At 43.2% G+C, this 288,358-nt stretch overlaps 2 protein-coding genes across 3 annotated transcripts; both read right to left on the bottom strand.

The window, feature by feature from the left end:
- Window positions 1–89,897: 89,897 nt before the first annotated feature.
- On the bottom strand, window positions 89,898–250,924 carry LOC115148894 (UV radiation resistance-associated gene protein). 2 transcript variants are annotated; one of them, XM_029691190.1, is made up of 15 exons: window positions 250,556–250,924; window positions 242,470–242,587; window positions 241,842–241,876; window positions 232,237–232,398; window positions 232,014–232,088; window positions 231,814–231,899; window positions 211,807–211,912; window positions 195,498–195,624; window positions 190,230–190,314; window positions 185,571–185,670; window positions 185,091–185,151; window positions 181,107–181,272; window positions 166,621–166,696; window positions 112,373–112,464; window positions 89,898–90,870 (listed from the first exon to the last, which is right to left on the bottom strand). In XM_029691190.1, the coding sequence occupies exons 1-15, from the start codon at window positions 250,655–250,657 to the stop codon at window positions 90,060–90,062; spliced, it is 2,202 nt and encodes a 733-aa protein (XP_029547050.1). In that variant the 5' UTR covers window positions 250,658–250,924; the 3' UTR covers window positions 89,898–90,059. The 2 variants fall into 2 exon arrangements, with proteins under 2 accessions (XP_029547050.1, XP_029547051.1); XM_029691191.1 differs by lacking the exon at window positions 250,556–250,924 and adding an exon at window positions 235,805–235,839 and having other exon boundaries at window positions 242,470–242,533.
- An 8,916-nt stretch (window positions 250,925–259,840) lies between these two features.
- On the bottom strand, window positions 259,841–280,813 carry LOC115148893 (diacylglycerol O-acyltransferase 2). The gene is made up of 8 exons (XM_029691189.1): window positions 280,648–280,813; window positions 274,273–274,404; window positions 272,328–272,435; window positions 268,127–268,197; window positions 263,815–264,019; window positions 263,232–263,406; window positions 261,942–262,141; window positions 259,841–261,481 (listed from the first exon to the last, which is right to left on the bottom strand). The coding sequence occupies exons 1-8, from the start codon at window positions 280,685–280,687 to the stop codon at window positions 261,327–261,329; spliced, it is 1,086 nt and encodes a 361-aa protein (XP_029547049.1). The 5' UTR covers window positions 280,688–280,813; the 3' UTR covers window positions 259,841–261,326.
- Between the last annotated feature and the right edge of the window lie 7,545 nt (window positions 280,814–288,358).

Below are 288,358 nucleotides of genomic sequence, written 5' to 3'. Positions count from 1 at the left end.
GCCCTAAAAATTGTCAAAGACCCCAGCCACCCCAGTCATAGACTGTTCTCTCTACTACCGCATGGCAAGCGGTACCGGTGTGCCAAGTCTAGGACAAAAAGGCTTCTCAACAGTTTTTACCCCCAAGCCATAAGACTCCTGAACAGGTAATCAAATGGCTACCCGGACTATTTGCATTGTGCGCCCCCCCAACCCCTATTTTTACACTGCTGCTACTCTATGTTTATCATATATGCATAGTCACTTTAACAATACATTCACGTACATACTACCTCAATTGGGCCAACCAACCAGTGCTCCCGCACAGTGGCTATCCGGGCTATCTGCATTGTGTCCCACCCACCACCCACCACCCGCCAACCCCTCTTGTACGCTACTGCTACTCTCTTTTCATCATATATGCATAGTCACTTTAACCATATCAACATGTACATAATACCTCAATCAGCCTGACTAACCGGTGTCTGTATGTAGCCTCGCTACTTTTATAGCCTCGCTACTGTATATAGCCTGTCTTTTTACTGTTGTTTTATTTCTTTACCTACCTATTGTTCACCTAATACCTTTTTTGCACTATTGGTTAGAGCCTTAAGTAAGCATTTCACTGTAATATACTTCATTTCTGTTGTATTCAGCACACGTGACAAATAAACTTTGATTTGATTTGATTTAAAGAGGCGACTCCAGGATGCTGGCTTTCTAGAAAGAGTTGCAAAATAAAAGCCATATCTCAGACCGGCCAATAAAAAGAAAAGATCAAGATGAGTAAAAGAACACAGACACTGGACAGGGGAACTCTGCCTAGAAGGCCAGCATCCCGGAGTCGCCTCTTCACTGTTGACGTCGAGACTGGTGTTTTGCGGGTACTATTTAGTGAAGCTGCCAGTTGAGGACTTGTGAGGCGTCTGTTTCTCAAACTAGACTACTTTAATGTACTTGTCCTCTTGCTCAGATGTGCACCTGGGCCTCCCACCCCTTTCTATTCTGTTAGAGCCAGTTTTCGCTGTTCTGTGAAGGGAGTAGTACACAGCGTTGTAAAAAGATCTTCAGTTTCTTGCCAATTTCTCGCATGGAATAGCCTTCGTTTCTCAGAACAAGAATAAACTGATGAGTTTAAGAAGAAAGTACTTTGTTTCTGGCCATTTTGAGCCTGTAGTCAAACCCACAAATGCTGATGCTCCAGATATTCAACTAGTCTAAAGAAGGCCAGTTTTATTGCTTCTTTAATCAGAACAACAGTTTTCAGCTGTGCTAACATAATTGCAAAAGGGTTTTCTAATGATCAAACTTGGATTAGCTAACACAATGTGCCATTGGAACACAGGGGTGATGGTTTCTGAAAATGGGCCTCTGTACGCCTACGTAGATATTCAATTTTAAAGAAAACCTGCCGTTTCCAGCTACAATAGTCATTTACAACATTAACAATGTCTACACTGTATTTCTGATCAATTTAATGTTATTTTAATGGGAAAAATGGGTTTTTCTTTCAAAAACAAGGAAAGTGACCCCAAACTTTTGAACAGTAGTGCACGTACGCACGCAGCCTAGTGGTTAGAGCATTGGACTAGTAACCAAAAGGTTGCAAGATCAAATCCCCGAGCTGACAAGGTAAAAATCTGTTGTTCTGCCCCTGAACAAGGAAGTTAACCCACTGTTTCTAGGCTGTCATTGAAAATAAGAATTTGTTCTTAACTGACTTGCCTAGTTAAATAAAGGTGAAAAAATAAACAGAAGCCTTTTTTTATTATTTCACCTTTATTTAACCAGGTAGGCCAGTTGAGAACAAGTTTTCATTTACAACTGCGACCTGGCCAAGATAAAGCAAAGCAGTGCGACAAAAACAACAACACAGAGTTACACATGGGATAAACAAACATACAGTCAATAACACAATAGAAAAATCTATGTACAGTGTGTGTAAATGTAGTAAGATTAGGGAGGTAAAGCAATAAATAGGCCATAATGGCAAAATAATTACAATTTAGCATTAACACTGGAGTGACCGATATGCAGATGATGACGTGCAAGTAGAGATACTGGGGTGCAAAAGAGCAAAAAATAACAATATGGGGATGAGGTAGTTGGGTGGGCTATTTACAGATGGGCTGTGTACACTTGCAGTGATCGGTAAGCTGCTCTGACAGCTAATGCTTATAGTTAGTGAGGGAGATATAAGTCTCTGGCTTCAGTGACTAATGCAATTCGTTCCAGTCATTGGCAGCAAAGAACTGGAAGGAAAGGGGGCCAAGGAGGTGTTGGTTTGGGGATGACCAGTGAAATATTCCTGCTGGAGCGTGTGCTACGGCTGGGTGTTGCTATGGTGACCAGTGAGCTGAGATAAGGCGGGGCTTTACCTAGCAAAGACTTATAGATGACCTGGAGCCAGTGGGTTTGGCGACGGATATGTAGCGAGAGCCAGCCAACGAGAGCATACAGGTCGCAGTGGTGGGTAGTATATGGGGCTTTAGTGACAAAACGGAGGTCACTGTGATAGACTGCATCCAATTTGCTGAGTAGAGTGTTCGAGGCTATTTTGTAAATGACATTGCCGAAGTCAAGAATCGATAGCATAGTCAGTTTTACGGGGATATGTTTGGCAGCATGAGTGAAGGAGGCTTTGTTGCGAAATTGGTAGCCAATTCTAGATTTAATTTTGAATTGGAGATGCTTAATGTGAGTCTGGAAGGAGAGTTTACAGTCTAACCAGACACCTAGGTATTTGTAGTTGTCCACATATTCTAAGTCAGAACTGTCCAGAGTAGTGATGCTAGTCGGGTGGGCGGGTGCGGGCAGCGATCGGTTGAAGAGCATGCATTTAGTTTTACTAGCATTTAAGAGCAGTTGGAGGCCATGGAAGGAGTGTTGTATGGCATTGAAGCTCATTTGGAGGTTTGTTAACACAGTGTCCAAAGAAGGGCCAGATGTATACAGAATGGTGTCGTCTGCGGAGAGGTGGATCAGACAATCACCAGCAGCAAGAGCGACTATCTCGATTATCGTAGAATTATCGGTGGTGACAGTGTTTCCTAGCCTTAGTGCAGTGGGCAGCTGGGATGAGGTGCTCTTATTCTCCATGGATTTTACAGTATCCCAAAACTTTTGGGAATTAGTGCTACAGGATGCAAATTTCTGTTTGAAAAAGCTAGCCTTTGCTTTCCTAACTGACTGTGTATATTGACTTCCCTGAAAAGTTGCATATCGCGGGGGCTATTCGATGCTAATGCAGTATACCACAGGATGTTTTGTGTTGGTCAAGAGTAGTCAAGTCAGGAGTGAACCAGGGGCTATATCTGTTCTGAGTTCAATTTTTTTAATGGGGCATGCTTATTTAAGATGGCGAGGAAAGCACTTTTAAAGAGCAACCAGGCATCCTCTACTGACGGGATGATGTCAATATCCTTCCAGGATACCCGGGCCAGGTCGAATAGAAAGGCCTGCTCGCTGAAGTATTTTAGGGAGCGTTTAACAGTGAGGAGGGGTGGTCGTTAGACCGCGGACCCATTACGGATATCTATGAGGGTGCCCATGTTTACGGATTTAGGGTTGTACCTGGTAGGTTCCTTGATAATTTGTGTGAGATTGAGGTCATCTAGCTTAGATTGTAGGACGGTCGGGGTGTTAAGCATATCCCAGTTTAGGTCACCTAACAGTACGAACTCTGAAGATAGATGGGGGGCAATCAATTCACATATGGTGTCCAGGGCACAGCTGGGGGCTGAGGGGGGTCTATAACAAGCGGCAACAGTGAGACTTATTTCTGGAAAGGTGGATTTTTAAAAGTAGAAGCTCGAGCTGTTTGGGCACAGACCTGGATTGTAAGACAGAACTCTGCAGGCTATCTCTGCAGCAGGGTTGGCGGAGTGTGCTAAAGCAGTGAATTAAACAAATTTAGGGAGGAGGCTTCTGATGTTAACATGCATGAAACCAAGGCTTTTATGGTTACAGAAGTCAACAAATGAGAGCGCCTGGGGAATAGGTGTAGTACTGAGGGCTACAGGGCCTGGGTTAACCTCTACATCACCAGAGGAACAGAGGAGGATAAGGGTACGGCTAAAGGCTATAAGAACTGGTCGTCTAGTGCGTTGGGAACAGAGAATCAAAGGAGCAAATTTCTGGGCGTGGTAGAATAGATTCAGGGCATAATGTATAGACAAGGGTATGCTAGGATGTGAGTACAGTGGAGGTAAACCTAGGCATTGAGTAACAATGAGAGAGGTTGCATCTCTGGAGGCACTAGTTAAGCCAGGTGAGGTCTCCTCATGCATGAGGCAAAAGAGCTATCTAAGGCATGTTGAGTGGGACTGGGGGGTCTACAGTGAAATAAAACAATAAGAACTAACCGAAACAACAGTAGACAAGGAATATTGACATTAGAGGGAGGCTTAAAGAAATGAGCATAAACAATAAAAAGGCCAAAACCGTTCCATTTCGGAAATTGCATTCACAAATGAATGTGTAACGTATACGCAGGGAGTTAGGAAGCAGGTGCAGAAGGTGCGTTTAATAACTAGAAACGTGAAGATAATCAAAACAGGAGTAGCGTACTGAACGTAAATGTTATAGTGTGTACACTATATAAATAATTACATGGTTATTATTGGCATTGACCGTGACCTTTCCCCTTTGATGATGTCATCACTAGAGTGAGATCTGCGCAATGTGATTCTACCACCGGTTGAGTGGGCTATCTAGTTCTGCTATATTTGTACCGTTTGTACCTGGCTGTACACCTTTTAGTTATTGGGTTGAAAGTAAAGGAAAGTAATATTGAAATGAGTGTGGGCATTCCTTGTCAAGTTACTACAGTAAACAAAACCAATACTGCCTGAAGACTGAGGCTCCTGAGGGCTAAATAAAGGGAGAGTAATCAGGGTGATGATGAAGTACAGGTGTGCTTAACGATGGGGAGAAGGTGTGCGCAATGATGGTTACCAGGTGTGCGTAATGTGGGTCGTCAGGACCGGTGGTTAGTAGACCGGCGACTCCGTGGGGGAGTAGGCGCAACAGTACCTCCATCCTGCTTGCAACTCCAGGCGCAGGACAACGCCTGGAGGGCGAGGAGCGGGCCGGTCTGGGTGGTAGAAATCCCGGACAATGTTGGGATCCAGGATGTCGTCCACCGAGACCCAACAGCGCTCCTCTGGACCATACCCCTTCCAGTCCACCAGGTACTGAAACCGACCCCCACGACGTCGGCTCCCATCGATATCCAGGGGAGTTGGAGGGGTGTCGCGGTGGACCATGAAAGGAGGAGGAAAACATGAAAAGAGGGTGAGATTTGGTAGTTAGTGGGGAGTTGTAATTTATAGGTTACCTCGTTCACCCTCCAGGAGGACCTTGAAGGCCCCCACAAACCGGAAGCTCATCTTCCTACAGGGCAGGCAGAGGGAGAGGTTCCTGGTGGAGAGCCAGATGCGATCCCCAGGATGGAACATGGGAGCCTCACTAAGGTGGCGGTCCGTCTGATCTTTCTGGCGGCGGACAGCATGCAGGAGCCTCACGTGTGCATCTTTCCAAACCTCCTCTGTGTGCCTGAACCACTCGTCCACCGCAGAAGCTTCGGTCTGGCTCGGGGTCCACGGATCCAGGGCTAGCTGATACCGCAGGACACACTGGATGGGGGTCAGCCCAGTGGAGGAGTGATGCAGGGAATTCTGGGCGTACTCCACCCAGGGAAGTAACTTGGCCCACACCCTCTGCCGGTCCTGTCAGTGACTCCTAAGGAACCTCCCCAGCTCCTGTTTCATCCTATCCACCTGCCCATTGGACTGAGGCCAGTACACGGAAGTGAGACTGACCATGACCCCCAGCTTCTCCATGAAGGCTTTCCATATTCGTGACAGGAATTGGGGGCCACAGTCATTGACGATATCCTCCGGAAGGCCATAGTGCCAGAAGACCTGCTGGAGGAGTGCCCCAACGACCTGGAGAGCAGTAGGGAGACCAGAGAGAGGGATAAAATGACAGGATTTAGAGAATCTGTCCACAACAACCGTAAAAGTAGTGAAACACTCGGAAGAGGGGAAACCAGTGATGAAATCAATGGACAGATGAGACCAAGGCCGCAGAGGCACAGGAAGGGGAAAGAGTTTCCCTGCTGGAGTGTGCCGGGTGGATTTAGTTTGGGCACATAAGGAGCAGGAATTGACATAGCGAGCGATGTCCTGAGGCAAGGTGGGCCACCAGTACTTTCCGGAGATAGATTGAATAGTGTGGGTAATACCTGGGTGTCCAGCGACGAGAGATGTGTGCGCCCAGGACAACAGCCGATTCCTTATCCCTGTGGGGGAGGGTGGGTGCACTCCGGAGGACAGATAGCAGGTGCAGGTTCCCTCTCCAGAGCCTGGCGAATGTCCACATATACGTCCCAAAGCACGGGGGCAACGACCCGTGAGGGCCGAATGATGGGTGCACTCAGGACAGGAACCTCTCCCAAATCGTAGAGACGAGACAGGGCATCGGCTTTGACGTTCTTTGAACCTGGGTGATATGACAAGGTGAAGTTGAATCTAGTGAAGAAAAGGGCCCACCTTGATTGGTGTGGATTCAGCCACCTCACTGTCCATATGTACTCCAGGTTCCGATGGTCGGTGAGGATGAGAAATGGGTCTTCTTCAGAGCTCCCAGTCACCGACGTCATACTTCCTCTCTGCAGGAGACAGTTTTTTTGAGTACCATGCACATGGAAACAATTTCTGTGGGTTACCATGACGTTGGGACAGGACGGCATCCACACCAACTTCTGAAGCCTCCACCTCCCCCTCCACCCCGTAGGGCAGCGTAGGATCTGGGTGTTTCAGCAACAGGGCAGAGGTAAAACACCCCTTCAGTATGCGGAAGACCTCATCGGCTGCAAAACTCTGCACCAACTTACGGGGACCACTCTTGGGGTGAGAGGAGAGGCGATGGAGCTGAAGTTCCTAATGAAGCGGCGGTAGAAGTTGGTAAACCCCAAAAACCGTTGTGGTGGTTGGGACTGGCCATAATATGACTGCATCAACCTTCCTCTCCTCCATCATCACTCCCTGTGGACTGATCTGGTATCCAAGAAGGAGACAGCGACCTGATGGGGAGCAGGTGTGCGCAATGATGGTTGCCAGGTGTGCATAATGTGGGTCGCCAGGACTGGTGGTTAGTAGACTGGCGAAGTCGAGTGCTGGAGCTGAATAGCGGGAGTAGGCGAGACAGAATGTTTTTAGTCTTTGCTGTAATAAAGGCTTTACATTGTTCCAAATGGTCAGAAAACATATATTGTAATCTAACAGCACTTGTATGGCACACATAATATGCAAGTAGTGGTTGCTCCTTACCTTCCTTTTCTTGATCTACAGTATTTTCCACTAGACAAATGTATTCCACACATCTGACTTCCCCTTGCCTCCTGAGCGACCAGTAAACATTACCCCATTTCGAGTTTATTTGTCACGTCCTCTGCATCCATTTTGTTGTCACGTGTTACGGTGTTCAGAGTTTGTTATAACCAATTTATTGATGTGATTATGAAATGCTGTAGGTCAGGCCCTATTGGTTACGTGCATGCGATGCATACATGTGTCACATAAAGAGATCAAGGGTTGAGGGAATAGGGAATGTTTTTCCAAAACAAATGAGGGATTTTGGTAACTCAAGTTTTCAGTCAGAAATGGCTGTAATTCAAATCAAATCGTATTTGTCACATGCTCCAAATACAACAGGTGTAGACCTTACCGGAAAATGCTTACTTACAAGCCCTTAACCAACAATTCAGTTGAAAAAAATAAAATATTTACTAAAAAAACGAAAGTAAAAAATTTAAAGTAACACAATAAAATTACGTAACAATAACGAGGCTATATACAGTACAGGGGGTAGTGGTATACAGGTTAGTCAAGGTAGTTTGTACATGTAGGTTGGGGTAAAGTGACTGCATAGATAATAAACAACGAGTAGCAGCAGTGTAAAAACAAAGGGGAGAGGGCCAACGTAAATAGTCTTGGTGGCCATTTGATTAAATGTTCAGCTTCAGCAACATGGACAACGCAATACACACTGTTGATGTTCTGTAGTGGTCTCTGCAGCATGGAGGAGAGAGAGACAATGGGTGCTAGTCACACAGTCACTCGCTGTCTTTTTTTTTCAACACAGCGCAGCAAGTCTGAGCCAGGCCCGGCACAATAAAATCTATTGTGTTTGGACACCCTCTAGTCATTAGTGTGTCTTAATTATTTCATCAAACAGTTTGCTTAAAGCGTCAGACAAACTCAGTGCATATAGTTGATTTGATTAAAACACATAGGATTGTGTCTATATATGGAAGAATACATGTTTAAAAATTTTGACCAATCAATTGGTTGAAAGAACAGACGACTCTTGGTCAAACAAGATGTTTTTTTTCCGCCTATTTCACATCCTCAAAATCCCCAAGTATGACTCAAGAAATATGCAATTAATCTGTAAATCATTTTTACGTTTTTTGCTGAGGATGTTTAAGTAGCGCAATTGTTTTTCTTCTATTTTGTATATATATATATATTTTATTTTTTCTCCCAACGGAATCAGTCAGGAAACACCTCCAGACAGAAATCTTGTTTTTCTAATGAGCAACAGAAAAAAAACAGGTGCCAATCGGTGTGTTCGGTGGCTGTTTAAATAGTTAACCAAGTAGCTACCCGGACTATCTACATTGACCCCTTTTGCACGAACTTTTTTTTACTCATCACATACGCTGCTGCCACTGTTAACTATCGGTCATTTTATTCCCACTTATATCTGCATATCTACCTCAATTACCTCGTACCCTGCACATTGACTCGGTACCCCTTGTATATAGCCAAGTTATCGTTACTCACTGTGTAATTATTATTACTTTTATTATTACGTGTTTTCCTTTTCTATTATTTGTCTATTTCTTTCTCTCTGCATTTTTGGGAAGGACCCCAAACTAATCATTTCACTGTTAGTCCACACCTGTTGTTTCCATTGTATGTGACAAATAACATTTGATTTGAAATACATCAAAACAAATGTTTGAAAATATATTCTCACCTGTATTTATCAATATCTTTGGTAAATATATTTTTTAAAAGAACATTTGACTGTATTTAAAAAAATATATGTGCTCACATTAAAACCTTTGGCAAATATAAGATATTCACCAAATCATATTGTAATGAAATGGTGACTGTCTTAACAATGAAGCTCCTCAATATAAGAATTGTGTCACGTCCTGACCAGTAAAGAGGGTTATTTGTTATTGTAGTTTGGTCAGGGCGTGGCAGGGGGTGTTTGTTTTATGTGTTTCGGGGTTTTTGGTTTATGTTCTATGTTAGTATATTTCTATGTTTGTTCTAGTGTGTCTATTTTTATGTTTACGTTTGTTGGGTTGACCTTCAATTGGAGGCAGCTGTTCCTCGTTGCCTCTAATTGAAAGTCCTATTTAGTAGGGGTGTTTTTCCATGGGTTTTGTGGGTAGTTGTCAGTGAACCTTACAGGACTGTTTTTCGTCGTTTGTTTAGTATAAGTGTTTTGGTTTTGTTCAATAAAAGAAGAAGATGAGCATACATATACCCACTGCATTTTGGTCCACTCACTACGATGTTTATGACAACTTGTCTTATGCCTTAGCCTCATTAAGATTGTGGAATTGACAGTGTTCAACTACATTTGATTAATTTAACAGAGCATAACACAGCTTATGAACTGGCTTGAGACTTTCTCCCATGGGTGGCTAAAGAGCGCTACCATAAGGCCACGCCTCCAACAAGTCACGCCTCCAGATCCTCTTATTGGCTGCTGCAGCTACAATATATTTTGTCAAAATGTATTTTTATTGTACTTGACACATACCAAAAGCATACAAAAAGCACTAAAATGTATTTAAATGCATTTAAATGAATACAAAAATGAATACAAACATATGTTATCGGTCATGATTTTTTCATTATTTAATTTAGCTGAAGAGAGTTGCTTACTATAGTAATCTCAAAAATACATCTTTTTGAGATTGGAAAACTTGTTTTTTATTAAGTTAAACATGTGCTCTTTATGACAGAATGTTTAAATTTGGTGAAATCAAAACTGATTTGTTTTTACTCATAATAACAATGTATATTATATCACTGCCAAAGTTGGTGGCCCAAAAATCTGCATTGATTAATACGTAAAGCGTAATATAAGAATCCTCTGAAGGGCCAAACTATGTCATATGCTGAATTAGGAACCACTTTGGCCACCCTCTAGACTAGATGTCATAGCCATGCATTTCTGGAATTGTCAGGTCTTACATGCATTTGAGCAAAGCTGCAAATGTATGTTCATGCATCTCTTGAATACATTTTAAGGCATTACATCCATTTTAGCATAGATGCAAATGTCTGTACATGTATTTGAAATACATTTTATGTGAAGTTAAATATATTGAAAAAATAAAAAGTCAATGTTCTATTACCAAAACAGAGCGAAGAAGAGAGAAAGAGCAAGATGAAAGAGAGGGAGCAAGGGAGTAAAGGATGAAAGGAGGTATAGAGAGCTAAGTACTCTGGGAAAAGTAAACAGCGGGCCATGTAATCACAGTGGATCTGAACAGAGGGCCTACAGAGAAGTCTGCACCCTGAGGAGACAAGTCAACAAACCCAGGGGGAAAATGGCTAACTAATTGACATTACTGAGCAGGGTTGAGGACACACACACACACACACACACACACACACACACAAAATAGACTGGTTGTCAGTCTAGCTTATGTTCACCACATTTTCAATCTGTGCTTCTTCTCCTCTTTAGTTACATTCCACTTCGTTCTGCTCAGTTAATTTTCCCAGATTTCTGGCGCATATATGTTTTAACCAGCTGCTCACTTTTATCCACTTTATATAATCTGAATAATGGACAATTTCATCCCCTTCCTGACAGTAGTCGCAAACTCTCCCGCTGTCAGAGGCCAAAGTAAGCTGGCCCAGAGTAGGCCCACGATGATGGACGTTTGCTCAGCACTCGGCCAACAGGCCTGGGATCAGTACTGGAGATCAGATAAATGGAGTGGTGGTGCCTCTGAAACTGACCACAGAGCAGTGGAGGCGTGGGCAGGATGCCCTGGCGTTTCAGGACCATGTGATGTATATTTCCTGATGGTATTATAATGTAATATACAGCTGGACTGGCCCTTTAATGTTAAGACTGGCACAAGCCTACTGCTCTCAGGAATCTGACGCATATCATTATTGGGCTTAATCACAGATGTTTAACTGACCACAGTTTTTTCCCTTAGACGTTGCCATGTTCATATAAGACTTCATCGGGCTAACAACTTCGTATTGCATGATAGGGATTTTACTGTCTGGAGTAGCTAATTGAATAGTAGGAAACATACTGTAACTGCCACTGCCTTGGTAGAAATCCTGTACACTGCTAAACAATAAGGGTGCTTTGCGGTTCTAAGAACCATTTTGACGGCCATATATGAACCGAGCTATTAAACCCCTTTTGGTTTTATATAGCACCATTTCTTCTAGCAGTGTACAGTACATAGTGCCAGGTGACGTACTGCCCAGACTAAGAGTGGGTTACCCTTGTGAGTTTACTATATGCCCCAGTCAGTCAGAGTCCTCTCCGATCAGGTTATATGTGGCCACTTTCTCCAGTTCCCAAATGAATGGCTGAGGTATAGAATTCAGACGTCCCCCCTCCTTATTGCAACTCAAGCGCAGCACAGTAAATCAATCAACCGGACCTCCAAATCTTTCAACTTGTGCTCCGTTTTCATAACATTTTGTAGAGAAAGAAAAATGGAGGATTTTACGTGATTAGGGGGAGAAATTAAATATATATACATGCATATTTATTTCAATCTATCTTCCATTCCAACATATGGGTAAGTTTGAGTGGTAGCCAGATTTCCCTCCTACTTTAATTGCTTCCATATTTTTTTCAGTGGATGAGGTAATGCCATCTAGTTAGTAAAGACTGAGTAGGAATGGCAGTCCGTGAAGCCATTATGTGTAATTATGAGTTTTTGCGGTAGTTTCTACTGAGGATCTTGTAAATCGTCTGATTAGAGACACGCCCACTAGTAACAGAAGGTGATTCTTATTTTTTTCCAGGAAAAAAAATACACATCTTTCAGCATAGATTTCTTTATTTGGTAAGTTAATATTAATATCAATCATCTGATAATCAACCATACCATCAACCTTCTAGTGAAGGTGCTGAAATCACCCATTTTCTCTGACTCCCAAGCTTGCAGTAGAGGGAAGTTGCCCTTTGGCACAGATTCTAACCTTAACCATTGGAAAGAGGAAAATGCTAAACTGACCTTAAATCAGTATCTAGGAGCAACTCTCAATTCAACAGCTGTGTAGGCTACCTCTCCAGCTCATTTGAGAGTGACTACAGTTGTGACTGAGGGGATTTCTGCAGGAGCAGCCCATCACTCCTACTGCCACTGACCCCATTCACAGGCCACAGGTCTACTATATCATACATGTGTCTGATGTGACTGTGATTTACTGGGCCCTATTAGAGTGCTGGAATGGGCTCAACCCCTGACTGTGTTGTTAAATCTACACTTTGGCTAGGCCGAGAGGAATTGATGCAATGCTGCCTACCTGCCTCTCTAAAAGGTTTCTCTCTCTGGCTCTGTCTCTCCCAAACTCTTGGTACACACACACGCAACTCTCTCCCGCTCTTTGCAAACCTGTTCCATAGCCTTTAGGTTAACACCGGCCTCCCTGATATCATAACTCTTATTAATAGCAGTGTATTGTCATGTAAGAGTTGTACTAGCTGTAAACATGGCTTGGGCGTTCTCCATTAACCTCTACAAGTCTAAGCTGATGGGGGAGGGGGTTCTACTAAGCTAATATATGGAATTGTTTTAAGATGGTCATACCATGGATCATTTAGTTTTTTTTAAAATTATAGATATTTTTTTTAAATAAAACAATTATTTTATATAATATTGATTTTGACCTTTACTACTATAGCCCATTGAAATGCATTGAATAACACATTCATATAAATTGCCAAAAAGACAGTCAAAAAATGTATCATAAGGAATAAGGTTTTGAAGGGTCTGTCCTATACAGTGCCTTCAGAAAGTATTCAGACCCCTTGACTTTTTCCACATTTTGCTATGTTACAGCCTTATTCTAAAACTGATTATATTGTTTTTTCCCCCTCATCAATCTACACACAATACTCCATAATGACAAAGCAATACTTTGTTGAAGCACCTTTGGCAGCGACTACAGCCTTGTCTTCTTGGGTATGACTCTACAACCTTGGCACACATGTATTTGGGGAGTTTCTCCCATTCTTCTCTGCAGATCCTGTCAAGCTCTGTTAGGTTGGATGGGGAGTGTTGCTGCACAGCTATTTTCAGGTTTCTCCGGAGATGTTTGATCGGGTTCAAGTCCGGGCTCTGGCTGGGCCGCTCAAGGACATTCAGAGACTTGTCCCGAAGCCACTCCTGCGTTGTCTTGGCTGTGTGCTTAGGGTCGTTGTCCAGTTGGAAGGTGAACCTTCGCCCCAGTCTGAGATCCTGAGCACTCTGGAGCAGGTTTTCTCTGTACTTTTCTCTGTTTAATCTTTGCCTCGATCCTGATTAGTCTCCCAGTCCCTGCCGCTGAAAAACATCCCAACAGCACGACGCTGCCACCACCATGCTTCACCGTAGGGATGGTGCCAGGTTTCCTCCAGACGTGACGTTTGTCATTCAGGCCAAAGAGTTGAATATTGGTTTCATCAGACCAGAGAATCTTCTTTCTCATGGTCTGAGAGTCTTTTAGGTTCCTTTTGGCTCCCAACCATGCTATTTTGTTTGTTTTTTGTATTGCTTGTAACTTATTTTGTCACTTATGACCGCAAAGCGATAACTCACCTTGAATTGGACTTATAATTTTTCTTTAATGAGTCGGATGAGAGGGATTTACTCCAAACACCCGAACAGGCCTTCATCCCCGTCATTCGCAGGAGAAAAATATGTAGACTTCGCAGGAGGAGATCGGGGTGCATTGTGAGGATCAGCCAATGAGTGGCTAATCTTTTTTTTACATCTTTTTTTACCTTTATTTAACCAGGTAGGCTAGTTGAGAACAAGTTCTCATTTACAACTGCGACCTGGCCAAGATAAAGCAAAGCAGTGTGACACAGACAACAACACAGAGTTACACATGGAGTAAACAATAAACAAGCCTATAACACAATAAACAAGTCAATCTGTCACGCCCTGATCTGTTTTACCTGTCCTTGTGATTGTCTCCACCCCCTCCAGGTGTTGCTTATTTCCCTGGTGTATTTAGTCCTGTGTTTCCTGTCTCTCTGTGCCAGTTCGTCTTGTATGTTCACGTCAACCTGCGTGTTTTTCCCATGCGCCTGCTTTTCTATTCTCTTTTACTAGTCCTCCCGGTTTTGACCTTTGCCTGTTTTTCTGGACTCCATTCCCGCCTGCCTGACCATTCTGCCTGCCCTGACCTCGAGCCTGCCTGCCATTCTGTACCTCTGGAACTCTGAACTGGTTTTTACCTTTTGCCTGTCCCCGACCAATCTCTTGTGGATTGTTAATCAACATCTTGGACTCTAACCATCTGCCTCCTGTGTCTGCATTTGGGTCTCACCTTGTGCCCTTATACAGTATAATCTGCCTTTGCCATCTGTACTGTTAGCCAATGTCCAATCGCTGGAACATAAATGGGACGAACTAAAAGCACGTATATCCTACCAACGGGACATAAAAAACTAATATCTTATGTTTCACCGAGTTGTGCTGAATGAAGACATTAATAACATACAGCTGGCAGGTTATACACTCTATCGGCAGGATAGAACAGACGCCTCTGGTAAGTCAAGGGGTGGTGGACTATGTATATTTGTAAAAAGCTGGTGCACGATATCTAAGGAAGTTTCTCAAGGTTTTGCTCGCCTGAGGTAGAGTATCTCATGATATGCTGTAGACCACACTATCTACCTAGAGAGTTTTCATCTGTATTTTTCATAGCTGTCTACATACCACCACAGACCGATGCTGGCACTAATACCACACTCATTGAGCTGTATACCGCCATAAACAAACAGGAAAACGCTCATCCAGAGGCAGAGGCCCAGAGTCCTACCAGACGAGCTAAATAACTTAGCTTTTCTGAAATTCTGCGATACAATGTTTTTTATCACGTTAATTTCATATAAAGCAATAAGTAATGTGCTCAGTTTTAGGACGATTTTAAGCAGAATACATAATACAAAAACAATTAGAAACATCTAAAGTGCTGAACTTTGTTTATTTTCCTGAACAAACTGCTCTGTCATAATCCACTCACACACACCTCTCCATCAGGCTTGGGGCTTGATATCAACATGAGATGCACCTCCCACTCACACTCTCTCTCTAAAAAACCCCAAATAGATTCAAAGCTGATCAATCGCTTTCCATTTGAGGATCGAAATTTACGTGAAAGAAATAGTCTTTAAAATACTTGAGATTGTGTAGCATCCAAAACGGTTTGGATGCTACAGACGTTTTCATGAGAACACAGATTTTCAGGATGTCTCATGTTCTGACAAATACTGCTGTAGCTCCTCCACCTTCCACCGCAGATGCGAAAGGCCGATATCGGCGGATGTGGTGGATTGAGACGCAGCCCATACAAAAAAACAGATATCGCTAGTTTAAACTGACGGATATTGATGGGGATTTTTTCATTATGTTACTTAGATTGACGCATGGGTACATCAATAGACTGTTAAAGTCCATTAAAATGCCTTCAAGTGTTTAGAAATGAAACCCAAATATACTGGTTACGCTGGATCCACACCAAGCAGCCAGCACACACTCTCATTACTCCGTTCACTGCCCTCACAATGGCCCAAGATTAAAATCTTGTTTGGGTCCAACCAAACACTGGCTCTTTGTCTACTCCAGGCAGATCTTTTAAGCTGCCCTAACAGAGAGGTGCCTGTGATCGCACAGCAACCCCCCCCCCCCCTTTCTCTTTCTTTCTGTGTCTGAACATTGCGTTGAATCGCCCAATGTAACAACATTGCACAGATACAAATGAAAGACATTTGTCCTCTGGTGAGGATGGGTATGGATAAAGTACAACACAATATGTAATGGAGGAGTATTTGTCTTTATTTGGGAGGAGAACACTAGGGCCTAGATGACAAATGTGCTGCTCCATCTTAATTTGGCCCTATATGTTATTCTAGAGGGGGTCTGTCTTTGCTGAGGAAGGGTGGGGAAGAAGGAGAGACTAGGGAGTGGATGGAACAAGCCAGGGGGCTTAAGGGGAGACTGTGAGATGAAATCAGGGGCTTCATTCTGAGGGGCTTCATTCTGAGCAAGGCTTTTTGTTTCCATACCCAGTCCTTAGCTGATTAGACCTGCACAACCCTCTCCGCTCTGGGCTCCTAATATTTCCCAGCAACTTGGCGCTCCCAGGAAAGCATGGAAGCCATTTTGTCTTGACCTCTCATTACAACAAGCAAATATTTTCCCCCATTTTGGATCAACATCTCATTACAACAAGCAAATATATTCCTGCAAATGGTCATGCCTTTTAATCCCCCATCTCTGTGTAACAAGTCTGGATGCTGCCTATCTGTCCCTCTCATGCCCCCATCATGGCCTGCACGTTTCCTGCCTGTTCTAAATAGCACGTCCTAATATTTACTTCCCCTTTCAAGCCAAGGCAGAGTAGGAGCCAGCCTGGTGCAGTCAGTTTGTTGAGGAGAGAAATTGATGCTCTCATTTATTCTGTTGCTGGAAACAAACATTTCTCCATTCAGGGCCTGTGTGACTTTGCTGAGGGGGAGGGAGGGAGGGGAGGAGGAGGGAGATTGGGGGGAGCTGTGGATTGACAGCGGCAGGCTCATTGGCCAGGTTCTTTTTTGTGTGATTGAGCACCCTCAGCTCAGCTCTCTGTGCTTACAAAGAGAGAGAGCGAGTGCCAGGGACTGTTGCACAAAACACCAATGGTGGGACCAAACTTAATACTGTGCATATGTACAAATATGTGTGTGAATACCGGTCACACATACGGGACTACTAGTAATATATACTGATATGCCTGTGTGGTAGTCATCTAAATGAATTGGATATGATTCTCACACCAACTCCAGCCACTGACCCAGTTTGTGTGTGTGGCATTGGATGACACATTAGCTTTGTTTAAAGACAGTCAATGATTAAAGAAAACTCTAGTCTTCAAAAGGCTGGTTTCAGTCGGCTGTCAGCTGCAGCCAAGGCTGTGTGACTGTATCCAATAGCTATTAAATAAACACAGGCAATACAAAAGACATCTGCTGTGTTCAGTAGGTCAGACTAGAGTGATCGATGGTAGTACAGCGGAAGGCAACTCTACAGAGGCTGTTGGATTGGATTTTATATGGGTAAAAATAATACATACATCAACAAGACATGTATTTGAACCCAGAGGATAGCACATAAAACCCATTTTCAAAGTGGTCCTCGGTGGTAGAGCAGCATGAAGGAACCAGGCATGGGCCTGATTGGGCAGGCGGAGGCAGTGTTCTGTGTGTATACATAAGCAGGCTCTGAGATACTGCCATACCCCCCTTTACTGCAGTTAAGTTAGACAGATGAAGACTTTGACATAGGATTCATTAAAGAGTTTATTTCCAAAACGGTATATCCACAAATTTTTCACATTTGTGTTTTTTTCATCAGAAATTATTGCTTATTGGGACCTTTATGTGTGTAGATAATATTACTGTCCTCAGATTTTTAAATCATACATTTTTGATGTGTATTAGAATTGGTTTTGTTGCAAAACGCTATACACTGAGTATATAAAACATTAAGAACACCTGGTCTTTCCATGACATGGACTGACCAGGTGAATCCACGTGAAAGCTATGATCCCTTATTGATCTCACTTGTTAAATCCACTTCAATCAGTGTAGATGAAGGGGAGGAGACAGGTTAAAGAAGGATTTTTAAGCCTTGAGACAAGGATTGTGTATGTGTGCTATTCAGAGGGTGACGACAAAAGATTTAAGTGCCTTTGAACGGGGTATGAAAGTATGTGCCAGGCGCACCGGTTTATGTCAAGAACTGCAACGCTGCTGGATTTTTCACACTCAACATTTTCACGTGCGTATCAAGAGAGGTCCACCGCCCAAAGGACAGCCAGCCAACTTGACACAACTGTGGGAAGCATTGGAGTCTATAATCGCTGTGGAAGCTTTCAACACCTTTTAGTGTCCGTGCCCGACGAATTGAGGCTGTTCTGAGGGCAAAAGAGTGGGGTGAAACCCTATATTAGGAAGGTGTTCCTAATGTTTGGTATACTCAGTGTATATCCATTGTGTAGCTGAAATGGAATGTTCGTATACTGTATATTTAACATATAAATTCAACACATCATGAATCTAGCCTCATGCTATAGTGTTTGGTTAGAGTTAGACCTCATCCCAAATGGCACCCTATTCCCTATATAGTGGAGTACTTTGACCACAGCCCAGATCTCATATTAGTGTACTGATTATTTTTTAAATATATATTTAAATATAGACGTCACAAATGTTTGTACAATTCTTGAATTTAAAAAAAACTATTTGTCACATTTGTTTGTGTAAAACCTTGCAGTGCTACTTTTTTCTCTAAGAGTGGGGCAGATATATCTAGTTTGCAACAAAATGTGATTGCTTGTCTCTTGGACATGAAACCATGTCGTGATAGGTTTCAAACAAATACATGTCTGTCATTTAACAACCCCATGCCATGATTAGATGGGGGAAAAACACATCTCTTTCATAGGTTCTTTAAAGAAAAAAGTGAATTTGACAACATTTCTGAAAATTGATATATAGTGTTTTGGAATGAAACTGTTCAATTACTTAAGGCCAAGGAAGGATTTTACTTTTTCTTTCCCTCTATTTCTTTTCACATCTCTCCATCTTTTTTTTAATCTGTGTCGGAACCAGATTTTTGCAAACTGTTGTGTCCCATCGCCAGGGAGTTTTTATCCTGGCGCACAGTGCATTCCGACATTAACTCCTTTTCCCTTTGGAATTTACATCAATACTCACAGAAACAGTGTCATGTTCGCAATAAGATTCATGGCTTTGCTGCATCCAGAGAGACACGAGAGATGAACTGCATTCCCAGCAGACCATAAAAGCGTTTTGACTTGTGTACAAAGATTTGAAACGACAGTTTTATAACATGATTGAGACTTACTAGAATATTATTTTTGGCGTTGGCACTGATGAGGATATAACTCAGTTTCAGAGTTTTTCCCTTATAAATGCCAACCTCTAAAATGACATTAAAGTACCTTGCTCAGTGTTTATCTACCTATTTTTGTACCAGTGACTGGCACCAAACTATGATTATCCTCTTTGGAGGGAGGACAGCTTTGATTAAAACTACATTTAGAAATGCAATAGTTTGCTGTCAGGTATCTGAGGGACCGGTCAGGTACATCAAAGAAATGAGGTTTAAGAAACACTGAACTAGCTTGACCATAAAGTTATTGAGAAAGATCCTTGAGACTGGACCCAAGGTTCCATGGCCCTTTAAAATGAGTTTGACAGAGCAGACTCAGAGCACTTCAGTCCGTCGTGATGGACGGCCTCAGCACGTAGGCACTCACACTTCTCTTCAGCCTGCCAACTGGAGATTATCATTACAGCCTCGGCTCCTGCACCCCCCCGATGGTGCTGTTCTGGGCAGAAAGATTCGGGGACCGGTGGCTTGGGGCCAACATTCCAGCCTAGTGGTCATTTTGTTGGATGGATTTCCTGAAGGCTTTCATGCCAGCGTGGCACTTGTGATCCACAATTACTGCTGCGCTGCCTCTGTAATCACTGCCCATGACAGGTGGAAAAGACCAGGGGCATTCCAGAAATGTCCCTGCCAAACAATGGCTGTTCTAACCTGGCTTTCACATACCACTCCACTCGCCTCCCCACGGTCAATCACTATAAATTGGCACCTGTTTCCGCACATAGACTTTGAATTTTTGGGGCCAACCTTTGTTTAACCAAATTATTATGGATACATTTTTGGCCCTATCAAGGAGTGAGGGAAAGCAGATAAAGTTAAAAAAAATCTGAGAGACAAAAGCAGATTTCACTGACTAGACTACAGGATGCTGAGCATCAGGAGGACTCCCATTGGCCCTGGCTCTACAGCCAGTTCACTGTAGTATAAATAAAACAAAATTGAGATCACAGCTATCAAGCAATTACATAAAGTGACACTTGTAGATGTCGTGCTCAGCCCTGTTAGATACTGTACGTAGGGGCCAAAGCTTTGAGATACGTGTGATCGTCTGAAGTTTAGCTGCACATCTTTGACCACACAAGGGCCTCATTAGGAAATTAGATCATGTTTAGAATGTTTAGAACGTCTACATCAACTCTACAATGAAATGCAGCTGCGTGTCTGTCCTTTATCTTGGTTAGGAATCCGACTGGGTTAAAGCCTATCTGAGAGGACAGGGAGACAGCACTGGTAATGACCGGCTGCTGCTCAGGTCAGACTGATCTATGAGGGAGATGTACTGCTGCTTCCAGAAAGGACCTGTTAAAGGGAGGTCAACAGAGACTGACAGAGATAATATCTAGGGTAGGATTCTATCTGGGTTAACATAAGGGACTGGTAAAAATATAAAAGTTTGCAGACTGAGTGAGGACAGATATTTAAGAAATACTTAAATGTTTTCTTTGCAAAATAATGTTTGATCAGATATGAGCTCTCTGCCAGACATTTCAAATGGTTGTTTGTGTTATTGTCCTCTGTGGTATTTTGGAGGAGGTTGTTGGAGGGTGTTACACAGAATGGAATGTGCTATGCTTGGTGGCGTATACTGATTTTGCACAGATAGCAGGGATATCTATCTCTCACTCACTCTCATCACCCGTTTTGTTCTCTCTCGCTCTGGTTGTGTGTGTATATGAGTCTCTCTCTCACACACATTTGCATATTCCCAAACACACAAACTTCTCTCTATCCTCTCTCTATTCTGTCACCTGGTTTGTATTGGGTGGGGGTCAGAGCACAGATGCCAGTTAAATGGTCTTAAGAAAGCCTGATTAGCAATGGAAAAAAAGGGGTCTGGAGATTATTTGGATCCTGTTGATAGAACGAGGGGGAGTAATCCTGGGCTGCATTCATGAATACATTTCAAAGCCTACACGCTCAGTCCAGCACAGTCCACAAAGATCTATTTTCAATGGTACGGTCTTCCATATAGGAAAGCTAATGGAATTGTAGCTGCTGTGTTGTTCTAGGAATATATCCACACTCACTTCTCCGCTGGTGCTGGGTCAATATGAATTTTGTTCTACATTTCAAGAATCAGAGATTATTCTGTCTGTCTAGGGATTAGGGAAATGTATGACTACGCTTCATTTTGTTTAGAAATGCCAAAGAAATCACGAAGCTCCAGATGGTATTCCATTTGAAGTACCTTGGCATCATACTGGATTCCAACCTCTCTTTTAAAAACCAGGTAAAAAAGGTAACTCAAATAACCAAATTCAACCTAACTAATTTCGGATTCATTAGAAATTGTTTGACTACAGAGGTAGCGAAACTGTACTTCAAATCTATGATACTCCCCTACTTAACATACTGCTTGACTAGTTGGGCCCATACCCATTCAGTATGTCTACAAACAGGCACTCAAAGTGCTTGATAGGAAGCCCAATAGCCATCATCATTGTTACATCCTCAGAAAACATGAGCTCCTGAGTTGGAAAAATCTTGTGCAATACACCGACGCATGTCTTGTATTCAAGATCCTAAATGGCCTGGCTCCCCCTCCACTCAGTACTTTTGTTAAACAGAAAACCCAAACCCATGGCAGCAGATACACAAGGTCTGCCATGAGAGGTGACTGTATAGTTCCCTTAAGAAAAAGCATCTTTAGTCAATCTGCTTTCTCTGTGAGAGCTTCCCATGTCTGGAACACACTGCCATCAGACACAACTGTACCACCTTTCACACTTTCACAAAAAACATGAAGACACAGCTAAAGGCCAATCAGACTTGTGAACATAATCCCCTGCTGTGTATTGCCACTTTCCATGTTATCTGTTGTCTGTAGCTTGTGGTGTGGAAGCACTTTGTTGCTTTTATGTATTTTGTTTTGTTGCTTTTTGCACTATTGCTCAGTCTGTATGCTATGTGTTGCTTGTCCTATGTTGCTCTGCATGTGCTCACTGCTCTGTATTGTTATAGTAATTGTTTTTAATAACCTGCCCAGGGACTGCGGTTGAAAATTAGCTTAACTTCAGCCTGGAGGAAAATAAAAGCAAACCAAACTCTGATAGGTAGACAATGTTCCTCCACGGCGATAGTCAAGCGGCAAGGGTTCAATTGCTCACAGAATGTTGTCTCTCTCCAACCCCCCAGAGGAGTGCAGGCAGGTTATTGAGTGCACTGAGAGAGACTGAGGGCACATGGCTACAATGCTGAGCTTTGCAAGGGGCACCACCTGCACAAAGGAGAGAGTCATATTTTGTAATGATTCTCAGAGCTTTGGATGGACTACTTTGAGACAGGGTATTGATGGGCGTGTAGAGAAAGGATAGAGCATTGTGCATTTGATCCTCTGCCGTCAGAGCGAGAGAGAGATAAATAGAGAGAGCGACTAGTTTAGCCTTGAAGCTGCAGAGGGCATGAGGGTCCTGGTCCTACATGAAAGGATCTGATTATCGCTTCTATCATCGTCCACTCTCTCAGAATGCCCCTTTTGATGTCCGCCCTTGTTTATTTGTTTGTTTCTTGGCTTGTGTTTTGATGCTGATAGCTGTTTTGGCTTGTGGCTGTTTGTATTATTTCTCATCTCTCTCCTCACTCGACATGCATGACGTGTTTGAATGGAATGTTTAGATTGGACTGTATGAAGAAGAATAAGATACAGGCATACATCTGGAGTAAGTCTCTTAAGTTCTCTATTATTGGAGTGACACTGATCCTTTACATAACCAGTATCAGGTATGTATTACTGATGGTTCGCAGGCCGTGGCAGACTCCATTTGTTTTGGTTAAAAACTTTGTCTAATTGTGAGGCAAATCTCTCCTGCCAGAACCAATTACCAGACTAATGACTGGTGTCGCTAATAAAGCGCAATGATTCGAAAACACTTTTTCAAACTCTGACTTCACGGGACAGGATGGGCCTTCTGCACTTCATCCAACGCATGTCTGAGCTGTCTTTCCTCCCGAAGCACATATGGCTAATGATCATCCAGGCGCAGCTCCCCTGCACCCAACAACTGGCCCCACTGCCCTCCACCCCCTGCCTGCCAAACACAGTCAAGAGGATATGTCTGACAGACATCAAATCCACAGGCTTTCCTCGTCTCTCTCAATGAAAATACCCTAGAGGGAGGAGAACTGAGCCGGGACATTAAAAAGGTAGTGTAGGAAAAAATAAGTCATCCATGTGTTTATTTTCAAAGATGGTAGTTTATTTTGTTTTCTACCTAGAACAGTTGTTTCCTTTCCTCCCCATGTGATGGCCTCTGCTATCTCTTTCTCTCTCATTTCTTTGTGGTCCTGCTGTCAATGCTCTACTGACCTTGCACTTTCCTCTTTTTTTCCAGTGCTGGGTTGGTATTGCAGCTGGGCTCGCCGCACTGCCTCCTGCCTTTCTGCACATAGATGATTTCCTGTGGCCCCCTCTGCCCTTTCTCTGTCTGACAGTGCCTCTAATCCCTCTGGCTGCATACTACTTCTCACTGCAGCTCCAGTGCTGGCCCAATCACTCTGCCCCAGCCGGTGCTGCCCCAGCCCCCTATGCCAGGTATTCACATTACTCTCCAGCTCGGAATAACCACTGCCTACACCCGGCCCACATCAACCCAACACTGGGAGAGCAGGAAAAATGTGCGCAGAAAGATGTGGTACTGACATGTGTGTATGTAAATGTGTGTGAAAGGGATAGAATAAATTACGGTTATTTGATTTAGGTTCACAGTTGGGTGAAAAACATTTATGCCCTTAAGTTGATTACTTTTTTTGCAAACCAATTAGTTTTCCCACGTTGATTCAATGTCATCGCATTGATTTTTGGGGTTGAAATGGTGTAGAAACAACATTGATTCAACTAGCTTTTGCCAAGTCGGCGAACACTGGAACAAGTCCTTACCCCAAGGCACAAAATATTGTCTCACGAGACTGCGATGCAGAGAACTCACTGTCTAACCCATAGTGATCTGATACACAGATGACTAGTAAATACAAACCATATAACCCAGTAGAGGTCTGATAGACAGATGACTAGTAAATACAAACCATATAACCCAGTAGAGAGGTCTGATAGACAGATGACTAGTAAATACAAACCATATAACCCAGTAGAGAGGTCTGATAGACAGATGAACTCTGTAAAGGCTAATCCATAGTGACATGTTAACGCCACAGCAGCTCCCTCCCCTCTCAGGGAGAGAAAGTTTCCCCAGCGTGAGGAGGCGGGGTGCGGTACAATTCCTGATTTACTGCCACCCTAATGTGGTGCAGAGCTCTGAGAGAGACTCAAGGGGGTCTGGGACGCACCCTAACCCCCCCCCCCCCTTCCCGTCCCTCTCCTCACTCTATCTCATCATCCTCAATATGAAAGAACACTGACAATGTTCTGTTTTCCCCCACTGGTCAGCAGTGTCAGATTTCCTCTACTGTAATGCATTGGGCTGGTGTCAGGTGCCTAGAGCCAACACACGTCCATTCTGGTTCAGCTGGTTCGTTTGCTTTGGGGAGCTGATCAATGAAAAGAGGATGTTGAGCCTCAAAAGAGATGCAAGGTCAAAGAGGTGTTTGTTTGCGTGTGAAACAAAACAATGAATTATCAAAGAATCAACATTTCAGTGTAAACCTTGTTGTCCTTCTAATAGTATCCACATTTATGTACACAGAGATTCGATGGAGGCGTTGATATAGCCTATTCTGTAAGCATTTATACCGTCAATTAAAACCATATTTCATTTCATACAGTTGTTTATGCCGGGTAATGCTAGAGTCACACACCAAGCCATGCAATTTCCCCCGTCTCTTCATCCATCTGCTGTGACAGCTAGACTCAGCATAGCACAAATACAAACTAAATATTTACTCTCCTTATTGTTCCTCATGGTGACCTCCTCCTCTCCTCTGATTCTCTCTCAGCAGGAGCCAATGTGTTCATTTCAGGAACCATTAAAAAGTACTATTTGGCAAGAGCGCTTGCTCGACTACTTTCCTTGTCTTTTTAGTCCCGTTCTGTCATGTCACCTCTTATTACTGTACTTCCAGTTCAATGGTGTTTATGCTAAAACTGTGTATTGCTGTGGTTATCAGTTCAGAATCGTCACATGCATGCATACAGAAAATCTCACAACGGTTTGAGATAGTTGGCATAATAGAATAAAGCAGTTTAACTGAGGGGATGTAACGACTGTCTAAGGAAGAAGTGGACCAAAATGCGGCGGAATTAGGGTTCGTCATATTTAATTTCACGAACACTATGCATTTACAAAAAAACAACAAAACTGACAGCCAACACAGTCCTGTCAGGTACAAGCACACTGACATGAACAATTACCCACAACCCCACAAGGCAAAGTAGGCAACTTAAGTGTGACTCCCAATCAACCACAACCCTCTACAGCTGTGCTTGATTGGAAGTCACACGGCCAAAATCAATGAAACAATAAAAAACACACACTCCCTTCTGCCACGTCCTGACCCAACTACCCCCTCTACTGGTCAGGACGTGACAGTACCCCCCCCCTCAAGGTGCAGACGCCGGGATGCACCTAAAAAAGGAAAACAAGAAAATCCCCAACAAAATTTAACACCTAAACAATAAGGGAGGGAAGGGAGGGTGGCTGCCGTCACCGACGGCACTGTGCTACACCCTCCCTCCCCAACCCACCTATCCTGGAGGTGGCTCAGGTGCAGGACGTGGACCTCGCTCCACCTTCGGCGTCGCCCACTTTGTTGGCGCCGATAGCTGCGCCGGGCAGACGGGCCACTCGGGCTGACCCTGGCAGACGGACCACTCTGGCTGGGTCGGAAGGCATGCGGGCCACTCGGGCTGGGCCGGAAGGCAGGCAGGAGGGCCACTCGGGCTGGGCCGGAGGGCAGGAGGGCCACTCGGGCTGGACCGGAGGGCAGGAGGGCCACTCGGGCTGGACCGGAGGGCAGGAGGGCCACTCGGGCTGGACCGGAGGGCCACTCGGGCTGGACCGGAGGACAGGAGGGCCACTCGGGCTGGACCGGAGGGCAGGAGGGCCACTCGGGCTGGACCGGAGGACAGGAGGACCACTCGGGCTGGACCGGAGGACAGGAGGACCACTCTGGCAGATCCTGACAGGCCGGGCACCCTGGCAGATCAGGGCAAGCGGGCACCTCTGGCAGAACAGGGCAGTCTGGCCACTCTGGCAGAACAGGGCAGTCTGGCCATTCTGGCAGAACAGGGCAGTCTGGCCACTCCGGCAGAACAGGGCAGTCTGGCCACTCCGGCAGTTCCGGGCAGTCTGGCCACTCCGGCAGTTCCGGGCAGTCTGGCCACTCCGGCAGTTCCGGGCAGTCTGGCCACTCCGGCAGTTCCGGGCAGTCTGGCAGCTCTGGGCAGTTCCGGGCAGCTCTGGGCAGCTCTGGGCAGCTCCGGGCAGCTCTGGGCAGCTCTGGGCAGCTCTGGCAGCTCTGGCAGCTCTGGCCGCTCTGGCCGCTCTGGCAGCTCTGGCCGCTCTGGCCGCTCTGGCAGCTCTGGCAGCTCTGGCAGCTCCGGCTCAGGATTCACCAGGCTGGGGAGACATAACGGAGGCCTGGCTCTGGGCGCAGGCCCTGGACTCACCAGTCTGGGAAGACCCGCTGGAGGCCTGGTTTGAGGAGGTGGCACAGGAGAGACCAGGGTGGAGAGACCCACTGGAGGACTGGACCGTGGAGGAGGCACGGGCTTGACCAGGATAGGGAGACCCACTGGAGTACTGGTCCGTGGAGGAGGCACAGGCTTGACCAGGATAGGAAGACATGCAGGAGGCTTGGTTCTGGGCGTAGGCACAGAACGTGCAGGGCTGGGAAGACATGCAGGAGGCCTGTTTCTGGGCGCAGGCACAGTCTTTACCAGACAACCAGCACGCACCTCAGGACGAGTATGGAGAGCTGCCTCAGGTGACATTATTCCCACGACACGCTCATTAGGGCGAATGCCGTACTTTATGCACCACACTAACAGCTCTCTCATCTCTCTCTCTCCTAATTTCCCCATTAACCCCGTCACAGTCTCTGCCTCATATCCCTCGCTCACCTCCAATGTCATCCCGACTGGCTCTGGTTCCGACCTCAGCTCCACCGACTGTCCCGTGTGCCCCCCCCCAAAAAAAATCTTGGGGCTGCCTCTCGCGCTCGTTGCGCTCTCTCTCCTCATAATAGCGCCTCTCCGCTCTTGCCGCTTCAATCTCCCACTGCGGGAGGCGATAATCCCCAGCCTGAGTCCATGGACCCTCTCCGTCCAGGATCTGTTCCCAAGTCCATTGGTCCATCACGCTGTAGTCCTGCTGCTCCTTCCTCTTCCGCCGCTTGGTCCTGGTTTGGTGGGTAATTCTGTAACGACTGTCTAAGGAAGAAGTGGACCAAAATAAGGCGGAATTAGGGTTCGTCATATTTAATTCACGAACACTATGCATTTACAAAAAACAACAAAACTGACAGCCAACACAGTCCTGTCAGGTACAAGCACACTGACATGAACAATTACCCACAACCCCACAAGGCAAAGTAGGCAACTTAAGTGTGACTCCCAATCAACCACAACCCTCTACAGCTGTGCTTGATTGGAAGTCACACGGCCAAAATCAATGAAACAATAAAAAACACACACTCCCTTCTGCCACGTCCTGACCCAACTACCCCCTCTACTGGTCAGGACGTGACAGGGGAGAAATGTTATTGCGTAATTCATCTCAGAAAATCAAATTCTTCTCCATTTTCCAACTATTACATCTGTTTCCAAGTATTGCAGAAATGCTAATTGGAAGAGTTGTGACTTGTTTTCCCAAAAGAGACAACGTTTTGATAGAAAATCCCAGACTGTTGGTAGGGCCACATACAAAACCAGTCTTTCATCTCCATGGCAACAGAAACACTTCAAGATGGCCACTCTGTGAGAAGAATTCACACTTGTCCATAATCACATGACCTGACATGACCACCTCTCCTCAAAGGCCCTGTCCTGGAGAGGCTGCTTTGAAAGCTGGGCACTAAATAAAATGACATCAGAGGACATTACTGCCATCAAATATTGCAGTGAACACAGGGAAAACAAGAGACTTTTCTGGCATTTTCAAGTGGGACAATTGTTGAAAAACCATTTACACTAACCCTATTCTAAAATGCCTCTCCATTCATCTCAATTTGAATGTGCTACTGGACTCAATTCAAGAAATATCTAGATGAATGTAGCCAACATCAAAGATTGTAAAGAGCACAATGGGATTATTAAATGCCAAGAAGAATTATACTGGTGGGACAATCCTGAACAAAACAGAGATCTCATCTACTTCTGAGCAAAACATAACACTCCATATCACTTCTTCTTCTAAAGAGTTTCCTTTCAAGTGTTTGTGGACTTCACTGGAATTTAAAGGATAAGGCCTCATTTCTGAGTCAGTTCGCAAAATCATTTTCATCACAGCGATATTTCCCAATAATATACTCTCCTCCACAAACACCCCAATAAAACTGAATTTTGTCTGTCTCATTTTCTCTTTCCTTCCTAACAGCGATGGTATATCAACCAGCAACAGGGGGGGTTGTTTCCCTGTGACCCAGAGTCATAGCATTTGATGTGGGCCTGAGATGTAGCCTTAGCCTTGTGGTCCCCTACAACAGAGGTTTTATTAGAGTCCTGTACTCAAACTTCAGTTTCACACCCTAGCCTTCAACTGGACAATATTTATTTGTGTAGATATTCTCCGGTTCACATACATTTTATACTGCCATCCCACATTGTTTATGAAAATGTATAACACTCCAAAATATACCGTAACCCTAAAGATCTTTATTTATTAAATGCATTTAAGTTATGTAGGGAGTTTCTCATTTTATAGTGGAAGAGCTGAACCGGCCTGGCCTGGACACTGTCCTCTTGTCCTGGCGGGGTTACAAGGTGAGGGCTGCTCTGCTAACCTTACCCTAACCCTACAGGCTCTGTTGGGTCAGTCCTACTCAGCAGGGTGGCACAGTGGCAGGCCAACACATTCCTCCAGGTTGGGTTCTATGGGCTGGGGATGTGGCTGTGGCCCATCTCTGGTTACTGATCAAAGCCAGGTCTGGTCCCCAGCCAGGCCTGTCCATGGCACACAGCAGGACAGAGGCAACAGCGTCACACTGAGATGCTCAGAAAAGCCCAGGGTGTCCCTGAATTTGTCAGCTAATTACAGATTTGTTTGAAAGAAACACAGCATGTGTGTGCGTGTTTGTGTGTGTGGGGGGGAGGGACTGAGTGAGTGAGTGACTACCAGACAGTGAAACAGGCAGCAGATCAGAGACTTCTTGATATTTTGGTCAAGGGCATTATTAAAAAAAGCCTTCATTTAATTTTAGTCTCTCTGACAGCCCTTGACTGCAGTGTTACATCATGCACAGTCCTTCCGTGACTTATTATTAGTTACAGGGAGGAGATCCAGTCTCAGAGTCAGACAGACAGCCACAATCAGTCCTGACATTTAGCTGTCGCCTCTGGTTAACTCTGATCACAGGTCACATCAAGGCCATCCCACATACTCAATACAGTGAAACATCGTAGTCACTTTACCCACATGTGGTATTCAGCAGTAACAACAGGTGATTTAACTGCACTAAACAAAAATATAAATGCAACATGTAAAGTGTTGGTTTCCATGTTTATGAGCTGAAATAAAAGATCCCAGAAATGTTTCACACACCAAAAAGCTTATTTCTGTCACATTTTGTGCACAAATTGTTTATATCCCTGTTAGTGAGCATTTTTCTTTTGCCAAGATAATCCATCCACCTGACACGTATGGCAAATCAAGAAGCTGACTAAACAGCATGATCATTTCACAGGTGCACCATGTGCTGGGGACAATAAAAGGTCACTCTAAAATGTACAGTTTTGTCACACAGCACAATGCCACAGATGTCTCAAGTTTTTAGGGAGTGTGCAATTGGCATGATGAATGCAGGAATGTCCACCAGAGCTGTTGCCAGAGAATTTTATGTTAATTTCTTTACCAGAAGTCACCTCCAATGTCATTTTAGAGAATTTGGCAGTACGTCCAACCTGCCTCACAACCTCAGACCATGTGTATGGTGTTTTGCGTGCAAGTGGTTTGCTGATGTCAGTGTTGTGAACAGAGTGCCCCATGGTGGCAGTGGGGTTATGGTATGGGCAGGCATAAGCTACAGACAACAAACACAATTGCATTTTATCAAAGGCAATTTGATTGCACATAGATCCCGTGATGAGATCCTGAGGCCCATTGTCGTGCCATTCATCCACCACCATCACTTTATGTTTCAGCATGATAATGCATGGCCCCATGTCGCAAGGTTCTGTACACAATTCCTGGAAGCTAAAAATGTCCCAGTTCTTTCATTGTCTGCACACTCACCAGACATGCCACCCACTGAGCATGTTTGGGACGCTTTGGATTGAAGTGTACGACAATGTTCCTGTTCCCGCCAACATCCAGCAACTTCGCACAGCCATTGAAGAGGAGTGGGACAACATTCCTGAAGAGGAGTGGGACAACATACCACAAGCCACAATCAACAGCCTGATTAACTTTATGCTAAGGAGATGTGTCACGCTGCATGAGGCAAATGGTGGTCACACCAGTTACTGACTGGTTTTATGATACACACCCCTACTTTTTTTTAAGGTACTATATCTGTGACAAACAGATGCATATCTGTATTCCCAGTCATGCGAAATCCATAGATTAGGGCCTAATTTATTTACTCCAATTGACTGATTTCCTTATATGAACTGTAACTCATTAAAATCTTTGAAATCGTTGCATGTTGCGTTTATATTTTTATTTAGTATATACTGTATCTCCTCTAAACTGAGCAGCAAGCTTGTGAAGTTGGTTACAAGAACACAAATGTATCGTCCTTTGTTAATTTTGTTCTTCTCATTTTTGTGGGTCTTTTAAGTGAATCCTGGCCCAAGGCCAGAGGCAGCAAGTCAGGATGGCTGCAGAAGGCCCTTCCCCTCTGCTGCTCTGTTCTGTGTGGAGGATACCCAAACCACACCAGAGCTCTGTTTTTGATCAGTGACTTTGCATTACCTCTCTCTCACCAGGCCAGGGGCTAGGGGCTGGGGGCTGTGTGTCCATCCAGGGGGCCTGGGAGAGCTCAGCAGACCCTGGGTGTCTGGGCACAGAGACAAGGTTGACCTGTTGGTCAGATGGAAAGCCAGAGGGGTTGAATAGTCCTACAGCAATCGTTCAACTAGCCTCCTGTGGTAGCGCACATATATGTACAGGACCAGTCAAAAGTTTGGGCACACCTACTCGTTCAAGGGTTTTTGTTTATTTTCTACACTGTAGAATAATAGTGAAGACATCAAAACTATGAAATAACACATATGGAGTCATGTAGTAAAGCAAAAAAGTGTTAAACATCAAAATATATTTTAGATTTTAGATTCTTCAAAGTAGTCACCCTTTGCCTTGATGCTAACTTGGCATTCTTTGCACACTCTTGGCATTCTCTCCACCAGCTTCACCTGGAATGCTTTTCCAACTGTCTTGAAGGAGTTCCAACATATGCTGAGTACTTGTTGGCTGCTTTTCCATCAATCTGCGGTCCAACTCATCCTAAACCATCTCAATTGGGTTGAGGTCGGGGATTGTGGAGGCCAGGTCATCTGATGCAGCACTCCATTACTCTCCTTCTTGGTCAAATAGCTCTCACACAGCCTGGAGGTGTGTTGGGTCATTGTCCTGTTGAAAAACAAATGATTGTCCCACTAAGCGCAAACCATATGGGATGGCGTATTGCTGCAGAATGCTGTGGTAGCCATGCTGATTAGGTGTGCCTTGAATTCTAAATAAATCATTGACAGTGTCACAAAGACACGGCGGTTGTAACCAAAAATCTCAAATTTGGACTCATCAGACCAAAGGACAGATTTCCATCGGTCTAATGTCCATTGCTCATGTTTCTTAGCCCAAGCAAGTTGGTTCTTCTTATTGGTGTCCTTTAGTAGTGGTTTCGACCATGAAGACCTGATTCACTTAGTCTCCTCTGAACAGTTGATGTTGAGATGTGTCTGTTACTTGAATTCAGTGAAGCATTTATTTTGGCTGCAATTTCTGAGGCTGGTAACTCTAATGAACTTATCCTCTGCAGCAGTGGTAACTCTGGGTCTTCCTTTCCTGTGGCTGTCCTCATGAGAGCCAGTTTCATCACAGCGCTTGATGGTTTTTGCCATTGCACTTGAAGAAAATTTCAAAGTTCTTGACATTTTCCGGGCTATCTTCTGTATTCCACCCCTACCTTGTCACAACACATCTGATTGGTCAAACACATCCTGTTTGGGCTAGGGGGCAGTATTGAGAATTTTGGAAAGAAATATGTGCCCATTTTTAACTGCCTCCTACACCAACTCAGAAGCTAGAATATGCATATTATTGTTCAGGTTTGGATAGAAAACACTCTGAATTTTCTAAAACAGTTTGAATGGTGTCTGTAAGTATAACAAAACTCATATTGCAGGCAAAAACCTGTGAAAAATAGATTAAAAAAAATGTGAATTTTGTGACTGTACTATTTAGTGTCATTGTTTTATAGATACCATAGTGAGAAAGGATTCAGTTCGCAACTCCTACGGCTTCCACTAGATGTCAACGATCTTTATAAAGTTGTTTGAAGCATCTGTGATGAATACAGACCGAATTAGAATGCTTGGAAGTTGACACGTCATCACTTCATTTTGTGCGCCTGCGCATAAATCTGAGAAGAGTGTCTTTGTCATAATCGTTTATTCTAGACACTTGATAGGTTGTGTGAAAATATTACTGATGTTTACTGATGTTTCACGTTAAAAATGGACCAAAAGATTAATGCTAAACAACGTTTGACATGTTTGAACAAACGTAAATAGATTATTTACTAGGTTTTTTTTAGCTTTTCGGCGTGACTTTACACCTACCAACTCGTTTTGTGGGAGCCTACTGAACGCTAACTATTTGGTGTTATTTGGACATAAATTATGAACTTTGTCAAAAGAAACCACATTTGTTCTGGACCTGGGATACCTGGCACTGCCTTCTGATGGAGATAATCAAAGGTAAGGGGATATTTACAATGTTATTTATCGATATTAGATGATGCTAACTGTATAGCTTAGCTTATAGCTTAGCTTATTGTTCTTAGCATAGTACCCAGTTTATTGCAAAATGTGATTTCCCAGTAAAGTTATTTTGAGATCTGGCCATTCGGTAGCAATTACGAGATGATAATATATTATTCTTTGAATGACAATATTATAATTTACCAATGTTTTCGAATAGTAATTCCGTGATTTGTAATGCTGGATTCACTGGGAGCATTCGAGCCGAAAAAAATTCTGAATTTCACCGCGACTGTAAATGCTGTTTTTGGATATAAATATGAACTTGATGGAACTAAAAATGCATGTATTGTATAACATAATGTCCTATGAGTGTCATCTGATGCAGATTGTCAAAGGTAAGTGCATAATTCTAGCTAGTTTTCTGTCTGTTGATGCCCTTCTTTGAATTGGCTAAACATTACACACAGCTATTGTCAATGTACTCTCCTAACATAACCTAACTTTATGCATTCTCCGTAAAGCCTCTGAAAATCGGACAGCGTGGTTAGATTTAGGAGATATATCTTTCAAATGGAGGAAAATAGTTGATTATTTGATTATTTGAAATGATTATTCTTGCAGTTTTGAATACCCCGCCATGGTCACATGACAATGAATCCCAATACCGGGATAAGATCCTGCCCCCTGGCCTCAACAGGTTTTAAGAAGGAAATACATTTCACAAATTAATTTTTTACAAGGCACACGTTGATTGAACTGCATTCCTGGTGACTACCTCATGAAGCTGGTTGAGAGAATGCCAAGAGTGTGCAAAGCTGTCATCAAGGCAACGGGTGGCTACTTTGAAGGATCTCAAATATAAAATCTATTTTGTTTTGTTTAAAACTTTTTTGGTTACCACATGATTCCATTTGTGTTATTTCATAGTTTTGATGTTTTCAGTATTATTCTGCAATGTAGAAAATGGTATAAATAAAGAAAAACCCTTGAATGACTAGGTGTGTCCAAACTTTTGACTGGTACTGTATACTGGCAAACCTTTAATCAACATGAAAAGCCAAAACACAGTCAGATCAATTGTTATACAAAAATGTCCCCTTGGCTATGCTATCTAGCTTGGCTAAAACTGCACACCAGGGGTAAATTCCCTGTACACTCCCCTAGGTTGACCCTTCCCTCCCTGGGGGCAATTTGGCATGAATCCCCAATTGGGAGAGTGAGGGCCTGGAGAGCTGTGTTGTGTTGTTATTGAACCGACAACCAACAGCCCATATTCAAGTTTAGCTTTCTTAAGGATCCAGAAAATCTCAAGCTATATCAGACTGTTCATCAAAGTTAGCTGTTTTTCTGGTCACTGGGGGAACTGAACAGAGCCTTGGTGACTGGAGTAACTGAACAGAGCCTTGGTCACTGGGGGAACTGAACAGAGCCTTGATCACTGGGGGAATTGAACAGAGCCTTGGCCACTGGGGGAACTGAACAGAGCCTTGGTCACTGGGGGAACTGAACAGAGCCTTGGCCGCTGGGGGAACAGAACCGAGCCTTGGTCACTGGGGGAAATGAACAGAGCCTTGGTCGCTGGGGGAACTGAACAGAGCCTTGGTCGCTGGGGGAACTGACCAGAGCCTTGGTCGCTGGGGGAACTGACCAGAGCCTTGGTCACTGGGGGAATTGAACAGAGCATTGGTCGCTGGGGGAACAGAACAGAGCCTTGGTCACTGGGGGAAATGAACAGAGCCTTGGTCACTGGGGGAATTGAACAGAGCATTGGTCGCTGGGGGAACAGAACAGAGCCTTGGTCACTGGGGGAACAGAACAGAGCCTTGGTCACTGGGGGAAATGAACAGAGCCTTGGTCACTGGGGGAAATGAACAGAGCCTTGGTCACTGGGGGAATTGAACAGAGCATTGGTCGCTGGGGGAACAGAACAGAGCCTTGGTCACTGGGGGAACAGAACAGAGCCTTGGTCACTGGGGGAATTTAAAAGCGGCCTGCGTTCACGGAGTTGTGCTCTGCTGCTCTGTTGCCTGGGGCCTGTTGTGTTGTTCAAGACACAGCTATTTAGTGTCATCAAACCAAATATATAGGTCCTAATGGTATGGTAGAAATGATGTGTCATAAATCAGGCAGGGTGAAGAGGAGAAGAATAACTCCCTGCATGACATGGTAGCCGTTTAGAATATTCACAAGGTTTTCGAGTGGAACTTTGGAAACCGCAACCTGAATGACATCATTCCACTGTAAAATTGGTTTGATGTTTGTTTGAGTTGAGTGTGCATGTGTGATTCACAAGAAGCACTTTTTGCGGACAAGAGTTTATTTTCTGAAAGCTGTTATGGAAAGAGCTTCCAACCCTTTGGCTATAGTCAGTGTGATTGTGTGGTTGTGTAGTTATAGTCAACTGGCTAGAGTCAGTGTACAAACGTGTCTGTTTGAGGGGAGTCCATTGGTGGGTAAAAGGGGTGTGTTAAGTACATTATTAATAACATACCCTGTCTACCCACATTTATGTAAATGTGAAATCTACTGAATATTTTAAAGACAAAATAAAAAAAAACATCTCTTTGAGGGCTAAACTGTTAAATCTATACATAAATCGGGTGTGAAAGAAACTGGAATTTTAGGAATAACAATGGTTTTCTAATAAGTCTGAGAATCTGGATCAAATTAATAAAGACTTAAAAAAATTAAAAATTACATGTATTTCTAGCATCTAGTTGTGCACTTTAAACACTGTAAATCAGTGTAAATCCTGCATTCTGTAAAGTATGGGCCATGCCATTGTGTGTTGACCTAAGGCACAGTAAAATAAGCCTGGTTTAGTTATAACACTGCTCGGACAGGATGACGAGGATGATATTTAACAGTTTCCATGGTATTCATCATAATGAGTGGACCATTTCTCAAGAAAGATGTGCCCTACACTTCAGATGGTATTCAGGACCTAGCTATGTCTCAAAATGCAAAGTACACTACTTTTGTGTGTCTGCCACATAGGCTGCCTTGTCTTGCTTTATCCTTTACTTCAAAAAGCTGTTAAGTTTGTTTTTGTCAGAAGGAGAATGGTTTCAATCCATGGTAGTATGTTATGTCTTGAGAGGAGCTGGGCTCTGTTAAGCTCGGTTGTTTGAACAAGAGACCCCGTGTGTGTGGACGGACATTTATGGAGGAGCTTGATGAAGACTGTCGGCCATTGCGGGTCTTTGGTTTCAGGTCACAGCCCTGTATGGACATATACTGCAGGGGGCTGATAGGCTCCCCGCCCACCTCAAGAGCCCAGGGGTCAGAGGTCAACCACATCAATGCTGTCATGTGACCTCCCCTCCTTGACCCTTGAAACACCTCACCTTACTAGCCCATATCTCTGGCATCAAGCACCGGCCACACCCCAGAAGGAGCTTTGCCTGGTACAGTACTAGGACCCCAGAGATACGAACATGCAGGGAATGGAGGCAGTTCGGAACTGAAATCTACTTAAAAAGTCCATCAAACCATCAACAAATATATGTAAAATATTTCTATAACTATTTATCCACATACTGTACGTTTCTGACATGCTTTCAGCAAATGAAAACACACAAGCAATGATCTACAGCCTTATCTACCTTGACTTAATTTGGCCTCAACTACTGTGGACCCTGACATCTCCCGTCATACAATCCTGTCCTGACGGCCTCTTGTCTTCACCCTGCTGCCTTGCCTTGCCTTCTCTCAGTTCCCTGCTGGCTGAGAGGAGAGCTTAGAACTGTAATTACTAGAAAAGGAATTCCCATTCATGTCAATATTCTGAAAATGAAATAATGAGATAACCGTGGAACAGCTTCAAAATGGTTTCTACTGAAACAAGACCACAACAGTCAAAGTGAATTGTCTGGTCACATTTAAAGCTTGTCTGAAACTCATCATTAAAAAACATCAACTTTATCCCCTGTGTTCCACAACAACACAATGTGAAACTGATCAACTGAAGCAATTGAGCCTCACAGTTGTCATGCATAAGTGAGAACTGGCCTCAACTGTATTAAACAAAACGCTTTGAAGAAAACCTGTTTTGAAACACTTTGAAATGTTCAGTCTCACATTAAGCCTGGTAATGATACTTCTTTGAATGGAAGTCCTTGAGAAATGTGAGTGATCAAATTAAGATCCTACATCTGTAACGAACATAGTGCTGCTCTTAAAGTCCGCTTTCCCTGTGGCTCAGTTGGTAGAGCATGGTGTTTGCAACGCCAGCATGGTGTGTGCAACGCCAGGGTTGTGGGTTTGATTCCCACGGAGGGCCAGTACAAAAAAAAAAAATGCATGAAATGAAATGTATGAAATATATGCCTTCACTACTGTAAGTCGCTCTGGAAAAGAGCATCTGCTAAATGACTAAAATGTAAATGTCCGAACATTTCAAGTTTGTGACTTGTCATTACATTCCCCTAACAAGCAGGCATTCATCCAACCACTTGACCTCAAGGAGAAACTGCTTTGTTCTCACTCAACATAACCAACCCCCCCCCCCCCCCCCATGTTACAGGATCTGTTAATAATTTACAGGACGTACAATAATAAATCACCAAAGCAAGAATGCAGAGCTATGAAACCATGGCACTCCAGTTCTTTGATGGAGCAGATAGGGGCATTTGATTTCACAAACATTCCACTATTGAGCTTTAAATGCAGCATAAATTGAATAATTCCAAAAAACATGTATTTGATGTGGAAGTGTGGATCACGCAATCTCATACAACAAAGGAGATATCTCTGATCGATAAAAGGGTTAAAGACAAACATTTATAGGCAGCAAATCGCTTGTGTGGCCAACCGTTTCAAACGCACACAATCAGTGGTGGAAAAAATACCAAATTGTCGTGCTTAAGTAAAAGTAAAGATACCTTAATAGAAAATGACTCAAGTAAAAGTGAAAGTCACCCAGTAAAATCCTACTTGAGTAAAAGTAAAAAAGTATTTGGTTTTAAAAATACTTAAGTATCAAAAGTAAATGTAATTGCTAAAATATACTTAAGTATTAAAAGCAAATTCCTTTATTAAGCAAACCAGACAGCACGATTTTCTTGTTTTTGCTATTTACGGATAGCCAGGGGCACACTACAACACTCAGACATAATTTACAAACAAAGCATTTGTGTTTAGTGAGTCCACCAGATCAGATACAGTATGTATGACCAGGGATTTTCTCTTTAAGCATTCAAAATGTAACGAGTACTTTTAGGGGCAGGGAAAATGTATAGAGTAGAAAGTACATTATTTTCTTTAGGAATGTAGTGGAGTAAAAGTAGTCAAAAATATAAACAGTAAAGTACAGATACCCCAAAAAACAACTGAAGCAGTACTTTAAAGTATTTTTACTTAAGTACATTACACCACTGGAAACAATAACTAGAGCACAAAATTGGCCTCTTCTTACATTACCTTTCGGACATACTGCAGCCTATTGAGCAAAGTGGGGATGAAGTGGCCACGATGGAATATATATGAAATATTCCTTTTTTTTTATTTAACCTTTATTTAACCAGGTAAGCTAGTTGAGAACAAGTTCTCATTTACAACTGCAACCTGGCCAAGACAAAGCATATAAATAAATAAATAAATAAATAAATAAATAAATAAATAAATAAATATATATATATATATATACACACACACACACACACTACATGACCAAAAGTATGTGGACACATGCTCATCAAACATCTCATTACAATATCATGTGCATTATTATGGAGTTGGTCCCTCCTTTGCTGCTATAACAGCAGCCAATCTTCTTGAAAGACTTTCTACTAGATGTTGGAACATTGCTGCGGGGACTTGCTTCCATTCAGCCATAAGAGTATTGGTGAGGTCGGGCACTGATGTTTGGCAATTAAGCCTGGCTCGCAATTGGCGCTCCAATTCATCCCAAAGGTGTTTGATTGGGTTGAGGTCAGGGCTCTGTGCAGGCCAGTTACATTTTTCCACACCGATCTTGACAAACCATTTATGTATGGACCTCACTTTGTGCACAGGGGCATTGTTATGCTGAAACAGGAAAGGCCCTTCCCCAAACTGTTGCCACAAAGAAGCACAGAATTGTCTAGAATGTGTTAAGATTTCCCTTCACTGGAACTAAGGGGCCTAGCCCGAATCACGAAAAAAGCCCTAGACCGTTATTCCTCCTCCACCAAACTTTACAGTTGGCACTATGCATTGAGGAAGGTAGCGTTCTCCTGGCGTCCGTAAAAACCTGGATGGTGTAGAGTGATTCATCACTCTAGCCAACGCTTGGCATTGCGCACGGTGATCTTAGGCTTGTGTGTGGCTGCTGGTCCATGGAAACCAATTTCATGAAGCTCCCGACAAACAGTTCTTGTGCTGCCGTTTGCTTCCAAAGGCAGTTTGGAACTCGATAGTGAGTGTTGCAACCAAGGACAAGCAATTTTTACACGCTACGCGCTTCAGCACTCAGCGGTCCCATTCTGTGACCTTGTGTGGCCATTGTTGCTCCTACACGTTTCCACTTCACAATAACAGCACTTACAGTTGCCCGGGGCAGCTCTAGCAGTCAGAACTTTGACGAACTGACTTGTTGGAAAGGTGGCATCCAATGACGGTGCCACGTTGAACGTCTCTGAGCTCTTCAGTACGGCCATTCTACTGCCAATATTTGTCTATGAAGATTGCATGGCTGTGTGATTGATTTTATACACCTGTCAGCAACGGGTGTGGCTGAAATAGCCGAATCCACTAATTTGAAGGTTTGTTCACATACTTTTGTATATACAGTACCAGTCAAAAGTTTGGACACACCATCTCATTCAAGGGTTTTTCTTTATTTTGACTATCTTCTACATTGTAGAATAATAGTGGAGACATCAAAACTATGAAATAACACATATGGAATCACGTAGTAAGCAAAAAAGGGTTAAACAAATCAAAATATAGATTCTTCAAAATAGCCACCATTTGCCCACTCTTGGCATACTCTCAACCAGCTTCACCTGGAATGCTTTTCCTACAGTCTTGAAGGAGTTCCCACATATGCTGAGTACTTGTTGGCTGCTTTTCCTTCACTCTGCGGTCCAACTCATCCCTAAACATCTCAATTGGGTTGAGGTCGGGGGATTGTGGAGGCCAGGTCATCTGATGCAGCACTCCATCACTCTCCTTCTAAGTCAAATAGCCCTTACACAGCCTGGAGGTGTGTTGGGTCATTGTCCTGTTGAAAAACAAATGATAGTCTCACTAAGCGCAAACCAGATGGGATGACAGCATAATGCTGTGGTAGCCATGCTGGTTAAGTGTGCCTTGAATTATAGATAAATCACAGACAGTGTCACCAGCAAAGCCCCCCCCCATCATCACACCTCCCCCTCCACGCTTCACGGTGGGAACCACACATGCGGAGATCATCCGTTCACCTTCTCTGCGTCTCACAAAGACAGCCTGGTTGGAACCAAAAATCTCAAATTTGGACTCATCAGACCAAAGGACAGATTTCCACCGGTCTAATGTCCATTGCTCGTGTTTCTTGGCCCAAGCAAGTCTCTTCTTCTTATTGGTGTCTTTTAGTAGTGGTTTCTTTGCAGCAATTCAACCATGAAGGCCTGATTTACGCATTCTCCTCTGAACAGTTGATCTTGAGATGTGTCTGTTAGTTGAACTTTGTGAAGCATTTATTTCAGCTGCAATTTCTGAGGCTAGTAACTCTAATGAACTGCAGCAGAGGTAACTCTTGGTCATCTTTTCCTGTGGCGGAAATCATGAGAGCCAGTTTCATCATGGCGCTTGATGGTTTTTGCGACTGCACTTTGAAGGTTCTCGAAATGTTCCATATTGACTGACCTTCATGTCGTAAAGTAATGATGGACTGTCGTTTCTCTTTGATTATTTGAGCTGTTCTTGCCATATATGGACTTGGTCTTTTACCAAATAGGGCTATCTTCTGTATACCACTCCTACCTTGTCACAACATAACTGATTGGCTCAAATACAAATTTGTCATGCCTGCTCCTGCTATCCGTCTTTATACGCACCTGTCTCCATCATTATGCACAGCAGCGCTCATTGGACTTACCTGGACTCCTTCACGAGGTTGATTGCCCCTGTATATCTGTCTGTTCCTCGGTGGTGTTCCCTGTGTCCGCATTAATTGTTGTTATGTGTTCCTGTCCAGACGCTGTTCCTGTTCTGTTTTATGTCCGTCAGTTATTAAACCTTCACTCCCTGTACCTGCTTCTCTTCTCCTTAACAAGGCACACCTGTTAATTGAAATGCATTCTAGGTGACTACCTCGTGAAGCTGGTTGAGAGAATGCTAAGAGTGTGCAAAGCTGTCATCAAGGCAAAGGGTGGCTACTTTGAAGAATCTCAAATATAAAATATATTTTGATTCGTTTAAAACTTTTTTGCTTACTACATGATTCCATATGTGTTATTTCATAGTGTTGATGTCTTCACCATTATTATACAATGTAGAAAATAATACAAATAAATAAAAACCCTTGAATGAGTAAGTGTGTCCAAACCTTTGACTGGTTCTGTATACTGGCAAACCTTTAATAAACATGAAAAGCCAAAACACAGTCAGATCAATTGTTATACAAAAAGTTCTGTGTAAAATCCTCCATAAAAATCTGTACAATCTTTCCTTTTTGGGTCTCCTTCACATGGTGCAACAGGTCTGAACAGCAATGTGGCTAATAGCAAGATCCTTATCACTTAGTCAACAGTCAACAGAATCTTCCCTGTCACAGTGACCAATAGCAGCATAGCAGCAGGCGCTCAGCTAAAGGCCAGAAGAACCAGCTACTGTATTTCCTGTCTACACAACACGTCATTCTCTCCTTTTGTCTGACCAGCGTCACCACTGATACCGAACACAATATGGCCAGTAGAAGCATGGCTCTATGGCACATTCAAACAATCAAAGCTTAAACAATGGAAAACATATGAACAGTTACAGATACTGTTCATAGGAACTGTGGTGAATAACAAAATACATTACATTACACTGAGTGTACAAAACATTAAGAACACCTTCCCAGTAAGGGGTGGCAGGTAGCCTAGTGGTTAGAGTGTTGGTCCAGTAACCGAAAGGTTGCTGGATCGAATCCCTGAGCTCACAAGGTAAAAATCTGTCGTTCTGCTCCTGAACAAGGCAGTTAACACACTGTTCCCTGATAGGCTGTCATTGTGTATAAGAATTTGTTCTTAACTGACTTGCCTAGTTAAATAAAGGTTCAATTAAAAATATATATATATTTAGTTACACAGCCTCAATTCATTGGGGCATGGACCTTACAAGGTGTCAAAAGCATTCCAGAGGAATGCGGCCCATGTTGACTCCAATGCTTCCCACAGTTGTGTCAAGTTGGCTGGATGACCTTTGGGTGGTGGACCATTCTTGATACACACAGGAAACTGAGTGTGAAAAACCCAGCAGAGTTGCAGTTCTTGACACAAACCAGTGTGCCTAGCACCTTCTACCATACCCCGTTCAAAGGTACTTAAATCTTTTGTCTTATCCATTCACCTTCTGAATGGCACACACACACAATACATGTCTCAATTGTCTCAAGGTGTAAAAATCCTTCTTTAACCTGTCTCCTCCCCTTCATCTACACTGATTGATGTGGATTTAACAACTGACATCAATAAAGGAGCATAGCTTTCACGTGGATTCACCTGGTCAGTCCATGTCATGGAAAGACCAGGTGTTCATGTTTTGTACACTAAGTGTATATTCCTTGTTTTATAATAGAAAAATGAAAAAATGTTCTGTGCTTTGTTCCATATTCAAAATGTGGTCAATGTGGTCCAACTCTTTTCATCATGTAGTATTTTCCATGTGTAGAGTGCATTACCATTATTGACAAAGACATTTTCCCAGGGCAACATTTATTTGATATTGTGCAATGTATTTGAACCGTGAAGAACATTACAGTGAAGCCATTCTGTATTCGTTCATTGCCAATTAGCCATCCATCAACTTATCTAAGAGTCTCATAAGTAATGACCATATTGCCATTGTAATGACGATGAATGGTTATTTAAATGATTACATCATTATATGACACAAAACATCAAAAGTAAGTGTAAACATTCACACACATTTAACACCACAGAAGATCCTATCATGTGTCCCCCACAGCTGGCAAGCATCTACTTTATGTAATCTGTTCCACACAGGGTTACTGTAGCTTGATAGTTAGTGTCCTTGTCTGTAAATAAAGAAAGTGATGCTTGCTCCTATACGGAATTATTTACAATATTAAGATGATAAGCTTAAGGACTCAGGTGGGATTTTGCACCAGGCCCGTTCGGGCCAGCAAGGTGGTACACAAAGATGACATTGTCCAGGTACCCTCTCTGCCTCCCACCAATACGCATCAGCATCACCCAGCACAAACACTCCTGTCCATTTGGTTGTGTGTATGAGTCAGTCACTCAACCACAGGGTCAGTCCAAATGGACTTCAGCTAAATGCTTGTTCTGTACAACCTCTGCTCTGGGCTAGGATAGGGAGGAGTTGGAGCAACAGGGTTGGCTGGCTGTCGACAAAAATAAAGCTTTGCTGTCTCCACTGACCTCTAGCAAAAACCAACCCAATTTTTCTGAGAGCAGTATAAATGTTTTGACTAGGCAATCCACAATCTTTCTCCTCTCATGGTTATTAAAACTCTAATCGCCTTCAATAAATAGGTTGGGTTTATATTTGAATGAGGACTTGCTCAGGGCGAAATGGATAGGATGGGGAATGTTATTTGTTTATCTGGTTGCTGTTGCAGAATGTGGTGGGGTGAGCTCGAGCCTTGTGACGGCTGAAACGAGATTGAAACGGAGGCTGTTTTAAAATAAACTGACCTCATATTTTACTTGAGCTGGCCAAGTACGGGGCTTGAAATTATGGCATGAATAGAATCAACAAATACATATCCTGGTTTATATGTACCTACTGTACAGTGTATTCAGAAAGTACTCAGACCCCTTGACTTTTTCCACATTTTATTACACTACAGCCTTATTCTAAAATGTATTAAGTTGTTTTTTACCCTCATAAAATCTACACACAATACCCCATAATGACAAAGCAAAAACTGGTTTTAGAAATGTTTACAAATGTATAAAATGTAAAACTTAAATGTTACATTTACATAAGTATTCAGACCCTTTACTCAGTACTTTGTTGAAGCACCTTTGGCAGCGATTACAGCCTCAAGTCTTCTTGGGTATGACTCTACAAGCTTGGCACACCTGTATTTGGGGAGTTTCTCACAATCTTCTCTGCAGAACCTCTCAAGATCTGTTAGGTTGGATGAGGAGTGTCACTGCACAGCTATTTTCAGGTCTCTCCAGAGATGTTAGATCGGGTTCAAGTCCGGGCTCTGGCTGGGCCACTCAAGGACATTCAGAGACTTGTCCTGAAGCCACTCCTGCATTGTCTTGGCTGTGTGCTTAGGGCCGTTGTCCAGTTGGAAGGTGAACCTTCGCCCCAGTCTGATGTCCTGAGCGCTCTGGAACACGTTTTCATCAAGGATCTCTCTGTACTTTGCCTACGTTCATCTTTCCCTCGATCCTGTCTAGTCTCCTAGTCCCTGCCGCTGAAAAACATCCCCTAGCATGATGCTGTCACCACCATGCTTCATCGTAGGGATGGTGCCAGGTTTCCTCCAGACTTGACGCTTGGCTTTCAGTTAAAAGAGTTCAATCTTGGTTTCATCAGACCAGAGAATCGGGCTGTCAAATCATATCAAATTTTATTGGTCACATACACATGGTTAGCAGATGTTATTGCGAGTGTAGCGAAATGCTTGTGCTTCTAGTTCCGACAGTGCAGCAATATCTAACAATTCCACAACAAATACCTAATACACACAAATCTATGTAAAGGAATGGAATAAGAATATATAAATATATGGATGAGCAATGTCAGAGCGGTATAGGCTAAAATGCAATAGATAGCATAGAATACAGTATATACATATGAGATGAGTAATGCAAGATATGTTCAAATTATTAAAGTGGCATTAATAAAGTGACTATTTCATGAAGTGGGAGCTGGAGGGGATGGCTGCTGTTTTATGGGTTCTTAACAAACCGTGCAATTTTGTTTAGTTTTTCGCATTGTTTGAAACTTATTTTGTACATAATGTTGCTGCTACTGTATCTAATGACTGCTGCTCTTTAATTATTTGTAACTTAAAAAAAAATATTTTTCTTAAAACTGCAATGTTGGTTAAGGAATTGTAAGTAAGCATTTCACTCTAAGGTCTACCTGTTGTATTTGGCGCATGTGACAAATACAATTTGATTTGATTTACTAGTGTTCCATTTGTTAAAGTGGCCAATGATTTCAAGTCTGTATGTTGGCAGCAGCCACTCTGTGTTAGTGATGGCTGTTTAACAGTCTGATGGCCTTTAGATAGAAGCTGTTTTTCAGTTTCTCGGTCCCAGCTTTGATGCACCTGTACTGACCTCGCCTTCTGGATGGTAACGGGGTGAACAGGCAGTGGCTCGGGTGGTTCTTGTCCTTGATGACATCGGGTGCTGTAGGTGTCCTGGAGGGCAGGTAGTTGTGTTGTGCAGACCGCGAGAGCCCTGCAGTTGTGGGCGGTGCAGTTGCCGTACCAGGCGGTAATACAGCCCGACAGGATGCTCTCAATTGTGCATCTGTAAACATTCGTGGGGGTTTTAGGCGACAAACCACATTTCTTCAGCCTGCTGAGGTTGAAGACGCGCCATTGCGCCTTCTTCATCACACTGTCTGTGTGGGTGGACAATTTCACCCTTGTCAGTGATGTGTATGCAGAGGAACTTAAAACTTTTCACCTTCACTGCTGTCCCGTTGATGTGGATAGGGGGGTGCTCCTTCTGCTGTTTCCTGAAGTCCACGATCATCTCCTTTGTTTTGTTGACGTTGAGTGAGAGGTTATTTTCCTGACACCACACTCTGAGAGCCCTCATCTCCTCCCTGTAGGCTGACTCATTGTTGTTGGTAATCCAGCCTACTACTGTTGTGTCGTCTGAAAACTTGATGATTGAGTTGTAGGTGTGCATGGCCTCACAGTCATGGGTAAACAGTGAGTACAGGAGGGGGCTGAGCACGCACCCTTGTGGGGCCCCAGTGTTGAAGATCAGCGATGTGGAGATTTTGTTTCCTACCTTCACCACCTGGGGGCGGCCCATCAGGAAGTCCAGGACCCAATTGCACAGGGCGGTGTTGAGACCCAGGGCCTCAAGCTTAATGATGAGCTTGGAGGGTACTATGGAGTTGAATGCTGAGCTATAGTCAATTAACAGCATTCTTACATAGGTATTCCTCTTGTCCAGATGGGATAGGGCAGTGTGTGGTGTGATGGCGATTGCATCGGCTGTGGACCTATTGGGGTGGTAAGCAAATTGAAGTGGGTCTAGGGTGACAAGTAAGGTGGAGGTGCTATGATCCTTGACTAGTCTCCCAAAGCACTTCATGATGACAGATAGTCATTTAGTACAGTTACCTTTGCATTCTTGGGTACAGGAACAATGGTGGCTATCTTGAAGCATGTGGGGACAACAGACTGGGATAGGGAGAGATTCAATATGTCCATAAACACACCAGCCAGTTGGTCTGCGCATGCTCTGAGGACGTGGCTAGGAATGCCGTCTGGACTGGCAGCCTTGGAAGGGTTAACACGTTTAAATGTCTTACTCACATCGGCCACGGAGAAGGAGAGCCCACAGTCCTTGGTAGCTGGCCGCGTCGGTGGCACTGTGTTATCCTCAAAGCGGGCAAAGAACGTGTTTAGCATGTCTGGCAGCAAGACGTCGGTGTTCGCGATGTGGCTGGTTTTCCTTTTGTAGTCCGTGATTGTCTGTAGACCCTGCCACATACGTCTTGTGTGTGAGCCGTTGAATTGTGACTCCACTTTATCTCGCGGTATTGACATTTTGCCTGTTTGATTGCTTGCGGAGGGAACGACTACACTGTTTGTATTCTGCCATATTCCCCGTCACCTTGCCATGGTTAAATGCGGTGGTTCGTGCTTTTAGTTTTGTGTGAAATGCTGCCATCTATCCACGGTCTCTGGTTAGGGTAGGTGATAATAGTCACAGTGGGTACAACATCTCCTGTACATTTCTTGATAAACTTAGTGACTGTTTCGGTGTACACATCCATATTATTCTCAGAAGCTACCCGGAACATATCCCAGTCTGCGTGATCAAAACAATCTTGAAGTGTGGATTCAGATTGGTCAGACCAGCATTGAATAGTCCTTTCCACGGGTGCTTCCTGTTTGAGTTTCTGCCTATGGAGTCGTGGTCAGATTTGCTGAAAGGGGTGCGGGGGAGGGCCTTGAATGCATCCCGGAAGTTAGAGTAACAATGGTCCAGTGTTTTTCCAGCGCAAGTGCTACAGTCAATATGCTGATAGAATTTAGGTAGCCTTTTCCTCATATTTTCTTTGTTAAAATCCCCAGCTACAATAAATGCAGCCTCAGGATATATGGTTTCCAGCTTGCATAAAGTCCAGTGAAGTTCCTTGAGGGCCGTTGTTGTATCGGCTTGAGGGAGGATATACACGGCTGTGACAATAACCGAAAAGAATTCTCTTGGGAGATAATACGGTCGGCATTTGATTGTGAGGTATTCTAGGTCAGGTGAACAAAAGGACTTGACTTCCTGTATGTTATTACAATTACACCATGAGTCGTTATTCATGAAACATACACCCCTGCCCTTCTTTTTCCCGGAGAGATGTTTATTCCTGTCGGCACGATGCACTGAGAATCCAGGTGGCTGGACCAACTCCGACAGTATATCCCGAGCGAGCCATGTTTCCGTGAAACAGAGTATGTTACAATTCCTAATGTCTCTCTGGAAAGCAACCCTTGCCCTGATCTCGTCCACTTTGTTATCTAGGGACTGGACATTGGCGAGTAATATACTTAGACTGACTAGAAGACCGCTCCAGCTTCCTCTTCTCTGGTGGCGTTGTTTTGGGTCAGCCTCTGAATCAGTTCAAATGCCCTGGGTGGTGCGAACAATGGATCCGCTTCGGGGGAAGTCGTATTCCTGGTCGTAGTGCTGGTAAGTTGATGCCGCTCTGATATCCAATAGTTTTCCCCGGCAGTATGTAAAGCACAATATTTTCTGGGCCAACAATGTAAGAAATAATACATAAAAAAACGAAATACTACAAAGTTTCCTAAGGACTAGAAGCGAGGCAACCCTCTCTGTCGGCACCATGTGTTGCTGTGTGCCTTTTACTGGTGAGTGGCTTCCGTCTTGCCACTCTACCATCAAGGCCTGATTAGTGGAGTGCTGCAGAGATGGTTGTCCTTCTGGAAGTTTCTCCCATCTCCACAGAGGAACTCTGAAGCTCTGTTAGAATGAGTGACCATCTGGTTCTTGGTCACCTCCCTGACCAAGGCCCTTCTCCCCCGATTGCTCAGTTTGGCCAGGCGGCCAGCTCTAGGAAGGGTTTTGGTGGTTCCAAACTTCTTCCATTTAAGATCGATGGAGGCCACTGTGTTCTTGGGGACCTTTAATGCTGCAGAAATGTTTTGGTACCCTTCCCCAGATCTGTGCCTCGACACAATTCTGTCTCAGAGCTCTATGGACAATTCCTTCGACCTCATGGCTTGGTTTTTGCTCTGACTTGCACTGTCAACTGTGGGACCTTATATAGACAGGTGTGTGCCTTTCCAAATCATGTCCAATCAATTGAATTTACCACAGGGGGAGTCCAATCAAGTTGTAGAAACATCTCAAGGACGATCAATGGAAACAGGAAGCACCTGATCTGAATTTCGAGTTTCATAGCAAAGGGTCTGAATAATTATGTAAATAAGGTATTTCTGTTTTTAGCTGGATCAATTTTAGAACAAGACTGGAATGTAACAAAATGTGTAAAAAGTCAATGGCTCTGAATACCTTCCGAATACACTGTGTGTATTCACAGTTTTTAGAGAAGATCCCATTATGAGGGTGTGTATATGAGCATGCAGGAACTCCATAACTCACTGTTCTACAGACTGATTGAAAATAGTGACAATGATAATAGTGATGTTGATTATGAGGATGATAATAAAGTTGAGAAAGTTGAATGAAAATGAGCCGATCGTTTTGGACAAATGTAACAGCTACAGATACAGTTACAGAATATAACATAAAAACAATGTAAACCTGTTCAGAATGACGGTCTTTGGCTCCTTGGTGCCTGAATGTCTCTTGGCCATTCAATGCCACACACATCTTCTCTGTGAGCCTGGGTGGGTTGGTGGGAGAAACAAGAACAGAAACCAAAGCTGGGGGGAGGGAAATAAATCAGTACAACAGCCCTCTTACACGAGAGGATCCATCACTATTTACATTAAATATGTGGTTTAATAAGTTTGTCCTAATTTATTCCCAGCACTGGACTCAGAAATATGAAATTATAGGTCTAACCCTTTCTTGGTCTGCCCTTGATGAACAAAATTAAAATCTTTTGAACGTCTTATTACTGTAAACAAGTTCAAAATATCTTCATGGCGGTCACATAGATTTGCAGAGGTAGCTGACACATCAAATTCTTTATATCTCCATGTATCGTATTAAGATAAACAAGCTTAGTGGAGGTCTGGACATTTTTGTTGCTTATTTATATAAGCTACAGTTTAACCAGGTTAATGGTCATTACAACTGTACCATTTTTTTATTTAATGACATTTACATTCAGAGTCTGAAGCACCAATTTTCCCCAATCAAGCTTCTATTCACAGAGTCAGTATATTCCTGGTAGGGGTCTAGCAGTCTACTGTATCTGTCCCTTTTTTACCAGTTATTTATGGGGCTGAACTGCATGTAAGGTAATTAATAATGGTTTAATTCATCCCAGGCCAAGTGTACACAGACCTCACTGGAGGAGAGGACAGCTCGACTCAACCCAGAAAATCCCACATGATTTAAACCTAAACCTGCTTATTCCCCCTGGACACACACACACAGCTGAGGCTTTCTATGGAACAGAGCCATTCACTGAAGCAGTAATACGACCACAATCCTTTATGATTCTGACCAGGGCCCAGATTTGTTCATAGTCAGGAAAATCTCCTTGCTTTAATTCTGACACATGAAACATTGTATTTATACTTCATTATAAAGGAGTGTAAATGTTTCCTGTAGGCCTGATTTTGTGGTTGTGCTAATTATATTGTATGTTTTAAATGTTGTAATGTATTGCCTACTGCTGCCTTCTTGGCCAGGTCTCCCTTGTAAAATAGATGCTGTGTCTCAATGGGCTTTTTCCTGGTTAAATAAAGGTTAAATAAAATAAAAAAGAAATATCACACAATATGTTTGAAAAAGAGATGCAATGTCCTTATCACATGTAAACAAAGGAGGCCATTCTCTCTTTGTAGAACAGTGGATGGGACATACAGTGTCTATAAGACTGAGCTCATCTCTTCCCATCGTTTCCTGGGCCTGTCAGGAGGCTTGAGGAGGAAAGCCTGATCTCTTCAAAAGAACATGAGCAGTGGTCATAAGTGTGGGCTAACATTAATCTGGAGGAAAACAATGGTTGATGGCGTTTCACGGACAGACAGAAAGACAGACATTTCCCAGGGTTCCCCTGATGGGCCTGTCTAGGTGCTTGGGGGAGAAAGCCCTCTCTCTCCCACTTTCTCTCTCTTCTGTTCTCTCTGTTTCTTCTGTTCTCTCTCCATCATCTCTCTCCCTCTCCATCGCTCTCCCTCCCTCCACTGGCAGGCTGCTCTATCTCAACTCCTCCAGAAGGTACATGTGACCCCTTCTATTTCCTGTTGCTGCATGGGCCTGCCTGCAAATGAACGCCATGTCAGGTGTTAGCTGATACCTCTTTCTGCTGAAAAGGAAAAGGAGATGGTGAAAAAATAAGAAAAACAGTTGAATGGTCCCATATTAAAAGCAGGGATGCATTAGGCTGGAAAACGTCAGGTTCTGAGTGAGGCAAAATGTGAACCTTTTAGATCCGGGGGGTCTACTCTGTCTGACATGTTTTCTGTGTTGGGGCCCAGGCCCAGGGCTGTTCTGAGCTGAGTTGGGGCCCAGGCCCAGGGCTGTTCTGAGCTGAGTTGGGGCCCAGGCCCAGGGCTGTTCTGAGCTGAGTTGGGGCCCAGGCCCAGGGCTGTTCTGAGCTGAGTTGGGGCCCAGGCCCAGGGCTGTTCTGAGCTGAGTTGGGGCCCAGGCCCAGGGCTGTTCTGAGCTGAGTTGAGGAACAGGACCCAGGGGGGACATAGAGCTCTCCTCACAGCCTCTCCCTATAGGCCACCTGGGAGACACATCACAGAGACAGCACTTCCTCTGCTGGAGAGCCCAGCAGCCCTGTGACCAGACAAGCATTCTTTTAATTTAACCTGACCTACTCTGCTCTGTCTGGCAGAGTACTAGAGGAATGGTTCCTTATTTGTGAGGATTCTGTGAATGGCATTATGCATGAAATACCATTGTGTACACTTTTGATGATTAAGAAATGAGTTACATGAAAAGTTTGGTCTCTTCCAACTAGAATGTCAAAAGAAAATGCTCTGCCTCAGACAAGAGCAATCCCAATTTTTATTTTATTTTATTCAGTTCTACAACTTTGTGTGCTTCTGCTTGGGTGTGTTTCTGGCTGAGGCAATGTGATAGTCAGGCTCAATCTCAGTAGATATGATGATCTATTGGCTGTGTGTGATGATTTTTACCAATACTCTCCGTCACCCATACTGAGCAAAATCATAAATTCCAATTCAATACACCATGTTCAGCTGCACACCACTTCCAGATCTTTCCAACATGACTTGATGGTAGCAGAATGGAATGGTAAAAGAGATTTTGCCAAACGGATCCATCAATTTATCCCCAAATGAAGACTGGTTGACAGTTAATTCTAGAGATGAAAACAATGAGGAATATTTCGTCTGAAACATTAAATTCCTGAGATTTATCTCACATTTTAACTTTATAATAGCTATAAATGATTTTCCACAGAGAACACAAAATTGAAAAGCAAACTACATGCCAATGTGAAGGTATTCACTTTGGCATTATTTAGTGTTTTGGTGGAAATCTAGTTGCATGGTTGATATTCTAGCTGCTGCACACTGAATTCCTCCTTAATAAAGCAGTTGAACACACACTGAATTCCTCCTTAATAAAGCAGTTGAACACACACTGAATTCCTCCTTAATAAAGCAGTTGAACACACACTGAACTCCTCCTTAATAAAGCAGTTGAACACACACTGAATTCCTCCTTAATAAAGCAGTTGAACACACACTGAATTCCTCCTTAATAAAGCAGTTGAACACACACTGAATTCCTCCTTAATAAAGCAGTTGAACACACACTGAATTCCTCCTTAATAAAGCAGTTGAACACACACTGAATTCCTCCTTAATAAAGCAGTTGAACACACACTGAATTCCTCCTTAATAAAGCAGTTGAACACACACTGAATTCCTCCTTAATAAAGCAGTTGAACACACACTGAATTCCTCCTTAATAAAGCAGTTGAACACACACTGAATTCCTCCTTAATAAAGCAGTTGAACACACACTGAATTCCTCCTTAATAAAGCAGTTGAACACACACTGAATTCCTCCTTAATAAAGCAGTTGGCTAAGAAATAAAGTGATGACAGAGAAACAACTTCTCAGCATGTACAGAACCTCCCCGAATTTCAATGACAAATAATTGCTTTATCACTAATAATCGTTCCCTTGCCACAGCCATACTATGAACTGTACCAGCTATGATAAGCTCACAGGACTGCCGAGAGTCATGCAGTTGAGCTCCAGGCTTAATCTCCTCATGTAAATATGACCTGTGTGTGTGCGTGTGTGTCCAGGTTTGACTCTCTACCTAACCTAATAAATACCCATGAGCATGGAGTAGGGTTTATATGCAGAGCACACCCTGGCTCTCAGCTGTGATTGTGTGTGTGTGTGTGATTGTGTGTGTGTGTGTGTACGTGCATGCAAAACACCCACTCTCAGCACATAAAAGCTCTGGGTCAGAGAGGCTGGTTTATTTGTATTTACTACAGGGCTGGCTGGGGTGAGAAAGGTGTGCCCTTCCCAGGTCCTGTGCTGTGGAGGGGACATCCCGTTCTCACTGAGCAGACCACTCAGATCTCATTACACTGTATTAGCTTCTAAAGCCCACTATATTTGTTTATTTGGATCCCCATTAGCTTTTGCAGAAGCAGCAGCTACTCTTCCTGAGGTCCACAAAAAACAGTAACAAAACACTGATACACAAGGACAGTCACACAAAGTTTTTATGAAACGATATACAAACAATATAAATACAAAATAATACAAACAATACAACTAAACAATATGGATGTGTCCCCTCACAGTCCCCGCTGTTCCATGAGTTGCTGTTTGATCCGTTTTTTAAAGGTAATTTTGCTGTTTTCATTAGTAATTTGAGATAGGAGAGAGTTCCATGCGATCATTCGTTTTGTACTTGGGGACTGTGAAGAGACCCCTGGTGCTATTTCTTGTGGGGTATGTATGGGTGTCTAAGGTGAATGTTATTTGATTATGCAGACAATCTGGAATTTTCATCACAGTACTATTTCTCAGAAAAACTAAAAGAGAAGCAGTTAATCTCTCGTCAACCCTCAACCAGGAAAGACTGGCATGCATGTTGTTGATGTTAGTTCTGTGTGTGCAGTTAAGGGCAAGGTGTGCTGCTCTGTTTTGAGCCAGCTGCAGCTTTGCTAGGTCTTTCTATGCTGCACTTGACCATATTACTGAACAGTAATCAAGATGGTACAAGACCAGAGCCTCAACAACTAGTACATTTGTTTTGTGTAAAAAATGCAGAACATCTTTTTATAACAGACATACCCCTCCCCATCTTCACAACAACTTTGTCAGTATGACTTGACCATGATAATTGACCATCCAATATTATACCTAGGAGTTTATCTTCCTCAATGGTCACACCCTTTATGTCGTCTCCATATATCTACTGTTTTCTCTTAGGAACAGACTGGAAACCGTTAATTCCCCCCCGGCCATCAATAACCACCCATCCCAGACATTCACAAAAACACTGAAAACACCCAGGGTGGTGAGAAGATGCCACCTGGATGGTGGATGGATGGAATTCCTCTTCCTATGAGCTATGAGGTGGGGGCTGTTGGAGGGTTGGGTGCCACATCGCTCAGCTCACTGAAGGTAGAAGTAGCCTCCACTCGGCCGGCGGCGGCTTGAGAAATGGCAGTCTCCACGTCCACTCAGAAGTGAAAAGAAAAGTGATATATTCTGAGAACAAATATAACCTCTTGGGACTAAAGAACCTCCAGCAGCATAGCAGAGACAGGAGGTACTAAATCAATAGCGTCACAGGTTCATTCATTCGTTTTTGTTTTTCTCTCGGTGTCAACACTGTTATTTTTAGAGCAAACTCAGAGTGTCTCACTCAACAGCTGTGACCCACCTGGGACATGGACGTCGTGGAGGAAAGTAAGTCAGGGGTGAATTCTTTAATAAGCCCATGGTCACCTTCCAAGGACCAGTAGAGCTGCATGGCAATGACAGTGGACTGGGGTGTGAAGCAAAGTCAGGCAGGACATAGACTCCTCATATAGACATGGCTCATCTTGGGACCCCCGACTGTGACCTTATCCTCCATGCCTCATTAGTCTATCTTCACACACACACACACACACACACACACACACACACACACACACACACACACACACACACACACACACACACACACACACACGTGGGGCCTCTGACACACTATACACACGCATATGCCAACACATACGCATGCATATACCAACACACGTAAACGCACACATGAATGGACACACCCATGTGCTGAATGCGGAAAAGTTCCAGAATGTTCAGAGCTCTTAGTGTGATGTACTGTAGTTTACTGTACCGTGTGGGAGGGCTGTGGATTGCAGACACCTGATCCGCCTCTTGTCTCTGATACTGTTTATGCATTTATGTTAGATAAACGGTTTCAGACTGGGATCAGTAAGCCAAACATTTCATCTCAGTCAGGACAAGTAAAGCGGGACAGGATGAAGTGGGGAGTGCAAAGCTATGCTTCTTTAAGAATAATAATAATAATAATAATACAGCCTTTTGTAGCTACCACCGTGTTGAAACCTCAGCTCGCCGCCATCACAGGAGGCAAAAATGAAATCCTGTCTCGAGATGCCAAAAGCTGTTAGAGTTAACGGTGGCGCTCGCCCTTCGGCAGGCTTCAATGAGAAGGGAACGTGGATAGAAAATGACGGTTCTATTATGGAAGGAGCAGCTTGCACCCAAACTACAGGTCACGAGAGAAAGGGAGAGCAGAGCACCAGAACTTCTTAATGTTTTCATTTAAGACTGAGGAGGTGATTAAATCAGGGAAGATAAACACATCCCTTGGAGACGAGCCCAAGCAACGCAACAATGTGTCTCTACTCCGACATAAAGAGGCATTCAATCGGAGGAGGAGAGGAGAGAAGAGGAGGAGAGGAGAGCTGCCTTTTCTCATTCCCATGACTGGCCTGGCCTGTCTAACTAAGAGTCAGGAGCCCAGACAAACACCATTCACATCTGCCCTCATACCTTTGATAAACAGGCAAGCACGCCGAGGAGTTTTAGTTACATCTGTCTACCCTGTGACAGGTTTTAAATGCTGCCTCTCCTCCACTGAAGGGCTGTTGAGCACTGGTTGATGGGGACACAGTTAAAGTTACAGCAGGAGCAGCGACAGATGGAAAAACGTTACAAAAGCAAAGCAGCACTCTTAAGTTCACATGCCCCTAATGTAGCAGTGTTTTTGGCTCAGCAGCTATATTGTACAGTTACATATTTTAAAAACAAAGCCCACAATATTTTAGCCCTGAACATATCCCCCCCCCCCCTCTCTCTCTCTCAATAGAAGGGCTTTATTGGCATGGGAAACATATGTTAACATTGCCAAAGCAAGTGAAGTAGATAATAAACAAAAGTGAAATAAACAATAAAATTTTCTTTCTCTCTCTCTCTCTCTCTCTCTCTCTCTCCCCCCTCAGCGACAAGCTACACCTCCCTCCCCTCTCCGCCATTCAACACCTCCGAGCTGTCATCGCCACAGGCGGACAGGGGCCCATGTTTCCCATACGAGGCGAGGGGATATGTGTATTCTCCTCTTCAGTGGGGAGATTGTCACTGTATTACTGTGTAAACCACACAGCCTGGCTCCTACCCTGCACTACACACCTTGTGGTCCACATTGTCACCTCGTAGCCCTGACGTCACTGTTGACATCCATACCCACACACTTTGCCCTTCAAAATGGATGATTGCATCACCAGCCTGACACAGAGAAAAAACAATCTGGTCCTGTGTGTAAAGGGCAAGGCTGTATAAGCTTTGCCTTGCTACCTAGACCCTTGCTCTGGACAAACGCTACGCTACTCCCACGGATGTTAGTTTCTTCTCCACAATTAGTCTGGATCTGAGTACCTCCCCCGACCCTTCATCGAATGCGAACACATTCGGGGCCGTCTGATTGGCCCAGAAACCTATGGGTTGGGCCAGAGTAAGAACACACGTGGGTAAAGTGGATACTCTGATTGGTTAGAGACGATCCAATCGCTGTAGAAAGCCCCTTGTGCCCCTCATCACCACAAACGACTTCATACTAAAAAATGTAGGGAACAACAGAGCAGCCAAAGAATTTAGTGTGAGTTGTCAGGCTTGTATAGCTCCAGCTCCTACTCCAGGCCATGGAGGTTATTTATGCCTGCTAGCCTGAGGGAGATCCCCAGTGAGCACAAGGCATTCTGCGGTTAATGGGAAATCCTCCTCATTTTGCTCATACAATGAGATTTATTCCGCAGACTTAAGTTGTAGCACATGTGTTTTGCATGGACATAACAGCATATCGGATATGACTGCTGCCCCTATGCCATAGGAGTCATTTGTTAGGGAGTGAAGGCCCCTCCAGTGGTCTGCCAACCCTTGTACTGTACACAGACATGAAAAGCTTCAATGCTGTACCTATCTCCCACATTACAGATTGAGTGTTTAATAGCCACACCTGCAACAGGGTTGACTAGTAGTAGCTATTCAGCAGCCTGATGGTCTAAGGGTAGAAACTATTGGCCAGTCTCAGTTTTTGCAATGATGCTCCTGTACTGCCCACGTCTGAGTGATTGAAACGGGGAGAACAGGGCATGGCTTGGGTGGCTGGGGTCCCTGATGATCTTCTTGGCCTTCTTGCGACACCTGGTGTTGTAGGTGTCCTGTAGGGCAGGCAGTGTGCACCCAATGTTGCGTTCAGCTGCACGTATCACCCTCTGAAGAGCCTTGCGGTCTGAGGCGGGGAAGTTGCCGTACCAGGCTGTGATGCAGCCTGACAGTATGCTCTCGATGATGCTCCTGTAGAACACTTGGGGACAAGCCTAATTTCTTCAGCATGCTGAGGTTTAAGAGTCACTGTCGTGCCTTCTTCACTATGGTGTCCGTGTGGTTAGACCATTTCAGCTTCTCTGAGATGTTTACACCAAGGTATTCCGAGTTATTGACCTCCACGGTGGCCCCATTGACGGTGGCCCCATTGACGAAGATGGTGGGGGGTCCAGCCTGGTTCCTTCTGAAGTCCACAATCAGCTCCTTTGTTTTACTAATGTTGAGGGAGAGGTTGTTACCTGGCACCACACCGTCAGAGTGCCTACCTCCTCCCTGTAGGCTGTCTCATCGTAGTTGGTATTCAGGCCTACTACTGTTGTGTTGTCAGCAAACTTGATGATGGAGTTGGAACTGTGTGAGACCACGCAGTCGTGGGTGTACAGGAAATACAGGAGGGGACTGAGGACGCACCCTTGTGGGGCCCCCGTGTTGAGAATCAGTGTCGAGGAGGTAATGTTGCCTACCTTCACCCCCTGGGGGTGGCCCATCAGGAAGTCCAGGACCTAGTTGCATAGGGAGGAGTTTAGACACAAGTCTGTGAGCTTTGTAAGGAGCATTTAGGGCACTATGGTATTGAAGGCTGAGCTGTAGTCGATGAACAGCATCCTCACATATGCATTCCTTTTGTCCAGGTGGGTAAGGGCAGTGTGTAGTACAATGGCGATTGCGTCTGTGGATCTGTCAGGGTGGTAGGCGAATTGGAGAGGGCCGAGTGTGTCGGGGAGGGAGGAGGTGATATGGTCTTTGACTAGCCTCTCGAAGCACTATATGATGATGCTAGTGAGTGCAACTGTTCGGCAGTCATTCAGTTCAATTACTTCCCCTCTCTTGGGCACAGGGATGATAGTGGACATCTTGAAACAGGTGGGTATAGCGGCCTGAGCTAGGGAGAGATTGAAAATGCCAGATGGTCTGCACATGCTCTGAGGACACGGCTAGGGATGCCGTCAGGGCCGGCAGCCTTGCGAGGGTTAACACATTTGAATGACTTACATACGTCCTTAGTGGTGACCATGATGTGGGTGGCTTTCTTTTTGTAACCAGTGTCTGACCCACTGAATTGCTCCTCTACTTTATCCCTATACTTGTGTTTCACAATCTTGATCAATCTGTGTAAGACATATTTGTATTGTTTAACCAAACTATTGTCCCCGGTCACCTTGCCCTGTTTATAAGCAGCATCTCTCTCTTTCAGTTTTCCTACAAGTCTGCTATCAATCCACGGTTTTTGATTTGGGTATGCTTTTAAAGATACTATAGGCAGTGGCGATTTTAGCATGTAAATCTTGTTGGGGCAAAAAAAACAAAAAAAACAAGTGGGATGCATGCCAGCAAAGCTACTACACAACACTAAGTAATAGAGGAAGAAACTTGCGTGAAGAAAATACAGAGAAAAGGGGGCAGAGGTCAGCCTTCTGAGAATTCATAGGCGAGTGAGTAAAACTCCACTATCTTCCGTTCTATTGCCCAACGTGCAATCATTGGAAAACAAAATGGATGATATACGATCAAGACTATACTACCAACGGGACATTAAAAACAGTAATACATGTATCTCATGTATCTTATGTGTCATTACAGGATTAAGATTGAATCCTACCACACCGGCTCTGACGCTCGTCAGATGTGGCAGGGCTTGAAAACTATTATGGACTACAAAGAGAAACCCAGCCACAAGCTACCCAGTGACGTGAGTCTACCAGATGAGCTAAATGTATTTTATGCTCGCTTCGAGGCAAGCAACACAGAAGCATGCATGAGAGCACCAGTTGTTCTGGACAACTGTGTGATAACGCTCTCGGTAACCGATGTGAGCAAGACTTTTAAACAGGTCAACATTCAAAGCCGTGGGGCCAGATGGATTACCAGGACGTGCACTCAAAGCATGCGCGGACCAACTGGCAAGTGTCTTCACTGACATTTTCAACCTCTCCCTGACCGAGTCTGTAATACCTACATGTTTCAAGCAGAACACCATAGTTCCTGTGCCCAAGGAAGCGAAGGTAACCTGCCTAAATGATTACCGCCCCGTAGCACTCACGTCAGTAGCCATGAAGTGCTTTGAAAGGCTGGTCATGGCTCACAACAGCATCATCCCGGATACCCTAGACCCACTCCAATTCGCATATCGCCCCAGCAGATCCACAGATGATGCAATCTCAATTGCACTCCACACTGCCATTTCCCACCTGGACAAAAGGCACACCTATGTGAGAATGCTGTTCATTGACTACAGCTCAGCGTTCAACACCATAGTGCCTACAATGCTCATCACTAAGTTTAGGACCCTGGGACTAAACACCTCCCTCTGCAACTGGATCCTGGACTTCCTGACGGGCCGTCCCCAGGTGGTAAGGTTAAGCAACAACACGTCTACCACACTGATCCTCAACACTGGGGCCCCTCAAGGGTGTGTGCTTTGTCCCCTCCTGTACTCCCTGTTCACCCACGACTGTGTGGCCAAACACGACTCCAACACCATAATTAAGTTTGCTGACGACACAACAGTGGTAGGCCTGATTACCAACAACGATGAGACAGCATATAGGGAGGAGGTCAGAGACTTGGCACTGTGGTGCCAGGACAACAACCTCTCCCTCAATGTGAGCAAGACAAAGGAGCTGATTGTGGACTACAGGAAAAGGCGGGCCGAACAGGCCCCCATTAACATCGACGGGGCCGTAGTGGAGCGGGTCGAGAGTTTCAAGTTCCTTGGTGTCCACATCAGTAATGAACTATCATGGTCCAAACACACCAAGACAGTCGTGAACAGGGCACGGCAACACCTTTTCCCCCTTAGGAGACTGAAAAGAGTTGGCATGGGTCCCCAGATCCTCAAAAAGTTATACAGATGCACCATCAAGAGCATCCTGACTGGTTGCATCACCGCCTGGTATGGCAACTGCTCGGCATCTGACCATAAGTCGCTACAGAGGGTAGTACGTAAGGCCCAGGACATCACTGGGGCCAAGCTTCCTGCCATCCAGGACCTATACACTAAGCGGTGTCAGCCACCCAAGTCATAGACTGTTTTCTCTGCTACCGCACGGCAAGCGGTACCGGAGCGCCAAGTCTAGGACCAAAAGGCTCCTTAACAGCTTCTACCCCCAAGCCATAAGACTGCTGAACAATTAATCAAATGGCCACCTGGACTATTTACATTGACCCTCCAATTGTTTTTACACTGCTGCTACTCACTGTTTATTATCTATTCATAGTCACTTTACCCCTACCTACATGTACAAATAACGCTGTACCCCCGCACATTGACTCGGTACCAGTACCCCCTGTATATAGCCTCGTTATTTTATCGTGTTACTTTTTATATATATTTTTTTAGTTTATTTGGTAAATATTTTCTTAACTTTTTCTTGAACTACATTGTTGGTTAAGGGCCTGTAAGTAAGCATGTGACAAATAAAGTTTGACTTGATGTGAATTGCACTATAACGGTGACAAACGGTTCCCACAAACTGGCTATCAGCGGACCCTTGTCTAGCAGCGAAACAGTTCATTCAGCCTCATTTAATGCTTTAAAAAAACATAGTTGATATGGCTGACTTACTAAAACAAAAGTGGTTTCTATTGACAATTTCTAATGAAAAAGATGTACAAACTATGGCATAGGGGGACGACAAGTGGATAAGAGAATCCGTAATTTTAATTAAGACATTAATGAGCGAGCTAGGACGGACGTAGTCAATACAACTATTTGTTTAGCACTTTTGAAATGTACGGTGACAGAATTCATGTCACATCTTCTCCTGGTCCTCCCATCCGGCTTACGACGTCGACAGAATACTAACCACAGGTCCTGAGATTCATCATTACGCACACCTGGTACTTATCATTACTCGCACCTGTTAATCATTATGATTCACACCTGGACTTCATTACCTTTATCATTTCCTCCCATTTATATGTCACTCCTTTATGTTTTCTCACCAGTTGGTATTGTTATTGTTTACCAGCATGTAGCCTTATAGAATTGTCTCGTTACTGGTTTTGTTGTTTTTATTAAACTTTTCACTTGCACCTGCTTCCCGACTGACAGCTGCTTTATTACAATTCAGAACATGGGCCGTTCTTACAGTGTTCTCCCTGCACAGTCAGAACCGTAGGATGAATAAAGGGGGCATAAGCACACAATGAAAGCTCTTACAATATTCGATGATTACATTTCTCTAAAACAGGTTATAGGATAATTGTGCGCCAAGAAGTCAGAAGAGTAGGAAAAAGTAAATAGACCAAATTATTAGGGTGAGGCACACGGGCTACTAACATCTTACTACACAACATACACTTAGTATTACTTTCTTAGCTACCGTATACATATCTCCCTGGCATATTACATAATTTATGCAGCAGCATACAATACATTTTTGGACTCACCTTATTGTGCTGTGCTCACCTAAACAGGAAGGTGGCGGGGTGGTCCTTTGTGGGAAAATTTTGCCATCAAGTCTGGCATTCTCAGGATTTATGGTGCTTTCAAAACAACTGGCAACTCGGAAAAAACAAGGTAGAATCATGATGACGTTATTAATCTTCAGGTCATACCTCTAGAAAGTTGCCGGATTTACAATTCCGAGTTGGATGACCGTTCAAAACGTATTTTCCCAGTCGTCTTGAACTCAATGAACTCAAGTTTTCGTAGTTCCGAGTTAACAGAGCAAAACAGGCAAGCCCCCCCCCCCCCAATTTAAAAAAAAATATTTTCTTGCTAAAAATGTGGGGCTCAAAACAGGTGGGGCAGGTGGCTCACAGGTTCCTGCATGTTTCCCTCGTTGCACCATGTCTTGTTGGTCATAAAGCAAAGCCCACCACCCTTGTTCTTGCCAGAGAGAGCCTGCTTCCTATCCGCTCGAAAAACTGTTAAACCCGCTGGCTGTTGTAACGCCCTGGCCATAGAGAGGGGTTTTTTGTTCTTTATTTTGGTTAGGCCAGGGTGTTACATTGGGTGGGCGTTCTATGTTCTTTTTCTATGTTTTTGTATTTCTTTGTTTTGGGCCGTGTGTGGATCCCAATCAGGCACAGCTGAAGTTCGTTGTTGTTGATTGGGAGTTACACATAAGTGCATGTTTTTCCGTTGGGTTTTTGTGGGTAATTGTTTCTGTCATTGTGTTTCACCTGACAAGACTGTTTGGCTGTCGGTTTTTTCTTGTTTTGTTTGTATAGTGTTCTTTCTAAATTAAATATGATGAACACTAACTCCGCTGCGTTTTGGTCCACTCTCTCTCACGGCAGTCGTTACAGCTGTATATAATCCGTTCGGATGTCAGAGGAAAGCCAAGATCTTATATCCCTCTGGAAGGAGATCCTCATTCGTCAAGTTTGTTCATTAAGGATTGAACATTGGCGAATAGTATGCTCGGAGGATGGGTTGCCAGGTGTCTTAATTAATCTCACTAAGATCCTTCCATGTCTGCCTCTCCATTGGCATCTTCGCTTCCTATTATCCGGCAGGACTCCCAAGCAGCTCGGCACCTCGTCGAAGAAGCTAGTCCATTGTTCTGCCGTCTCAGGGAATTCGGGAAGGTCGGGTGGACGGTGAGTTCCTAGCGATTCGTATTCCAATAGTTCTACCCGGGTGTGTGTAGTAATGCACGAAACAAACTAATTAAGAACTCTTCGCCATTATGGTGACACGTCACACTAATGCCAAGAGTACTAGACAAACAATCAGTATAATCAATAACTGTCTGACAGTGTATGTCAAAACTCAGCATCTGCCTTGGTAAAATCTCACTATAATTCTTCAGAACTTGAAACTAGAAAGACAAATCTGTAGGATGTATCAGGATCCTTAGAAAGGGCAACAATCAGGAAGTAACAGCCTTGTCACGACTCCAAAATAGTGATTGTTCCAATTGAAATGTATTTCTGTCCTACTTTTCTATTGTTCATCCCTATATCCAGTATCCACTTTGTGTCTATTCTTAGTTCTATTGTCTGTGGGATTACGGTGACGTTTTATTTTATCACTGCTACAGCACCTTCAGTGCCGTCGCCGCCAGGTAACTAGTGGTCATCCAGTGCAACGTGATCTACCTACTACTATCTAACACTGCTCTAACACTGCAACGCTATATATCTCCTACTTAGCTTTATGCTGGATGTGTACCCTACTTACTGGCACAGTGTTCACAGGATTACCTGGTGTTTTCCAGTGACAATCAAGGGTAATCTTGAAGTTGTCAGACTCTTTAGTCATTTACTGCAGCAATTGCTGATAATCAACAACCTTTTTTCATTTATTTGTCCTTGAATGTATCAGCCCATACACTGAATGTACAACACATTAGGAACACCTTCCTACTATTGAGTTGCACACCTTTTTGCACTCAAAATAGCCTCAATAATTCAGGGCATGGACTCTACAAGGTATCGAAAGTGTTCCACAGATATGCTGGCTCATGTTGATTCCAATGCTTCCCACAGTTGTGTGAAGTTGGCTGGATGTCCTTTGGGTGGTGAACCATTCTTGATACAAAAGGGAAACTGTTGAGCGTGAAAAACCCAGCAGAGTTGCAGTTCTTGACACACTTAAGCCGGTGTGCCTGGCACCTACTACAATACCCTGTTCAAAGGCACTTAAATCGTTTGTCTTGGCGATTCACCCTCTGAAAGGCACACATACACAATATTTGTCTCAATGCTTAAAAATCTTTCTTTAACCTGCCTCCCCCCTTCATATACACTGATTGAAGTGGATTTAATAAGTGACATCAATAAGGGATCATAGCTTTCACCTGGATTCACCTGGTCCAGTCTATGTCATGGAAACGACAGTTGTTCCTAATGTTTTGTACACTCAATGTATATTACCAAATTGTGAACTCTATGAGGCTTCCTGAGAAAATGAAGGCTAGCTAGATAATAGAGAAACTGTTAGTATACAGTACATCCACTAACAAAGAACATCTTGATCCACTATTCCAGTGGACTCCAGTGTCCCTGATGGGAGGATAAAGATAGAGGTAGAGAGGAGACAGCATGAGATGTGGCATGTGGTTGTTGTGGTTACAGTGGAACAGCTAAATAATCAATGTATTTGAAGTCAACCTGAACAGAAGTCATGTTATGTGAATTTTCACGCTAATCAGGTTAGGCTAAATTAGACCGGGTAGGAACACAACTGAAACAGCTGTTGCGTTTCCTATCAGGAAGGAGGGACCAATTTCGATAGAGCAACACACACATATGCATCCAATCAAATGAGGGGTCAAAGTTGAGGCTGCTAAGACCAATAAAACATCTGAGGTTGGAGATATCAATCTGGCAAAGGCAATATTAGTCAGATAAGAAGGATAAATGAGACCTTTCAAAGAGGAGAATGTGACAGCATGTCTCCACAGACCATTACAGTACCCCCTTGGGGATTGAGCTCAGCTCTGGATCCCCCCTCACCCCCAGGACTGGATCACTCCTTTATCTCATCCATCTCATTTAGACCAATCCTGTTTGGACCATGCTCCGTGGTGTTGCTCTCTGATCCACACCCAGCAGCTTCTACAACAAGGTTACCCAACTGGCGGCCCTCTGTGATTTTATTTGGCCCCCCAAACTTTCAGATTAGTTTTTTTTATATATACAGTGTATATATTCGTCTTCGGATGGGACGTTAAATGGGTGTCCTGACTCTCTGTAGTCAATAAAAGATCCCATGGCACTAATCGTAAGATTAGGGGTGTTAACCCCGGTGTCCTGGCTAAATTCCCAATCTGGCTCTCATACCATCATGGTCACCTAATCATCCCCAGCTTACAATTGGCTCATTTATCCCCCTCCTCTCCCCTGTAACTATTCCCCAGGTCGTTGCTGTAAATGAGAATGTGTTCTCAGTCAACTTACCTGGTAAAGTAAGGGATAAATAATATATGTAATATATATATTACATACATAGAAAAGTATGTGGACACGCCACCTTCAAATTAGTGGATTTGGCTATTGTAGCCACACCCATTGCTGACAGGTGTATAAAATCGAGCAAACAGTCATGCAATCTCCTTAGACAAACATTGGCAGTAGAATGGCCTTACTGAAGAGCTTGATGCCACATTACCAAAAAGTCAGTTCGTCAAATTTCTGCCCTGCTAGAGCTGTCCTGGTCAACTGTAAGTACTGTTATTGTGAAGGGGACACATCTAGGAGCAACAATGGCTCAGCTGCGAATTGATAGGACACACAAGCTCACAGAACGGGACCGCCGAGTGCTGAAGTGCGTAAAAATCGTCTGTCCTCGGTTGCAACATTCACTACCGAGTTCCAAACTGCCTCTGGAAGCAACGTCAGCACAAGAACTGTTCGTCGGGAGCTTCATGATATGGGTTTCCATGGCCGAGCAGCCACACACAAGCCTAAGATCACCATGCGCAATGCTAAGAGTCGGCTGGAGTTGTATAAAGCTCACTGCCATTGGACTCTGGAGGGATGAATCATGCTTCACCATCTGGCAGTCCAATGGACAAATCTGGGTTTGGCAGATACCAGGAGAACGCTAACTGCCCCAATGCATATTGCCAACTGTAATGTTTGGTGGAGGAGGAATAATGGTCTGGGGCTGCTTTTCATGGTTTCCCTTCAGTGAAGCTGAAGGGAAATCAATGCTACAGCACACAATGACATTCTAGACGATTCTGTGCTTCCAACTTTGTGGCAACAGTTTGGTGAAGGCCCTTTCTTGTTTCAGCTTGACAATGCCCCCGTGCACAAAGCGAGGTCCATATCAAATTAAATCCTAGAAAATGTTATTGGTCACACGGTTGACAGATGTTAATGCGAGTGCTGCGAAATGCTTGTGATTCTAGTTCTGACAGTGAAGTAATATCTAACAAGTAATCTAACAATTTCCTAACAGCTACCTAATACACACAAATCTAAAGGGGTGAATGAGAATATGTACATATAAATATATGGATGAGCGATGGCCGAGCGGCATAGGCAAGGTGCAATAGATGGTATAAAATACAGTATATACATACATATGCTATGAGTAATGTAAGATTTGTAGACATTATTAAAAAGTGGCATTATTTAAAGTTCCATTGTTTAAAGTGACTAGTGATCAATTTATTCAAGTGGCCAGTGGTTGAGTCTCAATGTAGGCAGCAATCTCTCTGAGTTAGTGATTTCTGTTTAGCAGTCTGATGTCCTTGAGATTGAAAAACTGTTTTTCAGTCTCTCGGTCCCAGCTTTGATGCACCTTTACTGACCTTGCCTTCTGGATGGTAGCGGTGTGAACAGGCAGTGGCTCGGGTGGTCGTTGCCCTTGACGATGTTTTTGGCACTCCTGTGACATCGGGTGGTGTAAGTGTCATGGAGGGCAGGTAGTTTGCGTTGTGCAGACCGCACCACCCTCTGGAGAGCCTTGCGGTTGTGGGCGGTGCAGTTGCCATACCAGGCTGTGATACAACCCGACAGGATGCTCTCGATTTTGCATCTGTAATAGTTTGTCAGAGTTTTGGGTGACAAGACAAATTTCTTCAGCCTCTTGAGGTTGAAGTGGCGCTGTTGCACCTTCTTCACCACACTGTCTGTGTGGGTGGACCATTTCAGTTTGTCTGTGAGGACCTTTAATGAAATGAGCCCTGGCCTCAACACCATCTAACACCTTTGGGATGAATTGGAACGCTGACTGCGAGAGTGGAGGCTGTTATAGCAGCAAAGGGTGAACCAACTCCATATTAATGCCCATGATTTAGGAATGAGATGTTCAACGAGCAGGTGTCCACATACTTTTGGTCATGTAGTGTATATAAACGGGACCAAAATATAAACGCAACATGCAACAACTTCTAAGATTTTACTGAGTTACAGTTCATATAAGGAAATCAGTCAATTTAAATGAATTCATTAGGCCCTAATCTACAGATTTCACATGACTGTGAATAAAGATATACCTCTGTTGGTCACAGATATATACACAGTGCATTCGGAAAGTATTCAGACTACATTACTTTTTACAAAAAAGTTTTGGATTGAATAAAAAAGGTCCTCATCAATCTTTACACAATATCCCATAATGACAAAGTGAAAACAGTTTTTTTTATAAATTTGCGCAAATTTATTACAAATAAAAAAACAGAAATACCTTATTTACGTAAGTATTCAAACCTTCGTTATGAGACTGAAAATTGAGCTCAGGTACATCCTGTTTCTATTGATCATCCTTAAGATGTTTCTATATCTTGATTGGACTCTACCTGTGGTAAATTCAACTGATTGGACATGATTTGGAAAGACAAACACCTGTCTATATAAGGTACCATAGTTTACAGTGAATGTCAGAGCAAAAACCAAGCCATGAGGTCGAAGGAATTGTCCTAGAGCTCCGAGACAGGATTGTGTCGAGGTACACATCTGGTGAAGGGTACCAAAACATTTCTGTAGCATTGAAGGTCCCCAAGAACACAATGGCCTCCATCATTCTTAAATGGAAGAAGTCTGGAACCACCAAGACTCTTCCTAGAGCTGGCTGCCCGGCCAAACTGAGCAATCAGGGGAGAAGGGCCTTGGTCTGGGAGGTGACCAAGAACCCAATGGTCACTCTGACAGAGCTCCAGAATTCCTTTGTGGAGATGGGAGAACTTTCCAGAAGGACAACCATCTCTGCAGCACTCCACCAATCAGGCCTTTATGGTAGAGTGACCAGACGGAAGCCACTCCTCAGTAAAAGGCACATGACAGCCTCCTTGGAGTTGGCCAAAAGGCACATAAAGGACTCTCAGACCATGAGAAACAAGATTCTCTGGTCTGACAAAACCAAGATTGAACACTTTGGCCTGAATGCCAATCGTCACGTCTGGAGGAAACCTGGCACCATCCCATGTTTTTCAGCGGTAAGAAGTGGGAGACTAGTCAGGATCGAGGGAAAGATAAAAGGAGCAAAGTACAGAGAGATCCTTGATGAAAACCTGCTCCAGACTGGATCGAAGGTTCATCTTCCAACAGGACAACGACCCTAAGCACACAGCCAAGACAAAGCAGGAGTGGCTTCGGGACAAGTCTCTGAATGTCCTTGATTGGCCCAGCCAGAGGCCGGACTTGAACCCGATCGAACATCTCTGGAGAGACCTGAAAATAGCTGTGCTGCGATATTCCCCATCCAATCTGACAGAGTTTGGAGGATCTGCAGAGAAGAATGGGAGAAACTCCCCAAATACAGGTGTGCCAAGCTTGTAGTGTCATACCCAAGAAGACTCAAGGCTGTAATCGCTGCCAAAGGTGCTTCAACAAAGTACTGAGTAAAGGGTCTGAATACTTGTAAATTTAATATACTTTTTTTATTAGTAATACATTTTCCAAAAATTCTAAAAACCTGTTTTTGCTTTGTCGATATGGGGTATTGTGTTTAGATTGATTTAATCCATTTTAGAATAAGGATGTAAAGTAACAAAATGTGGAAAAAGTCAAGATGTCTGATTACTTTCGAATGAGACACACACACACGCACGCACGCACGCACACGCGCACGCGCACAGACACATTCCAGGGTTTTTCTTTATTTTTACTATTTTCTACATTGTAGAATATTAGTGAACACATCAAAACTGTGAAATAACACATATGGAATCATGTCGTAACCAAAAAAGTGTTAAGACTTTTCAATGTAAATAAATTAATTAGGCCCTAATCTATGGATTTCACATGACTGGGCAGGAGCGCAGCCATGGGTGAGGCTGGGAGGGCATAGGCCTACCCACTTGGGAGCCAGGCCCACCCACTGGGGAGCCAGACCCAGCCAAACAATGTTTTTACCTACAAAAGGGCTTTATTAGAGACAGAAATACTCCAGGTTGCTGGTCTCATACAATCCCGCAGGTGAAAAAGCCGGATTTGGAGGTCCTGGGCTGGCTACATGTGGTTTGTGGTGTGAAGCCAGTTGGACATACTGCCAAATTCTGTAAAACAACGTTGGAGGCGGCTTATGGTAGAGAAATCAACATTCAATTCTTTGGCAGCAGCTCTTGTGGACATTCCTGCAGTCAGTATGCCAATTGCACAGTCCCTCAAAACTTGAGATATCTGTGGCATTGTGTTGTGTGACACACCTGTCAGGTGGATGGATTATCTTGGCAAAGAAGAAATATTCACTAACAGGGATGTATACACATTTGTGCAAAACATTTGACAGAAATAAGCTTTTTGTGCTCATGGAACATTTCGGTGATCTTTTATTTCAGCTCATGAAACCTGGGACCAACACTTTACATGTTGCGTTTATATTTTTGTTCAGTATGCATATATATATATATATATATATATAAAAATACAGATGAAGTCGGAAGTTCACATACACTTAGGTTGGAATCATTAAAACTCGTTTTTTAACCACTCCACAAATTTCTTGTTAACAAACTATAGTTTTGACAAGTCGGTTAGGACATCTACTTTGTGCATGACACAAGTAATTTTTCCAACAATTGTTTACAGACAGATTATTTCACTTATCATTCACTGTATCACAATTCCAGTGGGTCAGAAGTTCACATACACTAAGTTGACTGTGCCTTTAAACAGCTTGGAAAATTTTCCAGAAAATTATGTCATAGCTTTAGGAGCTTCTGATGGGCTAATTGACATAATTTGAGTCAATTGGAGGTGTACCTGTGGATGTATTTCAAGGACTACCTTCAAACGCAGTGCCTCTTTGCTTGACATCATGGGAAAATCTAAAGAAATCAGCCAAGACCTCAGCAAAAGACATTTAGACCTCCACAAGTCTGGTTCATCCTTGGGAGCAATTTCCAAATGCCTGAAGGCACCACGTTCATTTGTACAAACAATAGTACGCAAGTATAAACACCATGGGACCACACAGCCGTCATACCGCTCAGGAAGGAGAAGCATTCTGTCTCCTAGAGATGAACGTACTTTGGTGCGAAAAGTGCAAATCAATCCCAAAACAACAGCAAAGGACCTTGTGAAGATGCTGGAGGAAACAGAAACAAAAGTATCTATATCCACAGTAAAACAAGTCCTATATCGACATAACCTGAAAGGCCACTCAGCAAGGAAGAAGCCACTGCTCCAAAGCTGCCATTAAATTAAGCCAGACTACGGTTTGCAACTGCACATGGGGACAAAGATCGTACTTTTTGGAGAAATGTCCTCTAGTCTGACGAAACAAAAATAGAACTGATTGGCCATAATGAACATCGTTATGTTTGGAGAAAAAAGGGGGCGGCTTGCATGCCGAAGAACACCATCCCAACCGTGAAGCACGGGGATGGCAGCATCATGTTGTGGGGGTGCTTTGCTGCAGGAGCGTCAGGTGCACTTCACAAAATAGATGGCATCATGAGGAAGTAAAATTATGTGGATATATTGAAGCAACATCTCAAGACATCAGTCAGGAAGTTAAAGCTTGGTCGCAAATGGGTCTTCCAAATGGACAATGACCCCAAGCATACGTCCAAAGTTGTGGCAAAATGGCTTAAGGACAACAAAGTCAAGGTATTGGATTGGCCATCACAAAGCCCTGACCTCAATCCTATAGAAAATTTGTGGGTAGAACTGAAAAAGCGTGTGCGAGCAAGGGGGCCTACAAACCTGACTCAGTTACACCAGCTCTGTCAGGAGGAATGGGCCAGAATTCACCCAACTTATTGTGGGAAGCTTGTGGAAGGCTACCCGAAACCTTTGACCCAAGTTAAACAATTTAAAGGCAATGCTACCAAATACTAATTGAGTGTAAACTTTGGACCCACTGGGAATGTGATGAAAGAAATAAATCATTCTCTCTACTATTATTCTGACATTTCACATTCTTAAAATAAAGTGGTGATCCTAACTGACCTAAAACAGGGATTTTTTACTAGGATTAAATGTCAGGAATTGTGAAAAACTGAGTTTAAATGTATTTGGTGTGAATGAGAATCACATCCATTTTGATACGCGACAAACGTGATACTGTTTGACTATGATAAATTATTTTGATTAAAACTTCCTATGAATGTCAAATGAGGTTAAACATATTGATATGTACTATCATCTTTATTCTATTTCTTTGTAATAAGATAATGCTTAGTATTTACTGTAGTAGTTACACTGGTACATTAATAGTAGCTCGGTCTTGGCAGGCCTCAAAGAAGCATGATGTGCCACATAACAGTTGTGCATAAATAAACCAGCAGTAAGTCTAGAAGACGAAGACTGCTGTCGGCCATCCAAAGAAATAAAGGCACAATTTACGATCACTATGTGACCTGCTGCAGTTAGTACAACCCAATGTTAAACCACAACACTGGTAATTGATTCCTTTCAGACATCTCCCTAATCATCCCATAGACTGGGGCCTGGGTAGTCAGACCTTCCCGACAGCTACTCACATATGATAATGTTGGGCAGTAACCCCAAGAGGCCTCTCCTATACCCCTCAGTGATAAAGGTCCCCAGTGGTAGCCAAGCTGGGATTAAAGAGGCTTTATGCTTTGTGTTTGTCACAAGAACAACTCAGGCAGCTAATGATCGCTTCTTCATAAATCTCCCGCTGGTCTGCCTGGGACCTGGCTGACTCAGAGCTCTGTCTTGATCAGCCACATTCTCTCTAATCTCCAAACCATCCCGCCTCCTGTCCTGCTTGGACTCGGTTGAAGGATGGGTGCCGTTTAATGTCCCCTACCCCTCCACCCTTCCCTCCACCACTCCTGATCTCCTCCTGTTCTTCTCTGCTCAACAGTCAGTCAGAAGGGCAGCTCTGGTCCACTGTCTCACTGTTCTCTGCCCTCTGTAGGGGGGCAGAGGTCACCGCAGAGTGTGTGTGATTGGGTTAAGACGGCACAAGCTACAGTAATACAAAAACTGACAAAACAAGAGAACAATTTCTAATTTCTGTCCCAAAACCACTAGCATTAAGTATTGTAACTGTTGTTTTAAAGGGTGTGTTGTGGCTAGTCGCTGCACTTAAAATGTTCTCTGATAGTTTGGAATCACTCTTCCCCCTCTCTTCCCTTTCCCTGGTTAAAACATTGACTTTATTGTTATAATAACCATTGCAAAATAAATGTTCAGACAGGCAGTGTGTATGTGCTGCTTTGGAGGGCAGCACCATTCTAAGGCAGACAAAGGCAGGGCGGCTGGTAGCCCAGTGGTTAGAGCGTTGGGCCAGTAACCGAAAGGTTGCTAGATCGAATCCCCGAGCTGACAAGGTAAAGATTTGTCGTTCTGCCCCTGAATAAGGCAGTTAACCCACTGTTCCTAGGCCGTCATTGTGAATAAGAATTTGTTCTTAACTGACTTGCCTAGTTAGAGGCATTTTATTTAAAAAAAAACATTTGATTAGATGCATCAATCACTATTAGGAGGCCATCTGCCCATTGATACATACAGCCAATGAAAAGGGAACGTAACCCTGTTACGATTTAAGACAACGTTTATTCAACTTATCATGGAACGAGACACTCCTGACAGTGCACAAAGAAGTACATTTTGTCCAATAATGTCTGGCTATGTCTGTAGCAAGCCAAGCCGTTTCAATTTAGACCCCTGTTCTGTATCGGTAGGGATTCCATGGTAGGGGAAGACTGGAAACACATGTGGTTAGTGGAGCTTCAGGAGTTGCTGCTGCCTGCTTAGCAGATGGATGCTCTGATGCTCTGCTCTTAACGTGGGCCAGACCAGGGGCCAACAGAGGCCTTGCTTTCAACACCCATACCTGTTTGGCTTATCTTTAGGCCTTCTGGAGGATATGATGGAGAGGTGGGAGAGCCGAGGGCAGCCAGGACCAGAGGTAGTAGGGAAAAGAAGGAAAGGGAAGGCCCATGAGACTGCTGTAGGGTCTCCCAGGGAGACTAGCTGTCAATCACAGTTGGGAAAGGCTTTGACTTCTACACTCACACCTCACCTTGGATGTCAGTCGTCAGGCTTTGATGCCGACCCCCCCGTGTGAGACCACCAAATGCGGCCTGGTTTGGTATTTTCACGCTGTCGCTCAAGATACATTGCATGCTGTCTGTCTGTGGATGTACAGTAACGAGAATGGAAGATGTGTCCAGGAACAAGTCCACAAAGAAATACCCTCACATTGTTAAGACACTTCACTGGGGCTGTGATTGCTAAACCTATTTCCCACCTGCACTGCACTGGTGAAGAATCTGGGCAGGGGCAGAGCGTAGTGGGGGCAGGTTGAAAGGCGGGCAGAGCCGGGGGTGGGTACAGACTACAGGTGTGGAGCCCTCTGCTTTGTATTTCTGCATCTGTGAAAGTGTGGCCTCTTAATCCCAGGGAGATGTCTCCCTTTCAGTAGGGCTTTGCAGCATAACAGCAGAGGTAACTGGAGCTGATGCCCATGGCTGGGGCTGATATCTGGTACAGTAAATCACTGAATATAATAATATAAATTATGGAGGGCCTGCATGCTTCCCAGAGTTAACCTGAGCTCTGAAGTCACCTCTGATTGCAAAAACAACTCCCATAGTCTAATCTTTAAAGGTGTAGTCCACTGTGGTCCACAACGTTTCCCCACACGCTCCCTCCAGGGGATCATTAAAGGTGCAGTGGTCCATTAGGTTCTCACACACACTCCTCTACATGTTCCTGTTTTGGAGGCTCTGTCTGTCTACCATAATCAGTTTCCTGGTAACCTCTCGGTTGCCATAGTTACGCATGCCATTGTGGTTTGTCAACAACAGGTCTGTTTGTCTGCTCTCTGTGGACAGAATGTGTTGTTGTAAAACATGATGAATGTAGATAAGTTGCCCGGGCTGTCAGTTATGGATAGCATGAATCCATTGAGTCGGAGTGGATGTCATTGGCATGCCTATTGCATAATGTTAACCCATCCTGTTATGTCAGGACCACAATGTATGTCTTTTAGCCCTTCATTTCTACTAGAACAAAAGTTAACCCATCCTGTTTTGCTGGTACGAAGAAGGCTACATCTCTCATTATCATATTTGTGTCAGAAGTAATTCCCCAGTTTAAGCCGTATCTCTCGATATGATTGCTTCCCCAAGATGTACAAAGAGGAAGTGCTATAACTAACACCAAAAAAGAGAGCAAAATGTTTCCAGAAGATCTAGATTACAAACACACATTTCATCGTCCATTATCCCTATCAAAGGCAGCTGTGAGGACATTCTATGGAATACAGTAATAGCCTACTATCAAACATCTTTACTGAAAACAACAATGATATAATAGCATCCTACCGAGAACTAGTAATTCTTTGCGCCGATAATCCGATAAACGATACAGTATGATATGTCAACGCTCACATCTCTGCAGACTTTCATACTGTGTTGGATTTCAGTGTAAAACCGGCAATAAGAGTGACGTTAATGGCGTAATAGTACTATTTTATGATTAAAGGAAGGACAAATAATATCAATGTCAAGGGCTTCTAATGGACCACTGATGTCACAAGGACAGCATTAAACCCAGGAATGTTGTAGAATGTTATAGGTTTCATTTACAACCTTGAGATTTTACATGGCTCCTAAACAAAAGCGTTGCATTCTTTATGGTGGAGTAAAAATAAAAACATGACAATGGGAGAAGGAGGAATCCCAGCCATACAATAAGAGCAGGTCAGACTCCCTGTCTATACATTAGAAAGGAGGATGTGGGAATCTTGTCTGCGACTAGCTGTGATTGGCACATCTTTCAGCAGTGAGAGACAGGCCTGTCCTTTAAAGAGGAGCCACATAGTGACAGACAGGAGCAAGTATTTCTCATTACTCTTCAAAAGGCTGAAAACTCCTTTCTTCCCTTATTTTGTTTCATTACATCGGGGGTGTCTTTCCATCTCTCTCTCACTCTCTTTCCATCTCTCTCTCTCTTTCCATCTTTGTACCACGGAGGCCCTGACTGCTGGCTCGTTCCCATTATGCAATGATACTGAATTTCATAAGTTCTTGAATAACAACAATTTGTCGGGGTTCGTCTCTCTGAAAATTGGTCAGAGAAGTGAGGGTGAACATAACGTAAGGAATGAGTGGTGTTTGCCAGAACGGCCGCAGAGCAGAGCTGGAGCCAAGGAGTAGATCGTTGGAAGGGTCCTGAGTTACAGAGCCATGGCATGTTCCTCCCCCTGATGGAAACTAGGCCATAAGGGCCTAGAGATTGACATGGAATGCATGGAACACAGCAACTTCTCTCAACCTCTCTAGCACCCAACAGAGGGTGTGTAGCATGTGTGTGTGTGTACGGGGGGGGGGTGGCAAATAATGAATATATGATTGATATAAATGAGGGAAAATACAACAAGGCTTTCATACAGACTGCCATGAAAGTTGCAACTGAAGGGTAACAATGTGGATTACACAACTTTCCTTTGCTTGCTCAAATGCCTTGTAAAATACTCTGTACATTGAAGATCACAGGATTCTCTTTGCTGGATGCTTAGTGAGCCTAAAATGTACTGTTATGCACCATTACTCAAAGCTGAATCAATACAATACAAAATGATATGTTTCCTTCCATCTCTAGGTCTGATGTACTAGATTTGATCCAAGATGTTTATGTATTCTGCAGAGTGCCCAAATTCAGCAGGAAGCAAATGAATGGAAACAATCCACAGAAAACATGACAACTAAGGAAGAATGGAGGGAAAAGGGCACTAGGCTAAAGGACAAACGGCAGGCAGAAAACTGCTACGTCGGGCCTGGCTGACACTGAAATGATTATGTTGGAAGAGGATGACCAATGAATGAGCTGTAATGTGAGCCTGATGAACCTCACATAATTAAATAGAACAGTATTTTAGTGTAAATCAAATATGTCTATAAATATATTATATTTTGCGGACCCTGGCTCCTACATAGCATGTTTCCCTTCATAAGACCACAAGCCTGATCTGATTGGGTGCCTGAGATCTGTTAACGGAGCCCTTTCAGATCTAACTGCACTCTGCGGCATAGCGGATACTGGCTGAACACCATGTGGAAGCTGAAAACTCTGGGCTGCCTGTATCTGCTTAATTTGTGTGTGCATTGAGAACGCCGATGAAGACATTAGCGATGACAATGTTTCTTCAGTTATCTACTTAAGTCTCAATCTCTTCTTTTAAAGCAGCAGTGGCATCTCAAATAATACAGCAAGCTTTCAGAGTTGCAGGTTGAATACAGAGAGTATGTCCCAGGATGACTTGGCCACAGAATTGTTTTCACGGAGACGTTTGACAAGTCTGAAAGAACACCAGAGAGTTTTGTAAGAAATTAAGCTGACACATTGATGAATGGTTTGCTGAAAATAATAACCCCAGATACATACCTAAAACCAACTGTCGGATTCGGCCATCTAGGGCGGTCCACCGCTGCCCATAGGTATGCATAGCAATCGGGAGCTCAGAGGCGAAAAATGTCACCACAGATTTAACAGAAGAAGAATAGAAAAAAAAACTGGGTGAAAAGTTATCCAGGCTGATACATCTGCACATAATGTACTGTACTTCAGAGGGCCCTGTTTGATTCAGTCAGTGTTTCAATTGAGCTATTGCCTCTGATATCAAAGCATCACTGCAGGATGGAAGCCATTCTCGCCTTCATAGTGAACAGCCTTTATACTCTGACAAACAGCCCACAGAACAGAGTAAATCTACTAGTATGAGTCCTGTGGTCAGGAATGGCTTCTGATCTAAAGGCTTCAATACACCTGGGCAACATGACGAGACAATTAACAGTGAGACAACCTCCTGGGTCTTCTTATATAATGGTACAACCGTCTTCTCTGGTAAAATTTAAGATTGGCTTCTCAATACATCCTTGCTGACAGTGTTCACGTGTCTCATTAAAAGATGAGCTCCGATTATCAACAACCAGGTGTTAAGGCACAGAACCACAACGGAACAGGATTGTCACGGTATGAGTCAACATTCAGATTCTAATCAGAGTCAAGTCAGGTTCGAATCGGCCAAATGTCTGCAGACCTCTAGAGGAACAGTTGGGCCTAGGGGAGAGGCTGACCAGATAACAGTTGTAACTGCTTTGTCTAAGCAGCTGAGGAACTCTGCAGTAAAACAGAAAACAGGGGCTTTAGAATGTTGATAGACACTTACAAAGGACATATGAGTGGGTTTAGATGGCTGAAAGTGTCAACATACTGTAGCTGCCCCTCCTCTCTCCATGTATCTTTTAACAGAACTTTTGCAGTAGGTCTACTAATCCTCCCAGTCAGGTCTGCTGCCTGCTAAATGTATCTGGATATACATGGCTGGAAGAGCACCTGTCAACGTACAGCTGCCCTCTCCTCTCCTCATGCATATTCTATCAGAATTGATAAAAAGGTCTATAGGGTGCCAATGTTGTGAAGAGTAGTATGGTGAGAGGATGGTCACTCATCCTACCAGTCACAATGTACACATCATCTACTAATGCATGGCTGTCCCTCAAAGGGAAAATAAAGAATGAATGAGTCCAAGACTACACATTTTACAGAAACACATGTAGCCATATTATGTTGCTGTTCAACCAACTGATCAACCAGTAAAAAATTGGATCTTTCCTTTAGTGTAGTGAGAGGGCTTTCGCAATATTGTTATCTATTGTTAGCGAAGGGGACTGCTGTTAAAAAACGTATTGTGTGCTTGGGGAGTATTCCCCTCTCCCCATCCATGTCGGGTGTCAGCTACACCATTCATAGCTTGTAAAGGTAATTATAGAACGCCACAAAGTGTTCAAGTGCTAATTTAACACACCGTGTTCATATGAGCTTGTTAGCTCGCTTCTCAGTGCGCTGACGTCAGCCCTAAGCGATTGTGCCCTATGGTTTTCATTTCACAAAAGCCCAAAAAGGAACCGTCATGGTCACTGCGATGTTATTCTTTGCCCAGTATATTCCACTGACATCTCTCCAATCCCAATATTGATATCTCTCCAGTGAAATCAGTTCCACACAAATGCGTTTCATGAGGCTCAACATGTGGCTGTGGAGAGAAGAGAGTCAGCCCCATAAAAGTCAGGTTTGTGGAGAGAGGGAAATATTTGGGCTTTTAAAAGAAAACACTGGAGGGGTGTTTTTTAGGAACGAGGCGTTACTACTGGAGAGATTGGGGAACGCCAGGCCAGGCCGGAAGATTCCAGGCAGATGGACCAGACTGGATTGGGCGGCTGAGATGGTTGAAACGACTGGGCTGCAATGCAGCGTGGCATGGCCTGGACATGATCTCACAGTCCACAGTCACAGGACCAGAGCCCATGAGAGGAGAGTAGAGGAGACCAGGCTGGGATATGACACGCCATGGCTCAGCCATTTCTCATTCAGACATGGGGACCAGAGCAGAGCGGTTTCCCTCCATGCTCGTAACCTATTCCCCTTATCCTTGTATTATGACTATAATCCAGCTATAAAGAATTATGGTCACAGTATGAGGTCTCTGCTCACTAATGAATTAAAAACTCCACTTCCCTCTCTCTCTCTCTCTCTCTCTGTTGACTTAAACCCACACTGTTGAACACGTGCCAGATCCGATTTTTGACTCAAGCTCGTCTCATTCTCATCACCTCTCATGAGCCTTAAATGGACTGTTGATGGGGCGAGGCGAGTAGCATTACTCATACAATCACTACACACACTCATACAGTAGGCTACACTCTGCCTGCATTGCATTGAACTCAATGACAGTGAAATAATGCTGCTGGAATGGAGTTTTCTATAGATGGTCCCACAACTTGCCGTTGTTTTTAATAAGGCAAGGTGCTGTGTGTGTGTTGGTAATGTATGTGTAGGAAACACCCTGGTGGGAAGGAGTATTCTCTTATTAATCCATATATAGACACACATACATACAAACTCTCACTCACTCGCAGCTATAAAGCTGGGGGCTCAATCACACTGCGAGCTGTGCACTGATTTGGCCGGTGTGTATTTTGCGAGGTGGCGCTGATGGGGAACAGGCCAGCAGGCCTGACACAATGGCCATTATGAACTCTCAAGCTGTGCACCGCGTCTCACACATACCGAGATGGGTTTACGCATGGGAGCATAGAATGAATAAGGCCTGCTCACTCTCCCGATAAAGATTTCTACATTACTGAGTAGAGGCCTTTGCTGTATGCATACCAAATTCCCCCTGAAACAGAGCATAGACCTGTACATATATACACCATATCACAACTCCTTACCTGGGTTTCTAAGGCGACAGGTGACATCATCTCTCTCTCTGCTGTCGCTGTGATTGGCTGAGGTGGCACTCCCAGCAGGCAGTGGGGCTGTGGCTGTGTTCCATCCCAGGACTCAGAGTCTAAGGCACCTGTACAGGATTAGGGCTGAGAAGACAGACACAGTGCACAGAGAGAGAGAGAGCTTATAGGATTGTGGAAGCAGGAAACAGCCTTATGTAGACCTGGAGATTGAAAAAACTCAGGGACAGACATAGTGCTTGCATTAGTGCAATAAACTATAAACCATGAAAGGTACAATAAAAGGTTACAAATAAAATAGATGAGTTGAATGTACAATGTAAAAAAGACAGTTCCGCATTATAGCTGTGTTTGGTATTAAACAAATATAAAATATAAACTAATGCAAAGCCTACGTAAATCTGGTCCTGAGTGTCTGCGTTGAAGGACAGTGAACCTCCGTGACACTGAAGGATTTATCATTTAAGCCTCATTTGATCTGATCCTTGTCAAGGACTACACCCACTGGGCACGACACGTCATTTCAATGTGGAAATTTGGGTAATATTTGGCTGAGATGTTGATCAATGAGATTTCAACCTTTATTCACCCACTCAAAAAGACAACCAGAAGTTTGTTGAATTCCCAATGTGTTATTACTGTGCCTTCAACCATTTAAAAAACAACAAAGTTCAAATGGGAACACAATGTCAGATATTTGTATTTATGCAACAACTTAATGTGGTATCACTGTGCTTAATCTAATAGCACAACCACATGACCTGGATTGCAGTTGAGATTACATTAAAAGTACATAGTGCAAGTGATGAATGCAGTTCAAGATTCTGCACAGATTATTATAGCAATTGTGAAGATCTCCACAGTTGCAACCTTTGCATGCTATCTTGAATACACTTTCTATGATTACATAAGAAGGCATTTATAGTTACAGTAGGTTAACCTCACAATGTGGTCCGGGATGTGTTACTAATTTTAAGGTTGAATAAATACTGTTACATCAGATTGGAAACTTTAGGCTATTTACTGTATTACAAAAGTATTATTGAATTGTATTTGGTTGACAATGCAACCAAATATCAACATTTGAAGGATATGCATATTTTGTTTGTCTTAAATTACAGTTTGTCTACAAATTAACAATTGATATGTTAGTGTAACCGATGTGAAATGGCTAGTTAGTTAGCGGTGGTGCGCGCTAATAGCTTTTCAATCAGCAACGTCACTCGCTCAGACTTGAAGTAGGATTTCCCCTTGCGTTGCAAGGCTTTTGTGGCGCGATGGGTAACGATGCTTCGTGGGTGTCAGCTGTTGATGTGTGCAAGGGTCCCTGGTTCGAGCCCAGGTTGGGGCGAAGAGAGGGACGGAACCTACACTGTTAAGTTAAAGTTAAAGAATAGGATGGAGACGTGAATCCAACATATCAATTAGTCATTTGTAGACAAACTGGAATTAAAGGCAGATTAACATCAGTGGCACAGATGGAACTATCCAAGCAGAAGATACATCTTTCAAAGGTTGATATTTGGTTGTGTTGACAATTAATATTAATATCTAAGGACTAATTCTAATCAAATTTGATTTAGTCCTATTCTTTAACTTGATTTTTGGTTGAGATGGAGACTTGAATGCAACATATCAAATATTAATTTGTAGACAAATTTCAAGTCAACCAAAGCTTGAAACCCTAGGCTTTTTACTGGAAACAAGTACTGCTGATGACTATGCAAATGCTATATTGGCCTAAATAATATAATTGATGATATATGAGTTATAAAGTATGGTTACATTTAATTTTAAAACCTACCCTTCGGAATGACAGTGATTATATTGAGTAATTAAGAGATCTCTCAATAATCACTCTCATGATAACACATTGGTAGTAGTTAAAAATATTAATGCTGCGCAGGGCTAGGCTTGGTTAAAACCCTGGATGAGCTGTAGATAGATCAACTCTAGTAGAAGGTGCTGCCCAACCTATAGTGTTTTTCTGATAGTGGATATAACGTTGAAGATCTGAAATTTTTCCAAAGGTACAAATTCAACAGCCTTGTGAATGTTGACCTGTTAAAAGGTCTTGCTCACATCAGCTACGGAGAGCGTGATCACACAGTCATCTGGAACAGCTGGTGCTCTCATGCATGCTTCAGTGTTGCTTGCCTCGAAGCGAGCATAAAAGGCATTTCGCTTGTCTGGTACGCTCGTGTCACTGGTCAGCTCATGGCTGGGTTTCCCTTTGAAGTCTGTAATAGTTTGCAAGCCCTGCCACATCCAACGAGCGTCAGAGCCAGTGTAGTAGGATTCAATCTTAGTCCTGTATTGACGCTTTGCCTGTTTGATTGTTTGTCTGAAGGTATAGCGGGATTTCTTATAAGTGTCTGGATTAGTGTCCCGCTCCTTGAATGTGGCATCTCTAGCCTTTTGCCCGGTGCCGATGTTTTTTTTATTTCACCTTTATTTAACCAGGTAGGCTAGTTGAGAACAAGTTCTCATTTACAACTGCGACCTGGCCAAGATAAAGCAAAGCAGTTCGACACATACAACAACACAGTTACACATGGAATAAACAAACATACAGTCAATAATACAGTAGAAAAAGTCTATATATAATGTTGTCTGTAATCCATCGACATACCTCACAGATGGATTTGGCTCCCAGAATGTATGGCACAAGTGAATCCAGTGGTTTGTAACCCAATTTGAGCAAGCCAATGCAGCTCTTTGAGTTGGGATATTAGGTTACTCAGGCTATTGGGTTATCTCCTACAGTGGTAACCAAAGGCCTCAAACAGGCAGGATAGACTCATTGCATAACAAATGCCCCAGGAAATGCTGCTGCATTTTCTTGTCAGGCATGTAACTTGTTAAAAGAACATGCTGTTATAATATCACACACAAGATGACAAGAGGACATTATTTGTTGGCCATGCTGTTTGTCAGGATGGAGTGGACCAGAAGTACATGGCACAACTGGCTGAGGATAACCTCAGTATAGGACAGGGACATGACTTGGGTTGTACAAAATGGAGGGAACTCATTGTCGTCTAGTTCCTTAATGCCCTAAACACTAAATATAGAATAAAGAGAAGGAAGGTGGGTAGAGGTATACTGTTTCAGTATGAAGTCAGGTCTTGAATTGTTAACCAAATCATAGAGATATAGGAGATGGGAGGGAAATGTAAAACTGCCTGAGGTCTTAATGCACCTCCACAGTGCCATGTCTCTAGAACAAGCCCTCTACTCTTATCCTCCTCCTCTTTCTGGTCATTTAACTCAATTAGAGATGAAAGGCTTTCTAAGAACAAGCAGGCATTACCTGGAAGCTCCTCCCTCCACACTGAAACCATCCAATAGGCTGAAGGAATGTCAATTTAGTTAATATGTGACAACAGTCCTTTCATTTGCTTTTCGTTCCTTCTTAAAAATACTTTTATGGCATCATTATGAAGGTATGTCAGCTATGGAGAAGACAAACACTGATGTATTTTATGCTGTGGTGAGGATGTCTAGAATGGTTGGAAATGAAGGCGCTTACTGGTCGTCTCTTCACTTCACAGCTGCAACCAACCGCTATCTGGTAGCTATGATGATACCGTTACCTAATAAAGACAAATCTAATCAGTGGAGGCTGCTGAGGGGAGGACGGCTCGTAAAAATGGCTGAAATGGAGTCAATGGAATGGTATCAAACATGTGGTTTCCATGTGGTTGATACCACTCCATTGACTCCATTCCAGCCATTACTATAAGCCGTCCTCCCCTCAGCAGCCTCCACTGATCTACATGGCTTTACAGACCATTCTGAAGACACCTGGCTACTGAAACACAAAGTTAATAAAGCGTGGTCTCCATTTCAGTTAAAGCGAAAGGTAGAGGTTTGGACATCTGGTGATTAAATAAAATAAACTGAGATTAAGAAAAATGTAATCTATGAAGCAGATTGAGTAGTCTTCCGTTTATAATGAGTGTTTGCAGCTTGAATTCTAGCTAATGAGGTATGTGTGTGTCATCCAGAAGGGGGGCTGAAGGGGAGCCAGAGGACAGGGGCTGGGGACTAGACCGCCTGGCCTGACTGCAGCATTAGCCTGCTGACAGAACTACACCTCACTCATTCATTTACACTCAAACATACACTCACAAGCACATCATCCCTGACTCGATATGTCTATTTACATAATGCACACACCCACACAACAACATGTGGACACACAGACCCATAGGTCTCTTGTGCAAAAGAGATTTGACCACAGTTGGCCTCAGGGATGGCTAACCCTGGAAATTCCTTTGGTCTCTACTGAGTTAGGTAAATCAGCTTTTAGTTTTCTTGCACCTTCCTTGTGGAACAATCTTCAAAATGTTCTTAAATTATGTTTTGGTGCATCTAGGGCAATTCAGAAAGTTGATTGAGGACCTTATTACTGATGAATGTGTTTGTTTTTTATGATCGTGTTTTTCTTTCTGGTTGCATTTTGTATTTATTTCGATATGTGTATTTTATGTAATTTAGGGCTCATCTGTAAAAGAGACCTTGGTCTCAGTATGACTCCCTGATTAAATAAAGGTAAAATCAATAAAAAAAATCTCAGCGAGACTTACCTGGATAGCATGGTCCCAGATCTGTTTGTGCCATCATCCTACTACTTATCATGCCAAACAGGTCTGAAACCAGGCTATAACCTGGATAAATACAGGTTAAATAAAATGCAAACACACATGCCCATTCACACTTCCGAAACAAACACAGGTAGACCAGTATACAGGGGGCTACATACATCCATGTTATTGGACTGAAAGTCTTTAATAATAAACACTCTCCATACAAAACTATACAGTTGAAGTCGGAAGTTTACATACACTTAGGTTGGAGTCATTAAAACTCGCTTTTTCAACTACTCCACAAATTTCTTGTTAACAAACTATAGTTTTGGCAAGTCGGTTAGGACATCTACTTTGTGCATGACACAAAGTAGTAATTTTTCCAACAATTGCTTACAGACAGATTATTTTCCTTATAATCACTGTATCACAATTCCAGTGGGTCCGAAGTTTACATACACTAAGTTGACAGCTTGGAAAATTCCCCAAAATTATGTCATGGCTTTAGAAGCTGCTAATTGACATCATTTGAGTCAATTGGAGGTGCACTTATGGAAGTATTTCAAGGCCTACCTTCAAACCCAGTGGCTCTTTGCTTGACATCATGGGAAATCTAAAGAAATCAGCCAAGACATCAGAAAATAAAATGTAGACCTCCACAAGTCTGGTTCATCCTTGGGAGCAATTTCCAAACACCTGAAGGTACCACGTTCATCTGTACAAACAATAGTACGCAAGTATAAACACCATGGGACCACGCAGCCGTCATACCGCTCAGGAAGGAGACGTGTTCTGTCTCCTAGAGATGAACGTACTTTGTTGCGTAAAGTGCAAATCAATCCCATAACAACAGCAAAAGACCTTGTGAAGATGCTGGGAAACGGAAACAAAAGTAAGTATATCCACAGTAAAACGAGTCCTATATCCACATAACCTGAAAGGCCGCTCAGCAAGGAAGAAGCCACTGCTCCAAAACCACCATAAAAAAAATATTGTACTTTTTGGAGAAATGTCCTCTGGTCTGATGAAACAAAAATAGAACTGTTTGGCCATAATGACCATCGCTATGTTTGGATGAAAAAGGGGGAGGCTTGCAAGCCGAAGACAGGGAATTTTTACTAGGATTAAATGTCAGGAATTGTGAAAAACTGAGTTTAAATGTATTTGGCTAAGGTGTATGTCAACTTCCGACTTCAACTGTATGTACAAGGTCACATACTGTATAGAATTTTATGGAAATAATCTACTATGGTTCAATCTCTCATCATAAATACAATACATTTCAACAGTCATCCACCACAGTACTTGATCATAATAGAAAACATCAGTTGACCATATCAGCTTCTGTCTACAGAGATCTCTGTGGTCCTTTCCCAGAGCAATACACAGGGGACACAGTTAGACCCAAATTGTATGTAAGTATTTTAAAGATTTGAACAAAGGTCTGATGACTGTTCTAATACTTTACAATGTTATCAATGACTGACTGACTGCCTACGAGGGAAAAGAATAAAACATGAATTCCTTTAAAACAAAAACTCACTGAGACATTATAAATAACGCACATTGCCAATGGACACCAGTGCAAGAAAACAAAGTAGTTCAACAGGGAAATGTAAGAAAAATTGTAAGAAAACAAAAAAACAAGAGGACTAACATTTAAAAGGTGGATAGTACATGTCTCATTAACATGTAAGGCCTGAGTGAGACATTCCAATAGCATACAGTACACATAGGTTTGCACATTTTGAGGAATATTCAGAGGTGAAAACTTTCCGTGGGAATTAACGGGAATATATGGGAATTAACGGAAATATATGCAAATTAATATTAATACCATTTAAATGTAGATGTTTTTTTTTGCATTGGATATATTTAACATATCATATGGAGACAGAAACATAAACCTTTTACCTTATCATAAGTAGACACAATTGCAAATGATTAAATCCTTCCAACAAAATTTAAAAAAACAATTTAGTAACAAAATTAACTTTAATAAAATGAGTCTACTCTTCACATGGGATGATTTCACTGAACAACAAAAGAAAGGGAATATTGAATGATCCCCAATGATCCATCGCATCTCCCAAAAACATTTTCAACATACATCTGTAAAATGATAGTCTAGAAACTAAAGCTTTGGTTGTCTTCCTCTCAGGCTTCCATGTCTTCTCCCTGGACCTCCTCAATGTCCACCTCTTGAACATCAGACTCTGAGGCCTCATCTTCACTGTCACTTTCCAACCTTGTTGAGGATGGCCTGTTGTCAGGCTCAAAAAGCCTCAAATTTGCCCGGATGGCCACCAATTTTTCAACCAATTGGTCAGCCTGTTGTGTGCTTTGGTGGTTGTGGGTTCCCAAACAAGGACCAGTTGCGCTCTGAGGCGGCTGACGTTGGTGGGATTTGGAGGGGAAAGAGCCTCAGATCCACAAAGTCCCTTCCACCAGGTGGCTGATGAGATATGTTGGCACGACTGCCATATTGCATCTCCATCCCAAAGCCCTTGCTTGGAAGTGTACTTCACCAGAATGCCAAGAACCTTGCCCTCATCCAGACCACAGTGGTGAAACACGGTAGTGATGACACCATAGGCCTTATTGATCTCTGCACCAGAAAGGGTGCTCTTGCCAGCATACTTGGGGGTCCAACATGTACGTTGAGGCGTGTATGGGCTTCAGGCAGAAGTCTTCACACATTTTGATGTATTTCAGAACTGCAGTTTCCTCTGCTTGGAGCAACAGTGAAGTGGGCAGGGCAGTACGGATTTATTCTCTTACATCTGCAAGCAGAGTCTGAACATCACACAGGATGGCATTGTCTCCCTTAATCCGTGCAATGGCTACTGCTATAGGTTTCAGGAGTTTCAGGCTGCTTACCACTCTCTCCCAAAATGCATCATCCAGGAGGATCCTGTTGATGGGGCTGTCCATATCGGCAGACTGTGATATGGCCATTTCTTGGAGAGACTACTTCCCCTCCAGGAGACTGTCAAACATGATGACAACACCACCCCAATGGGTGTTGCTGGGCAGCTTCAATCTGGTGCTCTTATTCTTCTCACTTTGCTTGGTGAGGTAGGTTGCTGCTCTAACTTGATGACCCTTCACATACCTAACCATTTCCTTGGATCTCTTGTAGAGTGTATCCATTGTTTTCAGTGCCATGAGGAGCAGATTCAATGCATGAGCAGCACAGCCAATGGATGTGATGTGAGGGTAGGGACTCCTCCACTTTAGACCAAGCAGCCTTCGTGTTCGCAGCATTGTCTGTCACCAGTGCAAATATCTTCTGTTGTCTAAGGTCATTGATGACTGCCTTCAGCTCATCTGCAATGTAGAGACCAGTGTGTCTGTTGTCCCTTGTGTCTGTGCTCTTGTAGAATACTGGTTGAGGGGTGGAGATAATGTAGTTAATTATTCCTTGCCCACGAACATTCGACCACCCATCAGAGATGATTGCAATACAGTCTGCTTTCTCTATGGTTTGCTTGACCTTCACTTGAACTCTGTTGAACTCTGCATCCAGCAAATGAGTAGATAAAGCATGTCTGGTTGGAGGGGTGTATGCTGGGCGAAGAACATTCAGAAATATCTTCCGATACACATTGCCTGTGAGCATCAGAGGTGAACCAGTTGAATACACAGCTCGAGCAAGACATTCATCAGCATTTCTCTGACTACGTTCCTCCATTGAGTCAAAAACTTCTGATTCCAGGAGGTCCATGAGCTGTTGCTATTGATAAGGTGTCTGATTCATAATTTTCACCTCGAATAGAACTAGATGGAATTTTGTCAAAGGTTGCTTGTTGTGAACGTTGAGGGAACTTTATGCACTTGGCCAGATGATTCTGCATCTTTGCTGCATTCTTCACATATGATTTGGCACAGTATTTGCAAATGTACACAGCTTTTCCTTCTACATTAGCTGCAGTGAAATGTCTCCACCCATCAGATAGTGCCCGTGGCATTTTCCTGTAAAGATTAGTGAAAAAATTGTAAAAAAAAAACCAAATACAATTCTGTGTACAGATAAATAGTTAAGCAGTTCGATCAAACAACTTCTTTGTAAGATACATGTTTTACAATGAAACATATATGGAAACAGGTGAATTAATACTCCTCAGTTAGCAGGTTCAAACAAGCTAAAACCCACATGGTAGCAAAAACTAACTAGCAGAAATTGTTAACAAGTTAGAAATTATTTAAGCACACTTTGCTGTAGGCTATTATTTTCTAGTTAACAAAGAATCATGTATGTCATATAAAATATATTCACCCCACCCAGTATTGTAATCAAAACTTACCAGAAAACATGTAGTCCTTGGCTCAGACAGTGTAGTAGTGTGGGCTCAATAGCATCTCATTAGTGTGCAAGATCTTGAGAATCAGCTATACATGTGATGGAAGAGTGCACTGTGCATGCAGAGGGTTGCAATTCCATTGAACTGGGAATAGTTTAACCAAAATATGCCACAAGACCTAGAATTGCCATATGTGTATCCCACAAAAAAGGTTCACTGTTATAAGCTAACTTTTTGATGAATTTAGGCAAAATTCCCCAAATTCCAGGGCTTAATTCCCCATGGAAAATTCCAGAAAAAATTCCAGAAATTTACCGGAAAGTTTCCGACCCTTTGCAACCCTAAGTACACACCAGAAATGTTTTTGGTCTATTGAATAATATGTGAATTATTGGACTTTATATTAATACTTATATTAATGGGGCTTATTAAAATAGTAAAAAAAGAAAAAAAACAGGTATGGAGAGGACAGAGAAATTGCACTGTATCCCTGCCAGCTCAAGCCTCCCTCCCACATGTCATGGTCGCTTAGGATAGAGACAGGGTAGCCCTGTCCAATGGCTGTTGGACCTGGAGGTGCAGGTCGTAACAGTAATGGAGTATCTGATTGGGCCAAAGGTCTAAGCTGCCCTGGCCTTGTGACTGGTAGGTGGCAAGAGGTCAGAGGTCATAGGTGGGATAGGTCTTTGCTGTACCTCCTTTCCTCTGTCAGCCATGCTGGAGACCCTGGCTCTGTTCAAATTCATTTCTCCTTCCCTTGAAGTCATTACTGACAGGTACAAGGACTGGACAGGTACAAGTGAAGACTCTATAGCTTTCATCAAGCCACTTATGTTAGACTACTGGTTACTTCAAGGAAGGGAGGAAGGATACATTTTGTGTGTTTAAAGGTGGTTACAACACAAACACCTTCTCCCTCCCACAGCACTGCCATGCATCCTGAAAAAAGAAAGCTGCGGAAGTGTTTCAACCACAAACATTTGCTTTATTTAATTTCAAAGGATTATAGAAATCAGAGGAGGCTGGTAAGAACAGCTATAGGAGGACAGGCTCATTGTCATGGCTGCAATGGAAAAAATGGAACGGCGTGAAACGTGGTTTCCATATGTTGGATGTGTTTGACTCCGTACCATGAATTCCATTCCAGTCATTACAATGAGCCTGTCCTCCTATAGCGCCTCTCACCAGCCTCCTCTGATATACATGTTTTTCGAGAAGAAGTGCAAATTGGTCACATTCCAGATACCGTAGCTCCTATGTTTGATTTCTATTGATGCATGGAGAGAGGGAGAGTGACACACACCAAAACACACAGGACCCCCCCTCCTCTCCACTAAGTTCATGTCCCTGACTCATGTGTCCTGTGACTCCAGTTCTGCCCTCACCCCTCAGCCCAGCCCTCCCCTCAGGTCCTGCTCTCCTGTTGTCACTTCTCAGAGGAGTTCTTGCGTGGCCGGCGGAAGCTGGACATGTTTTCATTTAGTGCATAGATGCGACGGGAGAACTCCTCGAAGCCGGCGGCATCCAGCTCGCCCAGCACCTGCTCATCACACTCCACGGCCACGGCGTGCTCCACGGGGATGCAGGGGTAGTCCTCCAGCCTGGCCCCGTCCCCCAGTCCCAGGCCTGTGGCCTCAGTCCCCATGATCTCCTCTGCCTGCTCCACCGAGCAGCACAACTCTGGGTTCAAAGCCATGGTCACTGTTAGCCCGGTTGTGGGCCCCGCCAGCCCGTAGCCTGGCACCACTGAGCCGTTCATGGTATTCTGCTGGCTGGTGAGTGTCACCTCCTCCAGTTCCTCAATGGTGCTGTCCCGAGCCGGAGTGGGGCAATCTGAGCCTCTTGTGGTGGTGGAAGGCAGTTGCTCCTCCTCCACCACCTCTACCTCTCTGTCTCCATCCTCCTCTCCTGGGGCTGGTGTCTGCTGTGCCTGGACCTCCAGAGTCTTGGCCAGGTCGATGCTAGCGTCCAGGGAGGAGGACAAGTGTTTGAGGGAGGGGGAGGGTGGCGGAAGGCCCCCCTGGGGCTGGTCTATGGCCATGGCCGTGTTGTAGCTGGGAGGAAGAGAGGCTTTGTACTTCTGCTTGTCGGCCTCAGAGCTGGCCCTCTTCCTCAGTGAGCCCCGGTCTGGAGAGCTGGTGTCGGTGGGGAATCCCACCTCTGACGCAGCCGAGACACTGATCTGAGACTTGGCTCCTGTCGGGACCGGGATAGAGCTGGAGACATGATGCCGGTCACTGTGGGAGAGAAGGAGAGATGGAGAAAGAGGGAGGTAGGGAGAGAAAGAAAGAAATAATGAAAGAGGATATGATGGATATGCTCATAAGTCTTTCACATCCAAGGGTCATGGAGAGAGGGAAGGATAGAGGGAGGAAGGCTCCCCTCCCCTGTCTAGCCCCCAGGCCTCTCTGATCAGACATGGTTCTGCATCTCATCTCTCCTCCCCTGATCCAGATCCCAGACAGCTGGTCCACTGCAAATCACTCCCCATTATTACATTCAAAAACATTTTCTCAGCTCATGCAACGGCAGGGCTATGCAGAGTGGAAGCTCACAGCATGCCTCCTAGAAAGTATGCGAGACATTTTTGTGGAATAACAGATAACAGACACACCAGAGCAACCCCCATCTGTCCCATGCAAACCCTAACCGTAAATTAACTTAAACAAGGGGTCCATAGCTGTTTAGCCATACTTAACCTGATCATTCAGGTATGAGAGGAGACATTGGGGGGATATCTCATGGGGTCAAAGGTGAAATTGGGTCCCTGTGCTGTCAGAGGTCCACCTGTGGCTGGTTAGAGAGCAGAGGAGCCTGGGTAAGTGATCCTGGCTAGTTAAACAGGTTAAAGGGGTGGTGAGGTCACTGGGTGGTGATGTCCATGTATCAGACGCCAGATAGTCTAGTCTAGCGTGTGGCAGCAAGACGCACACAGAGAGGACCTAGAGGCCTATGCCAGGGGAATGTTTCAAACACACAGCGACTGACTGGTCTTTGCCTAGCTGTTTGATGGAGTACTTTGGGACTCAACACATGGTAGCTTGTTAAGAGGGTCCCAACCGCGGCCCCTGCCCCCCGTGGAGGCAGCAGAGCACAGGGCACTGACAAAACAGTTCACATACAGGGTTTAAAAACACACACGCATGCTAGTGCCGAACGATTAGTGTTTTTTGAGGTTGGTTTGGTTTTAGTTTAATGATTAAAAGATAATCACCGTTTTTGATTTTAGCTTCAATTTTTTAATATATATATATTTTTTTACATTAAATGCACTATGCATTATTTGGGTTGAATGCTGTAACAACACTGAATAAAACAATTCATACAAGTCCCATGATGGTAGTGGCTGCCCATTACGGATTACTTTACTTTAATAAAATATTTAAGTTTTAATTTATGGTCTTTATTATTTCATTCCAAGTCATCATCTCATCTCTACAGAGCTGCTGTCTACGTTGTCTGACAAAATCACAACTTTAGTAGTTCTTCAAAGTAAATAAGGGATACTTTCATGATGACTGAATACCAATTATCAATCACTTAGAAAATGTATTTTCAGGTAGATACCTCGCAAAGCAACTTCTCTCTATCCCTCTCGATCGTACGCTCGTCTGTGTATTGTCTCCCTCTCAGTGTCTGCCTCACACAGGACAAGTAGACGGGCAACGGATTATGGCAATTGTAGTTAATTAGCACATTTTCTGCGCTAAACTATAAAGAATATTGGCCTGTTGGAAATGACAACTCCCTACTAAATCGCAATGTTCAGGCTTGATCGGATTTATCTCTAGAAAAACTGTGCATTGAGCTCACAGAAGATAATATATATTTTTTTTTACTTCAGTTTATTTTGGTAAATACTTTAACACTTTTTTTCTTAAAACGGCATTGTTGGTTAAGGATACCTGTTGTATTCGGCGCATGTGACAAATACAATTTGATTTTGATTTGACACAAATACACACAGCTCACTGCTGATGAGTCAGTCACAGACACAAGACAGCAGAGTGTCCTCAACCTGCCCTATAAAAGAGGAAACCGCGACGCGACGCCAGACTTAGTCAACACACCTAGTCTTCATTAACCCACTGCTAGCTAGCTAGCCAACCGTTACCGACTAGCAGCGCTGTAGACACTAATACTTTACAACGGAACGACTTGATTAGTGTAGTGTTAGTGAGCCAGCTACATAGTTGTCTTTGCTGTCTTTGCATCTAAGATAATTGTGTAGTTTAGAGTAATTATTAGTAACTAGCCAGCCGCGACGCCAGACGTAGTCAACACACCTAGTCATCATTAACCCACTGCTAGCTAGCTAGCCAACAGCTAGCCAACCGTTACCGACTAGCAGCGCTGTAGATACTAATACTTTACAACGGAACGATTTGACTAGTGCAGTGTTGGCTAGCTAGCTACATAGTTGTCTTTGTCATAGCTTGATAATTGTGTAGTTTAGTAATTACCGAGGTTAGCTAGCCAGCTATTGCCGTCCCTCGCGACGCCATTTTTCCAAACCCAGCCAACTATTACCGACGAGTAAGCTTAACTTTCTGAACATTCGAGACGTGTAGTCCACTTGTCATTCCAATCTCCTTTGCATTAGCGTAGCCTCTTCTGTAGCTTGTCAACTATGTGTCTGTCTATCCCTGTTCTCTCCGCTCTGCACAGGCCATACAAACGCTCCACACCGCGTGGCCGCTGCCACTCTAACCTGGTGGTCCCAGCGCGCACGACCCACGTGGAGTTCCAGGTCTCCGGCAGCCTCTGGAACTGCCGGTCTGCGGCCAACAAGGCTGAGTTCATCTCAGCCTATGCTACCCTCCAGTCCCTAGACTTCCTGGCGCTGACGGAAACATGGATCACCACAGATAACACTGCTACTCCTACTGCTCTCTCCTCGTCTGCCCACGTGTTCTCGCATACCCCTAGAGCATCGAGCCAGCGGGGTGGTGGCACTGGAATCCTCATCTCTCCCAAGTGGACATTCTCTCTTTCTCCCCTGACCCATCTGTCTATCTCCTCATTTGAATTCCATGCTGTCACAGTTACCAGCCCTTTCAAGCTTAACATCCTCATCATTTATCGCCCTCCAGGTTCCCTTGGAGAGTTCATCAATGAGCTTGACGCCTTGATAAGTTCCTTTCCTGAGGATGGCTCACCTCTCACAGTTCTGGGTGACTTTAACCTCCCCACGTCTACCTTCGACTCATTCCTCTCTGCCTCCTTCTTTCCACTCCTCTCCTCTTTTGACCTCACCCTCTCACCTTCCCCCCCTACTCACAAGGCAGGCAATACGCTTGACCTCATCTTTACTAGATGCTGTTCTTCCACTAATCTCATTGCAACTCCCCTCCAAGTCTCCGACCACTACCTTGTATCCTTTTCCCTCTCGCTCTCATCAAAAACTTCTCACTCTGCCCCTACTCGGATGGTATTGCGCCGTCCCAACCTTTGCTCTCTCTCTCCTGCTACTCTCTCCTCTTCCATCCTATCATCTCTTCCCTCTGCTCAAACCTTCTCCAACCTATCTCCTGATTCTGCCTCCTCAACCCTCCTCTCCTCCCTCTCTGCATCCTTTGATTTTCTCTGTCCCCTATCCTCCAGGCCGGCTCGGTCCTCCCCTCCTGCTCCGTGGCTTGACGACTCACTGCGAGCTCACAGAACAGGGCTCCGGGCAGCCGAGCGGAAATGGAGGAAAACTCGCCTCCCTGCGGACCTGGCATCCTTTCACTCCCTCCTCTCTACATTTTCCTCTTCTGTCTCTGCTGCTAAAGCCACTTTCTACCACTCTAAATTCCAAGCATCTGCCTCTAACCCTAGGAAGCTTTTTGCTACCTTCTCCTCCCTCCTGAATCCTCCTCCCCCCCCCCTCCTCCCTCACTGCGGATGACTTCGTCAACCATTTTGAAAAGAAGGTGGACGACATCCGATCCTCGTTTGCTAAGTCAAGCGACACCGCTGGTCCTGCTCACACTGCCCTACCCTGTGCTTTGACCTCTTTCTCCCCTCTCTCTCCAGATGAAATCTCGCGTCTTGTGACGGCCGGCCGCCCAACAACCTGCCCACTTGACCCTATCCCCTCCTCTCTTCTCCAGACCATTTCCGGAGACCTTCTCCCCTACCTCACCTCGCTCATCAACTCATCCTTGACCGCTGGCTACGTCCCTTCCGTCTTCAAGAGAGCGAGAGTTGCACCCCTTCTGAAAAAACCTACACTCGATCCCTCCGATGTCAACAACTACAGACCAGTATCCCTTCTTTCTTTTCTCTCCAAAACTCTTGAACGTGCCGTCCTTGGCCAGCTCTCCTGCTATCTCTCTCAGAACGACCTTCTTGATCCTAATCAGTCAGGTTTCATGACTGGGCATTCAACTGAGACTGCTCTTCTCTGTGTCACGGAGGCTCTCCGCACTGCTAAAGCTAACTCTCTCTCCTCTGTTCTCATCCTTCTAGACCTATCTGCTGCCTTTGATACTGTGAACCATCAGATCCTCCTCTCCACCCTCTCCGAGCTGGGCATCTCCGGCGCGGCCCACGCTTGGATTGCGTCCTACCTGACAGGTCGCTCCTACCAGGTGGCGTGGCGAGAATCTGTCTCCGCACCACGTGCTCTCACCACTGGTGTCCCCCAGGGCTCTGTTTTAGGCCCTCTCCTATTCTCGCTATACACCAAGTCACTTGGCTCTGTCATATCCTCACACGGTCTCTCCTATCATTGCTATGCAGACGACACACAATTAATCTTCTCCTTTTCCCCTTCTGACAACCAGGTGGCGAATCGCATCTCTGCATGTCTGGCAGACATATCAGTGTGGATGACGGATCACCACCTCAAGCTGAACCTCGGCAAGACGGAGCTGCTCTTCCTCCCGGGGAAGGACTGCCCGTTCCATGATCTCGCCATCACGGTTGACAACTCCCTTGTGTCCTCCTCCCAGAGTGCTAAGAACCTTGTCGTGATCCTGGACAACACCCTGTCGTTCTCCACTAACATCAAGGCGGTGACCCGATCCTGTAGGTTCATGCTCTACAACATTCGCAGAGTACGACCCTGCCTCACACAGGAAGCGGCGCAGGTCCTAATCCAGGCACTTGTCATCTCCTGTCTGGATTACTGCAACTCGCTGTTGGCTGGGCTCCCTGCCTGTGCCATCAAACCCCTACAACTCATCCAGAACGCCGCAGCCCGTCTGGTGTTCAACCTTCCCAAGTTCTCTCACGTCACCCCGCTCCTCCGCTCTCTCCACTGGCTTCCAGTTGAAGCTCGCATCCGCTACAAGACCATGGTGCTTGCCTACGGAGCTGTGAGGGGAACCGCACCTCCGTACCTTCAGGCTCTGATCAGGCCCTACACCCAAACAAGGGCACTGCGTTCATCCACCTCTGGCCTGCTCGCCACCCTACCTCTGAGGAAGCACAGTTCCCGCTCAGCCCAGTCAAAACTGTTCGCTGCTCTGGCACCCCAATGGTGGAACAAGCTCCCTCACGATGCCAGGACAGCGGAGTCAATCACCACCTTCCGGAGACACCTGAAACCCCACCTCTTTAAGGAATACCTGGGATAGGATAAAGTAATCCTTCTACCCCCCCCCCCTTAAAAGATTTAGATGCACTATTGTAAAGTGGTTGTTCTACTGGATATTATAGGTGAATGCACCAATTTGTAAGTCGCTCTGGATAAGAGCGTCTGCTAAATGACTTAAATGTAAATGTAAACAACGTGGATGGCCCATGTCAGACCTGATCGTAATTATAGCTCACGGTCAGCATTTAATAAGCAGCTTACAGGAACACACAAGATGAGGTCAAACGTTCATGCAAGGTAAAACAAATAAAGATAATGAGTTGAGATAACCTGGCATGAGAGCTCTTCTTTCTGAGCAATAACTGGGGATACACTGTGCTGCACTTATTCACAGTGCGTGTCTATCTGAAAACATAATCTAACGCAGTTGCCTTCACATTGGCCCTTAGCGACTATACAGTATATCCCATAAACCAAGGCTAAATAGAAAGAACATGCTGTTCAAAACTCTTGATCAGTTTTCGCGAAAAAGCCAAAAGTTTAATGGTTTGCCATTAATGCTTTGTATCTGTGAACTCTTAAACAAAATGATTATGGTGTTTTGAGCCCGCTCCAAAACTAAAAAACAAAACCTGATTTGGAAGACGGGAATAAAAAGAGACCTTCCATGAGAACTGAATATCATTCCAGCGAGCAAACCATAACCGTGGTCCAGGCTGGGCCCCTATCAAACAGAGGACAGGTTGGACTGTTAGTTAAGCAGGAGTTTGAAACGTTCAATGCACCATTTATAACAAGCTAATGACTGCCTACAGTCTGTTGTTCACTGAATGACGTCCTCGTGGCAAGAGCTCTGAGACCGATCCAATCTTGGATTTGAATAAATATCAAGCCTTCTAGTTTCTCCCTGGCTCTCTCCCAGTACCCCTACCACACAGTAATCCAGCTCAGCTTCAGGAGAACCCAGGTTAGGATCCAGGAGAAAGCTGGCCAACACAGATGCCTGCATGTGTTTTGGCCCCGAAACACAGTGATATGATATACAATCAGACTGCGTAAAACATATGACCACTTCTTCTTTTCTGGGAGTGATTAGATGTCACAATAATAAGGCCTGGATAATAAGGCATTTCTTGTTTGGAGCATGTTTGTTTGTTACATTAAGCTCCCCTTCAAATTGGTTCCTTTAAACAGCTGTCAAGTTAAGTCCCTTAATCAAGAGTGTAGTAAAGAGTCTGAGGAGTGGCGGCAGGAGGAGAGGGGGAGGAGGCTAACCCCCACAAATCTCCTTGAATGGGCTGTCATAATATTTTTTTATGCAGCACATTGTCTCAGTATGACTCCTGACACATTGCTTTTTATTCAGACCAATTAGGCTGTCCCCCTCCTTGCACCACTCCCCATACAGTAATTATTGCTCTGCTCAGAGGAAGGGAGAGCAGTAGTACACTTCCTGAATACTGTTGAAAAACCTGGAACCCATAGAGCGGGAGGACGGTGAGGGATGGAGGGAATATTGGCAGATTTACAGGAGAAGAACTCTCCATTGGAGGGAAGCAATGAATGGTCTAGTTTTCACACAGTAGCCCATTGTGCCTATAAACAATACATAAAGTTCATTTGGAAAGTATTCAGACCCCTTGACTTTTTTCACATTTTGTTACGTTACAGCCTTATTCAGAAATGTTTTTTTTTCTTTTTTTTCCTTTTTTTTTTTTAAACATCAATATACACACAATACCCCATAATAACAAAGCGAACACAGGTTTTTAGAAATGTTTGCAAATGTATTAAAACTAAAAGCAGAAGTACCTTATTTCCATAAGTATTTAGACCCTTTACTATGAGGCTCAAAATTGTGCTCAGGTGCATCCTGTTTCCATTAATCATCCTTGAGATGTTTCTACAACTGGATTGGAGTCCCCTGTGGTAAAATCAATTGATTGGACATAGTTTGGAAAGGCACACACCTGTCTATATAAGGTCCCACAGTTGACAGTGCATGTCAGAGCAAAAACCAAACCATGAGGTCAAAGGAATTGTCCGTAGAGCTCCGAGTCAGGTTTGTGTCGAGGCACACATCTGGGGAAGGGTACCAAAACAATTCTGCAGCATTGAAGGTCCCCAAGAACACAGTGGCCGCCATCATTTTTAAATGGAAGAAGTTTGGAACCACTAAGACTCTTCCTAGAGCTGGACGCCCAGCAAAACTGAGCAATCAGGAGAGAAGGGCCTTGTTCAGGGAGGTGACCAAGAACCCAATGGTCACTCTGATAGAGCTCCAGAGTTCCTCTGTGGAGATAGAAGAACCTTCCTGAAGGACAACCATCTCTGTAGCATTCCACTAATGACCAATTTGTCATTATGGGGTAGTGTGTGTGGAATGATGAGGGATTTTTTTTATTTAATCAATTTTAGAATAAGGCTGTAACGTAACAAAATGTTGAAAAAGTCAAGGGGTCTGAATACTTTCCGAATGCACTGTACTTGGACCAAGTTTAAATCCAGGCTAGTAGTGTTGTATAGTATGGTAGGTGTTGGCGTGGGTAGTATAGCCAGGCATACTGTACTGTAGGCATCCCTGTCTCTTTCAGGGCGGACATTGGACGACCTGGGATTTACAACCAAAGGGACAAAGTACTTCACTCTGGACATTCTAACTCATCATTAAGTTTTACTAGTCCTCTAAGCCCCGGCGGACTTCCTTGTCAATGATTTCACCACATAAAAGCTACCTGAGCCCTCTGCCTAAACCATTAGGCCCAGACTTGGCAGGCCCAGCGGCGGATAGGCCCACTTCTCCTCCCAACATGTTTGTTTTAAATGGGGTCTTTCTTCCTCTGTCTGTGTCAGACTCAGCCCTGGATATTCCAGGCAGGCCAGGAATTTACTAAACCAAACATTTTCTGCTGTCTTATCCTCAGACAGGCCTTGTTTCAGGTTCAAGGCATAGCTCTCTTCAATTCCAATTCCTGCTAAGGAGCCGTGATCAGAGCCAAAATACACAATGACAGATAAGATTCAGGCTTTGATGTCGTGGCAACCGAAAATCCCACAGGAACTACTAAACCAAATGCTATAACTGAAATATTGTAATAAACACTAAGGGGGTGGAGGGGAGTTTAAATGAAAATATTGTAATAGAGCAAGTCTCCTCTGTCCAAGTCTGGCCTTTTGAAGACGGAGAACGAAACCATCGTATGAAAATCACCACAGCATGTAAAACATATTGAACAAGTCGATAGTATGATCACTAACACTGCTGCCAATTGTGACTGCACACTGTTGTATTTGACTTGATTCTCAGCAGTTTGTATGGCACAGAGAACTACAGTACCCCACACTGTCTCACAGTAAGACAGATTCCTTTCATTTGCGACATGTTGTGTTAGAATGACATAACTGTGGGGATCTATGCAGTACCTCAACGAATGGCAATTACTAATGAGATCAGCTGGGCCTGTTAGTTCAGTACTCTGACACATAGAGGAGAGCAGGTCTGTTCTGTGCTGGGCTGTTTGATTCATAGAGACCTGGTGGTAAGGAGCATTCCTCCAGATGTCAGCTCATTCCTGCCTCATCCATGGAGACCACTGTACAGCTAACACACACAGAGACACACAGGCACACACCCTGCAACTCACAATCAAGAGTGTGTGTGTCTGTACGTGTGTCTGTGAAGGAATGCTCAAACTCATCCAAACAAATTTGCTTTATTTGATTGATTATACTGTATGAGTTCCTCCACAACATCAGGCATCTACCCTTACCATCTCATCACCTACCATCCCTATGACTTAACTGGAACAATAATCTCCACATAATGAAACACCTACTGTGTTTCATTGATGTGTGCTACCAGCTTTCCTGCCATGCATGTTCAGTTACTTACTGACACAGACCAGGACCAATATTCCTGACTGTGTTATCGCCCATTTAGGCTGAACTTGCTTGGTTGTCACAAGCGGACATTTGCGGGAGTGAGGATAGAGACACGCAGCACGCAGGCACACACATACACATGCCAGGCTAAACATTTCCCCCTGTCTGTTCTGGGACTGTGTGTGTTTGAAAGCAGTTAAGGAGGGGTTCAGATTTAATGCCGTTATCACTGTTCTCTCACCAGGGGTTTTGGGGGGAATCTTCAGAACCTCCGGGCGGCTGGAGAAGCAGCCGGTGCCGGGGCTGTGTTCAATCATCTAGCCCCCTCACCCCAGACTCGGTGCACCGGCCTGGGCTTAGGACCTGTGAACCTATGCCAGGGCCTCCGCAGATGTGGAGCCACAAATAGGAGCTTAACGGGTTTGTTTTGAACTTGGCAAGCTGTTCCGTTTAAAAAGCAAGAAGAACTAACTGCCTTTGGTAAGTTCCTCCAAGTCAAATGTTTCTGGCTGCCTTAACCACTTGCTTGGTTCTGTAACATTTTAGGTCTCTTTAAAGTAAAGGGGCCAGGTTTACAAGTCCTTCCACTTCTATACACCTGTGTATTCTGTGCCACTGAGATGTACATACGTCTTGACTCTGTTTGCAACTGTTTTAGTAGGAAGGGATCAGCGTAGGAACATTAAACAAAACAGTCTCTTTCTATACAGTACAAACCTTAAACAATCATATACACTGAGTGTACAAAACATTTGCCCCCAGAACATCCTCAATTCGTCGGGGCATGGACTCTACAAGGTGTCGAAAGCGTTCCACAGGGATGCTGGCCCATGCTGACTCCAATGCTTCCCACAGTTGTGTCAGGTTGGCTGGATGTCCTTTCGTTGGTGGACCATTCTTGATACACGGGAAACTGTTGAGCATGAAAACCCAGCAGTGTTGCAGTTCTTGACACACTCAAACCGGAGCGCGTGGAGCCTACTACCATACCGCTTTCAAAGGCACCTACATTTTTTGTCTTGCCCATTCAACCTCTGAATGGCATACACACACAATCCATGTCTCAATTGTCTCAAGGCTTAAATATCCTTCTTTAACCTGTCTCCTCCCTTTATCTACACGGGTTGAAGTGGATTTAACAAGAGAAATCAATAAGGAATCAAAGCTTTCACCTGGATTCACTTGGTCAGTCTATGTCAAGGAAAGAGCATGTGTTCTTAATGTTTTGTACACTCAGTGTACTGTACTTCCCAATGAAGTTCCCTGGATGAAGTTCCCTGGATAAAGCCCATGTTCCCATGCATGAGAAGAGCCCTTCTGGTCAGCGTATATGGAGGGGGAAACGTCTACACAGTTCATGGATGGAATTGGTTCCCTTGGACATGCCCTCACCCCACCACCACCCCTGTATAGTAGTGGAGGAGAGGGCAGGGGAACAGATATCAAACCCCTTTCCCTCTCACAGATTTACCAGTTAACTCCCTTCAGCTGCTGCACAGCATTTTTATGCATCCATATTTCATACACTAGGCCCCTCCGCTGGAAATAGTATCTGAATTTAGGCTTTTTCAGGCAGGGGGGAACTGGAAGTAATACGGTGGGGAGGAAGGGCAATAAAATAAGTCCCATGCAAAAGGAGAGCAGGAATGAATGCATGTCCTCCCCGTTTCAGTGTTTCACTACGGCAGTGTGGAGCCCCAGAGTCAGACCACCTTCCTGTCCCCCAGTACCTGCTGTCTGAGTCAGTTAGAGGGGAGAACTATGTGGGTCCTGTGACGAGGACCTAACTTATGGCCTGTTCAGGCTTACTGCACATTCTCACCCACACACAAGGTGCTGTAAGTCTGCTGTGTGAACAGCCAGCCACCGTCCCCTGACGAGTATTTCAGCCCTGTGTGTGTGTATGTGTGTGTGAGTACGTGTGTGAGTACGTGTCAGTTCGGTAAGGCAGGCTCTTGAGACGGAAACAAAACCGTGTGAGAGTATGTGTGCAAGTTGGGTAAGCGCCTGTGTGTGTGTGTGTGTGTGTGAGTGCGCCAGAGTGTGTGTGTACACGGCCAGGCCAGCTCCGGAGACGGAAACAGAACTTTCACGGCTCTCAGCAAGGTTCTCAAACTCCTGAGTCAACACAGCGGAAGCCTTATTTCGTCCCCTGCGGCGTCGTTGTCTGGTATTGTTTCCTAAAACCGAAAAGAGCTTCTCGACATCAGAACAGCTAACCTCCAATTGGACGAAGAATTCTACTTCACTCGAAGGAGAGGCCACTATAGAGGCCGGCGTGCGGGATACCTGACGAGACTACAACGCAGAGTGGATAAATCGCCTATACCCTCCGTTCTACTGGCGAACACGCAATCACTGAAGAATAAACTGGATGAGCTCCGTTTGCCCAGACTATTCAATCAACGTGATCTGAATACTTTCTGAATGCACTGTATGTTTCTCAGAGTCTGGCTGACCAAGGAAATGGTAAATTCCCTCAACAAAAATATAAATGCAACATGCAACAATTTAAAAGATTTTACTGAGTTACAGTTCATATAAGGAAATCAGTCTTGTATTAGGCCCTAATTTCTGGGTTTCACATGACTGTGAATACAGACATGCATCTGTTGGTCACAGATACACTATATATACAGAAGTATGTGGACACCCCTTCAAATTAGCTGATTCGGCTATTTCAGCCACACCCGTTGCTGACAAATGGTGTGACCACCATTTGACTCATGCAACGCGACACATCTCCTTCACATAAAGTTGATAAGGCTGTTGATTGCGGCCTGTGGAATGTTGTCCCACTCCTCTTCAATGGCTGTGCAAAATTGCTGGATATTGGCGGGAATTGGAACACATTGTCGTACACGTTGATCCAGAGCATCCCAAACATGCTCAATGGGTGACATGTCTGGTGAATATGCAGGCCAACTGGGACATTTTCAGCTTCCAGGAATTGTGTACAGATCATTGCGACATGGGGCTGTGCATTATCATGCTGAAACATGAGGTGATGGCAGCGAATGAATGGCACGACAACGGGCCTCAGGATCTCGTCACGGTATCTCTGTGCATTCAAATTGCCATTGTGTTTGTTGTCTGTAGCATATGCCTGCCCATACCATAACCCCACCACCACGGGGCACTCTGTTCACAACATTGACATCAGCAAACCGCTCACACACAACACCATATAAGCTGTCTTCCATCTGCCTGGTACAGTTGAAACCGGGATTAATCCTTGAAGAGCACAATTCTCCAGCGTGCCAGTGGCCACCAAAGGTGAGCATTTTCCCACTGAAGTTGGTTTTACTTCGCCGAACTGCAGTCAGGTCAAGACCCTGGTGAGGACGACGAGAAAGCAGATGAGCTTCCCTGAGACGGTTTCTGACAGTTTGTGTAGAAATTCTTCGGTTGTGCAAACCCACAGTTTCATCACCTGTCCGGGTGGCTGGTCTCAGACGATCCCACAGGTTAAGAAGCTGGATGTGGAGGTCCTGGGCTGGCGTGGTTACATGTGGTCTGTGGTCGTGAGGCCGGTTGGATGTACTGCCAAATTTTCAAAACGATGTTGGATTTATTGATTTTTTTACCCTTATTTCAGCAGTTAAATTGACGAGAACACATTCTCGTTTCCAGCAACGACCTGGGGCTACAGATGAGAGGAGGGGGGATGAATGAGCCAATTGTAAGCTGGGAATGATTAGGTGGCCATGATGGTATGAGGGCCAGATTGGGAATTTAGCCAGGACACCAGGGTTAACAGCCCTATTCTTATGACGAGTGCCATGGGATCTTTAGTGACCACAGAGAGTCAGGACACCCATTTAACGTCCCATCTGAAAGACAGCACCTTACACAGGGAAATGTCCCCAATCACTGCCCTGTGGAATTGGGATTTTTTTTCAGACCTTTGGAAAGAGTGCCTCCTACTGGCCCTCCAACACCACCTCCATCAGCATCTAGTCTCCCATCCAGGTACCTAAAATGACCAACCCTGCTTAGCTTCAGGGGAAAGCCAGCAGTGGGATGCAGGCTGGTATGCTGGATGCGGCTTACGGTAGAGAAATTAACATTACATTTTCTTGCAACAGCTCTGGTGGAAATTACTGCAGTGAGCATACCAATTGCACGCTCCCTCAAAACTTAAGACATCTGTGGCATTGCATTGTGTGACAAAACTGCACATTATAGAGTGGCCTTTTAATGTCCCCAGCACAAGGTTCACCTGTGTAATGACCATGCTGTTTAAATGAGCTTCATGATAAGCCACACCTGTCAGGTGGGTGGATTATCTTGGCAAAGTAGAAATGCTCATTAACAGGGATATAAACAAATTTGTACACAAAATATTTGATTCACACAGACTGGAATATGTTTCGGGATTCATCTGATGGCATTAAGGAGTTTAACACATCAGTCACCGGCTTCATTAATAACTGCATTGACAGTGACCAATTGTACATATCCCAACCACAAGCCATGGATGACAGGCAACATCCTCACTAACGGAAAGGCAAGAGCTGCCGCTTTCAATGTGTGGGAAAGTAATCCGGATGCTTCTAAGAAATCCCACTACGCCCCCCGACAAACCATCAAACAGGCAAAGTATCAATACAGGACTAAGATCGAATCCTACCATACCGACTCTGACGTTGTCAGATGTGGCAGGGGTTGCAAACTATCCCGGATTACAAAGGGAAAGTCAGCCGCGAGCTGTCCAGCAACGCAAGTTTACCAGACAAGCTAAATACCTTCTATGTGCGATTCGAGGCTAGAACGCTGAACTATGCATGAGATCAACAGCTGTTCTGGACGACTTTGTGATCAAGCTCTCCGTAGCCGATGTGAATAAGACCTTTAAACATGTCAACATTCACAAGGCCACAGGCCCAGATGGATTACCAGGAGATGTACTCAAAGCATGCACTGACCAACTGGCAAGTGTCTTCACTGACATTTTCAACCTCTCCCTGACCGAGTCTGTAATACCTACATGTTTCAAGCAGAACTCCATAGTCCCTGTGTCCAAGAACACCAAGGTAACCTGCCTAAATGACTATTGTCCCATAGCACTCATGTCTGTAGCCATTAAGTGTTTTGAAAGGCTGGCCATGGCTCACATCAACACCATCATCCCGGAAACCCTAGAACCACTCCAATTCGCATCCCACCCCAACAGATCCACAGATGACACAAACTCAATTGCACTCCACACTGCCATTCCCACCTGGACAAAAGGAAGACCTATATGAGAATGCTTTTCATTGACTGTAGCTCAGCGTTCAACACCATAGTGCCCACAAAGTCATTATTAAGCGAAGGACCTTGGGACTAAACCCCTCCCTCTGCAACTGGATCCTGGACTTCCTGATTGGCTGCCCCCAGGTGGTAAGGGTAGGCAACAACACATCTGCCACACTGATCCTCAACATGGGGGGCCCTCAAGGGTGCATGCTGAGTCCCCTCCTGTACTCCCTGTTCACCCACGACTAAGTGGCCGCGCACGACTCCAACACCATCATTAAGTTTGCCGACGACACAAGAGAGCTTCAAGTTACTTGGTGTCCACATCACCAACAAACTATCATGGTCCAAACACACCAAGACAGTCGAGAAGAGGGCACAACAAATGATTTGGCAAGGGTCCCCAGCTCTCCAAAAAGTTATACAGCTGCACCATCAAGAGCATCCTGACTGGTTGCATCACCGCCTGGTATGACAACTGCTCGGCATCTGACTGTAAGGTGCTACAGAGGCAAGTGTGTACGGCCCAGTACATGACTGGGGCCAAGCTTCCAACCATCCAGGACCTCTATACTAGGCGGTGTCAGAAGAAGGCCCAAAAAATTGTCTAAGACTCCAGCCACCCAAGTCATAGAATGTTTTCTCTGCTACTGCATGGCAAGCGGTACCGGAGCGCCAGTTCTAAGTCCAAAAGGCTCCTTAACAGCTTCTATCCCCAAGCCATAAGACTTCTGAACAATTAATAAAATGGCTACCCGGACTATTTGCATTTTTTATTTAATAAAAACATTTAAACAGTTACGCTACTACCGGCTGTTTATTATCTACGCATAGTCACTTTACTCCTACTTACATGTACATATTACCTCAATTATCTCGACTAACCTGTAGCCCCGCACATTGACTCGGTACCGGCACCCTCTGTATATAGCCTTGTCATTATTATTTTATTGTGTTACTTTTTTTTACTTTAGTTTATTTAGTAAATATTTTCTTAATTCTTATTTTCTTAAAACGGCATTGTAGGTTAAAGGCTTTCACGGTAAGATCTACACCTGTTGTATTCTGCGCATGTGACAAATAAAATTCGATTTTTACTACTGAACTTATTTAGGCTTGCCATAACAAAGGGGTTGAATACTTATCGACAGTGAAGAGGCAACTCCGGGATGCTGGCGTTCTTGGCAGAGTTGCAAAGAAAAAGCCATATCCCAGACTGGCCAATAAAAATAAAATTAAGATGGGCAAAAGAACACAGACACTGGACAGAGGAACTCTGCCTAGAAGTCCAGCATCCCAGAGTCGCCTCTTCACTGTTGACATCGAGATTGGTGTTTTGCGGGTACTATTTAATGAAGCTTCCAGTTGAGGACTTGAGAGGCGTCTGTTTCTCAAACTAGACTACTTTAATGTACTTGTCCTCTTGCTCAGTTGTGCACCAGGGCCTCCCACTCCTCTTTCTAGTCTGGTTAGAGCCAGTTTGCACTGTTCTATGAAGGGAGTAGCACAGTCAAGGCCAAAAGTTTTGAGAATGAGACAAATATTAATTTTCACAAAGTCTGCTGCCTCAGTTTGTATGATGGCAATTTGCATATACACCAGAATGTTATGAAGAGTGATCAGATGAATTGCAAAGTCCCTCTTTGCTATGCAAATGAACTGAATCCCCCAAAACATTTCCACTGCATTTCAGCCCTGCCACAAAAGGACCAGCTGACATCATGTCAGTGATTCTCTCGTTGACACAGGTGTGAGTGTTGACGTGGACAAGGCTGGAGATCACTCTGTCATGCTGATTAAGTTCGAATAACAGACTGGAAGCTTCAAAAGGAGGGTGGTGCTTGGAATCATTGTTCTTCCTCTGTCAACCATGGTTACCTGCAAGGAAACACGTGCCGTCATCATTGCTTTGCACAAAAAGGGCTTCACAGGCAAGGATATTGCTGCCAGTAAGATTGCACCTAAATCAACCATTTATCGGATCATGAAGAACTTCAAGGAGAGCGGTTCAATTGTTGTGAAGAAGGCTTCAGGGCGCCCAAGAAAGTCCAGCAAGCGCCAGGACCGTCTCCTAAAGTTGATTCAGCTGCGGGATCGGGGCACCACCAGTACTTGCTCAGGAAAGGCAGCAGGCAGGTGTGAGTGCATCTGCACGCACAGTGAGGCGAACACTTTTTGAGGATGGCCTGGTGTCAAGAAGGGCAGCAAAGAAGCCACTTCTCTCCAGGAAAAACATCAGGGACAGACTGATATTCTGAAAAAGGTACAGGGATTGGACTGCTGAGGACTGGGGTAACGTGATTTTCTCTGATGAATCCCCTTTCCGATTGTTTGGGGCATCCGGAAAAAAGCTTGTCCGGAGAAGACAAGGTGAGCGCTACCATCAGTCCTGTGTCATGCCAACAGTAAAGCATCCTGAGACCATTCATGTGTGGGGTTGCTTCTCAGCCAAGGGATATTTTTTTTCATTTTTGGGAAGGGCCCATAAGTAAGCATTTCACTGTTAGATTATTGCCTCAATACAAGGCAGACATTGTGAGTGTTTCCAGGGTTAGAATTTGCAAGCCATTCTATAGGTCATTATCAATAAAATGTCACAATAAGGTGCAGAGTGTTCGATTTGCCTGCTGGGGGGCAAGGAGATTACTAGCTCTGCTAAAACCATTGACAACTGTGTGCCATTTTCAAGCAATTGTTAAATAATGTTAACTATTTGGTTGTAATACCATCACCTCTTGAAGAGCATAGTCAGAACTACAAATTTCAGATTATTCCATGCAAAACAATTGCACACATTTAGCTCTATCAGAGTCATTTTTTTATTTCACCTTTATTAAACCAGTAAGGCCAGTTGAGAACAAGTTCTCATTTACAACTGTGACCTGGCCAAGATAAAGCAAAGCAGTGCGACAAAAACAACAACACAGAGTTACACATGGGATTAACAAAAGTACAGTCAATAACACAATAGAAAAATCTGTATACAGTGTGTGCAAATTAAGTAAGGAGGTAAGGCAATAAATAGGCCAATAGTGGCGAAGTAATTACAATTTACACTGGAATGATATATGTGCAGATGAGGATGTGCAAGTAGAAATACTGGTGTGCAAAAGAGCAAAAAAACAAAAACAAATATGGGGATGAGGTAGGTAGTTGGTTGGACGGGCTATTTACAGATGGGCTGTGTACAGCTGCAGCGATCGGTAAGCTGCTCTGCCAGCTGAGGCTTAAAGTTAGTGAGTGAGCTATAAGTCTCCAACTTCAGTGATTTTTGCAATTCGTTCCAGTCATTGGCAGCAGAGAACTGGAAGGAAAGGCGGCAGAAGGTGGTGTTGGCTTTGGGGATGACCAGTGAAATATACCTGCTGGAGCGTGTGCTACGGCTGGGTGTTGCTATGGTGACCAGTGAGCTGAGATAAGGCAGAGCTTTACCTAGCAAAGACTTATAGATGACGTGGAGGCAGTGGGTTTGGCGAGAAATATGTAGGACCAGCCAACGAGAGCATACAGGTCGCAGTGGTGGGTAGTATATGGGGCTTTGGTGACAAAACGGATGGCACTGTGACAGACTGTATCTAATTTGCTGAGTAGAGTGTTGAAGGCTATTTTGTAAATGACATCGCCGAAGTCAAGAATCGGTAGGATAGTCAGTTTTACGAGGGTATGTTTGGCAGCATGCGTGAAGGAGGCTTTGCTGCGAAATAGGAAGCCAATTCTAGATTTAATTTTGGATTGGAGATGCTTAATGTGAGTCTGGAAGGAGAGTTTACAGTCTAGCCAGACACCTAGGTATTTATAGTTGTCCACATAATCTAAGTCAGAACCGTCCAGAGTAGTGATGCTAGTCGGGCGGGCAGGTGCGGGCAGCGATCTGTTGAAGCGCATGCATTTCGTTTTACTAGCATTTAAGAGCAGTTGGAGGCCACAGAAGGAGAGTTGTATGGCATTGAAGCTTGTTTGGAGGTTTGTTAACACAGTGTCCAAAGAAGGGCCAGATGTATACAGAATGGTGTCGTCTGCGTAGAGGTGGATCAAAGAATCACCTGCAGCAAGAGCGAAATCATTGATATATACAGAGAAAGGAGTCGGCCCGAGAATTGAACCCTGTGGCACCCCCATAGAGACTGCCAGAGGTCCGGACAACAGGCCCTTTGATTTGACACACTGAACTCTGAGAAGTAGTTAGTGAACCAGGCGAGGCAGTCATTAGAGAAACCAAGGCTGTTGAGTCTGCCGATCAGTAACTGTTTACTGTCATCAGTAAACATCAATTGATCATATAATTTCAGAAACATGAGGATAGCCTCACAATACACCTCTCAATACTTACCACCATTAGATATTTTATCGATATAAAACAAGTGGTTTAGGTTAACTTCCCATCCTTTACCGATGTACTGTTAGCTGAAAATGTTTACTTTGCAAGCTACCTGTTGAAACTGTCTTTGTACAGTTGGCTAAACATACAGCGGTAAGTAAACCTAATGTACTATTTTCTCCAACCAATATAGGCCTACCTAGCGAAGTTACCTAACATCCCCTTTTCAACATTGTTTTTTAATCACAATTGCTGCTGACAGACAAGTCTAGCTAGCTAACAACAGATCAGGTCATTAAGGCTAGTTAACAAGCAACATTTCAGGGAATAAACTAGATGGCTATATTATCCAAATAGTGTTTTATTTGCTTGCCATCTATAGTGACAGTAGTCAGACAACTTTACCAGGAAGAGGACTTGCTGATGTCAAGCTCTTTCCAAAAGCCTAACCTCTGATGAACCAAGTTAAATGACACATTTTTTTGCTTAGCTAGATAGCTATCTAGCTACATGCCAAATGGATAGGTGACCTACACGTATCTGAAATGACATGGTCAATTGATGTTCACTGATCATGAAAAGCATGCAGTTACTTGCTATATAACTCTGATGATAAAGCATGTGGAATAATTGTAAATGTGTAGTTCGGACTATGCTCTTCAAGAAGTGATGATATTACAAACAAATAGTTCACATTCATTTAACATTCCCTTAAAAATGGCAAGTAGTTGTCAATGGTTTAGCGGAGCTGGGGGTCTCCTTGTCCCCCAGCATCCAAATTGAACGCTCTGCACCGTATTGTGACATTTTATTGATAGTGCCCTATTCAACGTTTGCAACAACACCTTGCTTGTTTAAGCAAGGAGAAACAAAGTTTCATTATGTTGTTAAGAGTCCATCTTAACCCAGAAACGGACTCAACTGCACGAATGCCCAGCCGTCCCGTCTTCAGTCAGCTGTTCATTCCAAAAACGGTTATTTGTTTTTACAGTTAAGTCGGTTAGGCTATAGGTTATTTGATCTCTGGCTGTGCAAATAAGTGGTAGTAGCTAATCTATTCGTTTGCTCATCTAATACTGATCAGACACATGCTATAATGTAGCATCAATCAAGTGTATTATTTTGCTTTTGAAGCCTGTGGAGGCTGTGAAATATGAACATGAGACTCACATCCTTTTGAAAATATAGATTTATATAATTTTCTATGGGTATCATGCTGAAGATAGTCCCAATTTAACACCCTACGCCCAGTTGTAGCTCATTGAAGGGTTTACGCCCAGGTGGTGCAATAGGTATAACTTTTTGGTCCGGCATAGAGCGCATTTTACGTTGGGGGCGTAGTGCAGTTGCACCAGTTGGTCGTTAGTGGGTTGTAACTGACCCTAACACCCTGACACTAACAACCAACTGGTGCAACCGGACTGTGAAGTGAAAAAGATATAGAGTAGAGATAGTGTGAACCATCAGATCCTCCTCTCCACCCTCTCCGAGTTGGGCATCTCCGGCGCGGCTCACTCTTGGATTGCGTCCTACCTGACAGGTCGCTCCTACCAGGTGGCATGGCGAGAATCCGTCTCCGCACCACGTGCTCTCACCACTGGTGTCCCCCAGGGCTCAGTTCTAGGCCCTCTGCTATTCTCGCAATACACCAAGTCACTTGGCTCTGTCATATCCTCACATGGTCTCTCCTATCATTGCTACGCAGACGACACACAATTAATCTTCTCCTTTCCCCCTTCTGATAACCAGGTGGCGAATCGCATCTCTGCATGTCTGGCAGACATATCAGTGTGGATGACGGATCACCACCTCAAGCTGAACCTCGGCAAGACGGAGCTGCTCTTCCTCCCGGGGAAGGACTGCCCGTTCCATGATCTCGCCATCACGGTTGACAACTCCATTGTGTCCTCCTCCCAGAGTGCTAAGAGCCTTGGCGTGACCCTGGACAACACCCTGTCGTTCTCCGCTAACATCAAGGCGGTGACCCGATCCTGTAGGTTCATGCTCTACAACATTCGCAGAGTACGACCCTGCCTCACACAGGAAGCGGCGCAGGTCCTAGTCCAGGCACTTGTCATCTCCCGTCTGGATTACTGCAACTCGCTGTTGGCGGGGCTCCCTGCCTGTGCCATCAAACCCCTACAACTCATCCAGAACGCCGCAGCCCGTCTGGTGTTCAACCTTCCCAAGTTCTCTCACGTCACCCCGCTCCTCCGCACACTCCACTGGCTTCCAGTTGAAGCTCGCATCTGCTACAAGACCATGGTGCTTGCCTATGGAGCTGTGAGGGGAACGGCACCTCCGTACCTTCAGGCTCTGATCAGTCCCTACACCCAAAGAAGTGCACTGCGTTCATCCACCTCTGGCCTGCTCGCCTCCCTACCTCTGCGGAAGCACAGTTCCCGCTCAGCCCAGTCAAAACTGTTCGCTGCTCTGGCACCCCAATGGTGGAACAAGCTCCCTCACGACGCCAGGACAGCGGAGTCAATCACCACCTTTCGGAGACACCTGAAACCCCACCTCTTTAAGGAATACCTGGGATAGGATTAAGTAATCCTTCTACCCCCCCCCCCCCCCAAAAAATATATAGATGTACTATTGTAAAGTGGTTGTTCCACTGGATATCATAAGGTGAATGCACCAATTTGTAAGTCGCTCTGGATAAGAGCATCTGCTAAATGACGTAAATGTAAAATAGTGAGGGCAAAAATGCTAGGTGGGGTAGCTTAATAGTACTAAGACACTGGGAGAGTGGACTAATACAGGTACTCACCATCGGACCAGAAGGCCGTGCTCCAAGAAGTTCTTGAGGTTGGGCAGGGTCTGGCGCAGGTCTGGAGTGGACAGGCCATGCTGGTATCTCAACTGGGAAGGAAAAAGAAAGCATACATTAGCAATGACCAGAGCTTTCTGTAACATGTCATATTGTACTGTACCATAACCTAAACTATCAGTTTAATTCACACTCTCATGATTCTCTAGTTCTGATTCTGATGTCTCTGGACAAGGCAGATAATTACTACCCTACAGGGAGACTGAAGCAACCTGCCATTTTTTCATATCTGAAGAATCATAACTTCTCCCTTTGGGCTAATATCCACCCCAACATACAACGGGCACCCGGTCCTCCAGTCATGCTAACAGACATCTGTGCTAATGTGGAAAGGTGTGTGGCGAGGGAGATGAGACGTGGGCGGCGATTAGAAAATTCAGAATGCCGAACATCTGGAATAGAGATGGGGTAAAACCGCACAGAGCAATCTCTCCCTCTATCCACTTCCCACTCCCTCTCTCCATTTCCCCCTCTCTAAGTGACCTAGATCCCCATTGGATTGATGACAATCCCTCTCTCCAGTCCTCCATCCATCAGTCATAAAATCAACCTCAAGTTATGACCGACAGGGAAGTGAGCCAAAGCGTTCCACAGGGATGCTGGCACATGTGGACTCCAATGCTTCCCACAGTTGTGTCAAGTTGGCTGGATGTCCTTTGGGTGGTGGACCATTCTTGATACACACAGGAAACTGTTGAGTGTGAAAAACCCAGCATCATTGCAGTTCTTGACACAAGCCAGTGCACCTGGCACCTACTACCATACCCCGTTCAAAGGCACCTAAATATTTTGTCTTGCCCATTCACCCTCTGAATGGCACACATACACAATCCATGTCTCATTTATCTCCTCCCTTTATCTACACTGAAGTGGATTTAACAAGAGAAATCAATAAGGGATGATAGCTTTAACCTCGATTAACCTGGCCAGTCTGCAATGCATTCGGAAAGTATTCACACTCCTTGACTTTTCCACATTCTGTTACATTACAGCCTTATTAAAAAATGTATTAAATGTATTAAAAAGCAAAATCAGGTTATCAGACAATTTTTAAAAACAGAAATAAGTTATTTACATAAGTATTCAGACCCTTTGTTATGACACTCGAAATTGAGCTCAGGTGCATCCTGTTTCCATTGATCAACCTTGAGATGTTTCGACAACTTGATTGGAGTCCACCTGTGGTAAATTCAATTGATTGGACATGATTTGGAAAGGCACACTCTTGTCTATACAAGGTCCCACAGCTGACAGTGCATGTCAGAGCAAAAACTAAGCCACGAGGTCGAAGGAATTGTCCATAGAGGTCCGAGACAGGATTGTGTTGAGGCACAGATCTGGGGAAGGGTACCAAAACATTTCTGCAACATTGAAGGTCCCCAAGAACACAGTGGCCTCCATCATTCTTAAATGGAAAAGGTGTGGAACTTCCTAGAGCTGGCCACCCAGCCAAACTGAGCAATCTGGGGAGAATGGCCTTGTTCAGGGAGGTGACCAACAACCTGATGGTCACTCTGACAGATCTCCAGAGTTCCTCATCAAATCAAATCAAATGTTATTGGTCACATACACATGGTTAGCAGATTTAAATGTGAGTGTAGCGAAATGCTGGTGCTTCTAGTTCAAACAGTGAAGTAATATCTAACAAGTAATCTAACAATTCCCCAACAACTACCTAATACACACAAATCTAAAGGGGTGAATGAGAATATGTACATATAAATATATGGATGAGTGATGGCCAAGCGGCATAGGCAAGATGCGACAGATGGTTTAAAATACAGTATATACATGAAGCTGTTTTTCAGTCTATCGGTCCAAGCTTTGATGCACCTGTACTGACCTCGCCTTCTGGATGGTAGTGATGTGAACAGGCAGTGGCTTGGGTGGTTGTTGTCCTTGATTATCTTTTTGGCCTTCCTGTGACATCGGGTGCTGGAGGTGTCATGGAAGGCAGGTAGTTTGTACAACAGTGATGCGTTGTGCAGACCGCACCACCCTCTGGAGAGCCTTGCGGTTGAGGATGGTGCAGTTGCCGCACCAGGCGGTGATACAGCCCGACAGGATGCTCTCGAATGTGAATCTGTAAAAGTTTGTCAGGGTTTTGGGTGACACGCCAAATTTCTTCAGCCTTCTTCACCACACTGTCTGTGTGGGTAGACCATTTCACTTTGTCTGTGATGTGGTCGCCGAGGAACTTAAAACTTTCCACCTTCTCCACTGCTGTCCATTCGATGTGGATAGGGGGGTGCTCCCTCTGCTGTTTCCTGAAGTCCACGATCATCTCCTTTGTTTTGTTGACGTTGAGTTAGAGGTTGTTTTCCTGACACCACACTCCGAGTGCTCTCACCTCCTCCCTGCAAACGGTCTCGTCGTTGTTAGTGATCAAGCCCACTACTGTTGTGTTGTCTGCAAACTTGATGATTGAGTTGGAGGCGTACATGGCCACGCAGTCGTGAGTAAACAGGGAGTACAGGAGGGGGCTGAGCATGCATCCTTGTGGGGCCCCAGTGTTGAGGGTCAGCGAAGTGGAGATGTTTCCTACCTTCACCACCTGGGGGCAGCCCGTCAGAAAGTCCAGGACCCAATTGCACAGGGCAGGGTTGAGACCCAGGGCCTTCAGCTTGATGATGAGCTTGGAGGGTACTATGGTGTTGAATGCTGAGCTGTCCTCAATGAACAACATTCTTACATAGGTATTCCTCTTGTCCAGATGGGATAGGGAAGTGTGATGGCGATTGCATCGTCTGGGGACCTGTTGGGGTGGTATGCAAACTGAAGTGGGTCTAGGGTGGCCGGTAAGGAGGAGGTGATATGGTCCTTCAGTTATCTTTGCCTTCTTGGGTACAGGAACAATGGTGGCCATCTTGAAGGTTCTTGAAGCAATCTTGAAGCATCCTCTGTGGAGATGGGAGAACCTTCCAGAAAGACAACCGTCTCTGCAGCACTCCACCAATCAGACCTTTATGGTGGCCAGACGGAAGCCACTCCTCAGTAAAAAGAAAATGCCAAGAGTGTGCAAAGCTGTCATCAAGGCAAAGGGTGGCTACTTTGAAGAATCTCAAATATAAAATATTTAGATTTGTTTAACACTTTTTTGGTTACTATGTGTTATTTCATAGTTTTGATGTCTTCACTATTATTCTACAATGTAGAAAATAGTGAAAATAAAGAAAAACCCTGGAATGAGTAAATGTGTCCAAACGTTTGACTGGTACTATATATTTATATATGACACAAAACGGCATCCCACCAACACAGTTATGGAGGGAGAGTAGTCCTAATCACCACCACTCTGTCCTCTGAGTTTAATCTAACCTGTCTCATATCTCTACCCCACAGCAGAGCAGCATCACGCGCCACTTCAGACGTATACTGCACTAGGTCCTGTGTCACTGACACCCACATCTGTTTTCTCTCCTCTGCTCTGTTATACTGCGACACCCATTCTTCTCTACACTCAAACCGCCTTCCTTGGTTCCATCCCTTTCTCCCTCCCTGGGTATCACTCGCTCAGTGCCGTACATACGCTACAGTGAGTGATGAACCACATGTGATTCTAATTAGGCCAGACACAGTACCAGTGTATTGTTCCCACCAGCACTACACTCATCCATTACATACCACTGCCTACCGAGCATGCCCCATAGACTATATATATATGAAGACGTTGGGGAGAAGTACCACGATAACAGAGGAATTACAGAGAAGTAAATGTTGGCGCCCCAGGGGCCAAAGGCCACATTTCTCAGTTTGTGTTTATAGTTAGAGGAAAATAATGGTTTTCTTGGATCAGCAGTCATCTCAACACCATCCCTCCAAGTCCATTTTTTTGTAGCCTATTCTGTAATATTCTGTCAGGTCTGTAATGCTGTGCGGTGGTTCTAGTAACGTTTGACTAATGGCATGAGGAGTGGCATAAGCATTAACACATGGGTCCTTGCTGCCACTGCCAGAGCACACAGTACAGCAGGGTATGTGGGTGTGTGTGTAAGGGTGGATGGTAGGCCCCCTTCTGGCCCTGGATGGTTTGAGATGTCAGGCTGGTGATCAAGGAAAGGCAGGAAGCAGAAGATCCAGTGCATGGTTTTTATTTAAGGCATTTGGAACAGGTGCAGGTATTTACAAAATTATACAAAAGCCAACAAGATTGCTGGACCAGGCTCAAATTAAATAATAAACTAAGAAAAAAAACTAGTCAAAAGAAGATTAAGACTGAAAATCAGTCATGACTAGTCCCTGGGACTCACAGAAGCCCCAACTAACCCTTGCAGAGACAGGTGGCCATTTTGAATTCAAAATAAAGCTCTACACCTGAGCATTTATATTTCTCCTGGCAGCGACCAGGTGACAGGAAACGCTTGTGTAATTAGAAAGCACTTTGTCAAACTAAGCCAATAAACACTTAGCAAAGACTAACACTCAATAACACTTTAGATATGTTAGAGAATATTATAACCTGTACAATACAGATAAATATATAGAATATGTTCAAGATCTAGGAAAGAGCAGAAACTCTTTCAAACTCCATTAATTAGTACTGGCGTCTTCCTTCTTAATGAGCAGACAAAGGTCACCTGCGTGCTTACATGTTTGTAAGACAGAGATCTCACACACACAAACATTTGTAAGTACTGCTGTAGACTAGAAAATAGTAGGCTACTGCTTTCGACTAACAAAATAATGAATCAACTTGATCTGATGTCTTCTGTAATTTATATTCAATGTTTAGAAAATATTTAGAACAGATCAATCACATCTGGATAGACCTCCTGATCTCTGTGGTAGGTTTTGTGTTTTATCAAAAGCAGATCAGATTGAGCCAGGCGGAGACAGGGGCGCACAGTACTTCGATCTAAACCCATATTGGTGATGAAATGACCTAAAACGTACAGATTCTGGATAATCCTGAATGAAAAGTTAAAAGCATAAATATCATACCCCCCAAAAAATGCTAACCTCCCCTGTTATTGTAAAGGTGAGAGGTTAGCATGTCTTGGAGGTATGATATAAAAAGCTAACCTCCCCTGTTATTGTAAAGGTGAGAGGTTAGCATGTCTTGGGGGTATGATATAAAATGCTAACTTCCCCTGTTATTGTAAAGGTGAGAGGTTAGCATGTCTTGGAGGTATGATATTTGAGCGTCTAACTTTGACTAATCATTATTCACGATTCATTCAGGACTATCCGTAATCATGAAAGCATCCACATTCATGTAGAAACATATTCTATTGTTTTTTTACAATGAAAGTGACTCTAAAATGACACTACAATATTTACCATTGATTTCTATTCGGCACAAAATACACAACCAAAAGAAACAGCAAAAACTGCAGTAATTTCTAAACGGTTCCCCCGATAAGGATGAAAATACCCTCAAATTGAAGCTGACAGTCTGCACTTTAACCTCAGTCATTGTATCATTTAAAATCCAAAGTGCTGGAGTACAGAGCCAAAACAACAACAACAAATGTCACTGTCCCAATACTTTTGGAGCTCAGTGTAAATGTATGTGATTGTGACAGCTATTATTTCCTCCCAAGCTATGTGTTGAAACCTTGCCAAGCGTGGAGCATAGAAATGGGATAGGGGCGAAGACAGATTGAGGGGTGACATCACTGGATTGTTCCGAGTACACTATTGTTGGGGGAATTGTTAGGGTGTTAGGGGGATAAAGAGGAGAGGATGTTCCTGAGTAGCACGCGTATGAATGCTGAGAGGACTGAGAGATGACTCTCCTGGAACCTGGACAAAGGCACATGTCTTACTGCTGCAGCCTCTGGGAAAGATACAAGATAGGGAGTCTATTCCAGTAGCACTTCTCACTACACCTTGACAAGAGTTCCATCATTGCCACACAGGTGTGTACCAACTCTCTGCCAATGGGCAATACACAACATTTGACCAACAAGTGCTTTGTTGGACCAACAAATGTCTACTTGGCACCAGCCCTAATATTTTGTATGTATTATGGAAAATATGAACTCGTCACGAGGGGCCTCAGTGGCGCACGGTTCTGCATTCCTCCATCCATACACACACATGCAGTCAGGGCCGGCCCTAGCCTTTTGGGGGCCCTAAGTTAAGTTTTGTTAATTTCCTGCAATTCTACACATTTTCCAAAAGGTGGAAAGATTTGTTTTTAGTTTTTAATATGATATCTGAGTAAGAATGACTAACAAAATCAATGGGTCCCCCCCCCCAGTCGGTAATTCGAAGCATAGATAGCTTGCTAGACTAATTTACCAATTTAAAATGGGATAATTGAGTGACTGTCAGTGACTGACATAACAAGAGACAAACTGCTGATGCACAAGCAAATTTAGAAATTGCACCTTGTGTATTGTACAATTCTAGCTCTCAACAGAAAGTTGAGTTCCCGACTGAGTTCCTCCCCAAAAAAGCAGGACTTCAAAAGGGGGTGTGGGCCACCTGTTGGCCATCCATGGTCTAGCTGGTCTGACCAGCATGGTCTAGCTGGTTATGCTGGTTACCAAACTCTGCTGTGTTTTGGATACATACCAGCTTATGCTGGTGACAGCGGTATACTCGTGACCAAGCTGGTCCATGATGGTCTGACCACACCCATCATTATCATATTTCCCAGCATGCTGATTTTTATAATTGTTTGTTTCAATATCTTTGTGTTTTTGCACGTACATTGATTGACTAATTAATCTTATGCTACACAAAGATAAATAAGATACATTTTGAAAAACGAATTAAATCTGTCAGCTGGACTTATTGCACCCGTTACTGAAATGGTTGTTTCAGTTTAGATGGTTCAGGTAGTCTCATTTATTCATCTTTCTAACCCTGGCAGTCATTCTGAATGCATATTGTGGGTGAATAAAAGTTCAAATTGTTGGATATCCCCACTGTCTGGATTCTAATAGCAATTAAACATCACTTTACAAGGCGGCATGATGTGACTTGACGCTGGTTTTGTGACAGCGAAGGCTGGTCACCAGAAAAAACACATGCAGCGAAGACTGGTCACCACGAAAATACAGCGAAGGCACCAGCAAATACACAACAAAGTCTGGTCATCAGCAAAACCATCAGCAAAATGCCCTTTCCTTTTCCCTCTCCTGAAACATTCAATGTGCCGCCACATAAAGACCGTTGAGGAAACAACAGTGAAGCTGTGAGTGTGAAAGAGAGAAATGTGTGACAGCTTTGCCTGATATAAAGCTGGATGTCGCTTTCAATTAAAAGCAACAACACGGCCTTGAAGAGAGAGAAACAAACCGCTCAGAGGGAGGGAGGGTCCGGCTTCTCAAACAAACCAGTTGTTTAGTAATATGTCACAACTGACAAGGCAAGAAATAAACTCTGATTTTGTTCTCCTATGATATTCAAATCACATGGCCTGGAATTTGAGAGAGTTGTTTGGAAAAAAAGTAAATAAATATAATCCTAAAAATGAACATTTCTAGCCTTCAAGTTTCTAGGTCATACAAATATTAATACAATTTGCTTATGAGTAACATAAGTCAGCGTGTCATTCCTCAAAACAGAGAGTACAGGTGGGTCTATGAGGAGCTCTCACAGTGTGGAGGTCCCCTTTCACCTGGCCGCCGGCTGGCCGACCTGGGCTGTGCAGAGTGCTTTGTGATCAGGCTAACCAGATCGTGGTGAGAAATTACCGGGGCCCAATGAGGCCAGCTGTAAGGCGAGAGGCCCTGGATGGGGCCGCACCCACAGGAGGGGGGGGTTCTTTCACATGACGTGATGCTAGCTTTGGGCCTGACTGAAACAGATCCAGCACAGCTCCTCTCTTCAGGCCTCCTCACACACCTTTGTGTCTGTCTCCTTCCTGCCATGTCGCCCATTGAGACACTTGCACTCAGCCACTTCACAGGCCCTGTACAGAGCACTGGTAGAACACAGGACACTGAGCTAGTGTTTTTGATACCGCCTCAGGGCCGGATGTGTGTGTGTGTTGCAGGATGTGTGAACGGAGCGCTGAGCTCTCACCACCACTAGAGGAGTCAAGGATACCCCCCAGTCCCATCCACCATAGCAGGGCCAGAGAGCCACAGGAATGCAGCATCTGTGTACAGCTCAGCTCCTTCAATCCAACCGGGGCCAAACACGTAAACACACATTAGCTGACTAAAGCGTCCCAACCCGCTGGTTTACATGCCACCCATAACTCTGTGAAGGGCTGTTTGTTTTCGACTCAGGCTCTGCCACGCAGCTACGTAAACATCCCGGCTTATGCAATGTATTATTGTTTCCTTTCTTTTTGTCACAACCAATCGTCCTAAGAGCTGAAAACGCCACAGTGAGGGCCTCTCGTCCGTTCTGAGGTTAATTGCCGGTGACTTTCCGTACAAGAACCGCAGGGCCAGCCTTCGTAATGAAGCGCTCCGTATTCGCTGTGAGATCATTTGAAGAGCCGTTTGTCAGCACAGAAGTCACAACAGTTCAAGCGGCGGGGAATATTAGCATCACCTGACAAGCGGTGTGTCTAGACTTCCACCAGGGATGGGGCGCAGACTCGCTAGAGGAAACCTGTAATGTGGTTAGGTTTTCATCAGGAGGATTATTTTTCACGTCACAGGATTATATAGACTAAAATCAGTACCCTCTGGATGTCAGTTGACTCCACCATCGACAATTACTCATGATTTCCAATCAGAATAGTACTAAATACTAATCCTGATGGTAAATGCTGCGGTTCTGTCCACTATGGTAAAAATATAAATAGTATTAGTGTTTCTCATAATACATCAGGGAGAGTAGGCCTAGTCCTTTCCAACTCCCTAAGGAGGTCAATCAAGGGGCCTCTGCTGGCTCTACTTCAACTTTAGAGGGGCCTAAGCAGGTGTGGCCTACCAGGCCAGTTCCAGGTCAATAACAAGGCCTCCAGTAGAGGTCAGGACAATCTGTAGTGGTGGTCCATATTTCTCCATACGTCCATAATACAGTCTCTAATGAGGGTCCCTGGTTGTTACGGGAAGAATATTATGGCTATGATCTATACTTGTAGTGCTTTTTCATTATAAAACTGTGGTATGTGTGTTAACAATAAAATACAATTCGATACATTTTGAAGAATACAAATTCAAATGTGAGAAGGATGTATAGATTTCTGTGACACAAAACATCAAAAACAAACAGATAAAACAGAAACACATACATGGTTTTTACATTCAAAGAAATTAGAAAAGCCTAAGAGCATCCATTGATTGTATTAACTTCTTATTCTTACAGAGAGTAGTATTCAAAGTGGCAAAGTAATTATTTAAATCTACCTTTAAAAATATTGAATAGGAGGGTTTTTTCTTAAAACATTTCATTTTATGGATGAAATATTTTTGCATGAATTATAATCAAATTCATCAACATACTTTTTGTTAGTGGAGAATCTTGGACTATCAAAAACAAAAAGAACATGACAAGCTTGCAGATGGATGCCCCTACTAAATATGTTACCCCAGTCCAGCAGAAGATCCACCCAGAACATAGTCCATGTGGGCTTTAATGACATTATGAAGGGCAGCTCTGAACAGTTGAAATTGGATTTTAAAGAGCTGATTGATTCTCTGCTAGACACTAATAAAAGCCATCATATCTGGCCCTGTGCCCTCTCTGAATCGTGGCATTGAAAGCTTCAGCAGGATTCTCTCTTCACAACTGGCTACGTGATTATCGCAGCTCAATGGGTTTGCCTTTTGTTGACAATTTCGATACCTTTTTGGAAACAAAACACGTTTTATTAGGAGGATGGGATCCACCCAAATCATTTGGGTTCCTGGATCCTTTCACAGCATTATAAGGCTGTGTTGAGACAATGTCTTATCAATGACCCAAGCCCAGCTCAGATGTATGGTGGTATCATACATTTTGTATTGTAGATACAGGGCATTCGGAAAGTATTCAGACCCCTTGACTTTTTCCACATTTTGTTACGTTACAGCCTTATTCTAAAATGTATTAAATTGTTTTCCCCCCTCATCAATATACACACAATAACCCATAATGACAAAGCTATATTTTTGTTGAAATATCACATTTTCCTAAGTATTCAGACCCTTTACAAGGTGCTTTGTTGAAGCACCTTTGGCAGCAATTACAACCTTGAGTCTTTTTGGGTACGACGCTACAAGCTTGGAACACCTGTATTTGGGGAGTTTCTCCCATTCTTCTCTCAAGCTCTGTCAGGTTGGAGGCGGAGCGTCGCTGCACAGCTATTTTCAAGTCTCTCCAAAAGATGTTCGATCGGGTTCAAGTCTGGACTCTTGCTGGGCCACTCAAGGACATTCAGAGACTTGTCCCAAAGCCACTCCTGTGTTGTCTTGGCTGTGTGCTTAGGGTCATTGTCCTGTTGGAAGGTGAACTCTTGCTCTTTTGCACCCCAGTATCTCTACTTGCTCATCATCATCTGACATCTATCACTCCAGTATTAATGCTAAATTGTATTTATTTTCACCTCTATGGCCTATTTATTGCCTACCTCCTTTCTACATTTGCACATACTGTACATAGATTTGTCTATTTTTCTTTTCTTTTGTGTTATTGACTGTACGTTTGTTTATGTGTAACTCTGTGTTGTTGTTTTTGTCGCACTGCTTTGCTTTATCTTGGCCAGGTCGCAGTTGTAAATGAGAACTTGTTCTCAACTGGCCTACCTGGTTAAATAAAGGTGAAAAAAAAAACAAAAAAAACTTTGCCCCAGTCTGAAGTCCTGAGCAGGTTTTCATCAAGGACCTTGCTGTACTTCCCTCAATCCTGACTAGTCTCCCAGTCCCTGCCGCTGAAAAACATCCCCTAGCATGATGCTGCCACCACCACGCTTGGCATTCAGGCCAAAAAGTTACATTTAGGTTTCATCAGACCAAAGAATCTTGTTTCTCGTGGTCTGAGAGTCTTCAGGTGCCTTTTGGCAAACTCCAAGTGGGCTGTCATGTGCCTTTTACTGAAGAGTGTCTTCCGCCTGGCAACTGTACTGCAAAGGCCTGATTGGTGGAGTGCTGCAGAGATGGTTGTCCATCTGGAAGGTTCTCCCAACTCCACAGAGGAACTCTAGAGCTCTGTCAGAGTGACCATCAGGTTCTTGGTCACCTCCCAGACCAAGGCCCTTCTCCCCCAATTGCTCAGTTTGGCCAGGAGGCCAGCTCTAGGAAGAGTCTTCCTGGTTCCAAACTTCTTCCATTTAAGAATGATGGAGGCCACCGTGTTCTTGGGGACATTCAATGCTGAAGACATTTTTTGGTACACTTCCCCAGATCTGTGCCTCAACACAATCCTGTCTTGGAGCTCTACGGACAATTCCTTCGACCTCATGGCTTGGTTTTTGCTCAGTCAAGTTGTAGAAACATCTCATGGATGATAAATGGAAACAGGATGCACCTGAACTAAATTTCGAGTCTAATATCAAAGATTCTGAATACTTATGTTTAAATTTTTTTGAATAACATTTCTAAAAACCTGTTTGCGCTTTGTCATTATGGGATATAGTGTGTAGATTGATGAGGGAAAAAACAATTTCATACATTTTAGAATAAGGCTGTAACATAACAAAATGTGGAAAAAGTCAAGGGGTCTGAATACTTTCCAAATGCACTGTAAATACAAATACATACTGTAAACACATTGGAAAAACAAATGCCCAAGTGATTCTGTCCCAGATTGACAAAATGTTAATTTCTCATCAACATTTCAAAAATATTTACAAAGACTAGTTGGATGGGAAACATCAGAGTTCTTTTAAAAAGCGGTTCTCTCACTTTGTGAGTACATATGTGACCGGTTTCAGGAAACTAGGGGGTATGTCGCGGGTCACTACTTCATAGGAGAGCAGTTTGAACGTAAACTATGACAATCAGTTTGTATTGCTAGTACTCTATGGATTGGGATCCTGCTTCATTGTTTAGCTAGCAAGCTTCATGTATAAACAAAATACTCCTTAAAGCTGACTGTTAGCTAGCTAGCTCACGTTAGATGGCTGGCTCGCTAGCTAACATTATGTTTATGATCTGTGTGTAGTAATGTTCTCAGAATGCCATTTAACATTGCTAGTTATAGCCTAATGTTAGCTAGCTAACTAGCTAACATTGAACCTATTTGGTCAACTTTAGCTAGCAATGACAATAGGTTTGTATTGCTAGTACTCTATGGATTAGGATTATGGTTCATTGTTTAGCTAGCATGTCTAAACAAAAGACTCCACTTCACAAAAGACTCCATCAAACTGGCCAGGTGTCTGACAGTGATTATGACTATCAATTGTATAATAATGCCAGAATATTTGTATCTGGAATTTGTCTTTCAGCATCAGTAGAACACACCCGTCTCTCCTCCACCAGCCATACAAGGAGAATGGTCTAATGCCTCCCATCAAAAAGAGAGCTGGCCCAAGCCAGCACAGGTTACACCTGAAGCATGAGGACTTGCAGCGAGTGGTGAACTTCAACAACTACGCAGAGAATAATGCAATAGTATTACCAGGACGCCACCCAGGACACAAACACTTTGGTGGAAAGCAGCTGCCATCCCACGTGACAAAAGCAAGAAATCGATGACAACACTTGGTATGTAAAGCATAAACAACACGTTTTGATTATTTAATTGACCTCCAACATGTTTGGCATTACTTGATTGGCAGATACTGATGCTGAAAAGGAGAAAGAAAATGAATTCAGGTCAAAAATATGGAAAGCAGAAAAGGACTTCAAGGACAAAGTGGAGCATAGGCTCTGTACAGGCAATCCAAGACAAGCATGGGAAGGGCTTAATGCAATGATGGGAAGAGAAAGGAAAAAGAGAACAATAATATGGCAGACTGTTCATCCTTTGTAAACAACATAAATAGTTTTTATGGAAGATTTGATACCTGCGATTTTAAAGACGAATGTAAACAAATATGTGAGACTATCCCCAAATCCTCTCCTGTCCAGATAACAGAGAACGAGGTGGCCTCATGCTTGCTAAATATTAAGCCACACAAAGCACTGGGCCAGACGGACTACGGGGCAAAGTACTGAAGGTCTGCGCCGACCAGCTCAAGGGAGTTCTCACACTACTGTTTCAACTCCTGCTGAGCACCTGTACAGTGCCAAAATCCTGGAAGGTGTCGACCATTGTACTGGTGCCTAAGAAGTCAGGGGCCAAATCCCCAAATGACTTTCGACCTGTGGCCCTCACACCTCTTTTGGCCAAATGCATGGAAAGGGTTGTTAGTACAGTAAGCACCTTACCCTTTCCATAGCAGATCAACTGGGCCTGTTACAGTTTGCCTATAAGGCACAGAGGGGGACTGAGGATGCTACCCTGACCTTGGTGAACATGGTGGCTAGTCACCTTCAACATGCAAAATCATATGCACACATTTTATTTATTGGTTTTAGTTCAGCTTTCAATACAATGCAAGTACACACACTGCTGAAACGACTAATGGTCCTGAATGTCAATGGATGCCTCGCAGGTTTGATCAAGGACTTTTTAACTGACCGCCCACAGAGGGTCCTCAAGAATGGGGCCCTCCCTGATGAACTGACCCTGAACACAGGGGTGCCCCAGGGGTGTGTCCTTTCACCATTGTTGTTCTCCATCTTCAGTGACGAGATTAAAATCCAAAGAAACAATGTGAGCCTTTTTAAGTACCATGACATGGCTCTGGTGGGACTCTTTTTTTAAAGATGCTACGTCAGATGGGGACAAACAGTATATAAAGTATGCTAATGTACTGGTGTGAAGGCATTTGGGCAGTGATGTAAAGTATTTCAGCAAAAATACTTTAAAGTACTACTTAAGTATTTTTTGGGGCTATCTGTACATTACTTTACTATTTATATTTTGGCCAACTTTTACTTCACTACATTCCCGAAAGTCATCTCTACTGCATTTGATCTGGCAGACTCACTAAACACAAATGCTTGGTTTGTAAATTATGTCTGAGTGTTGGGAGTATGCCCCTTGCTATCCGTCAATGAAACAAAATTAAAAAATAAAAATAAAATTGGTCCGTCTGGTTTAATATACAGAATTTGAAATAATTTATACTTTTACTTTTGATACTTAAGTACATTTTAGCAATTCCATTTACTTTTGATACTTAAGTATTTTTAAAACCAAATACTTGTAGACTTTTACTCAAGTAGTATTTTACTGGGTGACTTTTACTTCAGTCATTTTCTATTAAGCTATCTTTACATTTACTCAAGTATAAAAATTCAGTACTTTTTCCACCACCAGATGTGGCTGGGAGTAATAGCATTTCTTTCACATGACCCATCAATTTAGACAAGTGTGTCTGGGTAAGCGTCATCTAATATTTATTAAATATTTTTATCTGGGCACTTTCTGATTACCTAGAATTTTTCCTTATTGTAGGCTACTACCACGTTTAGTCTTAATCTTTACTACACTACTCACTGTTTAGCACATGACCCCAATGATGCTAAGAAACAAGGCTTGGATGAGTAAGCGGTTTATCCTAGTGTCCTTAATCTTTAGGCCTTATAACTCCTCCACATCAGGTTCACATGTGGTGTTGATAAGTGGGCCTGTGTCCACCGCTATCATTAGCCCGTTTCCTCTAGATTCCAGTTGACGCTGCCAAGGCCTATCTCAAAGACGTGCGGGCGCAGGCCAGACTGCTTAGCACACGAGAATGGACCTGCTTATGTAAAAGTGAATAACCAGAAACAACCATGGGTTATTACAGCAGAAACGATGCTACATTAGGCATCCTTCACATACATAGTACCTTCCAGTATATAGGCCAAGCAGAGTTTATGATGCATTGGAAACAGAGCCTGCTTCTACCAAAGTCCTGCTACTGAGTCCCCACCATCCCAGCACACAGATGTCAGTTTGGTGTGGCTTTCTGTTTTAGATATATTTCACCACCCAAACATAAAAGGTACTCCAAGGCAAGAACATTTTCCAAAGAACAATACCACACTCAATCGACTACAGAATATTTACTCGATTGTGGATATATTTCTCAGCTTGTAAGGAGCTTGTTTGTACTGTAGACAGTCCCCAGATTCCTTTGGGTCAGTGACAGCCCGGTCCGTCGGCTCACGCTAACCAAACTAGGGCCACTTCTAGTGAACACATGCCATCGGTCAATAGCACTCTGGCGGAGATGGCAAGTTAATTACATCTGAAAAGCCAACAGATGCCCGACAGTCATTCTTCAGGGCCAGGGCACGGTGCCAGCTCTCATCTGGACCGGCCCACCATCATGGGAGCAGCAGGGGACAACATAGCCTGCTCAGCTCATTATACTGTTTGGTGTTCTTTATACATGTTCTCTCACACAGCAGCAGTAGCTTTCTTCAAGCATGGTTAAACCAGACTGAAGAGTACAGCATTCAGTTTGGTTTAACCAAGCTAGGCTAACCCTCATCCTCCATCTAGTCTGACATTTTCTGAGGTTTCGTAAATAGTACTCTAGGCGAACCAAACCATACACCTGTATGAAGCAAGGAGGACTGACGGGTCTTCACCCAGAAATGTTTTTATGAGGCGCTCAAGCATCAGCAGCCTCATCAATCACTGTGAGGCACCATGGGATATGAAGTCCAGCTTGATTCATCAGTGGAGCCTTGTAATATGTGCTTCACTACTACAGAGCATGGCTGACTGCAATGCTCTCTCCTGACTAAAAACATGCATCCCTGAACATTATCAAACCTGGGGTTCAAAAAGTATAGGTTTTCTTTCAAATTCTTTAGCTGCGCTTGATTGAGCTTGCTTGGTGAAATGGAACCAATGGAATAGTAACAAAAGTGTAAAGCTGATATTCTGGCACTCCAAAATCAAATGCGCAAAGTATATGAAAGACAGCAAATACTATTTGAATCCAGGTCTGGCTGTTTTATATATATATAAAAAGCTCTGTTAAAATCAGACAAGATGTCCTGTTGAAAATACCATTACCATTATGATGGTACATTCTCGCAAGAAAATGAGGAGTGAAGTTTTACAGCACATAAACCACACAACACAAGTGTTTCTGTTTAAGAGATAGCACCCCACATTTCAAGAGTTACCAGAATTCCCGCTGTCTTCACTCCACGATAAAACAATGGTAGCGGTTAAAGATGAGTCAGATTCCAGATTCCATCCTTCCTTGTTTCCCAGGCCTTATTTTTAGAAATAGATCTTGCCTCTCCCTAAATAGTTATTGATTTTGGTGACACAATATACCAGATTGCAGCAGCAACTCCTCTTAGACCTTTGGATGCCGTCTACCATAGCGCCATTCATTTTATCACTGGTGACAGTTTTAATACTCACCACTGCATCAAAAGGTTGGCTGTTCCTCATTAAAGTCCCGTAGATCAATTCATTATTCCCTTTTTGTTTACAAAGCCCTACTACACAAGCTTCCAACTTACCTAACTTCGTTGCTAACGTATAAAAGAATGAGCTACCAAACCCGCTCACAGGGTTGGTTAACTCTTCAGATACCTCTGGTCTCCACGGAATTAGGTAAATCCGTTTGTAGTTTTTACACTCAATTACATTTGGATTACCAGGTGCCACCAGGGCATTTTAAATACCTGATGATAAATGAGTACACTGAGGTGTGCAATTGTTTTGATTGATTGATTTAGTAACTTGTTTATGACGGTTGGGATGTTGGTGGTGTTCTGGTGTAGTGTACTTCACATTTTTTCTTGTTATATTTTTGACCTTTTGCTTTGTGGTCTCAGGGCACCATTGACAATGAGACCCTGGTCTCAATTGGGCTCCCTTGATGATTAAATACAAATAAAATATTAACTCCACGTGGTCCATCAATTTTATGGACACTTCTGCACCTCTGTTTGATTAGCTTGGTAAATTATGTTGACCCTCATGGCACACGGTTACATAGTGAGAGATTTGGTGCTGGGAGGCTGGATAAAAACTTATGAGCATTCAAATGAAATGACTGATGTTGGCAGTGACTTTAGTTAGAAGATCATGAAACCAGCCAAATGAAAATAAAACTTGGCCATAGGCATTCCTTTAAACAACTCCTGGACCAAGCATTTTTTGCATTTCCTGTACGCATAGCCATTTTAAACAACCCCAGGAACACAGTGCACTTAATATTCCATAGGGTACACCTCTGTACTTCCTTTACCGTCCTAAATGTACATTATGTGTCCTCCTCCTGCACTCCGTCTCCTCCACTTTCCCCTCTCTTCCCTGTGCTAATTCATCCCAGGTGTGCTGCGTTCACTGCACTGCCCGAGCCACCTCTCTCTCTCTCTCTCTCTCTCTCTCTCTCTCTCTCTCTCTCTCTCTCTCTCTCTCTCTCTCTCTCTCTCTCTCTCTCTCTCTCTCTCTCTCTCTCTCTCTCTCTCTCTCTCTCTCTCTCTCTCTCTCCTCTCTCTCTCTCTCTCTCTCTCTCTCTCTCTCTCTCTCTCTCTCTCTCCTCTCTCTCTCTCTCTCTCTCTCTCTCTCTCTCTCTCTCTCTCTCTCTCTCTCTCTCTCTCTCTCTCTCTCTCTCTCTCTCTCTCTCTCTCTCTCTCTCTCTCTCTCTCTCTCTCTCTCTCTCTCTCTCTCTCTCTCTCTCCATGGAGCTCTAATTCAAACCAGCCTGGCTCTCCCCTCGCATTACTTGTTGTTACACTTTATTGAGTTTGCCGCCAAATTCAGTCAACAGATTTACGGGAAAGGCTGTGTGAGACGAATGGGAAATTCAGTTAGGAAACCACCGGTGACAAGAGGGCTAGGTTATTCCCCATTGACCCCAATCACTGGAGGGTATGAGCGGGGCTAGACCTCATCTATACCCATACATACAGCCATGGTGAGAGCCTCTGTAACTAAAGGGGTTGTTTGTGTGTGTTTGAGAGGATGAATAAGCAGACTTGTGGAAATAACCAATTGTTATTATACAGTAACAACATGTTGTGCTATAGTGACACCTATTGGATGAGCCACTGTCTGTCTGTCCATGGTGGTGGGGGTCTGTCTGGTCTGGCCTTGATGAGGAGTGGTGAACTCTCATCCACTAATGCTAGATCCAGGTTACAGTAGAGCAGGGAAACCCAACACCCACACTGCCCCTTTTAGTGAACACACACGGGTCAAACCTTCCTGTTAGTAATGCAGGCAAACTAGCAGGACTGTCATTTCTCCTCCTTGTTAAGCATATGGTGGCTAGTTCTCATGGTGACTCCGTAAGGAACTTCTTAAACAGTTTGACGAAGCTGACCTCCCAGTCACAGTACATTCCACTTTTAAAAGATTCTTGATCCACCCTTGAGGGCAGCATCAAACCTTTGTAGGCTAAATGGTAGATGAAACCTAACAGGGGTCTGGTTTGGAACACATTAACTATGGCTGGTAAATGAAGAGGAAGGGTGGGTAGTTTTGGCTTGAGCCACCACGGGTCTAGTCTCCTGCTTAGCATGGAAAGATATATTAATGGAGGAAATTGTTCCTCAAGAAACAAAACAAACGTTTCCCCCAGTTGTGGCGTACACCTTTCATATGGTACTGCCAAATATAACCATTAAAACATTTCATTTTAGTATGGTTGGGTCACATATATTTTTTTATTTGGGAGAAATAGTGTTGCGGTATTTTACTTCTTTCTTTTTTAGGCCGTAGCGCATTTCCACAGGGCCTCTGTAAAAACAGTGCGCCATGCAGCTGGGAGAATATACAGTGGGTCTGTGGTCAGGTGCCCATCCTATCCCTGCTGGCTAACTACAGCTCCTCTAATGCTCTTCCACTGACTCTCTCTCTCTCTCAAAGGGTCAATTGTTTTATTTTCTCTTTTTTTAATGGAGGGCTTTATGACCAGGGTTTTTTGTATTGGTCCTTACTACAGGTCAGGGGTCACAGTGAAAACCTGTCTCGTTACAACGACTACATTCCATCACAGTCTCCCATGGTAACGAGGGACCTGGGATTTTTTGCCGCTCTAAGTTATGGATGGTGAGAGCTAAGAGCTTTAGTCAAACAGCCTTATTTATGACAGTCTGTTGTGAAGCTGTCAACATAAAACATATGTGATTCAGACAATAAACTAAGAATAATGAGTATAGATAATAGAAATCCATTCCAGCAAACAATTTATGGTGTTTGAGTGAAGAAAAGAGGAAGAAATGAAAACAGTCATGGCATCTCATGGATGAAAGTCATAGAATTGAGGTTGAAGAAAACTACAAGTAAAATAATAAGCTATAACAAAAACCTATGAATTACTTTCTATGTTCCTTATCATTAGTGTGTTTACCATGCCAAAAATAAAAACGAGTGAAATGTGTAAGGGCCCAGTCCTCTCACACACTAGATGACAACAGTTGGCTACAGCTTTCCTTTAGAAACAGAGGTTCACAACCGTGTACTGTTTACGTGTATTATTCAACCCTACATAATTATCTGGTGTGATATTTATTTCATATTTATTTATTTAACTGTGTGTGTATAGCCTATAGTTAGATAACATCAATCTATTACTTTGTACTGACATAATAACAGCCGCTGTTACGATTTTGTCCCTAAATCCCTTTAACTACTCTAGAAGTGTAAAATATGCTGCATCAAACCCCTCCATGGAGAAATCTGGGTCAGTGAGGTAAAAAGGTAATCGCTTCAAAAACGAGTGTTTTTTCTCTCACATATCTGACTACAAGTCGACACCAAGTAGGATTAAGGGAGAGTGCGTGTTGCGTTTCCTCTATATTCATTTAGCGGCTGCATTTTCTGGATGGTAAAATGTTTTCAGTGCAACCTTAAACGACTAAAACCAGATAGAAAGTATTAATAAAATATAACGGAGCTATACATTTAAAAAAAAGATCATCTTTGAGAACTAACAATTGCCAAAATAGAAACTAGACAGTCAGGGAGAATCTAAAATTGTAAAAATGTCATGGCAGGAGCAACCCATTGAATTTGTTATAACGTCTGTCTCGCTTCATATTCGTCGCCATTTGCCACGCCCACTGAAATAAATCCTAGGGGAAACACTGCGTTTAAGTCTAACTTCTATATAAAGGTGTGTGTGTGTGTGTGTGTGTGTGTGTGTGTGAAAGAGACAGGATGGAACCGAAAGGATAGTGTTGTGAACATATTAAGTGTTAGCAGGCCTTCAAGCCATAAGCCGTCTCTAAGATAACCCACTCCTGTGCTCCAGTATCATAAAGCCTCAGATTGTGGTCAGCTTCTGAAGGGCTAGGCAGGCAGTGAAACAGACAAAGTCCACACTATGCCTCGGAAAGAATAACACCACCAGAGGTTTTTATATCAGAAATTTAAAAAAAGAAGAGGAAGGTATACATAGGGAAAAGGAATATCATTCCAATGTTTTCCTGAGCAAAATGGACAAACTCAGCAATTATGCCTAATGCAATAGTAAAAGTCTGAATTATTATGTGGCCAACCACAGTAAATACCTCCATTGATGATATACACTGGGATACACTAAAGCAGTGGTAGATAGAGAGGGGCAGGCCCTGGAGAAGCAAACTTAAGCGACCATCACAGATACAATGTTGAATACTAGGGATAAGGTGGGACTTAAAGTGATTCTCCAAAAGGTTTTGAATAATTTCAGCCAGTACAGATGCACAGATGCAGGATCTTAATTTGATCACCCGGTTGAAGGAGAACTTTCCTGCAATGCAGGAAATGTAAAACTTGTAGTGTATTTGAGGTTTAAAAAGTCTTCTGAAGTTAGACATGTGCATTAATTACGATCCACATTTCCTGTTTCCGCAAGATTATTTTCCTGCTGTAGCAAACTGGCTCAAATTAAGATCCTACATTCGTTGTTTTGAATGTAGTGTTAACGAGCCAAAATGGTTCCAAAAAATGTTGCACGATTGTGTACTGTCATCCATTTCGTATGATACGTCACAAATTGCAATTCGTATGATATGTTACCAAATCTAATTTGTACAATACATTATGAATTTGTAAGTGCTTAAGATCCCGGACTGCAAGTTAAAATCACATTTTCCCACACCTTAACTTACAAATGATCAAATGCAGCTCGAGACAATAGGAAAAACTGAGGGAGAGAGACAGTGGGGCGAAAGAGACAGAAAGAAAGAGAGAGAAGTAGATGAAAACTGGATGGAGGGTAATGGAGAGTAACGAATAAACCTCTTCGCCAATAGCCATAAGAGAGGGTGAGAAATAACAGTTTGAAAGGAAATAAATCCAAACCCCAACTATAATTAAGAAAAAAATCCTTCAGCTTTCTCTTCCATTGGCTTTTGCTGAGTATCAAAATTAGACCATGCAGTGTTAGGGAAAGGAGTATGGCCAGTATCCAGTTTAATTTGGAGTGTCCTGAACATTCCCCCGTCACCTGGGTTGTTTCAACAGTTACCCTGCCTAGTGTTAAAGATGTAATCCACATTAGGGATTAGCTCTCTCGACACTGTGCCATGGCTAGGGGAGAGAGACAGGGAAACCAAAGACCAGGTAGACATATGTCTAAACAAAGAGTGATTTCTCACAATGGTTTATACAAACCTATAAGAATAATCCTAGAAGAATCCAGTGATTACATTTGCATTCATGGATGCCAAGGGAAGCCAGGCTTGCCCAAAAAAATGTACCAAGAAAAAAATAAAATGTATTTACACTTCCGGTCAAAAGTTTTAGAACACCTACTCATTCAAGGGTTTTTCTTTATTTTCTACATTGTATAATAACAGTGAAGACATCAAAACTAACTAATAACTAATAACACATATGCAATCATGTAGTAAGCAAAAAAGTGTTCAACAAATCACCCTTTGCCTTGATGACAGCTTTGCAAACTCTTGGCATTCTCTCAACAAGCTTCACCTGGAATGCTTTTCCAACAGTCTTGAAGGAGTTCCCACATATGCTGAGCACTTGTTGGCTGCTCTTCCTTCACTCTGCGGCCCGACTCATACCAAACCATGTCAATTTGGTTGAGGTTGGGGGATTGTGGAGGCCAGGTCATCTGATGCAGCACTCCATCAATCTCCTTCTTGGTCAGATAGCCCTTACACAGTCTGAAGGTGCGAGTCATTGTCCTGTTGAAAAACAAATGATAGTCCCACTAAGCCCAAACCAATTGGGATTGCGTATCGCTGCAGAATGCTGTGGTAGCCATGCTGGTTAAGTGCATCTTGAATTCTAAATAAATCACAGACAGTGTCACCAGCAAAGCATCCCCACACCATAACACCTCCTCCTCCATGCTTTACGGTGGGAAATACACATGCAGAGACCATCTGTTCACCCACACCGCGTCTCACAAAGACATTTGGACTCCAGATAAAAGGACACATTTCCACCGATCTAATGTCCATTGCTCGTGTTTCTTGGCCCAAGCAAGTCTCTTCCTTTAGTAGTGGTTTCTTTGCAGCAATTTGACCATGAAAGCCTGATTCCCACAGTCTCCTCTGAACAGTTGATGTTGAAATGTATCTGTTACTTGAACTCTGTGAAGCATTTATTTGGGCTGCAATTTCTGAGGCTGGTAACTCCAATGAACTTATCCTCTGCAGCAGAGGTAACTCTGGGTCTTCCATTCCTGTGGCGATCCTCATGAGAACCAGTTTCATCATAGTGCTTGATGGTTTTTGCGACTGCACTTGAAGAAACTTTCAAAGCTCTTGAAATTTTCCGTATTGACTAACCTTCATGTCTTAAAGTAATGATGGACTGTTGTTTCTCTTTGCTTATTTGAGCTGTTCTTGCCATAATATGGACTTGGTCTTTTACCAAATAGGGCTATCTTCTGTATACCCACCGAGCTTGTCACAACACAACTGATTGGCTCAAACACATTATGAAGGAAAGAAATTCCACAAATTACCTTATAAGAAGGAACACCTGTTAATTGAAATGTATTCCAGGTGACTACCTCATGAAGCTGGTTGAGAGAATGTCAACAGTGCGCAAAGCTGTCATCAAGGCAAAGAGTGGCTATTCGATGAATCTCAAATATAAAATATATTTTGATTTGTTGAACACTTTTTTGGTTACTATATTAATCCATATGTGTTATTTCATAATTTATTTCTTCACTATTATTCTACAATGTAGAAAATAGTAAAAATAAAGAAAAACCCTTAAATGAATAGGTGTTCTTAATTTAAATTTTCCTTCAATTCGCAAGAGGTTGAATGTATCTCACAAGATAAAAAATCTGAGCGAGCGAAACAGCTCCCCTCTGTCTCTGTATGTGTAGGCCATCTATCTGACGTGGTCTGGTCCAAAAGGGTATGACATTGTTGCTGCCTGTGGCATTGAATACAGGGGAAACCGGCGAGCATTTGGCCTCCCTTGATAAAAAAAGTAAAAAATAATAGGAAATCAGCATTGAGATAAACTGAGTGAGTTCAACTGTGAATGGTCCAGGCGCACCCAAAAAAGTTTCAAGGGAAGCCAGTTTGGATTTGGCATCACTCCTATCAAATCACAGAGAGCATACGTCACTGACAGAAACAACTTGAATTGTTGCATCACGTTGTGTTGTTGTCCTCCGGTGGCTAGCTAGCCAGCTAGCTAAAATTGGCCCTTTCCTAAATTAGCCATGGATGGCGATAGGGATTTGGACTTGTGGTTTTACTTAAATCTCAGTTCTGGCCAATGATTAAAATGGCAATTCTGATCCAACCATTGATTGTGCCCCTGGCCTGATAGGATTAAAGTTCAATATGTAGCTAGATGTAGAAGGCTAATGTTAACTAGCTAACGTTGCACATGAAAGGACGTTAGACTAGCAAGCAAGCACTAAAAAAGCATGTACTGTATGACAGAGTGATAGACCATTTCGTCAACAAGAAAGAGCGGAGGATGACATTGGCGTTTCTCTACAAGTTGGATGAGTCAACATGTTTTTTCTACTTGCACGAACGCACACAACGTCATATCTAGCTTACGTTGATTGAACTAAATCGTTTTTGGTATCTTTTAGTTGTCACTATTAGACTAAGCATAGGTGATTTTATGATGAAATGTTGAAGTAGTGGGGGGCAGCTCCTGTTTCCTTTGCGACTTGCGGTGGTTCAAAATCAATAGTTGTTTGGTGGTCTGAAAATGGCGGAAACATGAACTTGTTGACCATGCTGTAGGTCAGGTAACTGTAACTGTTACATGCAATATACTTTGTGGACTTCACCAGACAGAGGTTGCTCTCTGGTTTTGTGATGAAACAAAGGTGTAGTTGAATTTATTCTGCCACTGTCTCTTCTTATTGTCTGGGCCTTTAGGCCTATATATCACGGTCGCAAGGCATATGAGCTAACAGGTTTGTATTTGTAATGGATCCCCATTATCTGCTGCCAAGGCAGCAGCTACTCTTCCTGGGGTCCAGCAAAATTAAGGCAGTTATACATTTTTAAAACATTTCAATACATTCACAACATGTAAAGTGTGTGCCCTCAGGCCCTTACTCTACGGCCACATATCTACAACACAAAATCCATGTGTACGTGTGTGTATAGTGTGTATGTTATCGTGTGTTTGTATGCATGCGTCTGTGCCTGTTTGTGTTGCTTCACAGTCCCCGCTGTTCCACAAGGTGTATTTTTATGTTTTTCTAATATAATTTTACTGCTTGCATGAGTGACTTGATGTGGAATAGAGTTTCATGTAGTCATGGCTCTATGTAGTACTGTGCACCTCCCATAGTCTGTTCTGGACTTGGGGACTGTGAAGAGACCTCTGGTGGCATGTCTTGTGGGGTATGCATGGGTGTCCGAGCTGTGTGCCAGTAGTTCAAACAGTCAGCTCCATGCATTCAACATGTCAATACCTCTCACAAATACAAGTAGTGATGAAGTCAATCTCTTCTCCACTTTGAGCCAGAAAAGATTGGCATGCATATTATTAATGTTAGCTCTCTGAGTACATCCAAGGGCCAGCCATGCTGCCCTGTTCTGAGCCAACTGCAATTTTCCTAAGTCCCTCTTTGTGGCACCTGACCACATGACTGAACAGTAGTCCAGGTGTGACAAAACTAGAGCCTGTAGGACCTGCCAATTGTGCGCCGCCTCATGGGTCTCCCGGTTGCGGCCGGCTGCGACACAGCCCGGGATCGAACCCGGATCTGTAGTGACGCCTCTAGCACGGCGACGCAGTGCCTTACACCGGTGCGCCACTCGGCAGGCCCCACCCCCACAATATTTTTATTATCAATTTCTCTCAGCCAATCATCATTCATTTGTGTAAGTGCAGTGCTTGTTGAATGATCTTCCCTATAAGCACGCTGAAAGTAGCATTGCCTCTGGTGAAACACAATTTTTTCCAAAAGTTAACAAAGGGTTGGTAACAGGCTGATTGGTTGGCTATTTGAGCAAGTAAAGGGGGCTTTACTATCCTTAGGTAGGATAATAACTTTAGCTTCCCTCCAGGCCTGAGGTCACACACTTTCTAGTAGGCTTAAAATGAAGATATGGCAAATAGAAGTGGTAATATCATCCGCTATTATCCTCAGTAATTTTCCAGGATATAGAGCAAACAACGCAATGATTTTTTTCTGGCTTCCCCAGTGATTTTACCCACGCACCGCTACTGTAAGAATCGAGGGCTATGCCTAATCCCCAAAGCATTCCATCAAACAATTCCAAACAGATGTTCCTCTGCGGAAAACTCGCACAATATTGAATTTTACTCCAAGGGCCCTGCAGACATTTCTAGTTGCTAAACTCAAAAATTGTGTTTGCCGCCTTATTTGTTTTATGTCAGATAAGGGAGAAGTAATCCTCGACTAGACGAGCAAATCCAAATAAACTGATTATATTCGCTCTATATCAAAGCCTGTCCAAAGTTCACCCTGTTCTGAACCTTTAAACTCCACTTGTAATAACTCATAACTTTAAGTTGTTTGCCTAGCTATCCAACAACGATTACGTTCACTCTCTCTAATTCCTCTCCAGTCACTCACTACCAACCCTCATTCGCACTGGCCAAAATCAGGCACAAAACACTTAATATCAGACGTGTACTGGTATAATGTCTCCCACCAAGATCACACCATTGATCCTGGGTATCAAATGCCCTCCCAATTGGCAGGGGGCACTTTATGTTATGAGAAAAGACAGGGGGGAAAGATTCTTATACAAAACCCCATCTCTCTGTCCTCTTTTGGAAAATGAGTGAAGAGCACAAATGTTGAAAGTCTGGAGTCTGGGCCTTTCATGCAAGGTAAATGGCTGCCTTTCAAATTGTGCCAACCATTATCAGAGCTATTGGTCAAAACTTCAAGAGGGATACTTTAAAAAAAAAAGTATTATAAAAAAAATGGTTTAATGGTGTTGTTCGGTCCAAAAAACAAATGATAAAATAGGTTGTTTGGATCCTGAATGGTTGATAGCAGGGTTGATCACGACAATCCTTGGGTAATGTTAACAGTTCCATTTGAATTATCAATGTACATCTACTGTTCCACAGCCCAGCCAGGCAATTCATAAACTTAATCTCCCCTGGAAAAAGTGTTGTGACATTATTTCCCCTTGCTTCTAGCCTAGCATTTTTTTGCAACAGTTGGGGTTTGTTTAAACCTTGCTGCCTGCCTCTCTGACCTGCGATCTCCACCGTGCCATACAGAATGAACATATCCGGATGAGACAGACAGCTTCTCTGAGCCAGGCAAATTCATTTATCATTTATCAGGATCATTATAATGGATAAGTTATAATGGACATAATTATAATAGATATATGCAAATAAATAGCAATAGAAACAGGTAAAACAAACAAAAATGCACATAGTTTGTGTCATTTCAGCTGCTTGATCCGTATTAGCTTTAGTTTTCTAGCTAGCCAAGGAGAAGTTGCCATCTTGCATAACAACCTTTTTTGCTTGGAACGGACAATACATCGCTTGGCTAGCGACCATGCCAATAGAGTCGACGACCAGCTCGCTTGGCTAGCAACTTCAGAATCTCAGAACTAATGACTGGTTTTTGTCTGGAGTATGTTGTCTGGTAGAAGGGTGAAATAAAATAAAAATTCCTCATTCAAATAAAGTTGAATGAAAACGTGGTTAATATTGTTTTTTAAATATTTTGGCAACCGTTTCATAAAAGCAATAAGGCACCCGAACCCAGGGATTATCATGAAAAACACCCTCCTAAGGCCTGTTTCCCTGGCCCTCCGCTTCGTGTCGGACATAAGAACAGCCCTTAGACGGATATTATTCTCACGATAATCCCCAGGTTCTCATGCCTTACTGTTTAAGGATAACCTCACCTATTATCCAGCATGTTTTTTGGAGGCCAACCTCTCCAGTGTGTTCCATTTGTTCTGATAGAGGGAACAGAGAATGAAGTCAAGTGTTCCTCAGACTGAGTCTCTCATATCTTGAAAACTTGATTGCTGACATGCAAAACATTCTGGGACTATATCAACAATGGACTAATGAAACAAATACCAAAATATAGTTTTGGGGTTGAGTTTTCCTTTAAGTACTGTAGTAAAGTATGTGACTTTTTTTTCATATTTTTTTAAGTGTGTAAGTATGCAGGTGATTATTCCATACAAAGTAAGTAAATAGGTACATACAGTGCATTCAGAAAGTATTCAGACCCCTTCCCTTTTTCCACATTTTCTTATGTTACAGCCTTATCCTAAAATGTATTTAAAAAAATATTTTCCCTCACTAATCTGCACAATACACCAAAATTACAAAGTGAAAACAGGTTTTTAGAAATGTTTGCAAACGCATTAAAAATAAAAAAACAAATACCTGTTGAAAAGTTTGGGGTCACTTAGAAATGACCTTGTTTTGAAATTAAAGCAAATTTTTGGTCAATTAAAATAACATCAAATTGATCAGAAATACAGTGTAGACATTGTTAATGTTGTAAATGACTATTGTAGCTGGAAACGGTAGATTCTTTTAATGGAATATCTACAAAGGCGTACAGAGGCCCATGATCAGCAACCATCACTCCTAGCTAACACGTTGTGTTAGCTAATCCATAATTTTCATTTTAAAAGGCTAATTGATTATTAGAAACCCTTTTGCAATTATGTTAGCACAGCTGAAAATTGTTGTACTGCTTAAAGAAGCAATAAAACTGGCATTCTTTAGAATAGTTGAGTATCTGGAGCATCAGCATTTGTGGGTTCAATTACAGGCTCAAAATGGCCAGAAACAAAGAACTTTCTTTTGAAACTCTTCAGTCTATTCTTGTTCTAAAAAATGGAGGCTATTCCATGTGAGAAATTGCCAAGAAACTGAAGATCTCGAACAACGCTGTGTACTACTCCCTTCACAGAACAGCGCAAACTGGCTCTAAACAGACTAGAAAGAGGATTGAGAGGCCCCGGTGCACAACTGAAACAGACGCCTCACAAGTCCTCAATTGGCAGCTTCATTAAATAGTACCCGCCTCAAACAGTGAAGAGGCGACACCGAGATGCTGGCCTTCTAGGAAGAGTTGCAAAAGAAAAAGCCATGAGATCATGAGAAACAAGATTCTCTGGTCTGATGAAACAAAGATTGAACTCTTTGGCCTGAATGCCAATTGTCACATCTGGAGAAACTTGGCACAATCCCTACGGTGAAGCATGGTGGTGGCAGCATCATGCTGTGGGGATGTTTTTTAGCGGCAGGGACTGAGAGACGAGTCAGGATTGAGGGAATGATGAACGGAGCAAAGTACAGAAAAATCCTTGATGAAACCCTGCTCCAGAGCGCCCAGGATCTCAGAATGGGGCAAAGGTTCACCTTCCAACAGGACAAAGACCCTAAGCACACAGCCAAGACAACGCAGGAGTGGCATCAGGACAAGTCTCAAAATCCTTGAGTGGCCCAGCCTGAGCCCGGACTTAAACCCGATCGAACATCTCTTGTGAGACCTGAAAATAGCTGTGCAGCAACGCTCCCCATCCATCCTGACAGAGCTTGAGAGGATCTGCAGAGAATTGGAGAAACTCCCCAAATACAGATGTGCCAACCTTGTAGTGTCATACCCAAGAAGACTAGAGGCTTTAATCGCTGCCAAAGGTGCTTCAACAAAGTACTGAGTAAAGGATCTGAAAACTTATATAAATTTGATACATTTGATATAAGAAAACTGTTTTTGCTTTGTCATTATGGGGTAATGTGTGTAGGTTGATGAGGGGGGGGAAACAATTTAATCTATTTTAGAGTAAGGCTGTAATGTAACAAAATGTGGGAAAAGTCAAGGTCTGAATACTTTCCGAATACACTGTACTTAGCCACGTCTGGTTAAGTATTGGGGTGGGTGGCACCTTTGGGCACCGTGCGGGTAGCTGCGCGTAGCTTGTGGGACAAGGGGCACAATTATTCTCCCCCCAGACAAGCTATAGCGAGCCCAACAACCGACCAACCGAGGCTTAGACGTGTTTAAACCAAAGAGAGGCGTTTCCATGGCGACCTACAGCCCGCACCCTGAGTGGCAGCCTACAACAATTAGTATTGTTGTGAAGGAGGGAGGGTGGCAAGGACAATTAGGCAGTTTCCCTCAAACCACAATCAAATGAAAGAATCCCTCCACCTCTATACCCCCTTTAAAGCTAGGCAGTGTTTATTTAACAGGCTCTTTCATTAGCCACTTAAATCCTCTTCCTCAAACAACTGTGAAATTATTATGTGGGCCCTGGGACAGTCAGGGGCCCTCTGCCCCAGCTACAGCCCAGCTCATCACAAACGCTTCATTAATAGAGTGAGAAATGGGTTTGGCTTGATACGGAGGGATGACATGACAGTAAGGCCTGGCCGACTGACACTATCCTTAACCCTCACTCTCCCATCCAGAGTAATGCAGCCTGACATCAGGGGTGCTGGGAAGGGAGACTCTCTAATGGGGTGGGATTTTATTTGACGGAGAGTGAGGGAGGGGAGTGTGGAGAGAGTCTGACATCCCCACAATGCCTGTGTTTGTGGGATACATGTTTAAGAGAGAATCAGACTGATTCTGCTGGGGTTTGTTCCTTCCTTCACAATGAGTAGAGTTAGAGGAGCAGATCTGTTAAATCGGATGAAAGACTGCCGCTCTGAGGAGAGAAGAGGTAAGAAAGACCTTAATGAGATCCACATGGAGAGGATGAGTGAATAGTGATGGAGAGCGAGAGCGAGAGGCTCAACACAACCCAGCCAGGATGGTTGACAATTTTTTTTAAATATCGACCAGATGGGACCAGCATTGTTTTATTCCAAAATCTGTTTAATTTCTTTAAGGTGGAATAGGCCTTGTAGATGAAGGAACGCCATTTAGCCAGAACGCACACGGTAAAGGCAAGGCGCACAGAGCAGTTTGAGGAATTAACTAGAACAACACGTTTTCTAAACTTGCTGACATAAAATATACTTGGTCTCTGCTCCTCACCGATTCACACGTCGAGGGGGAGAAACACGAGCCTCGTGCTTGGCCGGCCCAAACACCCACGAGTACAGAATTTCTATTTTGTTTTTAAGACCTCACTCCCCAAAAAAAGTAATGAAAAATAATGTTGGGCTGAAAAACCGACCGGTCAGTTTTACACATTATGACATGGCTTTGATAAGATGACCAATCTAATCCCAACAGACGCAGAGAAAAAAATATTGCCACCGACTGTGACGTCTTTTCATCTTTTACTACTTATCATACAGTTGTATTATTACTTTCCCTCTGCCCCTCCCCCCACCACACGATCATTCCTCAGATATTATGAAAATGCATTTTGATGTGGGACTGGCTGGGACAGTTTTTTGTTGAAGTTATAATTTTGAAATGGCTGTATGCTTAGAGGGGCCCAACATGTAGCCTAGCGGCTGGGGTTCAAATAGTATTTAGGATACCTATAATATTTTAGCTGTGGCACCTGGCACTCCGGGGCAGGCTAAATCAAATGCTCAAAACAATTTCAAGATTTCAAAAATGATCTGAACCCAGGACTCTCTGTAGCAAGACTCCAGCAAACAAACACCCTCAGCTACAAATCTCAAGCAGCTGGAAACTTCAGCCACACTATTAAGTTAAATGACAGAGCAGAGCCCACAGCCCAGAATCTGACAGAAAAGGAGGGATCCTCAAAAGCACACAGTTAAAAACTTCGATAATGATATGATTTCACTACAACTTTGCACTGAGGATGCAACATGACACCTTTCATAACTCATCATACTGTAACAGTGTTATCAGAATATGACACATTTTCAGGCCAATTGTGAATAGACTGCTCTCCATAAATTCCCCTTGATGTAGGAATTCCAATTGGCAAGAAAAGTAGAGCTTGACTAGGAACCAACTCTCCCCACTGATCCATTTGTCCTCATTGCTGTTTCCTGTTTCCGGTCACAACTTGCAGACTTGTTTACGCTGTTGTGCGTTTTTGTTGCCGTTTTTACTTTGCTACCTGACGGTTTTTACTTTTTCATTACCGTATATTTTTACTTTTTCCCTCACTCAACTTTTTTTTTCATTCAACTTTCCTACCCCGGAGGTTTTATCTGGACATGGTTCGTCAGGACTTCAAACAGCCGAAGCTAAGTAACATTAACATGATGCCTTCTAATTGCAGTCGTTGTACTCATAATATACAGGAGAACGATCGCCTTACGGCAAGGATAGCTGTGCTGCAAGCCCAGCTTCAGACGCAATCGTTAGGCAAGGGTCATTTCAGTGTAGGAAAGGATGAAACAGCGTCTGTGCCACCAGCAAGTACAGATAGTAACGTTAGTATAAACCCCCTCGCACAGTCCCCGCAGCCGGACAACTTTCTCATGGCTTCTGGAGGGAAACGCTGTAGGAATGCTCAACCGGTGTCGCTTATTCAGCCGACAGAAACTTTCAACCGGTTCTCCCCATTAAGCGAGTCGGAGGCCGAGACTTCTCTGGTCTCTGCTCCTCCCGTTGTGGGGTCTGAGACGCCGACGGCTCCCACCATTAGCTCTGACAAATTGAAAACCCTAGTCATTGGCGACTCCATTACCCGCAGAATTAGACTTAAAACTAATCATCCAGCGATCATACACTGTTTACCAGGGGGCAGGGCTACCGACGTTAAGGCTAATCTAAAGACGGTGCTGGCTAAAGCTAAAACTGGCGAGTGTAGAGAGTATAGAGATATTGTTATCCACGTCGGCACCAACGATGTTAGGATGAAACAGTCAGAGGTCACCAAGCGCAATATAGCTTCAGCGTGTAAATCAGCTAGAAAGATGTGTCGGCATCGAGTAATTGTCTCTGGCCCCCTCCCAGTTAGGGGGAGTGATGAGCTCTACAGCAGAGTCTCACAACTCAATCGCTGGATGAAAACTGTTTTCTGCCCCTCCCAAAAGATAGAATTTGTAGATAACTGGCCCTCTTTCTGGGATTCACCCACAAACAGGACCAAGCCTGGCCTGCTGAGGAGTGACGGACTCCATCCTAGCTGGAGGGGTGCTCTCATCTTATCTTCGAACATAGACAGGGCTCTAACTCCTCTAGCTCCACAATGAAATAGGGTGCAGGCCAGGCAACAGGCTGTTAGCCAGCCTGCCAGCTTAGTGGAGTCTGCCACGAGCACAGTTAGCGTAGTCAGCTCAGCTTTCCCCATTGAGACCGTGTCTGTGCCTCGATCTTGGTTGGGCAAAATTAAAAATGGCGGTGTTCGCTTCAGTAATCTTACTAGTATAAAGACCTCCTCCATTCCTGCCATTATTGAAAGAGATTGTGATACTTCACATCTCAAAATTGGGTTACTTAATGTTAGATCCCTCACTTCCAAGGCAGTTATAGTCAATGAACTAATCACTGATCATAATCTTGATGTGATTGGCCTGACTGAAACATGGCTTAAGCCTGATGAATTTACTGTGTTAAATGAGGCCTCACCCCCTGGTTACACTAGTGACCAAACCCCCCGTGCATCCGGCAAAGGCGGAGGTGTTGCTAACATTTACGATAGCAAATTTCAATTTACAAAAAAAAAAAACAATGACGTTTTCGTCTTTTGAGCTTCTAGTCATGAAATCTATGCAGCCTACTCAATCACTTTTTATAGCTACTGTTTACAGGCCTCCTGGGCCATATGCAGTGTTCCTTACTGAGTTCCCTGAATTCCTATCGGATCTTGTAGTCATAGCAGATAATATTCTAATTTTTGGTGACTTTAACATTCACATGGAAAAGTCCACAGACCCACTCCAAAAGGCTTTCGGAGCCATCATCGACTCAGTGGGTTTTGTCCAACATGTCTCTGGACCTACTCACTGCCACAGTCATACTCTGGACCTAGTTTTGTCCCATGGAATAAATGTTGTGGATCTTAATGTTTTTCCTCATAATCCTGGATTATCGGACCACCATTTTATTGCGTTTACAATTGCAACAAATAATCTGCTCAGACCCCAACCAAGGAAGATTAAAAGTCGTGCTATAAATTCTCAGACAACCCAAAGATTCCTTGATGCCCTTCCAGACTCCCTCTGCCTACCCAAGGACGTCAGAGGACAAGAATCAGTTAACCACCTAACCGAGGAACTCAATTCAACCTTGCGCAATACCCTAGATGCAGTTGCACCCCTAAAAATTAAAAACATCTGTCATAAGAAACTAGCTCCCTGGTATACAGAAAATACACGAGCTCTGAAGCAAGCTTCCAGAAAATTGGAACGGAAATGGCGCCACACTAAACTGGAAGTCTTCCGACTAGCTTGGAAAGACAGTACCGTGCAGTATCGAAGAGCCCTCACTGCTGCACGATCATCCTATTTTTCCAACTTAATTGAGGAAAATAAGAACAATCCGAAATTTCTTTTTGACACTGTCGCAAAGCTAACTAAAAAGCAGCATTCGCAAATGGAGGATGGCTTTCACTTCAGCAGTAATAAATTTATGAACTTTTTTGAGGAAAAGATCATGATCATTAGAAAGCAAATTACGGACTCCTCTTTAAATCTGGGTATTCCTCCAGGGCTTCATTGTCCAGAGTCTGCACAACTCTGCCAGGACCTTGGCTCAAGGGAGATACTAAAGTGTTTTAGTACTATATCTCTTGACACAATGATGAAAATAATCATGGCCTCCAAACCCTCAAGCTGCATACTGGACCCTATTCCAACTAAACTACTGAAAGAGCTGCTTCCTGTGCTTGGCCCTCCTATGTTGAACATAATAAACGGCTCTCTATCCACCGGATGTGTACCAAGCTCACTAAAAGTGGCAGTAATAAAGCCTCTCTTGAAAAAGCCGAATCTTGACCCAGAAATTATAAAAAACTATCGGCCTATATCGAATCTTCCATTCCTCTCAAAAATTTTAGAAAAAGTTGTTGCGCAGCAACTCACTGCCTTCCTGAAGACAAACAATGTATACGAAACGCTTCAGTCTGGTTTTAGACCCCATCATAGCACTGAGACTGCACTTGTGAAGGTGGTAAATGACCTTTTAATGACGTCAGACCGAGGCTCTGCATCTGTCCTCATGCTCCTAGATCTTAGTGCCGCTTTTGATACCATCGATCACCACATTCTTTTGGAGAGATTGGAAACCCAAATTGGTCTACATGGACAAGTTCTGGCCTGGTTTAGATCTTATCTGTCGGAAAGATATCAGTTTGTCTCTGTGAATGGTTCGTCCTCTGACAAATCAATTGTAAATTTCGGTGTTCCTCAAGGTTCCGTTCTAGGACCACTATTGTTTTCACTATATATTTTACCTCTTGGGGATGTCATTCGAAAACATAATGTTAAATTTCACTGCTATGCGGACGACACACAGCTGTACATTTCAATGAAACATGGTGAAGCCCCAAAATTGCTCTCGCTAGAAGCCTGTGTTTCAGACATAAGGAAGTGGATGGCTGCAAATTTTCTACTTTTAAACTCGGACAAAACAGAGATGCTTGTCCTAGGTCCCAAGAAACAAAGAGATCTTCTGTTGAATCTGACAATTAATCTGGATGGTTGTACAGTCGTCTCAAATAAAACTGTGAAGGACCTCGGCGTTACTCTGGACCCTGATCTCTCTTTTGAAGAACATATCAAGACTGCTTCAAGGACAGCTTTTTTCCATCTACGTAACATTGCAAAAATCAGAAACTTTCTGTCCAAAAATGACGCAGAAAAATTAATCCATGCTTTTGTTACTTCTAGGCTCGACTACTGCAATGCTCTACTTTCCGGCTACCCGGATAAAGCACTAAACAAACTTCAGTTAGTGCTAAATACGGCTGCTAGAATCCTGACTAGAACCAAAAAATTTGATCATATTACTCCAGTGCTAGCTTCCCTACACTGGCTTCCTGTTAAGGCAAGGGCTGATTTCAAGGTTTTACTGCTAACCTACAAAGCATTACATGGGCTTGCTCCTACCTATCTTTCCGATTTGGTCCTGCCGTACATACCTACACGTACGCTACGGTCACAAGACGCAGGCCTCCTAATTGTCCCTAGAATTTCTAAGCAAACGGCTGGAGGTAGGGCTTTCTCCTATAGAGCTCCATTTTTATGGAATGGTCTGCCTACCCATGTGAGAGACGCAGACTCAGTCTCAACCTTTAAGTCTTTACTGAAGACTTATCTCTTCAGTAGGTCCTATGATTAAGTATAGTCTGGCCCAGGAGTGTGAAGGTGAACGGAAAGGCTGGAGCAACGAACCGCCCTTGCTGTCTCTGCCTTGTCGGTTCCCCTCTTCCCACTGGGATTCTCTGCCTCTAACCCTTTTACAGGGGCTGAGTCACTGACTTACTGGTGTTCTTCCATGCCGTCCATGGGAGGGGTGCGTCACTTGAGTAGGTTGAGCCACTGACGTGGTCTTCCTGTCTGGGTTGGCGCCCCCCCCCCTTGGGTTGTGCCGTGGCGGACATCTTTGTGGGCTATACTCGGCCTTGTCTTCGGACAGTAAGTTGGTGGTTGTAGATATCCCTCTAGTGGTGTGGGGGCTGTGCTTTGGCAAAGTGGGTGGGGTTATATCCTGCCTGTTTGGCCCTGTCCGGGGGTATCATCGGATGGGGCCACAGTGTCTTCTGATCCCTCCTGTCTCAGCCTCCAGTATTTATGCTGCAGTAGTTTATGTGTCGGGGGGCTAGGGTCAGTCTGTTACATCTGGAGTATTCTCTTGTCTTATCCGGTGTCCTGTGTGAATGTAAATATGCTCTCTCTAATTCTCTCTTTCTTTCTTTCTTTCTCTCGGAGGACCTGAGCCCTAGGACTACCTGGCATGATGACTCCTTGCTGTCCCCAGTCCACCTGGCCATGCTGCTGCTCCAGTTTCAACTGTTCTGCCTGCGGCTACGGAACCCTGACCTGTTCACCGGACGTGCTTGTTGCACCCTCGACAATTACTATGATTATTATTATTTGACCATGCTGGTCATTTACGAACATTTTAACATCTTGACCATGTTCTGTTATAATATCCACCCGGCACAGCCAGAAGAGGACTGGCCACCCCTCATAGCCTGGTTCCTCTCTAGGTTTCTTCCTAGGTTTTTGGCCTTTCTCAGGAGTTTTTCCTAGGGAGTTTTTCCCAGCCACCGTGCTTCTTTCACATGCATTGCTTGCTGTTTGGGGTTTTAGGCTGGGTTTCTGTACAGCACTTTGAGATTTCAGCTGATGTACGAAGGGCTATATAAATAAATTTGATTTGATTTGATCTATGTCATTAACTTCCAGTTTGCAACAATTGACTTTCTGTCTCCCTTGCAAAGACAACAAATAGCACACACACACACAGAGAGAGAGAAAGAGAGAGAGAGAGAGAGAGACAGAGAGAGCGCGAGAGAGCGAGAAAGTGTCTATGGGGAAACAGTAAGCAGGATTAGGCCTTCTTCCACCCATATATTAAGTGTAGTGGGCTGCTCTGGCACCTTTTTGCGGTGATAGGCAGATCCTGAGCTACTGACCTCAAACAGTGGAAATTCAATAAGAGGAATTGAAGTGTTTCATAAAGCCGTAGGAGGCTGTCCAGAGGAATGCCTGTAAAAACCTGGCAGCCCACGCTCCCCTCACAGGCTCTAAATTGGAAACCACAGGACGGTGACATATGTATACAGTGCCTTCAGAAAGTATTCATACCCCTTGACTTATTCTGCATTCGGTTGTATTACAGTCTGAATTCCAAAATATTATTCTCACCCATCTACACACAATACCCCAAAGTGAAAACATGCCTTGGAACTTTAACGAACGTATTGAAAATGAAATACAGAAATATCTAATATACACAAGTATTCACACCCCTGAGTCAATACATGTTAGAATCACATTTGGCAGCTACTATAGCTGCAAGTCTTTCTGGGTAAGTCTCTAAGAGCTTTGCACATCTGGAATGTACAATATTTGAACATAATATTTTTTTTAATTCTTCAAGCTCTGTCATGTTGATCATTGCTAGACAGACATTTTCTAGTCTTGCTGTAGATTTTCAAGCCAATTTTATTAAAAATTGTAACTAGGTCACTCAAGAACATTCAATGTTGTCTTGGTAAGTAACTCCAGTGTATATTTGGCCTTGTGTTTTAGGTTATTGTCCTGCTGAAAGGTCAATGTGTCTCCAGTGTCTGTTGGGAAGCAGACTGAACCAGATTTTCCTCTAAGATTTTACCTGTGCTTAACTCTATTACGTTTATTTATAGTCCTTGCCAATCACAAACATACCCATAACATGATGCAGTCACCACCATGCTTGAAAATATGAAGAGTGGTACTCAGTGATGTGTTTTGTTGGATTTGCCCCAAACTTAACGCTTTTTATTCAGGACAAAGTTAATTTCTTCACCACATTTTTTGCAGTTTTACTTTAGTGCCTTATTGCAAATAGGATGCATGTTTTGGTGCCCTTCTTTGCGAGGCATTGGAAAACCTCCTTTGTGGTTGAATCTGTGTTTGAAATGCACTGCTCAACTGAGGGACCTTACAGATAGTTGTATGTGTGGGGTAGAGATGAGATAGTCATTTAAAAATCATGATAAACACTATAATTGCACACAGAATGAGTCCATGCAACTTATTATGTGAGTTGTTAAGCACATTTTTACTCCTGAACTTATTTAGACTTGCCATAACAAAGGGGTTGAATACTTATTGACTAAAAGACATTTCAGCTTTTCATTTTTTATTAATTTGTAAACATTTCAAAAAACATAATTCCACTTTGACATTACTGGGTATTGTGTGTAGGCCAGTGACACAAAATCTTACATTTAATCCATTTTAAATTCAGACTGTAACACAACAAAATGTGGAAAAAGTCAAGGGGTGTGAATACATTCTGAAAGCACTGTAACTGCAGTCCCAGTTAAATAATAAATAATATGTCTGGGTCTGGACCTGGCTGTCATGCTAACAGAGACCACTGACTGGTGCTACCCCGCCTCAGCTGGACGGACGAACGAACACACACTAAAAACAACAAAAAGTAAAAGGTGGTATGGCAACCTGTGTCAGCTTTGAGGGCCACTACTCCCTTAAATGATGAAGTGAATTGATGTAACACCATATCAGGGAAGAGAGATAACACTTAAGACGGTAGCATTGGGCACACTACCACCCACACACCACTCATTTCTGCACTGGGTGACATTTATAATCTGATATTTAAATGTATGTTTTTAGGGAGTTACGGGAAACAGGTGCTTCTGGTCCCGGTCGTAAAAGGTTCTACCACAGACAGAACCAGTCTACCCAATAAGTGGCTCTGGATTTGTACCGACCGTAGCTAGCAACAATGTTTGTGATGGAAAACGGGACTAGACCACACAATGAGAGGCTATGAAAAGCCCTGGGAGAGAGGTGTGTGTTTTTGCACTGCATTTAGCTCCAACACAGCCTGGGTTAAAAAAAAGTATTTTAAATATTTCAAATATTCTGTGCATTTACTAGAGCCTGACAGGAGTGACAAATGGGTGGGGTTTGCACTTTTGGGGCTACTCCATTTATTCCATTGCACCAGACAAGTTCAATAAGGCACAGCTAAAGTATTTGAAAAATGTCCAATACTATTTGAACCCAGGCCCTAGACTGCTGCTGCAGAGGCCCAGTGGGAACCTTCCCACAGCCCTGAGAGGCCAGAGCTACTTGCTGCTTCTTTCTGGATGTTTTTCCACCTCCAGGCCCATCCAGACCAGAGCATCATGATTTCCCAGCAGAAGCAGCCACACTCCCTCCCTCTAGTAGCAAATGGGCAGCCAGCCGCTCAGGCCTCCCCTCTCCTCCTCCCTAAACATCTCCTGCTCCTCAGACTTGGCCAGAGAACAGTAAACTAAACTCTGGGAGGGAGGGAGGGAAGCTGGGGGAGACCCTGGTTGTTCCTCCCCCCCAATAACCCTCCATGCCTGGACACATTCATCACTACACTCACTGAGGAAAGAAAACGTTATTCATTTATTTAAACTATGAAATACTGAAGTGGTGTGATACGGAAGATCTGCTGCAAGTGCCTGATTTCTTCCAGCTCCATGGGTGGCTGGTTCATATAGAGAAAACAGAACTATGTGATGTATACAGTGTGTTGCTGCTGCATAACATGCAGCAGGAAAGATACCATCCTTACAGTGTTGGAGGGATTCTAAAGGAGATACAATACGAGGTATGACTGCAAGCAAGAATACAGCAGCTATCCACTCAATTACAAGCTCACCACAGTTCTATGTCTGCCCATACAGTACAGTAAGAGCACATTTCCTAAAACATGGACAGTCATGTACTTACACACTTAAAAGAGCACGACATAGTGTACAAGGCTTGGCATGTCCAGAGCACTCCGAGGTACTGGAGTCTGACACACTGACAGATGTCATCTCTGACTGGGCTCTTTGAGAACAGAGTGACTCTGGTTTCAAATAGTATCCGTTTTCTTTCAAATACTTTACTTGTAATTGATTAAGCTTGCCAAGCACAATGAAACCAATGGAGCAGTCCCAAAAGTGTAAATCCCACCCGTCTAGGGATTCCAGGCAGGCTCAAAAAAACGCTGAATGTGTTTGAAAGAAACCAAATCCTATTTGAACCCAGGTCTGGTGAATTCCCCCTCCCTCTCTGGCTCATAAATCATGTGAGAGAAGGTTAGACAGCTGTCAGAGCTGTCTCCCTCTCTGGTCCTGTTATTCCTGGACTGTTAACAATCTCTCAATCCAGCGGTATCACTCCTCTCTCCCTTAACCGTTTACTTAACCCACTTACACTCTGCCAAAAACAATTTCTTGCTTGAAATGTGACAAATCAAGTCGGCTAATGAAGTGCCTTTTACAGTCTGAGACGTTAGAGATCGACTTTAAAGTGGCACCTTAATGGCATTACAATATAAACCACATTGTCAGAGGCAGGGATGCGGAATGGGCCTCTTATTAGATGTACTTTAAAGGGACAATTACCCAGCCATTTATTCTTCCGCATGCAGGCACTTTGCTTTGAGGCTCGCTGCTATTCTTCACCACCGGGCTAAAACAAAACCAGACACATGTTCATGACCTGTCCTGCGGTCTCAAAGAAAACTCTACTTGTCCCCCCCCCCCCCACCCCCTGCCCTCCATGTAAGGAGGTAGAGGGTGGAATGCAAAGTAAAGTACAGAACATCGAGAGGCTATATCTCTGGGCGTGTCTGTCCCGTCCATTATGCCACAGGTTTACCATATCAATCCCTGTGAAATGGAAAACGAATGTTGTTGCGTCTGTCTGTCTGTCTGCACTTGAAGCTCCACATTATCTATATTAGCCTTTAGGGTTTGGGAGGACACAGAAGCCTGTTTACTGAGATGAGGTTTTGCAGGGGGGGCCAGGCGGGACAAAATAAGGAGACTGGTTGTTTTAGAGGGGACGATGCGGAGTGCAGAGTGACGTGATCACACGGCTTTTTTAGGAATGCTCTCTGACCGGACCACACTGTGGGGTTGAGTCACTGACCACAAGCCTTCACTGTGACGGGACAGACTGTCAGGGAGAGAGGTTTTCTAGGGGACACCTGGAATAGTTCCTTCTAAATCTACTCCTCTCCACTGAAAGGTTGAGCTGAGAATGGCTCAGGGGAACCAATGTTCCTCGCTCTCATATTTACCTGCATCATCTTAATTAAATTGAAGGATGGTAAACATAGCAGTACCATCTATGGCCAGTCAGCCCTTTTCTGCTCAATGCATTGCCTTCAGTTCAAGGACACTGTTAGTTTCAATAATGAATGGGAGATCTTTGTCAGCCCTGGGAAAGGTTGGGATTCGGCAAGGAGGGCTGGGCCCATCGTCTGATCAAGGATTTCTATTTAAAACAAGAGTAAACAGGATCCCTAAACCTGGGAATTTTGTCTGGAAATGACCTAACACCATGATGGTTATCACAGGCAGCTCATTCATTCATTCATTCAATATTGTGTTGATCTTTCCCCTACAGAAGGAACTCAAATAAGATGAAAGTGGTGAAGGCATGGGAACAGCTCTGGGACCAGAGTGTGGAAGTGGAGGATTATAGTTCCAGTTCTATATAGTGATTAATTACATTGAAAGGAAGTGAGGGAGCACCATGTCATTCAGTAAATTGGTGGAGGATGTCCAATTTACCATTACAGGACATTACATATTACAGTCTGAGCCAGGACATTATATAGGCCTATGAAACAGTACATGACACAGTGTGGTGTACAGGGAGTTATTCTGGAGCCTTGTGGGTTGAACGATGACTGACCATGGGTAAACACACAACTGTTTAGGTAAATGCCAACATGCGTACATGGAAACAGTGACAAAACGTGCGAAAAATGTAACCCATCCTGTTCTGTCCTCTTAATTTCTGTGATAAATCACTGCCAGCTTATTCTGGTCACAAAACCCCATTGTAGGTCTGGCTGAGATCTGTCCGTATTAAAGAAAATAACAGACTAATGAAATAAGGTAATATATGGTGATCATTTTCATGGGGGCGTTGTGAACATTCTTGACTTGCACTATGCCCAGGCAGTGCACATGCTATTCAGGTCAGGCTGGGTTCCAAAAAGACGGAAGGCGATATGGAGGACAGGGGCTGGGTAGTGTTCTACCTCTTTAGCACGCTAACCTGAGTCAGGCTCATATGGTTTCTATCAATGATTTGCATATACACTAAATGACTAATAGCCCCTATCAGTAAATTAGTGTGTATAATAATCATTGATATACGCTATGTTGAAGCCACCGTGCCTCCATCTTGGCACTCCCCCATCATTGTACAAAATAGAGGTCGACCGATTATGATTTTTCAACGCCGATACCGATTATTGGAGGGCCAAAAAAGCCAATTTTCCTTTTTTGTTGTAATAATGACAATTACAACAATATTGAATGAACACTTATCTTACCTTAATATAATACATAGATACTATCAATTTAGCCTCAAATAAATAATGAAACATGTTCAATTTGGTTTAAATAATGCAAAAACAAAGTGTTGGAGAAGAAAGTAAAAGTGCAATATGTGCCATGTAAAAAAGCTAACGTTTAAGTTCCTTGCTCAGAACATGAGAACATATGAAAGCTGGTGGTTTCTTTTAACATGAGTCTTCAATATTCCCAGGTAAGAAGTTTTAGGTTGTAGTTATTATAGGAATTATAGGACTATTTCTCTCTATACCATTTGTATTTCATATACCTTTGACTATTGGATGTTCTTATAGGCACTTTAGTATTGCCAGTGTAACAGTATATCTTCCGTCCCTCCCCTCGCTCCTACCTGGGCTCAAACCAGGAACACATCGACAACAGCCACCATTGAAGCAGCGTTACCCATGCAGAGCAAGGGGAACAACTACTCCAAGTCTCAGAGCGAGTGACGTTTGAAACGCTATTAGCGCGCACCCGGCTAACTAGCTAGCCATTTCACATCGGTTACACCAGCCTAATCATGGGAGTTGATAGGCTTGAAGTCATAAACTGCGCAATGCTTAAATTGCGAAGAGCTACTTGCAAAACGCACGAAGGTGCTGTTTGAATGAATGCTTACAAGCCTGCTGCTGCCTACCACCGCTCAGTCAGACTGCTCTATCAAATATCAAATCATAGACTTAATTATAATATAATAAACACACAGAAATACGAGCCTTAGGTCGTTAATATGGTCGAATCCGGAAACTATCATCTCGAAAACAAAACGTTTATTTTCTCTGTGAAATATGGAACCGTTCCGTATTTTATCTAACGGGTGGCATCCCTAAGTCTAAATATTCCTGTTACATTGCACAACCTTCAATGTTATGTCATAATTACGTAAAATTCTGGCAAATTAGTTCGCAACAAGCCAGGCGGCCCAAACTGTTGCATATACCCTGACTCTGTGTGCAATGAACGCAAAATGACACAATTTCACCTGGTTAATATTGCCTGCTAACCTGGATTTCTTTTAGCTAAATATGCAGGTTTAAAAATATATACTTCTGTGTATTGATTTTAAGAAAGGCATTGATGTTTATGGTTAGGTACAGTAGTGCAACGATTGTGCTTTTTTCGCAAATGCGCTTTTGTTAACCTGATATGGATAGGGGGCAATATTTTCATGGCCGGATGAAAAAACGTACCCGATTTAAACTGGTTACTACTCTTGCCCAGAAACGAGAATATGCATATTATTAGTAGATTTGGATAGAAAACACTCTGACGTTTCTAAAACTGTTTGAATGGTGTCTGTGAGTATAACAGAACTCATATGGCAGGCAAAAACCTGAGAAAAAGTCAACCAGGAAGTGTAGGATCTGAGAATTGTAGTTCTTCTTTCTAGTCCCTTTCGAAATGACAGTATCTGTGCTGTTACGTTGCACTTTCTAAGGCTTCCATTGGCTGTCTAAAGCCTTCAGAAAGTGGATTGAGCCTTCTCCTGTCCCTGGGCAGAGTATAGGAGCTCAGTTACTGAGTGGTCTGCCTGAGGACAAAGGGATTGGATATGCGCGTTCCCGCGAGCACGCTGTTTTTTCTTTTTCTCCTTGAATGAATACACTATTGTCCGGTTGGAATATTATCGCAATTTTACGTTAAAAATACCATTAAAAATGATTTTAAACAGCGTTTGACATGCTTTTAAGTACGGAAATGGAACATTTAGACTTTTTGTGTCTCGAATTGCGCTCGCGCGTTACCCTTTGGATAGTGACCTGAACGCACGAACAAAACGGAGGTATTTGGAGATAACTATGGATTATTTTGAACAAAAACAACAACAACATTTCTTGTGGAAGTAGCAGTCCTGGGAGTGCATTCTGACGAAGATCAGCAAAGGTAATACAATATTTCTAATACTAATTCTGAGTTTAGGTGACCCCGAAGTTGGGATGGTGAGCTATGTACTCAGAATATTGCAAAATGTGCTTTCTCCGTAAAGCTATTTTAAAATCTGACACAGCGGTTGCATAAAGGAGTAGTCTATAATTCTTAAAATAATTGTTAAGTATTTTGTCAACGTTTATGATGAGTATTTTTGTAAATTCACCGGAAGTTTTTGGTGGGAAATACATTTTCTGAACATCAAGCGCCAATGTAAAATGCTGTTTTTGGATATAAATATGAACTTTATCGAACAAAACATACATGTATTGTGTAACATAATGTAGGAGTGTCATCTGATGAAGATCGTCAAAGGTTAGTGCATAATTTAGCTGTGTTTTCGGTTTCTGTGACATATACCCTTGCTTGGAAAATGGCTGTGTGATTATTTGTGTCTATGTACTCTCCTAACATAATCTAATGTTTTGCTTTCGCTGTAAAGCCTTTTTGAAATCGGACAATGTGATTAGATTAACGAGAGTCTTATCTTTAAAATGGTGTAAAATAGTTGATTGTTTGAGAAAATTGAATTGTGGTATTTTAGTTGTTTTTGTATTTCACGCCATGCGATTCCATTGGCTGTTGGATAGGGATTCCGCTGGCGGAACAGCGGAACACCTAGATGTTAGAAGTTAAATCATCCCCCATTTGGCGAAGTTGGCTGTCTTTGTTAGGAAGAAATAGTATTCACACAGTTCGCAACGAGCCAGGCGGCCCAAACTGCTGCATATACCCTGACTCTGTTGCAGAGGTGACACATTTTCCCTAGTTAAAAGAAATTCATGTTAGCAGGCAATATTAACTAAATATGCAGGTTTAAAAATATATACTTGTGTATTGATTTTAAGAAAGATATTGACGTTTATGGTTAGGTACACGTTGGAGCAACGACAGTCCTTTTTCGCAAATGCGCACCGCATCGATTATATGCAACGCAGGACAGGCTAGATAAACTAGTAATATCATCAACCATGTGTAGTAACTAGTGATTATGATTGATTGATTGTTTTTTATAAGATAAGTTTAATGCTAGCTAGCAACTTACCTTGGCTTCTTACTACATTCGCGTAACAGGCAGGCTCCTCGTGGAGTGCAACGTAAAGCAGGTGGTTAGAGCGTTGGACTAGTTAACCGTAAGGTTGCAAGATTGAATCCCCGAGCTGACAAGGTAAAAATCCGTTGTTCTGCCCCTGAACAAGGCAGTTAACCCACCGTTCCTAGGCCGTCATTGAAAATAAGAATGTGTTCTTAACTGACTTGCTTAGTTAAAAAATATGTTTTTTAGTTTTTTTTATCTAAAAAAAAAAATAAAAAGAATAATAATAAAAAAATTGGCAAATCAGTGGCCAAAAATACCGGTTACCGATTGTTATGAAAACTTCAAATCGGTCCTAATTAATCGGCCATTCCGATTAATCGGTCGAACTCTAGTACAAAATATTTTGGAAGCTATTGAAATGCATTTATTAATGTCTACATTAGTTTTTGCCACATTTACAGACCTTAATGCATACTTAAATTATATTCTGAGCTAAACATAAAAATTAAATACATTTTTTTCTTTAAAGTAGAATTTTGACATTACTAATGTTACTGTCTCCACTACAACAAAACTTCTTAAATACTGTATATGTAATTTTGTAATTGAAACACTGTAGAATTCCATTCATTCCTATGGAGGACTGCTCCTACTGGGGAGTGCCAATATGGCCGACCGGTGGCTTCAAAACTCAATGGCCAATACATAGCATCAGCAATCCAAGGTTTATACACATCATTGGTTTCTATTCACAGTGAACATAACCATGTAAGATAATGGACACAGAAGACTCTCCTGCCAAGAAGAAGTTCTTACACCACTCATGTTGGGGTTCACAAGGAGCTTTGTCTGAGCGGTGAGGAGTGGAAGATAGGTGAAGAAGAGAGACTCATATTCTGAGCATGGAGGATAGAAAATGTGGAGAAGCGGGTGTAGAGGATGGCGGAAAGAGGAGGGTGGAGAGAGAGAGGGTGAGAGGAAGGGAAGAGACAGTTGTAACACTAGTGCATACTATACACATGGATGGCTAGGACACGTAAACAAATAAACAACCAAAAATAGCTGACGGCATCGCCACATCATTCTCATAATCCTCATTCATTGGTTAAGATCCCTCTCCAATCGGGAATCCTGCTATCCAAGCTAGAACACCTTCTGCCTCCTTTTCTAACCGCTGGGCTCCACCAATAACAACTACCTCCATTATTATCATTCAGTGTTCTTGCCAATCAGGCAAGAACACTTACTGCCTCTCAAACTGCTAGACTCCAACAATAAGAGCACGCCTAAGGCCCAGCTCCACCAATAATAGCTAGCTATGTCCCAGCTCCTGTTTCTGTTCCATACGCAGTATGCTGGCAGCACAGCCAGGCACCTCCACTAACCACTAAACATAGTGGCTCCCCCATGAGTCATAGCTTGGTTTTATGGAGCCACAGTTGCCACACTCTCTCTAAATGGCTGGTGCATTACTCTGATGTACGCTCCAGACCACCAGCATGGCCAGAGTCAACGTCAGGGGTGCATTGTGGGTAATGTGTTAGCGCTCAGCCAGGGCCCTGGGGTTTGTAGGTTGACAGAGCCGAGCGAGTGGCAGGTTTTTCTCTGTGGGTCTCGGAGCTAGGCACGGTGGTCTGCTCATGCCTTCTGCTTCCCCCTCCCTCAGTTAGATAGCCCCGGGTCGGTCCTGCTTTAATAACTGTGCAACACTGAGCTTCCTGCTCCCAGACCAGGCAAATACAGTGAGGGAAAGAAGTATTTGATCCCCTGCTGATTTTGTACGTTTGCCCACTGACAAAGACATGATCAGTCTAGAATTTTAATGGTAGGTTTATTTGAACAGTGAGAGACAGAATAACTACAACAAAAAATCCAGAAAAACACATGTCAAAAATGTTATGAATTGATTTGCATTTTAAATGAGGGAAAAAAGTATTTGACCCCCTCTCAATCAGAAAGATTTCTGGCTCCCAGGTGTCTTTTATACAGGTAATGAGCTGAGATTAGGAGCACACTCTTAAAGGGAGTGCTCCTAATCACAGTTTGTTACCTGTATAAAAGACACCTGTCCACAGAAGCAATCAATCAATCAGATTCCAAACTCTCCACAATGGCCAAGACCAAAGAGCTCTCCAAGGATGTCAGGGACAAGATTGTAGACCTACACAAGGCTGGAATGGGCTACAAACAAGACCATCGCCAAGCAGCTTGGTGAGGTGACAACAGTTGGTGCGATTATTCGCAAATGGAAGAAACACAAAAGAACTGTCAATCTCCCTCGGCCTGGGGCTCCATGCAAGATCTCATCTCGTGGAGTTGCAATGATCATGAAAACGGTGAGGAATCAGCCCAGAACTACATGGGAGGATCTTGTCAATGATCACAAGGCAGCTGGGACCATAGTCACCAAGAAAAAAATTGGTAACACACTACGCCGTGAAGGACTGAAATCCTGCAGCGCCCGCAAGGTCCTTCTGCTCAAGAAAGCACATATACATGCCTGTCTGAAGTTTGCCAATGAACATCTGAATGATTCAGAGGACAACTGGGTGAAATTGTTGTGGTCAGATGAGACCAAAATGGAGCTCTTTGGCATCAACAACTCGCTGTGTTTGGAGGAGGAGGAATGCTGCCTACGACCCCAAGAACACCATCCCCACCGTCAAACATGGAGGTAGAAACATTATGCTTTGGGGGTATTTTTCTGCTAAGGGGACAGGACAACTTCACCGCATCAAAGGGACGATGGACGGGGCCATGTACTGTCAAATCTTGGGTGAGGACCTCCTTCCCTCAGCCAGGGCATTGAAAATGGGTATTCCAGCATGACAATGACCCAAAACACACGGCCAAGGCAACAAAGGAGTGGCTCAAGAAGAAGCACATTAAGGTCCTGGAGTGGCCTAGCCAGTCTCCAGACCTTAATCCCATAGAAAATCTGTGGAGGGAGCTGAAGGTTCGAGTTGCCAAACGTCAGCCTCGAAACCTTAATGACTTGGAGAAGATCTGCAAAGAGGAGTGGGACAAAATCCCTTCTGAGATGTGTGCAAACCTGGTGGCCAACTACAAGAAACGTCTGACCTCTGTGATTGCCAACAAGGGTTTTTCCACCAAGTCATGTTTTGCAGAGGGGTCAAATACTTATTTCCCTCATTAAAATGAAAATCAATTTATAAAATGTTTGACATGCGTTGTTCTGGATTTTTTTGTTGTTATTCTGTCTCTCACTGTTCAAATAAACCTACCATTAAAATTATAGACTGATCATTTCTTTGTCAGTTGGCAAACGTACAAAATCAGCAGGGGATCAAACACTTTTTTCCCTCACTGTACAATACAGTGCTTAGCGATTAAGCTTAGCGATTCAGAGCTAATTGTCAATGGTGTAAAATACTGAAGTAAAAATACTTTAAAGTACTAAAGTAGTTTTTTGGGGTATCTGTATATCTGTATTTAACTTTTATTCCAGTACATTCCTAAAGAAAAAAATGTACTTTTTACATTTTCCTTGACACCCAAAAGTGCTCGTTACATTTTGAATGCTTAGCAGGACAGGAAAATGGTCCAATTCACACACTTCAAAATAACATCCCTGGTCATCCCTACAGCCTCTGATCTGGCGGAATAACTAAAACACAAATTCTTCGTTTTTAAATTAGTGTGCCCCTGGCTATCATAAATAAAAAATTTACAAATATTGTGCTGTCTGGTTTGCGTAATATTAGGAATTTTAAATGATTTATACTTTTACTTTTTAAACTTAAGTAGATTTGATCAATTACATTTACTTTTGATACCTAAATATATTTAAAACAAAATAATTGTACACTTTTACTCAAGTAGTATTTTATTGGGTGACTTTCACTTGAGTAATTTTCTATCAAGGTATATTTTCTGCTACTCAAGTATAACAATTGGGTAAGTTTTCCACTACTGCTAATTGTTGGGCCCCCCAACGCCTCACCCACCTCCCCTCCACCCTTCAAAACTACATCTAGCGTCTATTGCAATCTAATCAGGCTCACATGCCTGTTTCACAACGAGCATACGAATAACGGAGATCTAGAGAGCGCATGGCAGAGCTTCAGCTCCAGAGCATACGTTCACTTTCCCTGAGAGCCAGTCTCACTAACTTGGCTAAAACGCAGGATTGGCGGCTTCAGTTCTTCTGCCCCCTGCAGAGACTTTCAGCCCCTGTTACAAACCCTCACCTGTGGCCTCCTGCACTGGAGGGAAGGAGCAGCCAGACCGCACGTCACAACGTAGTGCACTCATTCCAAGGGGCTAGAATAGGACAGGCCTCTCCGTGAGAAGTGCAAGGTATTAGCAAAGCTTTAACCTAACATAGGAGTAAAAGAAACACCTGAGCAGCATTTCTTTCTTTCTGGTCCTGATGAGAAAAAAAAATACTAATCGGGGAAGGTTCTCTTCTGCACTGTAAATGTGGAGGAGTTGCCTTGTTAACTTCCAAAAGCGGAAGTCGCGTCACAGGCTCTGAAAACCGGATGCATCCGGTTGATTCCGACCCAGCAGAGGTTGGCAATGCTTAAATCGTGTTACGGAGGTGCAACTGGGGAGCAGAGTGCAAAGATGCATGTTAACCAACTTGGAAATGTCTCCACTCCAATCCTACCATCCATTTGGGTGTTGTTTGTGTGGAAACATGATATTTGCAGAGCGCACAAGGAAGGAAAAAGGAGCGGAAATGGGGTTCTGTCCAAGTTTTGAAGACAATGTTGGTGTTTCCTTTATGTTGACAGTTACCTGTATAATGTCTTCCATCCACCACTGGTCCAGTATGAGTGTGTACTTCACTGTGTAACCAGAGCACTGCTTTGTGTCAGCAGCAAGACGCTACAGACCATGGCAGCCCAGCTCCGGCCGGGCTCAACCTAAGGATCGCATAAAAACCACTAAAGAAAGAACTAAACACAAACACAATAATAACAACCTGGCCGTGAAGCAAAGCGCTGGCTCTATTGGTCAATTATACTAGTGAGTGGAAAAGCCCGGCTCAGTGTTTCTAATACGGTTGGGGGGGGGGGGGGGGGGGGGGGGGGGGGGGGGGGGGGGGGGTCATAGAAGCAGCCATTTCCTAATAAAGCCTTCAGAGTATTAACAAGAACCATACCGTAGTCTCTACTCAAACATCACTGGGACGCAATCCAGGTCTCCCAGATAAAGTGGTCTGAAATGGCCAGAGTTGTGGAAAACCCGTATCGACTGTAAAAAGGAGGAAATGAAGCGTGACAGTGTTGCGTCGGTCGCTTCATGCATTCCCCCAAACTACTAGAACACATGTGATGGCGGCGGAACCGAGTGATCAGACACAGGAATGCACAGTTTCATGCGAGGAACAGCAATTCCCCATAGATGGTGGGGGAGCTGTCTTTGTGGTGGGTTCCGCTACATCTACTATGAAATGTTTACCACTTGCGCTGCTCTGCAACAACGTTTCACAACCATTGTCAGCTGTAGGGAGCTGATCCATGCGGTGCACATAGGTTGATTTTGAGTCGGCCCAGTAACTCATTCTCAACATGGATATATCCCCCCAGTCACATATGGAATGTATAAGATGCTAGACTGACAACAACTCATGAGCTCACCTTGAGGATTCACCGCAAGTCAACCTGAGGATTTGACTTTTTACCGACACACTGTCACATGCCATACGCTATTCCAGGAGGTGGGGTGGGGACCCACAAATGTAACGTTTGGTAAAGTCTGAGACTCAATATATATTGCTGTTTGAGCCTATATGCTGTGCACTTGCCAGGTTTTTAAAGGGGCAGTTCAGTCAAAAACATGATTTCCTGTTGTTTTAATGGTATTTCCACACTATGAGGACAAAAAAACACTGATATGGCGAAAATTATGATAATGTTATTTTAGTGTCAAAGCTTTTTGGAGTGAAAGAAACACCTTGAATTTCTGCTTGATCAGGTGGGATGGAGTTTTTGGCCCACAGCATTATTATGACCAATCATGTTTTATTTGCATATGTATCCTACTACTTTGAAGCAGGGTAAGCTCTAGAGTCTAGACAATCTTATCTGCCAAAATTGAAATATACACTATATATACACAAAAGTATTTTGACCCCCCCCTTCAAATTAGCGGATTTGGCTATTTCAGCCACACACATTGCTGACAGGTGTATAAAATCGAGCACACAGCCATGCAATCTCCATAGACAAACACTGGCATTAGAATGGTCTTACTGAAGTGCTCAGTTACTTTCAACGTGGCACCGTCATAGGATGCCACCTTTCCAACAAGTCAGTTCGTAAAATTTCTGCCCTGCTAGAGCTGCCCCAGGCAACTGTAAGTGCTGTTATTGTGAAGTGGAAACGTCTAGGAGCAACAACGGCTCAGCCGCGAAGTGGTAGGCCACACAAGCTCACAGAACGGGACCACCAAGTGCTGAAGCACATAAAAATTGCCTGTCTTCATTTGCAACACTCACTTTCGAGTTCCAAACTGTCTCTGGAAGCAACGTCAGCACAAGAACTGTTCGTCGGGAGCTTCATGAAATGGGTTTCCATGACCAAGCAGCCGCACAAAAGCCTAAGATCACCATGAGCAATGCCATGCGTCGGCTGGAGTGGTGTAAATCTCGCCGCCATTGGACTCTGGACCAGTGGAAACGCCTTCTCTGGAGTGATGAATCACGATTCACCATCTGACAATCCGACAGACAAATCTGGGTTTGGCGGATGCCAGGAGAATGCTACATGCCCCAATGCATAGTGCCAACTGTAAAGTTTGGTGGAGGAGGAATAATGGTCTGGGGCTGTTTTTCATGGTTCGGGCCAGGCCCGTAAGTTCCAGTGAAAGAAAATCTTAATGCACCAGCATATAATGACATTCTAGACGATTATGCGCTTCCAACTTGGCAAAGGCCCTTTCCTGTTTCAGCATGACAATGCCCCCGTGTGCAAAGCGAGGTCCATACAGAAATGGTTTGCTGAGATCGGTGTGGAAGAACTTGACTGGCCTGCACAGAGCCCTGACCTCAACCCAATCGAACACATTTGGGATGAATTGGAACGCCGACGGAGAGCCTGGCCTAATTGCCCAACATCAGTGCCCGACCTCACTATTGCTTGTGGCTGAATGGAAGCAAGTCCCTGCAGCAATGTTCCAACATCTACTGGAAAGCCTTCCCAGAAGAGTGGATGCTGTTATAGCAGCAAAGGGGGGGGGACCAACTCCATATTAATGCCCATGATCGATGAGCAGGTGTCCAGATATTTTGGTCATGTAGTGTATGTAAATATATCTAAATTTGTATCTACACACCCACGTCATCAGACTGAGAATTTCAATGGCAAAAGGAGGCTCACAATAATTTGGGGGTGCTTATATTAGTCCTGTTAGACACAAATGTGTAATGGAAATGTGTTTCTTGCATATCCTAACTGCTCCTGAGATAATTGCAGGGAGTGGGGTCACGGCCAGGGTCCAGAGACAAATGTTTCACCTTGCTAGTTCGAATACTTGAGCCGACAACTTTTTGGTTACTGGAGCAATGCTCTACCAGTCGCCCAGGGAAATAAGTTATTTTCATGAAATAAACACACACAATGATTTATTCGACATACGGTGATAATAAAAGAAAACAAAAAAATGTAAAGACTGCATGGGGGATTTAAGAGGTTGATCCACGTCATAAAAAGAACATGTCTGAGATGAGAATTATCTGGCTCTCGCCCCACACAGACGTACACACAGACACTCATATCCCTTTCTACCTGACAGTTACTACAGTACAGTAAAGTCAATCAAATGACACCATCCTCAACACTTCTTCCAGGATAGTATTTCACCTCTAAACCTGGCAGAGCAGACAGGCAGAAGTGAGGGAATGAAAATCAGATCTGACGTTAGAGCAACTCACACCACAGTAAAAAGGTCACTGGTCTATAATTCTAAGAACCCCCTGGAAATGTTACTTATCTGAATCCCTCATAGATCATTAAAATCAGAACAATACATGAAACAAACTGGGAGAAAAAGCTTTCTCAATTTCAGTTTGGTTGCATAAAGAACAGAATACGATCATTTTGAAACATGTAACATTATGTTCTGGGTCTCCATACATACTGTCCAGAACAAATAATGGTCCTGCTCTTTCATGCAAGTCATAACATGCACCCTTGACCTCCTTGGGTTTTCAGTCCAAGCTTATTTTAATTTGCAGTGTGTAGTGTTTCCCCCCTATCTCTCTCTCGTTGTTGGACCAAGGTGGATGGAGGAAGGCAGCAGCTAGCTAACAGGTTGCGGCAGCGGCAGTGCGTCAAAGTCCAAACCTCCCAAAGTGCAGTCATTTGAACCCAGCCACCTGTTGCAGTTAATTGCCCTGCTTAATACACTGGAGAGATCCCATTCCACATTCTCACCATGGAATGCAAATTGTTATATCTGGTGCTCAATGATTAAGGGAGGGAGGGGGGCAGAGAGGGGGGACTCACACAGGTCAACATATTAGACCCATTTTAATCGAGTTTGACCCCTGTGTGTGTGTGTGTGTCCTTCTCCCTCACAGTGTCCTGAGCCATTACATACAGAGGGTCAGTATGTACACTGGGGCCTCACTCTAGTCCAGTCTGTTTGCATGCGTCCTAGTTTCTCCATATTTATTGTGAGTTTGCAGGTCTTTCAAAATGACAGGATCAAAAGAACACAGTAACAAGGCTCCAGTCCAAATGGACATGACTTGATCGATCCAAAACATGTGTAAAAACCAACAGACCACTGCAAACACTATGTCTGTTCCCCACACAGGAACCGTTCAGTGACCTAACACCTTCAGACCATCTGAGTCGGCCTGACACATGCTGGTGCTTTGTAGCTCAGTTGGTAGAGCATGGCACTTGTAACACCAGGGTAGTGGGTTCGATTCCCGCGACCACCCATATGTAAAATGTATACACACATGACTAAGTCGCTTTGGGTAAAAAGTCTGCTAAATGGCATATATTCAATATATTATATGTGTGTATGTGTCAGACAGTGGTCCACGGTCTTACCTGGGCAATGTTCTTGTTGATCAGGTAGACTCCGTACTCAAACTGAAAACGCTCTCCTCGAGGGTAAAGTGGGAATCTGTGTGAGAAGAAGAGGAAGAGCAGTGATAATGAGTGTACAGTACTGGAGTAGGTGGTACACATGGGTTAGTCTGTGGGTAACAGCAGAGAGAAACCTAATCCTGATAAATTGAGGAGTTGAGAGCGCAGAGGCCCTCCCTCCTCTCTAACATCAAAACAATTCCTGGGCTCTTCAGAGAGACATGGGACTCTACTACAGTAATAACAATACCACAGTTAGGGTTGCAAAAGGAGGGTATATTACTAGAAACTTCGAAAGTTTACCAGTAAACTACCAGAATTATTGTAACTTTCAAGGATTTAATTTAATTGATCACAAGACAGGCCCTTTTGGATACTGCCGATTATCACAGGTTTCTGTTTGTATCTCTGGCCGTCTCTGTGGCCTCATCATTTATATGTAAAATATAAAAAATATTCAATGGTTGACCCACCTAACAATAAAATGTTTTTCTTTTCTACTATGTCAATATGTCTTTGTTGTAAATGTTTTGGCACCAAACTGGTGGTGGTTTTGAAAAAAGTTAATCGTTGGAAGAGTTGCAGAGTTAATTGAAAATAATGCCATTGTTGATAAGATGCTTTTTTCATCAATTATGCAATTTTCTCTTGAACCATATGGTCTATCCAATAGAATGTCATGGACAATATGGGCACATATATAAAACATGTATACTATATATGAATACCTTTTTTTTTTAAGTTATTCAAGTGTAATTTACCAAAGTTACTATAGATTGCCATAGATTACCTGTATTCCGGTAACTTTGGTAAATTACCGGTAGCTTTGTAACCCTAACTACAGTAAATAAAGTAATAACCAGACTTGTATATGAGGGTAATAACAAAATAGGAGTGCAATTTCACACATACCTCAGTTGTATAACATATCTACATCGCCGATTGAAAATGGCTAGAATAAACCCTGTGGTGCTTGAAATTAGTTTTTCATTCCTTGTTGGTTTAACGTTGAGAGATTCACCAACAAGACTGAGTGCTGTGAAATCAATTGCTTCCCTGTTGTCACAGTCCAGGAATTACTGTAGTATAGTCTAGCTGTTGGGGTTTGGTGGATAAAACATCTTAGCAGAAGCTGAGAGGGGAAACACTGAACTGAAATATCAGCCCAGCTCCAAACCGTCCAGGCTGCATACTGTAGGCCTATCAAACAGCCTGTAGACCTGCTTTTATACTTCAGGGAACAAAGACATACAGACAGATGGAGAGGCTCGGTGGAAAAGCCCCATTCAGCATTCAGGTGCCAGTCAGATGTCTAGCTAGTAGGGCAGGGCAGGCAGACACACACACAGTGGTGAAAACCCCTGGATGGAAGTGTTAATGTGGAGATGGAGAGACTGCCCCAGGCCAAGCCTGCTGACCCCCCCTAGTGACAACAACGCTCTCCTCTCCCATTATGGCTCAAGTCAGCCTTATCCTATGATAGTCCCTGTCAGTATGTGCTCATGTCTGCTCCCCAACTGAGAGGACGTACTGAAGAGATGCGCCCAGGGCACGGTCTTACTCTGCACACACACACACGCACACACACACTCACACACGTACAGAGCCCTGCTTGAGTTAAGAACGTACAACTACTGACTACTCTACTGTCAGGCTCAGCCGTCAGTCAGGCCAGGAGGTGCGAGTGAACATCCGGCCCTCCTCCCCCTTCCCTCCCCTCCTCCCTATCCCCTTCCTGTCAGTGGACATGGCTGAGCCCCTGAAGCCAGGACAGGTTCTACTGGTAATCCTGTGTTAGAAGAGACATGCCCTCTTCCCGCTAACTGACCCTCAGGTGCCAGGGGCCCAGAGCCGAGGAGCCCAGGGCAAGAGTCGGGAAGGCCCTCTTGTCACGCCACTGGTACTGTGCATCACTGTTACAGGGCAAGGTGCATGAGGCAATGACTGTAGCCCCAACTGATACAGCCTAGCTACTGCAGCTCTGTTATCTATAATGCCTGATGTCCACCAGATGCATATGTGTTTGTTTTGCCGGATGTCTCTAGTCCGTATTTTCCGTACTTGATGCACATGTGCTTCGCTGTTCAACTAGCTAAAAGCTAGCAAGCTGCAGTCTGCACGTGTTCTTTTGTTTGTACCACGGCACAGTAAAGCAACGCACGAGTTGAAAATATTGAACGCATGCTGTACCCAGAACACACAGCAGCCTAGTGCGGCATCACCAACGTAGCGTTGCGGACAGCACCATTAACAACGTTCCCGCCGGAACGCAAAGAGTTTGATGCATCTGGTGGACATGAGGTATAACGCTTTAACGCCTTAGTACAGACTGTAGGGCAGTTCTCCTCCTCGGCCCAATCCATACACACAATTCATTCAGTTTCTTGTGAGGTGCATTACATAGAAACTCTTTACCAAATAAAGTAGACAAATACCACTGTTGGTTTCACAGACAGAGGGAAACACTATAGGCCACACAGCCTGAGACACTTGTTTCACTCCTACATACCCTGCCTAGTCAAACCCCAGAGGAAGCAGCATGCCAGAGGTCATATCTCATGACCAGGAAATAACTAACAGAGGGAGAAATAACACATCAAACACACAGAGTCTCATAGCAGGCATTCCAACAATCACTTTCTCCCGACAACATACGATTCGTTTGCTGGTGAAGGGGAAATCAGAGAGAGGCTGACACGCGCACATAAGCACACATATAGAAAAGCAAAGGAACACGTGAAGATACATAGACGTGCACACGCCCTCACGCGCATGGTTTGCCGTCACAGTGAGGTGATTAATGAGTGCTGTCCAGTGCGTCTGAAATCACACTGAAGGGACTCCGGTTCACCAAACACCAGGAATTCCTCCCGGGAACGTCCAGTAAAGTTAAATATATTATTACACACCAGCAGGAGGGAGGGGAAGAGGAAGTCAGGGGTCCCAAAGAGATGGGGGGAGGACAAGAGAGGGGACAGGAGGGGTAGAGAGCTGACAGGAGAGGGATAGAGCGAGAGGGAGGATGGGAGTGAGAGAAGAGAGAATAGAGGGAGGGTTTAACATGTGAGAGAGAGAGACAAGAAGAGAGAGCAGTTGTAGAAGAGACAGAAAAGAAGAGAGAGAGACAGGTGAGAGGGACTGACAGAGAGCGGGAAGGAAGGAGAGAGAAATGAGGGGGAGTTGGAGTGGAAAGCAGTCATTTTTACCAATGGGCCGGCCGGTCTTCTCTTGGCGTCTGTGCTGAAATGATCTGTTGCACAAGTGGGATGAACTGGATTACAATCGTCCTTGGAACAGCTCTCAGGCCCACAGGAGCCCTCCATCCATCCATAGAGCACAGATACATACATACATACATACATACATACATACATACATACATACATACATACATACATACATACATACATACATACATACATACATACATACATACATACATACATACATACATACATACATACATACATACATACATACATACATACATACATACATACATACATACATACATACATACTGCTCTCCTTTCTGGTTTCAATTATAATCCCTTTCTCGTCAGACAAACACACAAAGATATACATGCACACACACCACAGCCTTCCGTTCCTCACCTTCATTAAAATAGATTTACTTCTATTACTACCATGTCCCAACCCTCTCCCATACCCCATCTCTGGCAGCTCTTTACACTCACATGGCAAACTAAATACGACACTGACAGGCACCATGATCAACACTGTCATCCACACTGACATCTCCTTAATGTGATCAAAAACTCGCACTCCCTCCCTGTCTCACACGCCAATCTGTGTGGAGGACCTGTAGTGTCTAAGCTGAGCTGTCTGCGAGTCGTGCGGACGGCCGGGTAGAGATATGTAATTAATAAGGAGCGGAGTGGGGAACACTCGGTATGTCTTAAAAGCAGCTTCTAACAGAAAGCCCCTTCACTTTAAAGGGTTAGAGTATTTACACAGCCCTCGGTTTCATCAGCCCACCAGGCCTATACCTCACAGACAACCCTAAAATACGATAGCAGGAAGGGACCCTCGTAAAAAGGAGAAAATAAATAAATACTCTGAAGTGCAGGGGAAGTGCAGAGGAAGCCAATAACATATATGTGAATCATGTAGTTACCAAAAAAGTGTTCAACAAATCAAAATATATATTTTATTTGATATTCTTAAAAGTAGCCACCCTTTACCTTGATGACAGCTTTGCACATGCTTGGCAGTCTCTTAACCAGCTTCACCTGGAATGCTTTTCCAACAGTCTTGGAGTTCCACATATGCTGAGCACCTGTTGGCTGCTCTTCCTTCACTCTGCGGTCCAACTCATCCCTAACCATCTTAATTGGGTTTAGGTCGGGTAATTGTGGAGGCCAGGTCATCTAATGCAGCACTCCATCACTCTCCCTCTTGGTCAAATAGCCCTTACAAAGCCTGGAGGTGTGTTGGGTCATCGTCCTGTTGAAAAACAAATGAGAGTCCCACTAAGCGCAAACCAGATGGCGTATCGCTGAAGAATGCTGTGGTAGCCATGCTGGTTAAGTGTGCCTTGAATTCTAAATAAAATCTGACAGTGTCACCAGCAAAGCACCACCACACCATCACACCTCCTCCTCCATGCTTCACGGTGGGAACCACACATGCAGAGATCATCCGTTCACCTACTCTGTGTCTCACAAAAACACAGGGGATGTATCCAAAAATCTCAAAGGACAGATTTCATTGGTCTAATGTCCATTGCTCGTGTTTCTTGGCACAAGCAAGTCTCTTCTTATTATTGGTCTTCTTTAGCAGTGGTTTCTTTGCAGCAAATCAACCATGAAGGCCTGATTGACGCACTCTCCTCTGAACAGTTGATGTTGAGATGCGTTTGTTACTTGAACTCTGAAGCATTTATTTGGGCTGCAATTTCTGAGGCTTGTAACTCTAATGAACTTATCCTCTGCAGCAGAGGTAACTCCTTTCCTGTGGCGGTCCTCATGAGAGCTAGTTTCATCATAGCGTTTGATGGTTTTTGCAACTGCACTTGAAGAAACCTGCAAAATTCTTAATTTTCCGGATTGACTAACCTTGTCTTAAAGGATCTGCCCCCTTTTTTCCAATTTTCACCTAAAATGACATACCCAAAACGAACTGCCTGTAGCTCAGGACCTGAAGCAAGGATATCCATATTCAAGGTACCATTTGAAAGTAACACTTTGAAGTACTCGAGGCGGCGAACAAGCGATTCGGTGGAATTCTCTCTGAGCCTCTTTACTGTGTCGCCACCATGCTCGATGCTAGGTACAAGGACCGCTACATCAAAGCAGACAAGAAACAGCATTTATGTGAAATGCTACATACACAGCTGGACAAGAGGGAAACGGACACAGTAACAGTGCGCACCAAGGAAGAGGTGCAACGGACAGAAAGAGCTGAATCTTTACTGCTTGACATGCATGATGAAATCCTGGTTGAGACTGAACAAATGAACAACGAAACAGCACAGCAAGTATGTGAAAGAAATAGGCTTTGATTATATTTTACAGGTAATGGGGACATACAGTTGAGGTCGGAAGTTTACATACACTTAGGTTGGAGTCATTAAAACTCGTTTTTCAACCACTCCACAAATTACTTGTTAACAAACTATAGTTTTGGCAAGTCGGTTAGGACATCTACTTTGTGCATGACAATAAATCTTTCCAACAATTGTTTACAGACAGATTATTTCACTTATAATTCACAGTATCACAATTCCAGTGGGTCAGAAGTTTACATACACTAAGTTGACTGTGCTTTTAAACAGCTTGGAAAATTCCTGAAAATTATGTCATGGCTTTAGAAGCTTCTAAATAGGCTAATTTACATAATTTGAGTCAATTGGAGGTGTGCCTGTGGATGTATTCCTCCTCTGTTTGACATCATGGGAAAATCAAAAGAAATCAGCCAAGACCTCAGTAAAAAAATGGTAGACCTCCACAAGTCTGGATCATCCTTGGGAGCAATTTCCAAATGCCTGAAGGTACCATGTTCATCTGTACAAACAATAGTACGCAAGTATAAACACCATGGGACCACGCAGCCGTCATAACACTGAGGAAGGAGACAAATTCTGTCTCCTAGAGATGAACGTACTTTGGTGCGAAAAGTGCAAATCAAACCCAGAACAACAGCAAATGACCTTGTGAAGATGCTGGAGGAAACAGGTACAAAATTATCTATATCCACAGTAAAACGAGTCCTTTATCCACATAACCTGAAAGACCACTCAGCAAGGAAGAAGCCACTGCTCCAAAACCGCCATAAAAAAGCCAGACTACGGTTTGCAACTGCACATGGGGACAAAGATCGTACTTTTTGGAGAAATGTCCTCTGGTCTGATGAAACAAAAATAGAACTGTTTGGCCATAATGACCATCGTTATGTTTGGAGGAAAAAGGGGGAGGCTTGCAAGCCGAAGAACACCATCCCAACCGTGAAGCACGGGGGTGGCAGCATTATGTTGTGGGGTGCTTTGCTGCAGAAGGGTCAGGTGCACTTCACAAAATAGATGGCATCATGAGGAAGGGAAATTATTTGGATATATTGAAGCAACATCTCAAGACATCAGTGAGGAAGTTAAAGCTTGGTCACAAATGGGTCTTCCAAATGGACAATGACCAACGAAGTCCAGGTATTGGAGTGGCCATTACAAAGCCCTGACCTCAATCCTATAGAGAATGTGTGGGCAGAACTGAAAAGGCGTGTGCAAGCAAGGAGGCCTAGAAACCTGACTCAGTTACACAAACTCTGTCAGGAGGAATGGGACAAAATTCACCCAACTTATCGTGGGAAGCTTGTGGAAGGCTACCTGAAACGTTTGAACCAAGTTAAACAATTTAAAAGGCAATGCTACCAAATACTAATTGAGTGTAAACTTCTGACCAACTGGGAATGTGATGAAAGAAATGAAAGCTGAAATAAATCATTCTCTCTACTATTATTCTGACATTTCACATTCTTAAAATAAAGTGGTGATCCTAACTGACCTAAGAAAGGGAATTTTTACTAGGATTAACTGTCAGGAATTGCGAAAAACTGAGTTTAAATGTATTTCGCTAAGGTCTATGTAAACTTCTGACTTCAACTGTATGTAAATGTCAACAAAATAACTTTTTGGTCAGTGTGGTGTGGTTTGTGTGTGGGTGTAACCTTTAACTGTGTTAACTATTTAACTTTACTTGACTGCTTAAAAGGCCGCTAAAATTTTAAATATTGGTTATCGGTATCGGACAACAATATCATATCGGTGCATCCTTACTTTTTTGGTTACTAAATGATTGCATATCTGTTATTTCATAGTTTTGATGTCTTCACTATTATTTTACAACACAGAAAAAACCTTGAATGAGTAGGTGTGTCCAAACTTTTGACGGGTAATGTATAAAATTACAAAATAAATATATTGGGGATTGGAAATGATGCAGACAATTACATTGATGGAACCCACAATCTTTCCGCAATATTAAAACTGATCTACCCCCTAAAATATATATATTTTATTAAATCACAGTTGGGTAGGTTACTTACTAAATTACCTTACCTGTCCAGAATTGTAATCAGTAACGTAACTTTTGTACTACCTAAACTCACTAGCATAATCTGATTACTTTCAGTAACTTTTCGACTACTTTCCCCTTAACACTAGAAAAGCCTGGCCTCTTTGGACCTCCCTTCAGGCCAATGAGGAGTCATCTTGACTCAACATTCTTACGTCTAATAAATAGATTTAAATGTATGTTATCTGAATACACCAAATGTGCAAATCAACAGTTCTGGTTCACATAGTGGAGTTTGGAGTTAGCCACTCGTAACCATTACTTACACTTAGCTATGCGCAGCCGCCTCGAAAAAAATATATTAAAAAAGAAAAAAGAAAATGGGGAAAAAAATTCCCCAGAAGTTCCCTAGAACGTCTTTAATGTGAGATTTCAAACACACCAGGACCATAAATGATGTGAGGCCTGCTTTTTAAAAAACACCTGCTGCCTCGCAACTGTCATGGCTAATGGCACCGGTTAATATATAAATCACAGCGAGCTGTAATTTCCAATATCTGAGAAATGATTACATTGAGCATATGTCAGTGAATGCTATTTTAATGACTGCCGCACTACTCCACTTACATCTCGGGTAACGAACCATCTTGGAGCGAACGCACTGCTGTAAAAATGTCTCCCTCCCAGTACTGGTACCCTGTGTATGTTGCCAAGTTATCTTACTCATTGGGTATTTATTATTACTTTTCTATTATTTCTCTGTTTTCTCTCTCTCTGCGTTGTTGGGAAGGTCCCGTAAGTAAGCATTTCACTGTTAGTCTACTCCTGTTGTTTACGAAGCAAGTGACAAATAAAATAAGATTTGATTCTCTCCCTCCCTCTCCCTACCTGCCCTGCTCTCCCTCCCTCTCCCTACCTGCCCTGCTCTCCCTCCCTCCCTCTCCCTCCCCCCTCTCCCTACCTGCCCTGCTCTCCCTCCCTCCCTCTCCCTCCCCCCTCTCCCTACCTGCCCTGCTCTCCCTCCCTCTCCCTACCTGCCCTGCTCTCCCTCCCTCTCCCTCCCCCCTCCCCCTACCTGCCCTGCTCTCCCTCCCTCTCCCTACCTGCCCTGCTCTCCCTCCCTCTCCCTACCTGCCCTGCTCCCTCTCCCTCTCCCTCCCCCCTTCCCTCCCTCCCTCCCCCTACCTGCCCTGCTCTCCCTCCCTCTCCCTACCTGCCCTGCTCTCCCTCCCTCTCCCTACCTGCCCTGCTCTCCCTCCCTCTCCCTCCCCCCTCCTCCTCCTCCCTACCTGCCCTGCTCCCTCCCTCTCCTACCTGCCCTGCTCTCCCTCCCTCTCCCTACCTGCCCTGCTCTCCCTCCCTCTCCCTACCTGCCCTGCTCTCCCTCCCCTCCCTCCCTACCTGCCCTGCTCTCCCTCCCTCTCCCTACCTGCCCTGCTCTCCCTCCCTCTTTCTTTCTCCCCCCTCCCTCCCTCGATCTCCCTCCCCCCTCTCCCCCTCCCTCCCTCCCCCTACCTACCTGCCCTGCTCTCCCTCCCTCTTTCTCCCCCTCCCCCTACCTGCCCTGCTCTCCCTCCCTCTTTCTCCCCCCCTCCCTCCCTCGATCTCCCTCCCCCCCTCTCCCTCCCTCCCCCTACCTGCCCTGCTCTCCCTCCCTCTTTCTCCCCCCTCCCTCGCCCTACCTGCCCTGCTCGCCCTCCCTCTTCCTCCCCCCTCCCTCGATCTCCCTCCCCCCCTCCCTCCCTCCCTCTCTCCCCCCTCTCCCTTCCTCCTATTCTTTTAATTAGAAACAGAGAGCTGGACCCAGAGGACAGGATCTAAGCAGGTTTCTCTATGGGGCTAGCTAGGTGATCTCCCTCTGCAGAAGTGCCTCTTTATTTATCACAGGGAATCTAAACTTCCTCCCAGATGCTGACCTGAAGTGAAACGGACACATGGAACGGTATTTAGAATTTGTGTTCCCAATCTTGTGGCAGGGAGTCACAGGCCATATACAGCTGACTACTCCCATGAGTCTTAATGTGAGAGAGAGAGAGGGGGAGAGAGCACTGACTTTACTGCTAACTTCTTTATCTAGGAAAAATGTACTTCCTACGACTGTGATATGTGGTTGTTAAGATGAATGCACTAACTGTAAGTCGCTCTGGACAAGAGCGTCTGCTAAATGACTCAAATGTAAATGTAGAGTGAGACCCGGCCGCTATTGGCATTAAGACAACACAAGTAAGGCCAACGGTTACCCATCCATGAAAAAGCAGTGTAAAATATAATGTACAGATGAACCGAGCCAACTAAGCCACTCCTTTGAGTTAACGATCATAGTTATGACTTTGAAAGGCGTTCAACTAAGGCAGATGTTTATTATTAACAGCTTTACTTGAAAAAGACAAATTTGTCAATTGGTTGTTAAATGGGCTAAAAATAGAAGGGAATGTATCCTAATGGCTGAGGCATTATCAGAGTGATGGAAGAGTATAGGCTGGATGGGTGGGTGCCTGAGGCATCAGGGCATTGGACCACTGAGGATGGGGAGCAGCCTGGTCTCACTGGCCCACTCAGCCCATCTTCTCTGGATCACAGGAAGGTTTTACAGGGTAGCAGGGCCAGTCAACCACTTATGCAACTGACCCGTCTGGCACACCAGACAATCCTTCCCTTTCCCCTGGGCCATCCAAAACTCACTAACCCTTTACAGTATTTCCCATTATAATGCACTACATCTTTGAGGGGGTAAAAGAGTGTGAGAAAGTATTTGCGTGATTGGGTGTGTGTTGTGTGAAAGACTGCCCGTCTCTAGTCTGTGTCCTGTCATTGAGCAACTATTCTACCCCCTCCCTCCTCTCTCTCCTCTCCTGTCCTGTGGCTGCTATGTGAAACTGAGGGAGCTTCGGCCACCCCTTCCCCTGGTCCCACATGGTCCATGTTAAGGGACGTGAAAGCGTTGAAACCCAGTAACAATAACCTTCTTCTTTAGAGCTGCAGGTCCTGCCGAGCCGAGGCCCTCTCTTAGAATCCCTCCCTCCCTCCTTCCATTCACCGGCAGTCATAGTTCCACCCCAGCCGCACAACACTACACTTGAGCCACGCATTGATGTGTCAATCCCTTCTTAGACATTTTTTTTCTTTCTTTCTTAAGCCTTCACTTTCATAACGAAACTCAGACCAAAAAAATGGATTCCCTCTTAATAGTCCTAGTAAAAAGGCTGTATGAGGCAGCACTTAGATTTTTAACGGCCGGGCTCTGGTCTCAATCATACAGTCAGTGGACATCTGGATCGCATCTCCCCATTCTCCCCCATGCAATCAGACACACTAGAGCTGTGGAGCTGATGCTGGGCTCTCCCTGCTGCTGCTGCTGCTGCTGCTGCTGCTCTCCACAATGTGGGTGCAACGTGTCGTTACAGCACATTGCATTCTGAGAATGTTTTTAGGGTGTGAAAGCTTCCGAGATTCCAAATAACGGTGCGTTAAAGGTAGGCCTAGTGCCAACAAACAGGCAAAGTGGAGTCATCGTCGTTCACCCCCTTTCCCTAAAAACTCCTTGCAGTCCCCAAGCGGCCCCATTCATTCATTCCACACTGACTGAGAGGTCTCTAGAGGGCACTCCAGTTCAGCTGTACACAGGTCTGCCTGCTCTTGCTGTGGCAAAATGGCCGCCTATATAAAAGCCATGGTCATTATCTGAGACCGCAGGTCCACCGCGACGTGGAGTGGAATATAACAGCAATGCCCTCGTTCTACAGGTCAGACACATTTATATATGGCTGGCACAGTCAGGAGAACCTAAATGCTTGTTAGACTCCAATTAACAAGCACAAAAAATATATATACATATATAAATCCAGGGATAGGAAAAAAATGTCTTACTCGACTATATGATGAACTGTAGATGGTGCTAAATGTTCACATTTTTAACTAGACTGGCAGGGCGCGATGTGAGATCCACCACACACCACATGTTTGGCCTCCACAGAGGAATCAGTCACACCCCAACTCCACAGTGGGGACACTCCGCTCCATCTAGCTGGGAACAAGCTGTGCTGAGACGTCACTAGCATCTGGAACACACCACTCATAGAGAGTAATACACAGAGAGAGAACGTCACACACCACAAGAGCCAACTGGGGACCAGAGATGCACAGTGAGTGGTGGACTAGTAACGTTTCCCAGACCCTCCAGGAGCATGGCCGGTGTGCTGCCTGCTCCTCCATCATCATCACAACAGAGGGTTTCTATACGCGTGCCTTCAGCAATGATCGATCGCAAACCCACCTGCTAATTCTGCCATGCTTTAAAAGGTACCGCTCAGGTACCACCTCACTTATCTCCATTCACTGCCCCTTTCCGACACTTTAATCACTCTTTTTGTACACTCACAGCCTCAGACGGGTTACTTTCCATCTTCCCACACGTCGTTTGGCCCCGTGTGTAGGGCCCTCTGGGACCGGCAGGCTCGTAAACATGGGGAGGGGGAGGTAGGGGGGGTGAAAGGTCAAAGTGAAAGGAGCGTTCGGCCCTGCTCAGGGACACCCGAGGGTGATGTGGTGAGGCTGTGAGGCTGGGCTGGGTCCTCCCTCCACCCCTCTTCTGGTTTATTTTCTCTGATGGGCCTGGTGTAAATATCCTGCTTTAAAGCCCTGGGAATGGGAATGCGTACAGTGCAGTCAGGCCCTCCACAGAGGTAGACGTAGTGGGAGAGTAGAGCTGGATGGAGAGCGGGGGAGGAGAGACCCCCAGTGAGCCCCTCCAGCTGCCATGATGACATCACTCAGAGGAGAAGAAGAGATAGGTCGCTGCCAGCTGCAGTGGTCTCTGATACTGCCTCGCACTCTCACCATCTGCCTGTTTACGTTCAATGGTTTGGATGTATGCCATATGGATGCGTGTGTGGAGGAATGTATGTATTTGTTGACATGACTTCCCCTGTGTCTGACTAACACAATGATGGGCAGCATCCATATGTGTGTGTGTGAGAAAGTATGAGAGAAAGAGAGGAGAGATAAACACACTGGGAACATCTCACCAGAACAGCCAACAGAGTTAGGTGAAGCATTGGTCAGGGCTTACTGGGTTACTGAGGTACTAATTGGGGTCCAAGGGGCTTGCTGCCTGTCTAGGGAACTGTTAGTTACTATGAGTTAATAAAGGGCTCTCGGGTCTGGCCCTTCTCTCTTTCTTATTCATTCATTGAGTATAACGAGGCTGCATGCATTAGCGTTTCAAAGGCCAGTCTGCCTGCTACCCCCTCAACCACCTGAACAGCACAGAGCAGAAAACACACGGCCACTCTCTACCCATCTCACTCTGGCCATTAACAACCACTAACACAGGACTCACAGCTGCTCCTTTTACAGGAGGCCTCGTAAGGGGAACACCAGACATTGTATAATACTGTGTGCCTATGGAACGCTGGCCATCTCCATCTGCTACAAGCAAAGAATATCACTCAGTGGAATATGAGGGGGGAAACAAAAGTATTTTGCTGATATGAACAGGTGAGAGTCTTCCTGCCACGGTGGAGAGACGAGAGGCAGTTGAATGTGAGCAAGCTGTGCAGAACCAGAGATCACAGGTTACAACTGTACTGTCTGTAGCGTGGCAAGAAGCAATCCAGACACTTTTTACCTTCTTAGCAGTTGGCACTTACATTTATTATTAATCAATCTAGCACCAAAGGGATCAAATATGCCCACATCCTTATCATACCCATCACTAAAGTGACTGATTATACCTCTTTTCAAAGTGTCTTTGGGTTTTAGAAAATCCTATCAATTATTAATTTTGATACCCATTCTTTATTTTTCCTGATTGAGGGGAAATGTACAGGAATAGAAAGTCATATACGATTGCATACCTGGGAGCATGTGTGTGCATTCCCAAACATGCAATTATCACAAGGCAGCAGGAGTTTTGTTGGAAGCTTGATGCATAGTTACCGGATCCAAACAATCATTTTAATAAAGTGTCCTCACACTGTAATTGTGGTGCCCAGTACACTTTAAACTGGATTTAAACAAGCAGGCTGGTAGAGCCTAGAGGCGAGGCCCCAAGAGTGTTATCCTCTCCTTGTGTCCATGGCAACAATATTATCATACATGTCCCTACATCTTAAATACCTCTCCATTCATGTACATCTGTCTAAATACAGTGTTGCTAGAACAGTGCCTAGGTTAGCCCACAGGGTACAACATTAATACTGTCTACTACACAGGCCAGGGTTGGTAAAACACACTGGATGCTTTAGAGGAATTTCCAACAATTTGCTTGGTCATTATGAAAGATAATACTGTCTACTGTCTGGGGTTTGTGATTATGGAAAGGTAAAGAATAGGACTGTAAAAAAAAGGCCTGTGAGTGAACCTCACACGATTTGATATGCTGCATTACAGTGGGCTTAACCTGTCCAAACAGATCTGGATTGGAGGGAAGGGTTGTTGTGTGATAGGTCACATGCTTCCCTCTGATCCTTACTTTCATGGGTGACTAGGAATCCTGTGCACAAACGAACTACAGTACAGTAAACGAGAGAACACACACGTTGACCTTATTTGGCTCTTCTTATGACCAGGATCAACATGAGCTCTCCAGGCGTTGAACTTTAGAGTTCCTCTCTACTCTACCGCTAAACCGTTGGCTACTCGGAATCCATGGCATCCATCACCTGGTTACAGCAGGCTTAGCTACTGTCATTATTTGGCCCCTGTAAGCCCTTTCTTATGACCAGGATCACGGTTTATCGTCTCCCAAGGTCTATTATTTTGATCATTATATAACAGAGTTACTCTATCGGAGTACTGACGTGGTGGCTAATCATCACAAAGGAAATTCAACCTGTACTGTTGTACAGTAACAATGAAAAAATGTGTATCTACAAAAGAAAGAAAAAGAAAGAAAATAAGCAGAGTGTAGGGTCCTTACTCTCGCTCCTTCTCACTGAGCTTGTCTGTGATGGTGTCCTTGATGGAGGAGCGGGAGCCTTTGTGGATGACAGGATACCTGAGAGGGATCTGCAGGAAGCAACTGATCATCAGCACCAAGTGGGCTGTGTAACCCAGGGCAACCGCAACGCTCCCATCATCCTTCGCTGCAGGACAAAACACAACACAGAGGTCAGTCAGTTTCTGTTGGACAGGTTTACTGTGAAATGGTCTCATAGGTTTTATAAAGTAAGAACCATTGTTGAACGGGTCTGATAATGAAATGCCATGCCTGTTAATCACTTCAATGGCTGTGGTTTAATGGGTTATTAATCCAACACATTTTAATGCTACGACTAGAAACTAAAGTTGGTCAAAACGGCAACAATGAGCTAAGCAGTCTCAGTGTTTGAGAATTTCTTTAACGCTTCATGAAGCTCCACTTGAAAGCAAGTGATCAGCAACAGTCTGACTGCAATTCTCCTGTATTTCATACGTGTTTCATATAAGTTCATTACGTTGAAATGAAAGATCAAATCGTAACGTGGCAATATAATTGGTACGTGGTAATATAATAAAGACGTCACAAACTGGAAAAAACTTTGGTAACCAAGTAATCACACTGATGAAAAGCAGGCACATTTACATGGGCAAAGTGTTTTCGAAATGACATAGAGTGGGTTTTTGGCGACGCAACACGCAAGAAAACTTCAACTGCTGTAGAATACCTAATTTACTTAAAAATACTTCATTTATTTCAGAAATGTGCGTGAAAAGCAAAAGAGTCACGTAAAACTATCCCTGCTGGGCTCAATTGCATTTTAGGGGAAAATTAGACGGTTCTGGTTTCATGAACATTTCTGACTAGAAAACAGGTCCACCACCTCGTTGAAGTAAAGGAACTGCTTTCTTTGACAGCACATTAAGTTGTTTCAAGTTCTCAACTGCCGAGCAACAGGACATTGCTCCGGGCAAAGTGCTTATACTTTCCAAATCCCCAAATCATAGTGCTTTTGTCTTAATGCTTTGGAATAACAGACCGCTGCCTCAGTGAATAGTTGACTAGGAGTGCTTTGGTGTATAACTAGAAGACCCTGAACTATACAATTCTTGTGTCTGCACCTCTGATACCAGCAGAGGCCATGAAGCTGACTACCTTTTATAATGCCAATACTTTCTATAACACTAGTTCTATCCAACAGGAATGTCAGATAAAGGAATCATAAGTCTAACTGACATGTACTGGGGCAAATGGAGAACCTTTTAAATCCAAAGTCAGGTAGCCTCAAATGAGGACTTAGTTACCTCAGAGAGAGAGAAAGCACTGGGGGGCTTGTTTCCACCCCACTACCCCTTCTTCTTAGCAGCAAGTCCCCTCTCCCCTCACCTTCTCCAGCCTCCCCTCCTCTCTCCTCTCTCCTCCAGTCTCTCATCCAACCTATCCTCTCTCTTCTCTCCCCTCACCTTCTCCAGCCTCCCCTCCCTGCTCCTCTTCTGTCTCCTCCAGTCTCTCATCCAACATATCCTCTCTCTTCTCTCCCCTCACCTTCTCCAGCCTCCCCTCCCTTCTCCTCTTCTGTCTCCTCCAGTCTCTCATCCAACCTATCCTCTCTCTTCTCTCCCCTCACCTTCTCCAGCCTCCCCTCCCTGCTCCTCTTCTGTCTCCTCCAGGCTCTCATCCAACCTATCCTCTCTCTTCTCTCCCCTCACCTTCTCCAGCCTCCCCTCCCTGCTCCTCTTCTGTCTCCTCCAGTCTCTCATCCAACCTATCCTCTCTCTTCTCTCCCCTCACCTTCTCCAGCCTCCCCTCCCTGCTCCTCTTCTGTCTCCTCCAGGCTCTCATCCAACCTATCCTCTCTCTTCTCTCCCCTCACCTTCTCCAGCCTCCCCTCCCTGCTCCTCTTCTGTTTCCTCCAGGCTCTCATCCAACCTATCCTCTCTCTTCTCTCCCCTCACCTTCTCCAGCCTCCCCTCCCTGCTCCTCTTCTGTCTCCTCCAGGCTCTCATCCAACCTATCCTCTCTCTTCTCTCCCCTCACCTTCTCCAGCCTCCCCTCCCTGCTCCTCTTCTGTCTCCTCCAGTCTCTCATCCAACCTATCCTCTCTCTTCTCTCCCCTCACCTTCTCCAGCCTCTCCCATCTCCGGTCCCCAGTCACCTCCAGCATCACCCCTCTACCTTCTCCCCTCAGTCTCCCCAGGCAAGGCTGGTTGGATTAGGCTGTGCAGCCCTGACCCCAGTGGCTCACTAATCTACCACATCCTACCCTGCAGGCAGCCCTCTCCTGTCTGTCACCCAGCAACAACACAGTTCCAGACATGATCGGCTTAATACTGGGCTGGCCCAGCTCTCAGGGAGGGCCCCACAGAAATCAGAGCAGGGGTGAAGTGTCAAAGGTCAGGCCTCTATGATGGGGTAGTTTCAGGCTGGGCTGCTGTATAGGTGTAGTGGTTAAGGTGGTGTTAGACAGGAACGTCTGACCAGGTAGACCCTCCTTCTCACCTCCTATAGGCCTCTGTCCCTCTCACTCTCTGTTCTACTACACAGCCACACCACGTGCATAGTCCCTCAAGGCTGAGAGGGAAGGGAGGGCAGGACAGGTTGGAGGGAGGTTGTGAGTGGGTTAGGACTCCCCCTGTAGGCCTCACCATCTCCTACTGCACTGCCACACCACATGCTGCGTGGTTTACTCACTAGATATCTACCACCCCCGCGGGGTGAGGCAGCATCTCCACAGGGGATGGGAAGCCACTCACCGCTGCAAATACAAACGACGAGCCATCAGGACGGGGATGAGGGGGAGGCTGCTGCATCCAAGGAAATGGGGGGCTGGAGATCGAGGCAGCGTTGGGGTAGGTCGGGGGATAGCAAAGGAGGGGTATTAAAAGAAGGCACACTGGTGAAACCTGGCTCTCATTAGTCCCCCTGCCTCAACCCCTCAACTTCACTTCCCCCTCCATCATGTCTTTGAAGTTGTGCTTCCCTGGCTGAGAAACCCAAATCAGATTTTCCACAACATATACGGGTGTGACATGGAGGGAATTAGATGAATAACACTTTCCAAATGTAAGCCCCTCTTGAATCAACATCTTATTCAGATCTCTGCCGTATAAACGCGCACAAACACAATGCCAAATCCTCATCTGCTGCCTTTAAAACACCCACAGTAAATGAGACAGACTTACGACATATAGTACTTTGCAGATTATACTACTCAGTATTCAGAAATACGCAGAAATGGTGGGCTGAACTTACAGACCAGCAGAGTGGTGTGACAAACTCAGAGAGAGAGTCCTTTTTTCAGTCTCATCCCTCCACTACCTCCCAGTCCCTCTCACCCATGGGTCCGGTCCTTATAAAGTAGCTGGGCAGCAGAATTCACAGACTCCAGAGGTCAAATACACAGGAAGCAATTTCCACATTCTTGGATGATGGGGAGCACTCTGTGGGTCCTGGGCCTGCTACTTAACAAAAGGTTGCTACTAGGGAGTATGGCGAAACCTTTCCGGTGTAACTACTCTGACTCTATATCAAGGTATTACATCTAGCCCATACAACACAGCTGTCTTGCACAGAGTCTCTTCCACCAGCCACTACTTCTAAAACACTTGTCATTGTACCTCAGAGCAGATATTGTTCTGTGTCCCAATTGCACTCTATCCCCATTCCCTATATGCTGAAGTGCCCCCAACAAATTATAGTGCACAATACATAGGGAATAGGGTGCCATTTGGGACTCAACTATAGTGTCCCAATTACAGGAGAGGATCAGAGCATCAGCTTAAAACGGATCCACGGAACCACTGATATCACACAAACCTCAGACGGAGTACTGGCTCACATTTACTACATGTAGATGGTGATGTGGAACCAAAAGAGAGGTCAGAAGTTTGAACCTTCAATAAAAGGAAGCAGATGCACCCTGCTTTATGAGTGTCTCTGTGTCACTCCAAAGCCTTCCGTTTCCCGTTGAAATAGATAGGTTACCTTGGAAATCCTCAGAGTTGGGCAGCTTCACTCCACAGATGACATAATCGGATTGATTAGCCTGCAGGGAAATTAAACAAGTTTTATGAGAATGAGAATCCAAGAACCAACAATGCCATATTCAGAAAACAACAGAGAAAACAGAGAGAGAGGAAAGGGAAAAGCTTCGGGAGCAAAAAGGGCCCTCTCCTTAGAAATGGTATTTTAATGACCACTGAGTATTTAAGCTGTTCAGCTCCGTCGCAGAACATTTCAGATTGAAACTTTAACCGATTTCAAAACACAGGGAATGTAAGTGGTTGGCCACTCCAAAGACTAATAAGGGCTGAGAAAACATTTCTCCCCAAGCTTTTCTCTTCTCTCACTCAAGGTTCTCTCTTTTGTTCGCCATCGTTGTCATGCCATAGAGCTGACTACAGCCTATACTGTGTATGTGGGACCAGGCTCATTTCTAGCATTACTCAGGAGGAGGTTACTCACTGCCGTGGTGACCACGTCGATGGGGTAGATGTAGGACAGCTCAGAGAGAAGCTGACGACAGCGGAAGGTGAGCTGAGCGTTGGACTTGAGGAACAGCTCTCTGGGGAGACAGACACAGAGACAGTCACTTGATGACTCAGTCAGACTCACTGCCTTATTACTGAGCAACACAAAAAGGACAGTAACAGAGGAGGAGGAAGAGAACAGAAGGAGGACTGGGGACAGAGAAGAGAACAGAGGGAGGACTGGGGACAGAGAAGAGAAGAGAACAGAGGGAGGACTGGGGACAGAGAAGAGAACAGATGGAGGACTGGGGACAGAGAACAGAAGAGAACAGAGGGAGGACTGGGGACAGAGAAGAGAACAGAGGGAGGACTGGGGACAGAGAACAGAAGAGAACAGAGGGAGGACTGGGGACCGAGAAGAGAAGAGAACAGAGGGAGGACTGGGGACAGAGAACAGAGGGAGGACTGGGGACCGAGAAGAGAAGAGAACAGAGGGAGGACTGGGGACAGAGAAGAGAAGAGAACAGAGGGAGGACTGGGGACAGAGAAGAGAAGAGAACAGAGGGAGGACTGGGGACAGAGAAGAGAAGAGAACAGAGGGAGGACTGGGGACAGAGAAGAGAAGAGAACAGAGGGAGGACTGGGGACAGAGAAGAGAAGAGAACAGAGGGAGGACTGGGGACAGAGAAGAGAAGAGAACAGAGGGAGGACTGGGGACAGAGAACAGAAGAGAACAGAGGGAGGACTGGGGACAGAGAACAGAAGAGAACAGAGGGAGGACTGGGGACAGAGAAGAGAAGAGAACAGAGGGAGGACTGGGGACAGAGAACAGAAGAGAACAGAGGGAGGACTGGGGACAGAGAACAGAAGAGAACAGAGGGAGGACTGGGGACAGAGAAGAGAAGAGAACAGAGGGAGGACTGGGGACAGAGAAGAGAAGAGAACAGAGGGAGGACTGGGGACAGAGAAGAGAACAGAGGGAGGACTGGGGACAGAGAAGAGAACAGAGGGAGGACTGGGGACAGAGAAGAGAACAGAGGGAGGACTGGGGACAGAGAAGAGAACAGAGGGAGGACTGGGGACAGAGAAGAGAACAGAGGGAGGACTGGGGACAGAGAAGAGAACAGAGGGAGGACTGGGGACAGAGAAGAGAACAGAGGGAGGACTGGGGACAGAGAAGAGAACAGAGGGAGGACTGGGGACAGAGAAGAGAACAGAGGGAGGACTGGGGACAGAGAAGAGAACAGAGGGAGGACTGGGGACAGAGAAGAGAACAGAGGGAGGACTGGGGACAGAGAAGAGAACAGAGGGAGGACTGGGGACAGAGAAGAGAACAGAGGGAGAACTGGGGACAGAGAAGAGAACAGAGGGAGGACTGGGGACAGAGAAGAGAAGAGAACAGAGGGAGGACTGGGGACAGAGAAGAGAAGAGAACAGAGGGAGGACTGGGGACAGAGAAGAGAAGAGAACAGATGGAGGACTGGGGACAGAGAACAGAAGAGAACAGAGGGAGGACTGGGGACAGAGAACAGAAGAGAACAGAGGGATGACTGGGGACAGAGAACAGAAGAGAACAGAGGGAGGACTGGGGACAGAGAACAGAAGAGAACAGAGGGAGGACTGGGGACAGAGAAGAGAAGAGAACAGAGGGAGGACTGGGGACAGAGAAGAGAACAGAGGGAGGACTGGGGACAGAGAAGAGAACAGAGGGAGGACTGGGGACAGAAAAGAGAAGAGAACAGAGGGAGGACTGGGGACAGAGAAGAGAAGAGAACAGAGGGAGGACTGGGGACAGAGAAGAGAAGAGAACAGAGGGAGGACTGGGGACAGAGAAGAGAAGAGAACAGAGGGAGGACTGGGGACAGAGAAGAGAAGAGAACAGATGGAGGACTGGGGACAGAGAACAGAAGAGAACAGAGGGAGGACTGGGGACAGAGAACAGAAGAGAACAGAGGGATGACTGGGGACAGAGAAGAGAAGAGAACAGAGGGAGGACTGGGGACAGAGAAGAGAACAGAGGGAGGACTGGGGACAGAGAAGAGAACAGAGGGAGGACTGGGGACAGAAAAGAGAAGAGAACAGAGGGAGGACTGGGGACAGAGAAGAGAAGAGAACAGAGGGAGGACTGGGGACAGAGAAGAGAAGAGAACAGAGGGAGGACTGGGGACAGAAAAGAGAAGAGAACAAAAGGAGGACTGGGGACAGAGAAGAGAAGAGAACAGAAGGAGGACTGGGGACAGAGAAGAGAAGAGCACAGAGGGAGGACTGGGGACCGAGAAGAGAAGCAACTGGATCAAATAGACAGGGATATAGAAAGGCAGGAGGATAGAAAGGGGGAAATGACAGGAAATGGGTATAAGGGAAAGATGAGGAGGTGATGAAGAGGGGAAGGGGGGATGGGAGAGAGACAGAGAAGGTACTGTACAATACAGTAATATACACTGAGTGTATCAAACATTAGGAACACATGCTCTTTCCATGACATAGACTGACCAGGTGAATCCAGGTGAAAGCTACAATATGATCCCTTATAAATCCACTTCAAATCAGTGTAGATGAACGTGAGGAGACAAGGCTTAAAAATCCATAATTAACCTAACACAATTGAGACATGGATTGTGTACAGTATGTGTGCCACTCAGAGGCTGAATGGGCAAGACAAAAGATTTAAAGTGCCTTTGAACAGGGTATGGTAGTAGTAGGTGCCAGTTACACCGGTTTGACTGTGTCAAGAACTGCAATGCTGCTGGGTTTTCCCGTGTGTTTCAAAAATAGTCCCCCACTCAAAGGACATCCAGCCAACTTGACAACTGCGGGAAGCATTGGAGTCAACATGGGCCAGCATCCCTGTGGAAAGCTTGACGCCTTGTAGAGTCCATGCCCCGACGAACTGAGGCTGTTCAAGGGCGAAAGGGGGGGTGCAACTCAAGGAAAGTGTTCTTAATGTTTGGTATACTCCGTCTATATGAATAACATGAGAGAGAAAAACAACAAGAGTGTGGATGGGGAAAGATGTGAGGCGAGACCTGACATCTCAGTAAAGCTTGGGAGGAAGAGAGAGAGGGAGAGAATAAGGGTGCAGGTAGGGGGATGGGGAGGTGGGGTGAGGGATGGATGGAGGGTAGCTAGGGTGTCCGTTAGTAATGAGGGGTGACGGTGCGTTAATTGGAAACTGAGGTTGAAGAGAACAGCAAGGGTGTGTTTGTCTTGGCCCAGGCCTGGATGAGGGAGACGTAATGGCTCAGCTCTGAATCATCTCCACAGTAATTGTAATAGCAACTCAATTATCATAACTGCCAAATTACCAGCCACTCTTTTCCCCCCCGGGACAGGTCCAAAAATCACCACAGGCCCCTTAGACCAGCCCTGGGCTGTTCCATTAGCCGACTTGGCGGGGGGGGACAACCCATCAGCCTGACCTGCCTAGGTGAGAAGAGGAAACGTCTGGAATAATGTTTGCTTTCTTATGTCCACCTCTTGACAGCTACTGGAGTCTGACTTCAGACAAGTCAGAGAACTCAAAAGTGTGTGTGTGTGTGTGTGTGTGTGTGTGTGTGTGTGTGTGTGTGTGTGTGTGTGTGTGTGTGTGTGTGTGTGTGTGTGTGTGTGTGTGTGTGTGTGTGTAAATATATACAGTATGGCCTATGTGTACATTGTGTGTGAACATGTGTGACTATGTGTGTGTCCCCCATTCAACTATTTAAACCAGCACTTGGGGAGTAGAGTTTTGTGGATAATGGCCCATCAATTCAGACAGATGAAAAGGTGTTGGGAGAAAATGATCATTGGATATGAACAGCCTTTCCTCCATGCTCCTCGTCACCCCATTCTGCTCTGCCTGTGGTCGGCCTCCTGCCTTGGCCCTCACCATTACACAGTTGAAAATCTCTGGTCTTACTGTGGTGGCTTTGTAGATTCAGAAGATCCAGATGATTACCATGTTAATCATTTGATCCTTCCTTCATAGAAACCTCACATCTCAGTCCAGCAGGCTTTCTGTTATCTCTTCTGGTTAAGCCCAGACGCAAGACCCTCAATTCCCACATCAAACCCAAACCATCAAAGACTGACACATTTCCAGAAACCTGGTTATTACATGAACTCAGCAACTCTCCCTAACAAACACTTCTTGTTTTGCCCAATGAACTTTAAATACGCTTTTTTTCCAGGGATGGACGTTAGGCAGATGCATGAGTGTCAAAATACATTTCCCTGGTTACATGATGCGTTGGTGGGTTTCTTTGCCGGCCAGCTATAACTAGTGTGTTTACTGTAGCAGTGCTGTTGCTTCTGCTCTGCCTTGGCCCCATCACTGCCAGGTACCCAGCCAAACAAACTCTGTACCCAGGGTGCACCCCTGCAGGCCAAGGCAAACACATCAGACTGGTCTTTGACACAATCTGCTTATTCTCGCTAGGGCTAAAAACACAAATAGGCAGCGCCGAGCCAACACCCCCTCTTTGTAAGCAGAATGTAATCTCCCCACAGCATTTAGAACAATTGACAGCATATTAGAACACACCATTCTGTGGGGCCTGGGTAATTTCTAGCAGATGGCGTGGTGAACCAACGGGATGGAGCGTGGGTGTGAGTGTGTGTGTCTGTGTGTGTGTGCATGGATAAATAAATGCTTCAATTACAGGTTGACACGTACCTTTTGGCAGTGCATTCTTTCTGCTGCTCTGTTAACGACTCCCTCTCCATCGCCAGACTGTGGTGTTTGGTGGAGAACGCTTCCTCTAGGGAGAGATGAGAGAGAGAGAGAGAGAGAGAGAGAGAGAGAGAGAGATATGAGAGAGAGAGAGATATGAGAGAGAGAGAGATATGAGAGAGAGAGAGAGAGATATGAGAGAGAGAGATATGAGAGAGAGAGAGATAGATATGAGAGAGAGAGAGAGAGAGAGAGAGATATGAGAGAGAGAGAGAGAGAGAGAGAGAGAGAGAGAGAGAGATATGAGAGAGAGAGAGATATGAGAGAGAGAGATATGAGAGAGAGAGAGATAGATATGAGAGAGAGAGAGAGAGATATGAGAGAGAGAGAGAGAGAGATATGAGAGAGAGAGAGAGAGATATGAGAGAGAGAGATATGAGAGAGAGAGAGATATGAGAGAGAGAGAGGAATATGAGAAGACAGAGAGATCGAAAGAAAGGGAGAGATGAATATGACCGAGAAAGAGAGTGATAGCGAGAGACATGAAAGTAAGAGGGAGAGAGAGAAAGAAAGAGAAAATTAGGTGGTAAATTACCAAGTGAGTTCTGTTCTGGTAACTTTACACAGGTGTCTGGGCGTGTTTCTTGATCTAAGGCCTTCCACATTAAACACTGGAAACATCACACGGTTACTTTGGTCAGGAAAAAACTATTTCCTTCCGACACGCATCATATAAAACCACTACACATGAATAATGATGCTAGGATTTGTTTGACTTTTGTAGTCAAATAAAGTCAAATAAATAAAAGCATTTAGATAAGGACGAGTGATTACAAATGTAACAGCGATACGGATGAACCTAGGCATATTAAAACCACAGTCCAAACTCTGCACCTGGAACAACGTACGATGGGACAAAGAGTTTTGGACTAAATGAACGAGCATGGTTTTGTGTGTTAATAGAAAACACCTGACTTTGGTACTGCACGTACAGCGCCACATTCAAAAAGGCAAACATCTTCACCTGAACAAATATGATCTGGCTATCAGACATCAGTACCAACCCCTACTTCTCCCAACCATCCCATCTCATGTACCCTGCTGTTGACAGGCTGAATGGAGAGTGGATAAGTGAGGCTCCAATACACACTCGTCTTTAGACACATTTTAAAACCCAGCTGGTTCAAATGAACCTCTCTTCCACTGCATGTTACCTGTCAAAGCTGGTCTGCCCAGACAGAAAGTCCAAAGAGGGGGGGGGGTGCAAGGAGAAAGACAGAAGGGGAGGTTCGGGTGCCAGGGCCAAATCTTCATCAGATTAGGGATGACAAGAAAGATACTGTTTGTGATTGGGCAGATTAGTCAGCCCGTTTGGTTTAAACGATGTCTCAAAAACAGTGTTCAAAAGGTTGGGTCCCCCTTCGCCTGCATAGGCCCTGAGCTCTCCTAGGCTTTTATGTAACCGCCACTACACCCCCCCCCCCCCCACACCATCCCTCCATCCCTCTCGCCAACGCATCAAAGCCTCTGCCGCCAAACTAAAACAAATGGAGACACGTGTGTGTAAAAATGTGTGTGTGTGTGTGTAGAAGGCTATGGTGCCATGTTTAGCTATGTCACACAGCTTTAGAGATGTTATTCTTTCACCACCCACCAATGTTGTGTTCTCTCCTCAGAGACAAAATAATAATATCCACCTTCACCACCTCCATGTCACAAGCGGAAAAACGGCCACACGTCCTAATATAAGGAGCTACCTCTTTCCATCTCAGTAGAAAGGAAAGCGAAATAGAGAGAGTGAGTGAGAGAGAGGAACGTGTGTGTGTGTGTGTGTGTGTGTGTGAGGAGAGGGAGAGAGAGAGTAAAGAGAGAAAGTGGAAGGGAGGGAGAGAGAGAGAGAGCAAAGGAAAGCTGAAGGTACAAGGGGATAAAAGCATGAAACAAGGACAGGTTGTGTTACTGTGTAACGATGGAGGAAGTAACTGAGCTGTGACCCGTGTTGGTACGAGACAGATAGCCATGAAACATCACAGGATGTCTGCCCTTTAATAAGAAGTGGGGGGGAAGAGAGAGAGAGAGAAGAGAGAGAGAGAGAAGTACTACAGTTGAAGAGAGGAAAAATTATTAGAGGGAGAAAGAGAAAGACAATGAATGACAGTGAGAAAGTTGTCTCTGGTTGGTCCTATTATATCTCCTCTAGGCCCAGGTCCAGTTATACCACTCAATCACTCATTAGTAAGATAGTCGCCCTCACTCACTCAACATGGCCACTGTGCAGCTGAGGGAGCTGGTGACTGTGGGTGTAATGGTGCTAGGTTTAGTGTGGGGACCAGAGTGCTGAGCTAAGTCCAGTGTTGATATGATAGACACCCCCACATCTCTCGCCACTTTAAAAAACCTTGACTCTTAACTCTGGGTTACTGACTCCGCCACTGACGTTTATTGGCCTTCAGTCGCCTCGGTGGGGAGGCAGAGAGTGAAAATAACTGTAAATAACCAAGACTTTTTACTGCCCTAATTTATAACGTCTGCTCAAGGTGGTAGAGGGGAATATTAGGCGAGAGGAAATTGTGACAAGAAAAAAGCGAACCAGAGGAAGAGTAGTGTTGACGCCATGACTGTACATTAAGCAGGAGGCTGTGGGGGTTAAGGTTAAAATAACGCTCCGTCTTCTCTGGGCTTTGTCTCGGTGAAGAATCACAGCTCTCCTCGAGCCTCTTACACAAACACACACAAACACAGGCATTCACACGAATATGCATACACACAAACATGCAAAAACACACAACCAACACAGGGCCAGGGATGCAGTCCACCATCATAGCAAATCAGTGGCCATTGGACAGCCAGTCGTTAACCTGTCATCCAGATGATCCCTGGCCCTGGTGCTGTCCTATCAGCTAGAAGTTCACACACTGTCAAGAGTGTAGCACACACACCCACAAACACCCCCACACACACAAACATCTACCCATACACAACCACCGACACACACAAACACCCACCCACAAACATCCACACACACACACACAAAAACCCACCCACGCACAAACACCCACACACAAACACCCACCCACCCACACACCCACCCACAAACACACAAACACCCACCCACCCACACACACACACAAACAAACACCCACCCACCCACACACGAACACCCACCCACCCACACACGAACACCCACCCACCCACCCACCCACACAAACACCCACCCACACACAAGCACCCACCCACCCACCCACAAACGCCCACCCACCCACGCACAAAAGCCCACCCACCCACGCACAAAAGCCCACCCACCCACACACAAAAGCCCACCCACACACAAAAGCCCACCCACACACACACACACCCAGTGAGAGCCGGCTGGCGTCTGCCAGCTTCCTAGCATTCCTCACATGTCTGCACCCTCACAAACACCCCTGTAGGCACTGTATATTTGGGTTTGACCCCCATTTGTTTTGACAGTAAAGGGGATCGTCTGAAAAAACGTCACTTCACAGAAAGGAATGAGGACCGGAAACAGACAGAGCAAATGTGATATGATCCTAAAGACTGCATTCACTGACTGTGTTTCAGTAAAGCTCAATGTGATCTAGCCTAGTGGGCAGCCTGGGGGGGACGTGGGAAGAAATCAGAGACTCTGGTCCTCCTTGTTCACTGAGGTGAGTCAGGTGACCAGGTCTCTTACTATGGAAACCATACATACCTAACCTAATCTTGTCCACTACCAGGTACTTTTCCTTCTCTCTTTAAATAAACACATGTCCTCTCAGCGCAAAGGACATTCTTAATCTGAGCCTGCAAGAATTCCGTCCAGCAGTGGTCTGAGTGGTGACAGAGGATTAAGGGTCATTCGTCAGGACGGGGACACAAAGACAACCATACCCTGACCCCTCCTAGTAGTGTGTGTGTGTGTGTGTGTGTGTGTGTGTGTCCTACTGTGTGTGAGCCTGGAGGTTATGAACACAGTGTGTGCAGGGATGCTGGGCTGCAGTGCAGACGACCAGTGAAATCAATAACACAAGTCATCTTAGGGAGAACCAAGCCACCATGGCTTCCTGCCCTTTGGCCAAACACAGAACCTGGATCCATCAGAGACTTAGTCCCCCCAGTCCTCTTTGAACACACCCTACAATACCCTGCTGTTAAACAACACTGCCCACCCCAACCTGCTGTTAAACAAATACAATACCAGACTGGTCAGAGAAACCAGGAGAGGAAGGAGGAGGGAGACGGAGAGAGGGACACGGATGGGTCTGCCAGAAGGAGTGGTGGGTCAACATGATCTGGCCCCAGGTCCATCAGAGACACGACCTCTCAAAAAAACTGGACGCTCATTCGATGTGCCTTCCCTAATTGCTCATATTCCTCCTATGTCTAGCAGGTGCCATTTTTTATGAAAGGTTGATAACACACCTCACAGTCACAAAATGTATGAATGCATATACTTCGTACAGGACAGCTGTGTACGTACTTACAAAATGTGATGAACTTAATTATCTAAGCCACCTGGATAATCCCATATATCTACAGTATATGAGCCAAGACGTTAATATCAATGCCATACAAGTATGTATGTACTGTTCTGTGCGTGTGCATGTGTGAACCTGTCTGTGCATCATGGTGGTGGTGTTGAATACGAACTCTGCATGGCTTTTTATTTCCCTGCGGACATAACGGATATGGAGCAGTAAACATGCCAGTAAAACAAACCCACCCATCCCAGACATGATACAGCCGGCAGTTATTCTGTTATTGAACCCATATAATTGACTCAACGACGCCATAAAACGCTAACGGGTTACATTACCGGCCCTGGTACCGGCCCTGGTAGAACAACTTGGCTGGCCGGCACAGAAAAGTCTCTGTCTGAGAGTGTCGCACGGCCAGGGGGAAAACTGTCACTGTAGTGGAGTGACTCAGAGACTCCAGCCGGTCAACAGTGAAAGAGGTTTCCTGTGTGTGAGGTGCTGTACTGTACTCTACTGTACTGTAATGGTCTGGAGTGGAACATGCAGTAAAATAAGTAGTCCAAGAACAGCAGTTGGCTGACCTTCAGCATACCAGTCTCGCAGGATCTGTCAAAGGTAGTGCACTACACAGAATACTAGGGTGCCGTTTAGGGCAACCCCAGTGTAAGGTACATAACAGGAGTACAATCCCATATGGACCCCAGTCCCCACACTATACTCAATTTGACATTTTAATATCTCGTGGCTTGGAAAAATGCCAGTCAATTGTGTCTAACTCCAAATTACACCTTACCTTTCTTCTGAAGCTGTGCTCTCTCCTTCTGCCGCAGGTCTGTCTCCCGGCCCAGCACCTTCCTCTGTCTCTCCAGCTCACCTCGTAGCATCCCGAGACGCAGCTGCATACACTCCCGCTCCTTCTTCTGCAGAGAGAGAGCGAAGAAAGGAGAGAGGTGGAGAGGAGAAAATGAAGAATAAACAGTGTGAGAAAGAAAAAGAAAGAGAGTATATATATATATATATATATATATATATATATATATATATATATATATATATATATGTTTCACCACAGCAAGTGCTTTTCATTATTCAACACCATATCCCCATTAGGTCTCTCAGAACAAGCCACACAATCTAGGGCCAATCCCATAACAAACTCATTCAATACGCCTCTCATAACCCATTATACACTGTCAATACTTGATGGATGAAGCCAAGCGGGGCCTCAAACAAGGTCTTTCAAAAGAACCCTTCCAAAAGCCCTCACGAGAGAAATTGGAGATCCTCATACAGAGGGCAAAAACGAGTTAACCCCTTCGTGTCCATAACGGAAATGTATAATTTCCTTTGGTACACTTGTTCTCTGAGCTTACTGATGGACAAATCAGAAAAAATGATTCTTCAATTGGCCAAAGTGTTTGTCTACAATACAATTTTTTGATATTGTACTATATTTAGTCTTTGGACACATTTTATGAATCAAGTCATGTGAATACATGTTCAAATGATCAGATCTTAATAATGTGTGGTATAAACACAAAAGTATGTGGACAAAATTAGTGGATTTCGCTATTTCAGCCACATCTGTTGCTGACAGGTGTATAAAATCGAGCACATAGACATCTCCATAGACAAACATTGGCAGTAGAATGGCCTTAATGAAGAGCTCAGTGACTTTCAACATGGTACCGAAATAGGATGCCACCTTTCCAACAAGTCAGTTCGTCAGATTTCTGCCCTGCTAGAGCTGCCCCGGTCAACTGTAAGTGCTGTTATTGTGAGGTGGAAGCGTATAGGAGCAACAACTGCTCAGCCGCGAAGTGGTAGGCCACACAAGCTCACAGAACGGGACCGCCGAGTGCTGAAGCACGCAAATATCATCTGTCTTCGGTTGCACCACTCAATACCAAGTTCCAAACTGCCACTGGAAGCAACGTCAGCACAAGAACTGTTCGTCAGGAGCTTCATGAAATGGGTTTCCATGGCCAAGCAGCGGCACACAAACCTAAGATATCCATGCACAACGCCAAGTGTCGGCTGGAGTGGTGTAAAGCTCGCCGCCATTGAACTTGGCAATGCGTTCTCTCTGGAGATGAATCACGCTTCACCATCTGACAGTCCGACTAGGGAATTGGTTTGGCGGATGCCAGAAGAACGCTACCTGCCGCAATGCATTGTGGCAACTGTAAAGTTTGGTGGAGTAGGAATAATGGTCTGGGGCTGTAATTCATGGTTTGGGATGGTCCCCTTAGTTTCAGTGAAGGGAAATCTTAATGCACCAGCATACAATTACATTTTAGCGATTCTGTGCTTCCAACTTTGTGGCAACAGTTTGCGGAAGGGCCTTTCCTGTTTCAGCAAGACAATGCCCCCGTGGACAAAGTGAGGTCCATACAGAAATAGTTTGTCGAGATCGGTGTGGAAGAACTTGACTGGCCTGCACAGTGCCCTGACCTCAACCCAATCAAACACCTTTGGGATGAATCAAAACGCCGACTGCGAGCCAGGCCTAATCGCCCAACATCAGTGCCCGACCTAACTAATACTCTTGTGGCTGAATGGAAGTCCCCGCTGCAATGTTCCAACATTCAGTGGAAAGCCTTCCCAGAAGAGTGGGGGGGCACCAACTCCATATTAACGCCCATGATTTTGGAATGAGATGTTCGACGAGCAGGTGTCCACATACTTCTGGTCATGTATTGTGTATGCGTGTGTGTGTGTGTGTGTGATGCATGCGCATCAAAACTATGAAATAACACATATGGAATCAAGTAGTAACCAGAAAAACTGTTAAACAAATCAAAATATATTTTATGTTTGAGAATCTTCAAAGTAGCCTCCCTTTGCTTTGTACGCTCTTGGCATTCTCTCAACCAGCTTCATGAGGCAGTGACCTGGAATGCATTTCAATTAACAGGTGTGCCGTGTTAAAAGTTCATTTGCGGAATTTCTTGCCTTCTGAATGCGTTTGAGCCAATCAGTTGTGTTGTGACAAGGTAGGAGTGGTATACTGAAGATAGCCCTTTGGTAAAAGACCAAGTCCATATTATGGCAAGAACAGCTCAAATAAGCAAATAGAAACGACAGTCCATCATTACTTTAAGACATGAAGGTCAGTCAATACAGAAAATATCAAGAACTTTCAAAGTTCAGTCGCAAAAATCATCAACCATTATGATGAAACTGGCTGTCACGAGGACCGCCACAGGAAAGGAAGACCCAGAGTTACCTCTGCTGCAGAGGACAAGTTAATTACAGTTAACTGCATCTCAGATTGCAGGCCAAATAAATACTTCAGAGTTCAAATAACATACACATCTCAACATCAACTGTTCAGAGGAGACTGTGTGAATCAGGCCTTCATGGTTGAATTGCTGTAAAGAAACCACTACTAAAGGACACCAATAATAAGAAGAGACTTGCTTGGGCCAAGAAACACGAGCAATGGACATTAGACCAGTGGAAATCTGTCCATTGGTCTGATTAGTCCAAATTAGTGATTTTTGGTTCCAATCGCAGTGTCTTTGTCAGAGCTGTTTGAGCTCAGCTCTGGATCCAGAGCTGTTTGACGAAGAAGGAGTGATGGAGTGCTGCATCAGATGACCTGGCCTCCAAACTCACCTGACCTCAACCCAATTGAGATGGTTTGGGATGAGTTGGACCGCAGAGTGAAGGAAAAGCAGCCAACAAGTGCATAGTATGTATGGGAACTCCTTCAAGACTGTTGGAAAAGCATTCGAGGTGAAGCTGCTTCAGAAAATGCCAAGCGTGTGCAAAGCTGTCATCAGGGCAAAGGGTGGCTATTTGAAGAATCTCAAATATAAAATATATTTTGATTTGTTTAACAGTTTTTTGGCTACTACATAATACTTAATGTGTTATTTCATAGTTTTGATGTCTTCACTACTATTGTACAATGTAGAAAACAGTAAAAATTAAGAAAAACCCTTGAATGAGTAAGTGTTCTAAAAACTTTTGACCGGTAGTGTATATATCAACAATATCTAAATAAATCCACACACTCTCTCTCACACACACCACTAGAGAATATGCAGTATAAGCAAATCCAATGCAAGTCAATAGAGACTGGAGAGAGAGTAATTTTACAAAATTCTCTCGCATCTTAAACATGTTCAGATCTTAATTGTTGGTATATATATTGCCTGGAACAACATTTTTATATATACATTTTTGCAATGTATTAAAAATAAAAACACCAGATTTACATAAGTATTCAGAACCTTTGCTATGAGACTTGAAATTGAGCTCAGGTGCATCCTGTTTCCATTGATCATCCTTGAGATGTTTCCACAATTTGATTGGGGTCCACCTGTGGTAAAATCAATTGATTGGACATGATTTGGAAAGGCACACACTTGTCTATACAAGGTCCCACAGTTGACAGTGCATGTCAGAGCAAATACCAAGCTATGAGATCAAAGGAATTGTCCGTAGAGCTCCGAGATAGGATTGTGTCAAGGCACAGATCTGGGGAAGGGTACCAAAACATTCCTGCAGCATTGAAGGTCCCCAAGAACACAGTGGCCTTCTAAATCCTTAAATTGAAATAGTTTGGAACCACTAAGACTCTTCCTAGAGCTGGCCACCGGCCAAACTGAGCAATCAGGGGAGAAGGGCCTTGATCAGGGAGGTGACCAAGAACCCCATGGTCGATCTGACAGAGCTCCTCTGTGGAGATGGGAGAACCTTCCAGAAGGACAACCATCTCTGCAGCACTCCACCAATCAGGCCTTTATGGTAGAGTGGCCAGACGGAAGCCACTCCTAAGTAAATGGAACATGACCACCCGCTTGGAGTTGCGAAAAGGCACCTAAAGGACCCACAGTCCATGAGAAATAAGATTCTCTGGTCTGATGAAACCAAGATTGAACTCTTTGGCCTGAATGCCAAGCATCACGTCTGGAGGAAACCTGGCACCATCCCTACGGTGAAGCATGGTGGTGGCAGCATCATGCTGTAGGGATGTTTTTCAGCGACAGGGAGACTAGTCAGGATCGAGGGAAAGATCAACGGAGCAAACTACAGAGAGATGCTTGATGAAAACCTGCTCCAGAGCGCTCAGGACCTCAGACTGGGGTGAAGTGCCGGGTACTATTTAATGAAGCTGCCAGTTGAAGACTTGTGAGGCGTCTGTTTCTCAAACTAGACACTCTAATGTACTTGTCCTCTTGCTCAGTTGTGCACCGGGGCCTCCCACTCCTTTTTCTATTCTGGTTTGAGCCAGTTTGCCCTGTTCTGTAAAGGGAGTAGTAGTACACTGCGTTGTACGTGATCTTCAGTTTCTTGGCAATTTCTCGCATGGAATAGCCTTCATTTCTCAGAACAAGAATAGACTGACGAGTTTCAGAAGAAAGGTCTTTGTTTCTGGCCATTTTGAGCCTGTAATCTAACCTCCAAATGCTGATGCTCCAGATACTCAACTAGTCTAAAGGCGGCCCGTTTTATTGCTTCTTTAAATCAGTTCAACAGTTTTCAGCTATGCTAACATAATTGCAAAAGGGTTTTCTAATGATCACTTAGCTAATCCAAGTTTATCACTTTAAAAGGCTAATACATCGTGCCATTGGAACACAGGAGTGATGGTTGCTAATAATGGGCCTCTGTACGCCGATGGAGATTGTCCATTAAAAAAGAAATCTGCCGTTTCCAGCTACAATAGTCATTTACAACATAAATAATGTCTACACTGTATTTCTGATCAATTTGATGTTATTTTTAAATGGACAAAAACTTTTCCCTTCCCTTTCAAAAACAAGGACATTTCTAAGTGACCCCAAACTTTTGAACGGTAGTGTATATACCAACAATTATTAAGATCTGAACATGTGTAAGATATGAGAAAGAGGAAAAACTCTGAAATTACTCACTCTCCAGTATCCATTGACTTGCATTTGCTTATACTGCATGTAGTCTAGGGGTGAGTGTGTGAAAGAGAATGTGTGGATTTCTTTGTATATATAATTTAAACAAGTATTCCCATGACTTGATTCATGAAACGTGTCCAAAGACTAAATATAGTACGATACAGAAACAGGTCAAATAACAATATTATATGCTTTTAAACATTTTAATTCTGAAATGCATTTCAAAATACATATGTGACTCGTTTCAGGAAACTAGGTGTATGTCGCGGGTCACTACTTCACAGGAGAGCCATTTGAACGTAAACTTTTTTTTTTAGCAAAATGCGTTTTTTGGCAGAAATCCCTTCTGGAACATGTGACCTTTCATGTGCCTTAGTAACAGACCTGTATGACATCTGTAAATACGAACACAATTGTTAAATTACGAGCCTAGTTGGTTTAGCCACAGAAAAAGTCAGCAACCTTCCCGCTAGCCATGATTGGCTGAGATAATGAGTGGGCTGGACATGCCGAGACATGAGTACGGATTGGTCTGCCATATAGCACGCTTCTGTTTCTTGGAGCTGGTCAGTAAGTGTAGGTATTTCTGTCTAACGCAGCTTTTTTTAAATGTATCGTGTAGTAGAACTGTGTAAGTGTTGCTCTCCACTTTCTGGAGGACCGAGTTTTGAAATCAGTGGAATTACAGTATGATAGCTAAGGAGATGGAGAAAACACCTGACTCCGGATTACATCTTCAAACTAAGGACAACCATAACATCCGTGACAGGAAGAAGCGTCCATCTGTGATGTATACGGGTAAGATAGTCTAGCTCGCTACATTTTCAGATATTACACTTTTCTAATTTTGACAGAAAGTAATTTTCATTTCAAGTTAAAGTATACTGTTAGCTAGCTAGCTAATATTATGTGTATGATCTTATAATTTGTATCATCTCAGAGCCATTTGCTTTGCTAGTTATATCCTAATTTTAGCTAGCTAACATTGAACCTGGTTGGTTAGCTACCTGCATATTCATGCAGGGTAGTAATGTCAGGAGTTGGGATTATGGTTCAGTGTTTACCTAGCTAGCTACATGTCTTAACAAAAGACCACTATGCAAGTACCTTTTCAATAGAATGTCACTGCGACAACTGTTGATAGAAGTAGCTGGTAAATTTGCTCTACTCTGATTTCAGAGCACTCTCGTCTGAGTGTGCCAGAGCGCAGAGTAACTGATAAATTAACACTCAACACCCGCTGAATATGGCCGCTGTCAGTAAACGTTGCCAAAAAAAACGTAAATTGTTGCCAGCAGCACAGTTGCAGTCACCAACGCTCGGGATAACATAAAAACAGCCTAACCAGCTCTGCTAGGGCGAGAAAATGGTCAGTGAACTGTTCTCTCATTTGTGTCTGGAAGTAGCTAGCAAGCTTGCCAACGTTAACCAGTTAGCTTGGGTGCTTGACTGTTGTTGTTTAGACAGAACGCTCAGATAAACTCTTAAAGAGATGGGTGGGGCTAAAGCTTAAGAGGGTGTGAACGATGCTGAATGGGTGTAGACAAAGAAGAGCTCTCCAGTAGTAATACCAAAACATTCAAAGGCCATTTTCTCAAAAGTGAGGTTACAAGTTTATCAACTTTCAAAGTAGAATTACTTTCCAGTTGTTCCTCAAATGCAGTGTATTATATACCATTTAGTACCTCTTTATCCAATGTAAAAAAAACACTTTCAAATTTTGCTACATAAGACAGAACCAAGGCGGTCGATCACATTTAGAAAACAATTCATGCATTTTCTCAAAATCCCAACTTAGATTGTCATTATCTATCATACCTCCAGTGTCAATCTTAAAATCTTCAATGTGGCCTGTGTAGACACTTGGACTAACCTACTATGTTGACACCAATGTCATGCAATTACACCATATGGAATTTGTAGTTCAAGGACGTGAATGGGTTTGAGGTCACTGCCAAGGGAGAGAGAGAACACCGCACTAACTGGTGTAAAGGACCAGTGTGTTATGTAGCAGTGTTATCTGATAGAAGTGGGTGGGCTTTGTGACGGGTTCATTCTGGGACTGACATTGTGGCTGAACCCTCTAAGGCCTGGAGCAGGGCTCACTACAGCCAGGAGAGGCGAGGCCGGGCCTTTAGCTGCCTTGTCTTGACTGGACTTTCCTCACTTCTGCCCTTTTCTCTCAGACCAGGGGTCTTCTGTCTTTTCTCTCAGACCAGGGGTCTTCTGTCTTTTCTCTCAGACCAGGGGTCTTCTGTCCTTTTCTCTCAGACCAGGGGTCTTCTGTCCTTTTCTCTCAGACCAGGGGTCTTCTGTCCTTTTCTCTCAGACCAGGGGTCTTCTGTCCTTTTCTCTCAGACCAGGGGTCTTCTGTCCTTTTCTCTCAGACCAGGGGTCTTCTGTCCTTTTCTCTCAGACCAGGGGTCTTCTGTCCTTTTCTCTCAGACCAGGGGTCTTCTGCCCTTTTCTCTCAGACCAGGGGTCTTCTGTCCTTTTCTCTCAGACCAGGGGTCTTCTGTCCTTTTCTCTCAGACCAGGGGTCTTCTGTCCTTTTCTCTCAGACCAGGGGTCTTCTGTCCTTTTCTCTCAGACCAGGGGTCTTCTGTCTTTTCTCTCAGACCAGGGGTCTTCTGCCCTTTTCTCTCAGACCAGGGGTCTTCTGTCCTTTTCTCTCAGACCAGGGGTCTTCTGTCCTTTTCTCTCAGACCAGGGGTCTTCTGTCCTTTTCTCTCAGACCAGGGGTCTTCTGTCCTTTTCTCTCAGACCAGGGGTCTTCTGTCCTTTTCTCTCAGACCAGGGGTCTTCTGTCCTTTTTTTGCCCATGGACCTCCACCCAGGCAAACCGGAGACCCACGGACCCCCATCATATGTTCACACGTCTTGTCATTAAATTAATAATAATTGCAGGGGGAAGTAATCAACATTTTAAATGATTTGATTTGGTAGATAGTTTTCATTATTTTGACCTCCCTACATTGTAATTGGAAGAGGAAGTGTAAACACTAACATTGCCTATTATCTGAAAAAGGGAACTCAAAACACATTTTTGCTAATAGCAGCTATTTAGCTGGTTAAAGAAAGGTTAACCATGTTTTGGCAAACATGTACTGTACGAGGAGAAGATGAGAGAGCACCAACATCACCTATTCACTAATTTATCAGCTGCAGACGAGCCAATGGAGTTGGTGGGGGGGGGGGGGGGGTAGAGTTAGCCATTATATTGCAGTCCTAACTATCCAAGGCCATGCCAGGCCAGGTAGATGACGATGAGTCCATGATGAGTGCTAAACTGAACTAAACACTTCTCTTCCCTGGCAGACAGCTGGCTGTAGATTGATCATGGGACTGCGGGGCACAGGGGTGACGGAGGGGGCTGCACCAGTGAAACATTAGATTCTGATTACATCGGAGTGGACAGAGAGACTGAATCCTGCTGTGGTATTCACCACACAGCCTGAAGTCACAGTTTATCACCATATCAAACACTTCAGACTGTCAGAGCAGTAGGAGAGAAGCTGAGCTGTGTGTTTAGGTGTGTGTGTGTCCAGATGGCTTCCAAATGGTCTCGCTTGGAGAGGGGGAGGAAGGGGCATATGAGAAATGATCATGAGAGATGCGAGGACTGGAGGTTCTCAAACTAGTGTGGGGGTGACAAGATAAATGTGCTACCATGTCAGAAATAGTACAGCATCAGCATAGCAGCCTTTAGGGATGGGGAGAAGGTGGTGCAGGGTCACACACACAGGGCTAGCATCAACACCAGATGACATCTAGCTCATCACATGCCCCGTCGCCTGGGTATACCTGGATAGAGCCATTAGTATATGCAAGTCATTAGTCAACATCTCCAGCCACCACAGGGTGCCTCCCTATCAGGCCCCAACACCATCCCCTAACATCTCACTCTATCTGGGGTTCACTTAAGGCCTGTTGGGAGGCCCCCTCCAGCCCTGGATGTACTACCCCCCCAAAATGAAGAACAGCGCTTGCTCTTTCGCAGGGCAAAAAGTTGGAAAGATTAGAGGAGAAAGAGGGATGGAAGGATGGATGGAGAGATAGCTTGTCCTCCAACTCAAACCCATTTTGATTCCTCTGATCAGTATCATAATCCACCGCCAAGGAGGCTAATGAAGACCAGAGAGAGAGTAAGCTGACTGAGCATCTCCCTCCTCTTCCAGTCTGGCTGCTTGATATGATCATCCCAGTCAGTCCTGCATTCTTCCATCCTCTGACCCACCAGGAATTTTAACCTTGTTATTTAGAGAGAGCATTTATTTTGCCAGTTGCCTGCAGCTGTGTGTGGTATCAACACACACACAGGCAGGCACGTACACGCACGCAGGCACAAATGCAGGCACGCACGGACACACACAGATGGCGATCGCAGCAGGGTCAGTAAATGCTGATACGCCTCTTATCAAGGTCTTCTGAGGCTTTTTTAGGAAAACAGAGGGTGTCAGTCACTCAGACAGGCTTGATAGAGCCCCCATCTCCCGGAGTGTCAGAGCCCATATGTAGTGCAGGAATGCTGCAGCTCGCGTGTTAACCACCACCAACTACAGCCCTCCTCTAGCCTTTTGCCAAATGCCAGAGTTGACAGGTAGGCTGTGGCCAGTGTGTGTGATGTACGTAGTGCTTGCTCGGGTGCGTGTGTTTGCGTGCATGCATGCGTGGGTGTGTCTGTGCACGTGTGTATGTGTGTGCCTTACAGCCACAGCGCTGTGTATTGCCTGTCTGAAGGTCCCCGGACATCAAACAGCCAGTTGGTCAGCTGAGTCAACAGCGACAGAGGCATAACCTGGCCGTAACCCTGGAGATCAATGGCAGAGTGTGGGTGAGAGGGTGAAAGGGCCACGCTGGGCCGTGGTGCTGGGCTCCACTCCACACCCTTTGATCCCACACAGACGTGAGGTGGGGTGGGCAGACTGAGGGAGAGAGAGATACTAACAGGGAGAGCACTCATAAACAGAGAGGGAGACCCAGAGTAAGACACACACAATGTTCTTCTCTTTCAAAACCAATAACTCAGTGGGATCATTTTAAAAGGATCTGTCTCAGCTACAGTACACAGAGAGAGCAGCGGTGGCTGATCTAAAGGAGATAGAACATCATTTATTAGCTGAGGTGAACTCTAAAAAGCTTTGGAATGTCTCATTGAGGGGAAGTATCAGCCAAAAGGCCTTTTCAATGGGAACATTGTGCTGTAGTGTGTGTGTGTGTGTGTGTGTGTGTGTGTGTGTGTGTGTGTGTGTGTGTGTGTGTGTGTATATATATATATATATATATATATATATATATATATATATGTGTGTGTGTGTGTGTGTCTTCATCATATGATTGACTGAGGTGCTAGTAAGTAGTCAGTTTAGTTCAGTGGTAAAGAACACAGCACTCAGAAAGCAACAGGCTGAGAGAGAGAGAAGGGGACAACTAACTGAGGTGTGTAGGTGAACAACAACAAGAAACTGTTGGAGCAGTCTCCTCTGACTGCCTCTACACTCATATCCTACAGACAGGGTCCGTGATGACAGCCACGCACGCACATGCACACACACAAATACATGAGCACACACATTCATAGTCAAACACACTCATACACTCACACATACAGTGCCTTCAGAAAGTATTCATAACCCTTGACTTATTCCATTTTGTTGTGTTACAGCCTGAATTAAAAATGGATTCAATAATGTTTTTTCTCACCCTTCTACACACAATACCCCATAATGACAAAGTGAAAACATTCTTAGAAATGTTTTCACATTAATTGAAAATGAAAAACAGAAATATCTCATTTACATAAGTATTCCCACCCCTGAGTCAATACATGTTAGAATCACATTTGGCAGCGATTATACAATATTTGCCCATTATTCTGTTAAAAATTATTCAAGCTCTGTCAAATTGTTTTTTTACATGAAATACCCCTGAAAAAATGTACAATTCCAAGCATACCCATAACATCATGCAGCCACCACTATGCTTTACAATATGGAGAGTGGTACTCAGTAATGTGTTGCATTGGATTTGCCCCAAAGGTAACACTTTGTATTCAGGACATCCAGTTAATTTCTTTGCAGTACTACTTTAGTGTCTTGCTGCAAATAGGATGCATGTTTTGGAATATGTTTTTTATTCTGTACAGGCTTCCTTTTCACTCTGTTAAGTGGCTTAGTATTGTGGAGTAACTACAATGTTGTTGAGCCATCTTCAGTTTTCTCCTATCGCAGCCATTAAACTCTGTAATGTTAAAGACACCATTGGCCTCATGGTGAAATCCCTGAGCGGTTTCCTTCCTCTAAGGCAACTGAGTTGGGAAGGACGCCTGTATCTTTGTAGTGACTGAGTGTATTGATACACCATCCAAAGTGTAATTAATAATTCCACATTGCTCAAAGGGATATTCTTTTTTATTTATTGTTACCCATCTACAAATAGGCACCCTTCTTCGCGAGGCATTGGAAAACCTCCCTGGTCTTTGTGGTTGAATGTGTGTTTGAAATTGTATCATCTGTGGGGTACAGAGATGAGGTAGTCATTCAAAAATCACGTTTAACACAATTATTGCACATGCACACACAACTTATTATGTGAGTTGTTAAGCACATTTTTACTCCTGAACTTATTTAGGCTTGCCATAACAAAAGTGCTTGACTACTTATTGACTCAAGACATTTCAGCTTTCATTTTTAATGAATTTGTTACATTTTTCAAAAACATAACTCCACTGACATTATAGGGTATTATGTGTAGGCCAGTGACAACAATTTCAATTTAATCCATTTCAAATTTTGGCTGTAACAAAACAAAATGTGGAAAAAGTCAGTGGGTGTGAATACCTTCTGAAGGCACTGTAGGAACACACACAGTAAAGAAAGCTGTGGAGGAAAGCGGGGAGGGCGACTAAATCAGCTTTAACTTAACAGTGTAGCCTATACCTTGAGCCCCAAAACATGAACGTGTCAGAGCCCCAGGGCTTTTTTAACAGGAGCTTTTGAAGTGTACGTTTACAATAAACACAACATTTAAAACCTAGGATTACCGCTCCGTTTTCACAGCTGTTTGGAAGCCAATTCCAACATTTTTAAATATGCTTTCTTTTTATTGGTTTTGATTTGACTTGAGGGTGGAAATAAAGTTACACTTTTTTTGTAAAAATTTCTCAATGCGATATGCAGGGGTATTCAACTCTTACCCTATGAGGTCCAGAGCCTGCTGGTTTTCTGTTCTACCTGATTATTAATTGCACCCGTCTAAATCAGTCCCTGATTAGAGGGGAACAATACAAAAAAATGCAGTGGCATGTGTTTAGAAGTCCAGAGTCAGGGTTGGGTAGGTTACTTTCTAAATGTATCTATTACAGTTACTAGTTACCGGTCCAAAATTGTAAATCAGTAACGTAACTTTTGGATTACCCAAACTCAGTAACGTAATTGGATTACAGCCACAAAGTCATAAAATCTGTTTTTAAACGTAAACCTAACCTTAACCCTAACGTTAACCACACTGCTAACCCTAACCTTCAATTAAGACCAAAAAGCTCATTTTTGTTTTCATTTATTTTAACAATATCGCCAATGTCAACCTGCTTAAGAGGCATTAGAAGAAGACAAAAATGAATATTACCAATTGAACAACATCCATTGCAGGATAAATCAATGTTAGAGTTTGGATGTTGCATTTTACTTTATGGGTTGGTGATGTAGGCCTGCTATAACCCATTGCTTTCTACTACAGATAATAATATGATTATCTTTACATCTTTCCAGCCATTCCAATTAATTTAATAACACCTGATCTTCAAGATTAGGACTTGGGAAATATAGATTAGCCAAATTGTTTTACCTGAGCATCAGCCCCAAACTAAGAACTAATTAGCCTTCTCTGTGGTTGATGATTTTGTTGTCATGGAGGACTGATTGGGCTCATTTCTTTGAGTTGAAGAAATGCAGCTCTCGGAATGGCATGTTTCGAGCACTACCGAAAAGCGCTATTTGCATTTGGAAAATTAACCCCATATAGTGCATTTGCTAAAGACGCCTATTGTTTACATTTGTTGGTGACACTTTGATATCTTCATAATTTGCAGCTGTTTAAGTCTATAAAAAGTGTGTGGGTTTGAGCATGTGTCCGTTTTTGAGCAATAAAAGCCCCATTCATGGTCTTCTTAAATGAAACTTGTTTTTGACAGTATGGAGCACAATACCATGGGTGAGTTTAGAAGGGAGAAACTCGCTGAAACTTTAATTCCATAGGCCGCACTATGCAGCTGTTGCAAGTAGAGGTCGACCAATTAATCGGAATGGCTGATTAATTAGGGCCGATTTCAAGTTTTCAAAACAATCAGTAATCGGCATTTTTGGACACCGATCATGGCCGATTACATTGCACTCCACGAGGAGACTGCGTGGCAGGCTGACTACCTGTTATGCGAGTGCAGCAAGGAGCCACGGTAAGGTGCTAGCTAGCATTAAACTTATCTTCTAAAAAACAAAGATAATCACTAGTTAAACTAGTAATATCATCAACCATGTGTAGTTATCTAACGTGTCCTGCGTTGCATATAATCGATGCGGTGCCTGTTAATTTATCATTGAATCGCAGCCTACTTCGCCAAACAGGTGATTTAACAAGCGCATTCACGAAAAAAGCACTGTCGTTGCACCAATGTGTACCTAACCATAAACATCAACGCCTTTCTTAAAATCAATACACAGTATATATTTTTAAACCTGCATATTTAGTTAATATTGCCTGCTAACATGAATTTATTTTAACTAAGGAAATTGTGTCACTTGTCTTGCGTTCTGTGCAAGCAGAGTCAGGGTATATGCAGCAGTTTGGGCATCCTGGCTCATTGTGAACTGTGTGAAGACCATTTCTTCCTAACAAAGACAGCCAACTTCACCAAACGGGGGATGATTTAACAAAAGAGCATTTGCAAAAAAAGCACAATCGTTGTACGAATGTACCTATCCATAAACATCAATGCCTTTCTTAAAATCAATACACAGAAGTACATTTTTTTAAACCTGCATATTTAAAAGAAATTCATGTTAGCAGGCAATATTAAACTAGGGAAATTGTGTCACTTCTCTTGCGTTCATTGCACGCAGAGTCAGGGTATATGCAACAGTTTGGGCCGCCTGGCTCGTTGCGAACTAATTTGCAAGAATTTTACATAATTATGACATAACATTGAAGGTTGTGCAATGTAACAGCAATATTTAGACTTATGGATGCCACCCGTTAGATAAAATACGGAACGGTTCTGTATTTCACATAAGGAATAAATGTTTGGTTTTCGAAATGATAGTTTCCGGATTTGACCACATTAATGATCTAAGGCTCGTATTTCTGTGTGTTATTATATTATAATTAAGTCTATGATTTGATAGAGCAGTCTGACTGAGCGGTGGAAGGCAGCAGCAGGCTCGTAAGCATTCATTCAAACAGCACTTTACTGCGTTTGCCAGCAGCTCTTCGCAATGCTTCAAGCATTGGGCTGTTTATGACTTCAAGCCTATCAACTCCCGAGATTAGGCTGGCAATAATAAAGTACCTATTAGAACATCCAATAGTAAAAGGTATATGAAATACAAATGGTAGAGAGAAATAGTCCTATAATAACTACAACCTAAAACTTCTTACCTGGGAATATTGAAGACTCATGTTAAAAGGAACCACCAATGTTAGCTTTTTTACATGGCACATATTGCATTTTTACTTTCTTCTCCAAAACTTAGTTATTGCATTATTTAAACCAAATTGAACATGTTTCATCATTTATTTGAGACTAAATAGATTTTAATTATGTATTATATTAAGTTAAAATAAAAGTGTTCATTGTTCATTCAGTATTGTTGTAATTGTCATTATTACAAATAAATAAATAAATATATAAAAATCGTCCGATTGAATCGGTATCGGCTATTTTTGGTCCTCCAATAAATCGGTATCGGCGTTGAAAAATCATAATCGGCCGACATCTAGTTGCAAGAGCGCATTTTATACTGGCTGACCACTGGGGCATACTCATTATACCGATTCTGTTGCAAAACCTTTCTTAAACGGAAGCAAACGGAACAAAACGGACAGAGTTCTACCTGAATTTGTCCAAGAGAAACTCCCGTTTTACTCTGTTTGCTTCCATTTGGTTCTTAAACAGTAAACGGTTTCCTTAATGAATATACCCCTGGTCGCCAAAACAATGATTGATAGGCAGCTTAAACTTATTGGGGTAAAAAACACATACATTTGTGAACAGCCATTCACATTCAAAAAACCTACAATGCATAAGGCGCAAATAGCTAAATGAGAGAGCAGCAGTGCGATTCACATCAATGCGCTATGCAGCCTAGATATCAATAATAAGTGATATCCGTATTGCCCGTAGGCTACACCACTGCTGTCATCCTTACCTCCAAGTGTTTATTCAAGTTGGATAATGCCGACAGCATTATCTTTGGAAGACTTAGCTTGGACTACAAAAGCCTATTCCTGCTTTTTTCCCCGCAATCCATCAAACGCATCTGGTGTGTCATCATAGTGGTCTCTGACTTGTAATCAGACTCACTCAGGTGGAACAAACTTAAACCTGCGCCTTTTTTCAATGCTGATTTTAATGTCATTGAGAAAGCAGAAAGGTGTTAAATATTTTTTGGCACAAAACATCCTTTATGAATTTAAAAATCATCTGTGAAGTAATCATCTAGTTTTTCAAATGTATCTGTAATCTGATCACTACATTTATCCGTCACATGTAACAGATTACATGTAATCCGTTACTCCCCAACCCTGTCCAGAGTTGAGTTTGAGGGCGATAGAGGGTGACAGCTTAATCTGTCCAAATAGATATGATAAAAGCCTGAGGGTCTAATTCCATATTTATAAGGACCTGTGTAATACACTATCTACAGCATTTAGCCTTAGTGCTAGCTTGGTGCCGTCCACAGATTATTATTGCTGGATGATCCCAGGTGGTTGTTTCGGCTGGCTACAGGAGTAGCTGCTAGTGCTGCTCATCTGGACGAGCATAATCATCTTTGGTCAAATAAAAAATAACAATGACTTCAGTTCTCATAGCCAAGTCTAATCTGACAAACCGATCATTATAGTAAGCACATAAGCACATTATATTGGCACAACATAGATAATGGGTTTGCAAGAGGATGAGTTGTGGATGAGCAGAGATCAGTATGTGGCTGGCTGACTCACCCGCTCGTTGCAGGCCGCTGTCGTCCTCAGCTTCTCCTCAATCTCCTTCCCGATCTTCTGCACCGTCACCTGGGTCTGCTTGATGGCTCTCTGTGCTGTGTGGAGCCTAGAAAGTATAGGGAGGAAGAACATCAGGATATTAATCAAAAGGCTCTCTACCACAGGAACTCAACAGACATGTACTGTATAATAGAGGATGCTTATATGTGATGCTGACAGATTTACATTGCAATTGCAGGAGAGTAAATAAATAACTATACAGACGAACAGAGGTCAGACTCTCCTCTCCGGACAGCGTAATGTCAGCCATCTTTTTAGCTGCACTATTTGTTAATGTTATATAGGTTTGTTTGGAGGACAGAGGGAGGAGGTATGAGTTATGATGGACCACATGTGTGTTCTTCATTTGTGGCGAGAGTTTGTTTCCCCTCATTGTTTCTTTTCCTAATTTACTGGGGTTTAATCTATATTGTTGTGCTGTGTTGTCTCCAAATGTCTCAAAAGTTAATGAAAGTTCCAAATGAACAAAGGACAAAGCAGGCTTTGAGAACGTCGAAAGAACAAAGCTCATTAAAATGACTCTTAAGATGTAGTCCTATAGATTCAGGGGACATATCAGGTTCTCAAATACCCAAGAACCACAAATAACCCACCAGTATTTTAATCACTTTTATTTTCTAATATATCTAACCACAATTTAAGGCTTCAATGTTGCCCTATGGACCTAAAGATACTAAATCCAGACCACTGAGAGAAACCTCAACGGGCCATTTAATAAACCCTCACCACAAACATTGAAGACATTCCCAAAACTTTTGGGTACTGAAGTCATTCATTCATTGTCCTCTGGAGAAGGAACAATAACAACAATGCCAAAAGACAACAATGAACGTTATTGCAGCTATCAATCACAGACTTGATTAACTCTCCAAGTATGCTTTCAACAGCTCCAGGCCTCATGGGGAGTGAGTGAGTGAGAGAGGGAGACTGAGCTGCTCCCCACAACAGAGCTGCCCCAGGGACACGTCTAATAGGAACAGACAACCATCACACCAGGCTGAGATATGGAGGGTCCTCCTCACACGCAGGAGGGCAGCCATTAGCAATAATATTGTCAGAGAGACTCGAGATCATCCTTGTTTTGTCTAATTTACAGACACGCTCAACAGGAGGTAAGCGTTAGATGTGGCAGTGTGGCTGGCAGTTTCTGACCCATTCTCTCTCATCTACAGTATGAATGGTTCTACCATCTGGTCTGGGGGCTCCCGATGGAGAGATGTGGTTATCTTTCAGCCCCCCTGCCCCAACTTTCCAACCCACCATTCTTCCAGTCACATCATTCCACCTCTTTCTGAAGCAGGCTGTTCCTCACATCTCCATCCTACAATCCCTCCTTCTGTCTGTTGTTCGCTACTAGTGAACCCTGAGGATGATCTAAGAACGTGCCGCCTGGCCTGTGTTTAATAGTAATATCGCAGCACTTAACCGAGATAATGCTAAGGCAGATTCCCGCTCCAAACCACTATGCATAGTCTTCAGTCAATCAATGCGCCACAACCAGTGCAGAGTTCTTCAGCTTTTGGCTGAATCAGTGGACTTGGTGGAAGCCACAATGAGTATTTTAAGGGCCCAGGATTGTGGATAATCCTGTAGTGGTGCCAAAACACTTTGCGATCTTTCATACTCCACTTCTGGGGCCTTTTAAACTGTCATCAGGGTCCAGGTAAACTGAGGGCTGGTGGTTTCCTCTAGTACTTATAACATAATGGGAATATTCAACCACAACTTTCTTCTAAAATTCCTACTATGCTTCTTTCTTAGATATTCTCAATCATTCTCAACACCTCACTTCGGAGCACGAATCTGAAAAGAAGCCTTTTGGTCTTTCCCAACTTACCACAATCTCAAAATTGATCAAAAACATTTAACAAAATTGGTCTCTGTGACTACGGACATCTTTCTTCACTACGTGACTGCAACCACCTGGGTCCACACATGCCTCTCTCTCTCTCTCTCTCTCTCTCTCTGTAAAGGTTACATTAAGCAGGGTGGCGTGGAGCCACAGCCTTTTCAGATAAACGTCCCTCTTTTCACTCACGTATCCCATATCCGTTGCATTCGTTCCACAATTTTCTCAAATTAGGTAATTGGCTAAATCAGTGAGGCTAAAAACTCCATTCCTCTATCCATGCTGAACAAGGCAGCTAGTTGTCTGCCAATAAGTCATCTAGGCTACATACATCATGGGCCTTTTGGGGTCGGGGTGGTGAAGGGTGGGGGGGTTTACTCGGGTGCAGCTCTTTCCCACTGCTTGCGCTTGAATGTGGTCCATGTGTGAGCAGCAGCTCTGGGTATTAGTCCATGGACTATATACACTCGCCTCTCATGATGCAACAACCACTTGTGGTTGAGTTCATAGTGGTTGCAGTGGGGAACGTGGTTATGGCAGAGTGAGAATGTGGCCTGTGGTCATGGAAGAAGTGGAAGTGGGGAATTTTAGTAACTTTACGGGACTGTTGAGAAAAGGGGTTTTGCTTAGGTATGCAGTCCCTCAGAGCCTTCCTGGAACTGCCTCTTTTAGTGGGTTTTATGCCTGACCCTCCATAAAATTGGTTTACACTAATCCAGCTCTGAGATATTTCCACAGATCTAGGGTGCCTCCAGCCACCTCCATGTTTTTTTCATTAAAACACTGTTCCTCAGACACCTCAGGATATTACTGTGTGTGGTAGGAGGATGGAGCCCAGACCATCATTCATCACTCCTGTATCTTCAGTAAGTGGGGTCAGACACTAACTTCTAATGATTTCACACTTTAAGAATGGAGGGAGGGAAAAAACCTCTACTACAATCATTCACTTTTCTTCCCATTTCAACCTGCCTGGGAAGACAACGATAGCCGTTGGAGATAGTCCTACAAAACGTCAGAGCAAAGCCATTTTGACAGCTTTATCAGTCCGAGGTGATTGCGATGGAGGAATCTGATATGGCCACTTCCCCTATGTGAGTGCTGTTATCTCCCCAGTCCTTCACGCATGTCTGAAGCCCTTATCAGCTCTACCAGTCTGAGGCTCAGAGGGCCAGGGCCCCTGGACCACAGGGGGGAGGGGGGTGAACAAGGCCCAGGCAACTATGCCCTCACTGGGGCAGTACAACCACCAGGCTGGCACACACCCCTCCAGAAAACCCACTGAACGATAACAACTTCCCTACAACAGGACTAGTGAAAATGACAACTAGGGATTACTTGGCGTTACAATTCAAATAAGTACGCATTTCAGATGTGCTTCAAAAGGACATTCAGTCCTTGATTTAAGATCGATAGGCATCTGAAAATAATAACATCTGTTGGCTTAAAACCCTAAATCAGCTGGTGGGTGAATGCCTGATAAAAGCATGTTGATTACAACACCGTTTTTGAACTTTCAAATGGAACATTTGCCCTAAACAGACAGCTGCTTGGAAGCCATCTTTAAAGAATTGTTGTTTGCGATGCTGCGTCTCGCAGAATAAAGGAGGAAAAAAGTAAGGGTTGATGTATTTATGAGGTGCAAAATCAATGAACATTGTAATAAATACAAAATGGCATTGACTTTCTAACCTCATACACATCCAGTACGTAGTAACTCCTTCCAGAGTGGCCTCCCCAAAGCACTGGCTCAGATGGCCTGTACCATTCATGGATTCATTTACCCAACTGATGATCTCCAAATAAACATTTACCATGGTTTATACATAGAACAACAGGCCAGCAAATCCAATCTCGCAATCAGTGCCGAGCAACAGCAAAGGCAGCTGTATCATCTGGCTTACAGAGATAAAGGTAGGAAAACAACTAGGACAAAAGAGAGAGAAAAGAGAAGATAAATATATAGAGAGAAAAAGAACAAGGGCAATCAGTGAAGTACAAACACCATTGTAAATACAAACCATATTAACAGATTCTTCATTTTTCATTTTGTACTTCAAATATTTGCACATTTTTACAACACTGTACATAGCCATAATATACCATTTGAGTGTAACGTTTACTGTTCATTTTATTGTTAATTTCACTTTTGTTTATTGTCCATTTCATTTGCTTTGGCAATTTAAACAAATGTTTCCCATGCCAATAAAGCCTTTTAAATTGAATTGAAAGAAGAAGAAAAAATCCCATCCTCTGTCCCTCTGGAGAATAGAGTAGGGGCATATCTAAACAAAACACATTTCATTGCCTTATATAGCGTTGGGGTCTTGCTCTCCTCAATCACAAAGCAGTTGGTGAGATAGCTTAAAGCCTGGGTCGATTCCATTTTTCCACAATGGCTTGTAGCGGTTCTCGGTTTTTGTTCGTTATCATGCATTTTTCATCCCCCTCTCATATCGTTCCGACACTGTGCTTTTTGTTTTGAGAGACCGCTTGACGTCGCAGGCATGGAAACTTTTTGTGGATCTTTTGTGTTAGAGAGAAAAGGCGAGGAAGCGAAGTGCAGTTTGTATCGAAGAAAACATAATAAGAGGGGGGAGGGGAGGACGGGGAGGAGGTTGACAAAACACTTTTCTTCTGCTGTGTGATACGATGGGTTTCATTTCTGAAATGCTCTTATATCAGGTGACAAGAGATTGGGGCCCCTCTCCACCTTCGCTTCCACTTCCTCGGTCTACAGATATAGGTCATACACACAGAAAGACACAAACACCTTACAAACAGGCCTGGAACATAGGCTGGAAGAGAGACAACTTGATCAGACATGCACTTTTACTGAACGGACTAATAGTTCAAAGTAACAGCTTAAAACTACTCATCGGAACATATCGATTAAATCAATCATAAAATAATTATGACTGTTTGATCTTACAAATGAAACCAATAAAATACATTCACACCCTTAGTCATTTGTATCTTAGAAATAAAATAAACACAAAAATAGATTGTATGTTTTACAGATAACACAAATATGTAACAGGTACCCAACAACGGCCAAACAACATAAAGGAAGGGGGAAAAGAGGCAGAGGGGTGACATAGTTGGAAAACCAAATAAACACCTTCCATTCCGCCGCATACCTGGACCTCAACAGCAGGGCAGAGAATGTCAACACATTTTACCCTGTTGCTATTCACCTCAAATTTCACCATTGTCCCCCCCTATGTACATGGAGGGGAGATAAGATTGTCCCCCCCACAGAAAATATTTTGGTGCGCCTGCTCTCTGTAGATGGATGGATGGATGCCTCATTATTGACTTCCTCCAAGATGTTGTAAGTCAACAAGTATGGTTTACAATACATGGCAACTAAAGAGAGAAATGCATGCTGGGAAACCCCATGAGCAACCCTGAGAAAGGATACTTTAGTCTTCTAGGGTCACAGAGAGGCCAGCCCCCCCCCCCCCCCAGCCTAAACCCAAAGTGTCCTTCTAGGTCACTAAAGCTGCCGGGGGTAATGAACCCAACAATAAACAACTAATATCGTTACCGCACGAAGACTTGCCTTTTACCACCACTGTTACATCAATTACGATCAAAGTTAGGGCCTAGCGTGCCTACTCCCCTGACAGCAGTGTTCGCTGACCGCCAGCGAGCGATGTTGGCCCCGGAAGAAAGAAAGCGATATAGCCTAAACAACTAGGAGCTGGAACACTCAGTCTACATGGGCACCAAACAGAACGAATTACAGAGGAACTACATGAAATTGTCCAATAAGAAAAGCGTGATTTATGTTAATTTGCACTAATTAATGAACAAGACCCAGGAGTCTACATGGGCCTAGTGGCTGGAAACAAACAAAGAATGCAGGCTACTGGCATGGCGTGTGAGACTCTTAGTTTCTCCCATTTCAAACACCTTGAAAATAAAAAACAAACAAAAACATGTCTATAATGTCTTGACATAACTCTAATATACTAAATGTGAGAATGTAACTAATGCATAGAACACATAAAATAGTAGTCTAACGCATTATTTTAGGGATAGCAAAGAAAAAGAGATTTCCAAACTAAGTTTGGAGCTCAGAGGAATGTTAGGGTGAATAGCTGCAACAGGAGTCCCTCAGCACCTACTGGGCTTGTTTTGATACCGCCCAAGTATACTCCTGAGGTGTGATAGCAAAATAGCATAGATACGTCCATATTATGCACAGTGATTTGGGGTTTAGTAGCCAGTTTGTTTTCTGTAGTCTGAATAGTGGCGTTGGGACCCTGGGGGTCAGCTCTCTGGGCCTGGAGTGGGCCAGCTGTTTAAATGGGTCCCCTTAATCCGGCCCAGAACAATATCCTGTGGCTGAGAGCCGGCAGGCGACCCACAGGACTGCTATGAGACCAGGCACTAACTACAGGAAAGGCTTATCACCTCCCCTAGACACTGGGACAGGGCAGACCCCCTCGAGCCTTCACAGTAGAACACTGCCTCCGTTTTCACACACTGAACACACAAACACACACATAGGTCAGTAAAATAGAGAATACAGAGAAAGAACAACGTGGCATTGATAGAGGGGAAAAAGATTAATCTGACAATGTGTTAAGAATGTGGAATACTGTGGATCATCTGTTCAACAAATGATGTGTAGAGCCTATGGATTGAGTGAAACAATCGTATTGCAATATTCAACATTTTATCAGCCAATATACACGAAGTGTATCAATCATTTGGAACACCTGCACTTTCCACGACAGACTGACCAGATGAAAGAATTGATCCTAATTGATGTCACTTGTTAAATCCACTTCAAATCAGTGTAGATGAAGGGGAGGAGACAGGTTAAAGATGGGTTTTTAAACCTTGAGACAATTGAGACAAGGATCGTGTATGTGTGCCATTCAGATGGTGAATGGGCAAGGCCAAATATTTAATTGCCTTTGAACGGGGTATGGTAGTACATGCCAGGCGCACTGGTTTGAGTGTGTCAAGAACTGCAACGCGGCTGAGTTTCACGCTCAACAGTTTCCCGTGTGTATCAAGAATGGTCCACCACCCAAAGGACATCCAGAAACTGGAATTCGGCAAATCAGCCCATGTTTTTCCACTCCTCAATTGTCCAGTGTTGGTGATCGAGTGCCCACTGGAGCCGCTTCTTGTTTTTAGTTGATGGAAGTGGAACCCGGTGTGGTCGTCTGCTGCAATAGCCCATCTGTGACAAGGACAAACGAGTTGTGCGTTCGAAGATGCCGTTCTGCACACCACTGTTGTAATGCGCCATTATTTGCCTGTTTGTGGCCCACCTATTAGCTTAGCTTGCACGATTCTTGCCATTCTCCTTCGACCACTCATCAACTAGCTGTTGTTGGATGTTTTTTATTTGTCATTCTATTCTCGGTAAAACCTAGACACTGTCATACGTGAAAAGCTCAGGAGGATGGACGTTTCTCAGATACTGGAACGGGCACGCCTGGCACCGATGATCATACCATGCTCAAAGTCGCTTTTTCCCCATTCTCACGTTCAATCAAACAGTAACTGAATGCCTCAATTCCTGTCTGCCTGCTTTATATATTAAGCCACGTGACTATCTGTAGGAGCGAACTATTTTTGTGATCGGGGTGGTGTACCGAATAAACTGGCCACAGTGTATATACCCTGTGCTAAAATGATACATAGAGTTACAGAGTTACAGCATACACAGATGTAATTCGCTTTCATTTTACAACTGTGAATAAGATTCCTGGAGCCACTCGAATACTAGGCCTACATTTCCAGTCTAAGGTACATTATCCATTTCAAATTATAAGTTTATAAAACCTGTACCCGTAGGCTGCCGCTCAAAAGAAAAAAACAGTAAGAAATATATACAGTTTAATAATGAATAATACATTCAGGAAAATCAAACAAAAAAATAGAAGTGGGCCTCCACCACCAACCTCCCATTCCCCCAACCAACATGTCTCCATCCAAACCCCCCACCCCTGGAAACCATGTTTACCACCCCTTCCCACACCCCCTAGCAACTAAGATTGCGCCCACTTCCACATCATATGGAGGAATGTACCAACCTGATTTAGGGAACACAGTGAACAGTTGGGGCCAATCTCATCGTAAAACACTTTGTGTTTAATACAGTCTGTGAACAAACTTCAAATATTTAAATTGATGATTTAGATTATGGGATGCCAAGGTCATATTTGTTCATATTCTGTTCCAGTTAAAGGGTTGTTCAAACTCAGAATATAAGCTTCCCAAAAGTTGTTTATACACTGCTCAAAAAAATAAAGGGAACACTTAAACAACACATCCTAGATCTGAATGAAATAAATAATCTTATTAAATACTTTTCTCTTTACATAGTTGAATGTGCTGACAACAAAATCACACAGAAATAATCAATGGAAATCCAATTTATCAACCCATGGAGGTCTGGATTTGGAGTCACACTCAAAATTAAAGTGGAAAACCACACTACAGGCTGATCCAACTTTGATGTAATGTCCTTAAAACAAGTCAAAATGAGGCTCAGTAGTGTGTGTGGCCTCCACGTGCCTGTATGACCTCCCTACAACGCCTGGGCATGCTCCTGATGAGGTGGCGGATGGTCTCCTGAGGGATCTCCTCCCAGACCTGGACTAAAGCATCCGCCAACTCCTGGACAGTCTGTGGTGCAACCTGGCGTTGGTGGATGGAGCGAGACATGATGTCCCAGATGTGCTCAATTGGATTCAGGTCTGGGGAACGGGCGGGCCAGTCCATAGCATCAATGCCTTCCTCTTGCAGGAACTGCTGACACACTCCAGCCACATGAGGTCTAGCATTGTCTTGCATTAGGAGGAACCCAGGGCCAACCGCACCAGCATATGGTCTCACAAGGGGTCTGAGGATCTCATCTCGGTACCTAATGGCAGTCAGGCTACCTCTGGCGGGCACATGGAGGGCTGTGCGGCCCCCCAAAGAAATGCCACCCCACATCATGACTGACCCACCGCCAAACCGGTCATGCTGGAGGATGTTGCAGGCAGCAGAACGTTCTCCACGGCGTCTCCAGACTCTGTCACATGCTCAGTGTGAACCTGCTTTCATCTGTGAAGAGCACAGGGCGCCAGTGGCGAATTTGCCAATCTTGGTGATCTATGGCAAATGCCAAACGTCCTGCACGGTGTTGGGCTGTAAGCACAACCCCCACCTGTGGACGTCGGGCCCTCATACCACCCTCATGGAGTCTGTTTCTGACCTTTTGAGCAGACACATGCACATTTGTGGCCTGCTGGAGGTCATTTTGCAGGGCTCTGGCAGTGCTTCTCCTGCTCCTCCTTGCACAAAAGGCGGAGGTAGCGGTCCTGCTGCTGGGTTGTTGCCCTCCTACGGCCTCCTCCACGTCTCCTGATGTACTGGCCTGTCTCCTGGTAGCGCCTCCATGCTCTGGACACTACGCTGACAGACACAGCAAACCTTCTTGCCACAGCTCGCATTGATGTGCCATCCTGGATGAGCTGCACTACCTGAGCCACTTGTGTGGGTTGTAGACTCCGTCTCATGCTACCAATAGAGTGAAAGCACCGCCAGCATTCAAAAGTGACCAAAACATCAGCCAGGAAGCATAGGAACTGAGAAGTGGTCTGTGGTCCCCACCTGCAGAACCACTCCTTTATTGGGGGTGTCTTGCTAATTGCCTATAATTTCCAACTGTTGTCTATTCCATTTGCACAACAGCATGTGAAATGTATTGTCAAATCCGTGTTGCTTCCTAAGTGGACAGTTTGATTTCACAAAAGTGTGATTGACTTGGAGTAACATTGTGTTGTTTAAGTGTTCCCTTTATTTTTTTGAGCAGTGTATATTATTGAGATCAGTCCTTTCGGGAGCCCAAATAATTAATTTATAAATCCCATCATTTGATGGTTCGGTAGTTTGGTTTCCCAAGGAACTCCTAAGTTTTAAATATAGAAAAAAAGATTTGCCCTGTAATGAGTATTTGTTTTTCAAATCTTTGAATTTTCTCAAACCACTACTGTTCATGATCTATGTGATTATGAATTTGATTGGATATATGTTATTCTGTTTCCTTTGTTATGCAGCACAGATTACTCAGTAAATATACCACTTTATGGTTAAAGGAATTCCTGCCTCCGTCTCATCCATTCCTCTGTCACCTGACCCGTAACCACCTGTTCACCTTCACTGTCAGTCATCCTACCTGTCCAGCTACCCACACAGATTCTACTAATCTTTCACTATTCTTGATTTAATCTTGTCTTTACATATACAATTTATTTTGATTTAGAATGGACCATTATCATGCAGCGGTCTCAAAACAGGGGCAGCGGGGAAAAAATACATGTCATCTATGTACTTAAATAGCAAATAGAGGACGCTTTTCCCATGGTTCATTTTCATGCCAGCCAGGTAGGCTATACTCCATGTGCTTAATATTAGGAAAGTTTAGATGTAAATATAGTACGCCTAGCCTATAGAAAGCTGAGGGGAGCCTCCTCTTTTTAATAGAGGCCATCACTCTGTTCTCGCGCAATTGCATAGCCTATAGAAATGTTGCACAACATGAGCTCATGGGCTCTCATGAAGTGTTTGAGTAGATTTTCGATTACATTTGCATTGATGTCAGAGTAATAAGAGGGACAATAGAGTGCTGGTACCAGGCAGTTAGCAAGTTTGGTAGACTACTAATGACCGTCAGCAGCATCAGAATTTGGAGAAGCCTAATTACCGTGACGAAACAGTCATGTGTAATTTGACTGCCTTTATGACTCGTGACCGCCGGTGTGGTGGTAATACAGTCACTGTAACAGCCATAGGCGTTATCTAAAACAACTAGCACACTGAATTCATACATTTGAAGTAATTTTAAAGTCATGTCTTTCTATTCCATACCAAAACTAATATTACCAATCTGGGAGGTAAAGTCATTAAAGTATTAAATAATTTTGCTGTATTTAGATGGAATCAAGGCATTAGAATGTACCAGAGGCCACCAAAAGAGAGCTTGCTCTGCATTTTTTGAGTGTGTGTGTGGAGGAGGCCCAGAACTCCCTGGCTGGCAATTTTTTCTACTTGGCTGCGTACGCCATGTACTTACGGAAAACACTGGAAGTGGCTCAGTACACTATATCATCCCTCCTCTCAGTAAATCTTACTCTATGTAAGGCCTCCTCCGTCTGCCAGCCCATCCAAACTCGTGTTCCCTATTCCATGTTGTGTTTTTCACACTCCCTAGGCTTAGGGGTCTCGTCAAACCGGGGCCAAGTCGACAGTGAATCGCTCGCTGACAAATTTGCATCATCAATCAAGTGTTCTTGGAAAGGGGAATCAGAGCCATTCCGGTCATAGCCAGGCACTGAGCAGCTCTCACGCTGAGACAAAATGGGTGAGGCAAGTCACAGTATTTGTTGCGACTGTTGTTGATCCTTTGTGACTGTATGTGTATCACTATTTCAGAGGACGATGTATACCGGTCTGGTATATATACTCTGGAGAAAATATATAGCTAACTGGGGACAGCAGGGATACATGTTGAGTACAGCACTTGCACACTGCTTCAATGCTCCTATTATATATGTAGTGACAAACATCATTTCTACCTCACTAAATCTATGATGAGCACAACAGCAGTAGCTGTTTATATGGGTTATTTACAGTATTTACCATGCCAAACACTTGAATAAAAAGGTTTACCACCTGTATAGCACTACATAAAAGCTCAAATGCATGATGCAAACAATCCCAGTTGAAAATTTGGGCACACCAACTCATTCAGGGTTTCTTTATTTATACTATTTCCTACATTGTACAATAATAGTGAAGACATCAAAACTATGAAATAACACATACGGAATCATGTAGTAACCAAAAAAAGTGTTAAACAAATCAAAAAAACATTTTAGATTTTTCGAAGTAGCCACACTTTGCCTTGATGACAACTTTGCACACTCTTTGCATTATCTCAACCAGCTTCACCTGGAATGCTTTTCCAACAGTCTTGAAGGAGTTCCACATATGCTGAGCACTTGTTGGTTGCTTTTCCTTCACTCTGCGGTCCAACTCTCATCCCTGACCCTCTCAATTGGGTTGAGGTCAGGTGATTGTGGAGGCCAGGTCATCTGATGCAGCACTCCCATTACTCTCCTTCTTGGTCAAATAGCCCTTACACAGACTGGAGGTGTGTTGGGTCATTGTCCTGTTGAAAAATAAATGATAGTCCCACTAAGCGCAAACCAGATGGGATGGCGTATTGCTGCAGAATGCTGTGGTAGCTATGCTGCTTAAGTGTGCCTTGAATTCTAAATAAAATCACTGACAGTGTCACCAGCAAAGCACCCCCACACCATCACACCTCCATGCTTCACGGTGGGAACAACACATGCAGAGATCTTCCGTTCACCTACTCTGCGTCTCACAAAGACAGCCCGGTTGGAACCAAAAAAATCTCAAATTTGGACTCATCAGGCCAAAGGACAGATTTCCACTGGTCTAATGTCCATTGCTTGTGTTTCTTAGCCCAAGCAAGTCTCTTCTTATTATTATTGGTGTACTTTAGTAGTGCTTTCTTTGCAGCAATTCGACCATGAAGGCCTGATTCACGCGGTCTCCTCTGAACAGTTGATGTTAAAGATGTGTCTATTACTTGAACTCTGTGAAGCATTTATTTGGGCTGAAATTTCTGAGGCTGGTAATTCTAATGAACTTATTCGCTGCAGCAGAGGTAACTCTGGGTCTTCCTTTCATCATAGTGCTTGAAGGTTTTTGCGACTGCACTTTTCCGGATTGACTGACCTTCATGTCTTAAAGTAATGATGGACTGTCAGTTATCACAACAACTGATTGGCTCAAACGCATTAAGAAAGAAAGAAATTCCACAAATTAACAAGGCACACCTGTTAATTGAAATGCATTCCAGGTGACTACCTCATGAAACTGGTTGAGAGGATGCCAAGAGTGTGCAAAGCTGTCATCAAGGCAAAGGGTGGCTACTTTGAAGAATCTCAAATACAAAAATATATTTTGATTTGTTTAAAACCTTTTTGGTTACAACATGATTCCATATGTGTTATTTCCTAGTTTTGATGTAAAAAGTAAAGAAAAACCCTGGAACGAGTATGTGTCCAAACTTTTGACTGATACTGTACATATTAACAGCTATCTATGCACCTGAACTAACAAAATCCTGTGGCATCTCTCCAGTCCAGAGATCACAGTGAGAACTCAGAACATGAGAGTTCAGAGAAATGAACATACTCAGAACTACCCAGAAGTGTCTATGCAATCCCATGCTATGGAGGTGGGGTTTTGGTCTGCATACACACATTCATACTACTTCTATAGGGGTGTATCTGATGAGTCACTGTTAAAAGGCTCTCTAGGCCCTAAACAGTGAGCACATCGCGGCCTGAAGCCAAGACACAACCCAGAGCCTGCCCAGGTCTACCCTAGAGAGAAAGAGAGGGGAGCAGGGAGAGACACCTAGGCCATGTTAGAGTCAACGAGCCACATCACATCAGCGTCTATCAGCCTGGCTACAGGCCTGTAGAGGAGCCTCAGGCTCAGGAAGGAGAGGAGAGGGAGGGGTACAATGGAGTTGCTTTAAATTCCTCAGAGCCCCACCGGGATGGAGAGATGGAGAGAGCAGGGGAAAGAGTTTAGTAATGTAGGACTCAACAGCACTGAGCAGAGCCCATAAAGCAATAGGATTCAACCCTCTCAAATCTGTAGGGACACTATTTTCTCTTAAATAATAAAAAAAAAAAACCTGTGCACAAATTGTGAGTGATATTAAAATAAAAATTATGGTGTGTGTTGTTGGCCCAGCATTGGTGTGAAACTTTGGTATGTGTAGATCACTCACGCACCCTGGAGGCCATTTTCTATTCCCAAGTCAGGCGAAGACACAAAACAGTAATCGGCCAGAGGAAGCCCCTAGGGCTCGACGAATCTTCACCCTGACACAGTACAGCTCACCTCAAGCTGGGGCCAGGAGTGACACATAACATAAAGAAATGCATACATCTTATTCTTGAATCCTCTGACTCAAGAAAAAGAGTAAAAACTTGAGGAAGAGGACAGATACTCCACTAATGAACGTAGCCTAACTATAAGAACTTATCATAAACAGTCCAAAACATTGTGCCCCTTACAGTGCAGTGCAAAAGTGTAATTAAATGTAGCTCGATCCAACTTCTAATTAACTGGTGTTCCAAGGCAAGCCCTACTCAAACCCTGTAAGTAGTGTTAACATTACCCCACATTCAAATATAGAACAGAGCTGTGTTTTTGCAACATAGAAAAAAGAGCAATTGGAACCATGCCTCCCTCATCCTTACGAAACTGCCTGGTGTTTTCCCAACTCAGAAAGTGATAGTTTGGCACCCCCTTGTGGAATGAATAAGTAAAAACGGCCACTAATCTCCAATATTAAACCCAATAATTCTAATGGAATTATCCATCTGTTACTTTATTATGATGAGGTTCCTTTATTTAACTAACTTGATTATAGCTTTCAATACGTATGTCCTTTTATGGCCAAGAAACACTAAAGACAGGAATTTTGGCAGCTCTCAGTGACTTGGGAGCAAAAACAGACTATGATAATAAAGGCGTTCGAGGCAGTTTCCTGGCGCCATTTTATGGACAATGTGGGGAATATATATAATGACAGAAAGTCTGAAGAATGTTTAGAGTGACAATTAGATAAAACAGCAAAGCTGGTTGCAAGTCATCTCTACAAGTCATACTTCGCCACCATAACCTATTTATTACCTTACCTCTCTTATCCTACCTCATTTGCACATGCTGTATATAGATTTTTCTCCTGTATTATTGATTGTGTTTGTTTATTCCATGTGTAACTCTGTTTTGTTGTTTGTGTCGAACTGATTTGCTTTATTATAACTTGTTCTCAACTAGCCTACCTGGTTAAATAAAGGTGAAATACAAAAAAAACTACAGTTGAAAGTGAGTGTTGTGATAGTTACTGAGAGAAGAATGTCGATGAGTACGTAATGAGTGGGGTCAGACAGTGTTGAGGATATTTTCTGTTTTATATCCTCTTGCTTCCATAAGTATATTTTGCAATTAAAATCCTTTCAGTTAGCTAAAGGAAGTTGTGCCCCTGGCCTGTAGACAGGCAGAGTATGCTCTTGGTAGAGCAGTCAAACAGCGTACTTGCCAAGAGGCTAGCGTATGGAGCGATTTCAGTGCCAATAGATATTGCATTTGAATTTCATAATTTTTAACTTGTATTAGGATATTGAATTTGAATGGCATATTTTGGAATGTTTAATGCACAAATTGAATCATTGAACTCATATTTCATGATTTGAAACTGAATTGAATTAGTATTGCATTCAGTTTCAAAATGTAAAAGTAAAATTGAATATTTAAAAATGTAAATATTGCATTAATTGTCTGTGTATCAAGTTAACAAACCATTATTTAGTTAATCAAAGTTTAATATATTCATAATAGCTCATAGCCAAAACAGTTCAAATGCTAGAGACAAATTCATTGGAAGAAAATAAATTCAACATGCCACAAAGGCTTCAGAAACTGCCAGAAACTACCTTTCCTGTCTGACAAAGTACTAGGATGTTGTCTCTGGATGCATCTGAGAAGTTGAATATATATAAAACTTTGATAAACTTGAAATTATAGTTTGAAAACTTGATACACAGACAATGAATGCAATATTTACCATATAGAGTACCACAGTTTGAGTCATCATACCCATAATACCTAGCCATCAAACAGGGAAATGGTTCCAATCGTTTTTCCACCAATCATTTTCCCCATAGGGGATTTTAGAAACTGGGGTTTCGTGCAAGCTTACTCTGGAGTGACATTTTACATTTTTACATTTTAGTCATTCAGCAGATGCTCTTATCCAGAGCGACTTACAGTAGTGAATACATACATTTCATTAAAAAAATGTCTCCGTACTGGTCCCCCGTGGGAATCGAACCCAAAACCCTGGCATTGCAAACACCATGCTCTACCAACTGAGCCACACGGGACCCGTTTTGATAATCGTGTAAATCACTCAAGGACAAGGTGATTTTAACTTGCCTTTGTAAAGTATTCAGAACCTTTGACTTTTTCCACATTTTGTTACTTTACAGCCTTTTTCTAAATTAAACAGTTTTTTTTAACCATCAATCTACACACAATACCCCATAATGATGACGCAAATGTTTTGTTTTTTTACGTTTGCTAATAATTTAAAAAATGAAATATTACATTAACATGAGCACTCTGACCCTTTACTCAGTACTTTGATCAAGCACCTTTGGCAGCGATTACAGCATCGATTCTTCTTGCGTATGACACTACAAGCTCGGCACACCTGTATTTGGGAAGTTTCTCCCATTCTTCTATGCAGATCCTCTCAAGCTCTGTCAGGTTGGAGATGGAGCGTTGCTGCACAGCTATTTTCAGGTCACTCCAGAGATGTTCGATCAGGTTCAAGTCCAAGCTCTGGCTGGGCCACTCAAGAACATTCAGAGACTTGTCCCGAAGCAACTCCTGCATTGTCTTGTCAGTGTGCTTAGGGTCGTTGTCCTGTTGAAAGGTGAACCCTTCGACCCAATCTGAGGACCTGAGCGCTCTGGAGCAGGCTTTCATCAAGGATCTCTCTGTACTTTGCTCCGTACATCTTTGCCTCGATTCTTACTAGTCTCCCAATCCCCGCCGCTGAAAAACATCCCCACAATATGACGCTGCCACCACCATGCTTAACAGAAGGGATGGTGCCAATTTTCCTCCAGACGTGATGCTTAGCATTCAGGCCAAAGAGTTCAACCTTGGTTTCATCAGACCAGAGAATCTCGTTTCTCATGGTCTGAAAGTCTTCAGGTGCCTTTTGGCAAACTCCAAGCGGGCTGTCATGTGCCTTCTACTGAGGAGTGGCTTCCGTCTGGCCACTCTACCATAAAAGGCCTGATTGGTAGAGTGCTGGAGAGATGGTTGTCCTTCTGGAAGGTTCTCCCATCTCCACAGAGGAACTCTGGAGCTCCGTCAGAGTGACCATCGGGTTCTTGGTCACCTCTCTGACCATGGCCCTTCTCCCCCGATTACTCCGTTTGGCCGGGCGGCAAGGCCTACGAAGAGTCTTGGTGGTTCCAAACTTCTTCCATTTAAGAATGATGGAGGCCACTGTATCTTGGGGACCTTCAATGCTGGAGAAATGTTTTGGTACCCTGCTCAGAATCTGTGCCTCGTCACAATCCTGTCTTGGCGCTCTACAGACAATTCCTTCGACCTCGTGGCTTGGTTTTTGCTCTGACATGCACTGTCAACTGTAGGACCTTATTTAGAATTTACCACAGGTGGACCTAAATCAAGTTGTAGAAACATCTCAAGGATGATGAATGTAAACAGGATGCAGCTTAGCTCAATTTCGAATCTCATAGCAAAGGGTGTGAATACCTACAATTGAAGTCGGAAGTTTACATACACTTAGGTTGGAGTCATTAAAACTAGTTTTTCAACCACTCCACACATTTCTTGTTAACAAACTATAGTTTTGGCACGTCGGTTAGGACATCTACTTTGTGCATGACAAAAGTAATTTTTCCAACAATTCTTTACAGACAGATTATTTCACTTAAAATTCACTGTATCACAATTCCAGTGGGTCAGAAGTTTACATACACTAAGTTGACTGTGCCTTTAAACAGCTTGGAAAACTCCAGAAAACTATGTCATGTCTTTAGAAGCTTCTAATAGGCTAATTTACATCATTTGAGTCAATTGGAGGTGTACCTGTGGATGTATTTCAAGGCCTAACTTCAAACTCAGTGCCTCTTTGCTTGACATCATTGGAAAATCAAAAGAAATCAGCCAAGACCTCAGAAAACAAAATTGTAGACCTCCACAAGTCTGGTTCATCCTTGGGAGCAATTTCCAAACGCCTGAAGGCACCACGTTCATCTGTACAACCAATAGTACGCAAGTATAAACACCATGGGACCATGCAGCCATCATACCGCTCAGGAAGGAGATGCGTTCTGTCTCCTGGAGATGAATGTACTTTGGTGCGAAAAGTGCAAATCAATCCCTGAACAGCAGCAAAGGACCTTATGAAGATGCTGTAGGAATCAGGTACAAAAGTATCTATATACACAGTAAAACGAGTCCTATATTGACATAACCTGAAAGGCCGCTCAGTAAGGAAGAAGCCACTGCTCCAAAACCGCCATAAAAAAGCCAGACTACAGTTTGCAACTGCACATGGGAACAAAGATCGCAGTTTTTGGAGAAATGTCCTCTGGTCTGATGAAACAAAAATAGAACTGTTTGGCCATAATGACCATCGTTATGTTTGGACGAAAAATGGGGAGGCTTGCAAGCCGAAGAACACCATCCCAACCGTGAAGCACGGGGGTGGCAGCATCATGTTGTGGGTGTGCTTTGCTGCAGGAGGGACTGGTGCACTTCACAAAATAGATGGCATCATGAGGTAGGAAAATTATGTGGTATATTGAAGCAACATCTCAAGACATCAGTCAGGAAGTTAAAGCTTGGTTGTAAATGGGTCTTCCAAATGGACAATGACCCCAAGCATACTTCCAAAGTTGTGGCAAAATGGCTTCAGGACAACAAAGTCAAGGTATTGGAGTGGCCATCACAAAGCCCTGACCTCAATCCTATAGAAGATTTGTGGGCAGAACTGAAAAAGCATGTGCGAGCAAGGAGGCCTACAAACCTGACTCAGTTACACCAGCTCTGTCAGGAGGAATGGGCCAAAATTCACCCAACTTATTGTGGGAAGTTGTGGAAGGCTACCTGAAACATTTGACCCAAGTTAAACAATTTAAAGGCAATGCCACCAAATAGTAATTGAGTGTATGTAAACTTCTGACCCACTGGTAACGTGATGAAAGAAATAAAAGCTGAAATGAATCACTCTCTCTACTATTATTCTGACATTTCACATTCTTAAAATAAAGTGGTGATCCTAACTGACCTAAGACAGGGAATTTTTACAGGATTAAATGTCAGGAATTGTGAAAAACTGAGTTTAAATGTATTTGGCTAAGGTCTATGTAAACTTCCGACTTCAACTGTATGTAAATAAGGTCTGTTTTTTTATTTCTAATAAATTTGCAAACATTTCTAAAAACCTGTTTTTGCTTTGTCATTGTGGAGTATATATTGCTGAGGGATTCATTTTTTCCATTTTAGAATAAGGCTGTAACGTGACAAAATGTGGAAAAAGTCAAGGGGTCTGAATACTTTCCGATGACACTGTATTCACCTGTATTTACCCCCCAAAAATGACATGCTAATTAGCTGCTAATGTGGCTATCATAAAGAACTACAAATGCCATGATCTGGACGATAATTATCTTTACCTCAATTCGGCATTATCTCTGGATTAACTATCTAATGTTAGTTAAATGCAGTAATAAACATTGTCAATTTAAGAAATTTAGACTATTCTGTGAAATGTCTTGTAAAAGTTTTAAATTGACACAACACCTGTTAGCTAGAGATGACATACAGGAGCTTGCAGGGATTTGTAGTTTTGCATGATGTCTACTTTTATGCTAATTAGCATTTTCAAATCTGAGAGTAAATAGAGCTGAATATATTGATATAGATTTTTTAACAGATTTACATGGTTATCAAACGTCAAGCCAGGGTAAGCCAACATGAAACACAGCCCTTATTTTAAGTGTTTATAAAATCCCTTATGGAAAAAATGAATTATGGAAAAACAATTGGAACGATTTCCTTACTTGACCGCTAGGTTTTATGGGTATTATAACATCGCCACTGTGGGGCTCAATGCTAATTGAATATATTAATTAATTAATTTAAAACTGAATGCAAAATTAATTAAATTTAGTTTCAAATCATGAAATACAAGTTCAATTTATTAATTAAATGGTTAAATTTGTGCATTACAAACAAAAAAATATGAAATTTAAATTCAATATCATAATACCAATTCAAAATTATGGAATTCAAATACAATTTCTGTTGGCACGGAAATCGCTCCATTCTAGCTGGACACATTGTCCTATGGGAGATGCTGTTAAGTGTCCAGCGTCTTGTGTGTGAGAGTGTTTGGTGGGTGCAGTCTGTTTCACCTCAGCAGAGAGAAGACACTGTAGGAGTTCCTCACTGAACTCTGGTCCACAAGGAGTAAACTGTTCTTCTTCCTTTCAGAGTGGTCCTGAAACAGGCACATTTCAACCTTACAATAACAAAACCAAACATAGAAAAACGTATTATAGAATGTATATGGTCTATATTAGGGACATAATTCCTGGATCAAAGTCAGCAGTACCTTATGATCAAAGTCACTTGCATAGTAGCCATCATTCAATCCAAATATGATTTCATTTGGATTCCTGGAGCGGATCTGTGGAGGAACAAAGCAGTGGCATTTAGTATGTCTGTATTAAAACAAGAGAAAGGCTGTTATTGTCTAGATGACTGCATGGATGCTGGTCAGCATACATCCCAAAGTAGCCTTCATTTTATGAGCGTGTGTGTGTTTACACACTGACCTGCTGCCCTGTGTATCTGAGCCCATCCAGGTTGACCTTCCACTCTATGAGGAGTGTGAACTGTTCCTCCCAACCGCCCCAGATCCTCACCACGAAGCAGGACACAGACGTGTCAAGGAGGTCCGGCAGCATGCCAAAGTCCAGGCTTCGCCATGTTGGATTCTGACAAAGACAGGCCAAGACAAGGGCTTACACAGCTGAATGAATGATCCCACTGGGATGGAACATTTTGATTAGTTCAAGTAATATTGCATCTGAAAACAACCAAGTGTTAATTTGTTCCAAGTGTTTAATTTGTTCAAATGACAAATCATAATGTGTGTCAGTAGTGTGTGTGAATTTGACTCGAGGTCACACAAAATGGTGCTGAACCAGGATGTTCATTTAACTGTCATGTAACTGTTGTCCCACTGACAAAAGTCTGGAAAAATATTTACAAACCCAACATCAATATCCCGAGGCAATTTGTCATCATAAAGGCTTAGCTTCTCCAACAAAACACCATATCTATCTCCCAGGGTTTCAGACGGAGCTCTATGTTTCTCTAACCTAGAGCCGGCGATATATCGAATTAATTCAAAATGCATGTTTTAGCGCGACATTCCAAATGCCTGTATGGCAAAAATCTATTTTTTTATTTTTATGAGTTGTCTTTTTGGTCTCGTCTCCTTCGCTCCTTCTGCGCACCTTTCCATTTGTCTCTCACAGACTCCCCCCAAGCCCCTCCCCCTGCCACTCACAAAGATTAGATCACTTCTTCCTCTGACAAGCGATTTCAACTCACTATTTTCATTTCAGGTTTGGTACAACAGAAATCGGCCATTTGGACACCAAGACATTATTTTACTGTAATAGAGGAGAAGTTAAAGGTTAACTACTCAAATTGCGCGCAGAACAGACACTACTACAATGGTAGTATCAATGAACATTGGTTCTGGAAAATGAATGCTCAGTTTGTTGCACGTGTTATTGCGGGACCATGTACCGCTAGCAGCATTTTAGCCAAATACTGTGACACTAGCCGTCTAGTCTGTTTTATAAATGTGCAATAAGCATAAAACACAATTATACAAGGAATTTGCAACTCGTTCCCATTCTGAGAAACAAGGTAGGCCACTTGATTTCAACATCTTAACAAAGTAGACAGGTTAGCATGCTGTTCAAACAGTTGGAGACGGACAGAAGGGTGTGATCATAACAATTCAACATTTCTACCAACCTTGTTAGCTAGCAAATAAATCCAAGTTGGCTAAACTTGAAATATAAAAAGATTAGCTGGCTACGCACTAGCACATGGGCTTGTGCTTCAGAGATTGATTAGGAGACCGCTGTTAGCAAGTCTCGTAAATAATGCCTGCTTACATGGTAGACATTATTAATGGTTCTCGTTAAATGTGTAACAAAAGGGCATTTTCATAGACAGACTTGAAATCCAGATCAGTGATTATTGCAAAAATGCAGGTTAAACTATTTTGATAAAACAATTACATTATTTGGGGGTCTTATGATTGCGGAAGGCTTACATTTAGCCTATGTATAATTTCACAAGGCCTGAATTCATTAGACTATTGTTGACTGTTAGAAATGCAGTATATTTGACTTTTAAAACTGTACAACAAAGGTTATTTAAAGTAAACATAGGTAACACTTTACTTGACACCATAACCATGTCATAACAGCTGACAACTTGTCATAATAGTTTTAATGCCCGAGAAGCTGGTGTTTGGAGGATATATTGGCATGGGTGTTGTTAGGCCGGAGACCAAGTCGACGGCCGGCTTTATCACTTTCATACAACCGGTTACCAACATATTCAACTAATGAAAAATCAAAATTAGTTTGATGAATTTATTCTAACCATTTCATCCTTCCACAATATAGTCACAAAACAAATCTAGGGTTGCTACCCAAGCCGGCTGGTCGTTTCGGTTGCGAGAGACGCGACCCATTCATTCAGTCTTTTTGTTCTGCATCTATGGACGCGACCCAGTCGTTCGTTCTAGATGTTCCATTGCCATACTGGCTGGCAACATTCTTATCCCTTTGCTTGCAAGTTAGCCAACTACGAATAACTTAGTCACGTGAAACAGTGCAGAAAGAATAACAACAGTAGCTGCATTTGTTTAAGCTGGTTTCTAGTGCCATTTATTTGGATACATCCATAACAATGAGCTATCGTTAATGAGGCACGATTTCGCCTGGCATAGAAAATATGCTCTCTCGTCAGGACACTTTTGTTCACAGGAGCTAGCCAAGAACACAGCTAACACAATCACTGCAAACGAGCTGCACTTCGTTTCATTTCACCTTTTTTCAGTGTAATATCCATTAAAATGCCAGCTGATTCATGTATTCGACAGATTGATTAACGCTGCCTGCCTCGCTCTCCCGTCCCGACTCCTATACGTTCCTTACTATGGGACAGTTGGAGATCGAATTTGAATGTTGAAACAATGTTGCAAATGTCGAAGATACAGACATTAAGATTTATACAAATCTCCACTGTTGAAAACTAAATGTTAGTCTAAAATAAAAATGTGAGATAATGTGTAGATGTTTTTTATAGTAGAGCTCAAGTTTCTAACTTCCCTGCCTGGGATGATGAGACAGTGGAATTTAACGTCAATAGATTTAGCCGGTGGTAACTTGTGGAATAGACAACCGCTGGAATGCGCTTTTTTATTTTTAACAAGGCAAGTCAGTTAAGAACAAATTCTTATTAGCAATGACGGCCTACACCGGCCAAATCCAGACGACGCTGGGCCAATTGTGCGCTGCCCGATGGGACTCCCAATCACGGCCGGTTGTGATACAGCCTGGAATCTAACAAGAGTGTAGTGACGCCTCTTGCACTGAGATGCAGTGACTTAGTCCGCCGCGCCACTCGTTGAAACCAATCAGTATTCAGGATTAAACCCACCCGTTGTATAATATGGTCATAACACGGTCATGACATACATTTAGACCTGTTGTGACATATACTGCGTTATTCTATGGCTGATTATTATGACACCTAAATAAAAGTGTCAAAACCCACAAAACCTACCACACAAAGCAAATCATTCCATTAGACCATGGCCTACTTGTCAACAGTATGTTTGTCATATAACATTTTCTGAAATTGAACATATTAAATTTTAATTGTAATTGTGCACACATTGATGTCAGACATGCACCTACTCCAGTGCTCTGTTGCTGATGACTGGGATGAATGCAGGAGCAGATTTCAGGAGCAGGACAAGACACCCTCTTTTTGACTGATGATTGACATAAAGGGCATGTATGTGATCGGCCTATCTGGCTTATATAATTATGATGGTCATAATGCTTCTTGACAGTGTCAAAGTGCATTTTCTTTGTCCAAGTAAAGTGACACAGGATGGTCATAATGCTTCATGACAGTGTCATAAAGTGTATTTTATACAAGTTATTTAAAAAAAAAACATGACTGTAAAGAATTCGTCACTACAAAGGATCTCTCAATCGTATTATTTATTCAAATGTGTTTTTTCCCCTGCCAAGAAGTTTCCTTTCGTTTGAAAGTTTGTTTCTGCAGCAAGGTCTTTACCTCCACCCCTGGACGCAGCAGATGCATTACTTTCTCTGAAAAATAAAGAAAATAAATCAGAATAGAATATGCTACAATGCAGTGACACCGCTAAAGAAAGCTGAAAATGAATTATAGCAATAGAACACTTTCACACACTCAAATACATTACAATCACGTTCTCAATGTTTCCATAACATTTCTCAACTATTCATGTAGCTAGCTAATTAGCTACTAGAGGTCGACCGATTAAATCGGAGCGGCCGATTTCAAGTTTTCATAACATTCGGTAATCTGCATTTTTGGACGCCGATTACATTGCACTCCACAAGGAGACTGCGTGGCAGGCTGACTACCTGTTACTGAGTGCAGCAAGGAGCCAAGGTAAGTTGCTAGCTAGCATTAAACTTATCTTGTAAAAAACAATCAATCTTAACATAATCACTAGTTAACTACACATGGTTGATGATATTACTAGTTTATCTAGCTTGTCCTGCGTTGCATATAATCGATGCGGTGCCTGTTAATTTACCATCGAATCACAGCCTACTTCACCAAACGGGTGATGATTTAACAAGCGCATTCGTGAAAAAAGCACTGTCGTTGCACTAATGTGTACCTAACCATAAACATCAATGCCTTTCTTAAAATCAATACACAAGTATATATTTTAAACCTGCATATTTAGTTAATATTGCCTGCTAACATGAATTTATGTACATAATTGTACATTGACATAACATTGAAGGTTGTGCAATGTAACAGCAATATTTAGACTTAGGGATGACACCCGTTAGATAAAATACGGAACGGTTCCGTATTTCACATAAAGAATTAACGTTTTGTTTTCGGATTTGACCATATTAAATGACCCAAGGCTCGTATTTCTGTGTGTTATTATATTATAATTAAGTCTATGATTTGATAGAGCAGTCTGACTGAGCGGTGGTAGGCACCAGCACGCTCGTAAGCATTCATTCAAACAGCACTTTCCTGCATTTGCCAGCAGCTCTTCGCTGTGCTTCAAGCATTGGGCTGTTTATGACTTCAAGCCTATCAACTCCCGAGATTAGGCTGGCAATACTAAAGTACCTATTAGAACATCCAATAGTCAAAGGTATATGAAATACAAATGGTGTGGAGAGAAATAGTCCTATAATAACTACAACCTAAAACTTCTTACCTGGGAATATTGAAGACTCATGTTAAAAGGAATCACCAGCTTTCATATGTTCTCATGCTCTGAGCAAGGAACTTAAATGTTAGCTTTTTTACATGGCAAATATTGCAATTTTACTTTATTCTCCAACACTTTGTTTTTGAATTATTTAAACCAAATTGAACATGTTTCATTATTTATTTCAGACTAAATAGATTTTATTGATATATTAAGTTAAAATAAAGTGTTCATTCAGTATTGTTGTAATTGTCATTATTACAAATATATATATACACACACACACTTCTCAAAAAAATAAAGGGAACACAAACAACACAATGTAACTCCAAGTCAATCACACTTCTGTGAAATCAAACTGTCCACTTAGGAAGCAACACTGATTGACAATACATTTCACATGCTGTTGTGCAAATGGAATAGACAACAGGTGGAAATTATAGGCAATAAGCAAGACACCCCCAATAAAGGAGTGGTTCAGCAGATGACCACAGACCACTTCTCAATTCCTATGCTTCCTGGCTGATGTTTTGGTCACTTTTGAATGCTGGAGGTGCTTTCACTCTAGTGGTAGCATGAGACGGAGTCTACAACCCACACAAGTGGCTCAGGTAGTGCAGCTCATCCAGGATGGCACATCAATGCGAGCTGTGGCAAGAAGGTTTACTGTGTCTGTCAGCGTAGTGTCCAGAGCATGGAGGCGCTACCAGGAGACAGGCCAGTACATCAGGAGACGTGGAGGAGGCCGTAGGAGGGCAACAACCCAGCAGCAGGACCGCTACCTCCGCCTTTGTGCAAGGAGGAGCACTGCCAGAGCCCTGCAAAATGACCTCCAGCAGGCCACAAATGTGCATGTGTCTGCTCAAAAGGTCAGAAACAGACTCCATGAGGGTGGTATGAGGGCCCGACGTCCACAGGTGGGGGTTGTGCTTACAGCCCAACACCGTGTAGGACGTTTGGCATTTGCCAGAGAACACCAAGATTGGCAAATTCGCCACTGGCGCCCTGTGCTCTTCACAGATGAAAGCAGGTTCACACTGAGCACGTGACAGACGTGACAGAGTCTGGAGACGCCGTGGAGAATGTTCTGCTGCCTGCAACATCCTCCAGCATGACCGGTTTGGCGGTGGGTCAGTCATGGTGTGGGGTGGCATTTCTTTGGGGGGCCGCATTGCCCTCCATGTGCTCGCCAGAGGTAGCCTGACTGCCATTAGGTACCGAGATGAGATCCTCAGACCCCTTGTGAGACCATATGCTGGTGCGGTTGGCCCTGGGTTCCTCCTAATGCAAGACAATGCTAGATCTCATGTGGCTGGAGTGTGTCAGCAGTTCCTGCAAGAGGAAGACATTGATGCTATGGACTGGCCCACTCGTTCCCCAGACCTGCATCCAATTGAGCACATCTGGGACATCATGTCTCGCTCCATCCACCAACGCCACGTTGCACCACAGACTGTCCAGGAGTTGGCGGATACTTTAGTCCAGGTCTGGGAGGAGATCCCTCAGGAGACCATCCGCCACCTCATCAGGAGCATGCCCGGGCATTGTAGAGGTCATACAGGCACGTGGAGGCCACACACACTACTGAGCCTCATTTTGACTTGTTTTAAGGACATTACATCAAAGTTGGATCAGCCTGTAGTGTGGTTTTCCACTTTAAATTTTGAGTGTGACTCCAAATCCAGACCTCCTTGGGTTGATAAATTGGATTTCCATTGATTCTTTTTGTGTGATTTTGTTGTCAGAAAAAGTATGTAAAGAAAAAAGTATTTAGTAAGATTATTTCTTTCATTCAGATCTAGGATGTGTTGTTTAAGTGTTCCCTTTATTTTTTTGAGCAGTGTATATTGTTTTTTTAATTAATTTTTTTGTTTTTATTATTTTTATTTTCAATTTTTATTTATTATTATTATAAAATGTTTTCATTATTATTTATATATTAAAAAAAAAAAAAAAATACAAATTAAAAATAAAGAAATTAAAATATTAAAAAAAATTAAAATAAAAATCGTCCGGTTAATCGGTATCAACTTTTTTTGGTCCTCCAATAATCGGCATCGGCGTTGAAAAATCATAATTGGTCGACCTCTATTAGCTACCATCTAGTTACTGTTTGTTTAGCTAACGTTAGCTGCCCTATCACTGAATATGGTGGTGGTGTACAAAACTACAGTAAATAAACCCATGCATTGTTGAGGTAACAGTTCATATGATTCAATCTATATACAATGCTAATTGTACTAACGAATTATAGAAGAGGCCTGTTTATTAACTGTAACAAAAAACCATGGACAGCTAACGCTGAGATAGCTAACGTTTAGCATGCAATAGTTAGATTCACATTTCATAAAAAGTAACCTAAAATACATATTATTAGCATGTAAAAAAAAGTTTGTAAAAAAATATATATATATATAAATATGAACCAAAACGATTATACTGAAAATGTATTTAATCTGAGACGTCTCATTGACTTGGCTATACATCAAAATGTAGATAAACATGTTCTCTTTAGATTTCTGAAACGAAACCATACTTATAAATGTTACAAACCTGAAAACAGAATGAATAAGGAGCCATGGACAATTTACATTTTTTCACTGAGCTTCTTTTCCTGTTTCTTTTCTTCCAACGTATGAGGTGAGCGCCTGCAGCTAACTGTTCAAATGTCTCCCCCTAGTGGTAGCACTAAGTATACATGTATATTAAAGCAAAACAATTGAGGACAATAATAATGTTGTGAACAAACTTTGATTCCAAAATATGGACATTTATAGACCATCACAGGAAATGTTTTGTTGTTGTAAGGCTAATAAGGGTGTTTTGTCCTGCTCCTGCATTCATCCAAGTCATCAGAGACAGAACACTGGGCTATGCATGTTTGACATCAATGTGTGTACAATTGCAATGGTAATAAAAACTTGCTAATTTAGGAAATGTTACATTATTTACAAGTAGAATGGAATGGTTTGCCTTGTGTGGTAGGATTTGTGGGCTTTGGCACTCTTATATAGATGTCCTAACCACCCATAAATAACTATCGTGGTAGGTTTTGTGGATTTTGACCCGTTTTATGTAGATGTCATAACCAGCCATAAAAAAAACACAATATAGAGTATGTCACAATAGGTCTAAATATTCAGCATGACAGTGTTATGACCATATTATGATAGGTTATGACATTGATATATATAATGAATCACCCATAAGTATTAATATATATATCATTTTTTTGGGCCATATCCCCCAGCCCTACTCCAACGCAGCAGCCAAAATAACACTAGTTAGCAATGACTTGCAAAATTACCTTCAACTTCCTTCAAACAGACATAAAAATGGTATCCATTAGTTAATCTGACTCTGGGAAAGTAGAAACAAGGCTTGATTGCCAAAATCTTGCACAATCCCTATAAGATCTCAGTGACGAGTGACAAGTTACATCATATATATTTGTAGCAAACAGAGTAAGCAGTTGCGCAAACTGCCAACCTACAATGCAGTGGGAGGGGGGGCAGAAAGGAGCAGGCTCCTTTGACAGACTAGAGAAGACAACGGAAACAGACAAAAACACTAGAGAACAAGGGTCATGGAGGAATGCTGACGTTTTCAATACAAAGGCAGATTTCAGATCTCTGCCAGACACAATCCTGAGCTTAATCTGCAGTACATTACAGACTAGGGCCCTGGAAAGTAAAGGAAAGCTAGGCTTGGAAAAGAGCTTAGGCCAGCTCATGATTCTACATTTGGCATGTTAGTAATGGTCTGCTGCTCTACTTGGCTGCATTCATCAGACTCCATGCAGAGAAGGGAGCAAGTAGCATCTGCTATTCCACGTAGGGTGTAGGACCAAATCTAACAACTGTCAGTGAGGAGAGAGAGAGAAAGAGAGAGAGAGAGAAATAGTACAATGGAAGCTTGTGCATATTTTATCCATACAGTATGTTGATGATGTAAGCCTGTTAGTTTCCCCTTGTCTCATACAGTGTTTTGCTACAAGGCTGCTTTCCACCTTCCTGTCTGTTGTTTATATGACTGGGGTACAACATGAAGAAAGAGATTAGTGCATGCCAAGAACAGAGACGTGGACTGTTGTTCTTGGCCTTATTGCACATACGCAACTGTCAATAAGAGACCATACAGTACAGTAAACCCCTGTGCTTTGCCCTCTGTGAAGCTATGGAGACGGGAGCTTGCTGACACTGTGTGTATCAGTGATGACTCCCATTTCAAGCAGTCATAGTCAGGGTCACAACACCATCCTGGTGTGGCCAACCCGTGCAACGTCGATACATCCAAGTCTGAATTCAACCGAACCAAACAAGTGCTTTTTTTGGTTGAGTTACTTTAGGTAATATTAGGTGTTCTTTCAGCAACTGTTTTGATAGAACAGAGGAAGTGAAACGTAGGCCACTTGACTTGATTGTGTTAGAAACAAACACCAAGGCAGCTGACCTGAGTCCATGTATTGGCTGGCAGACACTACTCCTCTGCAATGGTGAAATGGAGGAAGCATGCCCTCTTTCCACACAGCAGCACTGGAGAAAGTGCCCACTGTTCACTCTCTCACACGTACACACAAACACGTGGGCGTGGGGGAGTGTGTAAACCTTGACAGGGGTAGTGATAAGCCTATAGACTGGCCGTGCTGTCACTTGTTTCTATTCTTATGCCCTCTGAATGGAACTAAGCATATAACCAGTAGTGTGCTTCCACAGATGTGAGCAGACAAATCACACTGCAAAATCCACACAAAATGGATTGCTATGACATTCCATAGCTGGTGCTATAGTCATTTTGTGTGAGGCCAGGCAGCCTTCTTTGGCAAATTAGTGTAGAATCTGTCCAACACATGTTTGTTCTTTTGAAAAAAATGACACTCACCAATGAATCTCGGATGACTTCACTCTTGTAAAAGTCTGCAAGAGAAGACACATTTTTTTTTAAAGCTTTCTCAAACAGACATTGAATAAACACACACACACAAAAGCTTAAACAACACTTGTGAAGATTCAGCACCTGTCAGGATTACGTGACAACAGCAAGCCAAGGCCCTGAGGTTTTGGCTCGATCTGGGCCATTTTTGTATAACTTAAAATGAAATGATTTGTCCTGAAACCAAAAGTGAAAGACCTCATTTACTGGAGCATCAGCGTCCCCTAACAAACCAAGCCCTTGTGCATTTAACTACACAGCGTAATGGGACTCTGATATTTCTTCCACTTGTGAGAGTAGCCTAATGCAGTGCACATTAGTGCTAAGCATTTAGTCCTAAGTGGGCTCTAGCACTAAGGGCTGAATCGTAATTAAGATATCTGCATCTTTCCATTACTTTTGTGTAAATCCTGCATTGTTGTCAAGTTATGGGCACAGATCTCAAGAGAGGATTCAGGCCTAAAGACATGCTTGTAGTGTGGACTGACTGGGCTCAGTAGTGTGAAAGGGCTATTAGTGCAGTGGCCCGGGAACACTGTGATACAGAGACAGCTGGAAGAGGGTGTACTGTACTGACCTCTCGATATCCATTCCTCTAAGCAGAGATGAAGGGTAAAATATGTGTCCAACAGTGGAGAGCCATTCTTGTTGACGATGTTGCGGGCTGCGATGCTTCTGAGATGACGTAACCGCCTCTGTTAGGGAGAGAGAGACAGATGGTGAGATAGTCAGGAAAAAGAGACGAGAAATAGAAGCAGGAGCAGAGACATGGAGCAGGAGACAGCATTTAGCCTAATGAACTGCCCACAACCAGAGGTAGCCTAAGTCTAAATTACGTACGATGCAGCTTGTACTTGTCTGGGTCAGCTTCAATGCCTTTTACAATTTTATTATCGATTTCAAGAGTTTCCTCCTGTTACACAATCCAAATCGATGCAGATCGACTTACAAGACTGTTACCCAATGAGCTAGTCTAATTCACACAGGAGTAAACAATGCAGTCAACCAGAAGTCACAATTTCAGATGGCAAAGTCATTAGGCTCAAGTACAACCTCATGTTAAAAATAAACTGTCCTTTTAGAATATAGTAGCTCGGTTGGAGAGAACTTAGCGTATTTGGTAGGGCCGGGATGATACCAGTATCGCAATATTTTTTTCATGGCAAAAATAAAAACACGAAGCAGACAAAATGATTTGGTCCTTTAAAAACATGCTGTATGTGTAACATATTGTGTGCTATAGCTTGAGAAAGAAAACAAGTGACTGGATGACAACAATTTACATTTGGGTAGTTTTCCTAAAGAAGTTAAAACCGCTTCATGTTTTGTTTCCTTGCCACGACACTGAGTATTGCGATACTGTTATCGTCCAGACCCTAGTATGTGGTTAGTCACACGTCATCTACTATCAACATTTGTCCAAAAAGAATACAATTTGCAGACAAGCGTTTCATTTGAAAGCAGAGTTCATTCATGTGTTGACTTCACTGTGTTTCCCTCACAAAAGCTCTGCCTACAAAAGAGCACCACAGTTTCATCAACTAAAGTCCAAGCCAGCATGCCAATGACACACAAAAAGCATTTGTACAGTACGTCTCAGAGTAGAAAATCCATGATGCCTCAGCTCTATAAAATGTGTTCCACACCACCGACAGAACATAACCATGGTTGGACATCAGTTAGAAGTCTACCTTTCAAAAAAATGGAGAAGTAGCATAAAATAAAAGGAACCTGCTTGAAAAGAAATGCTCAGTTACAGCCAATCAAAAAAAAAGTAGACTAACTGAATAAGACTATTTTACAGAGGACTGTGTTTATAAAAAATAATGGGTCCAAAAGAAAATGCCTCATAATTGAGGGGGGGTGGGGGGGTAAGTCAAGAGAAAGACAATGGGACATGACATGAGACCTGTGAAAAGAGGGGCCATTGAATGAAGTCGCCCCTCAGGGGTAGCAGTGTCAGAGCAGCAGTAGGACTATCTATGTTAACGGCAGGGCAAGGCCCTCACCTGATCTGCATTCTTCAAACTCCAGCAGCCCACACTGAGCTTCCACCACCACAGGCATTAGGGATAAATCTAAGTCATGGGATTCCCTAAACAAGATTAAGTTTGCTCAGAAACAAAAACCCAGCTTGTTCAGAAAACCCCCCCTCCCCCCACAGAAAAGGTCAGCTGACTTTTCTCCGGTCCAACTCATCCCAAACCATCTCAATTGGGTTGAGGTCAGGTGATTGTGGAGGCCAGGTCATCTGATGCAGCACACTATCACTCTCCTTCTTGGTCAAATAGCCCTTACACAGCCTGGAGGTGTGTTTTGGGTCAATGGGGGTGGCAGGTAGCCTAGTGGTTAGAGCGTTGGACTAGTAACCGAAAGGTTGCAAGATCGAATCCCCGAGCTGACAAGGTAAAAAAAATCAGTCGTTCTGCCCCTGAACAAGGCAGTTAGCCCACTGTTCCTAGGCCGTCATTGTAAATAAGAATTTGTTCTTAACTGACTTGCCTAGTTAAATAAAGGTAAAATAACATTTTTAAAAAGTGTCCTGTTAAAAAACAAATGATAGTCCCACCAGTACCCCTTGTATATAGCCTCACCATTGCTGCTTTTTCATTATTTGTTATTTTTATTTGATTTTGTTACTTATCCATTTTTACTTATCACGCATTGTTGGTTAAGGGCTTGTAAGTAAGCATTTCACTGTAAGGTCTACTGTACACCTGTTGTATTCGGCGCATGTGATGAATCAAATTTGATTTGACTAAGAGCCAACCAGATGGGATGGCGTATCGCTGCAGAATGTGGTGGTAGCCATGCTGGTTAAGTGTGCCTTAAAATGTTCATATTTCTAAATATTCTAAATAAAATCACAGACAGTGTCACCAGGAAAGCATCACCACACCTCCCCCTCTATGCTTCACGGTGGAAACCACACATGCGGAGATCATCCGTTCACCTACTCTGCATCTCACAAAGACATGGCGGTTGGAACCAAATATTTCAAATTTAGACTCATCAGACCAAAGGACAGATTTCCACCGGTCTAATGTTCATTGTTCATGTTTCTTGGCTCAAGCAAGTCTCTTCCTTTTATTGGTGACCTTTAGTAGTAGTTTTGTTGCAGAAATTCGACCATGAAGGCCTGATTCACGCGGTCTCCTCTGAACAGTTGATGTTGAGATGTGTCTGTTACTTGAACTCTGTGAAGCATTTATTTGGTCTGCAATTTCTGAGGCTGGTAACTCTAATGAACTTATCCTCTGCAGCAGAGGTAACTCTGGGTCTTCCTTTCCTGTGGCGGTCCTCATGAGAGCCTGTTTCATCATAGCGCTTGGTTTTTGCGACTGCACTTGAAGAAACCTACAAAGTTCTTGAAATGTTCTGCTTTGACTGGCCTTCATGTCTTAAAGTAATGATGGACTGTCGTTTCTCTTTGCTTATTTGAGCTGTTCTTGCCATAATATGGACATGGTCTTTTACCAAATAGGGCTATCTTCTGTATACCACCCATACATACCTTGTCACAACACAACTGATTGCTCAAACACATTAAGGAAAGAAATTCCACACATTAACAAAGCACACCTATTAATTGAAATGCATTCCAGGTGACGACTTCATGAAGCTGGTTGACAGAATACCAAGAGTGTGCAAGCTGTCAAGCTGAAGAATCTCAAATATAAAATATATTTTGATTTGTTTAACACTTTTTTGGTTACAATATGATTCCATGTGTTATTTCATAGTTTTGATGTCTTCAATATTATTCTACAAAGTAAAAAAAAATAATAATAGTAAAACAAATAAAGAAAAACCCTTGAATGAGTATGTGTGTCCAAACTTTTGACTGGTATTGTGTGTTTATAGAAAAATATAAGCACCACACCCAATACACACTACAACATGCCCACACCTGTACATGAACACACAGCAGCCTCCCCTTTCAATACACATATAATGTACATGTAAAATTCAAACACGATTGTGTCTGTTGGGAAAAGTCACACTCCTCAAGATGGTCAATGTAAGGTTTCCAGATTTGATCAAACATGTCTTTTTTTTTGTTGCTTAAATTTCATAAAACACAATCTAAAGAAATGTAAGTACATAGTTCAGTCCTCCAGTTCGTTATTGATGGTGATTATGATGCTTTCCAATTGATAGCTATACAAAAAATTGCAGCAATTATACCTAGGTTAAATAAAAAAAAAACTGATATTGGTCATCAATATTTACATTTCCCAAAACACATAAATTGTGGCGATAGATAGAAATTCCTAAACACAATAATATGATATCACAGACATGATCCCAAAATGGTGTCAGTTTGTCACAGGACCACAGCATATGTAATAGGTTTCCTTTTCTCCAACATTTCTGGGTGCATTACATGCATTCTGGCAGGAGTGTAGTAAATCCAACGCATTATCTTGAATTGCAATAATTTACGTTTAAGTTTGTAGGAGAAAATATGAACATTTTTACTAGAGGTCGACCGATTAATCGGAATGGCTGATTAATTAGGGCCGATTTCAAGTTTTCGTAACAATCGGAAATTGGTATTTTTGGACACCGATTTGTAAGATTTTTTTTTTTTTTTAGACCTTTATTTAGCTAGGCAAGTCAGATTAAGAACACATTCTTATTTTCAATGACGGCCTAGGAACGGTGGATTAACTGCCTTGTTCAGGGGCAGAACAACGGATTTTTACCTTGTCAGCTCGGGGATTCAATCTTGCAACCTTACGGTGAACAAGTCCAACGTTCTAACCACCTGCTTTACATTGCACTCCACGAGGAGCCTGCCTGTTACACGAATGCAGTAAGAAGCCAAGGTAAGTTGCTAGCTAGCATTAAACTTATCTTATAAAAAACAATCAATCATATTCACTAGTTAACTACACATGGTTGATGATATTACTAGTTTATCTAGCCTGTCCTGCGTTGCATATAATCGCTTAGGCACTTTATACATTGCTCCAATCATAAACATCAATGCCTTTCTTAAAATCAATACACAAGTATATATTTTTAAACCTGCATATTTAGTTAATATTGCCTGCTAACATGAATTTCTTTTAACTAGGGAAAATGTGTCACTTCTCTTGCAAACAGAGTCAGGGTATATGCAGCAGTTTGGGCCACCTGGCTCGTTGGGAACTGTGAAGACTATTTCTTCCTAACAAAGACAGCCGACTTCGCCAAACGGGGGATGATGTAACAAAAGCGCATTTGCAAAAAAAAAGCACAATCATTGCACGACTGTATCTAACCATAAACATCAATGCCTTTCTTAAAATCAATACACAGAAGTATATATTTTTAAACCTGCATATTTAGCTAAAAGAAATCCAGGTTAGCAGGCAATATTAACCAGGTGAAATTGTGTCATTTTGCGTTCATTGCACGCAGAGTCAGGGCATATGCCACAGTTTGGGCCGCCTGGCTCGTTGCAAACTAATTTGTCAGAATTTTACATAATTATGACATAACATTGAAGGTTGTGCAACGTAACAGGAATATTAAGACTTATGGATGCCACCCGTTAGATAAAATACGGAACGGTTCCGTATTTCACTGACAGGAAAAATGTTTTGTTTTCGAGATGATAGTTTCCGGATTCGACCATATTAATGACCTAAGGCTCGTATTTCTGTGTGTTATTATGTTATAACTAAGTCTATGATTTGATATTTGATAGAGCAGTCTGACTGAGCGGTTGTAGGCAGCAGCAGGCTCGTAAGCGTTCATTCAAACAGCACTTTCGTGCGTTTGCCAGCAGCCCTTCGCAATGCATTGCGCTGTTTATGACTTTAAGCCTGTCAACTCCCAAGATTAGGCTGGTGTAACCGATGTGAAATGGCTAGCTAGTTAGCGGGTGCACGCTAATAGCATTTCAAATGTCACTCGCTCTGAGACTTGGAGTAGTTGTTCCCCTTGCTCTGCATGGGTAACGCTGCTTCGAGGGTGGCTGTTGTCGATGTGTTCCTGGTTCGAGCGAGCGAGCGAGGAGAGGGACGGAAGCTATACTGGCGATACTAAAGTGCCTATAAGAACATCCAATAGTCAAAGGTATATGAAATACAAATCGTATAGAGAGAAATAGTCCTATAATTCCTATAATAACTACAACCTAAAACTTCTTACCTGGGAATATTGAAGACTCATGTTAAAAGGAACCACCAGCTTTCATATGTTCTCATGTACTGAGCTAACTTAAACGTTAGCTTTTTTTACATGGCACATATTGCACTTTTACTTTCTTCTCCAACACTTTGTTTTTGCATTATTTAAACCGAGGCTAAATTGATTTTATTGATGTATTATATTAAGTTAAAATAAGTGTTCATTCAGTATTGTTGTAATTGTCATTATTACAAAACATTATATTTTTTTTTTATTAAATCGGCCCGATTAATCGGTATCGACTTCTTTTGGTCCTCCAAAAATCGGTATCGGCGTTGAAAAATCATAATTGGTCGACCTCTAATTTTTACATATCTGTGAATATTAGTCTCCTTTCCTTATAAAAGTTCTGTGCTATTAGGTAGAAATTCAATCAAAGCTAGAAGCTTTAGATTCATCCAGATTCTATTGAAGCGATTTAATAAGATTTCTGAGATGTAAGAATTTAAACAAAATGGTTTTGGATAACCCACATTTTTCTTGTAATTAATTTAATGACAGTAGAGAGCCATTATAATACATATGCTAAAAATGAATGATGCCACTTTGGAACCAGGACTTAACGATGTGGTTATTGTCCAGCTTCATAAGGTAAGTGTAAAACATTCAATTTGACTCTTAAAGGCTTTCCATTCCAAATAAAGTTGGAGAGTAGGTCATTTATTCTTAAAGAAGGAGAGTAGGTCATTTATTCTTAAAGAAGGAGAGTAGGTCATTTATTCTTAAAGAAGGAGAGTAGGTCATTTATTCTTAAAGAAGGAGAGTAGGTCATTTATTCTTAAAGAAGGAGAGTAGGTCATTTATTCTTAAAGAAGGAGAGTAGGTCATTTATTCTTAAAGAAGGAGAGTAGGTCATTTATTCTTAAAGAAGGAGAGTAGGTCATTTATTCTTAAAGAAGGAGAGTAGGTCATTTATTCTTAAAGAAGGAGAGTAGGTCATTTGTTCTTAAAGAAGGAGAGTAGGTCATTTATTCTTAAAGAAGGAGAGTAGGTCATTTATTCTTAAAGAAGGAGAGTAGGTCATTTGTTCTTAAAGAAGTTGAATGGAATTGAAACTGGTAAAACTTGGAATAAATACATCAACCATGGTAATATATTCATTTTGATTATGTTGACCCTCCTAACATAGAAATAAGGAAGGTTTTCCATCTCTGAACATCAGATTCAATCTTATCTAGTAAAGGAGAGTAGTTGATCATATAGGCCTCCGCCAAATTGCATGCTATCAATACAACCAGGTATATCATATGCTTCTTTGTCCTTTTCCACCAAAACCTACTTTACATGCTTGAAAAGTCATAACTAAAATAATACTGGCTATTATTCTAATGAGCTCTGCCCCCAAACAAGACCAAATGTCGTTGGTCCGGACCACATCTGTACCAATCATAGACCAAATCACAGTACAGCACAGTACAGTAGAGCAGAGTACAATATAGTAGAGTACAGTACAGAGTATAGTTCAGTACAGAACAATAGAGTACATTATACTGTACTCTACCCTACTGATCTATACTGTGCTGTACTGTCCAAACTTATGAAACAGTAGTCAAATTTCAACTACTTTCAACATCCATGGCTGTCCGGTGTCAGTCTCTGCTCATTAGGTGAGAGGCCTGGTTAACAGTAATTCTCTAACAAGGCCTATTTCCGCAGTCACTTATGAATCTTGTGAAACTTTAACAAGCCTGCAATGAGAAGAGATTCACAAGCCATATTCTCCTCATATTCTGAGTTAATGAGTCCTTGACACTGGGTGTTTCCCAGCACAGCTAGCTACCTCCCAACAATACTGCTCAATGTTCTGGCAGACCTGTGCTGTGACACCTGTCAAGTCATTCATAAAGACGGTTTCTTCCCAAAGTAGCAATGTAGGATGTTGTTTAAAAATATGACAATAAGCAGGAAGTACTGTATATCTCAGCAGCCAGTAAAGGCAACTTCAATAATTCCAGATTTGAAAACAAGAACCTTAAAGACTATATGCAATTTTGAAATGATTTGCACTGACTACCCACACATTCAACCCTTACACACACACACACACACACACAAAAGTTTGGGGTCACTTAGAAATTGCTTTTGAAAGAAAATCCCCGCCATAACGAGGCATTTGATTGGTTTGACGTGTTGCGAGGCATCACTGATTTGCACCGACTTCCAACCCCTCTTTAGATGATTTCTGCCATGGAACTTCCCCAGGCTTCCAGCAGTGTTTGCGACAAGGCTAGGGCTAACTAAGCTGGCTAGCTAGCATATTCGTCTGTTACTTGCAAACGAAATGTCTAACAATGATATCTAACATTTGCACAGGTATCTAACTAGCTATTATAGACAATGTATAACTGTCTCGCTACCCAAGAGAGCTGTAACAGGCCTGCTCTATTCATCTTGCAGTTTTGACATGTGACACACAGCATAATTACAGAATGAGTCAATCATAGTCAACATTCCACCGAGCTGAGGGTCCTTGTCCTTACCTGCTGAGATGTGAGTTCAACGTGCAAGCCTCGAGAAGATGAGGCTCCAGAGTTGACAGAGGAGGCGGGTACAGTGTGATCCCGACCGGTGATGGAGTTCATTCTCCTAACGGCACCAGAGGCGTTCGTACCAAACAACCCCGGATCATGTAAATCTAGATTAACCTTCTACGCCAGAAATGTATGTATCAGTGCATTAATCCGTTCAATAAGAAAACAAAGCACTTTTCTAGCCGTCAGTTAGCAAGCAAGCTAGCTAGCTACGTGACATAAACAAAGTAGGACTTGCTCAGGAAGCTATCATCCGTCTGTCAAAGGGCACTCTACGCGGGTTCGAGACAAAGCGGATGTTTCCGGTTTTCAACCTAACTTCCGTTTCTAATGAAAAAACTAATATGGGGACTCCGCTCAGGTGTCGTCACTAGTTAGCACAAACACAAAGTCATAAACCCCGCCTATTCCTACAATGTATATATTTTTTAAATGTAACCTCTATTTAACTGTGCAAGTCACTTTAGAACAAATTCTTATTTACAATGACGGCCTACCCCGGCCAAACCCTGACGACGCTGGGCCAATTGTGCGCCGCCCTATGGGACTCCCAATCACGGCTGGATGTGATACAGCCTAGATTCGAAACAGGGACTGTAGTGACGCCTCTTGCACTGAGATGCAGTGTCTTAGGTCGCTGCACCACGCGGGAGCCCGATTTATCTTCTTATTTTGAACCTAACCACACTGCCAATCATATGCCTAACCTTAAATCAACACCAAAAAGTATCCTTTTGTTTTCATGCATTTTTACGACAAACGCCAGATTTGACCTTTCACAGCAGGTTAGGAGTATTAATGTAGCAGGTTATGATAATTAGGTTGAAGTTAGGAAAAGGGTTAGGGTTAGCTAAACTTCCCCCAAAATTACATTTTTACGTTAATTTGACCAAATCTGTATGTATATTCTTCAAATGTGATTTAAAACCGAACCTTAACTCTAACCTTATCCACACTGCTAACCGTGTGGCTAATCTTAAATTAGGACCAAAAGGCTATTTTGACTTTGTGGCTGTGCTTTCTTGTGGAAAAATACTTCCTCCAAATATGATGAAGTGAATGTTTCTGCATGTATGTATCTATCGCGTGACCTGCTTGTGACAATTCACTCAACTACAGTAGTGGAGAGTAATTGGTGAGGACTGTTTTTTTGTGTGTCCTAAGCATTTGGTTGCCTAATTCACTAATTAACTGAATGGTGATAGAACATTTATTTTATACATTTTGTCAACTGAAGTTAAGAACACAATCATATTACATGGGTCAAGGCAAAACATATTTACAACAAACGTGTAAATATTTTCACATCAATCAAGCCAAATCAACACATATTTGGCCTATGTGTCCATACATCAAATATACAAGGAACAACTACTGTAAGTCGCTCTGGATAAGAGCGTCTGCTAAATGACTAAAATGTAAATGTAAAAAAATATATAAACACAACATGTAAAGTGTAGGTTTCATGAGTTGAAATAAAAGATCCCAGAAATGTTGCATATATACAAAAAGCTTATTTCTATCCAATTTTGTGCACAATATTATTTACATCCCTGTTTGTGAGCATTTTTCTTTTGCTAAAATAATCCTTACACTTGACAGGTGTGGCATATCAAAAAGCTGATTAAACGGCATGATCATTACACAGGTGCACCTTGTGCTGGGGACAATAAAAGGCCACTCTAAAATGTGCAGTTTTGTCCCAGCAGGCGGCCGCCCAGTGGCACCCTCCCCCACAGCAACAGGTCGCTTCCCCATCGGATTCCATCACGACCACCATCATTGTTGGCAGCTCGATGGTGAGATTTTGTCCTGCCTACGATCTGTTGACCGACCAAGGTCCACTGTCACCCAGGAGCCCGTGTCCATGACATCAACTCCCTCCTGCCCACGGTTCTCGCCAACTAATTCAATATTGACACCATCGTCACTCACCGTAGGTTTTAACGACCTTCATTTTAGGCGATCTGAGGGAGAACTACAAACATTTTTTAAAGACCCTCGCTAGCACAAGGAAGATAATAATTATCTCTGGCCCTCTCCCGTGCTACCGAAGGGGTTCGGCAGACACACCACATATGTCTCGGTCTTGTCTCGGTGTCGGATACATTTTTACTTGGTCTTGACTACGTCTTGGACAGTGAGGACTCGTGTAATTTCTTCCAGAGACCAGCAGAGTAAAAAAAATCATAATTATCCGCTTCCATTAAGTCAGCACATAAAACAGCTTCACCAGGCCAAATATATACACTTTCTTGAAACATCAATAACATATGTTATCGCCTATTGAAACCTGGGATTCCTATTTCACTTGTAACATTACTATTATCTTTGAAAAATATCCTCAAACTTTGTCATTATTTCCTTGACTCACTGGTAGGAAAGAGTGGGGAAATGTGTTGGAAATTTGCACGCTCATTATTACTAAGCGGAGACCGGGTGAAATTGTAACAGTCTCTATTTATTATAGACATGTTTGTGCAGTGTCGAGCCTATTGGGCCTTCAGTATGTGACAGGCTTGTGATACTGAAAGGACAGCAACCCTAATATCAGCGCACTCACATAGGTCAGAGAGTACATTAATTTGAAGGGGTGTCCACACATTTTTGTGTATATAGTGTATATAAACATGCGCGCAGCACACATAGCCTAGTTTCAGTGGAATATCATCTGCAGGCAGCAAGAGCGTCCAGCTCTCAACTGGTTGTCTCATGGAGCAGCTCACAGAAGAATGGCATCGATAGCTGGTAGGTAGGAAAGATGTTTCAGCTTATATCTGTAGATTTAAAAAAGTAGTCACACTCAAAACCATGAAGAGGAATAACCCAGGGAGGCTGAGATGCAAAAATAATATAATTAATTCAATCCATGCTCAAAATAATACAAAAAGTGGAAGTGCAAGGTGCTAATAAAAAGAAACAGGGCATACTTATGCCGTCATCAGCGCTGTACAAACATATTAAGAACACATACAGTACCAGTCAAAAGTTTGGACACACCTACTCATTCCAAAGTTTTTCTTTATTTCTACATTGTAGAATTATAGTAAAGACATCAAAACAATTAAATAACACATATGGAATCATGTAGTAATCAACAAAGTGTTCAACAAATCAAAATCTATTTTATATTCATCAAAGTATCCACCCTTTGCCTTGATAACAGCATTGCACACTCTTGGCATTCTCTCAACCAGTTTCACCTAGAATTATTTTCCAACAGTCTTGAAGGAGTTCCCACATATGCTGAGCACTTGTTGGCTGCTTTTCCTTCACTCTGCTGTCCAACTCATCCCAAACCATCTCAATTGGGTTGAGGTTGGGTGATTGTGGAGGCCAGGTCATCTGATGCAGCACTCCATCACTCTCCAACACTTTTTTGGTTACCACATGATTCCATATGTGTTATTTAATAGTTTTGATGTCTTCACTATTCTTCTACAATGTAGAAAATAGTAAAAAATAAAGAACAACTGGAATGAGTTGGTGTGCCCAAACTTTTGACAGGTACTGTGCTTAAAACACCTGCTGTGCGTAACAGGCACAACCATTGCAAGCAGATAGTTAGAGACTGGAAAATAGGGAATATATAGAAGAGTTTCAAAAATGGACCATTCATATGTCACATATAATTGGGAAGAGACAACAGTTTGGGGATGGGGAGGGACTCCTAGTGTGAGTAGACAACACTACAAGAAACATACAAGGTCCTATTCCTCATTAAGCCCTTGGGGGTGTAGAGTTTTTAAGTAGGAGTCCATTAACATATCTACCAGTAAATGATAACTAAGGCAAAAAAACAATGGGTATGCAAAACAGATTTTTAAAATGTTTGGTCCGTAGTGTTGGTTAGTAGGCTATTTGCGATGCGCAATTTAGTAATCATACACTGGTTGCATAAATATTTCATGGCTTTCCCAAAAATGGGGAGAGCATTTGAAAAGCTCAGGACCGGAAGCGATTCCAAATGGAAAAACATTAAAACAGTACCGGCCAAGCAGTGTTATAAACGTTGCGAGCGCCCTACTCTCTGGTGACAGCGGTATCTGCCAGCTATGTGAAGACTTGTGAACCATCCAACTGTGACTGCTCCACTGATTGTAAGATGTGTCTCTCTCTGCAGTGTGCCTCATTCAACGTAGTCATGTCCACACAGATCCTTATGTCCCCATTGGCTTTTGGGACCACCATCATCCCTGCACACCAGTCTGTGGGACTCTCTATTTTAGACACCGCCACAATTTCTTCCGTCCTCCCCAACTCTTCCTTTACTCTGGCCAATACAGGGATAGGCACACGGCGGGGGTGGTAAGGGCATAGGGGGCTGCATCCTCTTTCAGGTGGATTTTGTAGTCACCTTCTATCCTTCCTAGGCCAGAAAACACTTTTGGGAATTTCTTTTTGAATACCACACCTGGGTCCTCCAGTTCGATCACTCTCTCAATGAGTTGCAATGCTTCAATTGCTGGCAGCCTCAGCAACGGTCTGGCCGGAGAGTCAATGACAAAGACAGGCTGGATGGTACTTTTGTCTTTACTCTCCATTTTAATCACCAACTGCCCTACCACTGGTAATATCTTATTACTGGGCCCGTAGAAGTGTTTTGTTTGTAGAGAGCAAAGGGCCATCTCTGCTATAGCTATACAGCCTAGTTGGGATTGCTGTCACTGCTGCCCCAGTGTCTAGTTTAAATGACACAACCTCCCCATTGAGTTTGTCTGAGTGCCAGCCAGCATTGTTTTCCCTTACTTCTCACAGAAAGATGCTGTCATGCTGTATCTCCTCTGAGACCTCATGCATTTGCTTTAATCGACAAACTGAAAAGTGTCCTCTCCTGTGACATTTCCTGCATTTCATATACTTTGCTGGGCAATCTTTCCAGCTGTGGAAAGGGGATAAACACTTGAACTAGCTACTGGTGCTGTCTGTGATTGTTTTCTCCATGTCTGTCTCTGTTCTGTGTTCCCCTCCATTTTTTTTAGCAAGGTATGGCATTTATTTCCTCACTCTCTTCGCTCTGCAAGGAGCTGCTGCCTTTATACTGTCTCACTCTGCCTAACCTGGTTTACAGCTTTGGACAGGATAAGCTGGGAATCCAACTAACTTTTAAGAAAGTGATATATTTCTTATTCCCATTACAATCCGATCTCAGATCAGCTCTTCTCTGAGTGCAGACAATGTTCTGCTAGCTTGTGAACAGCTGTAATAAAACTGTCGGATATTTCACCCTGCTCCTGTTTGCGCACATTAAACCTAGCTCTCTCAAATATAATGTTGTGTCTCCCTACTAAATTCATTTCAGAACCGTTTTTAACGGCACTATAGTTAAGTTTTTCTTCCTCAGTCAACGGTGAAGCATTTAATATATCCTCGGCTTCATCACCCATAGAGTAGATCAGTGTATTAACTTGAAATGCCTCATTTCTCACGTTTAAGCCTGATGCTACCCTGTACCTTTCAAAGCGCCTGATCCATTTCGGCCAGTTTTGAATGTCCATATAATCAAAATTCTCCCCGAGGGACTAATGTGAAATCCGTCAGCACTAGCCACTGGCCTGTCCGTGTTTGCATGAGAGCCAGTTGAACTTGGAGTCGCAAACCCTGAAATCCCGCCAGTTTCTTCCTCTTGCAACATGTTGCTTAGCAGTAACTTAGTCCCTGATCGTTAGCTAGCACAATAATGATCTGCGCTGTTTATCTCCAACACTGCCCTCCCTGCTTTGAAACAGCCTGAATGTATGATTTACTTGGTACGTCCTTCACGTTTATGTGATTATTAAAACCACGTCTGACACCATGTAGTATTATCTAAAATAAGGAGGCACGACAATGACGTTCTAGCTTCAGCATGTTACTAGCCTAGTCTGCGCATGTCATACGGATACCCCCAAGGGACATCCTACTACAACATCCTCGACAAAACCTGCTGCAGCCGCTACAAACTAGTCTACAACAAAAGCTAGCTAGCTAGACCGTGGGTAAACTACTGCTCGCTATTGCACAGTGGCCTATTGGCCTTTGAGAACGCAGAAGTTTCCATACGTTTTTGTAAAAACGGTCTCACCCATTACAAGTCAATGTGATTGGTTGATTCCACTGTCACTCCAACATTTTGCCCTAATACAGTTGAATGGCAGATGCGTCTGCTGGCCTAGCCAATGGCTGACTTAGATAGCTAGATTTATCTCCCCAGAGACCACCAAAGAAAAATCCTGATTGGATATTTTTTTCTCTTCAGTGTTAACCCTTTCCTTTCTAACAAACACGGGAGCGATTAAATCAGAACATTATTGAAAATTATAATATAATTATTACTATTTGTATTATTTTATAAATCCTTAGCTTTTCTCTCAGAGCGTAGAAGCCCCAAATTGTTCCCCACTGTGTTTGGGTTAGTAATAATTTGTAATGTTGCTCTATTTGCCTTCAGCATGCATTTTCTTCACCATTCTGAATGTCCATATGAATCCAAATGTTCTTCTGAAATATGAACACAGAAATACTGGACATTTTAAACTGTTATTATGGTGGCAATTTGACAAAATTACAATCATGGTCTTGAATTGGACTTGTATTTTTCTGGTCTCGTCTTGAATCAGGGTTGCAACGACAGGAATGTCTCTTTTTGTGACAACTTTGATTTACTGTGGGAGCAACCAGCACTTTTTAAAAGAGACTGGATTTACCCTAACCGCAAGGTGTTCCATTATTATTTCCAGCAACATCGCAAACAGTTTTTAGAGACTGACAGACAGGGTCTGGTAGTGCTCCAGTTCTCCCTGTCAGAAAAAGCAACAGAGGACATGGAAAGCATATCAACTCCGGTAGAAATGGCACTATGGTTATTGTGAGTAACCTAATGTATGTTCCTTTAACTCCGCCTTCTAGTGAGTTTATACAAACTGTCATCTCCTACCATTCTGATAGATTGGAGACTGTCAGAAAACATGGTTGTACCGTTCATAATTTGGTTGTTATTGTAATGGTTACCTTGAAGCAGATGTTCCGGGGGCGGAGTGGCCCACACTCATTGAATATGGCACTTTTAAATGTTAGAACAATCTCAAGTAAAACCTTTCTTGTGAATGACCTCATTACTCAGCGCAAAGTTGATTGCATGTTTCTCACTGAAACATGGTTGTCATCAGACTGTATTGCCGCTCTTATTGACTACAGCTTTTCACACTCTATCAGAAAAGGGGAAAAGGGTGGGGGGACAGCCTCTATTTTATACTACTGCTCTCAGCTGTAATGTCAGCCACCAGTGCTGGCCATAACCCTGTATAGGCCACCAAAGCACTGACCCACTTTTTGCAGGTCCATTATGATATTCTGAGAGAGCAATTTGGTATATATAACAAGGCATTTAGCCAGACGGGCAAATTTTTCTAACTATTAATCAGAATAATTTGAGAGTGCTCTTCTCGACCATTGATGGCCTGATAAATCCTACACACGCAGACCTATGTGAACTTTCTAAATGTGATGAGTTTGCTGCATATTTCAGAGCTAAGATAACCAACATTAGGCTGGGTATCAGTCAAGCAAGACCTGATGAGAAGTTTGATGATATGTGCCCTAGCCTACTACGCAAAGACACTATGGAATTATTTTCCCTGGTTGACACAGACATACTCAGGAAGGTGATATCACAACTTAAGCCTTCTACCTGCCTTGTCGAGGGGCTGAAACTGTGGACATATTTAAAAGAGATCTTAAAACATATTTTTAGCTTTGCTTTTCCTTAGGGTACTTTTTAGTTGTTCAGTTTGTGTCATTCTTTTGTTTTTTATTTTATGTTTGTTGTGTAGTAAATATTTCAGCTTTTATTTTCATAGTTTATGTTTTTTTCCTGTAAAGCTCATTGCATTACATTCCATGTCTGATATGGGCTGTATAAAGCTTAATTTGATTTGATGTTGTGAACAAAGTGCCCCATTGTGGCAGTGGAGCTATGGTATGGGTAGGCATAAGCTACGGACAACGAACATAATTGCATTTTAACAATGGCAATTTGAATGCACAGAGATAACGTGACGAGATCCTGAGGCCCATTGTTGTGCCATTCATCCGCCACAATCACCTCATGATAATGCATGGCCCCGTGTCACAAGGATCTGTACACAATTTCTGGAAGCTGACAATTTCCCAGTTCTTCCATGGCCTGCATACTCACCAGACATGTGGTGACACAGTATGTTGGGATGCTCTAGATCGACGTGTACAACAGTGTGTTCCAGTTCCCACCATTATCCAACAACTTCGCACAGCCATTGAAGAGGAATGGGACACAGGATGCGGCTCATAATAATGGCCGGAACGGAGCTAATGGAATGGCATTAAACACCTGGAAATCATGTGTTTGATGTTTATTTATTTAACCTTTATTTAACTAGCCAAGTCAGTTAAGAACAAATTCTTATTTACAATGACGGCCTACCCTGGCCAAACCCTAACCCGGACAATGCTGGGTCAATTGTGTGCCGCCCTATGGGACTCCCAATCAAGGCCGGTTGTGATACAGCCTGGAATTGAACCAGGGTCTGTAGCAACGCCACTAGCACTGAGATGTAGTGCCTTAGACCGCCGCGCCACTCAGGAGCCCATGTATTTGTTACCATTCCACCAATTCTGCTCCAGTCATTAGAACTAGCCTGTCCTCCCCAATTAAGGTGCCACCAACCTCCTGTGGAGCGGGACAACATTCCACAGGCCACAATCAACAGCCTGCTCAACTCTATGTGAAGGAGATGTGTTGTGCTACATGAGGCAAAAGGTGATCATACCAAATACTGACTGGTTTACTGATCCACGCCCCTACCTTTCTTTTAAAGTACCTGTGACCAGCGGATGATCTGTATTCCCAGTCATGTGAAATCCATAGATTAGTGACTAATGAATTTATTTCAATTGACGGATTTGCTATTATGAACAGTAACTCTGGAACTCGTAAAATCTTAGAAATTGTTGCATATTGAGTTTATATTTTTGTTCAGTGTATTTGTACTAATGTATGCATGCATGCATCTGTCCTTAGGACCTTTTTGTTTCTGTTGTCCTTATTTAAAATGTCTTTAGTTCAGTCCTTGAGCTGTTCTTGTCTAATGATGTTCTGTATTATGTCATGTTTTATGTTGACCCCAGGAAGAGTAGCTGTTGCTTCAGGGGATCCTAATAAAATACTAAAAAGATGCAATGTTGTTTCTATGGTGTGATGACAGGAAAAAATAAACATTTACTAAGACATGTTAAGTTTTATTCTAAAAACATAAAAAGTTAAATTTAAGTAGACAGATTTTGCTCAAGCTATTCATTCACAACATAAAGGCCTTGGCTGCTGTTAACTGCACATTAATTAAGAGAGTGAGATGTTTACTGCCCCTTTACAAGAAGTCAATGTTGAAGCTAGAAGAATTTACATTTCAAATGACACTTCTATTTAGCACTCATCACCAACCTCAACATTTCACCACATGGCAAAATAATTGTAGTGTTTTTATCTTGCATAATACACAAACAGTTCTGCACCTAAGATAATTGGCAGGATGATAGACTTGATACGCCCAGTAATTTATCTCAAACACTTCTTGGTAATTACCAGGGGAGTTTGACTTTTAACTCTAATCCAAATGTGTGATAGAAAAACCCTTATACTGTACATTTGCCGTTTTTCTCAATTGAGTAGAACCCCACAATAAGTGTTTTATTTTTACAAGGCATATGCTTTACAATCCCTTTCTTTTCATGACATTCATCACTGATCTGCCCTCTGTGTGGAGGAATAATTTTTCTTACATCAAAATCGTCAACAACTATAGTACATGGGGCATCAAGGCACAACACTCTCTGCAGCCCAGTCAATAAAAATGTGACATTGAAAAATTCCTAAGGCACATTTTAGAGAAATACCTCAGAGGGTTGTAACAAATACAAAAAGTGCATCAATATATTAATTTAAATTTAAAAAAGAAAAATTGTTCCGTTCAACAAGGGAGGACAGGTTTTTTCTTATTTACATAATACAATACTTAGTGGCATCATATAATCACATGTACACAATCTAAATCCATTAGAATTACTTCACCTTCCAGTTTCAATGAAGTACGCGTGTGCTGGGAGGGGACACCCATCAACTCTTTGGCTCGATTACCACACTATATTAACTTCTGATTGAGGCCATACCATTACAATTGCATTGTTTGTGCAGTTAACAAAAAATAAATAAAGGCCTCAAAACATCTGATATTGAACTTTTGTAGGGCCTAATATATGGGACTACATGGATACGAGGGAAACAAACATGGTGCTTGTTGTGTGTGTATAACCTTCTAGTGCCACCTAGTGGGAGTTCCACTGCACATGATCATATCTTATCAAACTATACTCCATCTCTTCTGTCATGGAACATATCTGGAAATGTGGCATACGCTGAAGAGACTCCATTTGGAGATATTCAAGTTAATCAACTTTGCTATTGGCAAGGACTAGGTCAGGGATCCTAAAACCTGCCATTTTCACCCTGAGTGGTGTAGGGACGTGAGCCTTGTATACTGGACGAGGATGAGAGCGCGGTGGGTTTATACACACACCCACAACTTTATGTATATCGATTGAATTCCAGAGACAATCAATCAGAGCCATGCACGTGAATGGGGTGTCGAGGCTGAACAAACAGCTGCCACAGTTCTGAGGTTCCGAGGTGGTCCTGCTCACTCTTTTCTCATTGGATGTGCAGGATGTCACTCTCTTTCAATCCGAAGCGGGTCTTATACTTGTCAAAGAGGCTCCTGAGGGACTTGATGTACATGGCATGGTACAGTTCCACCATAACCCGAGTAGGCTCCTCAACCTTTGGTACCGTGATCGGTTCACCCACTAAGAGAAGGGGGTAAAAATCAATATCTGCAAAATCAACTTTGACATCCAACTTTTTGGTTTGACGAACTGCAACGTTAAACATGGCCTCGATGCAGTGGAGAGAAAATGTTGACTGTGTGAATGGTTCTGTTAACACAGAGGCGCTAGAGTTGCCTTTGAACTGTAGTAACCATAACCCAACCTAGCATTGTAATTACTTAAGATTTTTACAGAAGGACAATAATCTACAGATCCTGGCTGACAGAACAATTTTTGAGTTGAGCATATATTTTGATAGATAAGATCGATAAGATAGATGGATAACAGGAGGCTGCTGAGGGGAGGGTGGCTCATAATAATGGCCAGGACAGAGCGAATAGCATCAAACACATGGACTGGATCTCTACCAGAAACTAAGTCATCCAGCACTAAATGCATTTGAGATACTTTCAGTGGGGTCTTGGAGAGGGTTTCTCACCGATGGTGGTGATGGGTTTATTGTAAGGCACCATTCCCCAGGAGTCGGAGAAGAGGCCACAGCCATGGAACAGACAGGGAGCAAATCCCAGAATCTTCTGCAGCCGCTTCTGAGCTAGCCGACACCAGGTTCCCTCCTCAAAGATCACCTGCTTGTACACATTGTTCTCCCCAAAGGAGTAGACGGGCACCAGGTCAGATCTGACAGAGAGCAAGGGTTTACATTAGTCTCCAGAAGTTACTCATAGGGCATAATGGATATAATCCGATCGCTGAATGATGAGCTGACTTGTTTTGGTGCTTCCCTGCTCTAATTATTTCAACATCTGTCATGAAAACGCATTATGAGGAATTTAGAAAGGAACCTTTGGGAAGCATTTAGCAAGTGTAACATTGGCCTACATGCCACTCGTCTTAGAGGGCCTAAAAATACGAGCCACTGACCCAGATACGTACTGTACATGCCAGGGGAAAATAGCAATCATGCATGTTATCGAAGTTTGTTATGAATGAGGGTCTATTCTACATAACATTTTATACAACCGCTAAGACACTATGAACCAGCGTATCTACAATCCACCATCAGACAATATTTATCACTGAAGTAGGCTTGTTTGGATAAGTTGAGCAAGTCAAAATGGCAGCCTAATGGGTCTGGAGTAGAGTGGGATTCCCAGTTAGTCTGATCTGGTCTATGCCAGCTCATCTACGCCAGCTCCCTCAGTCTGCCGAAACAGTGTTCTCAGGAGTCACAATCTGATGGAGTCTACCCTTTGGCCTTGACCTGGGTGTCTGTGTACTGTATGCCATGAGGAGCTCTGAGCAATTGAGGACCAATTACCACACGAGTAAGTATTTTTTGTGCCAATCAGGGTTGTGGTCAATTCCAATTAAATTCACTCATGAAGTGGAGAATTTACATTGAATTCAATATAATTTCAACAATCTTGAAATTAGACCATTTTGACTTTGAATTTAATTAGAATTCAATACTTGTAAATTTCACAGTGAACTTAGTATCACAAATTGACTGCAATTTAAATAATTTCAATATAGCTAGGCTGTCTGAACAATGACATGATTAGCCTGAAAGCCTGAGGAAATTGGAATTTGTATGTATCCCAGAAGAGTGGAGGCTGTTATAGCACCAAAGGGGGGACCAACTCCATATTAATGGCCATGATATTGGAATGAGATGTTCGACGAGCAGGTGACCACATACTATTGCTCATGTCGTGTACGTGTGTGGCCAGGATTTGTGTATGGCGGAATGTTTGTGCTCTACTCTCACCCTTGCTGGAGGGCCAGCCTCACAAAGCCCTTGCGGTTATTCAGGGTGACAGAATTCATGCCTGGAGCACAGTCCAGAGATTCTGCTGCTCCCCCGACAACGATGACCACTGCGTTGCCAGTTCCATTCTGAGAGAGGAGGTAGTCGATGGAGTTACGGTTCACTGGGCAGATACCTGACGCATGGGAGAGAATGGGGTTAGGCTCAGCAAATCACACATGGGCCCAAAGACCAAACCATAAAGTCGGTTTTCAGTAGACATTATTTAAGAGAAAATGCATACTGGTTGAGCACAGACACATATTATTGCTGTAAATTTTACATTACGCTGCAATACTACTCTAAATGACCAAATTAAGATAACCTGCACTGTTAGCTTTTGACAGAAGCAGCTCCCTACAATAGCGAGATCAGCAAATACAGGTTTGTAGACAGAGTCTGGCTGTTTCGTCCTGGCTGTGCAATAGGACAAAGCTCAGAGTTCTGCCAAATTACAGTCTGTAGATAAAGGGCTGTTATCAGCAGTTTAAAGAGAGAAGAGGTGGCCTCTTCGGAGGGACAAAACTCCCAGAAACAATCTCACCCCCAGACATGAGATAGTCTCTAAGGACTGGCATCCGGAAGTTTCCAGCCAGGGTGGCAAGAGAAGGCTTGATGCCCGGGAACTTCTTGGAGAATCCAGTGGCCTCAGTCCCGAAGTTACAGAAGGCTCCGAAAGAGAAGATCCCATGGGGGTGGTACCCAAAGATGTAGTTTCGGCTGGGCAGCAGGTTGTGTGTCTTGATGAGCTGGGGAAAAAAGATGACAAAAGAGACATGATTAGACTGTACTATCACACCAGTCTCAGAGGAGAGGAGGTTAAGAGGATGTGTTAAGACTATTTTCCTGAAATTGGAACAGCTTATCATTTTAGCCCTGATATGATGCATCTTTTGCGCTCAAGTAATAAAATAATTTACAGGCAAATAAGGCAATAAAATGTGCTGTGTGTCTGGGATGTTTACCTGCACGTTTCCACTAGTGTGAACAGTAGTGCCATTACAGAGATGCAATACTTCTGCCCTGCTAGAGCGGCCCCAGTCAACTGTAAATGCTGTTATTGTGAATTGGAAAGGTCTAAATCAAGTAACATTTTATTGGACACATACAAATGGTTAGCAGATGTTAATTGGAATGTAGCGAAATGCTTGTGCTTCTAGTTCCGACAGTGCAGTAATATCTAACAATTCCCCAATGACTACCTAATCACACAAATCTAAAAGGTATGGAATAGGAATATTTTTTTTTTATTTCACCTTTATTTAACCAGGTAGGCTAGTTGAGAACAAGTTCTCATTTGCAACTGAGACCTGACCAAGATAAAGCAGAGCAATTCGACACATACAACACAGAGTTACACATGGAATAAACAAAAACATAGTCAATAATACAGTAGGAAAAAAGAAAACAAAGTCTATATACAGTGAGTGCAAATGAGGTAAGATAAGGGAGTTAAGGCAATAAATAGGCCATGGTGGCAAAGCAATTACAATATAGCAATTAAACACTGGAATGGTTGATGTGCATAAGATAAATGTGCAAGTAGAGATACTGGGGTGCAAAGGAGCAAGATAAATAAATAAAAGTATGGGGAATATGTCCATATATTTATATGGATGAGCGATGACCGAGCGGCATAGGCAATAGATGGTATAAAATGCAGTATATACACGAGATGAGTAATGTAAGATATGTAAACATTATTACAGTGGCATTATTTACTGTGGCTAGTGATCCATTTATTAAAAGTGGCCAATGATTTGACTCTGTATGTAGGCAGCAGCCTCTCTGTGTTAGTGATGGCTGTTTAACAGTCTGATGGTCCAGCTTTGATGCACCTGTACTGACCTCGCCTTCTGGATGGTAGCGGGGTGAACAGGCAGCGGCTCGGGTGGTTCTTGTCCTTGATTATGGCGGCATTCGCACAACTGAAAGAGCGAACCACCACATTTAACCATGAAAAGATGACTGGGAATATGGCCGAATATAAACAGTTATTCCATCCGCAAGGCAATCAAACAAGCGAAATGTCGGTATAGGGACAAAGTGGAGTTGCAATTCAACAGTGGCAGGCCACACAAGCTCACAGAACGGGACCGCAGAGTGCTGAAGCGTGTAAAAATTGTTTGTCTTCGGTTGCAACACTCACTACCAAGTTCCAAACTGCCTCTGGAAGCAACGTCAGCACAAGAACTGTTTGCCGGGAGCTTCATGAAATTAAATGGGTTTCCATAGCCGAGCAGCTGCACACAAGCCTAAGCTCACCGTGCACAATGCCAAGCATCGGCTGGAGGGGTGTAAAGCTCGCCACCATTGGACTCTGGACCAGTGGAAACGCCTTCCCTGGAGTGATGAATCACTCTTCACCATCTGACAGTCCGACAGACGAATCTGGATTTGGCGGATGCCAGGAGAAAGCGACCTGCCCCAATGCAGTGTCAACTGTAAAGTTTGGTGGAGGAGGAATAATGGTCTGGGGCTGTTTTTCATGGTTTCGGAAAGTCCCCTTAATTCCAGTGAAGGGAAATCTTAACGCTACAGCATACGATGACATTCTAGATGATTCTGTGCTTCCAAATTGCCCAATGCCCATGTGCACAAAGAGAGGTCCATACAGAAATGCTTTGTCAAGATCAGTGTGGAAGAACTTGACTGGCCTGCACAGAGCCCTTACCTCAACCCCATCGACCGCCTTTGGGATGAATTGAAATGCCGACAGCGAGCCAGGCCTAATTGACCAACATTAGTGCCCGACCTCACTAATGCTCTTGTGACTGAATGGAAGTAAGTCCCTGCAGCAATGTTTCAACTTCTAGTGGAAGGCCTTCCCAGAAGAGTGGAGGCTGTTATTGCAGCAGAAGGGGTGCCAACTCCATATTAATTCCCATGATTTTGGAAGGAGATGTTCGATGAGCAGGTGTCCACATAATTTTGGTCATGTAGTGTACCTTTGATAAGCAGCTAGCCAGCTAGCTAATTTAAAATTGGCATTGGGGCTTTCTAAACTAATATCTGACGAACTCGGAAATATGAAGTTATTTCAGAATGAAAGTTAACTGGCTAGCGAATCATGCTTTGTGACATTGTTAGCTAGCCATCCTGGTGCACTCGATCTTTTATGAGCTGACTGCTCGTTCTAAATAGTATAATCTAATCTGTTCAAAAACAGTGGCAGCATGTGTAGCAGTGGTTATTGAGTTTTTGATATGCAAAAGTAAAATAGGTGTATTTATGCTGTTGCTCAAATCACTTTGAGAAAATATATATTTTTTTATAATAATAAAAAATTAAATCAGTAGTTCGAAATATATTCGATTATATTTCTGTCATGCTGCTTTGTTGACAACTCCAACCACCTTGCGCCCCGGGTATTCAGCCAATAACCGGCCACCGCTGTATTTGATAACATACATGCAATAAGTGGAAGAGAGAAGGAGACCTTGCTGGCACTGAAAGATGTAAGCCACCGTCCCTGCATGCACTGACACACTCACGCTGCCACCAGCCAGGCCTGACTACCAGCTGGCATCCAACTGCATTAGTTGCACGAGCTAAAACAAGTTAAGCAATCATTCATCTGAAACAGGATGTTGACATGTGAAGTATCTAATGTGTCTCAAGCCCTACCAATACCTGGCATACAGTGCGTCTTTGAGTCAGAAAACCCTACAATTGAAGCCCCTTAACTCCACATCACAAACAGCAGTAAACATCATCCTGGTTACCAACCCAAAGAATTACAATACTGTAAGTCTCTAATCGATGCAGAGACATGTTATCAAACACATCCATCTTATTCAGTTTGCATCAGAGCTACTTGATGCAAATAAGTGATCATCAAGCCACTCAGACAGAAACAGTCAGTGCTCAAAGTATGGATCACAAGCAGGGCCAAAGTTCAAGCTCCAGAGGCAACACACACTTGAATCCCCCCTGGCTGTTAACTGTCAATAATTGAGTCATGATGGTTAAGACTACCTTTCACCTTAATTCTTAAAACCGGTGACCATATCAAAGCTCTGGCTTCGCTTTAAGAGCCTTTGACTATACTTTCTATGTATGAGTGAAAGTGATTGTACGGTAAAACATTTATTGTAGGGTTAATGTTTCTAAAATGCTCCATTTTAAACACTTAAATCAAATAGCTGAACTGACTGAACTGAAGGACAACATAGCAGATATAATTTGAATGCTGTTGGTTCATTGATATTCATGAGGAGTGTGAAGGCATACAAACAACTCAGCTAATTCACTCCTTGGTCAGGAGGGCAGCGAGAGAAACTTGCCAAAAAATCTGAATGCAAAAAATTGCTTGCTGTTAGGACACCAAGAGAATGTGTCTCCCAACAATCTCCAGGTGCGGAGGAGCGAAATAATACAAATTGAAGAAAAAAAAATAACTCAGCAATGAGCTGTCACCTATCAGGTGGGGCAAAGCCTATCCTTTCAAACTCCTTATAGCATCGCCAGGGAACAGGAACCAACAGATGATACTGGATACAATCACAGATAAGGTTATCGTCAAGCTTGTGCTACAGCACACCATAATCAATAAAACATATTGATGCTCTTTAACTTTGTACCTGACCAGAAAAAGCACATTTTATCATCTGTACAGGCAGATGTTGTATTCCATCACAAATTTCCAGTTTGATAGCAAACCTAATTATCTGGCCTTATGACACCACATACACACTGACAAGTGAAAACCACCCTACTTTTATTTATTTATTTATTTATACATCCTCCACTATAAAGAGGTCAAGATGCTACAAAGCACTGAATGGTCCATCCCCAAATCACACATTCCACACACTATACCTTTAAAAATGTTAGGCCTATTTTTTTCCACTCACCCTGATGGGAAAGTAATCTCTGAAGTAAGTCCACACAGTCCAGTTCCTCACCCAAGAGGACCTCCTGCCACCTGAGAAAACCGAGGTAAAGGATAGATCTCCAGTCAGAATAATACTGAATCATGCAACCCACATAATGAATCATGTATATAAACAGTAACATAGTGCCAATTAACTCGGAAATTTGGACACACCTACTCATTCAAGGGATTTTCTTTAGTTTTACACATTGTAGAATAATAGTAAAGACATCAAAACTGTGAAATAGACATATGGAATCATGTATTAACCAAAAAAAAAGTGTTAAACAAATCAAAATATATGTTTGAAGAATACAAGTAGCCACCCTTTGCCTTGATGACAGCCTTGCACACTTTTGGCATTCTCTCAACCAGCTTCATGAGGTAGTCACCTGGAATGAATTTCAATTAACAGGTGTGCCTTGTTAAAAGTTAGTTTGTGGAATTTCTTTCCTTCTTAATGTATTTGAGCCAATCAGTTGTGTTGTGACAAGGTAGGGTTGGTATACAGAAGATAACCCTATTTGGTAAAAGACCAAGTCCATATTATGGCAAGAAGAGCTCAAATAAACAAAGAGAAATGACAGTCCATTATTCATTTAAGACATGAAGGTCTTTGAAAGTTTCTTCAAGTACAGTCACAAAAACCATCAAGCGCTATGATGAAACTGGCTCTCATGACGACCGCCACAGGAAAGAAAGACCCAGAGTTACCTCTGCTGCAGAGGATATGTTCATTAGAATAATTGCACATTCAGATTGCAGCCCAAATAAATGCTTCACAGAGTTCAAGTAACAGACACATCTCAACATCAACTGTTCAGAGGAGACTGCGTGAATCAGGCCTTCATGGTTGACTTGCTGCAAAGAAACCACTACTAAAAGGACACCAAAAAGAAGAGACTTGCTTGGTCCAAGAAACACAAGCAATGGACATTAGACTGGTGGAAATCTGTAATTTGGTCTGATGGATTTTTGGTTACAACTGCCGTGTCTTTGTGAGACGCAGGGTAGGTGAGCGGATGTTCTCCGCATGTGTGGTTTCCACTGTGAAGCATGGAGGAGGTGTGAGGGTACTTTGCTGGTGACACTGTCAGCGATTTATTTAGAATTCAAGGTCACAGTTAAGCAGCATAGCTACCACAGCATTCTGCAGCGATACGCCATCCCATCTAGTTTGTGCTTAGTATGAGAGTGATGGAGTGCTGCATCAGATGACCTGGCCTCCACAATCACCTGACCTCAACCCAATTGACATGGTTTGGGATGAGTTGGACCGCAGAGTGAAGAAAAAGCAGCCAACAAGTGCTCAGCATATGTGGGAACTTCTTCAAGACTGTTAGAAAACTATTCCAGGTGAAGCTGGTTGAGAGAATGCTAAGAGTGTACAAAGCTGTCATTAAGGCAAAGTGTGGCTACTTTGAAGAATCTAAAATATTATTTAAACAAATCTAACACTTTTTTGGTTACTAAATTTCATAGTATTGATGTCTTCACTATTATTCTAAAATGTAGAAAATAGTGAAACTAAAGAAAAACCCTTGAATGAGTAGGTGTGTCACACACATACGTTCAAAAGTTTGGGGTCACTTAGAAATGTCCTTGTTTTTGAAAGAAAAGCACATTTTTTGTCCATTTAAAATAATATCAAATTGATATGAAATACTGTGTAGACATTGTTAATGTTGCAAATGACTATTGTTGCTGGGAACTGCTGATTTTTAGTGGAATATCTACATAGTCGTAAAAAATAAATAAAATAATCTGCCATTTTCAACAATATCAATGTCAACACTGTATTTCTGATCAATTTGATGTGATTTTAAATGGACAAAGAAAATAAAAAAAGTGCTTTTCTTTCAAAAACAAGGACGTTTCTAAGGGACTCAACTTTTGAACAGTAGTGTATGTATATAAACTCAGCAAAATAATAATTCGTAAAGATCCAAATAACTTCACAGATCTTCATTGTAAAGGGTTTAAACACTGTTTCCCATGCTTGTTCAATGAACCATAAACAATTAATGAACATGCACCTGTGGGATGGTCGTTAAGACACTAACAGCTTACAGACGGTAGGCAATTAAGGTCACAGTTATGAAAACTTAGGACACTAAAGAGGCCTTTCTACTGACTCAGGGTCCCTGTTCATCTGCGTGAACGTGCCTTAGGCATGCTGCAAGGAGGCATGAGGACTGCACGTGGCCAGGGCAATAAAATTGCAATGTCCATACTGTCAGACGCTTAAGACGGCACTACAGGGAGACAGGATGGACAGCTGATTGTCCTCACAGTGGCAGACCACATGTAACAACACCTGCACAGGATCGGTACATCCGAACATCACACCACGGGACAGGTACAGGATGGCAACAACTGCCCGTATTAAACCAGGAACTCACAATCCCTCCATCAGTGTTCAGACTGTCCGCAATAGGCTGAGAGAGGCTGGATTGAGAGCTTGTCGGCCTGTTGTAAGGCAGGTCCTCACCAGACATCACCGGCAACAACGTCGCCTATGGACCAGACAGGACTGGCAAAAAGTGCTCTTCACTGACGAGTCGTGGTTTTGTCTCACCGGGGGTGATGGTCGGATTCGCGTTTATCGTTGAAAGAATGAGTGTTACACCGAGGCCTGTACTCTGGAGCGGGATCGAATTGGAGGTGGAGGGTCCGTCATAGTCTGGGGCGGTGTGTCACAGCATCATCGGACTGATCTTGTTGTCATTTCAGGCAATCTCAACACTGTGCGTTACAGTAAAGACATCCTCCTCCCTCATTTGGTACCCTTCCTGCAGGCTCATCCTGACATGACCCTCCACAAATTTCTTGTTAACAAACTATAGTTTTGGCAAGTCGTTTAGGACATCTACTTTGTGCATGACAAGTAATATTTCCAACAATTGTTTACAGACAGATTATTTCACTGTATCACAATTCCAGTGGGTCAGACGTTTACATACACTAAGTTGACTGTGCCTTTAAACAGCTTGGAAAATTGCAGAAAATTATGTCATGCTTTAGAAGCTTCTGATAGGCTAATTGACATCATTTGAGTCAATTGGAGGTGTACCTGTGGATGTATTTCAAGGCCTACCTTCAAACTCCGTGGCTCTTTGCTTGACATCATGGGAAAAATCCAAAGAAAAAAAAGAGAGTGACCAAGAATCCGATGGTCACTGACAGAGCTCTAGAATTTCTCTGTGGAGATGGTTGTCATTCTGGAAGGTTATCCCATCTCTACAGAACTCCACCAATCAGGCCTTTATGCTAGAGTGGCCAGACGGAAGCCACTCAGTAAGACACATGACAGTCCGCTTGGAGTTTGCCAAAAGGCACCTGAAGACTGAGACCATGAGAAACAAGATTCTCTGGTCTGATGAAACCAAGGATTAACTCTTTGGCCTGAATGCCAAGCATCCCGTCTGAAGGAAACCTGGCTCCACCGTAGGGATGTTGCATGGTGGTGGCAGCATCATGCTGTGGGGATGTTTTTCAGCGGCAGGGACTGGGAGACTAGTCAGGATTCAGACAAAGGTAAACAGAGCAAAGTACAGAGATCCTTGATTAAAACCTGCTCCAGAGCAAGTTTCTGAATGTCCTTGAGTGGCCCAGCCAGAGCCCGGACTTGAACATCCCTGGAGAGACCTGAAAATAGCTGTGCAGCAATGCTCCGCCTCCAACCTGACAGAGCTTGAGAGGATCTGCATAGAAATGGGAGAAACTTCCCAAATACAGGTGTGTCAAGCTTGTAGCGTCATACCCAAGAAGACTCAAGGCTGTAATCGCTGCCAAATGTGCTTCAACAAAGTATTGAGTAAAGAGTGAATACTTATTTAAAATGTGATATTTCCGGGTTTTTATTTGTAATAAATTAGCAAAAATTTCTAAACCTGTTTTTGCTTCGTCATTATGGGGTATTGTGTGTAGATTGTTTTTTCCCTCAATTTAATACATTTTACAATAAGGCTGTAACCTAACAACATGTGGAAAAAGTCAAGGGGTCTGAATCTTTGAAGGCACTGTATAGAAAGGCACAATTAAACCACAATAGGGCAACGGCAGCCATTAGGTTAAGCAAGGAACCGGAAGGCTGCCAGTTCAAATCCCAGGGTTGACAGGGAAAAACCATCTCAACCGGACCAGTATTAAGAGCCGGTTTGAGTGACCGTGGTACTTGCCTTGTTTGGGGGTGTTCCAGTCAAAGATTAGCCAGGTAGTGTACATGGCAGCGATCACCCAGAGGTCTGTGCAGAACATGTAGATTAACAGCACCGTGCAGCTGATGCCTATGTGGTCGGATAGGATGAGAGAGAGCAGAGGAACAGTTATTCAGCACCTGCACTGTACCACACTTCACTAAATATTTATTTTTCAAATGCAACATTCTCCTTATTTCCACACTAACACCAGAAATGTATACTGCAATCTGAAACTCTGGGACTAACAGAAACATCCCTACGGCCCACCAATTAATCATTTATTCTCCGAAAATATCTCTTGTAATAAGAGAGAGAGAGAGAGAGAGAGCTTACAGGCTTGATGTCCTTGTTGGAGACTTACAATATGAGACCACAGGGCCACTATATCCTTCAGTAACTACAATACTGAACAAAAATATAAAAACACAACATGCAACAATTTCTAAGATTTTACGAGTTACAGTTCATTTAAGGAAATCAGTCAATTGAAATAAATTCATTTGGCCCTAATCTATGGATTTCACATGAATGGGAATACAGATATGCATCTGTTGGTCGCAGATACATGCCCCTACCTTTTTTTTAAGGTATCAGAAAACCAGTCAGTAACTGGTGTGACCACCACTTGCCTCATGCAGCACAACAGATCTTCTTCGCATAGGTTTGATCAGGCTGTTGATTGTGGACTGTAGAATGTTGTCCCACGCCTCTTCACTGGCTGTGCAAAGTTGCTGGATATTTGCGGGAAATGGAACACACTGTTGTACACATAGATTGAGCATCTCAAACATGCTCAATGGGTGACATGTCTGGCGAGTATTCAGGCAAAGGAAGAACTGGGACATTTTCAGCTTCCAAGAATTGTGTACAGATCCTTGCGACATGGGGCCGTGCATTATCATGCTGAAGCATGAGGTGTTGGTGGTAGATGAATGGCACAACAATGGGCCTCAGGATCTCATCACTCCATCTCTGTGCATTCAAATTGCCATCGATAAAATGCAACTGTGTTCATTGTCAATAGCTTATGCCTGCCCATACCATAACCCCACCATGGGACACTGTTCACATCGTTGACATTAGCAAACCGCTCGCCCACACGACGCCATACACGCCGTCTGCCCAGTACAGTTGAACTGGGATTTATCTGTGAAGAGCACACTTCTCCAGCATGCCAGTGGCCATCGAAGGTGAGCATTTTCCTACTGAAGTCAGTTATGATACTGAACTGCAGTCAGGTCAAGACCCCGGTAAGGACGACGAGCACGCAGATCAGCTTCCCTGAGACGGTTTCTGACAGTTTGTGCAGACATTCTTTGGTTGTGCAAACCCACAGTTTAATCAGCTATCCAGGTGGCTGGTCTCAGACATTCCTGCAGGTGAAGTAGCCGGCTGTGGAGGTCCTGGGCTGGCGTGGTTACACGTGGTCTGCGGTTGTGAGGCCGGTTGGACGTACTGCCAAATTCTCTAAACGACATTGGTGGCGGCTTATGGAGAGAATTGGACATTCAGTTATCTGGCAACAGCTATGTTGGACATTCCTGCAGTCAGCATGCCAATTGCACGCGCCCTCAAAACTTGGGTCATCTCTGGCATTATGTTGTGACAAAACTGCACATTTTAGAGTGGCCATTTATTGTCCCCAGCACAAGGTGCACTTGTGTAATGATCATGCTGTTTAATCAGCTTCTTGATATGCCACACCTGTTATGTGGATGATTACCTTGGCAAAGGAGAAATGCTCACTAACAGGGATGTAAACAAATTTGTGCACAACATTTGAGAGAAAAAAGCTTTTTGTGCATATGGAACATTTCAATCTTTTATTTCAGCTCATAAAACATAGGACCAACACTTGACATGTTGCGTTTATATTTTTGTTCATTGTAGTTAGAGCCACACAGAGATCCAGTCACATACTCACCCATGGCAAGGAAGGAGATGACCCACTGAAGAACTGCGATGACCTGAAGGTGTTTCTCCATCTTGGATCGAAGGGCAGGCCATGGAGGGGAGGGCAGGTCCTGCAGGGACGAGAGGATGCTATAGCCTGTGCCTAGAGAAGATAGACAGGGTCAGACAGGGTCAGAAATGAGTCATACTGTACAGTACAAAATATCCACATCAATCGATTAAGTCACAGTTGCAGTCAGTGAGAAGACTAGAATATGAAAATAATAAACTGTCAATCCTTTTCCCAGCTTCTCAGTCTGTCAAATACACAGAAACACACAATGGACATTAGATTAGACACTAGAGAGAAAATTAACAAAATGTTCATCCCTTACAAAGCTCCGTGATCAAACAGACCACAAGCAATAAACAAATCACAGATCACGTGAAATTCCTCATGCCACTGCAATTGCTATAGAGACAGAGCCACCATGGTCTGATCACTACTCATAAAGAGTAGAGCCACAGTCCTGACAGCTACATGTACACTGAGTGTACAAAATATTAAGGACACCTTCCTAATATTGAGTTGCACCACCCCTTTTGCCCTCAGAACAGCCTTAATTAGTCGGCCCATGGACTCTACGAGGTGTCGAAAGCATTCAACAGGGATGCTGGCCCATGTTGACGCCAATGCTTCCCACAGTTGTGTCAAGTTTGCTGGATGTCCTTTGGGTGGTGGACTATTCTTGATACACAGGGGAAGCTATTGAGTGTGAAATATCCAGCAGTTTTGCAGTTCTTGACACACTCAAACCAGTGCACCCGGCAAATCTTGTATCTTGCCCATTCACTCTCTGAATGGCAAACATACACAATCCATGTCTCAATTGTCTCAAGGCTTAAAAATGCTTCTTTAACCTGTCTCTTGCCCTTCATTATGACTTTACACCCCATGATATATTGTGGATTGAGAGTTAACTGTCTAAGATGGGAAGACCTCTCCCCATAATAAAGCACCGCTCTGCCTTCTTAACAACAAGGCAGGTCCTACAGGCCCTAGTTTTGTCACACCTGGACTACTTCCCAGTCGTGTGGACAGGTGCCACAAAGAGGGACTTGGGAAATTTACAACTGGCCCAGAACAGGGCAGCATGACTGCCCCTTAAAATGTACATGCAGAGCTAAAATGTATAATATGCATGTCAATCGCTCATGGCTCAAAGTAGAAGAGAGACCGACGTCATCACTACTTGTTTTTGTAAGAATGTTTAATGCGCCGAGCTGCCTGTTTAAACTACTAGCACACAGCTCGGACACCCATGCAAACCCCGTAAGACATGCCACCGGAGGTCTCTTCAAGTCCAGAACAGACTATGGGAGGTGCACAGTACTGCATAGAGCCATGGAACTTTATTCCACATCAAGTAACTCACGCAAGCAGTAAAATCTGATTTAAAAAGCAGATAAAAATACACCTTATGGAACAGCGAGGACTGTGAAGAGTTACACAGGTATAAACACACACGTACACCTGTATTGTGTGGCGTAGTAGAGTAGTGGCCAGAGGGCACACACTTAATGTATTGTTGATTTAACAAGTGACATCAATAAGGGGTCATAGCTTCTTTCATCTGGATTCACCTGGCCAGTCTGATGGAACGAGCAGATGTCCTTAAAACCTATTAAACTCTGAACCCCCCCCCCCGGTGGCATTTTCTAAATGACGCAAAATATTGTATAATACCCTCAATGTACATTTCGGTTCCAAAACTATTAGTCTTAAAAACACATGCTTAGTACTGTAAGAAAGGTAAGAACTGTGGGATTCAGATACATGTTTCTACTACAGAGCCTGATGCAGCAAACCAAACAAAACTTTGTCTTATAGGAATGATATACATTTGAAGTTAAATCTGAAGTATATCTATCCATTGATGTAAATATATGCCTGATTCCCAGTTCATCCACTAGACAGCAGTAGGAGGCCACATCATGCATCTTGGCTACTTGGTCTGGTTTGGGTAGTGAGTCACTGTGCCAAAATGGCTGAAAGGATTTTTAAGCCTTTAAATGACCTTAGCAAATCTGGGCTTTGAGGTTCTGGAGTTTTTAAAATATATTTTAAATAAGATAGACAGGTGAAGAAACTTCAAAACGACTTTTCCCATTCACTTTTCCTATTGTAAACAATGAGCAAGCAAAAAGGCACATGTGGAAGATGCATACAAGGCAATGTGGATGGAAAAGGAAATGCAATGCTTTACAATGACCATCAGGGTGGACCCTTTCCATGCATACTAATTGTTAGCACTTTGTGAGACTTGACCTACAGTGCATACTATATGAATATGTCCCATAGCGCATGATTTATGGCCTTTATGGGGTTCGATTTAAAAAAAGACCTGTAGCTTCAAATGATATGTCACACCGGGCCCTGTACACGGCCCAAAACAACTGCTCAGAGTTTAACTGGTTAATGTTTTGTACAGTACCAGTCAAACGTTTGGACACCTTCTCATTCCATGTTTCCTTCATTTTGACTATTTTCTACCTTGTAAAATAATAGTGAAGACATCAAAACTATGAAATAACACATATGGAATCATGTAGTAAGAAAAAAAAAGTGTTAATAAACAAATCAAAATACATTTTATATTTGAGATTCTTCAAAGTAGCCACCCTTTGCCTTGATGACAGCTTTGTGCACTCTTGGCATTTTCTCAACCAGCTTCATGAGGTAGTCACCTGGAATGCATTTCAATTAAGAGGTGTGCCCGGTTAAATTTAATTTGGGGAATTTCTTTCCTTCTTAATGCATTTGAGCCAATCAGTTGGGTTGTGACAAGGTACAGTAGACAGCCCTATCTGGTAAAATACCATACCCATATTATGACAAGAATAGCTCAAATAAGCAAAGAGAAATTACAGTTCCTCATTACTTTATAGACATGAAGGTCAGTCAATACGGAACATTTCAAAAACGTTTAAAGTTTCTTCAAGTGCTATGATGAAACTGGTTCTCATGATGACCGCCACAAGAAAGGAAGACCCAGAGTTACCTCTGCTGCAGAGGATAAGTTCATTAGAGTTACCAGCCTCAGAAATTGCAGCCCAAATAAATGCTTCACGGAGTTCAAGTAACAGATACATCTCAACATCAACTGTTCAGAGGAGACTGTGGGAATCAGGCCTTCATGGCCAAATTGCTGCAAAGAAACCACTACTAAAGGACACCAATGACAAGAAGAGACTTGCTTAGGCCAAGAAACACGAGCAATGGACATTAGACCGGTGGAAATCTGTCCTTTGGTCTGATGAGTCCAAATTTGAGATTTTTGGTTCCAACCGCCATGTCTTTTTTGTGACACGCAGAGTAGGTGAACGGATGATCTCCGCATGTGTAGTTCCCACCGTGAAGTATGGCGGAGGCGGTGTGATGGTGCTTTGCTGGTGACAGTCTGCGATTTATTTCGAATTCAAGGCACACTTAACCAGCATGGCTACCACAGCATTCTGCAGCGATACGCCATCCCAAATGGTTTGCGCTTAGTGGGACACTCATTTGTTTTTCAACAGGACAATGACCCAACACACCTCCAAGCTGTGAGAGGGCTATTTGACCAAGAAGGAGAGTGATGGAGTGCTGCATCAGATGACCTGGCCTCCACAATCACCTGACCTCAACCCAATTGAGATGGTTTGGGATGAGTTGGACTGCAGAGTGAAGGAAAAGCAGCCAATAAGTGCTCAGCATATGTGGGAACTCCTTCTGGAATGCTTTTCCAACAGTCTTGGTGAAGCTGGTTGAGAGAATGCCAAGAGTGTGCAAAGCTGTCGTCAAGGCAAAGGGTGGCTACTTTTATTCTAAAATATTTTTGATTACAACATGATTCTGTGTGTTATTTCATAGTTTTAATGGTCTTCACTATTATTCTACAATGTAGAAAATAGTAAAAATAAAGAAAAACCCTTGAATGAGTTGGTGTCCAAACTTTTGACTGGTTCTGTATATCAGTGGTGGTCAGTGCCGTTTAATGAGCATGGCCTTATTTCCATTACAGCATATTGGATGACTGTCATTCATATTCCATTCACCCAGCTCAATGTAACATCGATAGGTTTAGGCTACTACCCATGATACTCTATTTTTTCCCATACCCATCATGAGGTTGCTACTGTACAACCTAACCAATGAATGAAAGTTTATTACGTAGGTGCACAGGTTGAGAGACATTTTTTTTTAGTAATCAGGGTGACAGACTGACACATTCAATACCGCATTGCACAGTCTTGCCTGCATCTAGCTGATCTAGGGCATAATCATTAGTCTAACAGTTGCAAAATAGTTTCTATTGGACAAATTCAGATTTGTTTGTCCCGGTTTCATTCCTTTTAAGAATTGTTTTCTGCAAAGAATAGGCGGAATGAATACACCTCTGATCACACGCAAGCACAGTTCACTTTCATAGCAGCCCTATTCAAACAGTATGATCACCTTGCTTGTTGTATTCCTTCTCGCATATACACATTCTTCCTCTCACCTTTTCCCCTTCACTTGTGGACTTCAGTGCACAATACATCAGCTGTCTGTGACCAGGCGAAAAAACCTTTCCAAGCCAAAGCTTCAAATATCATAACTGTTACACACAGCCTACATCATTGTCACCATATTATCTAACGTCATAGTCAACGTAGCTAGTAGACCTAACGGGTTAGTAAACCTGCTAGAATTATGCAGTACAATGTACAGTCAGCAAGCAGTTTAGAAGTTACACTGGCGGGCCTGGTGGCAATACATTTATAAAACCAAAAGCTTACCTTTGAAGACTTCCAGTGTTGGATAGCCATAGCCAGCTAGCTAACATAGCATCAATCTCTGTTGAGTAGGCTGAACTAGCTACCTGTATTTGCTAGCTAAGTAAGTGAAAAAAATACAAAGGAAATTGCTAGCCCTCTCTCGCTTCTCCTTAATTTTTGAAGACATTAATTTGCTCAAAACTGTTCAACTATAGTCTTCCTCTAGGAGTCCACTACTCACCACATTTTATGCAGTGTAGTACTAGCTAGCTGTAGCTTATGCTTTCAGTACTAGATTTATTCTTCGATCCTTTGATTGGGTGGACAACATGTCAGTTCTTGCTGCAAGAGCTCTGATAACTTCTGAAGGACATCCTCCAACCTGTCATAATTACTGTGTAAGTCTACGGAAGGGGCTGAAAACCTTGAGCCTCCTCGGTTTTGTATTGAAGTCAATGTACCCAGAGGAGGACGGAAACTAGCTGTCCTCCGGCTACACCATGGTGCTACCCTACAGTGCCGTTGAGGCTACTGTAGACCTTCATGGCAACACAGTGTGTTTTAATAAATAATTTGATGATATATTTATTATTGTTACCTAAAAAGAATCATTTTAATGTCTCACTATTTTTTTTTTTTAATCCACTGAGGATAGTCCTCCACTGATGTATATAGGAGAAGTGACAGACCAGAACAAGAGTGAGCCACTGAGGGGACACTGCTTAATCTATTCAAGCTCATAGTGCCTTATCATCAGATCTTTCCCATGCCACGGGACAACACAACCACGTAAACCCATCTTAATGGACTAAATAACACTGCGTCATGCTGTCAAACAAAAAACACTGTCCGTTCTGCGCTCTGGCCCACACTTGCATAATTAAGTCAATAATGCTAAGGCGTTCAAAATCAGGGCTACTGGGCAGTATCAGCCTCAGGGAGTCAAAGACTTGATGTAGACTAGTAATACTACACAGTGAATCAGTCACTGACCTTACATCTTTCCCCTTACCGGGCAGCATTCAGCAGGGCACAACGTTGTGGAAAGTTGCTGATATAAATATGTTATGTTGAACAAACTTGAGCCTCTCTGGCATGTAGAATAAATTAACTTGTCTGCCCTATTCATGATATGTACTGTATAGCTTCAACGTTCACATTTGCCTACTGAACTTGGCCCTGGTGTACACTTTCACTTCTCTTCCTTCACAGATCAGACCCCTAAAAAAAATATACAAGCAACATGTATGAAAACCATTGTGCCCAAATACACTCTTCACCACACACCAATGTGTTGGCTTATCTGATGTCTTTCAGAACAAATGGCTTACATGACAATGAGGTATTGCATCCACAACAAACAGCATCCCAACAAACTTCTGATTATGTTTTGGGCTGCCATAGTTCTGTCATATTTGAATGTTTTGCAAGCTGCTTCTTCATCTCACGAAAGCTGATTACACGTCAACACAGGATTTGGAATATAGTGGAGATGATCCAATTATCAAATGACTGCCGATTATCAAATGACTGCCGCTTGATAGGATGACTGAAGTCTGTGTGCAATTTGTTTGCAGTGCATTTTGAACGAGGGTGCATATCTTACCTTTTAGGGCACCGGAGTAGGCAGCAAGTATGGTCTTCATAACTGTGGCCCCGGGAATAAACAGATTACAAGACGTGGAAATACTTGCTGCTTTAAAGTTTGGTAACTCTACAGCTCCTCTATCATGACTGCCTTCCACTGTACTGAATTGAAGCACCGAGCGCGCATTTAACCGGTATGGGAGGAGCCAGTCACAGTCAGTATGGGAGGGGGTGGGAGGTGTATTTTTATTTACAAACCGATGCGCTCCTGGAAAATAACCTAAGTGGATGCGAATTTGGCACTGTCTAACTAACACTTGGGCCTGAAGGAGGCAGGCACCGTTAACACTGAACGGGCTCTGTCACTGTCCCACGGTGTGTATTTACTGGACAGTCACGTGATGTCGGCAGCGATCAACGGTTTGTGTTTTGACCATTTCCATCATATCTGACAGACCGCCCCGCTATGAAATTCTTATAGATGTTTTACTTTTAGCACCACCCTTACAAAAAAAGATTGCCGTTTTTAAACTGCAGTAATAGTGCAGTAACTGCAGTCGTCTGTGGTATTTTGGACGCAGTAATTGCAGAATAACTACAGTGTACTGCAGTTGAACTGCAGTTAAACAGCACACTAACTGCAGTTACACTGCAAAATTACTGCAGTAAAAAAACTGTTATTTTGGACGCAGTATTTGCAGCATACTGCAGTTATACTACACTCTAACTGCAGTTATATTGCAGTGTACTGCGGTTATACTACACTCTGACTGCAATCTTTTTTCGTAAGGGCATTAAAGCTGAACATGTCAAACATGCTTAACAGGTCACTATGGTTAGCCAATGCCTAGTTGTTTAGGCTACTTTACGAGACAGGATTAGAAAGATGGCCACACAAGACACTTTTAGCCTACCTGGTAGAATAATTGACATGAGCAGTCAAGCTGAGGAAACAAGGGTAAATGTCACCAATCACTTGAACATATTTTTGTTAGGCAAGTTAGAATTCTCACAAGGGGTCTAAGGAACAGAAAAGAGGACATGAGTTGCATGTTGGTAAAGAGACAGCCTTTCACTGCTCTTGAGTATGGTTTTATATTTTTCCTCAAAGAGTGTGACTTTATTGTATTGAGAAGGTAATATCAACATGTTCAGAAACAAATCAAGGAATCCATCAAGCTGTTGTTCAATTTGATTTAATAGCACATTGAGCCATGGCATAGAAATGTCCCCCTGGCTTTTCGGTTGGTCCGTGTGCAGATGGGCAACTGTCGACAGTATATTGTGCAAGGCCCTGGTCAGTTCAGTGCCCTCCCCTGAGTGTTTCAGTTTCTGGCAGAGACTCCAGAAGCACTGCCTTTCAACCACTACCTCGTTGCCAAGCCTGGCAAACACACAGAACACATAGAAAGAACACATAGAACGGAAACCACTCGACAAGATTTGACACTGCCCACTGTGGACACATACTAAGCCATCTAAGATATTTTCTGTACAGTAGGCCTACAGTACATGAAATCGAAAATGCTCTTCTCAGATATTGCAAGTACATGTAACTTTATCATGCCCCTGATTCATTAAGGTCCAAAGAGTTGATCAGGCAATGCCAACAGAGATGGGGTAATGGCCACAGTCTAGACACACAGAAATCAAATGGGATCAGAATCAATGCATTTGGCTGATATCTACTGTACTGTCGTTGACCCTTGAGCATTTTGATTTTGGTATCAACTCATTACAACCCATCTGGGTGGTGTTCCAGTTTTTTTGAAAGTGTTATATGCCTTTATGACACCCTCATAGGTGTCATGATCTGTTATGATGCACTGGTAGGGTTTCAGTCATAGCCACAGGAAGTTGTTTGGGAGTGCTGTGAAAAGATATTTTGCCAGCGCTGAAGACGTCTATATTGGTCCACTAATACAGGACTAGTAAAGGATTGTATGTGAGTGTTTACCAGCATTTGTAACTTGAGTCTGATAATTATCTGTACAAAACAGATAATCTGATAATACTTGAGGAATATGAAAATACTTGCTTGATATATGTTTTCCAGTTTCTTGAAATACTTTGCAAACGCAACTTATTTCTATGTGAAAACTTAAATGGTCTATTCATTCCTTTTCCATTTTAAGTAGACACTCTTATCCAGAGCAACTTACAGTAGTGAATGCATATATTTTCACACTTTTTCATACTGGTCCTCCATCGAACCCACAACCCTACTGTAGCATTGCAAGCGCCATGCTCTACCAACTGAGCCACATCATCACATCATCACAAACCACTTGATGTCTAAATTTACTCAATTACTGTATTGTGCATTGTTTTTCTTCATGATGATGAAAAGTCTACAGGTACAAACCTATATGACCAGCCTATGTACAATACAGTAATGTATATTTACATTAAGTGGTTTGTAAGGATGTTAAATTAATACTGCACAGAAAGTGGCTGTTTTCCATGTTATTTGATCAAGAAAAATATTTCATTTGGTGTGGATGTTTTGTGTCCTTGCCCATAACTTTGCACCTGTAAATGTTTGAGGACAGGGTTTTGTTCTTTCTGGATTCCATTAGAATGACAATCACATAGAAAGGGACAGGGCAACAACTCTTACAATTACAACTATTGAATCCTGCAAGATACTGTTCTTAATTATACGACTAACTATTTTGCCAAAGCTGAGATGCTGACATTTTTGTTGTTGTTGCATGCTCTACAGATGTCTACATCAGTCCACTAATACGAATAAAGGCCCAGTGCACTACTTTTGTGAAAGATTGTCCCCCCCCAAAAAAAGTATTTTTTTATTTTATTGACATTTTTCAGGGGGTGCTGTAGCAGAAAGATATGGGGTGTATCGTGAACACAAGTGTTATTACACTCTATACTTTTAACCTTAAAAATAAGTGCATAGTGCAATTACCCTGACCTGATTACGGATAATCCTGAATGAATCCTGAATAATGATCAGTAAGACAATTACAGACACAGAAATGTCATACCACCACCCCCCCCATTTCTTTTTTTGACCTCCCTTATTAGTGTAATGGTGAGAGGTTAGAATGTCTTGGGGGTATGATATTAGTGCGTCTGTATCTTTGTCACTCATCATTAGTCACAATTCATTCAGGATTAATGTAGAAGTGTTTAGAAACATATTGTATTCTTATTTACAATAAAAGTGACTCCAAAATGACACAATAAACGATTTACCATTAATTTCTATTTGGCAAAAAATCATCTGAAACACAACCAAAACAACAGCAAATGCATCCAACAAATTTGTAGAGTCACAAGCTTAATGTAGTCTTTGCGTGCTATGAATATGGGACCAAATACTAAACATTGTTTACTACTTTAATACACATATAATTGAATTTGTCCCAATACTTGTGGTCCCCAGAAAGTATTCATACCCCTTCACTTATTCCACATTTTGTAGTGTTACAGCCTGAATTTAAAATTGATTAAACGTGTCTTTTTCTCACACAATACCCCATAATGACAAAGTGAGAACATATTTGTAGAACTGTTTGCAAATGTATTGAAGATGAAATACAGAAATATCTCATTTACATTCTGTAAATATTCACACCCTTGAGTCAATACTTTGTAGAAGCACCTTTGGCAGTGATTACAGCTGTGAGTCTTTCTGGGTAAGTCTCTAAGAGCTTGCCACACCTGGATTGTGAAACATTTGCCAATTATTCTTTTCCAAATTCTTCACGCTCAGTCAAATTGGTTGTTGGTCATTGTTAGACAATCATTTTCAGGTATTGCCATAGATTTTCAAGTAGATTTAAATCAACACTGTAACTCGGCCACTCAGGAACATTCACTGTCCTCTTGGTAAGCAGGTCCAGTGTAGATTTAGCCTTGTGTTTTATGTTATCGTCCTGCTAAAAGGTGAATTCATCTCCCAGTGTCTGGTGGAAAGCAGACTGAACCAGGTTTTCCTCTAGGATTTCGCCTGTGCTTAGATCCCTTCTGTTTCTTTTTTATCCTGTTAAACTACCCAGTCCTTAACGATTACAAGCATACTCATAACATGACGCAGCCACCACTATGCTTGAAAAAAGGGGGAGTGGGACTCAGCAATGTGTTGTATTGGATTTGCCCCAAACACAACAATTTTGCAGTATTACTTTAGTGCCTTGTTGAAAACAGTATGCATGCTTTGGAATGTTTGTATTCTGTACAGGGCTTCCTTCTTTTCACTCTGTCAATTAGGTTAGTATTGTGGAGTAACTTCAATGTTGTTGATCCAATGTTGTTGTTATCACACTCTGTAACTGGTTTAAAGTCACCATTGGCCTCATGGTGAAATCGCTGAGCTGTTTCCTTCCTCTCAGGCAACTGAGTTGGGAAGGACGCCTGTATCTTTGTAGTGACTGAGTGTATTGATACACCATCCAAAGTGTAATTAATAACTTCACCATGCTCAAAGGGATATTCAATGTCTGCTGTTTTTTGTTTACCCATCTATCAATAGGTGCCCTTCTTTGCAAGGCATTGGAAAACCTCCCTGGTCTTTGTGGTTGAATCTGTGTTTGAAATTCACTGCTCGACTGAGGGGATTTTACAGATAATTGTATGTGTAGGGTACAGAGATTAAGTAGTGTTTCAAAAATTATGTTAAGCACTATTGCACACAGAGTGAACCCATACAATTTATTATGTACATTTTTAACTGAACTTATTTAGGCTTGCTATAACAAGGGGTTGACTTGGGGTATTTACTTATTGACTCAAGACTTTACATTTTTTATGAATTTGTCAACATTTCGAATAGTTCACCCGATACGGAGGAAAATACCCTCAATTTAAGCTGACAGTCTGCACATTAATGTCATAGTCATTGTGTCATTTCAAATCCAGTGCTGGAGTACAGAGCCAAAACAACAAAGCATGTGTCACTGTCCAAATACTTTTGGAGCTCACTGTATATTTGAGACTTGAGGAGACAAGAATAACAGTGCAGGAAATATACATTTTGATAAAGGCATTGATATTTTAAAAAAGGATATTGTAATCTGATTTCACATTGACTTAACCAGGTATAACCCCATTGGACACATGTCAAATAATGCATTTGGGGGCTAGCGACCTGGCTGTAGCCCTGTTGTTATACACAACGTCTACCCCCCAAAAGTAATTGTGAATTGTGGATTTGATTATGGATTGAATTACTTGGAGTACTCTACAGGCCACTCTATACTCCTGTTGGTGTCAAATGTTATCACAGGGCAGGAAACTCTCCAAACACTGTCATCTTGCCAGTCTGCCAATCCTGCCACTTTGCCAGGGGAGCCAGACCATCTTTCCATGCAGGTCATTGTCACACACCCCTCACACTCCCACACCACGTCATGCTGAACTTGAAGAGGTTTGGAAATCAGTATTAGCATTAAATAATGGCTCATAAAAAAAAGGATTTTGTTTGATATCTTTCACCTGCTACTTTACCGTCTTCTTTTCTGTGTCTCTTTTTTGTATTCACGCTCTATTCCCTCCATCCTTCTTTCCCCTGTCATTCTCATTCTACCTACTGGGCATAGACATCAGTTCAACGTTTAGTTTTGATTTCAATTTGGTTGAGTTGTCAACTAACGTGAATTAAATGTGAAATCAACAAAAAAATTCACGTTCTTGGATTAAGGTTAAAAGTTGGGTAAAAAACAGACGAAATTCCCTTACATTGATTACCTTTTGTAAATCCAATAATTTTCCCACGTTGATTAAATGTCATCACCTTTATTTTTTGTTTAAATGACGTACCAATTTTTGCCCAGTGTGTAGTTTATTGTAGTCTTTTCTCTGTCTCTCCCTGTGCTTTTCTTTCTTCTCTTTCCTGGCCTGAGGGTCATTGGTCTCTGTTGAAAGTGCCTGGATACTGTCCAGGTCACACTAATGTGACCAGCTGCCAGTCTGCTGCCTGTTTGGAAACATTTTACCCTTGCCATTGCAGTCATAAAAAAAGTGTTGCGAAAGTTCACAGACAGCCTTATCGCTGAAGGACCAGATCCAACTCCAAGCTGTCACTGACCCTTGATTAATTAATCAGAACTGGATGACAGCTGTGTGCAAAGTTTAACCAGTGAATGAGACTTGAAAACACCTTTATTAAAATAAATTAACTGGTATTACAATACAAATGTACAATCTTAGTGACAAAAATGATATCAGTTATTTTAACAGATTTTATATTACAATATTAAAATAAATGAATATATGACCCTTCTGTTGAGACAGAGACATTGGGATTTTATATAAATGGAAACTTATGAAATCAGATATACTATCATTATGTAAAAACAGTGAGTATAGTCTTTTATATAGGAATCTAGAGGCCTCATAAGTGAGGATACAGTGCATCACCCCATTACATGAAATCTCCCTACAAATTCAACCTCTGACGACATGTGATAGGACATTCGACCTTAGGGCAATTCCACAGCTGAGACTCACCTTTTCACTGAACGTGCATGCCAAGCAAAAACCATTGATTGAAAAGTTTAACAAACCATACACCTATATTCAAAAGTCTACTTTTAACAATTGCCACTGAACATTTTACTAAAACACATTTACTTGAGTAACAGTGCAGATGCGAAGTTTGGTTACAAAATGCAGCAAAATCTCCTTACGTTTTTTATGTCACCACTTTTTCCAAAAACTTCTTGCAGAAGGAATCGGGTGTCAGCTATGATATGACACTGTGAATTTGAAAAAATCTATTTTGGTTATTGAACTACAGTTCATAAAGTGGATCAACACCCGGTAACAGAATGATGTTAACAGAATGACATAACGGGTCCTTGATTTGTACTATACAGAAATGCATAATTGTTCATGTCATTCTCTTCATGGTGATGTATCCTAAATAGGTACACAAAGATAGAAAAATGTAATATCCTCCTTTGCATGTTTGGGTATTATCCTACAAACTGGCTATTATACTAATGAGCTCCGCCTCCAAACAAGAACAAATAGAGCACAGTACAGTCCAGTAGATTGTGCTGTACTATATTGTCCTCTACTTTTCTGTACTGAACTATACTCTACTCCACTCTAATTTTCTTTACTTTATGGTACTGTGCTCTACTGCAACTGTTTGTGAGAACTATTGCAGTCATTCCGCTACTGATTTTTTTGGCCACTCTGTTATCAAATTGGTTATAATCATAAACATAATTCATAAACAAAATTGTTATCAGTGAAAACATTAACTGATTGGTAAGTCCATCTCCCAGCTAGCTGAAGAGGTCCATCAGCCACTCCGGGGCTACAATACCTATTTTGCCAATTGGCCTGGATCCCTTTTACTGCCGGTTCGGAGCCCAACCGATCCTTCACGACTGGACTACCGACAATCTGCCCGAGGGTTTTTTTTTTCAACAGCCCCTTCGTTGCGACGTCCCCTGATTGCCCATCTGCTGGCCTGCTATCCGCGGCCCGCTAGCTGTCTAGAGCATAATGGACTGTTAGCTGAAGAGATCCATCGGCCAATTTCTTGGGCCATTAAACCTATTTTGCCAATTGGACTGGATCCCTTTACTACACGGAACCCTACTAACCCATCACGACTGGTCTTCTGACGTAACCGCACAAGGAGGCTCTGCACAAGGAGGCTACAACAAACTTCTTCCGTCGCAACGTCCTCTAAGGCCCTTCTGCTAGCTTGCTATACCGGCCCGCTAGCTGTCTGAATTGCCGTGTCTCTA

The sequence above is a fragment of the Salmo trutta genome, chromosome 15 (genome assembly GCF_901001165.1).
Source record: "Salmo trutta chromosome 15, fSalTru1.1, whole genome shotgun sequence".
NCBI lineage: Eukaryota > Metazoa > Chordata > Actinopteri > Salmoniformes > Salmonidae > Salmo > Salmo trutta.
The sequence above is the reverse complement of the archived record's forward strand: the minus strand, read 5'-3'. Positions and strand labels throughout refer to the sequence as shown.

Bases quoted from the DNA above. Each gene is read 5' to 3' on its own strand.
- LOC115148894 (XM_029691190.1), bottom strand. From the start codon at position 250,657: ATGAACTCCATCACCGGTCGGGATCACACTGTACCCGCCTCCTCTGTC. The intron at 181,273-185,090 runs GTAACCTATCTA...TTTGTCCTGCAG, and splicing joins CAACTCTGAGGATTTCCAAG to CGAAGGATGATGGGAGCGTT. The intron at 90,871-112,372 runs GTGAGTACCTGT...TCTCTCCCACAG, and splicing joins CACGGCCTTCTGGTCCGATG to TGACCGGCATCATGTCTCCA.
- LOC115148893 (XM_029691189.1), bottom strand. From the start codon at position 280,687: ATGAAGACCATACTTGCTGCCTACTCCGGTGCCCTAAAAG. The intron at 262,142-263,231 runs GTGAGAGTAGAG...GCTCTCTGTCAG, and splicing joins AGGCTGGCCCTCCAGCAAGG to ATCTGACCTGGTGCCCGTCT. The intron at 261,482-261,941 runs GTGAGAAACCCT...CCCTTCTCTTAG, and splicing joins TAAACCCATCACCACCATCG to TGGGTGAACCGATCACGGTA.